The 206,767-nt window shown below is 43.3% G+C and overlaps 4 protein-coding genes, 1 non-coding gene and 1 pseudogene across 10 annotated transcripts; 4 read left to right on the forward strand and 2 right to left on the reverse strand.

The window, feature by feature from the left end:
- The first annotated feature begins 2,405 nt into the window (after nt 1–2,405).
- On the forward strand, nt 2,406–78,629 carry TRPM1 (transient receptor potential cation channel subfamily M member 1). Its single transcript, XM_050796075.1, has 27 exons — nt 2,406–2,486; nt 5,874–5,953; nt 12,677–12,872; nt 14,804–15,017; nt 16,038–16,162; nt 16,986–17,157; nt 19,961–20,135; nt 20,551–20,674; nt 21,714–21,786; nt 22,584–22,684; nt 30,588–30,761; nt 31,662–31,796; nt 33,208–33,258; nt 33,894–34,034; nt 34,891–34,920; nt 38,558–38,850; nt 41,049–41,277; nt 44,159–44,281; nt 44,481–44,612; nt 46,636–46,764; nt 49,371–49,622; nt 51,121–51,313; nt 52,883–52,903; nt 53,654–53,798; nt 55,021–55,223; nt 55,878–56,010; nt 76,490–78,629. Exons 3-27 carry the CDS (start codon nt 12,870–12,872, stop codon nt 77,736–77,738), a joined length of 4,620 nt encoding a protein of 1,539 aa, XP_050652032.1. The 5' UTR covers nt 2,406–2,486; nt 5,874–5,953; nt 12,677–12,869; the 3' UTR covers nt 77,739–78,629.
- An 8,834-nt stretch (nt 78,630–87,463) lies between these two features.
- Nucleotides 87,464–140,705, forward strand: MTMR10 (myotubularin related protein 10). The gene is made up of 16 exons (XM_050800111.1): nt 87,464–87,918; nt 88,523–88,583; nt 102,095–102,231; nt 104,014–104,086; nt 104,573–104,715; nt 111,013–111,103; nt 118,218–118,404; nt 120,220–120,307; nt 120,390–120,478; nt 124,437–124,567; nt 125,697–125,766; nt 127,322–127,392; nt 130,899–131,068; nt 132,058–132,228; nt 136,639–136,821; nt 137,638–140,705. Exons 1-16 carry the CDS (start codon nt 87,859–87,861, stop codon nt 138,238–138,240), a joined length of 2,328 nt encoding a protein of 775 aa, XP_050656068.1. The 5' UTR covers nt 87,464–87,858; the 3' UTR covers nt 138,241–140,705.
- LOC126960189 (U6 spliceosomal RNA) lies at nt 122,957–123,058 on the forward strand. Its single transcript, XR_007727776.1, has one exon. It is a non-coding gene; the product is annotated as a U6 spliceosomal RNA (small nuclear RNA).
- FAN1 (FANCD2 and FANCI associated nuclease 1) lies at nt 135,033–177,236 on the reverse strand. 6 transcript variants are annotated; one of them, XR_007727723.1, is made up of 16 exons: nt 176,479–176,701; nt 174,922–176,307; nt 172,257–172,397; nt 169,695–169,896; nt 166,478–166,711; nt 162,298–162,429; nt 159,960–160,068; nt 158,239–158,358; nt 155,279–155,443; nt 154,640–154,790; nt 151,935–152,038; nt 151,197–151,391; nt 150,440–150,568; nt 142,319–142,493; nt 137,083–137,252; nt 135,033–135,702 (listed from the first exon to the last, which is right to left on the reverse strand). XR_007727723.1 is itself a non-coding variant. In XM_050800106.1 (15 exons), exons 2-14 carry the CDS (start codon nt 176,150–176,152, stop codon nt 142,356–142,358), a joined length of 3,051 nt encoding a protein of 1,016 aa, XP_050656063.1. In that variant the 5' UTR covers nt 176,153–176,307; nt 176,479–176,701; the 3' UTR covers nt 136,611–137,252; nt 142,319–142,355. The 6 variants fall into 6 exon arrangements, 5 of the variants coding, with proteins under 5 accessions (XP_050656063.1, XP_050656064.1, XP_050656065.1 ...); XM_050800106.1 differs by lacking the exon at nt 135,033–135,702 and having other exon boundaries at nt 136,611–137,252; XM_050800107.1 differs by lacking the exons at nt 135,033–135,702; nt 137,083–137,252 and adding an exon at nt 138,069–138,144.
- Nucleotides 177,237–193,535: 16,299 nt separating this feature from the next.
- Nucleotides 193,536–194,701, forward strand: LOC126959268 (uncharacterized; annotated as a pseudogene).
- A 4,610-nt stretch (nt 194,702–199,311) lies between these two features.
- Nucleotides 199,312–206,761, reverse strand: LOC126959269 (golgin subfamily A member 6-like protein 6). The gene is made up of 8 exons (XM_050798173.1): nt 206,586–206,761; nt 204,823–204,951; nt 203,684–203,734; nt 203,502–203,595; nt 203,300–203,406; nt 201,862–201,920; nt 201,391–201,532; nt 199,312–201,063 (listed from the first exon to the last, which is right to left on the reverse strand). The coding sequence occupies exons 1-8, from the start codon at nt 206,667–206,669 to the stop codon at nt 199,312–199,314; spliced, it is 2,418 nt and encodes an 805-aa protein (XP_050654130.1). The 5' UTR covers nt 206,670–206,761.
- Between the last annotated feature and the right edge of the window lie 6 nt (nt 206,762–206,767).

Here is a 206,767-nt window from a genome sequence, read left to right on the forward strand (position 1 = left end):
CTTGGCCATGTTTGTAGCAGATATTTCTTTCTTTAAAAAATAAATAAGTACAGAACTGGCAGAATATTTCCCATTGCCCTTTAGCCTGCTCCTCTTGGACTTTCTTCCCGCAGCCTCCCTGTGGCCCTTCATGGACACGTGGTCCTGGCTACAGATGAAAAATCGCTGGGTCCTCAGCAGGGCAGTCATATTTGATAATGACCAGGATTGCATTTAAATCTAGTACCTCCCAGATACTGTACAGATATGCTCCCAGCTAAGGCTCAAAACCACTCAAAGCCATTTCTGTTTCAGAGATGAGAAAATCACAGCTCAGAGGGGTTGGGGGCATGGTGGCAGTGCCAGCAGTCCGCCTCCAGGACGACCTCCACTGTCCCTTCACTCAGCCAGTGTATGCAGACTTCCCAGCGGGGACGAGCGCTTTTAAAATCTCAGTGGGATTTCTATCTCCAGCGCCAGCGCTCCTATCATCCTCATCCAGCACAGAGGCTTTCAAAATAACCATTTCTGATGGACTGGATTATTTAGCACGAGTGGGCAGTATCTCACCTAATGGGCGTGGGGCGGTTCTGAAGGGTTTGTGAACAAACCACAGGAAGCCTTGCTCTCTCCTTCAATTTCACAAGCACAGGTGGTGGCTCCTGCAGGGTCTCCCCTGCAATGGGGTTATCGTTGCATTGAAACTTGCGTGACCAATCTGTAAGGAGTCAGGGCGGGTTCAGCCGTTTGTTATGACCTTGGCATTGTTCAGCCTCAGAGTGTGGCAGGAGGGGAAGGAGGAAAGTTTGACTGAGGGGCCTCCACCCATTGCCTTTCACCTGCACACTAAGTCTGAGCAGATTTGGGAGACCGGGCTCCTCCCTGGGTTAGCAGTGCCTCTCCTGGGGTAACCTGGCTTACTTCGTGTTTGCCCTGCTGGCAAGTGCAGGCTGCAGGGCTCTGCTGCTGTAGGTGGCATTACCAAGGGCTGAGCAGGTGGCGCTGCTCCACCGGGAGATTGAGTAAACCACTGAGTCATTAGGAGATGTTGAGCTCTCGCCAGGCACTCCTGGAGGCACAGGGGATCCAGCAGAGAACTGAAGGGGGCTGCTGCCTCTGTGGCTTTGGTGCCAGGTTGGGGAGGAGGGGAGAGGGAGAAGGTGGGGGAGAAGGTTTATGGAAAACAGGGCGCAGGGTTTGGGGTAGATGGGAAGTCAGGGAGCCCTGGTGAAGAGGCCACAGTGGAGCAGAGACTGGAACAAAGAGAGGGCTGGATTTGTTCATCTTGCTTCCCAAGAAAGAGGCTGCAGGCAAAGTGGCTCTTACTCCTCTTGTTTCTCCTCATAGGTTCTAGAAGATTTCTGAGGACTCAGCAGTAACTTGCAGGGCTGGACTGAGGCTATTTCCTTGCATCAACTTTTTAAAAACGAATGGTTAATACCTAAGTAAAGCACTTCCACCCTACCCACCCCCCGAGAAAGTACGTTAGTCACATGCTAGCGTTTTTATTAGGAAAAGACGAATTTCCAGTTGAAGCAGAGGGAAGTGAGTGGATTGAGCCTGGCACGGGCCTTGGCGCCAGCTGCACTTGCCCTGGTGCCAGCTGCACTTGCCCTGGTGCCGAGCCACAGCAAGGGCTGGCGCTCGGCACTATGAAAAGCCCTCCTTTTCGGAATCTGGGGACAAATTGCAAGGCCGATGCCCTTCACTGGCATGATAGGGAGGAGACCAGGGGCCCTGCCTTGCCTTGAAGGAGGCATCTAAACACCCCTAGTGATGGAACAGACTTAGCCACAAAAGCAAGTGAGGGGCACGTTGTTGCTCTGTCATCCGCCGGTGGCATTAAGTCCTGTGGGGCAGGCTGCGTTTCCTCCTTTCACGACGAGGGGCCTGAGCCTAAGAGCTCAGAGCCTGGGCTTTAGTTTCTGATTCCCCATGCTGTGCTGGCACAGGTTTCCTGGGCAGCGCCCCAGCACTGGTTTCTTACGCTAGGGCGGTGAGAGGGGCTGCCAGGGAAAGTGTGGGAAAGGACGAGGGGTGGGGCCATGAGAGGGAACAGGGCTGGGGGCGGGGCCTGGAAGGCTGGGCTGCGGGGGCGTGGCCGTGGGAGTGAGCAGGGAGGGAGCGAGGAGCGGGGCCTTGAGAGGGAATAGGGGGCGGGGAGAGGGGCGGGGCAGTGAGAGGGAACAGGGCTGGGGGCGGGCCCTGGAGGGCAGGGCTGAGAGGGCGGGGCCGTGAGAGGGAACAGGGGGCGGAGTGTGGGGCGGGGTCGAGGATGATGGGGGCGGACTTGAGGGCGGGGCCTGGGGGCTAGGGAAGGACTGTGCCAGATCTTGTGTCCAGCCTCTGAAATCTTTCCTCAGTTCTTCCTTGTCTTTCGTGGCCTTGGCGTTTTTGAGGAACGCAGGTGGGTTATTTCATAGGATGGCCCTCAGCTCGGGCTGTCTGATGATCCTTCCCCCAGATCAGGTTCAGATGATGCACTTTGGGCACTTTTGTTCCTCTTGGTAAGTTTTATCCAGAGCCTCAGGATAAATATTTGTTCCATGACAGGCGATGTGCACTTTGTTTTAGGTGGTTCTCCCCAGAATTCTCCACTGTCTAGTTACTAATTTCTCCTTTGTAATTAATAAGTATCCACTGGAGATACTTTGAGATTATGTAGATATGTTGTTACTCTTCAAACTTTTTACCCACTACTTTTAGCATTCATCAAAGATTCTTGATGGTTGCCAAATGGTGATTTTCTGATTCCATCATTCCTTCCACATTTAATAGGGACTTTTCACTGGAAGAAAGAGCTTTCCCCCTCCCCTGTGCGTTTATTTACATATGTATTTATATCAGTGTGGACTCATGGGTCTTTATTTAAGTCTAAAGGTTATAATTCTTCATTGTAGTCGTTTATTTTCATGCTCAAGAAATCCCAGAGAAAGCCACTGGGAGCCCCTTCAAGCAGCTACTGTGTTCTTTTGGCATGTTCCCATGTCTAAAGTAAAGTTTCCCACTTGCTGGTACAGTAAGATGTTCCAGGCTCTTCTTATACTTCCCCGTCCCAGCCCTGGATTCCTTTTAGTGGAGAATGGTATTTAGAAACCAGTATTGGAGCACAGGTGTGCTCATTGCTATTGAGGTGTTATTGTGAAGCCCATTCAGGGAGCCGGGGAATGTATGAGTGTGTAAACACACAGACATGCATGCGTATGTGCATATGTGTGTAGACATATGGCCCCAAGGTCCCTGACTGCTGATATGCATGCTTTGTGTAACCCTGTCCCTTGAGTGTGGGATGGACTGAGTGACTCAATGCTAATGAATGGGCTATGGCAAAAGCCATGGGCTGTCACTTTGGACACCAGGTTATAAAGAGACCCGGCTTCTGTTTTGCACACCCTCTTTCACTTGCGCACTCAGAGGGTGCTCAGCTGCCCCTTCGTGAGCTGCCCTGGAGAGAGTTTCCCCTGGCAAGGAGTTAAGGGAGGCCTGGGGCCAACAACCACATGAGTGTGAGCCTGGAAATGGATCCTACTGGGTTTCATTTCTTCTCTTAAGATCACAGCCCCACCCACAGCTCAGTCAAATCCTTGTGAGAGACCAGAGTCAGAAGCACCCAGCTAAGCCACATTCAAGTCCTGGTCCATAGAAGCTGGGAGATAATACATGTTTGTTGTTCTAAGCCACTAAGATTTGGGGCAATCTGTTTTGTTAATCCATAGTTAATTAATACAATATGTTATATCTACACATATGTGTGTATGCATAGAGAGGGACCACACATACATTTATATCTGTTTTTATACCTGTCTCTATATATTATAAATCATGAGTTCACACTGATAACTTTAATTTTACCTCAGTGCTATAGGGTTCATTGTGATCTTCCCCACTTTCCATATTTGTAACTCCTTTCTCCAGCAGTGAGAAACCCAGCTCTGATCATCTACAATATATTAATTTATTTGTTCAGTCCTAGAGGACACAAAAAACAGCTTCAGAATTGCTATCTTATGTTCCAGAAAAAATAACCTACTCATGGGAGTTCAATCTTTGTTTAGAGTTCTTGTCTTTAGTTGTCATATAGTCCAAATACTGCAACCACTATGTTATGAAAAACAAGGACTTTCCAGCTTCTCTGGGAAGTAAGGCATGAGATGCAAAGGGGAAGACGGTTTCTTTCCAGGCAGCACGTGCTGGGCTTCGCTGTCTTGCACTGGAGAAGTGTGAAACAGAAGGGAAAAATGCAAAACAGAAGGGCAGGGCAAGGCTTCAGAGGTCCCCGCTCTGTGCTTTCTTTCTCCCCTGAGCCCACACTGCCTGCCTCCCTTGCGTTAGCACAAAAGCACCAACATCTGAGGCCAGCGATGTTGTTTTTAAACAGTCATTAAATTATTTACAGAGAAAAGTGTGTTGCTTTTTGAAGGCTTCTGAGGAAGGTTTGAATTATCATCATTTCTATTATTCAAAAAGCCAAGTAACAAGCCGACTTAGATCTCCCCAGAAAGGCTCAGTTTGGGGGTACTTGCAGGCCCTAATCCACACAGGGGCTCTCCTAGAGTAACAAATGGGACATCGGCATGACCCCTCTGCGGAGGGCCTCTGTGACATGCGGTTGTCACTGCAGACCTCTGCAGAGGTGACCTCCCCAGAGACAAGAGACCTCCCAGAGCAGCACTGCTGCCTGGGTAAATGCGGACATCCAGGAGGCCAGCTCCTAGCCTCACCCCACAGATAACTCAGTCCCACCCTGGTCACAGGCACATGGGGCACTCCGCATGGCGGTTGTGGGAAAGTGGCCAAGAACACGAGGTTCAACCAGCCATGGTTTCTCTAAGATCTGCCTCAGGATTGTCACATGCTAAGCACTCCACTTCCCCCTGCCTGCAAGCACCCCACAAGTTCCCAGACACACACACACTACACAGGTCATACATAGTCATGCACATGCCACACTACACAGGTCATAGTCATGCACACAACACACTACAGTGCACACATACCACACACATAACACCACACACACATCACAAACACACACACCACACATGCATGCACACACACCCACTCAGACTCATCACACATACACACATGCATCACGATACACTCTGCACTCATACAACACACATCCATCAGACACATACACAAACATAGCACACACACACACATCATACATTCACAAATAGCACAAATATGCACTGAGCCAGGCCTCATGGAGATCCAGCAAAGGGTGCTGGCTCTCTCCCTGCCTCCCATGAACCCATCCTTGCCCCACAGCCTGCCTGCACCTACCTCCCGCCTGCAGGAACGGCTCTCCCCAGCTCTGTCCGCCAACTGACTCCACAAACCCTGGGAGGCAGACCCAGTGGGGCCCTTCAGATGCAGGCCAGTTCACTTCCCCGTGCCCAGCCTCTGTGTGAGATGTCCCTGGTGACTGAGAACAAGAGGCCATGTGGGATAAAGCCAGCAGGAACTGCTGAGCATCCAGCACCAGCGGGGCCTCCACAGGGGATTTCCCTCCCACCTCCCTCTGCTGCAGGTGGCCTCCCTGAGCTGCACCCCTATCGTGCCATTTCCAGACGGTGAACAACACTTGCACTGCAGTTTTTCTCCTCGGAAATCCCCACAGCTCCCACCACAGAGCCGTGCACAAAAAATATCTTCAATAGGTGGATAGGGATGAATTAAGGTGCAAAATGAGAACCATTAAATACTACTTGCAAGCCATTTCTCTTAAAAGGTACTAGTGCTAAGATCCTTAAAGATTTGCATCCACCATTATTGCAGATGACTATTCAGATGTTGTGGGCAGACATATTGTTTTATAAAAGTATAAGAATGAACTCTGACGATGGCTTGGGAATATATTGGTCTAATATCCACTTCCCTCTCTCTTCCAGGGTCAGAAATCTTGGATAGAGAAAACCTTTTGCAAACGGGAATGTATCCTTGTAATTCCTAGCACAAAAGACCCTAACAGGTAAATTGGAAGCCACGATTAAGACATTATCCAAACCAGTGCTTGTCTACCACTGTTTTCGTGTTTGTAGGAGGCAGAAAGAGGAGTCCAAAGGTGTGGCCAGAATCCATTCCCCATGGGAGTCACTAACTAGGGAGTCACTCGGGCTCCTTGTTACTCCATTAACATGCAAATAGCTTCAGAAAAGAGTTTCCTTCCGCCACTCACCCTAATGCAAAACTCTCATAGCCAAATGGGCCTACATCATTCCTCTTAGTCTCAGCAAGATCAAGGAGTTGAGGGCTTTCAACAGGGTTCCAGGATATTTTCCAGGCCTCTTCAATAGAGTTTCATAATGTATTTAGATAAAAAGAAATTTTCATCACAGGAAAGATCTGAGCGATTGAATGAACTAGCCATAACTTTATTAAAGCATTTGGCTTGTGCACAAAACCCCAAACAATTTTATTCACTGACATGAAAATGCATCTGTTATAAGCTGAACAGAGGCCTTGTAAAGTCATGCAAGCAGAGATTAATTTAGCTAAAATGTCTCATCTCTAAGGGCAAAAGCTGTGAGACTGAGTCTGGGGGAAGAAGAACAATTTATCCATATATTCATCCAATATGAAATGCATGCAGAGAGAATCATGACACAGAAGTACACACTCTTCGAGATCACCTGGTTCAAATTTGTTTCACACAGGCAGTCACAGTCCCTCCACATCCCCAAGCTGCCCCTTGACCCACACCACCCTGCAGATTCTCCTCCCGGTTTAAACCCCAGTGATTGCCCCCCGAGGTAAAAAATGCCATTATGAAACAATGCCAACGGTCACAAAAATCTCCCCTTTGTTGCATCCACATGTCCCTTCTTATTTCAATGGCACATAGGCCATCCCGGGAACTCTCCGTGCCAGCACTGCACTCCTCCATGAAGCCAGATATCCAGGCAATAGAGGGCAAAAGGTGCTTCTGGGCTCATATACAAGCCTTCTTGATGCATTCCATGCAGTCCCCAGCATGGATTTAAAAAAAAAGGATGAAAAAACCAACCATTTAAACCCTTGGAAATGATCCCAAAGACAAACGGCAAGTAAATAAATATCTTTAGAGAAAGCCAGCAAAAATTCAGTAAGAAAGGCTAGAGTCTGTGGGATCTGAACCGAGAGTTTCTTCCCTCCCCCTGCCCAGCTCAGCAAGATGGAGACTCTGCTCCAGACTGCTGCAGCCAAGAACACAGAGCTCCCTCCCCACCAGCTCCCAGTCAGGGGGCTTTCTTCCAGGGAGGAGCAGGATTTCAGCATTTCTCATCCTGTCCCCTCCCACCTGTTGCTGAGGCTGAGTCCTGGATGAATGCAGTTGAGAGACAGAGGCTCCCTTCTTCTACCCGCGCCCCACTCATGTAAGCAGCAACCACAGGAAGTGAGAGTGGCCATACTGGCTTCAGACAAAACATACTTTAAAGCAAGAAAAGGTAACTAGAGATATTGAGGACATTTTATAATGATAAATGGGACAATCCATCAGGAAATTATAACAAATATAAACATATAGGTACCTAAAACAGCACCAAAATGCATCAAGCAAAACTGACATAAAGAAAGGAAGAAGGAGACAATTCAAGATGACAGTTGGAGACTTCAATACCCCACTTTCAATAATGGATAGATCACCTAAACAGAAGACCAACAAGGGAATAGAAAGCTTGAACAACATCATAAACCAATTAGGCTTAACAGATATCTATAGAGCACGCCACCCAATAACAATAGAAAACACATTCTTCTCAAGTGCATAGGGAACATTCTCCAGAATAGACCATGTGTTAGTCCATTAAAAAGCCTCAATATACCTAAAAGGATAAAAATAATACAAAATATGTCCTCCAACCACAATGAAATAAATTTAGAAATAAGAAATCAATAGGAGGAAAAAAATTGGAAACTCATAAATATGTGAAAATTAGCACACTACCAAATCACCACTGGGTTAAAGAAAATGTCAAAAGGTAGATTAGAAAATACTTTTAGATAAATGAAAATGAAGACATAACAAACCAAAACGTGGGAATGCAGGTAAAGTAGTGCGGACAGGGAAATTTATACCTGTAAATACCTATATTAAGAAAGATCTTTAATAAATAACATAACTTTCTACTATAAGACACTGGAAAAAGAAGAATAAACTAAACTTAAAACAAGTAGAGGGAAGGGAATAATGATTAAAGTGGAAATTAATGGAAAAGAGAATAGAAAAGTAGAGCAGTTCAATGAAATTAAAAGCTCTTCTTTAAAAAGCTCAACAAAACTAACGTATCTTTAGCTAGAGTCATAAAAGAAGAGAAAGATAAGACTCAAATGACTAGAATCAGAAATGAAAGAGGGGACATTACCACCAACTTTATAGAAATGAGTATAAAAGAATACTATGACTTACACGCAAACGAATTAGATAACTTAGATGAAATGGGAAAATTCCGAGAAATATACAAACTGCCAAAACTGACTCAAGGAAAAGTGTACAATCTGAACAGAGCTATAAGGAGTAAAGAGATAGGATTAGTAATTTAAAAAACTGCCCAAAGAAAAGCCCAGGCCCACATGGCTTCTTTGGTAAATTCTAAAAAACATTTAAGGAAGAGTTAACACCAGTTCTTCACAAACTCTTCAAGAAAGTAGCGGAGAAGGCAACATTCCCCAACTCATTTAATGAGGCCAGTACTACCCAGAAACCAAACTAGACAAAGACATTACAAGATAGAAAACTATAGATCAATATATCTTATGAATATAGATGCAGAAATTCTGAACAAAATAACTATCAAACCAAATCCAGCAACATATAAAAATAATGATACACCATGACCAAGCAGGATTTATCCCAGGAATGTGAAGTTGGTTTGCATTAGAAAAATAATTAATGTAATATAGCATATCAATATGGTAGAAACAAAAATCACATGATCTTCTCAATAGGCACAGCAAAAGACTTGGATAAAACTCAACACTCTTTATAAAAAATCACTCAGAAAACCAGGAATAGAAGGGAACTTCCTCAACCCGATAAAGAACAGCTATGAAGAATCCACAGTTAACATCAGGCTTAATGGTGAAAGATTGAATGCTTTCCTCCTAAGATTAGGAACAAGGTAAGGATGTCCTCTCTCACTACTTCTATTCAACATTTTAATGGAAGTACAAGCCAAAGCAATTAAGTAAGATAAAGAAAGGAAGAAAAAGTATCGAGATTGGAAAGAGAGAAGTAAAACTCTCTGTTTGCAGATGACATAATCTTACACATAGAAAAATCGTAAGGAATCCACCAAAAAAATATTAGAACTAATAAATGAATTCAGCAAGGTTGTGGCATATAAGATCAATACACAAAAATCAAGTGTATTTCTATACACTTGCAATGAACTATATGGAAATGAAACTGACAACATAATTTATATATAACTGCATCAAAAAGAATAATAGGAGGACTCACATTTTCTGATTTGAAAACTTAGTACAAAGCTACAGTAATAAAAGGACAATAATACTGGCATAGGACAGACAGATAGACAAATGGAACAGAATTGACAGTCCAGAAATAAACCCATACACCTATGGCAAATTGATTTTTGGCAAGGGTGAAAAGTACTTTCAAAGGGGAAATAGTAGTTGTCTCTTCAGCAAATGGTGCTGGAATAACTGGACAGCCACATGCAAAAGAATAGACTTGGACCCTTACCTCATGCTCTCTATAAAAGTTAACTCAAAATGGACCAAACACCTAAATGTCAGAGCTAAAACTATAAAACTCTTAGAAGAAAATGTAAGGGTAAATCATGACCTGGGATTTGGCAAATGATTCTGAGGTATGACACCAAAAACATGGACAACAAAAACAAAAACAAAAAATTGGCTTTACCAAAATTCAACACTTTGTGCTTCAAGGGATGCTATCAAGAAAGTGGAAAGACAACCCACAGAATGGGAGAAAATATTTGCAAATTATGTATCTGATAAGGGACTTGTATCCAGAATACAGAAAGAGATCCTACAATTCAATAATTAAAAAAAGATAAATAACCCAAGTTTTTTAAATGGGCAAAGGAAATGGATAGACATCTCTCCAAAGAAGATATACAAATAGTCAACAAGCACATGAAAAGATACTCGATGTCCTTATTCTTCAGGGAAATGCAAATCAAAACCACGATGATATACTGCTTCACAATCAGTCAGAAGACTAGGATGAAAAGGTAAGAGAGTGTGTGGGAGAGGATATGGAGAAATCAGAACCCTCAGACACTGCTGGTGGAAATGTACAATGATACGGCCACCTTGGAGAATAGTTTGGTGGTTCTTCAGAAGACTAAACATAGAGTAACCATATGACCCAGCAATCCCATTCCTAGTGTATACCCAAGAAAAATGAAAACATTTATCCACTCAAAAACTTGTTAACGTAAATATTCATAGCAGCATTATTCATAACAGCCGAAGAGTGCAAATAGCCCAAATGTCCATTAAATGATAAATAGATGAACAAAATGTTCATCTGTTTATACATGAGAATATTATTCAGCTATAAAAGGGAGTGAAGTACCGACACATGATACAATATGGATGAACCTTGAAAACATGCTAAGAAGCTGGTCTCCAAAGACCACATATTAGAGGACTGCCTTCATATGAAGTGTCTAGAACATGGAAATTCACAGAGATAAAAAGTAGACTTGTGGTTGCTTATGGCTTGGGGAGGGGTGCACAGGTAGATAGATGGTGGTGAGAAGGAAGATAACTTAAAGTATGCCATGCCAAGTTTCTTTTTGAGGTGATGAAAATGTTCGAAAATTAACTGTGATGATGATTACACATATCTGTCAATACTAAAAACCATTTAATCTCTCTCTCTATATATATACACACACATATATATACACACACACACATATATACACACACACACACACACATATATATATATGCTTTTTTTTTTTTTTGAGATGGAGTCTCACTCTGTCACCCAGGCTGGAGTGCAGTGCCACGATCCCAGCTCATTGCAAGCTCCGCCTCCGGGATTCAAACAATTCTTCTGCCTCAGCCTCCCAAGTAGCTGGGATTACAGACGTGCACCACCACACCCAGCTAATTTTTGTGTTTATGGTTGAGACTGGGTTTCACAATGTTGACCAGGCTAGTCTCGAACTCCTCATCTCAAGTGATCCATGTGCCACGGCCTCTGAAAGTATTGGGATTACAGGTGTGAGCCACTACGCCCGTCCTGAATCATATACTTGAAATGTGTTGATTATGGATTATATGAATTATATCTCAGTAAAAGGAAAAAAGAGAAAGAGAAAGAAAAAGAGGGAGGGAGGGAGGGAAGATGTAAGTCCATCAGAAGGAGGGTGGGAGGGAGAGAATGAGGGAAATGGTGAGGGAAAAGAAAAAGGAAAACAAAAAGGAAAGACAAGGCAGGGAGGAAGCCCCAAGGCTGGCCCCATGGGAGCACAGAAGGCCTCCTGGCAAGGGCCCTGCACATGTGTGTTACACACGTGCACACACTCACACATCTAGCCTAGTAAAGATATCCTCTCTAGTCCCCAAGCCGACTCCATTCTCAGTTCTTCCACCCCCAGCTCTCCCACCCCATTTGCTAGGGTGCACGGCTGCCCACGCAGGCTCCTGGTGGGTCCAGGAACAGACCTGTCCTCCATGCCTTTCCTGGATTCCATCTCCCCCAAGACATCACTCCAGGGTACTGCAGTTCTTTCTAATGTTTTCAAGTTTTTGGTGGGTCCAGTCCACTCAAAACAGTGGCAGCCAAAATTGATAGAGTAACAGATGAAATTCTAGGCACACTAGGAAAAGAAGCTGGCACAAAGCCAGGGAACATGTTCAGAGAAGACTAGAAAGCCAGAGTTCAGGGAGGCCGTGAGAGGTTGGCTGGGTTTTGGGAGAGATGCTGTAGAACTAGAAGATCCCTGATGTTGGGGCAGGTTATGGCCCAATGGGCCATCTGTCCAGGGCAGAAAAAGACATATTGGTCACTTTTGAAATAGCCTTTTAGCATTACTTGGGTGGAGAAATGTTTTACTAAGGAACAGAACAATTCAACAATATGGAAAAATTTGGCTGACACCTAAGTAAGTAATTTTAGAACTTTGGGAGGCCAAAGCAGGCGGATTGCTTGAGTTTGAGACCAGCCTGGGCAACATGGCAAAATCTGTCTCTACTAAAAATACAAAAACTAGCTGAGCATGGTGGTGCATGCCTGTGGTCCCAGCTACTTGGGAGGCTGAGGTGAGAGGATCACCTGAGCTTGGGGAGGTCCAGGCTGCAGTGCGCGATGATAGCGCCACTACACTCCAACCTGAACGACAAGAGAAAGAAAAATCTGGAAGGTCAACTCTGTGTTCAGAGGGCATGTCTATACTTTGTCACAGAATGTTCAGTACTTGATGTTTATACTGATGTTATCAAGACATCAAAAAGTTAAAATATTTTCAGAAAGAAAGAGCAGCTATCCAATGTGTCTAAAATCAACTGGCATATAAAGAGATGTGCACTGATTATCTGGAAAAGGCCATCAGATGGGGCATTTCTGTCCCTAATAAAGCTGGCTTACTGAAGTGTTAGTAGGCTCCTGTTTGGGCCCAACTCACCTGTTGAGGTTAATTCATCTTTGCTAATGAAGGGGAAAGGGGGAGATTGTTGTAGAAAGACCCTGCTCTGCCTTTGTTTTCAGGTGTTGCTGTGGCCAGTTCACCAACCAGCATATCCCCCCTCTGCCAAGTGCAACACCCAGCAAAAATGAAGAGGAAAACAAACAGGTGGAGACTCAGCCTGAGAAATGGTCTGTTGCCAAGCACACCCAGAGCTACCCAACAGATTCCTATGGAGTTCTTGAATTCCAGGGTGGCGGATACTCCAATAAAGCCATGGTGAGAAAGGCATTCAGACATGGTGCCACTAGGATCACAGCTTTCATTGGCGGCCAGTCTCCCAGTCCCAAACTGCAGATACCTGGTCTCCTTCATAGCTGTGGCTCAATCTTCCTAGATATTTCGTTGAAAAACCAAGAGATTTATCTGTGCATATGGCTTTTAGCCATGAGGCTTGGAAACTGGACACCATTGTAAAGAACATCTAGTGTCCCGTAAATCCACACCGAACCTCTGAATCCACAAACCAGGCTCTGGCCCAACCCTGCAAACACACTCCATTGCTCCATCTTCAGTAATGAAAGACAAATTCCTTTTTCTAATAACTGTGGACCTGCAGCCCCCTTAGATGTGTTGAGAGTCTTTGGAAATATTTTCCTCTGAGGTCTGTCCACAGCTTCCCTGGGCCTGCACTCAGCTGGCCCGAGAAGGATCAAGGTCCCTCACATTTGCATGTAAACAGGGAGTGCCCTCTGCCCTTCCAGTGAGCCCTGCCAGAGTGGGGGAGGCTTCAGCTCTGTGATCCATTCTAGCTCACTCTGAATTACACTCCTACATGCCCAGTCACAACCTTTTTGCAATTTCATTTTATTTCACTGGCCCAACATCATCGTTAAAATAAAATTTAGTTGCGTTCCAAATGCTGCAATATACAGTCTTCTGAACTGGCTCCCTACATATTAGCCCAGACACAAAGAAGCAGTTCATAGAAGACAAGGCATCTGAGCATTATTAACCTCCTCCTCACTTCGAACAGAAGGTCAGGTTCACATGTGGGCCCATGATCGCCTGTCCCATTTACTCAACAACATCCTCATCCAACTTCTTGGGCCACTGTTCTAGCTAAGCCAGCTTTGGAACCTATTCCTCCAAGGTTAGGATTGCCAGATAAAATACAGGACACCCAGCTATATTTGAATTGCAGACATATCATGGATAAATTTTCAGTACAAGTATGTCCCAAATATTGCATGATTTATTGCATTTAATAAAAATGTTGTACTGAAACATTTTTCATTGTTCCTCTAAAATTCAAATTTAACTGGGTGTCTGAGTCTGTTTGGCTGCTATAACAAATTGCCTTAGGCTGGGTAATTTATAAACAGCAGAAATTTATTGCTCACATTTCTAGAGTCTGGGAGGCCCAAGATCAAGGTGCCAGCAGATTTGGTGTCTGGTGAGGGTCCATCCTCTGCTTCATAGCTGGCACCTTCTTGCTGTGTCCTCACATGGCAGAAGCAGAGAATAAGTTCTCTGAGTCCTCTTTTTTTTTTTTTTTTTGAGATGGAGTTTCAATCTTGTTGCCCAGGCTGGAGTGCAATGTGCAATCTTGGCTCACTGCAACATCTGCCTCCCGGGTTCAAGTGATTCTCCTGCCTCAGCTTCCGAAGTAGCTAGGATTACAGGTGTGCACCACCACACCTGGCTAATTTTGTATTTTTTTAGTAAAGATGGGGTTTCAACATGTTGGTCAGGCTGGTCTTGAACCCCTGACCTCAAGTGATCCACCTGCCTCGGCTTCCCAGAGTGCTGGGATTACAGGCGTGAGCCACCATGCCCGGCCCTGAGTCCTCTTTTATAAGGACACTGGTCCCACTCATGAGGGATCTATGCTCGTGACCTAATCACCTTCTAACATCCCACCTCTTAACACTATTGCATTGGAAATTAGGTTTCCACGTGAATTTTAGGGGAATACAAACATTCAGACCATAGCACCAGGCATCTTTTATTTGCATTTGCTAAACCTGACAATCCTCTCCAAAGTTCCCTTCAGTCACTTGGCCACAGACTCACACAGAGGGCTCCAGGGCCCTGAGGGAGAAACAAGCCAGGCAGTTCTTGCTTGGACAAGAGCAATAGCCTCACTCCCCTTTGACACGAGAAGCAAAACCAAGAACAGAGGCTGAGTGCCACACACTCTTTCACAGTATATCCGTGTATCCTATGACACCAAGCCAGACTCACTACTCCACCTCATGGTGAAAGATTGGCAGTTGGAACTCCCCAAGCTCTTAATATCTGTGCATGGAGGCCTCCAGAACTTTGAGATGCAGCCCAAGCTGAAACAAGTCTTTGGGAAAGGTCTGATCAAGGCTGCCATGACCACCGGGGCCTGGATCTTCACCGGGGGAGTCAGCACAGGTAAGAGCAGGCCCTTTCCCTCCCGATAGTCAATGTACCACCCAGAACTCATTGGGTCCCCAAAGAGCTTCTTAATAACTAAGGACAACAAAACATATTGCATCCTGATCATATTTATGAGAAAAGTGAAGTCTTTATTCCGTAGCTTGTGGTTTTTACTTTGGTATGACTCTTTAAAACAAAAAAATAAAAGCAAGTACAATAATGATTGTCTTTGTTTGTTTGTTTGTTTGTTTTTTTGAGATGGAGTCTCATTCTGTCGCCCAGGCTGGAGTGCAGTGGCCAGATCTCCGCTCACTGCAAGCTCCGCCTCCCGGGTTCGCACAATTCTCCTGCCTCAGCCTCCCGAGCAGCTGGGACTACAGGCACCCACCACCTCGCCCGGCTTATTTTTTTGTATTTTTAGTAGAGACGGGGTTTCACCGTGTTAGCCAGGATGGTCTCGATCTCCTGACCTCGTGATCCGCCCGTCTCGGCCTCCCAAAGTGCTGGGATTACAGGCTTGAGCCACCGCGCCCGGCCTAATAATGATTGTCATAATGGTGAACATCTCTGGGTCACCCATGACATGCAATGTTCCTTGAACTGAGCCCTATACAAGCATCATCTTCATTAGACCTCTTGACAATCCGTTTCCTGTTACAGGAAAGGAAACTGAGGCACCAAGACATTAAGGAATATACCAGGGAGTCTGGCTCTCAATTTTCACGGAAGGGAGCCAAGGAATGCCAAAAAGACTCCGGTTATTTCCAACTTCAGGCCTTAGACATCTGTAAAGGAAATCCCTGCACAGTTGCTTTGGTTTCTGTTTTTGTTTTCCCATTTCTAGAGCTAATGCAAGACTGCTAGTTATCATGAGCTCAGACTTTCAGTGTACTTTGTTTTAATGATAAAGATGAGTGTGTCTCACCCCTGATCTCTAGGGAATGTAGGGACTGAGGGCAAGTGTCCCTAAATTTCATGAATGATAATATGCTGGGAAGCTGAAGAGCCTAAAACATGACTGATGGCTGCTCACAGGTGTCATCAGCCACGTAGGGGATGCCTTGAAAGACCACTCCTCCAAGTCCAGAGGCCGGGTTTGTGCTATAGGAATTGCTCCATGGGGCATCGTGGAGAATAAGGAAGACCTGGTTGGAAAGGATGTAAGTGTTTTCTCTGCGAATGTTGGCAATTGTTTAAAATTAATGATTGATTTTGAGGTAACTATAGATTCAGATGCAGTTGTAAGAATAATAAGAGAGCTCCCTTGCGGCCTTTCCCATTTTTCCAGTGGTAACATCTTGCAAAACCATAATGCAAGATCACAACCCAGACACTGTCATTGATACGGTCAAGGTGCAGAATGTTTCCATCAACACGAGGATCCCTCCTGTTGCCCTTTCATATGTATATACCTCATTTCTTCCTACCCCCACCTCTTCTTTAACCCCTGGAAACCACTAATCTGCCCACCCCCCCACCCCCATTTCAAGAAGGTTCAGTAAATGGGATCATACAGTAATGTAACCTTTGGGGACTGGCTTTTTTTTTTTCACTCCACACAGTTCTCTGAACATGCGTCCAGGTTGCCATATGTATCGGTCTTCATTCCTTTTTGCTGCTGGATGGCATCCCATGGTATGGATGCACCAGTTTCTTTAATCATTTGTCTGTTGAAGAACAGTTTGGCTGTTACAAGTGAAATAGCCATAAACATTTCTGTGCAGGATTTGAGGTTAACATAGGTTTTATTTCTCTATGATAAATGCCAGAAGTGCAATTGCTAGGTTGTCATTATCTAAAACAATTAACTTTCTTTCTATTTTAATGTAACAATTGGCAAAAATAAAACCTTCAACAGGCAGGGTAGAGAGGTAAGAATAGGTTTCAGTGCAGTCACTCCACACATATGTATTGTGCTTGCTTCCCTTGTTTGTCTTAACATCCAAGTCCTGCAGGTCTGATTTGCGCTGTGCCCTTTGTCAGGTAACAAGAGTGTACCAGACCATGTCCAACCCTCTAAGTAAGCTCTCTGTGCTCAACAACTCCCACACCCACTTCATCCTGGCTGACAATGGCACCCTGGGCAAGTATGGCGCCGAGGTGAAGCTGCGAAGGCTGCTGGAAAAACACATCTCCCTGCAGAAGATCAACACAAGTAAGTGCTGGCAAAGGCATGCACTCCTCCTGGGCTGATGCCATCACAGAGGAAACAAGGCTGAGAAGGAGATTGCCCAAGGGGATTAGAAGATTAACCTTGCTTCTTGTTAGGTCAACAGAAAATGACTCACCTAGATGCCTTACCTTAGCCACCTACCAAATCACATACACTGGGCTACGTGGGGATGCTTTGCCCCAGGTTCATGAGTTAGCACAAAACAACCCTCAGTGCTTGCCATGGTGATGGCCTTGCCCACCCTGTTGCCCAGTGGTTCTTGTTCCCTGTAATTAGTTGTTATTTTTTAAATGTTTGAACAGGAAAACAATTTCTCAAAGATTTAGTATGATTCCTTCTATTTGCTGATAAGTATTATGTGATCATTAAATATCTCTGTAACTCTGGGCCTCTCATGTAGACTAAGATGGCTAGGTGGGGACATATCTGGAGAGGGCTGCAGGAGCCGTCTGCTCCTGAAGGGGCATCATCCTTGCTGGTCCTGAGCGGGAGCTGTCACTGTCAGACGAAAGCTGAGGTCGAACTAGAGAGAAAGACACAAACCTCAACCAGATGAAACAATGATAACAACTGGTTAGAATTACAATAACTGGTATAATCTCTTGGAGCATGTTTATACTCCGGCAATTCTTAACGTCAATTGTTAAACGATCTGAAAGAGTAGTTTGTTTTTCCCATTACTGGCAAGATTTTTGTGGGAGACCATCTAGTCCTGGCGAATGGTCATTGGGAAGCATCATGTATGGGACTGTGATACTGCAGAGTGGGTAGAACGGGGATGGCCTACTAGGAAAAGTTGTAGACTTCCAAGAGTCAGATCTTGATGAATACATTGGTTGATGACTAAATTTTTTTTGTTCTCACATCTCTAATTTTTCTGGACTTGTAAGTTTTTACAACACCCCACTTCACTGGCCATGTGACTTGTGGGCTTCCCTTTGTCATCCTTCGCCTAGGGCTCTGAGCAGGGCAGGGACAGCAAAGGGGTGCTCAGTTGTCACTTCCCACAGAGCTTCGAGGACCCCAGCCTAAGCCAAGAAGAACCTGTTCCACTCTGTTGCTCGAAAATAAGGTGATTTGGCCACCATATTCCTAAAGATTGAGAATACTGAGCCTTGCTTGGGTTGGAAATCTCAAAGGCAGAGTCTAGGATATCTTAGTTCATTTTTCCAAATATCTCCTGGTCAGGGCTTGGCACAAAGCAGACCCTCAATGCATGTCTGCTGAAATGAACTTAACCGTAATTACTCTGATGGACACAGCAGAGCCATTCAACATATGTAAGAGTCCCTGACTGTAGAAACGCCTCATGGAAGCAAATTAGAGACTCTGAAATGACTCATTTGAAATTCTCCAATCTTCTCATAACAAATGCTGGCAGATTTTATCTGAAGCCCTTCAGAGCTGAGACCAACGACACTTCCACTTGCCTTTAGTTAATGTTGATCAACTAATTCCCACCACAACTAATGGACAGCTGGTGAAACAGGCTCAGAGTGTGGTCTGTCATGGCTAGTGTGGTGTAAAATTGGGAAGTAGGCAAGTGTGCCTCCACTCCCATTTCCTTCTCATTCCAGAATCCCAGCTTCCTGGAATCTTCCTGCCACCTCCTGCTTCCCAGAGCCATCCCCGCAGACTCTGCCACCAAAAGTTAGTCATTGCCCACTGTGTTCTTGAAGAGTCCTGTTAACTGATAGAGACAGAGGGAGGACTCTGGGAATAGGTCATTAACTGATGGGCTACTAGTGGTCCATGTGGCTGCGTCCAAGATCAGCGCTTTATTCCAGCCACTGAAGATGGAAACGTCAACAAGAACAGTGTACCGCATTTGTATGCTATAACATTTACAAAATTATTTGGCAGCCAAACACACGTACTGATATTTTTACACCTGCAGGAGGTAAAGGAGGCACTGTGATTGTTCACCTTTTACAAATGGCTGTCTAAGGCTCTTGGTGATTTGGTGAGATGTCATAAAGGAGAGGCCAGGAATTGAACTGCAATTTCCCTGGCTGGTCCCCTTTCATCATCTCATTCTTCAGGGACAGCCATCAGGGTAGAAATTTCAGACCATGGGCTAGGACAGCCAGGGAGGTATTTTTCCAGCAAGGAATATCTTCCAATATTTCTCAGTGGTCACCTTGAGGTAGCCCGAACATCGGGTGAGTGGGTTATTCAGGAGTTTAGCCATATGGGAGTCAGAAAGTTTCAGATTTTGAGGTCCTGGTTTTCCCAGTGAGGCCATCATATGTGACAGAATGCAAGAATGAAAATCGGGCTGGGCGCAGTGGCTCACACCTGTAATTCTAGCAATTTGGAAGGCTGAGGCAGGTGGATCACTTGAGCTCAGGTGTTTGAGACCAGCCTGGGCAACATGGTGAGACTTCATCTCTACCAAAAATACAAAAATTAGCCAGGTGTGGTGGCATGTGCCTGTAGTCCCAGCTACTCAGGAGGCTGAGGTGGGAGGATTGACTGAGCTGTGAGAGGTTGAGGCTGCAGAGAGCCATGATCATGCCACTGCACTCCAGCTTGGAGGACAGAGTGAGATTCTGTCTCAAAACAAACAAACAAACAAACAAACAAACAAACAAAAAAACAGAAAAAGAACAAAGAACAAAGAAAAGACAAAGAAAATTGCTGTCATGTCCCTGAGTTCCTTCCAGCCAGATGGAGCACCCCCGAGTCGTAATGTTTTTACTCTTCCCTATACTTCAGGAGTTAAAACGACCGTGCAGACAATGCAGGGCACAGGTGGTACCGGTGAATGTGGTTTGTGTTGCAGGACTGGGGCAGGGCGTGCCCCTTGTGGGCCTCGTGGTGGAGGGGGGCCCTAACGTGGTGTCCATCGTCTTGGAATACCTGCGAGAAGAGCCTCCTGTCCCCGTGGTGATTTGTGATGGCAGCGGACGCGCCTCGGACATCCTGTCCTTTGCGCACAAGTACTGTGAAGAAGGCGGGTAGGATTTCTGACGCGCGAGGAAGGGCGGGTTCGTAACTGCCTCTTTGTTGGGCCAAGGAGCAAATCTAAAGTGATCTGCGTAGACATTCCAAACATGTTTAAATCAGGAAGATTTGCTAGATCTCCTCTCCCATTTCCTGAGGTCAGCATCCAGGGGAACCGTCAGAGGCAGGGTGTTCCTGGTGGAATTCTCTCTCCCTCATTTCCAACTTCATTTTCCCTTAGAAAGTTTGCAACAAAGCTGGAATTTAAGACAAGTGAGAATACGGTGTTTGACGACGGTCACTTTTTGTCTCCTGTGTCAGGATATCCTCCCACAGCAAAGTCTCAAATCAAAGACAGACAGATGTCTGACGCATTCATATAGAGATTTAACTTGCCTTGTTTTGTTCTCTTGCATTTTCTTTGAACAGAATAATAAATGAGTCCCTCAGGGAGCAACTTCTAGTTACCATTCAGAAAACATTTAATTACAATAAGGCACAATCACATCAGCTGTTGGCAATTATAATGGAGTGCATGAAGAAGAAAGAACTCGTAAGTGTCTTGAATTTATTTCCAAACAAGCTCTGTGGAGAGAATTATGTTTCCTTTTCTAATTCTGCCCATGTGTGCATGACAGGCTTGTTCGTATTTTAGTCCGGCCTTTTCCGAGAGACAGTACAAATGCATACCAAATTGGCGGCTGTGTCCACATGACAGAAGCTAAAAAAGCCCATACAGGGGAGGGCCCCTAGTGCTTTCGAACCTTAGCAAGTGGGGCGTGACATCACACAACATCCTTCGAGGCTCATAAGATTACTCAGATTCATAGTCTTGAGGAAAAGGGCCACATACCACCCTGTCAGGCATGTTTGCAAAGTTGTGTTATTTTATTTCCCATTCCTTCCCTCTTCCGTTGCATTTACAAAGAATAGGCCCTCTTGTCGTGCACAGAAGAGGGACTCCAAAATTCTAAGCCACACATTTCCTACAAATATCTCCTGTCTGATTAGTGCATCTCCGATGGCGACTGAGAGTTTGGAGTGCAGCTCCCTCCTCTCGAGGGTGCCAGAACGGATGGGGAAAATAATACAATCAGTATGCAGGCAGGCACCCTAGAGCAATGCTGCAACTTCCGGAAATCAGCTGGGCACGGTGGCTCACACCTGTAATCCCAGCACTTTGGGAGGCTGAGGCAGGCAGATCTCCTGAGGTCAGGAGTTTGAGATCAGCCTGGCCAACATGGCGAAACCCCATCTCTACTAAAAATACCAAGAAAATTAGCCAGGCATGGTGGCGTGCACCTGTAATCCCAGCTACTCAGGAGGCTGAGGTAGGAGAATCGCTTGAACCCGGGAGGTGGAGTTTGCAGTGACCCAAGATTGCGCCATTGCACTCCAGCCTGGGCAACAAGAGCGAAACTCCATCTCAAAAAAAAAAAAAAAAGAAAAGAAATCAACAGCACTTGATTTGGAACTGTTTAGTGTCAGGATCATTTTATTATGCGTCAGTCTCTGTGGTCATTTTGTAACAACACCCCATGTCTCCCTCTTGTTTTCAACTTGGCTTTAACTCGGTCTTTTCACATTTTCAGGTCACTGTGTTCAGAATGGGTTCTGAGGGCCAGCAGGACATCGAGATGGCAATTTTAACTGCCCTGCTGAAAGGTGAGCTCTCGGGAAATGGTGACTCCTGTCCCTTTGATGTTGGCCTGGCTGGCAATCCTTCCCTCCCGGCCTCCCGTGGATTATGTCTGCTGGTGATAGACCCTGAGCCAGCCAGGCTGCTTGAGCGGTCTCAGCGTGAAGCCACGGCAGAATGACGAGGCTGGCTACAGGTTTCTGTGGGGCGGAGGTCTGTGGGTGCTCCTGGACCCATCATGGGCCGAGGTCAGAACCGTTTCTATTTGTAGCTGGTTCACTGAGGGCTTCAGCTCCTAGAGTGTAAACATGAGATGGATTCCTTTGCAATCACTACATTCCACAGTGTTCTGTCCAATTTCCCCGTCTCGGCTCTAATGACAGGCTTCAGGCCGGCTTTCATGGCCGGGGGAGTCTGCTCTGCAATGCACACTTCCTCCCTGCCTCTCGGTTATCCCGGTGCCATGAGGGGGCAGGGAGGACAGAAAGAGAGGAGGGGTCACTGTCAGGCTGGCTGCCTGGCAGTCCCAGGGTTCCAGCCTTCCTGGAGATCATCTCCAGGGGCCCCAAGTCATTAGGTTCCTCTTCTGTCCCTCCCAAGAAGACCATGCACAGCTGGCATGGGAAGAGGCTGCCTCCACCTTCCTCCCGGGAAGCTCTTTCAGCTTGGTGCCTTTGTGGTCTATTCAGGGCGAGAGCAAAGGCAGCAATGCTTAGTTCTAGGCCAGCAGCCCAGGGGAAGCCTGTGCTCACCACCCAGCACCTGCCAAACCCTGGCAGTCAGGTGAGGAGTGAAAAATCATTCCGGTTTTTTGCCTTTCCAGGAACAAATGCATCTGCTCCAGATCAGCTGAGCTTGGCACTGGCTTGGAATCGCGTGGACATAGCACGAAGCCAGATCTTTGTCTTCGGGCCCCACTGGCCGGTGAAACTGTTTTTTTCCATTCATATCATTGATCATGACTTTGTACAAGTGACACATGAGTATGTTTTCCCTTGTGACATGGAACTCAGGAAATGATGTGGGGTTTCTGATGACAGGATATGTAATCTATTAGGATCATTAGAAGATGTTACTGTTTAACTTTAAAGAACCAACAAGAAGTAAGAGCTACTGGCACCAATTCCACATTCAAACCAGTACTCCTGAAGAAATTAATCATCAAATATTTTATTGTTGCTGGTGAAAGTGGGTTTTTACCTTTTTAAAGAAAAAGAAGAAGAAATAAAATAGCTTATTAAAATTAAACGCAATGCTTCCATCCAGGGCAATGATTTTTCAAACTATGTTCCATGAAACCCTGGAGGCCTAGAGAACTCTGTGTGTGTGTGTGTATGTGTGCGTGTGTATAGGGTGTCTGTGTGCATGTGATATGTGGTGTGCCTGTATGTGGTATGATTATGTGTAGGTGAGTAATGTGTGTGGGCATGCGTGGTATAGTGTATATGTGTGCATGTGGGTGTCATTGGGAGGGTATTGTGTGTGTGTGATATGGGATGAGCAGTGTGTGTGAGGTGTTGAGGAGTACTAATGTGTGTGCATGACATAGGGATGAGCATGTGTGTGTGTGTGTGAACACACGTAAGTCTGCATGATAAAGGACTCCAGGCCTACTCCTCCTTCAGTCAAAGCAGCTTCTTTGATCCATTTTATAGGTTAGGAGTCAGGATAAATTTGTGTTTGCAAAAAGGGCTCTGCTGCTTATGAAAGGTAGTAGGAATATCTAGAGGATTTATATTGGTTTTAAAAATCACATTTCTTGGCCAGGCACGGTGGCTCACACCTGTAATTCCAGCACTTTGGGAGGCCAATTCAGGAGGAATGCTCGAGGCCAGGAGTTCAAGTCCAACCTGGTCAACATAGTGAGACCCCATCTCTACAAAAAATAAAAAAAATTAGCCAGGCATGGGAGTGCATGCCTGTACTCCCAGCTACTTTGGAGGCTGAGGCAGGAGGATTGCCTGAGCCTAGGAATTTGAGGTTACAGTGATCTATGACTGCACAACTGCACTGCAGCCTGGGTGAGAGAGTGAGATCCCATCTCTAAAACATAAAAAAGAAAAATGCAAAACCATTTCTCAAAACATCCCTGGCATATTGCTGCGTAAATGCATTTTATTTAACTGCCTCTGTGTTTAGGTCTCCCAAAGCATTTAACTGCCTCTGTGTTTAGGTCTCCCAAAGCATTTAATTGCCTCCCAAAGCATTTAACTGCCTCTGTGTTTAGGTCTCCTGAAAGTTGCCTCCACACATTGCCATAACATGTTTTACCACTCTTTATTGATTGATCACGTGTAGGTGGATCCATCAGTTCTCCACTTGGTAATAGAAGGAAATGGATTGCTCACTCTGCTTCCACTGCCCCTGTTCCTCCTGGATTTGATAGTTGCCTATTTAATTCTATTTTTTTTTTTTGAAATGGAGTCTCACTCTGTCGCCCAGGATGGAGTGCAGTGGTGTGATCTCAGTTCACTACAGCCTCCACATCCTGGGTTCAAGTGATTCTCCTGCCTCAGCCTCCCAAGTATCTGGGACTACAGGCACCCACCATGCCCAGCTAAACCTTTTTGCATTGTTAGTGGAGACAGGGTTTCATCATGTTGGCCAGGCTGGTCTCAAACTCCTGACCTCAAGTGATCCACCCGCCTTGGCCTCCCAAAGTGATTACAGGCGTGAGCCACTGCATCCAGTCCTGTTTAATTCTTAGATTGGTCACCTTTATGATGGTAAAGAGTACGTGGAACCATCTACTTGTTTTGTCCACTTCAGATTCCCATTTTGTTAAATGAGGAAATGCACTGTATACTCCTCCTTCCTCTCTTGACAAGTTCCCATTGCCCAAGCCAGAAACCTATGAATGATTTTGACTTCCAGGCTTGCTTCTCAAATCTAATCTGTCACCTAATCCTGCCATTTAATCTTTTCAGTATTACTTATATATGTTTACTTTTCCCTAGCTCTCCCATTACCATCCTAGTTCAAAGCATCATCATTTCTCACTTCAACGACTTCAACAAGCTTGTAGCTGTTATTTTCTTAACAATTTTATTTTCTTATTAGCCTATTTTCATCTCACAGATGCAGCATGTAAGGATATGAATGAGACTTTTCGAAGTTCTCTTCTGTTCCCTAGATTATCTCTATTTTCTCCCTGGTCAGCTGTTCTTTTTGTTCATTTTGGGTTTTTCTGTTATGCTGTTGATTTTCTCAAATGCTCTAGATCCTTGGCTGTTCATCACACTACAGAACGAGGGATAGAACTGCTTAATTAGTATGGAAACCCATTTTGCCAAGAGGTTTTTCTCCTCCCTGGGAGGACTGCCCAGGAATTCCCTGCTTAGGAAGGAGAGTGTCACCTGAACCTCCCTGCTTTGCTGAGTGCGGACTGGAGGGGCCGATGGGCTCTGGGCCTCCCTGTTCTTTAGCAGACATCCTCCCAGTGTTTCCTAGGAGTGAAGCCCAGGAATGCAGTTGCTTGCTCTGTACCCACCACAGTGGCAGCCTGGAGTCTGGGAGGGGATGAGTGGCCTCCTGCTCTGTAGGCCATCTTCCAGTCACCATGCCTTCTGCCCACCACCTGCCCTCTTCTTTGTATCTTGGAAAATCTGATCTCACCTCAATGGCAACCTCCACATTGCACATTTTGGGCTTTGACTTCCTCTCCATAGTTTTAACTGGTCCTTCAACGCTTCCAGAAATTTGTTAAAAACTTTCTGGCCCACCTCTTCTCCCTGAAATAGATTTTTCTTTTTTATAGTCCTCTGCTGTCATTTAAATAGTTTTTGGGGAGGGAGGGAAGACAGCAAACACGTGCTCAGGCTGCAACCTGGAGCCAAAAGTCCTTCTCTGTCTCCCTACAGTGGGATATAAGGTCTCTGAAGTCTTCTTTTAATAGTTGAAGCACTCAAGAAACTATGTGCCTGTGAATCTATAGTCTATCTAGAATTCTTCATATAGTAGAAAACTTGTGTTGGGAGGACATAAGAATTCCAACACAGTGGCCGGGTGCGGTGGCTCATGCCTGTAATCCCAGCACTTTGGGAGGCCGAGGCCAGCGGATCACGAGGTCAGGAGATCAAGACCATCCTGGCTAACACAGTGAAACCCCATCTCTACTAAAAATACAAAAAATTAGCCAGGCGTGGTGGTGGGCACCTGTAGTCCCAGCTACTTGGGAGGCTGAGGCAGGAGAATGGTGTGAACCTGGGAGGCGGTGCTTGCGGTAAGCTGAGATCCGGCCACTGCACTCCAGCCTGGGGGACAGAGTGAGACTCCATCTCAAATTCCAACACAGTAAATCAATCTTAGGTCTGATTTGCTATATATTACTAGTCAAAATTCTTCTATCTATATTTTCTATTATTGCATGCAAAAAATAAAAGCTGTATGAGAATATAATGGTGGTTATCAGAAGCGAGGATGTGAGTGATTGGGAGATTTTGATTAAAAAGTACAAAGTTTCAGTTAAGAAGAATAAATTCTGGAGACCTATTGTACAACATAGTGCCTAAAATTAATGATAACGTATAGTGCACTTGAAAATTGCTAAAAGAGTAGATTTTAAATGTTCTCATAATAAAAATGATAAGTATGTGAGGTGATGGATATGTTAATTAGCTTGATTTCATCGTTCCACAATGTATACATATATTTACGCATCATGTATACCATAGATACAATTTGTCATTTGTTAATTAAAACAATTAATTAAAATAAAAGCTTTGCAAAAAAAATTTATTCTTAAAACATACTTTTAAACATAACAAAGAGGCCAGGCACAGTGGCTCACTCCAGTAATCCCAGCACTTTGGAAGACTAAGGTGGGTGGATCACCTGAGGTCAGGAGTTCGAGACAAGCCTGGCCAACATGGTGAAACCCTATCTCTACTAAAAATACAAAAAAGGATGTGATGCTGCAGGCTTGTAATCTCAGCTACTCGGGAGGCTGAGGCAGCAGAATTGCTTGAACCTGGGAGCCAGAGGTTGCAGTGAGCTGAGATCGTGCCTCTGCCCTCAGCCTGGGTGACAGAGCAAAACTCCATCTCAAAAAACAAGCAAATAAATAAACAAACAAAAAACATAATGAAGAGAGAGAAAAGGAGAGATGTTTGATACATACAAGGAACAAAAGGCAATTTATTTATTTACATTGAATCATAAAAACTTTGGACTAACAATTTTTGAAGGAAAATCCTTAGCAACATTCATCTCAAGAGCTTTTTTTTCTTGCAAAATTGATACTCTATGCCCATCAAACAATAATTCCCCATCTTGCCCTCCCCTATGGCTACTGGCAGCCACCATTCTACTTTCTGTTGTCATGAATATGACTACTGTCAGTACCTCCTATAAGTGGAATCATATAGTATTTGTCCTTTTGTGACTGGCTCGTTTCACTCAGAACAATGTCTCAAAGTTCATCTGTGTTGTAGCATGTGTCAGAATTTCCCTCCTTTTAAGGCTGAATAATATTCCATTGTATGGATAGACCACATTTTGCTTATCCAAGCATCCATCAGTGGACACTTGGGTTGCTCCCATGTTTTAGAATAATGCTGCTATGTATGTAGGTGTACAAATTCTTCTTCGAGACTTGCTTTCAGTTCTTTTGGGTATATGTCAAGAAGTGAAATCATTGGGTCACCCAGTAATTCTATTTTTAATTTTTTGAGGAATCACCAAACTTCTCCCATAGCAGTTGCACCATTTTACATTTCTACCCACAGTGCACAGGGTTCTGCTTGGTCCACATTTTCACAAACATTTGTCATTTTCTGTTGTCTAGATAATAGCCATCTTGGCTGGGCACGGTGGCTCATACCTGTAATCCCAGCACTTTGGGAGGCCGAGGCAGGTGGATCACCTGAGGTCAGGAGTTGGAGACCAGCCTGGCCAACATGGCGAAACCCCTTCTCTACTAAAAATACAAAAAAAGAAAAATTAGCCGGGAGTGGTGGTGCACACCTGTAGTCCCAGCTACTCAGGAGGCTGAGGCAGGAGAATCACTTGAACCCAGAAGGCAGACGTTGCAGTGAGCCAAGATTGCACCACTTCACTCCAGCCTGGGCAACAAGAGACAGACTCTGTCTCAAAAAAAAAAAAAAAAAAAAAATATAATAGCCATCTTAATGGGTGGGAGGTAGTATCTCAGATGGTTTTGATTTGTATTTCCCTAATGGTTAGTGATATTGGGCACTTTTGTATGTGTTTATTGCCCATTTATGCATCTTCTTTGCAGAAATGTCTATTCAAGTCTCTTGCCTATTTTTGAATCAGGGTGAGTTTTCTTGTGGTTGAATTTTAGGAGTTCTCTATATATTCTGGATATGAACCCCTTATCATATATATGATGTGCAAACATATTCTCCTATTCTGTGGCTGCCTTTCCTCTTTCAATGGTATCTTCTGCTGCATAAAACTTTTAAATTTTCATGAAGTCGATCAGATTTGTTATTAATAATTTTTCCGTTTGTGCCTGTACCTTTGGTGTCATATTCAAGAACTGAATTCCCAAATCCAATATAGTGATACTTTTGCCCTATGTTTACTTCTAAGCATTTTAATTTAATTAATTATTTTTTGAAATTGAGTTTCACTCTTGTCACTCAGGCTGGAGTGCAATGGCACAATCTCACCCACTGCAACCTCTGCCTCCCAGGTTCAAACAATTCTCCTGTCTCAGCCTCCCAAGTAGCTGGAATTACAGGCACCCGCCACCACATCCAGCTAATTGTTGGATTTTTGGTAGACAGGGTTTCGCCATGTTGGCCAGGCTGGTCTCAAATTTCTGGCCTCAGGTGATCTATCCCCCTCAGCCTCCCAAAGCGCTAGAATTACAGACATGAACTACCATGCCCAGCCACATTTTATATTAGTAGTTTTCGATTTTATGTTCAGGTCTTTGATCCATTTTGAGTTAATATTTGTATATGGTGTAAGGTAAGGGTCCAGCTCCAGTCTTTCACATGTGGTTATCCAGTTTTCCCAGCACCATTTGTTGGACGTGGTGTCACTCTGTCACTCAGGGCCATAATGGTTTTATTGGCATGAGGAGTCAGCCCAGACACTTTTTCATCCATATTTGTATGTTGACCAGGAACTATATAAACGCACACCTCCTCCGACATAACCTCTGCCTCAGCCCTACTTAAGGGTTTTAAACAGGAGAGTTACTTGGTTCCATTTTTACATTTAAAGGTCACTGTGGACTTACTGTGAAAAATGCATTGGGTGGGTGCCATGGCAAGTGTGCAGAGTCCTGTTAATAGGCCTTTGAAATAATTCAGGCGAAAGAGGGTGCCTTGGACTAGAGCAGAGGCAGAGAAGAAGGCAAGAATCAGATAGAATTAAGCAAAATTTAGCATTAAACATGGCTGCACACAGGGGTGGATGAATCATTGAGGGCACTGGAGGGACTGAGATGTCACAGTGCTCCCCAGTTGTCTGGTTTGCACAACTGGCACGCTGTGGTGCCATTTCCCTGAGATAAGGGACCCTGGAAGAGGACTGAGTTGTAGGGGAGGTCCTGAGTGTGGTTTGGGACGTAAGGAGTTGGATGTCTTTGAGACATGCAAGCAGGATGCTGAGCAGGCAACAGGAGCTCTGGGGAGAGAGGTGGACCGCAGCCAGAAAGGAGAAGTTGTGTACCAGTCAGTGGTGACTGGTGGTGTGTGCATCAATGAGATCGTCAAGGAAGAGAGCAGAGTGGAAAGTAAGGAGGCTGAGGACAGAGCCCAGAGGAACCTTGACATTTAAAGCTGCACTGAGAAGCAGTGGCCAGACAGAGAAGAGGAAAGCTGGGAGCTTGTGATGCCCAAGAAGCCAAGGGAAGAGACTCTAGGAGGAAGCAGGCAGTGGAGTCAGATGTGCTGAGAATCCAGCATGAAATGCCCATGAGGCAGGTACCAGCACAGTTCTCAGCAACCAAACCCAGAGCCCAGGACAGACAGGGAAGAAGCAGCAGGGTGCGTGCAGGAGAGAGGGGAAGAGAGGAAATGGAGGCTCCTCAGGTAGGCAACCCACCAGGAGCGTTTGGTGGGAGGAGCGGGTAGTTCTGGCAAGAGAGGACGCCAGCTGGAGGGTCCGGTTGTTTAGGTGCTGGCTCTGTGTCTGCACCAGGACACACTCCCACGTTCTCCACCCTACCAGGAGATAAGGTCACGGGGCCAGGCCTACTTCTGCTCTCCCTCCTGTTCTCTGGAGTAGAGCACACACTCCCCTTGATGAATGAGTCTGTCACCACATTGCATGCATTTCAGTGACATGCGGAGAGCTTCTTTACCCACCCATAAGCTCCAGTTTATGTTTATATCCAGGCAGGCATCCTCCGTTCTATCCATTGTCTCATACCCCCTTCACAATCACTTTTTCACATCATTAAATGACTGTAAACACATCTCTTTGGTGCCTTTGAACTCTCAGCACCCTTTCCTTCGTGCAAAAGCACACGTCGATCAAAATGTCAGCCACTTTAAGTATGCAAAGCTGCTGCATCAAGTCAAGTGTGTGTTTGTGCACACGAGTAACAGTGGTTCACTGTATCAGTGCCTTCTTCAGACAGCCAGGCCTGCGATGACAGAGTGTGTAGGTGTGTGGGATGGAGTCCGTGTGCACGTGTACATATGTCTGGGTGTATATGTGCCCTGTGTGGGTGTGTACATGTACATTGTATGCATATGAGCATGTGTGGTGTACATATGAGTATTGTATGCATATGAGCATATGTGTGTATTTGTACACATACAGAGGTGGGAGGGTCAATGAGCTGGTCTGGGGACAAGAGAGAGCCTTAATACCTTTTCCCAACTCTGATTGCTGTGGACTGCAGCCCCTGGGAAGCCTGGCACTCCCGACGGACAGCAAAGCCACAGAGAAGGAGAAGAAGCCAGCCACGGCCACCACCAAGGGAGGAAGAGGAAAAGGGAAAGGCAAGAAGAAAGGGAAAGTGAAAGAGGAAGCGGAGGAAGAAACTGATCCCCGGAAGATAGAGCTGCTGAACTGGGTATGTGGAAGGTCACAGAGATCACGAGCTTGGCCTCACGCTTCCCCAGGGGAAGCGATGGTTCTTGCCCTTGCTTCAGCCCCACCCAAGGCCCTGATCACAGGAGGGATGGGTAAAGGCTTGACTGGGTAGTGTCAGCATTTCAAACTACAACAGCACATTCACTGAGATGATCCTGTCAATTGTCCAAAACACCAAATGTTCCTGCTTTGGGGAGAATGATGCCACCCAGAGAGGGGCCCTGAGTCACCCTGCTCACTAGTGGTTCTCTGCCTGGCAGACATCCCAATGCTTGATGCATGAATATACAGCAAACAAATCAGTTGTCATCAAATAAATGCAATTCATGCAAAAAGCCCTTTTTTGACAGACAGAGCCCATGATTGGGTGTGTGGGGTAACAGCAGTTTGGGTGGGGAGGCTGGAGTCACACATTGCACGGCAGTTCTTTGTCTTGCTGCCACCAGGACACAGGCAAGACAGGGGACCAGACCTCTGTGGTGACGTGTGCCTGCCCTCGTCACAGCCACTCACCCGCACGGCACCCTGGTCATGCTGCCTGCCCACATAGCTCCCCCTGGCAGAACTTCTCAGTTAAGGAAACAAATGGTGGAGACTGGGCAGGCCGATGCCGGGGGGGCTGAGATTTTGAATCCTCTTCAATTTATTTTTAGAAGGAAAAAATAATTTACAAACATGGATGGAACATGTAGAGGCCAAACTGAGAAGAAAGGAGAGGGGAGATGGGGAGTGTTTACCCAAGATAAAGAGCAAAGAATACCATGTTGGAGTGCTCTGGGATCTGGGGTTCGGCATACCCTTTCCTCTGTGTTTCTAGTCGCCCCTCTCCCCAGTGTCTCTGAGAGGCCACTCACGGGCTCCCGGCCCTTGGTCCCTGCAGGTGAATGCTTTGGAGCAAGCAATGCTGGATGCTTTAGTCTTAGATCGTGTAGACTTTGTGAAGCTCCTGATTGAAAACGGAGTGAACATGCAACACTTTCTGACCATTCCGAGGCTGGAGGAGCTGTATAACACAGTGAGTGCTCTAGAAAAAGGGAGGGAAGGAGGAGGCAGTCACCCGAATGTGTTTGTCACTGGTGCATGTTGTACATAAATGTGCTCATCTGACCTCTTTCATCTGGGAGGTCCATATTTAATGTCAGGCGGCTACTTCTCACCTGCTGCTGGCCACAGCCTGTGTTCACATTCTTACCACCTCCTGCCATGCCTCGACAGTCACTCCTTTCTCGGGCAGTATTAACTCTTGTCCCGCATTTGAGGTTGGTGTCCGAGTACTTGTTGCTACAAAGAGGGAATCTAGCTCCCCAAGCCATTAGCAGAGTGAAATGTCACCAAGGGTGTGAAGTCAATTGTTCCTTGGGACCCTCGCATTTGATGAGGTTTTGGGGGCAAAACATAGAGCTAAGTTTCACACCCAGGAGCTCTGCTGGAAGGGTTTGAGTGAAATTCCCTTGGCTTACATTATTACAATATCAGTTTTGAGAATTTATATTTGCTTCCCTATTATAAGATTTTAAGTAGCAGAAATGGTCCTCAGCAGCTGCTTGCTAAACCTTGGCAATTTTCTTTTTTTTTTTTGTTCTGAGACAGGGTCTCTGTTGTTGCCCAGGCTGGGGTGCAGTGACATGATCTCAGCTCACTGCAGCCTCAACCTCCTAGGCTCAAGCCATCCTCCTACCCCAGCCTCCTGAGTATCTGGGACTACAGGTGCACACCACCACACCTAGCTAATTTTTGTAATTTTTGTAGAGATAGGGTTTCAACATGTTGCCCAGGTTGGTCTCGAACTCCTAGCCTCAAGTGATCCACCTCCCTCAGCCTCCCAAAGTGCTGGGATAATAAGTGTGAGCCACTGATCCTGGCCAACTTGGTGAATTATTAACACTATGTTGTGTACCTTAAGATACTCTTTAAAAAAACGCAACAGAAAATATTTCACAACTTTTGAAACGTGTTGGATACTTTTTAACCATGACCAGTTCTGTTTTGTAAAAGAAAAAGGCTGGTGTGGGTTACACTCCAGCTCTCACATTTCATTAATTATATAGAGTAGGGCAGGATTTTACTCGAAGAGTTCAAGAAAAAAAACGTATTTATTTATTTATTTATTCTTAGACGAGGTCTCACTCTATCACCTAGGCTGGAGTATAGTGGTGCAATCTTAGCTCACTGCAACCTCTGCCTCCCGAGTTCAAGTGATCCTCCCACCTCAGCCTCCCTAGTAGCTGGGGTTACAGGCGCCACGCCCAGCTAATTTTTGTATTTTTAGTGGAGATGGGGTTTCACCATGTTGGCCAGGCTAGTCTCAAACTCGTGACCTCAAGTGATCCGCCCGCCTTGGCCTCCCAAAGTGCTGGGACTACAGGCGTGAGCCACTGCACCTGGTCAAGAAAAATATTTCACACACATGAATGCTTCTCTTTCAGAGACTGGGTCCACCAAACACACTTCATCTGCTGGTGAGGGATGTGAAAAAGGTCAGTCTACTGTTTTATAATTCTTACCTATTGGCATCTTTCACAAAAAGATTTCTTAAGAGCAAGTTTTAAATTTTCAAAATGTATTATTATTTCAGGCACAGGAGATATTGAATTCCTTCTTTCATAAAGAGTCTATTTAAAACTAAGAAAGCAAAGGATAATCTTTTTTAAGTTGCACGTTCATCTGAATCCATGGTAGGGACACTCTCAGTGACAGCTGGATTACATACAAGTTGATGCCAGCGCAAGGCCAGGGCAGCCACTGGCTGGGGTGGGGAAGGGGGTGGCCGGCCGCTGACCTGAGCACCACTGACTGTCCATGCAGCCTTTCATTCTGTCCCTCTTTTGAGATCTCTCACCCACTGCCTGTGGTTCTTTCCAGAAGCACCGGCAGGAGGTTCCTCAAGTCATTCTGTGTCCTGTTGATTGCAGCCGCTGTTCTTGGCCCTTTCTGCCACCTTGTTATCAAGGGATAGAGGCTTTCCCCAGTCTGAATAGTATTTAATCCCCCACCCACCTATTACATGAACTCCCAAGTGGGGGCCAGGATGGCCACTTACCCGCGAGACGCGTGATGAAGTCCACACTGAGAACGCATCCTCACAGGGCCTGAAACCAGACTTCTCTTACAGAGCAACCTTCCACCGGATTACCACATCAGCCTCATAGACATCGGGCTCGTGCTGGAGTACCTCATGGGAGGAGCCTACCGCTGCAACTATACCCGGAAAAACTTTCGGACTCTTTACAACAACTTGTTTGGACCAAAAAGGGTAGAACTCAGTGTTTGTGTAGTGTTCTGTGGTTTGTGAGTGCCATGTGATTCCTTGCTTGCTTTTCAGCAACTTGGCCGGTGCAGAGCCAAGCCGTTCGCCCTGTCCCCGGCACAGCGGTCCTGCCTCCTACAGGGCTCTCAGGCCCGAGTCACAGCATTCCCCAGCTGCCCTGAGCATGGGCCGCCCTGCCCACCCAGTGCATCTGCCCTCCTTCTCTGTCCACAGCAGACTTCCTCCTGTCTGCCCGCTCCAGCCTATTCTACCATCCCACCACTGTACCTGCCATAATCTTCCAAAGGAAGGGACATGCCTGCATTCCCTGCTTCAAACCTCCCAGAGCTCCTCACTGCCTGGAGAATTGTAGCCAAACTCATTATCACAGTAGCCAAGGCCCTCTGCCAGCTGGCCCTCACCCACATGGGAGACCATGTACCTGCACCAAAATCCAATCCTGTGATCAAATCAAAGATGTGTGCCTGCCACGTCTTTCCCCGCTATCAGTGCCTTTCCCACCCTTATCAAAAGTTCAACTCAAATGTCCGATCTTTCATGATGCCCTCTCTTCACGCCCCCCTTACAGCCCCACAGCTCTTTGATGTCTGTTAGGGAACTTCTCTGCTTCTACCTGGAATAAGGGCCATGTGTCTGCTGAGCTTTCTTCTCAATTAACTTCTGCTGATAGAAGAGTTTCCATATTAAAGCACTTCTTTTCCTTGGACATTATCATTAATTGTTAATGATACAAAGTGCTTTTTAATCAATTCCTATGTCCACTAGCAACAATACTGCTAATGTACTACTAACATTAGTTATCTGAGTAAATTGACTTTTTTCTTCCTCTTTCACCATGCAGCCTAAAGCTCTTAAACTTCTGGGAATGGAAGTAAGTAGAATTTGTTTTCAAAAGTTTTGTAATATCTTGGTCAAATAGACATAGCCCTTTAAGTTCTGTATTTGCGAATATATGATACTACTCACCAAAATTTACCTAGATGTCTTAGTCAAATTATATAAAAGGACCATATATACATTTTCTTTAATGGGGGTAAAAGCTGCACAATTCATTTCCAGAACTAACAAAACCACAGTTTCAAAAGCAAAGATTAAGCAAACAAACAAACAAAAAAAACTAGAGAATAACACCACGTATATATGTAAAAAACCATAAATAACACCAAAAAGAATTCAATACACTATTTTCAAAGTCCTAAACAAGCAATTAGAGTCATCCAAGAATGCAAATATAATGCAATGCTGGTCTTCAATATATTGCATCATATCGATAAGTCACAGAAGAAAAGTATGACATGACCATTTCTCAGTAGGTGCTGATGAATGTGAAACACATGTAAAACATACTCCTTACTTAGTTAAAAAATATATAGTTTTCTCACAATAGAATGATAAAATGCTTTCTTGGTATGATTAAAATACATGTATATCTTAGAGCAAGGGAAATGTATGATGAGCAGTGCAGCCCTGAAGTCATGTCCATGAAAATCAAGAACAAGACAAGCACGCCCAATATTGTCAGCATCATTATCCCCACTGGTCTCCAAAAGTGTTCTGGAAATTGAACAAGGAAAAATAAATGCTAAAAAAAAAAGAATACCCAAGAAAGGGAGAAATTATTATCAGCAAAAACATTTGGGGGGAGTTAGAAAATCCAGGAAAATCAACTAAAGTTCCCTCACAATAGGACAAAAGTACCAGAAATTACCTTTACTAGCAACCTTAAGAACGATGTCCCAGACCTAAAAATATTTAAATGAATGGAAGAAATGCCATATTGTGGAATATTAGGATTGACTCTTGGAAACATTCTTTTCAAATAAATTTATGAGCTAAATAGCATCCCGATTCTTCATGGATTCAGTGTAGACGGTTTTCATTCTGTGTTGACAGGTAAGACTGAGCTTTAACATGGTGCTCCTGGAAGGGTTATGAGCTTTCTGTGGTCTTCTGTTCTCTCAGACTCTCCATGTCAGGGTTTATTTGTTCCATGAAGGTTTGGTGGACTTACCTGTAAAATTTCCGGGTCCAGTCCTATTTCTTAGAAGTGTGTCTTTCACTACTTCATAATAGCTATTATACATATAAGTGCATTCAGACTTTTTATTTTCTAGAGTCAATTTTGGTCATTTATAGTTTCCTAAAATGATTTATTTCATCTACACTTTCAAGTTCCCTGGAATAAACTTCTACATAGTATTCTAGTTTTTTTCAGTCTCCTCAGTATCTTCAGTTATGTGTCATTTCTTGTGCCAATTTTTTTTTTTTTTTTTTTTTTTGAGTAGGGGGTCTCACTCTGTTACCCAGGCTGGAGTGGAATGGCACAATCTTGGCTCATTAACCTCCCGGGTTCAAGCAACCTTAGCCTCCCGGGTTCAAGCATTTCTCCTGTCTCAGCCTCCCGAGTAGCTGGGACTGCAGGTGCATGCCACCACACCAGGATAATTTTTGTATTTTTAGTAGAGATGGGGCTTCACCATATTGGTCAGGCTGGTCTCAAACTCCTGATCTCAGGTGATCCACCCATCTTGGCCTCCCAAAGTACTGGGATTACAGGCAACAGCCACCCGCCCAGCCTCTTGTGCCATTTTTTAACAAAATTTATATCTCCTCTCTTTTTTTCTTAAGCTTTCTTTGCTACTTATTTTATTGGTATTTTTGCTTTATCAAGCAACTTTCTTTTTCTGTTTCTATTTTATTAATGTCTGCTTTTATTTGTATTCGTTTCTTCCATATACTTCCCCTACTGTTATTGTTTGTTTCTGCTAACTCAGTTTGAAAGGAAAATTCACTCATTTTCCATCTGTATTCCTATAAATGCATTAAAGGTATAAATTGTTCTGAGCATTGTTTCATGATATTCTACAGGTTTGGATAAGCAGAACTTTCATTGTCATTTTTTCTAAGGCATTTATTATTTCCTTTTCAATCCAAGAGTTATTTAGAAGTGTATTTCAAATTTCCCAGATACAGACTTTTATTGTTGTTATACTACTATAATTAATTTCAAATTTTATTCCTTGTATAGAAATTCCCTGTAATTTTTTTTCAAATTCATTGCTAAGTAAGGTGTGTTACTTACTTATTTACTATGATTGTAGTATGTCAATTTCTCCTTATACTCCCAGTTCAGATCCTTTGTTATTTTATTGATTTCTTTCCCTTTTCCTCATTGATTTGTGAGAGGCCTTTGCATTTTAGGAAAATTAATTCTTTGTTTCTCATATTCTCTCTCTGGCAGTTTTTAAAGAGAATTTACGTGCAATTAATATTTTAATAATATTATATGTTATTGAAAGGTAGGCTTAAAAGGACTTCTGTTTTATAACATTTCATTAGTCATTAGTTAATTTCTATTTTATCTTATATATTCTTGAAAATAAATCTATGTTTATCTTAACATTTCCACACTGTTCATTTTTAACCCGTGTAGGCCAACCTTTCCTATATCACGGCGACTGTAGCTTCGCTGGGACAAAATTAGAAAATTAGAATAAAGATATTTAAATTGGAGTCAAGATACTACAGTTTCCATGAAAATGTTATCACAGCTCGTTATGATATTGTAAAAACTGGGTCAGTCGTGACCAAGTTGAGATAGGAATTGGAGAGCCAGGTGGCCCCCATAACCCCCCATGCTCCAGACCACTCCAACTGTGTGGATGTGGCTGAGTTATTCAGACGGAGCCACAACTTCCTAATCTGAGGGAATGGAAGGAATTCACAACCTCTCAGTCCTTGTAAGAATAAAAGAAGATAATTGATGGGAACGCTGTTTGCAAAAGAACAAACATCTGTTTCTGTGATTCCATTGAATACTAAAGTATTAGCCCGGAATAGTCTGAGCCCCACATATTTCATGCCAGTTTTCCCAACCACGATCTGCCTTTCTCATGAATCCTGATCCATTCGCAGAACAGTTATCACAACCCCTTTAGGAAATGGGAAGTGTTGGCCTTCCCTTTTGCACCATAAGGGGAAAAGGACAGTGCTCATTCAAAGTGGAATATTTGCTTTCTTAAAACACTGGAGGGAAACCTAAAACATTTTTTTTCTCTAGCCCCTTTTGCATGTTTCCTATTAATTTCTGGTTCAGCTACGTCTGGCAAACGAGTGTTATTTTTGCTACATTGGAAGACTTCCCTGAGGAAACAAACTGTGGACCTTCCCTCTTCCATGATGTTATTTTTGTTTAGTTTTGGGGGGACGTTGTGCTTGCTTGTTTTAGTTTTGCAGGATCTCCTCAGTTAAAGGCTTCTAAGTAAAACTGCTGACCCAGGGGTGCCAGTAGTATGCCTTCTCAGTTCATTCGGTTTTAGACAGTTTACTTATCATAATAAACTTGTGCATCTTTTCAAAAGAATTCATATGCGGAGTGGAAATGTAAGATGTACTTCAGAAGTCTTTTTATTATTCTGACAGGAAGGTTTCCCTTTCGCCAGGAGTTCTGGAACTCTTTGTTGCATACTTTTCTGGCAAAACCATGAAATCCATGTTTCTCCCCTCAGGATGATGAGCCTCCAGCTAAAGGGAAGAAAAAGAAAAAGAAGAAAAAGGAGGAAGAGATCGACATCGATGTGGATGACCCTGCCGTGAGTCGGTTCCAGTACCCCTTCCACGAGCTGATGGTGTGGGCCGTGCTGATGAAACGCCAGAAAATGGCGGTGTTCCTCTGGCAGCGAGGGGAGGAGAGCATGGCCAAGGCCCTGGTGGCCTGCAAGCTCTACAAAGCCATGGCCCACGAGTCCTCCGAGAGTGATCTGGTGGATGACATCTCCCAGGACTTGGATAACAATTCCAAGTTAGTGTCTAGTGGGGATTTAAAGGCCAGGAGAGACGACCATCCTGAGTACTTGTCTCTGCAGGGAGGGGTGGCCAATGTACTTCTCACTTAAGGACAATGGTGGTTAAAAGTTGTTCACAAATCACTTTGTCATGTCGGCATTTTTCTTTCTGTCTCTCGGAGGTGTTTTTGGACTGCCATTGTTTTCATGTACTGCCTTCTCTTTGCATCAAAATTGAAACACAATTTTCTTCTTTTCCTTGAAACACAATTTTAATGCAAAGATGATGAAATTAATTTCCATAAGGAAACACACACTAACAAGGAATACAACGTTAATGAGCCTGCGCCCTGGACTGTGACCTTCAGAGGTGTTTCTGATTTTCCTCCGTGCTTAGGTGCTTAGGTGGGACAGGATGGCTAGAGGGGGCTGGAGTTGGGCGTGCTTCCCCTGGGTCAGTCAGGCTCTGATCAAACCAGCAGGTGAGGCTCTGGCAAAATCAGTTCTCCTGATGGCAGACGATTAAGAGACTGTTCTGGTAATTTCAAAATGGTTTCTTTTCCCCTGCTGGAAAGAGAAGGGGATTTTTCTCCTATATTCACTGTGAGAACCTGGTTAAGCTCCTGAGATAGAGGTCACAAAAGCATGGGCGTCCCCCGCATGACTGGGTCCCCCTGGAATTTTTTACTCACAGGCTTTCCTCACTGAGCCTCCAGCAATTCCTCAATCACAGTTCACATTTTCCTAACTCTGCACTGGTTCCTGCAGAGGTTTCTACTCCAGTAAGTTGTGGTTTTTGGTATCCGCCTGCCTCTCCAATTTGGGGGACAGCAGTTTGCCCTATGTCCTCCCTTCTCTGGTGGAGCTGAAAAGATTCAATGTTCGGCTTGTTTAGTTTGTTACTTGTTAGGATGGACTGGCGACTTCCAAGTTCCTTCCATGCCACACTGGAAACCAGAGGTCCCAGCACAACTTTACAGGGACCTAAACTTGAGGAGAGCACAGGCAGCGTGGCCAACATCTAACACCTTTGTTTTCTGAAGTTCACCGCTTTTATTTTGGACTCGATGATTTCTAAAATTACTAGCTGATTTCTAAACGTCAGAAATTCAAGACTCCCTAATAATGGGGCCGTGTCCATCTACCCCATGGGTTTTTTGATGCCAACCTTTGCTTCCTAGAGTCCCCACATGGTGACACGTGGTCACTCTGCAGCCTGCAGGAGGGCTGAGAGGTGCTGCTGATAGCATTCCTCTTCAGGGACAGAGGAGGCCATTCTCCCACACGTGATTCTGCCTTCCTTATCCTTCTCGTTACTGAAATAAAATCTTCTATACAACGGAGAAACAAAAGCAGAGGAGGGCGATCACTTCGGGACCGTGTCTTAACCACATTCTGTTATAAAAAATTGAAGGAACTCAGAATGTGTATGGTTATTGCCAAATATTTGAATCTGGGTCATGTGGGGAAGGCAGTAAACTTTATGCTCAAAATTCAGCTTGTGCCACCTTCTCCATGACCCCCAACTTCTAGCACTGCCCCCATCAGTCATTAGGTGCCCTCTGGCCTGGGCCCTATAACAACTATGCCTTATCTCTGTCATAGCACTGAGAATGTTGGCTTCTCTGTAGTCACTGTGATGGTGAAGTGTTACACGTGCAGAGAAAGGCATGCATTTGAAATGTCCAGCTGGTGACAGTCCACAGGTGGGACATGCCAGCACCACCAGCACCCAGATCAACTAAGAACCTAGCTGGCACCCACCAGCCCTCCTGCGACCCCTTCCAGTGTCCACCTCCCCCCAGCTACCACCACCAGCAGCCCCACTACTGGGGCTCCAACTCCACAGGTGCTGCATTTGAAGTCATCTTTGCTGTCTTTTCTGTCTTCCTTCCTGATTTGTGCACAACTTGAGGGAAGGGACTTTGTCTTCTCATCTCCATGTCCCTGGGGCCTGAGGGACAGATGTGGTCTCAACCTACAGCTCCACTTGCAGCAGAAGCAGTCAGCCCCCCTCCTGACTGAGCTCCCAGCCACTGTCCCTGGCCATCCCCCTTTGGGGACACATCCCTGGAGCTTCTTGCTTGCAGAGAACCTCAAAGCCCCTCCAGTGAAGGATTCTGTGTCCCTTGGCTCCGTAAGTCCTTGTGGATATGCCTAAGAAAGAGCTTGCGGCCACTGTGGCTTCACCCTGGTCCCTTCTTTTTTCCCCCAGAGACTTTGGCCAGCTTGCTTTGGAGTTATTAGATCAGTCCTATAAGCACGACGAGCAGATCGCCATGAAACTTCTGACCTACGAGCTGAAAAACTGGAGCAACTCGACCTGCCTCAAACTGGCCGTGGCAGCCAAACACCGGGACTTCATCGCTCACACCTGCAGCCAGATGCTGCTGACCGACATGTGGATGGGAAGGCTGCGGATGCGGAAGAACCCCGGCCTGAAGGTGCGTGCAACGCATTGCGAGGCGGGCCGGGGCGACAGTGACAAGCGACTCTCTGCCAGGCTGAGCTGAGCATTTTCTGTGGCTTATTTCATTTATTCCTTCGAGCAACCCCCTGAGGGAGACGTCATGACAATCATTGTCTTATAGATGAGGAACCTGAAGCTTTAAGATGAAATGACATGCCTGGGATCTTAGCTGGTCAGCACGGGATCAGGACCCACACCCAGGTGGTCTAACTCAGCCCTGCCTGACCAGCCCATCAGGCTGCACAAACCCCCGCCACAGTCAGAGTCTCCTAATGGAGCCCCCCCATAACTCAGCATGCACACGCACCCTGGTTGGGTCATCTACCCACCATTAAAGCAGGGACTGGAACTCTATTTCTAGATTCCCTTATAACTCTGAAATTGTATATTATTTTACTAGCAATGTTTTCATGACATGGGAGAAAATTACGAGAAAATATGAAGCTACGAAAGGGTTTGAAAAAGATATAGTGGGGGAAAAATTATATTGCAATCAAACCCTAGCTCTGGGGTTTGCTGCTGTTAACTGCTAGCTTATCTTGAGAAGAGATTCTAATCTGCAGATAACCTGGCAATCTAATGGCAGTATTATATCTATTTTAGAGATCTCCATGAGGATAAAGAAAAGGCTGTACAAGTTATACTGTGTAGTATGGTTCTGACAAATAGAGGGCACTTTGTTTCTTAGAAATATGACCGTTATGTCTGTCTAATTCTATATCATATGCTAAGCTGATGTTATACGTAACTTAGGATATTAATAAACAGTTTTCAGAATTCCAAGAATAAAGAGCTCTTCAAGGTTTTGAGGAAACTAAGGTGGATCACCTACATGGGGATGAACATCGAATTGGCATCAGACTTTTCATCAATAACACTGAAACCCAGAAGGCAGCAGTGGAGGAAGGCCTCACAGTTCTGAGGGGAAAGCATTTGGAGCCTGGAATGTTTTCTACCCAGGTCAACTATTCAAAAGCATGAGACAAGAACATCGGTTTAAGACAGGCAAAGACTCAAACTATACACCTTCAACCTCCCATTCAGAAGAATTAGTTTAGTAGGTAGTCCAAGCAAAAAAAAAAAGGTAAAAATTACAATGAAAAAACGTGGTGTGGAGTGTAAGAAACAGGCCCCAAGTTTTATAAATTGCCATTCAAAAGCTGTGCAGCCGAGAGAAAGGCGGTCAGATTAAATGAGGCCAAGGAGTTGTGGGATCCAAAAAGGAAGTACTCAAGGAGAATAGAAATAACTCCAATAAATAGACAGAATGACTAAGAAGCCCCCAAGTGTCAGGAATACAGGTTAAGGAAGCAAAACAGTTTATAATACTTAACAAGAAAATAGAAGGCGAATCCATACATTTCAGGAAAAACAATGAAGTGCACACAAAAGTTAAAGTTCAGTTATGATTCAAACTAAAGTTTAAAACGATCTTGAACCATTGGTAGAGTGTGGAAAAGCGCTGTCAAAAAGGGAAGTGCAGCCGGGCGTGGGAGGCCAAGGCAGGAGGATCACTGGAGCCCAGGAGTACAGGGCTAGCCTGGGCAACATAGTGAAACCCCATCTCTATTTAAAAAAAAATTTTTTTAATTAGCCAGGTAGGCCGGTCGTGGTGGCTCACGCATGTAATCCCAGCATTTTCTGAGGCAGAGGTGGGCGGATCACGAGGTCTGGAGATCGAGACCATCCTGGATAACACGGTGAAACCCCATCTCTACTAAAAATACAAAAAATTAGCCAGGTGTGGTGGCAGGTGCCTGTGGTCCCAGCTACTCGAGAGGCTGAGACAGGAGAATGGCGTGAACCCGGGAGGTGGAGCTTGCAGTGAACCGAGATAGTGCCACTACACTCCAGTCTGGGCGACAGAGCGAGACTGTCTCAAAAAATAAAAATAAAAAAATTAGCCAGGTATGGTGGTGCACACTTGTAGTCCCAGCTACTCAGGAGACTGAGATGGGAAAATCACTTGAGCCCAGAAGATCGAGAATGCAGCTAGCCATGATTGTGCCACTGCACTCCAACCCAGGCAACCAAGCAAGACCTTGTCTCTAAATAAATAAATAAATAAATAAATAAATGGAAGCATGTTTTCTGTCTATGAGCCTGGGCATCCGGGCATCCTTTTGTTATGTAGGCTGAGCCTTGCAACTCTTAGTTCACATAATCTCATTTATATCAATGGTAGTTCTATATAAAATACATTTGGCCTACTTCACTAGAGGTATTATATTTTATTTATATTATTATATTTTAATGTAAAGATTTGCCTTCCTTGAAATTTCATGTAAGGACTTTTTTTTTTTTTTTTTTGAGACAGGGTCTTGCTCTGTCACCCAGGCTGGAGTGCAGTGGCACAATCTCAGCTCATTGCAAGTTCCGCCTCCTGGGTTCAAGTGATTCTTGTGCCTCAGCCTCCTAAGTAGCTGGTATTACAGACGTGCACCACCATGCCCAGTTAATTTTTGTATTTTAGTAGAGATGGGGTTTCATCATGTTGGCCAGGCTGGTCTCAAACTCCTGGCCTCATATGAGCCACCAACCTTGGCCTCCCAAAGTACTGGGATTACAGGTGTGAGCCACCATGCTAGTCAGGACTTTTCTTTTTAAAGTTAGGATCACCAATAGTGCTGCTTGCCATTCATTTAAAAAATTTAGTGTATGTTCTTAAATTTTTTTACTGCCTGCAATTCTACCAACGTACTAAGCACATGTCACAGAACATCAGACCAGGGATAAACATCCCAGGGCTCCTAGGTTATTGAACAATGTTGAAGGTCATAATTAAAAAATTTTAACTATGCTGGGAAATTTTTCTAGAATTGCCACAGCTTAAAAAATCGATTTATGTCCCCTAGGTTATCATGGGGATTCTTCTTCCTCCCACCATCTTGTTTTTAGAATTTCGCACATATGATGATTTCTCGTATCAAACATCCAAGGAAAACGAGGATGGCAAAGAAAAAGAAGAGGAGAATACGGTCAGTGACACACTTGACCCTAAGAGTATCAGTGTGATCTCGTTTTAAAAATTGTTGAGATTTCTTGTACTATGGATTGAGAAATCTCACTGGTTAAGAGCATTTTTGGAATTTTTTTTTTAATGGTGCCTGTGTGCTGGAGTGCCTTGCATTTCTCATTTAACCACCTGCCTGTCATGTGCTGTGCTCTGTTTTCCAGGACGCGAATGCAGATACTGGCTCAAGAAAGGGGGACGAGGAGAATGAGCACAAAAAACAGAGAAGTATTCCCATCGGAACAAAGATCTGTGAATTTTATAACGCGCCCATTGTCAAGTTCTGGTTTTACACAGTAAGGCCTTCTTTTAAACATTTGACATTCGGCATGTTTTGAATGCTTTGATATGTTGGAATCAAGAAAAATTTCAAGGGCTTAAAAAAGTATCTAAAAATTCACTGAATTAAAATGAATTATGAAAACAAAACTGGGACTAATTGAGATCTCTGGCTAACATTGGATCTTGATATCCTGTCATATATTGATATATGTGATATATTGATATATGGCCATCCTAGTCCCAAATACACCATCTCATAAGGCAAAACAGTCACATGCTGTTTGCTTACGATGAACTCTTTTGATGCCTTTAGCAATACAAACTTAGGGAACTATAATTTTATTTTTAAATGAACAGAGATGACTAGTGAGTTAAAGAGCAAATTCACAGATTGCATTTTTCATGAAATTGGTGGGGTCATTACAAGGGCATGGCTAAATCCAGATAGTAAACTCTTGGAATAGGGAAACAAATCCAGGCCTCTCGTTCTGAAGTGCTCACCAAATTGACCAGCTTGGCTGGCAAGCCATCCTCCATCCCCCTCTGAGGCCCGGGTCTACACAGCTCCTAGAGTGTGGCTCTCTGCTAACAAGAGGAAGAGAGGAGGCAGGAGGGCAGATCAGAGCGCCTCTGGGGGAAATGGCCGAGCTGCAGGAAGTACCAGCGGGGGTGGCCAGGCATGCTGTGGCTTGTGCAACCATGTCAGTCGGGAGGAAAGAGACTTCTCATGAAACCCCAAGCATCAAGCTCAGCCCATGCCAGGCAGGTCTCGGGGCCGTGGTTGCACTGGTGATGAGGTGGGAACAGGGCATGGGACATGAGCTGGGTCCCTGGCCATGGTCTGGGCGATGAATGAGGGTGGACTGGGGGCAGAGCAAAGCTCCGTGTGGGGGCCCACCTCAAGGGTCAGCTGTGGGCCTGGACACCCAACCTTGTGGCAGCCATGATTGATGATACAGTCGAAGTCACTGCTGCCCATCAATTCTGGTCAGAACCATCTGAGGGCCTGAGGTTCACCCAGCCTACAGGAGAGCCCAGCCATAGAGGCTGCTGCCAGGGATGGGGCCAGGAAGCCATCGAAGCCTCTCAGCCTTGGGCCTCGCCCCAGACCCTCTGGATCGGGTAGAGTCAACACACACTGTACAGCTTCCCAGGGATTAGGTTGCAGCCCAAAGTCTGAGAACCTGGCTCTAATCTTTCTTAGAGGAGTGGATAGTGGATCTGGGGGGGCCTGCCTGTCTCCTGGTAAAATGTATAGGATTGGGAGGTGGGATCTTGGAAAAAAAAAATGCCCAATTACAAATACTCAACTTCTAGCAGCCCTCCCCCAAGCCTTCCAAAGGGGCCTGTGCCGGTGAGGGACCCAGAAGCTGAAGTTTTCTTGGCGTCCTGGTGAACCACCGGGGACAGGTGACCCACTTCAGACGTCCTCCCCCAGCCCCTTAACTCCCCGCTTTTGCCTCACCCACCCCCACCTCCAGCTCTGCCTCTTTCCCTGCCACAGAGATGGAGCCCTGCTGCGGCCACAGCAAATCCTGGACATGCCACCACTAACTGAGGGGACCCTAGGGTCAGCTCGCGTGTCTGGGTGGGCAACTCATCTGCATGTCCTCTCATCTGACTTCCCAGTTGTGGAAAGAATCAGGAAGGAAATTTGTGAGGCAGGGAGGAGTAAGTAACATTTTCCAATTTCCAGGAATGTAGAAGACACTCCAGCAAACTATTAAAAGTTTCCCGTTATCACAATGTTTGCAACTTCATAGTTTCCCCGTGAGGATGACAGCACCAACAAATATGTCTCCATGTAGAAAATGGAAAGTCAGGGCCCATATCATGCTGAAGTATAAAATGCCTCCCATCCTGCTTCCAGGTCTTCTGTCTTCACTGGTGAGGTGCAGGGAACGTTTCCTCTCAATAAGTCAGTCCAGTTGGAAACAAAGATTCTTTTAGATGTGTCAACCTGAAAGAAAATGGGTGTCAAAATTTGATCGCAATGTTATTCCCCCAAACACGGCTAACAGCTTGTCTTTCTTTCAGATATCATACTTGGGCTACCTGCTGCTGTTTAACTATGTCATCCTGGTGCGGATGGATGGCTGGCCCTCCCTCCAGGAATGGATTGTGATCTCCTACATTGTGAGCCTGGCGTTAGAGAAGATACGAGAGGTGGCTACTCCAAAGGCCTGCCCCAGCCCACTAACCCCTGACTGCAAATGCAAATATGGCTCCTTACTGAAAAAACATTTCATGCAAACTATGCATGTTGGGCCAGGCACTGTGGCTCATGCCTGTAATCCCAGCACTTTGGGAGGCCGAGGCAGGTGGATCACTTGAGGTCAGGAATTCTAAACCAGCCTGTCCAACATGGTGAAACACCACCTCCACTAAAAATAAAAAAATTAGCCAGGTGTGGTGATGCACGCCTACAATCCCAGCTACTAGGGAGGCTGAGGTGGGAGGATCACTTGAGATCAGTAATTCAAAACCAGCCTGGCCAACATGGTGAAACCCCAACTCAACTAAAAATACAAAAATTAGCTGGTCGTGTGGCAGGTGGCTGTAATCTTGGCTACTCAGGAGGCTGAGGTGGGAGGATCACTTGAACCCGGGAGGCAGAGGTTGCAATGAGCTGAGATGGCACCACTGCACTCCAGCCTGAGAGACAGAGTGACAGTCCATCTCGAAAACAAAAACAGAAAAACAAATTATACATGCTGTGGGACTTTTTTTGTACTCACAATTCCAAGTTTATTCCATTCATTTATTTAAGATGTATACATCTTGAATGAACTTGAACTTGGAAATTCAAACACGAGGCAAAATAAAGGTATTTAACAATGAAAACAGGTTTGAATGCATAGGAAAGCATCAGCAAATGCTGCTGGCGACTTGAAATAAACCAAATTACCACAACTGGGTACAAATTTTGGCTTAGTTTTTTGGGACCAGAAGCGAGAAAGAGAGATACAAGGGACACTTGCACAGTGTGGTCCAAAGCCCAAAGTTGCAGGAAAAATATCATCTCTTTTATCTCTGGACTCTTGTGTAAGAGATTTATGAAGGGAGGGCTCCCAGTGAGGAGGAAAGGAGCTAAGTGAGGTGTGGCTTCAGGTGGACCCTGTCCTTGGCCTAATCCTGTAGGGGGCTCTGAGTGAACTGGACACTGTGGCGTCTGTCTCACCTTTGGGCCCCACCTCAATTAGTCATTGGTACCCACCAGAGACATGGCTCCAAGTGTCCAAGAGCAAGCCTCCCAGAAGGGTGCAGGCGTGGGCCTAACAGCAGCACCTGCGGCAAGTGGGGTGGACAAGCCCTCCTGGGGAGAAGCTCCAGGGGATATGGGAGGGGCCTAGAGCATTTGCTGCAAACAGAGGGAACAGGATTTTCAACTCAGTGTTGAAAAAGAACAGATACCATCTCACAAACGACTCTTGTCATCCCAGAGGGCTCGAGTGAAAATGTAACTCCCAGTAGGCAATCTCTGCAGACAGCAGAGGAAAGATGGGCCAGGTACTTTCCTTTCCAGTATCATTCAGAAGTTTTAATTCACTAAATTTGCTTATAAAGAGAAAGCATGTACCCAAGCAAAAAAGCACCTTGAACTGAAAAAGCCCACAGCACCATTTCATATCCTTTCTGCAACTGATACACAACCAATACTATTATTTTGCGATAACTGTTGACCCTTTCACTGAACTGAAAAACGTTATTAACCTAGTCCAGGTAGAGGGAATCTGATGGCATCGGACTAGAGCCTGAAAAACCAAAAGAGCACTGAATCCAAAATTACACATGCCACCTTCTACTACTGTTCCTTTTCTAGCGGGGCTTCCTTCAAATTCTGCAGGTGCTGCAACTGGGATTTCCTGAGCAGCCTGCTTTCCCATCACTGTGCTGTCATGACCTTGCTGAGGATCCACCATACACCAAGACACTGTTCTTTATTCCGGGAACCTGCCCCCAGTTATAGGAGAGAGAGGGCGGCCATCAGCTGGTGTGCACGGGTTGTTAAACTAGTGAATCCCTTCTGTGTGGGCTGATAGAAAACCACTGTCCCATCCTGCCCCAACCACCCACAGAGATCCCCAAGACCTCTGCAACTGAAGGGGTACCACCTGGCATGGCAACCCTCCACCCAGTGCGGCACCACAGACAGCTGTGCCATTGGGAAGGCTCTGCATACGCCTGCGCGTGCTGCTTGCTAAATATCTTCCATTTTATTCTGTGGAAGTCTCCCCTTAAGCAGCAGTGATTTTGAAAGGATAATATCTCAAGTAGGGGAAAACCTGGTCTAACTTTCCCCTAATTTCTCATGTCTAAGTTGCAAAGGAATTTTGCCAAATCAAAACATTTCCTAGCCCCGTTCTGCCATCTCCACTGGGTGGACTGCCCCTCTGTGGGGCCACGTGGGGCTCATCTGTGCTCTAGAGTTTTTGTCCTGTGTGACTCTGGAATGTGGAGTAACAGGCACGTGTCCAGATAATTAAAAAAGAAATCAAAATGCAGCTGCTTTAATTACAGCCAGAAGGACATAATTTTGAAGGCATTTCCTGAGTTTGTAAAACCCTGAATCTAAGAATAGGGAGGATCCCATGGAATTTCCCTTTCTAGATATCTCTCTCTCCCTGAGAAGAAGAGTGTTTAGAGGTTTTGAGTAGGAAAGGGGCCAGAACATGCCCTGGAATGTTCCACGAGTCTTATCATTCCAATATTCTAAGACAAGACTTCTAATACGGCATCTCAGTTTATTGTTCTCTGGGGTTTGTTTTCAGATCCTCATGTCAGAACCAGGCAAACTCAGCCAGAAAATCAAAGTTTGGCTTCAGGAGTACTGGAACATCACAGATCTCGTGGCCATTTCCACATTCATGATTGGAGCAATTCTTCGCCTACAGAACCAGCCCTACATGGGCTATGGCCGGGTAATCTACTGTGTGGATATCATCTTCTGGTACATCCGTGTCCTGGACATCTTTGGTGTCAACAAGTATCTGGGGCCATACGTGATGATGATTGGAAAGATGGTTAGTAATGGCATCCTGTGGGTATCCAGAGAGACTTTGGCTGTGGTTAGGGCATAAGAACAGGCCTTGGGCATGGCTTCCTTCAATTTCATTTGGTTTTCCTTTTGCAGTTGGCCTTTTAAAGGAAATATTCTTTGCTTTAAGATACACAGTTCTCCTACGTATTGATAACTTAATAAAATCCGATAGAAAAACATGAGTTGAGGGCCTACTGTGTATATATAAATAACATATATACATATATAGTGTGTATACACACACAATATGCATACATATATCTCTCAATATATATCAGGTACTCAATATATACTGTCTTCCTTCTTCCATACCATATTTCAACTGTAGGATGACTAATTACTTTTGCTTTTTATTCCTTCTGATTTATTATTAATGAGCCTATTTTGACAGCAACATTAAAGAAAATAGCCTCCTTTTTTTATAAGAGCTTAATTCACTTTCCCAGGACATAAGAGAGCATCAATTTTTGATGCAATAGGAATTCAGTAGCAAAATAGATGTCTCAAAATATTTACTTGTTGATGGCTGGAAACATATTTTCAGGGACATGGATTTGATGTTCTATGAGACTACATCCCCTTCAGAATGCACATATGTCCAAAAAAACACACAAAAAACTGCCTGATTTATAACCTCCTAACATATGGCAGAAGCCAGAGACAAAGGGAGCCCAAGGCCAATTCCCAACCTGTACTCCAGATGATCTTCAGCTCATTCACTCTGGCCTGGAGTGAATACAGGAAGTTCATGTGATTAGACCATGATGACTTATACTCCAGAACAGGCCAGAGAATATGAAACTGAAAATGAACCAGCAGGCCATCCTTACATTACCTAAAAGAGCCTCAGTGTTAGGACTGGTGCAAGAAGAAAGCAAGCCTCCTACCTTTAGGAAGGATTCTTTAAAGGCAAGTGGTTTTGAGCTAAGGGATGTATGCTTTAGTAAACTCCAGCAAGGGCCTCCATCTTGAACAAGGGATGTTCAAAATTAGGAATTATACCAGTTTAGTATCCACAGTAACCAGGGCATTGCTCACTGTAACCACTCAGCACTTGTGTAGTGAATGAATAAATGTTGGTCTACACTCTCAATTCATTATTGTTTTATTTCCTTAGGTATTTCCTCCTCTTACTCCTTAGTATCCCTTACAAACTCCCATCTTTTCTCATAATTCTTCCCTTTGTCCATTTGCAGTTTTAGTTACTAAGGTACATGTGTTTATGGGCAATAACAGAGGAGAAGCAAGAAGGATGAAGAGCCGATGAGGCTAGCAATGTTCTAGAAGACATTCTAGGCATAAAGCATTGCACGGAGTAGGAAAAAGCCTTCCCAGGGATGGGAAGGAAGGAAGGGAAAGAGGCTTTCTTCATCCTGATTAAGAATTCGTGAAGTGCTTAATTGGAGAGAGCAATATAATGAGCCAGGGTGAACTTGGCCCATGAGCCAAGACAGTGAGAGACAAATGTTCTCCTTACTCAGATGATCGACATGCTGTACTTTGTGGTCATCATGCTGGTCGTGCTCATGAGTTTTGGAGTAGCCCGTCAAGCCATTCTGCATCCAGAGGAGAAGCCTTCTTGGAAACTGGCCCGAAACATCTTCTACATGCCCTACTGGATGATCTATGGAGAGGTGTTTGCAGACCAGATAGACCGTAAGAGTAGAATTCATAGTAAGATTCTCTTCCCTGCTTCTGAGGCAGATGATCAGTTCCAAATTAATGGAAGAGCATGTATTAATATGGAAATAAAAAATATTTGTCACTCCACCATAGGCATCAAATTATTTTACAAAGAAATAAGAACAAATTATGGAACATGGATTTTCAGACATCAGTCATTTCTTTTATTCTAAAAATAATTCACTAGAATTCCAAAAGAGTCTCACTTCCCTTGAACTGGACCTGATGGACATCCTGTCACATGAATGCAGTTCTAATGCCAATAGCCTAGTTTTTCTTCAACCCAGTATCTCCCCACCCCAGGATAAGGCTGGTAGTGTTTTCCAGTAGAATGAACTAGTGAACAGGGCAGAGTAACTGGTACGTCCCACCATCCTCTTCTTCAAGTCATCAGAGCCCATTTTCCACATAGCTACCCATTTCATCTTCACTACTAGAGTGCTATTTTGTATTATCAAAAATAATCTGGATGTCAGTAGAGGAAATGGGCTATGATCCTGCACAGATTTCTGGGGAATGTAGGCCCAGCTCCTCTGCAGGCTGAGCTGGTGTCTTCTGGATTGAAGGAATGTAAAGCTCAAATGTTCTTGTACCTATTTCACCAGGACAGTTGAATAAATGTTCCACCAGTGAAGGAGGCACTTTTAGCCCCATTTCCATTTCAGGACCAACATTTTCATTTGCATGTTGTAATTTATCATAAAGCATCAGCTATAATAGCATGTTGCTACTTCCAGAGTTCTGCTCTTTGGGAATAGAAAGTTTCTATCATCTTCCTCTCGTATAGAATGTAGGGCTGTCTGTGTATCTACTGTCTCTAGTTTAGACAATAACCAGCTCATGCAGTAGCTTCTAACTTTTATAATGTCATTCTGACCATATCATTATTGCAAGTATTGCAAAGTCAACTATTGAAGTGTGTTAGTAGCTTGGTAAGCCAGAACATAAAAATCTAATTTGGTTTCAAAAGAATATTCGTTTAGGTAGACATACATACATGTTAAAAGTCCCTGGATTCCAGGCATAAACTGTAGTATTTTTATTGTTGGACTTTTTTTTTTTTTCATTAAATTGGGTTATGAGAGAAGATAAACAGGTAAACTTTAGGCTGTGCTATTCTCAGTAACATAATTAAATGTAGGTTTTTGATTCTTGATCTTTTAACTAATAATTTTGTAGTTATTTGTGCTTATGAGGTGTTTGTGTTGGAATATAGGGAATGTGTGATTGGTTAACCTGATCATCTGCCAGTAACATGTCTTTTTCACAGTATTTTTAACTAGTGAGCTTTTGCTTTTGCTTATGACATAAGGTAAAATAAATATCCATGATATATATTTTCTAGAATTATTAATGTATGTAATTCTTCTAAATAGATCACTGTTTCTAAGTGTGAATCAATAATTCCCAAGCTTAAAATATTTGTATTTCTTCACAGCAAAACAATTATGTTGTTAAGTCACTTGTTTTACTTTTCTCTCAACCATCATATTATTTTCTTTCCTCCCCTCCTGTCAAAACAAAACAAAACAAAAATCCTGCTTTCCAATTGTTATGTAGTCTACGCCATGGAAATTAATCGTAAGTTTACATGGAATTGATTATTCTAGTCTATGGAATGTGTTTCTTAATTACCTTTTCCTTAGCTGATTACTAGTAGTCTTAAACTGTTTTCAAATACTTCTCTTGTTTTTTGGTGCTAGTACTTTTTAAATTGCCAGTAAAAAGTAAAGAGAACCATATATTCACTGTTGGGATCACCCTAATTTTTTTAGAGGAGAAATAGACCCCCTGTGATGAAAAGTTGCATTTCAAATGAGCAGAGGGGGAAAAGATTATTTTTCAAACACGGCACCAAAACAGTTGATTAAACAATTTGGGAAGTAGAGGGAATCCCTAACCCATACGACATAACAAAAATATTTTCAAATTTAATGTATCAATGAAACCAAGAAAACAACCAGAAGACAACATACGCTAATGTTAAATAATTAGAAGCCACAATGACTTTCAAATGGATAACAATAAAGGGAAAAAAGATAAAGATACATTTATCTGCTTAAAAATGAAGACTTTTGTATCTGAAAGCCACAATAAAGAAATGGGAAAATGTTTAGAAATATAACAAAGAATGACTATCTCTGAGTGCAGATATGAGTTTCTGACCTTTTTCTTTGTATGAGTTTATTTTTTCCCATGGAAAAATATTGCTTATGAAATAAGAAAAAAATCATATTAAAAAAGAAATAGGTATTGAAAAACATATGTAAGAGATATTTATCCTTTTCATTATATGTAAAAAGCAAGCACAAAACAATTTTTTTCTTTCAGCTCCTTGTGGTGAGAACCTATATGATGAGGAGGGCAAGCGGCTTCCTCCCTGTATCCCCGGTGCCTGGCTCACGCCAGCACTCATGGCATGCTACCTACTGGTCGCCAACATCCTGCTGGTGAACCTGCTGATTGCTGTGTTCAAGTACGTGTCACAGCCGATGAGCACATGCTTATTATTTATTACTCAGAACTCTCCCAAGATACTAATCTCAGAACTCTCCCAAGATACTAATATATTTGCAGATAATTTATTTAGGGTTTTTAAGTAGATCCAATTTTTGCAGTCTCTTTGTTCAAACTTAATCAGTCTTAATGTATTCATAAATCAAGAGTTGACACTTAAATACATTTAAATTTAATCTTGGTTAGTATTTTAACACTTTAGTGTGTATTTTAATCTAATGAAAATATTTTCTTAGATGAAAGTCTCCTGGGGTACAGAAGATTTGATCAAGTCATGCTTTTCATTCATCAGTAGAGGTGCAAAAGGCAATATTAGTTTCATAAGCTGTTACAATTACTGTAATATTAGGTAAAGCATTTTTTTCTGATCATTTATAGAATAGAAGATAAAATGGCCTAAGAAAAAAAAATGGCTTAAAGGATTAAATCAAGTTTCTTATAAAACCTGCCTGTTTGGCATGTTGTGTTGAGTATGTTGACCATGCTCAATAAATATTGAAAAAAATTTTAGCTTCTAAGATGAAAAATATAGAGGGAAAAATCCTTCACAGAAATATGCAATCTTAGAATTGAACAGGGCATTGGAGAAAACCTGGTCCAAACTTCCAGCTTGAGAGATGAGAAAACTAAGGTCAGGGAAGGTAACTGGCTTTCCTAAGGTCCCAGTATTGGTAGAAAATGAAATCATGCACTTACTGCTTCCTGTTGGAAGCTAAAATAAGACAAAGATTGTACCTACCCCACGTCCAAAATAACGAACCTTCAATCAAATAAGTACATTAACTAATTAATTCAGTTGGAAAAAAAAAATAGTAGTCATCTACTTGTTAGACTGAATTGAAAGTTTAAACATGTGAAAACGTTTAGTTAAATGGCTCTTACCTCTACATGTAGGAAATTAAATTTCCTGAGTATACAAGTAGATTGTGGTGTGGTTTTTCAAGAAAGCAGTACATAGCAATTTATTAAACTTAGCTATTTATGAGTACAATGTCCTTAAGCACAGATAATCCACATTGATGGATAAACCAAAAGATTGAATAATCAAGGAATCAGTGCTAAAGAGCACTAAAAGGCCATCTCATTGAGTATTTTCATTTAAATGTGAGTAACTCTGACTGATCTGGGAAATCACTATAAAAAGTAATATAACTAACTGTAAAAATGTCTTCTTTTTAAAGCAATACCTTCTTTGAAGTAAAATCAATATCCAACCAGGTGTGGAAGTTTCAGCGATATCAGCTGATTATGACATTTCATGACAGGCCAGTCCTGCCCCCACCGATGATCATTTTAAGCCACATCTATATCATCATTATGCGTCTCAGCGGCCGCTGCAGGAAAAAGAGAGAAGGGGACCAAGAGGAACGGGATCGTGGATTGAGTATGTGCAGGGTTCTTCATTTCTAAGTTGGGCTGATTTCAAAATAGTGTTCTAATTGGACATCCTCACAGAAATCTCACTCAACTACTTGCTCGTGTGAAAAGCACCACACTCAGTCCAACTGCTGTTCTTTTCAAAAGGCTTCTCATTTTGTATCCATTTTATTCTAGTTTCGTTAATTTGTTAGTAATTGATATTAGGAAAGCCAGCTCATGGAGATTAGAAGTTGAGCTAATTCTCTAAAATAACTCTACTCTATAAATTTCTGTATAAATTGAATGCTCCTTTCAAAACGTCTTAATTTGTTGCATCTAAAGCAAATGAGAAAATAATGCTACACGTTTCACTCTATTCATAAAAATAAGTGCAAAAAGTTTTCCGGGAAATATTACTTGGCTTTACTTTCCCAGTAAATGTAATTTTTTTTTTTTTTTTTTTTTAATGTTTAAAAGCGGGCCGTTTGGCTCCAACTGATACAGGGTTGGGACGTATGACAACTCCTTTTTGGATAAAAACCAATTGGAGTAGAGGCGAACTGCCTTAGAAATGGCAGAGAAGAGAGTTTAATTAAAGTGGGGCTGTGAAATTCACATTGACGCCACGAAACTGATTCTTCTTGTTTTTCACGTGGCCGACACTTCTCCCTTCACACAGAGCTCTTCCTTAGCGACGAGGAGCTGAAGAGACTGCATGAGTTCGAGGAGCAGTGTGTGCAGGAGCACTTCCGGGAGAAGGAGGACGAGCAGCAGTCGTCCAGCGACGAGCGCATCCGGGTCACTTCTGAGAGGTACGTGTGGCGTCCCCACAGCCGGCCCGCGGGCCAAGGGTTTGCAGACTCGGGCGCCCCACTCTATGAGGGATGCCAGAGTTCATTTAAATATGCACTCCGAGTTCTCATGTTTTATTTAAACTTTAAGTTTTAACGGGGTTCCCACGAAATAGTGAGAAAGTTCCTAGGTAATGACTGTGCATTGGATGTAGAAGGGAATGACATTTATTGCAAATATCCCTGGCCAAAAGAAAACCTAACAGTTCTTGACTACCTTCACCCCCTACCCCAAAGTGGGGGGGTTTCCGCAAGGTTAATGGAAGCTACAGAAAGCCATCTTTCTCCCAGCTCTTGCTCCTAACTTCCCTTTGCGAGCGTGGTCCTCCCCAGGGGACTGCCCTCCTCATCCTGCCTAGCTGCTTGCTGCACCTTGGCAACACCTTTCCCAGCCTCACAGGGCAGAGGAAAAGGCTCCCTCCTGGGGCTCCCCTGAGAGTGGGAACTGGGAGGGGTGGGGTGCAGGGTTGGGGGTGAGGTGTCTGGCCCCATGAGGGTGGGAGCCGCCAAACTAGGGCAGGGTCTGTCTTTCAGACACCTTGACATCCTCAGTACCCAGCAAGGTCAGCCTAATCTCCGCGGTAATGCTTAATAAATGCAGAGTGAATGAATGCAGGATGTGTGAATCAATGAATGAGTAAATGAAGTCAGGTCAGGAGGGACAGAAATGGTGACATTTTCCAAACTTGGTAGTATTGCTCTATCCTAAGCTGGGAAAGAGCAACTGGCAAAGGGTAGACAGGAGCAATTGACCTTCACTGTCTGCACTTTTTATCATGTAAGTTTTGAGAGCCTTTATCATGTACTAAAAGCATTTTCAGCTTGCTAAAGATCTTGGTGACTGATAACACACTGTTCGAAAGGGTTTCAATGCCAAGGTGGCCAGAAGGATGAGCTCAGAGGAGCCATGCCTAGCTCTGCTTTCTATCCTTGAGTACACAGAATTAAAGTTTCCTAATAGACACATTGAGAGCCATAAAAACAGGATGGGACTTCAAAAAGATATTGCAGCTGACAGTTCCCAAACAATTACAACAGAATTCATAGATGCACCGTAGGTCTCCCTGGCGCATGTTCAGGCCAGTGAACTCTGCCCCAGCCCACAGGAGGGGAGATGGCAACTGTGGGTCCCTGGCCCTGGTGCCCTCCTAGACCCAGTCACCTTGTGACCCAACCAAATCCAACCAGCTAAACTCTAGGGTTACCTGCACCACCTTTCTTCCTTACCAAGGTAAATTTTTAACAAAACTTTGAAATGTTTCTTTGATATTTTAACAGTAATTGCTAAACTTTCAAGGTATAAAAATTATTTCTTCATGAGAAAGATAAGGCACCCCATGTAGATAGTCAAATTTCCACTTTTTAGTTAGACATTAACTTGAATGTAATTTTAACCAGTCATTTACAGTGGAGATTGTGTTTTGTTTTGCTCTGCCTCCCCCTCTCCCTTCCCCGGCATTCCTTGGATTTTTACCATTCTTGGACCAAAGCGCCAAGAATGTGGTTATCAGGTCACTACCAAATTGCATTTTTCTCTGGGGGCTCTGTGCACACGTAATAGGGATGAAAGTGTGTAGGGCAGAGAAAACATGCTGCTTCCTGTTTCCCTCGGCTGAGATCCCAGGAGTGATGGGAGCACATTCTTGCCCCTCCGTTTCCCTTGGCCTTGTCTAGGCTGACTCACAGGTGAATGCCCAAGACAGAAAGAGGAGGAGGCTTGAGGAGAAGGGAGTTTTCCTTCCCTCTTAGCCAGGCCAGCTGAGAAGCAAGGGATAAGGTGGGAGGATGGAAATAAAAGTAGTTATTTGTACCTAATTTTGGGCACCTGTGACTACTTTAAAAATCAAACTTGAAGTACTCAGGCATTTCCGCTATTTCTTTAATATTCGTTCTATATAAAATTAGTTTTATTTTCTGCATCGCCATTTCCCATTTGATGATTTTCCTGCTCTTCTCTCGGTGGTGTGTTCACCACCACCATTCAGTTTGTAGGGTCTCGTTAGGAGCATGTCAGCCCATGCCTTGTCTCCCTGTTGTCTTGGTAGCTTTCAGAGCTGAGCTACTGATTCTCGTGACTCAATTTTATAAACATGTTCACACTGGATGGGTACCCATTAATCATTCTCCTCCACGCAGGGTGCTTTTAGTGCTTCTTTGCAGAAACTAAATTCAAGGTTCTTTCTTAAAGCTTTGAAATTCACCTATATAATGCTAACAATTTAACCATGTTTTTTTATCATAAAGTTTCAACAGTTTGTAAGATCCAGCATTCAGTCCTGCAATGAGATTTGCAATATGATTCAGCATTGATTGACACAACACTGGGTTGCAGGAGGATATTTAACCCCAAGTCCTACCAAGCATGCCCACTTAGATGTCTTAGGGGCCCTGCTCTCAGGGTTCTCCTCCCAAACTTGGACTCTAGTGTCTGTGAATGGCATCGCCATTAAGCTCAATTAGCAAACTGGCAAATCATTGTGGCACCTCCCTCTTCTTCACTAACAATCATCAAGTTCTGTTTACTTCCCCTCATGAATACATCCTGGTTCACTTATTTTTTCCATCCCTACCCCAACGTACCTAGTACAGGCTTCCATCATTTCCACTTCCATTCCTGTAGCTGCCCCTACCTGAGCTCTCCATATTTATTTCTGCTCTTTCAATCCATGTTACGCTGTCAGCTCTCAAGGGATCCTGTTCCCTCCTGCACTGGCTCTCCTGAAAAGCCCTCTGGGGCCCCCACTGTCCTTAGGCCTGCAAGGCCCTGCCCTCTCTCCAGCTTTGCCCTGGACTATCTTCTCCTTCATGCTCTGTATTCCATTTCTCGGCCTTCTTTCATTTCCTCAAAGCACTGCTTCCTTCCTGCCACAGGGGCTCTGCATGGGCTGTGCCCTCTGTCTGATGCACCTCACCCTCCTTCCCTGCTCCTCTTCCTTGGATCTCTGCCCAAATGCCAGTTCCTTATGGGAGACTTCACCACCTCACACCTTAGACTAGGTCAGGACCCTCGGGCCTTAAGCTGCCTGAAGGCAGGGCCATGTCTAGTTTTTGTCCACCATGACATACCTAGAGCCTGCACATCTCCACATAGTAGGAGCGAGCCTTTTTTTTTTTCTGACAGGGTCTCACTCTGTGCCCAGTGCAGTGGCACAATCAGGTCTCACCACAGCCCCAACCTCCTGGGCTCAAGCGAGCCTTCCATATCAGCCTCCAAAGTAGCTGGGAATACATGTATGCGCCACCACGCCCGGCTAGTTTTTCTTTTTCTTTTTTTTTTTAAATTTTAGTAGAGAGGAAGTCTCACTGTGTTGCCCAGGCTGGTCTCAAACTCCTGGCCTCAGCAATCCTGCCTCAGCCTCGAGATTTTTTTGAATGAATGAATGACTTAAAAGCTTTTCTCCTGATTCGAATATAAATTTCTATCCCATCCTCAATGAGTTCCCTCCTGGAATATCAAAAAGGAAACCAACTATGCTCCCTCCAGGTTCAAGACACTGGTTTTACTACAAGGAAGTAGGAACAGACTCAAGAGCCAAAGGATTGTGCCACAGGAAGGATAACAAGTGTTGGTGTTGGGACCATCTTTTTGCTCAAAGGGATAACATCAAAGAGCCATGAGGGCTGGTGGGATAACAACATTTTATAGACAACTCCTTTTTTATTATTATTTGTAGAGACAGGGTCTCACTATGTTGCCCAGGCTGGTCTCAAACTCCTGGGCTCAAGCTGTCCTCCTGCCTCAGCCTTCCAAAGTGCTGGGATTACGGGCATGGGCCACCATGTCTGGTCAACTTCTGGCAGCATGGCCAAAGTAGACCTCGTCAACCCATGTGTTCTGTCCTCATTGCTCCAGGAGAACATTTGGCAACATAAGTCCTTATCATTGGGCGCTTTGAGGCTATCGGTGTCCTCTGCAGATCCACTATGGAGCACACTGTTCTCTTTGTGGTTCAGCATCCCTTATCACAGGTTCACAGTTTCAAGAGCAATTGGGCTAGAAAGAATCTTTCCTGGCAAAATTTTGTCTGAGACCCAACTTCCTTTCTCAAACAACGAGAATTATGTTATCCAGTGTGTTTTCCTTTTTTCCATGGCTTCAAGGAAGCTTAACGCCAAACTTAATATTAAATTATAAAATATATTACTATAGGATTTTGAAATATGTGGGGTACGTTGCCTCTTCTTTGCTTTTTTTATATTGTCTACATCAATTTACATACATTTTATTAATGTCTGACATTTCACAATATGCAGGATACAACTCATAAATTATACATTTTAAATGTAGTTGGCCTTGTACTTAAGAAGCTATGGGTCTCAGATGAGCTAAACCTATAATAGCATTTTCTGATTACCCCAAAACTTTCTGGGTTAAGTGGTTTCTTGTCAGATTTGAGGATATGGATTAAAGTGTTTTGTCTTTTTTTTTTTTTTTTTTTTTTTTTTTTCCCCAATTCTAGAGACTGGGTACTGCTTTGTTGCCCAGGCTGGAGTACAGTGAGATGATCATAGCTCACTACAGCCTCAAATTCCTGGGCTCAAGTGAGTCTCCTGTCTCAGCCTCCTGAGTGGCTGAGGCTACAGGGGTGCATCACCACACCCAGCTAATTTTTGTATATTTTGTAGACACAGGATCTCACTGTGTTGCCCAGGCTGGTCTGGAACTCCTGGCCTCAAGCAGTCCTCCTGCCTTAGCCTCCCAGAGTGCTGGGATTACAGGCATGAGACATCACGCTCCATCCTGGATTGCCTGTAGGCTTGATGGGAAATCAGCAATTTGTGGCTTTGAAATCTTTTTATTTGGCATCCTTTTCCCATGTGACCAGAAAGAGAAGTGACTGGTAATGGAGACCTACCTAGAAGAAGACAAGATAGTAACTAGAGGAATTGAAAGAGAGATCGGTCTTAGGAAGGAAGTGGAGGATTCCTTGAGTGTAGAGAAGGTTGTAGAATGGCAAATGTACAGTGATGGGGAAGACGTTTGGGGATGATCCTGTCTGAATACCTTAATCTTCTAAATTCATAGGGTTCAAGGTTGCTTGGATAATAGGAAGGGGATGGCATTAAATGTTGGAGTTTTGATGTGCCAGTGGATGACACCCTTGTTCCTGATCTGACTTTGAAAGCCAATTCAGAGACAGATGCAGACTTCAGGGGGATAGAGATAAAAATATCAGTTTTATTAGTAATAAAAGTTGTACTGGAGGGTGTGGCTTCATTCTTGCCTACTAGTCACCCAGAATTAGGGATACCCACTTAGCCACAGGCAGCACCAGCCATCGCAGGCCTCCCTTCCCACAGGCAGAGTTAGCCTGCACGCTAAGCCTACCAGATGACCAAGATAAAGAGATAGACAAGCATGCGGTGTCCTGGTCCCCAATCTCCAACCACATGAGTAGTCCTCCTCCAAAATAAATAAAGGCCTGGAATGAGGTCAGATCATTACTAATGAAAAGTCCACACACATAGAAAGAAAAACTGGGCATGGGTAAAGTGTACCTCCCCAGCAATCAACATCACCGACTTAAAGCCAGTAGGAAGGATTCAAGTCAAGTGAGTTCACTTTTAGGGGAAATATGGCAGGAAGGAGATAACCAGGATTACTTGGCAGGAATAATTAAGATGCAAGTTAAATTAGATAACATGACTTGGTACTGGGCCAGGTCATTGAGGTTCTCATGACCTTCATCGGTGACACCATACAGCTGAAAGGCAAGGATACAGAAAGACAACCGTACATAGGGCATGGATGCTGAAGGAGGCCATGTGCCCAAGAACCAGTCTGTGGAGAGACCTCAAAGATGCCAGTGTTTGCAAATGGCTGCATAAACATACGACATTGCCTCCAGGCACCAAATATCCTTGCTTAGCCCTGGAGTCCTGGTAGCAATAGGTGGGAGATAAGGGATTGGCACTAATGTGTTGCAAGTAAGGGAGAAAGAATGTAGGTTATTAATGAGGGCTTCACTTCATGGCCAACCACAGAATCTGGCCTGAATAGAAAACAGAACATAACCAGAAAAGGCTAATGATTAGATGACCTGAATTCTAGAAACCTAGGAAGTCTGGGGTATTTAAATGAGGCAGCATAGAGCTAGAATCCCAGAAAGCTTAATATTCTTTTAGTAACTATTCGGTATACTGTTTATTAGAAAGAATGAAAAAGCCAGAAGAAAGACATGAGTCTTGGCCGGGTGCGGTGGCTCACGTCTGTAATCCCAGCACTTTGGGAGGCCGAAGAGGGTGGATCACTTGAGTTCAGGAGTTCAAGACCAACCTGGTCAACATGGTGAAACCCCATTTCTACTAAAAATAAAAAAAAATTAGCCAGGCATGGTGGCGCAAGCCTGTAATCCCAGCACTTTGGGAGGCCGAGGTGGGCGGATCACTTGAGGTCAGGAGTTCAAGACCAACCTGACCAACATGGTGAAACCCCATCTCTACTAAAAATACAAAAATTAGCCAGGAGTGGTGATGGGCATCTGTAATCCCAGCCACTTGGGAGGCTGAGGCAGGAGAATCACTTGAACCTGAGAGGTGAAGGTTGCAGTGAGCCAAGATAGCGCCACTGCACTCCAGCCTGGGTGACAGAGTGAGACTCCCTCTCAACAACAACAACAACAACAACAAAAAGACGTGAGTCTTGTTCTTTTATGATTAGTCTTCATTTAGTCTTTCACACATAAAAACTCTGTAAGTAAGCACAACAAGGTTTTATCCCGGTGTTCTTCCTATAACTACTAAATGTAAAAGGCAGCCCTGTATTAAGAAGTGGATGGAAATTAAAATAGCTGGATGTAAAATTTAGAGTGGATAAGACAACTTTATGATCAGTAGTCCTGGAATTAAATTATAGGGTAGGAATAGTTTATAGTTTTAGAACTCAAGTATAGAATACCATGGGATCTTGAAACAGGGGTTTCTTCAAGTATGAACTGGACCCAGCTCCACTAACATCATGTCTTTATGTTAACATTTAACTCTATCATTAAGGAAATGTTCCCATATAATTTGTGAGATTCTTTGCAGGTGAAGGGTGATTGTTTCCCACGAAAAGATAACTGCATATAAAACAAGTTTTAGGCCGGGCACAGTGGCTCACGCCTGTAATCTCAGCACTTTGGGAGGCCGAGGTGGGTTGATTGCTTGGGGCCAGGAGTTCGAGACCAGCTTGGCCAACATGGCAAAACTCCATCTCTACTAAAATTACAAAAATTAGCCGGGTGTAGTGGCACATGACAGTAATCCCAGCTACTGAGGCACGAGAATCACTTGAACCCAGGAGGCGGAGGTTGCAGTGAGCCAAGATTGCACCCCTGCACTCCAGCCTAGGCAACAGAGTGAGACTCTGTCACAAAAATCTAAAAAGGCCAGGTGCAGTGGCTCATCCGTGTAATCCAGCACTTTGGGAGGCTGAGGCAGGTGGATCACCTGAGGTCAGGAGTTAGAGAGCAGCCTGACCAACATGGTGAAACCCTGTCTCTACTAAATACAAAAAATTAGCTGGGCGTGGTGGTGCAGGCCTGTAATCCCAGCTACTAGGGAGGCTGAGGCAGGAGAATTGCTTGAACCCAGGAGGCATAGGTTGCAGTGAGCTGAGATTGCACCATTGCACTCCGGCCTGGGTAACAGAAGTGAAAGTCTGTCTCAAAAATAAAATGAAAAATAAAAGAAATTTAAAATTTAAAAGGCCAAGGGCAGTGACTCACACCTGTAATCCCAGCACTTTGGGAGGCCAAGGTGGGAAGATCACCTGAGGTCAGGAGTTCGAGACCAGCCTGACCAACATGGTGAAACCCCATCTCTACTAAAAATACAAAAATTAGCCGGACGTGGTGGCACATGCCTGTAATCCCAGCTATTTGGGAGGCTGAGGCAGGAGAGTCGCTTGAACTCAGGAGGCAGAGGTTGCAGTGACACGAGATCACGCCACTGCACTCCAGCCTGGGCGATAGAGCGAAACTCCATCTCAAAAATAAAATAAAATAAAAAATAAATAAAATAAAACAGGTTTTAACAACTGTCTTACTACGGAACTCCAAATGTTTCAGTCCTTCCTAGGAAAGACACACAGGGACTCTTACCACAAGGAGATGAGTTTGGACCTTATGTTTAATAGACAAGAGTCTATGCAAAGTCCAGTAAAGTTATGCCATACATAGGTATTCTCTTGGAAGTTAATACAAAAGTTCCACAAATTCATATATTGTCGTGCCTATTATTTGAATGAAACAGAACACATTATGTACAACCCCTTAACAAAAAGTATGTTTTCATTTAACCACCTTCAGGCTTAGTGGCATCATGTTCAAAATCAAATATTCTTAATAATAGATATACCCCGATATAGAGAAGATTTGCAATGATATTCACACAGCCATGTCCTTTGACACTTGTGTAGCATTTACAGTTCACAGAGCACACAGTTCCATTTAATTCATTTAATTTAGTTGCTATCATGCTGCAACTGTTGTTAATGTTTGATAAATCACTCCCCAGGGACAGAAGCACACTAAAGAGGGGCTGGTGGAGTATCTTCATCCCAGATGCAAATGTGGATGGGCACATCTCAGAGGGAATGCTGACACTAGCCACACGTTAATCAGAAACAGCTTTTGTTTTTTCTCAAAACCAAATTAAACAAAAAGAGTCATGATATGTAATGTCATTTGTTAATCTGGTACAATATTTTACTTTATTTTATTTTATTTTATTTGAGACAGAGTCTTGCTCTGTTGCCCAGGCTGGAGTGCAGTGGCATGATCTCGGCTCACTGCAACCTCCGCCTCCCAGGTTCAAGCAATTCTCCTGCCTCAGCCTCCCGAGTAGCTGGGACTACAGGCGCACGCCACCACATCCGGCTAATTTTTGTATTTTTAGTAGAGACGGGGGTTTCACCATGTTGGTCAGGCTGGTCTTGAACTCCTGACCTCAGGTGATCTGCCTGCCTTGGCCTCCCAAAGTGCTAGGATTACAGGTGTGAACCACCGCGACCGGTCGACTTTCTTAATTTAAAAAACAAGGTTGTGTGTGTGTGTGTGTGTGTGTGTGTGTGTGTGTGTGTACACCAGGTTTTGAGACTGATTAGGGCATTCAGGTGTATCCTTTTAACAGAAAAACCTAAATATTTAATCTGTGAGTCAAAAGAGAAATATGGGCGTGGAGGGACACAGCTATTATTAATCAAGACTGATTAAGCACATGCGGTTCTGGGCTCCTCGTGACTTGAGTAGCAGTACACATGATGCAGTTAAGGACAGAGCAAATATTGTAATAAATCAAGTGCAACTTAAATTTCTATTCAAAGTCAGGAGAATGATTAATTGGAGCCCAGACAGATTCTAGATTTCATTTGTTTATAGATTCCTTTGATACAAAAGGATGGAGGGTGGCCCTCAGGAATTGCTCTTAGGCCTGCCAGTTAAGAAATCATGTATTTGGTGGTTAGAAAAATGGCCTCATTAATGCCCTTTTCAAAAGTATTCATAAGTGGAATTTTTTTCTGAAAAGTCAATGCTACCATAATGTGAAAAATAAAAACCTAGTGGATCTACTTAGAGCATCTACAAGTAAATCCAAACCCAGAAATAGTTACAGAAGCCACCAACTTCAATTGGAGGGAAAGGAAGATAATGAGCCTGATCAGAAATCAGGGTCACCGTGTGTAAGAAAGCACACTTTGCACCACACAGTACCACTATTCAAAGAAATCATTTATTAGCGCTGAATACTTGTTATACTAAAAACATAGTTATAAGTTATTTCACTATGTGATTTGAAATATTTGAGAGTATTGGCATATTTTGTAAAGTGAATATTATTTTGAAAAATTTTGCAAATCCTAAAATAAATAACATAGCCATGATAATCTAATGAAATCATGCCTAAAGCCAGGATGATAACATACGTTTACACGCAATGGCTGAGGTCCCTGACATCACCAAGACAGCTTTCATTCATCTAGTCCTTCCACAAACATCAGAGGTTAGCTGAAAGCTCTAGGACAGGTTTTCTAACAGCTGGAGTCATCAAATGCCTTGGCATTTGGGGTTCTCAAATTCTAAGATTATTTTATTTTTAAATTTTGATAATGATGGCATGTTTGCAAAGGGTCCTTGTGGAAATGTGGGGATGAAGAACAAGATGAGACAGGATGGGAAGATGAGGGCAGATTCTCAAGAGCTTTGAATGCATATGAGGAACAGAAATCTCTATAGGATGTTAAGATTAAGGGCTGCCATGGATGGAAGGGAAGAATTAAAGCCACATTTTCATAGCACTTTACATAGTATGAGAAAGTGTCAATGTCCATATCATAGAATAGGGTTGCCAATGGAGACTATAAGGTTTTCCTTTAACACACTCTTTGGTGTGTTCATTGCATTCAACACTGTAATGAAATTGTGTTTTTATCTAAAGTGTGATGGGAAGCTGCTATTATTTTAAAGCAAAGATTGACGTGGTTGTGTTTCTGTGTTATCTTTTTGGATTGGAGTGAGAAGACATTGGAGGCAAAGAGGCTGTTACTGATAACTAACATTTTTTTGCTTTATCAGCTTGGGGTACAAAATGAGGTCATATATCTTTTTTCTTTTTCTTTTTTTTTTCTTTAGACGGAGTCTTGCTCTGTCACCTAGGCTGGAGTGCAATGGCACGATCTCGGCTCACTGCAACCTCCGCCTCCTGGGTTCAAGCAATTCTCCTGCCTCAGCCTCCCAAGTAGCTGGGATTACAGGCGCATGCCACCATGCCCAGCTAATTTTTTATTTTTATTTTTTAGTAGAGATGGTGTTTCGCCATGCTGTTCAGACTGGTCTCGAACTCCTGACCTCAGGTGGTCCATCTGCTTCTGCCTCTCAAAGTGCTGGAATCACAGGCGTGAGCCACGGTGCCCAGCCAAGGTCATATATCTTTTAATATTAAATGAAATTATTCTTTTACTTCATCTCATCTGCTTATAATCTCATCTGTTTATTCCAAGAGTACCTTTTTCCTCTTTCTATTGTCCCATAGCCCCACCCCCACCCCCTGCCTGGAGTCAGGTGCAGGAAATCCAGAAGTCTGGTGAAGTCCCCACCCATTGCATCAAAATTCAAGAGGGTGAAGTCAATCTTTGCTCTTTGCTCTCTGTGTCCTCCTGTCACTTGGCTCTGGCAGTAAGTGCAATCATGGAAGTGCAGGGCACAGAGGATTGATTTGAGCCCCAGCTTTCTGGCTGGAGGATAGCAAATGGGAGCGCTGAGGAACTGGAGATATCAGGGAGACAGTAAGAGAGGGGAACTTGGAAAAGTAATGCCATAAAGTTATGAACTCCAGAGCTCACCTGCAGACTGTGTCTGTCAGGGGTGGGGGAGTCTGCTCCTTATTCACATACCAAAGGTATTGAATGGGGTGACATGAACAAAAGCAGGTAGAGTAAGGAACTCTGGAATTCTGCCCCACCATAAAAGCAACATCAAAGTTGGCAAAAACTGTCAGAGTCTATATTCTGTGGAACTCTGGAAATTAAGCAATGGCTTATTAAGCAACCTAGGGCATTCTTATTTAAACAAAATGGCTGGATTTTGATCAGAAAAGTAAGCTTTGTGACATTTTAACTTAGCCCTGTCCTATCCTCTGCTCTCCAGTTTAGTGGTCGCCTTGAAAACAACAACCTGCATTCCTAGTACCAGCAGGAGCAGAAAGAATCTCATATGCAAAGAATTATAATTACTTGTTTTGAAATTACAGGGCAGCTCCTTGAAAGTCTGGCTGAAAGGTTCGTCTTTATTTCACCTGAGTTGGAACAGGCCCAGTACTAAAGCTTCCAGTTAGAAGGGGTGGAGGAAGGGTTGTCAAAAACATTTATAGGCAAAGGGTTTAGTGCTTGCTCCCTGAGGTGACAGATGACAGCTAGGGCAAACAACAGACTAACCAAAAAACTAGGGAGAAAAACTGATGTCCATAACAGCTTTGAAAAGCTCTGACACATTCCTGGGAATCTAGAAAGCTATGTGCGTGCACAGGGCTGTGTGTATACTCCGCAAAGACCTGAGAAGGCTGTAAGCTCATTTCTGGCTGACCTGACCTTGAGACTCTGTGCAAGCAGGAAGTGAAGGCTAAGGCAAAGATGTAAACTGCCTGAATGTTGAAGATGTGCCTCTATATACACATACTTCTTCTCAGAAAAGACTAGAAGATTTTGTTGTTTTTGTTCCACACATTTAAGGAAATCTCTAAGTATTAACTGACCACTAAGCTAATAAAATACAAACTTTAGTGGCCAAACAACATAAAGAATATAGACTTTACAAAATTATTTCAGAAAAATCACTAAACAAACAACAACTACACTAAGAAGCAATAACAACAAGCCTGAGAGGGGAGAGAATCTGATTTCTAGAATTGCCACATTACAATACTCAACATGTCCACTTTTAAATAAAAATGACAAAACATGCAAAGAAATAAGAAACTATGGTCCACACATAGGAAAAAGGACAATCTTAAAAACCGTCCCTTAGGAATCCTGGATGTTAGACATTTTAACAAAGAGTTTAACTCAACTATTTTAGCTATTTTAAGTAGATTTAAAGACCTAAAGGAAATCATCTCTAAACAAGTAAAGGAAAGTATGAGAAGGATGTTTCACCAAATAAGAGACTATCAATAAAGAGGTAGAAATTATATCAAGTAGTAGATGATGTCTCAAAAAAAAAGAGGTAGAAATTATATATACATATACATATATATATATGTATTTTTTAAATAGGTCAGGCACAGTGACTCATGCTTGTAATCCCAAGGCTTTGGGAGGCCAAGGCAGGAGGATTGCTTGAAGCCAGCAGTTCAAGACCAGCCTTGGCAACATAGCAAGACACCATCTACATAAAATTGTTTTTAAAACTTGACAGGCATGGTGGTGCATATTATGGCAACTGGCCAAGCATGGTGGTGCCAGTAGGTTTAGTTACTTGGGAGGCGGAGGTGGGAGGATTGCTTGAGCCCAGGAATTCAAGGCTGCAGTGAGCTATGATCTTGTCACTGCATTCCAGCCTGGACAATAGAGCCAGACACTGTCAAAAAAAAAAAAAAAAAAAAAAAAGAAAGAAAAAAGAAAGGAAGGAAGGAGGAAGGAAAGGAAATTCTGACATTGTAAAGTACAATAACTGAAATGAAAAGTTCACTCTAGAGGCCCAATAGCACATTTGAGCAGGCAGATTAAAGAATCAGCAAACTGGAAGATAAATCAGTTAAAATTACCCAGTCTAAGGAACAGGGGGAAGAAATGAAAAGAAATTGAACAGTCTCAGAGACCTGTGGAACACCATCCAGCAGAACAACATAGGCATTATGAGAGTTATAGAAGGAGAGAAGCAAAAGTGGCAGAAACAATATTTAAAGAAATAATGACCAACATTTTACAAATTTAATGAAAGACATGAATCTACATATCTAAGAAGCTCAATGAACTCCAAGTAGGATAAATTCAAAGAGATCTATACTAATTAACATTATAGTCAAACTGTTAAAAGCCAAAGGAAAAGAATCTTGAAAGCAGCAAGAGAGAAGCAACTCATCACATGCAAAGGATGCTCAATTCGATAAAAAGGCTGACCTCTCATCATAAGTCAGAAAGACCAGAAGACCTTGGGAAGACATAGTCAATGTGCTGAAAGAAAAACTCTGTCCACTAAAAATTGTATATGCAGCAAAACTACCCTTTAAAAATGAAGGATAGATTAAGATATTCCCAGATAACCAAGAACTGAGAGAATTCATTACTAGCAAACCTACTACAAGGGATACTAAAGATAGTTTTTCAGGCAGAAATGAAGAGACATAAGACAATAACCTAAAATCCACATGAAGAAATAAAGAGGACCAGTAAATGTAACTACATAGGTAAATATAAAAGGCATTATATATTTATTTTTTGTTTGTAACTACTTTTTATTTTCTACATGATTTACAAGACAACCACATAAAGCAGTCATTACATATCTATGTTGATGGGTACACAATGTACAAAGTTGTAATTTGTGATAATAACAGAATAACATGGGGGGAGCATGGAGCTTTATAAGAGTAAAGTTTGTGTATATTATTGAAAGTAATTGGTGTTACACCAGATGCAAGGGCTCACACCTCTAATCCCAGCACTTTGGGAGGCGAAGGCAGGTGGATCGCCTGAGGTCGAGAGTTTGAGACCAGCCTGGCCAACAAGGTGAAACATCAGAAATAATAAATATGTTGATAAACGTAAAGATGAATCTTCTCTTTCTGAGTTCTTTAAAGTATATTTGACAGTCAAAAGCAAAAATTGCCATATTGTCTGATGGCGTTTTCAATATTTGTGGATGCAATGTATGACAACTGCAGCACAAAGGGCTATGGGAAAGGGACCTGTATGGAAGTAATGTTCCTACATTCAAATTGAAGTGGTGAAATACTGATGCTAAGTACACTGTGAAATGTTACTATCTATTTGTAATCCCTAAAACAACCACTGTAAAATCTATAGTAAATGCTCTAGTCACTTCCCATCTCATTTCCTAAGGCCATCATCACCATGATACCAAAACCAGACAAAGACAATTGAAGAAAGAAAACTACAGACCAATATTCCTCTTGAACATAGACACAAAAATTCACAACAAAATACTAGCAAATTGAGTCTAGCCACGATCAGGTAGTTTATCCCAGGAATAAAAGGCTAGGTCAGTATTTGAAAACAATCAGTGTAATCTACCATATTAATGATTTAAAGGAAAAAATCCTATATGTTTCTAGCAATTGGTGCAGAAAAACCATTTGATGAAATTCAACATTCATGATGATAAAAAATACATTTTCTAAAAGCCTCTCAGCAAACTAGGAACAGAAGAGAACCTCCTTAATCTGACAAATGGCATTTACATAAAATCTATAGCTAACATCATGAAAGACAGAATGCTTTCTCCCTAAAACTGGGAACAAGGAAGAACGGCCACTCTCACCACTTCAACAATGTACTGGAAGTCTTAGGCAATGCAATAAGGCAAGGAAAAAAAAGTCTTATATGTCTTGGAGAGAAATAAATAAATACATAAAACCATTCCTATTTATAGATGACATGATTATCTATGTAGAAAATCACATAAAATCTTTAAAAAGCAAAATGAAACAAATGAAAACGTCCCAGAAGTAATATGTGAATTTAACAAGGCTACAGAGTACAAAGTCAACAAACAAAAATTAATCTTATTTCTATATACCATCAGTGTGTAACTGAACATCGGAATTTTTAAAATAATACCATTCTCACAGAGCTCTAACAAAACTGAAATACTTAGGTATAAATCTCGTAAAGTATGTATGGGATCTATATGCAGAAAACTACAAAGTGCTGATGAAAGAAATCAAAGATCACTTAAATAAATGGGAAGATAAACCATATTTGTGTATTGGAAGACTCAATGTGGCACAGATGTCAATTCTCCCCAAATTTATCTATAGATTTAACACAATACCAATCAAAATCCCAGCAGGATATTTTGTAGATATATCAACTGGTTTTGTTGTTGCTGTTGTTGTTGTTGCTGTTGTTATAGATGAGATCTCCCTATGTTTTCTGGGCTGGTCTCAAACTCCTGAGCTCAAGCAATCCTCCTACCTCAGTCTCCTGAAGCACTGGGATTATAGGCATGAGCCACTGTGCCCAGCTATGTCAACTTATTTTGAAAATTAAATGGAAAGGCCAAGGAACTAGACTATGTAAAACAATTTTGAAAAGAAGAATAACATTAGAGGAATCACACTACCCAGTTTTAAGGCTTACTGTGAAGCTATAGTAATGAAGACAGTGTGGTATTGGTGAAGGGTCCAACACATACATAAACGAAACAGAATAAAGAGTCCAGGAGTAGGCCGGGCGTGGTGGCTCAAGCCTGTAATCCCAGCACTTTGGGAGGCCGAGACGGATGGATCACGAGGTCAGGAGATCGAGACCATCCGGGCTAACACGGTGAAACCCCATCTCTACTAAAAAATACAAAAAATTAGCCGGGTGAGGTGGTGGGCACCTGTAGTCCCAGCTACTCGGGAGGCTGAGGCAGGACAATGGCGTAAACCCGGGAGGCGGAGCTTGCAGTGAGCTGAGATCTGGCCACTGCACTCGAGCCTGGGCGACAGAACGAGACTCTGTCTCAAAAAAAAAAAAAAAAAGAGCCCAGGAGTAGATCTACCCAAATAGAGACAATTGATTTCTTTCCTCAAAGGTGCAAAACTAATTCAACGAGGAATGGATCATCTTTTCAACTAATGGTGTAGGACAGTTGGACATTGTTATGCAAAAAATGATATCAACACATATAAAAATCTAAAATGGAGCATAGATCTAAATATAAAACACAAAACTATAAAATGTTTGGAAGAAAACATAAGAGAAAATCTTCACACCTTGGTAATAGACAAAGGATTCTTCAATGCAACACCAAAAGCATAATCATGTTAATCATATATCTGACAACAGACTTTTATACAAAATATCTAAAGAACTCTAAAACCCATAATAACCCATAGTAAGGAAAAAATGGCCCAATAAAAAAATGAGCTAAAGATTAGACTAGACATACCAGAGAGGACATAAGGTTGTTAAATATGTACATACAAAGATGCTCAACATCATTAACTATCAGTGAAATGAAAATTAAAACCAGAATGAGATACAGCTACACACCGAATACAAGAGCTAAAAATAAAAAAAATTAAAAATAACAACAGCCAAGAAGGATGCTGAGCAACTGGAATTTGCATACACTGCTGGTAGGAATAAAAAATGGTACAACCACTGTGAAAAATGGTTGGGCAGTTGCTTATAAAGTTAAACATACATTTACCCTATGAATCAGCAATCCCAGGTATTTAACTCCTAGGTATTTATCCTAGAGAAATGAAAACATGTTCACACAACACCTGTACATGAATGTTTATAACAGCTCTTTTGCCAAATAATGGAAACAACCCAAATGTCCTTCAACAGGTACTGTGGCACATCCCTATTAGATATATATCTTTGCCAGGTATGGTGGCTCATGTCTGTAATCCTAGCACTTTGGGAGGCTGAGGCAGGTGGATCACCTGAGGTCAGGAGTTCAAGGCCAGCCTGGCCAACATGGTGAAACCCCCTCTCTACTAAAAATACAAAAATTATCCAGACATGGTGGTGGGCGCCTGTAGTCTCAGCTACTTGGGAGGCTGAGGCAGGAAAATCGCTTGAACCCAGGAGACAGACGTTGCAGTGAGTGGAAATTGTGCCACTGTACCGTAGTCTGGGCAACAGAGTGAGACTCCATCTCAAAAAAAAAAAAAAAAAGAAAGGAAATAAAGAAATAAATCTTTAAGAAAGCATTAACTTTAATTAAAGGGAAAGCCAAGTGAATTACTTGGATCTGGAATGCTTTATATTCTATGATGTGCTGAAAAATATTTTTTACTCAGTGCTGAAAGGAAAACTGGATTAAGACTCAGAAAGCTACACAAATAACTTCTTTGCTGATTAATCATCTCTCACTATGAGCTCTATCATGAATGATGGATTCTCTTGTGTTTTTCTGCCATTTGATGTGTAAACAGATGTGAGGCTCTTGTCAAACTGATTCCTAGATAGCCATTTCTCTATCTGAAATGGAAACCACTCTTTGTGTGGGTGTCGAGGTTTGTAAAACGTTTTAAATAATTATGGGAAGTTACCAACCATGGTTAACAAAGGAGATAGATCCTCATTTGTCCTTTATGTTAATCATTTCAGATGTAAGTGAACTTAAACTCATTTTTATCTTTCTTCTTTCCTACATACTATAAAACTCAATGCAACTTCCCTTCATTTGGCATAGCTGTTTAAAATTTGCTGTATCCATGTGGTAGCTGTTCACAAGCTCCAAACAAGCAACTGACAATTTCTCTGAACCCAAGGCACATTATTAAGCATTGTTTCTTCCACAGCTTCAACGAAGGGAGCAACAGTAGGGATGGGAGATTTGAAACACCAAAAAAGGAGCTTGGTAACTGATTCAATGCAGAGGGGAGGGGAGAGGAGAGAAGTGAGGGGAGAGAGTTAGTATAAGGGAGATCAAAGAATCCAATGACTTTGAGGTTTCTTTTTCATATATGAGTGGCTGAGAGTGCTGTTATCTGAATTAGGTAATAAAGGGGAAAATAGGCAAAACTATAAAAGATTTGAAAGGAAAAATATTTATCTTCATTTCACCAGTGTATTTATTTAGAAAAGTTTGCACAGCTGCAGTATCTCTTACTGTATGTTTGTAAAGAAACTCAGGTTTGACTGGGGCAATGTGGGTTTTTTGATACAAAAGGAATCATCAGGGTAATAGATCTGAAGGGAGTAGGGAATCTTGATTGATTGATTGATTGATTGATTGAGACGGAGTCTCACTCTGTCATCCAGGCTGGAGTGCAGTGGTGCGATCTTGGCTCACTGCAACCTCTGCTTCCTGGGGGCAAGCAATTCTTGTGCCTCAGCCTCCCAAGTAGCTGGGATTACAGGCACGTGCCACCGCGTCCAGCTAATTTTTGTGTTTTTAGTAGAGACAGGGTTTCACCATATTGGCCAGGCTGGTCTCGAACTCCTGGCCTTAGGTGATCCACCCGCCTCAACCTCCCAAAGTGCTGGGATTACAGGCGTGAGCCACTGCACCTGGCCAGGAGCCATTATTTTTAACGAAGAACACCAAGTCTTACTCAGAAGTAATGGAAAGTTCATAGTGAAAAATTCTTCTGTTGGTCTCTGAAATGCAAGAGGAGAGAGAACCCTTAGAACCTACAGTGCCTGTGATACAGAGGCTTTAAAAAAAGGAAGCCAGGACTTCTCATACATGGTGAATTTGGTCCTCCCTGGTGGCAAACTTCCAGGAAGCCAGACCCTTCCTGCTCAAGTGATGTGGTTTCCTATAGTACATATAAATAGTTCTCACCCCAAGAAAAGAGTTAAGAATAGAAGCCAAGGAACCACACATACAAACACAGACACATCAGAGCACAGCTGTCAATGTGGCCAACAGAAGAGTGGCATTAGCAAAAGAAACTCTGGGAGAAGGTGGGGCAAGGTAGCCACAGAAGCTGCAGGGTGGGGCTGGAGTTCAGGAGATGCAGTCAAGCACGGAGCAGACTTAGCAGTGCAAAGAGCAGCAGGCAATCTGCCCAGAAGACAAAAGAGTGGGGTGGCTGACCAAAATGAAATGGATGGATAAGAGCAGAGCCAGCAGAACGAGTGAGGACATGTATAAGGATGTGCAGAGAAGGCAGTAAAGACCTTCGTAGGTCATACAGATTGCAACACAAGCCAAGTCTCCCTATGTTTTTAAGAAAGCTGGGAGAAAATAAAAGCATAATGGAATCAGACCTAAGTGTTTGCCATCACACAGGGATGAACCAGCCAGAAGAGTAGCCAGGACTCCCAGCTCCATCCTGGGGACAAATTCAACTTTTAGAAAGCAATCCTCAATCCTGGGCATACCTCGCCTCTTAGAGTTAAATTCCTATTGAAATAATTCATACAGTTTGCAGTAAAATATAAAACAAAGTCTGTACCAGTGGATTTTAGGCCAAGCAACATTATGGTTTCATAGGCTGTTGCCTGATCTTCTAAGAATTAAAAAAAAAAAAAACTTAACAGCAGACATTTATAATCTCCCATGCTCTTTTTTGTGTGTAACCTTGTTAAGGAAATACTACTTATTAAATATAAAGAATAATTTAAAGTTACTGGTATTCTTCAGACAATTAAGTCACCTACTGTACTTTAAGCAAACTATCTGATCATCTGAACTTAATTATTAATGGTTTATTTTCTGAATCCCTTGAACCTCAAATAAGGATTTTAATTTTATTTATTTTGTTATAACCATTCACTGCTGACAGCCATAGTCAAAGCTCTAAAAACTAAGCACTAGTACCTTCCGTTATTACTAGAAGCAGCATGATGTACCAGCTAAGAGACAAGGACTGGAGTGAGTGCTGGAGCTAGGCTGCGTGTGCTCAAATTCCTACTCCACTGCTTCCTACCTTTGGGGGAATTACTTATACGCTCCATGACTTAATTTCCTCACCTGTAAAATGGAGATGATAATAAAAGACCTACTTCCAAGGACTGCTCTGAAGATTAAATAAGCCTAGGATTGAACCTTAGTTAGTACTTGTTAGTGAGTACATTATGCTCTTAGAACAATGACTGGTGAGCCATAAGTACTATATGCATTAACTATTATTTCCATTATTTTCTGGTGGCTCCTCATGGTAATTTGAGTAGTCATGTTAGAGGACTGTGAAGCTTGTAAATATGCTCAAACAGTTCCATAATTATTAAAATTCTGAAAAAATCACATAGCAATGACATTATCTTTTGATTTTTTAATATCCACTTAATCTCAGTTTAATAAATCTATCCTTTTATATTCACTAGAGTTGAAAATATGTCAATGAGGTTGGAAGAAATCAATGAAAGAGAAACTTTTATGAAAACTTCCCTGCAGACTGTTGACCTTCGACTTGCTCAGCTAGAAGAATTATCTAACAGAATGGTGAACGCTCTTGAAAATCTTGTGGGAATCGACAGGTCTGACCTGATCCAGGCACGATCGCGAGCTTCTTCTGAATGTGAGGCAACGTATCTTCTCCGGCAAAGCAGCATCAATAGCGCTGATGGCTACAGCTTGTATCGATATCATTTTAATGGAGAAGAGTTATTGTTCGAGGATACATCTCTCTCCATGTCACCAGGGACAGGAGTCAGGAAAAAAACCTGCTCCTTCCGTATAAAGGAAGAGAAGGATGGAAAAATGCATCTAGTCCCAGAATGTCAGAACAGCCTTCACCTTTCACTGGGCACAAGCACATCAGCTACCCCAGATGGCAGTCACCTTGCAGCAGATGACTTAAAGAACGCTGAAGAGTCAAAGTTAGGTCCAGATATTGGGATTTCAAAGGAAGATGATGAAAGACAGACAGACTCTAAAAAAGAAGAAACTATTTCCCCAAGTTTAAGTAAAACAGATGTGATACATGGACAGGACAAATCAGATGTTCAAAACACTCAGCTAACAGTGGAAACGACAAATATAGAAGGCACTATTTCCTATCCCCTGGAAGAAACCAAAATTACACGTTATTACCCCGATGAAACGTTCAATGCTTGTAAAACAATGAAGTCCAGAAGCTTCGTATACTCCCGGGGAAGAAAGCTGGTCAGTGGGGTTAACCAGGATGTAGAGTACAGTTCAATCATGGACCAGCAATGGACGACAGAATGGCAATGCCAAGTTCAAAAGATCACGCGCTCTCATAGCACAGATATTCCTTACATTGTGTCGGAAGCTGCAGTGCAAGCCAAGCATAAAGAGCAGTTTATAGATATGGAAGATGAACACCATGTCGCTGAAGCAATTCCTCGAATCCCTCGCTTATCCCTAACCATTACTGACAGAAATGGGATGGAAAACTTACTGTCTGTGAAACCAGATCAAACTTTGGGATTCCCATCTCTCAGGTCAAAAAGTTTACATGGACATCCTAGGAACGTGAAATCCGTTCAGGGAAAGTTAGACAGATCTGGACATGCCAGTAGTGTAAGCAGCTTAGTAATTGTGTCTGGAATGACAGCAGAAGAAAAAAAGGTTAAGAAAGAGAAAGCTTCTGCAGAAACTGAATGCTAGTCTGTTTTGTTTCTCTGATTTTTTTCAACAGTCAGAGCCACTAATGGGTGTCATCTTGGCCATTTAAACATCATCAATTTCTAAAAACATTTTCCTTAAAAAATTTTGGAAATTCAGACTTGACTTACAATTTAATGCACTAAAAGTAGTATTTTGTTAGCATATGTTAGTAGGCTTAGTTTTTTCAGTTGGAGTAGTATCAAATGAAAGTGACAATACTATAATGAAGATAAACTGGCTAATCCATATACAAGATTATACAATCGCTTTATTACTGAGGACCACCAAATAGCCTAGGAAGTGCCCTTGAGCATTGAAGTCACCGTTAGGTCACTTAAGAAGTAAGCAACTAGCTGGGCACAGTGGCTCATGCCTGTAATCCTAGCACTTTGAGAGGCCAAGGCAGAAAGATTGCTTGAGTCCGGGAGTTTGAGACCAGCCTGGGCAACATAGCAATACCCAATCTCTTAAAAAAAGAAAAAAAGTAAGCAACTATGTAAGAAAGAGAAACTAAAGAGAAAGCAAACATGAAAAAAGGGAGGGGTGGAAAGAAGAAAAATAAAATTATGAGGCACAAGAAGTGGAAAGGAGCCATAAATATGTTTTTATGGGCCGGGCGTGGTGGCTCATGCCTGTAATCCCAGCACTTTGGGAGGCCGAGGCAGGCGGATCACGAGGGCAGGAGATCGAGACCATCCTGGCTAACATGGTGAAACCCGTGCACTCCAGCCTGGGTGACAGAGTGAGACTCCATCTAAAAAAAAAAAAAAAATTGTTTTTATGGGGTCTTTGTTTTCTGTTTTAATGTTTTATTTTAAACTACACAATGGGGAAAAAATGTACACAATTATATCAGACATCATACTGTAATAATTTAGGGTGACCTAGAGTTTTGTTAATGTGTAAAAATAAAATAACCAATATGCATTTTCTTGTTGTCATAGAGTCCCTAATAGCAAATACAAATTAGTTGTACCTGTCTATGCAATGCTTTCTACAAAGCTGTAGCTAAAACCTAAAGGATATATGTTCACAAGCCACAGAGACTGCTCTTAGCTGAGAATACCAGGTGTTGTGTTTTACCTCAAAGTTCAAACAAATACCCACAGGAGTAATAGGACCCCCGTGCGAGGGTTCCAAGAGGGGCCAATGTCTAGGAACCCTGAAAGCCGCCCCACCATCACCACTCTTAACTATACAAAAAGAAGCAGAGGTGGCAGAAAGGGGTCTTCTCTGGCTAGAGCAGAGGCTGGAGTTAGACCGTAGCCCCTCACCATCCCCCAAAAGAACCTCAGGGTACTCAGATCTCAGGAGATCTCTGGTACACAGAGAGAGGACCAGCCTCCTGCCTGGAGTTACTGGCAGCTGATACTTCATGAAGCAAAGTGCCTCATACCCAGAAAGGACCACTGGGCAGAGTAACCAGGAATTGGTGGTGGTAGGGTTGGGAGACCTGTCAGACAGAAATGGGTGATGATCACAAAAAAATGAGACCGCCATCCCCATTCTCATCTGAGGTGTAGACTGTAGCACTGCCAGAAACTGGCAAAAGAGGAGAGAAAGAGACAGAGAGACAGAAACACACAGAGACCCAGAAACAACAGAGGCTCACTGCAGTTATGCCAAAGGTAGTGATCAGAGATGACAATACCAAAATGTGATTTTGCATCTTTTTCCTCAAAATATGACTGAGATTGTAATAGTCAGATTACAACTCTTGAACTGGGCTGAATTTATAAAAAAAAAAAAACAAACTGATATACCATTGCCTGGGTTGTGGGGGAGGGCTTTAATATTTGAAAAGTGACATTTATTTAACATAAACTATTACTTATTTGCATATTGCTACATTTAGACTATTTAATCTATCCTGCCACATGTGTTTATTCAACTCAACGCTTAACCCATTACATTTTATCTCACTCCTAAGTCTTTCCTTTGGGTGTCAAAAAAAACTTTCAGCCTTTTGACATATCCTGGAAAAGAGATTTCTCAGAATAAGCTGGGGAATCTATAACACCTCAGCAGAGCTGGTCTACAGAAGATAAAGCCTATCTTTGGAATTCTCCCCATATCTGTTCATTACACAGTCTCCCTTTACAAAGGTCTGTTCCACCGTGCCTCAGGTGTGGGACTCAAGTCCCATTTCCTTAAGTCTCACTAAGGTCTGTGACTCCTGTCTTATGCCAAGGTGTCAGCTGATGTAGGATTTTCTAAGGATGTTTGTCTTACGGATCCAAATGGATCAATTCTAACGGTGTGATTTCAGAACCTGTGACTGGGCCAACTATTCTTGAGACCTTTCTTGTACACCTTAAATCATACCATATAGTTGATTAGTACTTTACCAACCCAGCACAACTCCAATGTTGACAGTCTTCTATGTAGGGCACTGCGCCAGACCACTTGGTATTACATCATTAATGATTACATTATTATTCTCAATTTCATTACAATTTTGTCTAAATATGGACAACCAAATATTGGGAACTAATATCCAATCTAATCAAATCTAGCAGTATCTAATACATTAAAATAAGAATACTTCCTATGTTCAAATCATTTAATATAGAACTATCTTAGTAAATGAATAAGAATTATATTTCTGTGCTATGTAAAACATAGTAACATAAGAAGGCTTTTATTATTTTATCCCCAAAACTCTGGCACACTCATAAATGAGTTATAATATAGTATTTGGTATAAATTAAGCTTGTTTTGGACTTTGATCAATAGCAATTAAGACTTGAACTATCAAAGGACCTCATGATATGTGGCTCTCTCCTTTAAAGCTGTATGATTGCTTACATTCTGAATACATATATATGCTGCATCATCATGAGGTTCCTATAGTCTTCCATAGTTTAGGTTTTAAAATCTAAAAATCAAACAGTTAATGTTGTCATATAGTTATTCTATACCAAAAATGCATTTTTGCTAAATATATATTAGAAATAAAGTGAAATGAAATCATCTTACTACCTCCTACGCACAAAAAAATACTTTCAAAGAAGGTTTTATCTTAAGATAAAAATGCAGAAAATCACACAAAATAAATAACTGACTTAATTATTGTAAGCTGAATATCCTTGTGTCCACCACTCAGATTAATAGAATTTGCCAGCTGCCCCAAAAGTCTCAGAAGTCCCTATCTCAACCACCTCTGTTCCCTGAAAAGTAACTATATTTTTATAGTAATCCTTTCCTTGCTGTTCCAGTTACTATCGCTGTATTATTAATACAAGTGACTCCAAAACTGGGTGGCTTAGAATACCTATTTGATTATGCTCAGGGATTCAGTGGGTCAGGAATTCAGACAGGGACAGCAGGAATGCCCCTGATTTGACGTGTTTGCCGAGTTCCATATAAGTACTCCTACCACAGCTAACTTCAAGCTATAGCATCACTGAATATGGAAGACATACTAACAACTGGTTCTTGCAAGCCAGTTCAGGCTGGCTATAGCACACTACTGTCTACTCCAAGACATTTGGGGCCTCAGCTGGGAAGACTTACTGTCTAGAGGTAACTCAAGAGGTACCTGGAGGCTGGGATTATCTAGACAGGTCTTTATTCACATGTCTGAAAATGGATAATGGCTCTCAACTGGGATCTCAGTCTCAGTATACAGCACATACGCATGGCCTCTCCAAGCAGCCTGGGCTTCCTCACAGCATGGCAGTCTCACAGAAATTGTATTTCCCACATGATGGTTCAGGGCTCCAAAAGTGAGTGTCTCATTGAGCTAGGAGTAAATATTGCTTTTTATGGCCTATCCTCAGAAGTCTTGCAGCGTCACTAAGGCCAGCTGAGATTCAAGGGTAGGGGTCATATAGAGGGGAGTGTTTAAAAAATTTGCAGATATGTTTTAAAATCATTATACTTGTAGTTCATTATAGTTGTATTGCTTGAATGTTCCTTAGCACTATAGTTTAGCCTTACTCTTTTCTTGTTCATTTGGGGGTATTTTAAATCTCTTTTAATCTGGTATTACCTTTCTCTCTCTCTTCCTTAACAATTTCTTTGTTGAAGAACATGGGCTACTTGTCTTGCAAAGTTTCCCACAGTCTAAACTTTACTTATTGAATATTCATAGGCAGTTTCACATATTCTGCTGTTTCTGCAGATTGGCAGGGGGAGACAGAGGCTTATTCAGGCTTAGGTCTGATCCCACTGGCAAGGCTCCTTAGATGGTGTTGCTTCTTTCACTAGGAGGCACATGTGCCTACTTGTCTCTCTTTTTGTGATGTCAGCAGCTGTTGATACTCAATGCCTAGATCCCTTAATTTATAGAGTGTTGAAAATTGTAATACTCAAATTCTATTATTTATGAAGAGATTATTCTTTTCATCTACTACTTGATTACGCAGTGGCATAGTTCATACTACACAGCAGAAATAATGACTGATTGATTTTTCCCATTTATTTGCCAGTTTTAAAAATAATGAATTGGTTCTCTACCATCCTCCAAAGGATGAAGGTGATCTGCACGCCAGGCAGAGAGCCCTCACCAGAACCCTTACCTTGCTGGTATCTTGGTCTTACACTTCCCAGCCTCTGGAACTGTGAGAAAGAAATTTCTGTTTTTTAAGCCACCAGTCTGTATACTTTGTTATAGCAGCCTGAGGACACTAATACAACTAGACATCTGGAAAATGTCATGACATTTCAGTCAATAACAAATCTGGAAATCAGAGTTTTTCCAGGTGACTGATAGTTTAGTTTATTTAAACACCACTATGACCTCATGGATTTAAATATATGTGATGTATTTTAATCCATTCTAATTTTTTGGTTTTGGAGTTTTTTTTTGTTGTTGTTTTTTTGAGCCAGAGTCTCACTCTGTTGCCCAGGCTGGAGTGCAATGGCACAATCTCAGCTCACTCCAACCGCTGCCTCCCAGATTCAAGTGATTCTCCTGTCTTAGCCTCCCAAGTAGCTGGGATTACAGGCATGTGCCACCATGCCTGGATAATTTTTTGTATTTTTAGTAGAGATGGGGTTTCTCCATGTTGGCCAGGCTGGTCTAAACTCCTGACCTCAGATGATTCACCCACCTCAGCCTCCCAAAGTGCTGGGATTACAGGCTTGAGCCCCCGTGCCCAGCCATAATTATTATTCTCTCACATTTTCCTTCCATGAGTACCTTAAATACGTTACTCCATTTTCTTCTGGCATAAAGCATTGCTGCCAAAACGTCTGGTAATATCTAATTTTCTTTCATCTATAAGTCATTTGCTTTTTTTGTCTAGATATCCAAAGAAATTTTCATTGTTGTTTCTTGAAGGCCCAGTAGGTTTAGAAGAATGTGTCTTAGTGCTGGTAAGCCCAGATCAGTGTTCTCAGGTGCAATGTGTTCTTTCAAGATGTAGTTTCAAATATTTTCTTTTAATTTCAAGTAAGTTTTCTTAAACTACAGTTTGTAGTATTTGTTCTGTTTCCTTGTCTCCTCCCTCTTTTTGTTTCCCCCAGGAACTCCTATTTTCTATTTGTTAGTTTTCCTTTGCCTATTTTCAATATCTAGACTTTCTTCCTAATCCGTGTAACTTCCTTCATTGATTTTTGATTTTTTAGAATTTTTCTCCTTTTCATCTTCTGTTCTCTTAAAGAATAATCAATTGTGTTTATTCATCCCTGGGTTTCTTTTAGTTTATTCTTAATTTCAGATTCTGGTTTCTATTTTGAATTTATTCATTTCATTTTGAATGTTTCTAGTTCTGGTTTATATAGTTCTTTTCATGTTTCATATCATTTTCTTAGTATCTTTTGGCTCATTTTGAAATAGTGGATGTTAGTTTTTATTTGCTTGGTGAGCATCCTTTCTGGTGTGCTTTTATTGTGGGTATCAGTGATATTCTGCTCTTATTCTCTTTCATTACAATAATTTTCCATGTGATTTGACTTCCAGACTTTCATGTGATTGTTTTTATGTGAAATTGGTTTTCTTGATCTTTTTGAAGGAGGTAGTTTTAAGGATGGTTCTTCTTTTGTTTTTCTTTTTTAATTTTTTTGGGAGTCTTGCTTTGTCACCCAGGCTGGAGTGATGATCTCGGCTCACTGTAAGCTCTGCCTCCCGGGTTCACACCATTCTCCTGCCTCAGCCTCCCGAGTAGCTGGGACTACAGGTGCCCGCCACCACGCCCAGCTAATTTTTTCTATTTTTAGTAGAGACGGGGTTTCACCATGTTAGCCAGGATGGTCTGGATCTCCTGACCTCGTGATTCGCCTGCCTTGGCCTCCCAAAGTGCTGGGATTACAGGCATAAGCCACTGCGCCTGGCCCAGTTTTTCTAACTTCAGAGAGCACTTCTGTTTTTACTGCATAGTGTTGTGGGTTTTTTTGTTTTTTGTTTTTTAATTTTAAAACTTGGCTTACATTTGGAGATTTCCTAGTCTTCCATTTTTATCTAGAACTTCTTTTTCCTTTCTCTCTATTGTCTCTATTTTGCTCAATTGTTTCCATGCCCAACAGTTTGCCATCAGTGTAGGTCTCCATCCTGGAAGGAAGTCTAGTAGATTAGTTTCTCCAGCCCCTCCACACTTTACCAGGAGCCTCCTGCATTCTTATGTTTCTAGAGAAGGCAAATACCCTTTCCTGTTTCTGCTGCTGTTCTCAACTTGACTGGCTGGACCTTCCAGGGAATACCTTTCAGCTATTTTGGGGTTCTCCAGATGCTTCATTGATTCTCTATGTTGATACCACATGGGTCTTATTACTTACTATTGCAATATTACTGCTATTGGTTTGTTCCCACGCGTTTATATTTTTGAGATCAAGGGGATACCATTTCATTTGGATTTGTTAAAGATGTTGTCCTTGGGTTTTGGTTTTGCCAGATAGTTGCTTTGTCTGCTTTTATGCAGAGATTCAAAAAGTATGCTGCTGCTGTCATCTTTCCACAATTCTCCCTCAAGAAACAGATCTCTTAAATTACTTAGCAGTCATCTTAAAAGACCATATACTCAAGCAATGGCCTCATTTTGCAGACATTATGTATAACCACTTCTAACCACTTCCACTGCTACCACCATCACCTTCTCTTATCTGGACTGTTATAACAGGCCCCAACTGGTCTTCCAAAGGCCACCATGCTGCACACTACAGCAGTCAAAATGATTATTTTAAAACACAAGTCAGATTACATCACTCTTACCTCAAAACCTTGTAAAATATTCTCAACATTTGGGACCTCTGTGATCTGGCCTGTGTTTCCCTCTGCCCTCCTCCCTGACTACATTAGACTCTTTAGCCACACTGGCCTCAAATACCCCTCGAAGGCGCTCACCTCAAGGCATTTGCACGGCTAATCTTCTCTGTCCAAAATGCTCATCCTCCTCACGTCTACCTGGATTGTTCCCTCACTCCTTTTGTCTCTGCTCAAATGTCCTACAATCAGAAAGTCCTTCCCTGACCATATCCAACTCCCCATTGAAAAATGGAACCACCTTTCTCTCGTTACATTTTATTTTTCTTCACAGCACTCATTACCGCCTAATATGCTATATATTAATTTTTTAACTTTCTACCAAGAATGAAAATGCCATGAAAGTAGAAACTTTGTCTTAGTGTCTGGAATAATGCTTGGCACAATGTTAGTACTCAATACAAATTCACTAGTTCACTGAATGAGTGCTGAATGAATATATAAAGTTCCTAGCACCTGATCGGTATTCAAGAAATGTTAGCTTTATTTTCTCTTGATAGGGAAAAGGAAGTGATCTTGAGAGAATGCTGCCATTCCCAATAATAGAAGATCCAATAATGGAAACAAAGGTGTAGTCAGAAAAATGGGTGATGGGAGGCCGAGTCTAGCAGTTCACCTGAGGTCAGGAGTTTGAGACCAGCCTGGCCAACACGGTGAAACCCCATCTCTACTAAAAAAATGCAAAAATTAGCCAGGTGTGGTGGTGGACACCGGTAATCCCAGCTACTTGGGAGGCTGAGGCAGGAGACTCGCTTGAACCCGGGAGGCGGAGATTGCAGTGAGCCGTGATTGCGCCACTGCATTCCAGTTTGGGTGACATAGCGAGACTCCATCTGTAACAAAACAAAACAAAAAAACAAACAACAAACAAACAAAAACAGAAAAATGGGTGAAGCAGGACAAAATAGTGACATTAGAGCCAAAAGCAGGGGGTAGGCAATAACACCAAACATACAGCGTAGTCAAGGGCATCAGGGTCTGAGAAGAGGTTATAAAACTACTTCTATGGACTGAATTATGTTCTTCCAAAATGCTAACGTTGAAACCCTAACCCCTAGTATGGCTATATTTGGAGATTTTAGTAGGTAATTAAGGCTGAATAAGGTAATAAGAGTGGGGCTCTAATCTGATAGGATTAGCGTCCTTACAAGAAGAGACACCAAGAGATCCCAGAGAGCTTGTTACATACCCTCCGCGCACAGTGTGAGCACACGGTGAGATGGCAGCCATCTGCAAATCCGACAGAGAGCCCTCGCCTGTCTGCCTGCCACAAGTCAGGCAGATCCCTACCTTGCCAACACCTTGATCTTGGACTTCCATACTCCAGAATTGTGAGAAATTAATGTCTGCTCTTTAAGCCATCAACCTGTGGTATTTTGTTACAGCAGCCTGAGCAGACTAATACAACTAGATATCTGGGAAATGTTAAGACAATAATAAATCTGGAAATAGACTTTTTCCACTTTTCTGTTGTATGGTCGCATATTAGAGTTGCAGATCCTAAGAAAACCTGTACAGAAAAACCCAAATCACAGAGTCATTTAAGTGTAAAGAAAAAGCCAATGATTGCTTGAAGAGTATTTGTAGAAAATATCCATTGAATATAGAGGAATAACAGCATATCCATAAAAATTTTTTTAAAAGTGTGCACGACAGTGATTTTAACACTTCGAATCCAATGGAACTAACATTTTAAAATACAGTTATGGCCAGGCACGGTGCCTCATGCCCATAGTCCTAGCTACTTGAGAGGCTGAGGCAGGAGGATCACTTGAGCCCAGGAGGTCAAGGCAGCAGTGAGCCCTGATCATGCCAGTGCACTTCAGCCCAGGCGATGGTGTGAGACCCTGACTCTTTAAAAAATAGTTATGGTTATGGTTCCTGGGCAGAGTGGAATTCAAACATGTTAACCCGAAAGATCAGTAGGGTTCTATATCCAGGATAAATCATTTTCAGAAAAAGAATAACTTTCTGAATCTTTATGTAAATTGTTAAATGTTCCTGTGAGTAACACTCATCAGTATGACTGTGACTGATAGGGCTACATGGGAGCTTCCCTGTGACATGAATCAGAAAGTGCTGGATTGGGGTTTGATTCTTCAAGGTATAAGAAGGACCTAGTCTCAAGTCATAGAATCACCAAAATGTAACACCACTAGCCCCCTCCCACCAAAGTCTGCTCCAGTCTGAATTACGGTAAGAGCTCAGAAGTGACCTGTGCTTGGCGGCACCGGCCCACTTTCCCAGTGCCGGTTCCTCGCATACTGGGCGCAGACGGGGTGACCGCCTAACCCCTGGACCCAAGTCCCCTTCCCCTGCCCTGGGCTCCTCCCTGAGCTCGCCCGGGCCGGAGGGCGAAGTCGGCCCATGTGTAAGTCATGGGAACTGTCCCAGGACTGCAGTACGGCCAGAAGATGCCCCGCGCCGCCGTCCCAGGCCGCCTACCGCTGCCGCCGTGGCCCCCGCAGGCCGCCGTAGGCCCCCACGGGCCGTCTGACCCCTGCGGGCTGCCGTAGGAGCACCCTCCTGAGGCCGCGCTCTCGAGATGGCTGCCGGGCTCCGCTCCCCGCGGCGCCCGGGCTGAGGGCCCGCCAGCGGGCACCCGGCGCCACCCCTGCGTTCCGGCACTAGCACGGGCTACGGCCCGGGAGCGGCGGGCCGCGGCCCTGCGCGCGCCGTCTCTCGGGGCGGGGCACCGGGCCCCTTCCGGGGATGAGCCCCGGCGCCCGCGTCGGTCTGGCTGTGCCCGGCCCCTCCCCGCTCGGGCGGGCGCTGCGCCGTGTCCCCGCCCGTCAGTCAGCCCGGCTCGGCTGGCCGCAGAAGGGGCCTGGGCGGCCGCACTGAGAGCTTTACGCCTGGAGGCGTCGGCGCTGCAGCTGACCCGCGACGGGAACAGAGCGAAGAGGCGGCGGCACCATGTTCTCCCTCAAGCCGCCCAGACCCACCTTCAGGTCCTACCTCCTGCCGCCGCCCCAGGTAAACAACCCCTCCCCGCGAGCGCCTCTCTCCTCGGCGCTTCCGTGGAGCCTCCAGGCCGACCCCCGGGAACTGGAGGACCCCGGGAGGCTGCGCGCGTCTCCCTGCCCTCAGCCGCGCGGCTGCCTGGTTCCCGGCGCCGCGAAATGCGCCTTCTCGGGAGCCCCACTGGCTCGGCGAAAACTTGTAAAACTCTTCTGCAGCCATTCTCTGCCCGAAGTCCGTCCTCCGTAGTTTTACCGAGTGCTGAGACCCAGGGGAGCCTTGGGAGCTGGGGTTTTCTTTAGTTTCCAACCCGTCGACCGTCCCTCCTATGACCGCCAGCGTGATTGCAGCGCTTGGGGTCACTGGTCGAGGTGGTTACCCGTCTGTCATAAATGTGAACACCTGGAAGCGACACTGGCCGTTTAAGTAATTTTTATTATCAGGCTTCCAAGTCGATAATGAGCAGATCTTTAAAAGAGCTCAGTTAATATGTGAAAGAATTTAAATGGGGGCTATGTGTCTTTCGCCTGTGTCATCACTTAGAAAACAACATTTGCTGTAGCGTTTTACGGAGGGTGGGGGTATTGAGATTTTGATTTATTTTGCTCATGTATTTCAGACTGACGATAAGATCAGTTCGGAACCGAAGATTAAAAAACTGGAGCCAGTCCTTTTGCCAGGTAAACGTTAGTTAGAATTTTAGCAGATACTTTAGCAATGTATTTTGGTCTAAGATTGTTCTGCCGACTAGTATCATGTGGTTAACTTCCCTTCTCTCATTAAACTTTCTCCAGTTAAAAATCTAGTGACTGAGAGGAGAAAATGGAACTGTCAAGAATGTCATTACCTCATTTCCTTTTTTGTCTCCTGAATTTCTTTTTGAAAATACGTATATGTTTAATTGCTTGGGTAGTAGAAGTACTCTTTGCTTACGTGTTTGTCTGCCACTTATGGCATTAATGGTTAATAGTCAAATCATTTTAATGCATTTTGATAGTATAAAAAGAGGCCTTTATTATGTTTCTGTCTCTATACAAATAACAGAGCTCGGTGAACTTTGAATTACTTGCTTGGCAGTTGTTTTTTGAAGTTGTCAGCTGTATTTGCAAATTTGCTTGTTTCAGTTTAGAAGTAGGCTTTTCCCAGCAGAGACACTTAATTGACATTTGGGGCCAGATAATTCATAGTTGGAGGGGCAGGCTGCCCTTTGTATAGCAGCAAAGATGGTCTCCACCCACTAGATGCCAGTAGTAGTACCCTTATTCCCCACCACCTAGTTGCGACCTAGTTACCACACCAAAATGCCTCTAGTCATTGCCAATTTTTTTTTTTTTTTTTTGTCCCCGGCCTCTGGGGGACAAAAATCTCACAATAGAGAATCACTGCTGTCGAACAAAATTTACTATGGGTGACCTTAGAGATAGAAGTAGGGATTGGTGGCAGAAAGGAGTCTGTTTTAGAGCATAGAAAATATTGGTATGGCGTTTAGAATTGTATAACAGTTGTATAATAATTAGGAAAAGTCGGTTGTTTAATGCGATTATTAGGGGGAAGTAGCCAGATACTTAGGAAAGCCTGTTTTAGACCTGAAATCAAATACTAGTTTGTGTGGCTACTATGAACATTGTAAAATCTGACTCATTACTTAAAGCCAAATCTAGTAAAATAATTAGAATTTTGTAGGTAAAAATTGAACAAATGTGGAAACTTTAAAATTTTAAATATTGTATAGGGACAAAATATTAAAAACACCAAACTTTGGTTCCATATGATAGATGCTAACTCTTAAAAAGTGTTTCTTAAACTTTACTATGGGAGTCATAAATCTTTTCCCTTGATTTTGTTAGTGCTTTTCACTCCACAGTGTGTGCTAGTTAATCATTTGTACTCTTCCTCAGAGTGAACAGTAGAATTACTAAGTTTTAGTCTTAGTCACTTTGAGCTAGCATTTAAAACGCAGAGATGAAAAACAGTACTCATTTTGAATGAGTGCCTGTGAGCTATTGAACTTTGACTTCCTTTACTCTCAACAGGCCTGATTCTTAGGCTTTGATTCCTCCACTCTGCATACTATGATTTCACACTCAGAAACAACATGGTCTTAACTGTAAATGCCAGTGCTTGTTTTTTACTTTTTAAAAAATTTTTTAATTTTTTTTTTTTTTTTTTTTTGAAGACTGAGTCTCACTCTTACCCAGGCTGGAGTGCAGTGGCGCGATCTCGGCTCACTGCAATCTCTGCCTCCCAGGTTCAAGCAATTCTCCTGCTTCTGCCTCCTAAGTAGCTGGGATTACAGGAACCCACCACCACACCTGGCTAATTTTTTGTATTTTTAGTGGAGATGGGGTTTCTCCATGTTGGCCAGGCTGGTCTTGAACTCCCGCGCTCAGGTGATCCACCCACCTTGGCCTCCCAAAGTGCTGGGATTATAGGCATGAGCCACTGCACCTGGCCAGTTTTTAAAAATTAGTTTTTAAATTTAAGATATATGCTAATAAAAGGTGTTACTAAGTATGCATAAACTTGAAGAACTTTCTCACTGAGGCTTATCAATTTTATAAAATTACTAAAAGTCAGAGTTTTCTGGGGAAATTGTAAACCCAGTTTCTGACTATGCTTTTCTTGTCCCAGAAATGGCAGCTAAATCCGAATTGTTTTTAGAAAAATTCTAAAAGAGGTGTAACACTAAGTCTGAACTTTTTAGTTGCCCATTAAGAAATTCTCTGACTTGTGTTAATTTTTATTGCATTGGCAGCCAAATCATAGCTGAAATCTGTACAAGCATACATGACGGCTCTATCACCCAGCATTCTGTTTGTACCTGATTTATTCTTACCCAACATTTAGCCAGTCCTGAATTAGGATGTCTTTTGCCTCCTTCCTCTCCCCTTCTGTTCTTACCCTCTCATTCTGGCCTTCTTGCACCCATCCTGGCTGTGTTCTGTCTGGCCACCATGTTGTGGTCTCTGTTTCCTGCTTCACCTTGCCTGTCACATCTCTCACTGCCACCATTTGCTCTTTGTTGGCCTGCAGCCTACTGCTCTACCCATGAAATCTGGAAGGCAAGTGGAAAGTAACTGAAGTATTGGTGATCTGAAGACCTAGACTAGGCTAGGGCTTTTACTAAGAGGGAGTGAATAATACAGTTCTTGCCTTTGTTACTATCAGAAATCAGTAGAAAACCTGGCCACATCACCTTTGGCTATATACAGGGACACAGAAGTTATTGTTCAACATGGACACAGGGAGGGGAACATCACACACCGGGGCCTGTCGGGGGTGGGGAGTGGGGGGTGGGAGGTGAGGGGAGGGAAAGCATTAGGACAAATACCTAATGCATGCACGGCTTAAAACCTAGATGACTGGGCTGATAGGTGCAGCAAACCAGCATGGCACGTGTATACCTATGTGACAAACCTGCACATTCTGCACATGTATCCCAGAACTAAAAAAAATTTTTTTTAAATTAAAAAAAGTAATTGTCTAGAGAGATGGTATTGCATGCTTTGCTTTGGCATAATGCCTTGGGTCCAAGGGTATCCTACTTCGGTTGCCCAAAGTTTGAACTTTTAATTCAATAAGCAGATGAAAATTAGAACACAAAATCAGTTGTTTATTTGCGTGCAGTCACCATGTGCACTGTTGGAACTTAAGGCTAAATTCAAAATGATCCTCATCTTTTATTAAGTAAAGAAAACAGAAGAAAATGACTAGTAATTTAATTTAGATTGTGGTTTATGTTAGTAATTTTCAGCTTTCCTGATTCATGAAACTCTTTGAGATGGATATTGTGCCTACTTCAACTTTGTGGCCCTGATGCCTCACAAGGTGCAGAAATGCGATAAACACTGAGATGTTTACTGAGTGACTGAACGAAAGGACCCCTCAGACCACCTGGCTTAAACTGTTACCTTAGCCATGCACACACAGACTGACTTTCAGATTTAAGAGTAAAGGGAAGACTGTGTTATTTTATGCCAGACATTTCAAGAGATTTATGTCTGAGCCTGGAATTGAAATAGAGTACTCTGTTGAAGTAGTAAGCTTTTGTGTAGGCTTTCTCTTTATCTTCCTTTCATTATGTGAATTTCATTCTTTCAGTGATTATATTGTATATGTGTAAAATCACTCCAATACTTGAAAATTGAGTTTGACTTTTAAAGTGTGTGTGTGTGTATATGTTTGTGTTCCAGCATGTATTTGTTAAGAGCATGTAATGCCAGACTGTGCCCTGTTTAGCTGCTGGACTGGTGGATCGGTTCGGTGAGGATGTGAGTATCTCCTGGGTGCCAGATCTGTCCTGGATAGGGAGAGTGCTGGAGGTGTCGTGTGCCTGTATTGCAGAAAGGCCTGGGATGAGCTCTAAGCTGCCTGTTGACAAGGTAGAAGACTGTGACCTGGATCACTGGTTCCCAGATTCCAGCCAGGGCCTGGTATCAGATTTGGATGAAGTTTTTACCAGCCCTTGGTCAAAATGAGAAAATTAAGAAAAGTGCAGCTTTCTTTAATAAAGCTAAATTTATTTTATTTAAAGATTGTCTTTTATTCTGAGATTATGTTCTAACCTACTTGGAATAGATATTTTTTTGTTAAATGTTGGTGATAATAGCTGTAGCTTTAAAAAAGTTTTTAAGTTAACAAAATTAAAAGGTTAAAAACTCTATATTGGTCCTTTAAATTAGTTTTGCACTATACCTGATTTTTGGAATCTAAACTAGAACCTATAAGATAAGATTATTATAATACTATAGATACAGTTTTGTGAGCACTCACACAGAGAACATTAATTATTTTGTCTGCCTGGGAGTACTTCCGCCATTTTTGTGTGTGTGTTTTGAAACGGAGTTTCGCTCTGTCACCCAATTTGGACTTTAGTGGTGTGATCACGGCTTACTGCAGCTTCAACCTCCTGGGCTCAAGTGATCCTCACACCTCAGCCTCCCAAGTAGCTAGGACTACAGACGTGTGCCACCGCACCTGGCTAATTTTTGTATTTTTTGTGGAGATGGGGTCCAACTGTATTGCCCAGGCTGGTCTTGAACTCCTGGGCTCAAGTAGTTGGCTCACCTCGGTCTCCCAAAGTGTTGGGATTACAGCCATGAGCCACCACACCCAGCCGCCTTCCACCATCCTCTGAAAAATGCATCCTCCTCCTTTTGACAAATTATCCTGCCCTAACTAACTACACCCAACCTTGGGTTCCAGTGTGGCCAGCAAGGATAATAACCCACCCTGGACTGCAAGCATGAACAGAGGTCTGCCTCTGGATAGTCAGGTTGGTACTAAGGGAAGAGGTGCTCTTTGGTATTGCTGCAAGTGGCCGCAGTTCCAGAAGAATCTGTTGAAGAGTGAAGAACTCCAAGGGAGTATACTAATGTGTTGAAGTCCCTGGGTTTCATTGTCTTGCAGTCCAGCTGACACAAAAGCCTTGTATTCTTCCTTTTGCTAAGCTGTTACCAGGCATGTTTCTGAACATACTTTGAACTAAGATCCTTAACTAATATAGCTTACAGGTTAATCCTCATAACAGCCTTGTAAGCTAGGATACCAGTTTATCTCCATTTGACAGATGTGAAAACTATAGTTTGCAGAGGTTAAGTAACTTGCCCAGTGTCACACAGCTAGCAAGGCAGAGCCAGAGTTCTGTGTCTGGCTCCCAGACTGTGACACTAACTGCTCAGCAGCACAGCCCGCCTGGCTGCACTGGTGGCACTAGGGTACAGATTTGTGCTTTGGAACTGTTGGGGAGTAGATTGGATGTCAGCCTAGAGGGAGTTCTCTAGTGAGGTGAAAAGAGCCCTGTCCTTGTCTTTGCCCTGTTCACAACGGTGACAGATTTTGACCCAGCGTGAGGAAGAACTTTCAGATAATTTCAGCTGCCAGAAAATGGAATGTCTTGGGGAGGCAGTGGACTTCCTGTTGCTGGCTGTGCCGAAGCAGAGGCTGGTGAAATGCCAGCAGCTTTGTATTGAGGACTTAAGATTTGCAGTGAGTGGGGCTTGATGGCCTTTGCCGTCTTCTCATCCCAGGGCATGCTCTTTTTTAAAGGAGAAGAGTTGAAATGCCAAGACTAACAATAATGAATTTGTTCTGCAGGTATTGAGTGTGTGCTTGATGCAGTTTGGCAGAAGGGTAAAATGCGGAAGAGATGGGATCCTGTTCTTAGACAGTTTCAGTTCACTGGGGAGATGCTTCAGTAGAGGAGAGAAAAGGTAGTGAAAGCTCAGAGGAAAGTCACCTAAGCCAGATTTGGGGTAGGGCAGGGGTGTCAGAAAGATCTCCGGAAACAAATGCTTGTGCTCTAAATCTTGAGTGCCCGTTGAGAAGTCAAGCTGAGCTGAGCGCTGAGGCTGTGCATCGGCTCAGTTCTTTCCCTGTTCCCATCTACGGTGCTCACAGCACTTTCTTTCTTGAGATTATTAGATAGTGAATGCACTGATTGTCAGAGTCCTTTGTAATCAGATCAGAAAAGCATACAACCACGGGTCATCTGGGAAATGAAAACAGCCATTGTTGTATAGATGTCTTGTTTATTTTTTACATGCTCACTGGCCCATACTGTTCTTTTTTCTGCGTCACCATACGTCTTATTTCCTCAGTTGGATTGTGAATTTGTTAAAGGCAAAGACTTTATCTTTTAGGTGTTTTATGTGATTCTTTTTTGTAGGTAGGCTTCATAGATGATTGTAGACTGGTTTTTGTAGTATTTTAATTTATGAATACATTGTTTTTGAAAGACCAAAGGACTTGTAACACACCCTCAGAACAGTGAACAGTGTAACTGTACTATCTTAGCGTTAGCTTTATACCTTACCCATAGAGCCTTAGGAATGTTTGGAGCTGTCCATTCCTTAGGCTTCTGCTGCAGTACCTTAGGCCAGCATTTTGTTACCCCTCCAAACTCCTCACTATCCTTATCAGTACCATTCATGAACCTCCATAAATAAAATCCTACTTAAGCAGGATAAAATCCAAATTCTTTAACCTTGTAATTTGTTAACACTGTACCTCACTGACTTCATTTCTCAACTTCAATCAGGCTGGTTCCCTGGTCACTGCCAGATGCCTTATTCCTTATTTAGGATCTTGTTACTATTTATTATCACACATTCTCTGCTATCTCAATGCTCTTCTTCCTTCAAGATTTCATTCTACAATTTTTCCTGAGATCTGCAGTATACCCTTCCTCCTGCCCCATCCTGAGTGCTACTCACTGGATATGGTACTTGCTTTTTTATATTGTGTGTTAGTACCAGCATTAAAGATTTTGTGTTTATCTTCCACAGTTTCAATTTCCTGTAATAACTTTTGAGCCACTTTAATTCCTGAATTTACCTAAAGCTAGGGTGACCAGCTTGTCCCAGTTTGCTTGAGACTGCCCTGGTTTTAGTGCTAAAAGTACCACATCACAGGGAAACCACTCTGTCCCAGGCAAACTGGGGCAGTCACCCTACTGTGAAAAGCCCAAGTTAAGTTATGCTTTTGGCCTCTGCACATCCCACTGGTTAATTAGCCACATGTGCTGTGAGACTTTGCCTTAAACTGTGTTCCAAGCTAAAATGTATGGGAAACATTATTTCTGTCCATTAAACATGTGCTGAATTTCTAAATATATAAGGTGTTAGGAAAGATAATACAACATGGTTTTGAGGTCCTCAGGGAGTTAAAAACTTTCCTAGCCATATCATTTGGAGGTTTATTAACTGTAATTACATTTGCCTTCTCATTTATATTTACAGATGAAGGGGTCTTGAGAAAATAAACTTGGATTTCTTGATTTCTTCCCAGGTGGTGGTAGAAACCCTTGGCTCATCATCTTCTAATTTAGAAGTTTTTGCTTATCGCACACTGAAGCTAATTTCCTGCTTTTTCTATCTTCTTGAGGCTTCCTTGTGGCATCCTGGGAAGTGCTTGGTGGTATAAATGGTCCCACCATGGTTGATGGCATAGCACAGAGCTGGGAGAGATGAGTCTGGTGGGTTCGCACAATCAGGCCAGCCAGCCGTCTCTGGCACAGCACCGTTTTACTGCATAAAAAGCACAGGCATATAGTCTCCCTGAAAACTTCAGGTCCTCTAGAACTTTGAGGCTTTTATTAAGAGTTTTCTCTTCAAGGTCACTAATTTAACATGTGAACAAGAGCAGTCTCAGCACCTTCTTTTTATGTATCCTGTCTGGGAAGAGGCCACTTTGTGTCTTCTTTTTCTTCCCTGGATATAAGCTAGTTATAAGCTAGTTTTCTGGTCCACAGTGTTTCAGTGCGTGGCAGGAGCTTGTGACAGCTCCTCTTCAGCATTCCTTTTTTTTTTTTTTTTTAATTATGAGCAAATAACATGTGAGCAGACAGCTGTGCTACATGACCCAAATATTTTAAAGACTGGTTCTGCGTGAACAAAATTTAGCATTATCAAATAAAACTCATGTCACTAACTTGACACTTACCGTAATAGGAAGACCCAATTGTAGCATATCCTCAGAAGTGCCCTTCTTTTCTTTCTTCTTCCCCTGTATCCCTCTGTACTTCTGTTCTTTGCTCCTTTCCAAGGACTCATTTCCATTCCATTCTGTAAGAAAAGGCTGTGTGACGCTTAAAAGACCCAAAGACCCTGGCCCAGAGAGTCCTTCTTTCACTTTTTTTTTTTTTGGCTGTTGTTAATGTTGTGTCCCTTGTTTATATTTTTCTTTAGTAGTTTTATTTTGGAATGAATTTGAATTTGTAAGAGTTGTACAAGAGAGCATAGAGTTATTGTGAACTCTTCAGCCAGCTTCCGCTAATGTTAATAGCTTATGTAACTTTGGTCAATTTAGCTCACCTAAGAAGCTAACGATGCTATTAGCTAAATTGCAGGTTTTATTCACATTTGCCTAGTTTTATTCACATTTCCCTAGTTTCACAAATATTCTTTACCTATTTCAGGTTTACATCCAGGATACTACATAGCATTTAGTTGTCGTGTCTCCTTATTCTCAGTGTCTCAGTCTGTGACAGCTTTTTAATCTCGTCTTTCAAGACCTTGACGTGTTTTCTTCTATTGAATTAGACTTTTTTTTTTTTAGATGGAGTCTCGCTCTGTCACCCAGGCTGGAGTGCAGTGGTGTGATCTCCCCTCAGTGCAACTCCAACTCCTGAGTTCGAGCAATTCTCCTGCCTCAGCCTCTTGAGTAGCTGGGATTACAGGTGCGCACCACCAGGCCCAGCTCATTTTTTGTATTTTTAGTAGAGACGGGCTTTCATCATGTTGGCCAGGGTGGTTTCGAACTCCTGACATCAAGTGATCCGCCTGCCTCAGCCTCCCAAAGTGCTAGGATTACAGGCGTGAATGAGATTTTTATTTTGCCTCAAATAATACATATTAAAGCTCTTTAAACATAGAAATATACTAATACAAAAGGAATAATTTTATAATGACTAGATTTCTGTTCTAACAAGTCACCCCCTAGAAACGTCATCAAATTGACTTTTAAAAATGTAGACGTAATTTCAGACTTAGAGAAAAGTTGCAAATAACAGAAGAATCTGTGGATACCCTTTCCTCAGATTCCCCAACAAAACCTTGACACTTTTATTGTTCAGATAGTGTCTTATAGTACGCCTCCTGGTTTGGATTTGTCTGATGTTTTCTTTTGATTAAGCAGAGGTTATGGATTTCGGGAAAGACCCACAGAGGTCTTGTGCCATGTGAGCAGGCACAAGACATCAACATGATTGGTTATTGGTGATGTTAACCTTGATCACTTCAGTTTAAAGTGGTATCTGTCAGGTTTCTCCTCTAGAAAGTGACTTTTTCCTTTTCCATAATGTTTGTTAGAAGCAAATCACTAAGTCCAGCCCACGTTCAGGGGATTGGGAATTAAGCTCCACTTCCTGGAGGGAGGAGAATCACGAATTTGTGGGCATACCTTAAAACTACCACAGTAATTAGTAAATACTTTTGGGAAGATAGCCTTGTGCTTATACAAATAACCTGTTTCTCCTTAAAGTTTGGCTCTCTGAATTTAGCATTCATCAATGCATATTGCACACAGCAGTCATTGAGTCAATCCATGACAGTTTCTTGATCTTTAATGTTCTAATCATGATTTTGTTTCCCTTACTCCTCCTGCATTTAGTAATTGGAATTCTTCTGTAAGGAAGATTTGTCTCTTCTCCCCCATGTATTTATTTATTATTCAGTCATCTGTTTACAACAGTGTGGATTCACAGATACTTTTTAATTTACTTTCTAATCTGGCATTTGTGTTACTTCTTTTGTTGCTCAGATTGTTCCAGCTTTGGCCATTGGAAGTTCTTTCATGTTGGCTCTTGTATCCTTTGGAAATGCTATCCCCATTCGTTTTTTTTCAGCCCCACTTCCTTATTTTCTGGTATCCTGGCATTACTGGAGTCTACAGACTCATCTTCTGTTTCCCCTGCCCCAGCCTTGGAATCAGCCATTTCTCTAAAGAGTCCTAGTTCTTTTTATTGGAAAATAGTATTTTAAAAGCAAGATCTGGGCACTGAGTGTGCATGTTGTTGCTGGAGTGTCACTGCTTGTAGCACTTTCAGAGGGCAGAGCTAGAAAACATACACACATGTACCGACCCAGGTGTACACACGTCTGTTACTGCATCTCTATTTGTATATTTATTAAGGCAAGCCTGAGTTCATTCTGCTGTCTCAGACTCTAGCCCCTCGGAGTTCATTTCCAGATTCTTGCTTTTGCTTTTTGTTGATGGAGTGTGGGCAGTACAGCAGTTAAACCTGGCTTCCATGTTTACTTTCTGCTGAGTGCTGTGGCTCATTGGTGAGAACGTGATCTTTTGACTTGACTTGCATGGACACATTCTAGCAGGAAGGTTGTCTGTCCTCATCCCTCCTGTGAGTGGTCCTCCAGAGCTCTTTGAAATGGCTACAACATTGCACATCAAAAACTTCTGCTTTTCAGGTGCTTCACTTCTCACCTTTCAGATGGGACGTGCCCAGTTGTATCTTCTAAGCCTTGTTTCAGATAATCTTAAGAGTTGTCACTTTAGTAACCATCTCTAACACAGGGATCAGCAAACCTTTTCTTTGAAGTGCAGTAAATGTTCTAGGCTCTGCGGACCATAAGGTATTTGTTTCAAGTACTCAAGTCTTTGTCCTGTGAAAGCAGCTATAGATGGCACATGAACGAATGATTATGGCTATGTCTTACTAAAATTTTATTTACAAAAACAAGGTTTTGTATTTGACCTGTGGGCCATGGTTTACCATCCCTTGGACCCATTAAGTATATTCTCCTCCTTTTCTTTGTCTCATTCTCACTGCATTTGTGGGCTTTGATACGTTAACATTTGTGCATCAGTAGAAGAATCTGACTTCTAGAGAAGAAGGGCTTTCCAAGGGCATTATACTCCTAAATACAGTTTGTTTATGGTACTAGTGTGGCCACAAGGCCCTACCACACAAGCTCTGTGTCTTCCTTCCGGTTATTACTTCTGCTTCCCTTCTCAGGAACCTGAAATCATATGGTAGTTTGTTTGTTTAAGTGAATTTTTTTTTTTTTTTTTTTGAGATGGAGTCTTGCTCTGTTACCCAGTCTGGAGTGCAGTGGCAGGATCTCAGCTCACTGCCACCTCCACCTCCTGGGTTCAAGCAGTTCTCCTGCCTCAGCCTCCCAAGTAGCTGGGACTACAGGCACGCACCACCACGCCTGGCTAAATTTTTTTTGTATTTTTAATAGAGATGGGTATCACCATGTTGGCCTGGCTGGTCTCAAACTCCTGACTTCAGGTGATCCACCCACCTCAGCCAAAGTGCTGGGATTACAGATGTGAGCCACCACGCCCAGCCTTTAAGTGAATTTTTATTTGAGTATAACATGCATAACAAGTTTGTATGGATCATAAGTCTTAGAACTGGATGAATTTTTGTAGCAATGTTTGAAGAGTCTGTTTTTAGATGAGTTTGCTAAGGTGGCACAGTATGTGATGATTCCGTGTAAAGAAGTCAGTGTTACAGGACTGTGTCCTCTGTCTGAACTGGCATGGTTAGTTTAGTTGTTTAAATTGAGGGCCCGCTTATAATTAGTATTTAAGATTTACTAATTTGGAGAGGAGAGAGGGTTGAGTATTCAGTGGCCCAGAATCTGATACGGGATTTGGTAAGGTTTATGTTCAAGGAGCTAGAGAAGATTTAAATTTTATGTATTTGAATTTACTCAATGTGCGTATATATGTATATTATATTTATAAATATAAATATAAATATATTTGGTCATCTTAAATTTTTTTCTCATTAGAATTCAGTTAAAGCCAATATTTGAACTTTAATACAGTTTTGGTACTTGCTATATCTCACTACAGTACATTTAATTGTATGTAATTATAGGGAAAGACTATTGGATTTGAAGTCAGAACACTTGGTTATAAGTGCCAAGTTTACTACTTATTTTTAAGATCTTAGGAAAGTGATTTAACCTCTTTGGGTCCAAATCCTTTATCTGTGAATTAAGGAAACCATCTACCTTCCTTACTTTACAGGTTGTTGAAAGAATCAGACAGGACAGACGTCCTATTTATAGCTCTTTAATGCATATTTAGGCAAGCAGTGGCAGTTCTGTGGCTTTTCTCTTAACTTACATATCAGTTATCCAAACAGCCCTTATCTTCCAGCCAGCTTGGCTGCTTAGCCATATTGAGTCACTACTAGTTTCTCTTCTTATCTAGAACAACTTCTGCCCAACTCATGGTGGACAGAACCATGTGTCATGAAGTGATTTTATTCATTCTTGCATTTAGCACTCTTAACAGGCACCTACCCTGTGCCAGACACTGTTCTAGGCACTAACATTTCAGCAGTGAATAAAATTAGTCCATCTTCTACCCTCATGGAGCATGTAATCCTGAGGGTAATGTAGGCATTAATTAAAAAATAAATAAATATAATTGTAGCTATGATGAGTGCTAGAAATACAATGCTTTGATATGTGAATTTAATTTAGATAGGAAGATTTTTTTTTTTAAAGCCATTCCCCCGTGGTTGGACTAAGGTAGAAGAAAAGAATATTCCATGAAATGGGAAGTAGCATGGTCCCATAAGGGATGAATAGGCCGCCACTGTGGGCAGAGCAGTGAGGGCAAGGAAGACTGGTAGCTGGCTGGGTGTGCAGGGCTCCCAGCCATGTGAGGGAGGCTTGTCTTCACAATGGAAGTTAACTCAAGCTGTTTGCACTGTGAATTTGACATGAGCAGATTTTAAGTAAATGTTAAGGAGCAGTTTCTAAAACTAGCCTTGTACATTTTTAAGAACTTGAATAAAGGTTATTATTGCAACTCAAATTTGTTATAACCTATTTGTTAAAGAGAGGATTGTCATGAGACTATAGTTTCATTCTTCATGAACTGGTAGGAGTTTGGAGTTTGTCAGCAAACATTCTATCAGTGCTAAAAGTTTTTTAATGAAAGAAATAGGCAAAGTAGATCAGTACACTCACTTTTCTACCATTGACCCAGGAGACAGATGGCTTAAAATGTTCTGGGTCTAGTTGACTTTTAGATCTTGAAATTAAAGTTTAATGATGACCAAGCTTTAAATAAATTGTAGAAAAGTATTCTTTCAAAAGCACATTATAACTTTTATATTGGTTTCTTATATTTATTTCTTTTAATCTTTCCTTTTAACTCAGAACTATAAGGTTTTGTTGCCTACTAAGTTATAATCTGAGTGCAGAAGGAAACTTGATTTGGCTTTATGGAATACATTTTACATTCAATGAAACTGAGCTCTGGTTCTCATTCCGTACAAAAGGGATCAAAGACATTGGTTTGAGAGATCAAGTCGTGTGTTAATAAAACACAAATATTCCATCAAGTAATACTCTGAAGGAGCTGGTGTAGTTTATTTCTTCTCCAGAAAGTCTTCCAGCAGATAAATAATGAGAGGTAGTATGGCATAGAAAAAAATACAGTTAGGTCAGCCTTTCTAGTTTAACCAGCTCAGACCCCTGGGCTATTTTTGCCTCAGTTTCTACACCTTGGAGAACAGTGCCTTGTTATTACTGTTCGCTTTATGGGGACGTAAAGTGCATACAGTGCCTGGCACCTGATGGGCAATCGGTGAGTGTTTTTACTGTCTTCATCGCTGTCCTCATGAAACACTCCTTCTAGGTCCCACAAAGACCGTTGGTATTTTATGACAAAGTAGCTTACAAATATTTTTCTTTTTTTAAAGGAGAAATTGTCGTAAATGAAGTCAATTTTGTGAGAAAATGCATTGCAACAGACACAAGCCAGTACGATTTGTGGGGAAAGCTGATATGCAGTAACTTCAAAATTTCCTTTATTACAGATGACCCAATGCCATTACAGGTGTGTTTTATTTGTACACTGTTTCATTGTATCAGGCTTTCAACTCTTAGTGGTACATATTATATAAAACATAGGTATGGAAAAATTATAGTAAAAGTATTAGGTAATACGATGTTTGGGATAAATTATATTAAGATTTAAAATAAAGTTTAAGAAGAATGTTGGAACCTGCTTGAGGAGTATCATTAGTTGGAGGATTGTAAGTCACCTTGCTTTATCCTCTGTGTTCGTTATGTCCTTTTCATTAAGGAAGTTATTCCCTCTCTTGCAGATCTTTTAACCCGCTTATAAAAATGACATAAAGAAAAAGTTATTTGCTAAATGATCTTACAAATGCCACACATTTTACTGATTTCATAGGTTTTTTTGTTGTTGGGTTTTTGATATGTTTGTTTTGAGCCTGGATCTTACTCTGTCTCTCAGTCTGTAGTGCAGTGGCACGATCTTGGATCACTGCAACCTTTGTCTGCTTCCTGGGCTCAAGCTATCCTGCCACCTCAGCCTCCTGAGTAGCTGGGGCTACAGGTGCCTGCCACCACTCCCGACTAACTTGTATTTTTTGTAGAGATGGGGTTTTGTTATGTTGCCCAGAGTGGTCTCGAACTCCTGAGCCCAAGCAATCTGCCTGCCTTTCCCTCCCAAAGTGCTGGAGTACGGGCCACTGCACCCAGCCTACCATTTTTTCTTAAACTTAATTAGAGTTCTTTTCCTAAAAAGTTAAATTCTAGTTTCTCAGAAGAGTGAAGAATATTTATAATTTAAAAATTTTTAATAGCCCTCTTGCTATTTTATGTTCTTACTAGAAAGTAATAGTCCATATAATTTTGGTTTTTAGAAGTTCAAGCATTCATTTGCTTAACTTAAAAACCCTGGACTTTTCTGTCAGCCATTTTCTATTTTGTTTTATAAAGTATTACACACATTTACCCCTAGATCTTTCTTTATAGTAATTGTTCTCTAATGAAATATTGGCATATGAACTGTAAACTTTTAAATTTAAGGATCTAATAATTTAGTGTACGTATATTTCATGTAGTCATTCACTAATTTACCATAATTTATTATACTGTACAAATATTTATTGTACTGTATATTTGTGTGTTCATTACAGTCTTAGGTATATTTAGACTAAATTTAAGGTACTTAAAGATACCCACTGTGTAGAGACAGTAGCTTGTTTGGATGTAGGCTTGGGTGTTTCTCTTTGTTTTTAGCTTCATTCGTTGGCCCCAGACTTCACTGTAAATGAGAAGCAGATACCTGGAACAGCTTAAATCCAGTACCACTGTTAGGAAAAAGTAAACCAATGCCCTACTGACAACAGATTAATAGTGTTAACTATGTCCTTAGTTTGAACATGCAAAACCTTTTTCTAAAGATTTTTATTTCTAGTAGACTTTGTGCTTTAAAAAGATAGTTATTTTCCACTTTAAAATCTCCATTGTAAAAATCAAACATGATTTTACCCATTTAAAATTTGATGACCTAAGAGCCCTTTTTTCTTTAATATGTTGTGGCCAGCTTATCCAGATCTAGACATGCAAATGCTTGCCGGTAAAGTGATTGATGATATTCCATATCTTAGATACTATAATAAGATTGTGTGTACATTTTAGCCTAATTTCTGTCTGTCAACATTGGAATGGCCCTAGCTACCTAGACAAAAGCTTTTTGTGCTTTTCAGAGATAATTGTCACAGTTTATCGTCACAATATAAGGCCTATACTACCATTGTGAGATTATTGGGAAAAGAGTTAATATGAATATAATTTTTTATTTCAGAAATTCCATTACAGAAACCTTCTTCTTGGTGAACACGATGTCCCTTTAACATGTATTGAGCAAATTGTCACAGGTACGTAGTATTCTGTACATACTCTAAAAGTCGATTCTACTCTGGAAGTATTATTTGAAAAGTTACACCTCTCAAAATACTTGGATTGGCATTTTATTTCTGTAAGTTTACTTTTGCCATGTTTTTGAGTCCCAGGAACATAAAGAGGGAGATGTCAATAAATTATTTTAAAAGGAAGATAAGAAATATATAACTTTTCATAGTTTCTAAGTTTTTTGTTCTCTTTTTAATTAAAATTAATCATTAAATGTATCTAAATGGTGGTTTTATGCAAATAATCATTTAAAATATCTTCCAAAGCAAAGTTAAAACCAACCTCCAAGTTCTAGGAATTACAGACAAGTATGAAACATTCTTCTAGACAAGCAGAGCTCAAGTGATGGGTGACCCTCCAATTATTTTCACTAAGAATTTGTACGAAAGGGTTAGTAACAAGAAATAACTGTTATGCATTTTATTTTCTCTATTTTTTTTTTTCTTTTTTAGTAAATGACCACAAGAGGAAGCAGAAAGTCCTAGGCCCCAACCAGAAACTGAAATTTAATCCAACAGAGTTAATTATTTATTGTAAAGATTTCAGAATTGTCAGATTTCGCTTTGATGAATCAGGTCCCGAAAGTGCTAAAAAGGTAATACTGTTAAGTTTTATAAAGTTCTGGGTTCTATACTGTATTTACTGATTTCAATTCTGTATGGCAGTTTTCATTTCTCAATTGCTCAGATGTTTTTTAGGGGAAGTTATCAGACATTTTCTTAAGTAAAGTCAAAGCCAAGTTCATATTAATAGAACTATTTTCCTGGATTGGTTTATGGCTGTTTTAAAGTGTTCTATATAATTTTTTATCAGCTTCTAAAATATTAAAGACTCTTACGTGGAAATTAGCATTTTTTTTTTTTACATAAAGATCCTTGTCAGTTTCTTTCTTGGTTAAAAAGGTTGAAAAGTTGGCAATATACTGTGATTAAGGTTTGGTTAGGCTTTTAATTCAGTACTGCAGAACTTTACCAACAAACTGTAAGCTAGACTTACGTTACATAAGATTTAGGTAAATATATAGTTACCGGAAAGGCCTAGTAATTATTAGTGGTTTAAAGAAATATTATGAATTGAGTGACACTCAACAGGGGCAACTTAAAGTGAGTAACTTTTTAACTGCCTTATTTTTCCCCAGCCTTCCAGATAATGTCTTACTACCCTACTTGTAAAGTAAGAGTCAAGGGCATGTTTTCCATGCTTTGCTTTGCCAGAGGAGTGAAGTTGGTAGACCTAATATGCCCCCCATGTAGTCACATTCCAGTAGGAAGCCTGCGCGCGTGTATGGAAGTAGAGCAACAGTATCTTAGTAGAATAGGAAGTAGCTTTCTCTCAGAATGGAGGCAGCCTTTGCACCACCAAGCAATGAGTGCCTTTGTTTTCCATGGTCAGCCAACTGACTGCAGTAAATTTTCTGTTGATACCAAAATGAGGCTGGCAAAAATATTGTAAGGCAGCTGTCTTCATATACTTTGGTGAAGAGGTGGTAGATTTGTTTTTAGATTGAGAACCAACAGTTTCTTCACGGGAAGGCAAGCAGGAGATGAATATATGAAAATACATCTGAAAATATGTGACTGTCTAGCAGAGTAGAGTGGTTGTAGGCTCCTCTATGGGTAAAAGTTTTCAAATAGTCTGTATAACCATGTCTCAGCATGCTGCGTTTCTGAAAATTCAACTAGATGACTCTTAAAGCCTCTTTGACCTGTTCAATTGTGCTGTTTGTGATTTTGGCATTTTACTAATTTAAAGTGCCTATGCTTATATAGAAGGACTTCAGAATTCATGATGTACATAAAATATTTCAGACAGGTTACTTCCTCAAGCTTATTTATATTTGTAATTTAATTGATCAAAGCATCAAATAACTGCTTATGAAAACCTTAAGATGTGTAGCATCTCAAAATTAGGGACATCACAGGACTTGCTAGATTGAGTTAGGACAGCATATTCCTAAGGAAGAAATTGATGCAATTGATCCGATCTCTTTCGGAAAGTTAAATTCTCCCTCTTTTACTGTATTTTTCAGTTGACACTATTTTAATGAGTGAAAATAATAATTTTTGGCCTAGTTCTTGAACCATCTGTAGTATTTGTTGGTCATTTTTTATGTTGAGGCAGCGTGCTAAATTTTGCAAGTAGAAGGAAGGAGAAGATGCAGTTTCTTGCCCTAGAGGACTTAAATCTAGTGAAAAAGATAAAGCATGAACAAATGAAAAGTAATGGTACAGAGTGGCAGCATAAAAGATGTATCTACACACATAGTTCATTTCCAGATGAACAGAGCATAGTAAGTGATGTGGAAATTCAGAATATCCCCTATGTGTTGTGCTGCTGGTTCATGACGAGGGCCATACTAAACAAACTGCACTAAACAAGCCAGTCCCTCATATGCCCTCTCTTAAGACCAAGTTTCAGACAAAAATCTTTTCCCCAGAATCCTAAAATATAAAAAGCATGTGAGTCTTCGTCTTTTCTATAGCCACGGTGGTTGCAGGTCAGGGGAGGGTGCAGGAAAAAAAAAACAGATGCAATGAGAATATAGAGTTTTTTTCTGATTTACACGTTTCAAACACAGGGTTAAGTTGTATGTGGCTACCAAAGCTTTTGATGGCTTTGCAAGTTAAAAGCAAAAATTATGGCATATTCTTTTATTTCAAGTGAAAGGTTCTTATCTAAAATTCAGTAGTGGTTAGGAAATTATGGCTCATTTTTACCTCCTGGAAGCTTTGAATACTGTTTTCTTTGGAAAATGTTTTGCTGTTTTATCAGTTGTTTTAAAATGACCAAATGCATGTTTGGAGTTCTCTGGTGGGTAAACCACTGATTCATTTTGAAATACCTAAGACATTTATGTTTTTGTTTTGAAAAATGAAATTCGAAAATACTAAATTGGTTCACATTTTGTTACATGCTCTAAACCCTTCTGGTTGTCTTGGTGGTGGTGTTTCAATTGTATTATGACAAAATTAGTTTGCTTTTGGGCACTTGTAATCATTAATATTCATCCTTATTATCCTCTAGCTGTCACAGGAAAATAGTGATATTTGGGAAAGGTCTGTATAAAGAAAGAAGTAATTTGATGATGCAGAATTGGACATCTAACCTCTAACCATCTAGCAACTTAAGAGCCACTATTTTCTTTTGCAGAACCTTTGCTCAAAACTGAAGGGCAAAATAATAAAGATTGTTTTTAATGATTTATCTATATATCTATCTGTGTAGATAAAGATAAATATATAGATACATATGCATGACAAGTGAAATATATGCCTTTTGTTTCCACTTTATTCTCTGATTAGCTGGTTGTGAACCACTTCTTCAGGAATACTTTATAGAGGTGAATTCCATGCATCTGATTAAAGAACAAGTTGGCCTTTTTATGAACTGTCATTTTTGACTTGAATCTGGTACTGTTTTTTGGTGGCTTTCAGGCCACAGAAATAAAGGAAACCACTTGTGTTTGCAAATGAGATAGAACTTAATGAGGTTTGAGTGTTTCCTGGATTTGAGCTTCTTCAGTACTGTACCACAGGTAATCTTAGAAAAGAAACCATCCACTGTGGGTACTTCTGGCTTCTGTCCAGAGAAGCTTATCAGCTTTGGTCCAAAAATTGATTTAAAAGTAGTTTACTTATTTTTCTCCAGTAAAATATTTGCCATAATTTAATGTCTTTAATACCAGCATTTTCTTCATTTCCTGTGGTAGCCACGACAAATGAACTATTTCAGATCTTTCAAAAACTCTTAGGATGGAAGATAGGAATTTGTACTTAGGTTTTTAAAATAGCGTGTATGTAAAAGTGCAAAGAATGGGGCCCTGGCCTGCTTTCTCGTCTTAGAATGTTCCACAGTGACAACGTGAAGACAATCCAGGTACACAAGTTTGTATGTGCCTTAGTCTGTGCGCCCAAAGAGACCCCTTAGGTCGTATGAACATAAGTTACACATTGAAATTAACTACTGAAAAACAGTATATTTATTTCGAGTTCTGCTACCCCCCAAAAAAACCAGTAATTCAACTGACTTTCAGTTTTACAATGTTTTTTATAGACTTCTTTCAATGTAGATGCTTTTGGATATACTCATTGCTTTCCTAACCTAATTTGATATTGTGTTATTTTTAAGGGGCTTTAAAAAAATATACTGTGTTGGGTTTTGCCTTGAAAATAGGCTTTGTTTCTTTTTTGCCTCATGGCCGCAAAAAAACATGTCCATGATCAATGATATGTGAGTTTCTTTTCTGTAAACAGAGCATGTGACTACTTTCTAATTGTTTTGGGAATGTGATAGACATTATGATTATTGGCTTGGAGCATTTTCCTTAATACATTGGTAACTACTTTTGTCAACGAGTATTAGTGTAGCCGCTGTTGGACCCAGAGCACCTTTAGAAAGCTACTGAAGTTATGCTACAAAATGCAAACATCTTCAGATCTTTACTCAAGTCTGCACAGGGAGGTCTTTCTTGGTCTCCTTCTCTACTTTTTAACCTGCCTCCCTCTTCTCACTGTAACAGTTCATATTCACCTTCCCTGCTCTATTATTTATCTCTTTTAGCATTCATAGTTATCTTTCTGTATTTTGTCTCCTTTATCTTGTTTAGTGTCTGTCTTCCCACTAGAATGTAAGCTTCATGAGGACAGGGATTAGTGTCTGTTTCATTCACTGCATCTCCAGGGCTTACAACATTGTAGGTGCTCAGTAAATATTTGTTAAATGAATGTGAAATGTGGCATTTATCTAAGGAATTGACCTTAATGGTAGAAGTTTAACAGAACCACCTTTATCCTACTTCTCATCCACATAACTGTTATGTGAATACCTTGGAAATAAAGCAACATAAGCACAGTTAACTAAAGAGACACTTCATATTGAAACTGTTGTTATGGGTTTCTGGGATTAATACTCTGAAATTGGCTCCCTCTAGGAAGGCTTGTGAAGAGAGTAGTGTTGAACAGACACGATAGTTTCCAAGAAAGCATAGTTGGCTAAGAGGAGTAGGATTTTCCAAGCAAAGAGTGTGACAGAGGAGATGGCTGGGGCTAAGTCAGACAGAATGTGTTCAAACCTGTTTTTCTCTGACCTGAGATTGCTGAGGGAATATCGGGAAGGTACAGTGGTCTGGTGAGGAGAGCCAGTTTTGTGAAGAATCGAGAATGAGGAGGTTTAATTTGTTATGCAGTTGTCTGGGAACCACAGCAGATTATGAAGAGAGCAAAATTGTTAGTCAAAATTACATCATTAGAAGGTAATTCTTAAGTTTTGTAGATTTCTGGAATGTAAGGAAGCTCTCGGAGGTGCCATGAGGTGAGTATGGCCTAAGGATGTGGCTATGGCAGTGTAGCAAAATGGACAACTATGAAAAATGTCTAGAGAAAAGTGCAACAAAGCTTATCAATGGTGCCCAAACAAGTAGGAAGGATGAGAACTTTTTCAAGGTACAGATTTCAGTAGTTTTGCTGCTAGAAATGCTTTAAGGAAAACTGTTGAAAAGATTAAGAATGGGAATATAGATAACCAACTCCTAAATTTTGCAAGTGGGACCATCATAGAAAGCTCTCCTATAGGTATTGAGGAATCAAGATACCATGTAAGTTTTAATAAGCAGGGTTTTTTTTTTTTCTTCTTGACCAAAACTAATGACAAATTATATCCCCTTGTTTGTATATTTTAACTTAGTTAGACAGGGAACATTTATTCTCTAGAAGACTTTTAAAATGTAATTTAAACAAGTTGACACATGCTTACTGGTTAATGAAATGTGCATCACCCCACTCCAAACACCACTAATTTGATATGAACTAACAATTAACTTTTCTTACTCGCTGACTGTCAAAAGTATATCATTCTGGCTTAACACTTTATCTTCTAAATAATATTTAATCTTTTAAAGTGAGTTTTTCTGCTTTGTTCTCCTTGCATATGTCTTAAATTTCTTCTTTCATCTTTGCTCACTGAAGAGCGGTTTTTCCCATGTTCTGGTGACTACCAGGGTTTGTAAGCCTAGAGCACCATCCTTCATTCTGTCTAGCAGCAGTTGAGAATAATAACAGCCATATTTCCATATATGGAGATCCTCCAAAGGCCTAGCCTGCATTATGCTTGTTAATTCTTACCACAGCCTAGGTATTACTTTCGTTTTACAAGTGAGCAAACTGAGGCTAGATGAGAGGAATTGACTTCACACATGTTATGTAGCAAGTACTTGATAGAGCTAGGATTCAGGCCCCCCTGATCTATTTGATTCTAAAGCCCGCACGTTTTCCACCACAGGGCACACAGTCCCAAACCATTTTACTCAAACACAGTTTGTGTGTGTGTGTGTGTGTGTGTGTGTGTGTGTGTGTGTGTGTGTGTGTGTGTGTGGTTTTTTTGATGTACCTCTTTGAGCCACCCATGGGTTTTTGGAATTTCTTGCTAATTTTAATTTTTTGTAATTATGCTTCTCTATTTAGATTTTTAAATCCATGAGGTGTAAACTTTAAAGTTTCATGCCTTTTATTAATTCTTTATAGTCCACCAAAAATGAAACTTTTTTCTTCCTTTATTGGAGTGGACATGTAGTCACTGACTTTTTGGAGAATGCTTCTTTAGTTTCAAGTTTTCTTTATTGGACTAAAATTATTTTCCAATTAAAATTTAACTCAGCAGATACTTACTGAATACTTGCCATGTGCTAACTAAAGATAAACAATGTCTTGAGGGCATGACAGTGAATGAGATACCTGGCCTTAAGGAGCTCTTTTATATTCTAGGTCAACAGAAAAACATGTAAATAGTGTCTATAATCACTGCCCCACAATGATGCTCCCAGTATCCAAGGCCTTATTGTACATTTCATTTAACTAAGTGTGTTAAAATCAAATTCTAAATGTAGAATTTTTCCTAGGTATGCCTTGCAATAGCTCATTATTCCCAGCCAACAGACCTCCAGCTACTCTTTGCATTTGAATATGTTGGGAAAAAATACCACAATTCAGGTAAATATGAAAATATTAAATATTGTAACTAATTTTACGTGTGTAAGTTTTACTCTTATGTTTACCAGAAGCCTCCAAGTACATGAGCTTTAATGATTGTAGAATTACTAGCTTCATACCTTAGAGAAGTAAGCACTACATGCTAAAACAGCCAATAGTTTGTCAGATTATTTCTTGACAAGTTACCAGGAAGAACCTATAATGCTATGAATATGGGCTTATAAGTTATGTTATATATTTAACCTCCAGTCATTGGCTTGTATTTTAGGATGAAGACTATATAACCTACCCTTTTTAATTGATAGCTTGAGTTAAAGTAATCTTATCTTTTAAGAAAACTAAAAGATATATTAAAAGCATAATCTTTTCTGGCAAGGTGTGATTTCATGCAAAAGCTAAAGTGATTAAAAACTTTGTGGACTTCATTAAGATTCTCAAAATACTGAGTTTCTATTTCTGAATAATACTGATGAAAGGAAGATGAGCATTTTTCCGAGGACAGGTATATTCTGGACAGCTTTTGTGAAAGTAAATAGTTTTGTCTATATATCTGACAGTCATGACATGACCAAGGAAGATTCCAGATGATCATGCAATTCCGTACGTTCTATTTCTGTACAAATGTAATTTTAATAAACGGCTTTTAAAAATCTCTTAAAAGGATAGAGAAAAACAAAGAACCATGTCTCCTGTTAGCCCCCTTGTCAGTTAGTGACTGCACGTCAGTTAACTGAGCAAAGCCTGTGTTTTTTTATTTAAGCAAGAAAAATAAGTCAGCTGTGTATTTATAATGAAAAATCCATTCACCCGGCATGGTCTGGGCCATACAAATTATTAATTGTACTGGAAATTTTATATTTTGTTACCATAAAACATATGGTAGTAATTTAAATAAAGAGTATAATAAAAGTATATTCCAGCAACACTATATTGTAAATACATTAAAATGTATCAGTGTATGGTATCTGAAGATACATGCGTATAAGTAAATTTTCCTTAGTTTAAAAGATACCTACCTTTCTGTTAAGCACTGAGAGGACCAAAAAAAAAAAAAAAACTTAATACTATAGAGATAATACATGAAAATAATGCTTTGCAGAACAGCTTTTATCATATAGTATTATATTTATAGAAATTATATAGCAGAAGTATTTGTAACTTAATTTTTCTTATCAAGATGTACATAATTGTAACTTAGGCTTAAGCAATACAGTTATTTTTTGAAGTTTATTAAGATTAAGTAATTTCACTTACTGTCTAAAAATAAAGTATTACAGATCCTGCACTATTAGTCAGGTAAACACTCCTTGGGATCACCATCAAGCTACAGAACAGTGATCAAGGTTATCTTCAATAAGATCCTCACCCAGAGTTGCAAGAGTTGTAGAAGTGAGTCTTTGATTCCTGCTTAACTGTTTATGATACAGACCAGTTCTTCATGCTGCTATTTTTCTGATAGAAATGATTCATTCCAGTTTACAGATCCATAACCTCTACAGTAATGTAGCGACTTGGGCTCAGCAAAGACAGTAAACTTCGTTTTACAGTTGGTAACCTGATGCCTGCTTCAGTTACTTTCCACATTTTTCTTCATTCATACCTTGTGGGCATCTCTGGTTTACAGTACTTTAATTTATCCACCCATAGGTCTTTTACTACTGGAATTTTAAAATTTACATCATTCAGTTCCTCTATTTCTTCTTATATAGCTTATTGATAAAATGTGATGATTAATACTTAAAATATTCAGGGATGCTTTTTTTATATTACATCTTTCAGACTCCTCCTTTGACAAGTACTTCATAAACGTAACACTGGCCATAGTTTTGTTAAGATTCCTCATAGGGTAACATCCTTTAATATCCTTCCATGCTGTTACAGAAGCATAAATACTGCATCTTTAAGATCAAAGGAGCCTGAAATTTCCACACACTGCAGTCAGAATTCATTAATTTGTGAGTGAAAGATGCCCACTCATCCACTCTTGAACTTCTGGATGACACCTTGATTCATTGGCTGGATTAAAGAAGTCCTTTTTGCAGGCAGGTAGGTGACAAAGCTGTTTCCAGAAATGAGATCCAAAGTTGGAGGAGCTCCCCTGCAATTATCTAAGAAAATGATATTTTAGCTGGCCTTAGTCACTCAGGGTTTCATTCATATTCAGCATCACATGAGTAAAAGCCATCTCCGAAAGGTCCTGCAGTCATCCCACCACTTCTGTGAATACCCTGGAGTAAAGTAACATGTGTAGCATGCAGGCTTTGGAACATCACTATGCACAAACACCCCAGGAGACGCTACTAGCACAAACAAGAACAATGATTCTGTTTTTTCTCTTTTTAAAGAAACCGTGAGGACTCTGTTTTCATCAGTCAGATTATTATTGGACAAATAATGTCAAAAAAGTACAGATTCATCTTTCATATTATAGAATTGATAAGATGTCAGATTATGCTTCTGGACCAAAAATATTGAAAGTTTCATGAAGTTTTCTGCAGCCTAGTGTCAGCAGCTCTGCTTCATGACAGCCATCCTGCTTACAGATGCTGTGACGTAATCTGAAGTTGTAATGAAATTTCACATCAGAAATTGTACATTTTCAGTGAACTTTATCCTTTTTATTAACATAGATCTTCGTATTAGGTTTTCCTTAAAATGCTTATTTGAAAAACAAGGTATACAATCCATTTGAAACAGTATAGGAATTTTTAAAGTTTGTCGCTTGTCAGTTCTTATAAGATTCTCAGAATAGGTATAAATGATTGTTGAATATTGGTGGTTCCAGCCAGCTGTATACATCAGGATTGCTGGAGGAACCTTTAGAAATACAGCCATGTCGGCTCCAGCACAGGTCAGAATCTCCCAGTTAAGAACCACTTTGTTGGCCGGGCGCGGTGGCTCAAGCCTGTAATCCTAGCACTTTGGGAGGCCGAGACGGGCGGATCACGAGGTCAGGAGATCGAGACCATCCTGGCTAAAACGGTGAAACCCCGTCTCTACTAAAAAATACAAAAAACTAGCCGGGCGAGGCGGCGGGCGCCTGTAGTCCCAGCTACTCGGGAGGCTGAGGCAGGAGAATGGCCTGAACCTGGGAGGCGGAGCTTGCAGTGAGCTGAGATCCGGCCACTGCACTCCAGCCTGGGCAACAGAGCAAGACTCTGTCTCAAAAAAAAAAAAAAAAAAACCACTTTGTTGACTCATGCTTTTGAACTTATTAATACTCACAATCCTTTTTTTACCTTATTCCCTTGTGACTTCTAATTTCTGCAGTATCATCAGAGTGATAAGCTTTCTTTTCATATATTGATGACTTGTGTTTTCTGTTGCTTGAAGCCATTCTAAATATCAGTTGGCCAATTCAGTGGAAATTCTCTAAAATAACCCCAACAGTATAGGATTAGACTTTTGTGCTGTCACAGAAGATAGCCAAGGTCAGGAGCATGTAATATCTATTTCACTCTTAGTCTGCTGTGGAAGCATGTCGTAAAACCTCGGTCAGGTGGCTGTCAACGGAGCCAGGTCTCCCTGAGATGACCCACCTTTCACTGTATTGGTCCAACTCCTCACAGTGATCCACTCAGAGCAGGCCACTGGTATCCGGTCTTTTGAACTTTGGAAAGCGTTCAGGTTTCTGGGACTATAAAACCAGATTGAATGTACACTACACATTCTGTAGTGAGCTCTAACTGAAGATGATATAGAACATATAAAAAGCCCTAGTCCCAGTTGTTTAGAAAAGTACAGGATTTGAACAAGAGAAATGGATAAAATAACAAACGATAGAGGACCTCACTTTATGCTTCGAAAACATAAATAGATGTTCTCACTTTATGTTTAGAAAAATTTGTGTAAGTTAGATCTTGAAACAAAATTTGGCCAGAGAAACAATCTCATAAACAATAGCACATTCTTAGCCTAGCTTATTAAAGTCTACAGCCCAAAACACTAAAAAGTATTCAGTGCTTCTAGACTCAATCACCAAACTGTTTTACATAACTCTTAAAATTTTGAGTGTGTTTTTTATAATTCTCTTTTGGTGGTGGTGGTTTTATTGTGTGGCTAGGACCGCTGGTTCAGTGTTGAATAGCAGTAGTATTAGCAGGCATCATTTCAGTTCTCGCTTTTAATGAAGATGCTGTTAGCTATGTATTTTTGATAAACACCCTCTATCCAGTTAAGGAAATTCCCTTTTATTCCAAGTTTGCTAATGTTGTTGGTTTTTTTTTTAGTCATAAACAGGTATCTATCATAGGTTTTTCTGCACTTACTAAGCTGGTCATTAATATAGCCTTTTTCATCTTTCATGTAGTCATATGATGAGTTACGTAGATTTTCTGATGTTGAATAGCTGTCTTTGTTTTGGTGCACTGGAACATCGCATAGCTTGGGCTTTGGCCACAAATGCCGTATGCAGGTTTTGTGTTCTGGAGAGACCACAACTCCTAAGTCTTCCTTCTCACAGGCACACTTTTCAGTTGTTGCGTTGCTCCAGAGAAGGCCCTGAGATGGAGTGGGACTCTAGGATATGGGCTTAGAATTAGCATTTTACTGTCTCTCTGTCTATCTATTTATTTATTTATTTTTGAGACAGTCTCACTCTGTCACCTGGGCTGGAGTGCAGTGGTGCGATCTCGGCTCACTGCAAGCTCCGCCTCCCAGGTTCACGCGATTCTCCCTCCTCAGCCTCCCGAGTAGCTAGGACTATAGGTACGTGCCGCCACACCCGACTTATTTTTTTTTAGCATTTTTAATAGAGATGGGGTTTCACCTTGTTAGCCAGGATGGTCTCGATTTCCTGACCTCGTGATCCGCCTCCCTCAGCCTTCCAAAGTGCTGGGATTACAGGCGTGAGCCGCCGCACCCGGCAGCATTCTACTTTTTAACGAGCTTTGTTAAAATCAGAATCACTGGATAATTCTGATACCACTTAGAGGAGTCCCAATTCCTAACATGGTACATAAGCCCCTCCATCATCTGGAACAGCACCATCCAGTGATGGAAGTAGGGCAGCCACTAGCCACATGTGGCTGTTAAGTACTTGCAATGTGGCTAGTGCAACTAATGGACTGAATTTTTTATTTTATTTAATTTTCATTTCAGTTTAAATTTAAATGGGTGTGTGTGGCTAGAAGTTACTTTTTTGGGAAACACAGATCTAGAGTCTAGGCCCTATTTAATTTCCCACCTCTCTTCCACCACCTCTTGAATCCCTATGCTCTAGCTGTGTTTAGTTACTTGATGTTATACAGTTACACCATCTTTTTTAGGTTCTTCTCTGTCTAGCATGCCTACCTCCTTCTCACCAGCTACCTGGCAACTTTTGACTGATTCCTTAGAACTCTCTTTAGATGTGGTCAAGTCATGAAGCTTTTCCTGCCCCAGCCTCTCTCTCCAGTGAGAGTTGGGGGCCTTCTCTTCTGCATCCTCATTGCACTCAGACATCTGGTACTCTGTGATTATCACACTGCTTAATACTTGAAGATAGAGGTAAAATCTTACTCATCTTTTTGCTCTCAGGCATTAGCACATGGGGAGGTCTCAGAAAATACCCGTCTCGTACCAGGAGTTAATGGATAATCAATAGGAATGGGCATGACATCCTCATGGGACATTGGAGGGTGTTGCATGGCTGCAGAGGAGAATGGGAATGAAGGTCAGATGAGTTCTGTGAGGGATCTCTAAGGCCAAGAGAAGCCATTAGATTTGCTTGATTTGTTTGGAAAATGAGCTTATTGAAAGTTTTTAAGGCAAGGGACTAGCATCATGAACATGTCTTTTTAGGGAAGTGTGTCTTGTGGTAAAGCTGCTGGCTAGTTTAAATGCAGCAGAATGTCCCTTTGGGGATGCCAGCTGGGAGACTTGCCACAATTGCAGCCTGCAGCAGGAAGACCCTGGGCCAGAATGGGTTGTGCCATCTGTCACCAGATATTGCCAAGGTAGATCTGGCTGACTGGTGGGACAGCTTGTTTTTCAGTAATCACTTTGCAGGCAGTCTTGAGGCTGTGGGCATGCTCCCAGAAGATAGCATTACTTCTCTCTCAGAGCAGGCTCCTTACTAAGGAAATGCAAGTCTAGGCCTGTCCTGCTGTAATCTTCATGTGGGAACAGCACTCTAGCAAAGCACAAGGAACCTTATGAGCTTTTCAAAGGAAAATCGAGTAGATACAGGAAAACAAGAATTTTCTAATGAGCAGATAGAGCAGGTAGGTGAGAAGTTGGTATTAGAAAAATTAAAGATTTGAAGGGCTTGAGAACAGAGATGATTGTTGGATGTTTCATTTTTCCAGGCAAAATATGTGGAGCAAATAATCAAATGACATGAACTTACCCCACAATTAGGGGCAGGGAGATGAGGAAGGGTTAGGAATAGTTTCTGTTAGAATGGTAGGGATGGAAGACAATTGAAAATTAATGAGAAAATAAATGGAGAGGAAATCTAGGCAATAGTCATTCTTCATTCTTGGGGAAGGTGGTCAGGAAAAAGAAAGAAGAAAAATGTATAGTATAGTAGCTAGAGTGGTCCAGCGTGATCAAAGTCTTTTCAATATCATGTGACTGAAGGCAGAGAAGATAGAGCCAGTAGGAGAGAAAAATCAAAGCTGTTTTAAGGAGTTAGGAAAGAGCTGGATAAGGACAAGACTAAATGAGTTATTTTTAGGCCAACATGGTGGCTCATACCTGTAATCCCAGCACTTTGGGAGGCCAAGGCACGTGGGCCACCTGAGGTCAGGAGTTCAAGACCAGCCTGGCCAACATGGTGAAACCCTGTCTCTATTAAAAATACAAGAATTAGCTGGGCATGGTGGCAGGCTCCTGTAATCCCAGCTACTCAAGAGGCTGAGGTAGGAGAATTGCTTGAACCCTGGAGGCAGAGGTTGTAGTCAGCCGAGATCATGCTGGTGCACTCCAGCCTGGGCGACAGAACGAGACTCCGTCTCAGAAAAAAAAGAGTTATTTTTAAGTGGAAAGGGCAAGACGGTTCTTGGAGAGACTTGGAAGGTGAAGCAGGTTAGAGACAGCACATCAGAGTATGCATGTGACAGGAGGCTCAGAGGAGAGGGAATGCTGGGGAAAATGTGACTGTTAAAATTCATAATGTTGCTTTTTCCTACAGCCCACAAAATTAATGGAATTCCCTCAGGAGATGGAGGAGGAGGAGGAGGTAATGGAGCTGGTGGTGGCAGCAGCCAGAAAACTCCGCTCTTTGAAACTTACTCGGATTGGGACAGAGAAATCAAGAGGACAGGTGCTTCCGGGTGGAGAGTTTGTTCTATTAACGAGGGTTACATGATATCCACTTGGTAAGTACAATTTTAGCAATGTTATATATGGCTGGAAGTCACTTCCCTATGAAGAATAATCAAACTCTGTTGTCATTGATGACTTTCTAGTTGTGGTTAGTGGAATATTTGTTTTTAACAATGTTTTAATGAATATTTTATTTTAAAGATCAGGGTTTCTTAATATAAATTATAGTATCCCTTAAAAGAAGTTGATAGTAATTCCTTACTGTCATCAGTAATCTAGTCAGTGTTTATTGCATTATATCTTGTAACCGATGTTTTACAGTTGGTTTGTTCACATCGATATCTAAAGTCTTCACATTGAATTTGCCTAATAGGTCTCTTAGGCCTTTTAATCTACAACAGTCTCCTCCCACCTCTTTTTTACCTACTATTCATTGACAAACCAGGTCATTTGTTCCCTAGAATTTTCCACATTGTAGATATTGCTGGTTTTATCCCCATGGTGTTCTGTAATGTGTTCCTCTGTCTCTAGGATTTCCTTTAAAATGTTAGCAACAGAGGCTTAATTGGATTCAGGTTCAGTACTTTTGACAAGAATGTTTCATTAGGTGGTGCTGTGTTCTCCTGTGGGGTCACATCCCATCTCAGGCTGGCTGGCTGTGTCTCTCTCATTGTAATCTTGACTGACCAGTGGGCTTAGAGGGTGTCAACCTGATCCAGTAAAAGTTCCCCTTTTATGTCATGGTTTTAGCTCCCAAGAATAGTTTTGCATTGGGAGAGAGAATCATTGCCCAGACCATTATTTCACTAAGGATTGCGATTGTTCACCTTCTAATTCTATCATCTTTCTGCTTTTATCGAACTTTTCTCTCACCAGCTCTTTAGTGCCCCGTAACACAGTTGGTACAAGAAAAGCAATATAAATATCTACATTTTCTCCTTTACTTAACATTTTTCCGAATAGTGCGCTGGTTCCCTAGGGGATCTCCCCAAAAGTGACTAGGAATTTGTTTTTTAAATTTGTTTAATGTCATTTAGTTATATGAATTTTTTGGAATACCTTATTTTAAAAGGTCGTTGAAGTCTTCATTAGTTCACGCACATAAGCAGCTTTTTAGAAAAAAGAAGAAAAGCACTACTGTGTTATTACTGGTTAATCCAGTACCAGGAGCGTCTAGTACAGTTCTAGGCAGGTGCTGTGCAGCATGTAGCTTGTGTCTTCTGCTTCCCCTGGAATTTAAGCTTCATGGCCAGCACACTGTGGTGTGTGTGCTGAGAAACACGTGATGGGCTGCCCAGCCACGCCGGGGAAAGAAGGAAGATGTCTTGAGGTGCAGTGAGCTTGCCCACCAGTAATTATTGTCTCATCAGTGTCCTAGAGTCTGACTATGCCTTTTAGGCATGGGGAAAGGTAGAAGAGGGACTTAAGAAGAGAGCTAAAGCTTCTGGTAGATTTGTGGAGTTTTCTTTTGTTTGTCTGGCGTCCTTAACCTCGTCAGTAACCTCCGTGTCATTAAAGTAGGAGGCCTTTCTCAGTTGTGAAAGGCCTTTGTTCTCCTGTCAAGAGAACAAAGGTTTGGATATATTTTTCAGTGAGCACGTACGTGTTTAATAGTCATTCTGGAAAATATTTCTAATACCTTCTTTGGAATTTTCTCATGCTGTAAATTTAGATTTTTAAGAATTGGTCATATCGCACATATTTTAGACTAAGATTTCTAGGATTGTCGCTGCCCCCCATGTGGCTACTAAGTGGGGTGAACATTAAATGCGGACAACTGTGCTTAATTGTTTATGGGGTCTGCAGGAGCACACTATTCCTGCTTTTAGCACAGGACTCTTACATATAATTTTTTTTTTCCCCTCCAGCCTTCCAGAATACTTTGTAGTGCCAAGTTCTTTAGCAGACCAAGATCTAAAGATCTTTTCCCATTCTTTTGTCGGGAGAAGGATGCCAGTAAGTGATTTCTGTTGGATTTTATGAATGCTGACGTCCATTGTTTCTACACAGTGAAGTAAGGATTCTGCCTCTCCCCTAGCTCTGGTGCTGGAGCCACTCTAATGGCAGTGCTCTTGTGCGAATGGCCCTCATTAAAGACGCGCTGCAGCAGAGGAAGATTGACCAGAGGTAATTGAGAAATGGTCGTCGTCACTTTAGATAGTTTTACTTGTCATGTATAACTACAGTGAGTTCCCTACTAATTGAAAATAGCAAAATGCATAGTCTTACTAATTAGTTAGCACCATGTTTTATGTAAGAATTGCCATTTTGAAAATAATGTGATAATATTAACTGACATTGGGGTTACACTAAATATAATTTAATTATTTGGTTTGTAAGACACTTGTGGATCTTACGTTGCTGACATCTTGCTATAACATTTTCTATAACATACTTTCAAAGTGCAGTGATATCCAATTGAGACACTTCAGGATAAATCAAACTTTTCTTGTAGTTTGATGTGTCTTACTTAGATCTACACATTTGCAATAGCTAGAACAGTGGTTTTAATTAGCCACCACAGACGAGTCTGGCATTATCTGCTGTGGTCATCAGTAACCTCCGTGTTACTAAAGTAGGAGGCCTTTCTCAGTTGTGCTCATAGCAGCGAGCAATACTATTGGTCACTCTCTCCTTAAAGCCGCCTGGGCCCTTGGCCTCTGCTCCTCTGCACTCTCCCAGAGCTCCTCTGCCTCACTGGTACTCCGTGCCTTCTGCAGACCCATCCTCTTCTCTCCATACATTACATAGATGCTAAGGCCTCTTCCTCATGTTCGTATTTTCCTAAAGAAGTTCCCCCAGGAATGTGGCTTTAGTGGCCAACACATTTATAATTCAGACTACCTTGACTTCTATGTGGAGGTCTCAGAGACCCCTTAAACTCATTGTGTCCAAAACCAAACTTAAGGATATGGCCTCCATGCCCTCCGCCAGCCTGCTCTCAGAAACCAGGGGGTCATCCTGGATTCCTACCTCTTTCTTTCCCTTCCCCATCCCCAGTCTCTCCTGAGATTTTCTCACTTCACTTTTCAGACACTTTACAAATCCGTGTGCTTCCACCCCAGCAATACCTCTGCCTGTGTGTTATAAGTGCCGTCATTTCCTCCTTCCATGTCTCCTCTCCCCTGGGCTCCAGCCCCCTGGACTTTGCCTGGTGTTTTCAACCTCCTTACATAGTCCAGCACTCTTCCCTTCTGGACTGCCTTCTTTGCACTCATCTGGGAACACGCTCCATGCTTACCTACTTGGCACTCACTCCTTGTTTCTTTTTTTTTTTTGAGACAGAGTCTCACTCTGTCACCCACGCTGGAGTGCAGTGGTGCGATCTTGGCTCCCAGGTTCAAGTGCTTATCATGCCTCAGCCTCCTGAGTAGCTGGGATTACAGGCACCACCACCGCATCCATCTGATTTTTGTATTTTTAGTAGAGAAAGGGTTTTACCATGTCGGCCAGGTTGGTCTCGACTCCTGACCTCAGGTGATCCACCCGCCTCGGCCTCCCGAAGTGCTGGGATTGCAGGCGTGAGCCTCCACACCCGGCTCACTCATTCTTTATATCTCAGTTCAAACGTAATTTCCTCAAGATAAGCCTTCTCTCACCTCTGAAGTTTGATCAGACCTCAAAAGTCTATGTTCCTGGAGTTCCTGAGTTGTTAACATTTGTTTCAGTTTTTAATAATATATGTGTGTGTCACAGTTTGATCACCGCCTGTCATTTTTACTCCATGAGATGTGAGACTGTGTCTGCTTTGCACACCGTTCTCTATTTAGCACCCAGGAAGCACATATGATATTTATTCAGTACTTGTGGAGTAAATGAGGAGCAGATGAACAGATCTTATAAAACAGGCTGATAGAGCCTCAGAAATTGTGTATTACAGTCCATTATTAGGGTTTTTCCACTGTACTGTGACTGACAGAGCAAATAACTGTCAAGTGACCCTCAAATGACCCTTCAGTTTTCTGGGAAGGAAGGTGACTGTGTCACACAAGTCCGTATTCTCTGTGGGTTTTGATTTACCTGAACTCTGTTTGGAATTAGCTGTCTGCTGTGTCGTACTCCAAGCCTTGTGTTTGTTAACATGCATGCTGATGAAGCGCACTGTTAGGACTTTTGCTGTTCAAGGGACAATCGTAGCATTGTTGGGTGAGAGTTAGTTGTAAAACCTTAGAACCAGTGGCGGTTTCAGTGATGTATTAAGCTGAGAATTACTTTAATGCCTTTTGTGTTTTTAGCTATCCCATTCTTCATCAGTAGAACAGATCCTCTTTGTTGTCCAACCTTGTCTCCTAACCTTTTTCCCTCAGGTGTGTCATCTAGCCCCACTGGCCTTCTTGACGTTTCTCAGCAGTCATGCTTGTTACCTGCCACAGGGCCCTTGTACTAGCTGCCCTCTGCCTAGAACACTTTCACCCCAGGTCTTTGCATTGCTTCTCTATTCATTTAGGTTTCAGCTTCAGTACCATCTTCACAGAGCAGCTGTTTTTGACCATGTGACCTAAAATAGCCTGTAATCCCATGATTACATCATCCATGGCATTCCCCACAGCCCATTTATTTCATCTTATCCTCCACCCCACCCCACCAAGAATGTCAACTCCACACTTGCTTTGGCAACACAAGTAGTAAAATTGTAATGATACAGGGAAGATTAGCGTAGCCCTGCACAAAGATGACATGCAGATACATGAAACATTCCATATTTTAATGAAATGGGAGCATATTCATGTTATTTAATTTTTAAAAATCAGTTTATCAAGCAAATGTACAGTGCCATTTTATTTTGCATGCATACGTTAAATTCCATACACATAAAGGTGCATAGAGGAAACCTAGAAAGATTACGCCAAAATTTTAGAATTCTGAGTGATTTTGTTTTTCTTACCTTTTCTAGGTGTTTTTAAACATTTCACACTAATTTATATTACTTTTTCTATTCAGGAAAAAAAATAGCAGGTTTATTTATTTATTTATTTATTTATTTATTTATTTATTTTAAGTGGTGTGGAAGTTACCCTTTGAACATAGATGGGAATCCCAGTCCTGGCTGTTTCCTTTGAAAACATCTAGAGACTCCATGGCACATATTTGTAGCAGCCCGTTCTCTCCTAAGAATAGAGGAAGAGTGGGAGGAATTTTGGTGAATGTCTCTACTTGCAGTTCATCCTGCAGCAAATCATTAAGACTGTGGGAATAGGTGCTTTGCATTCTCTAGAGCTGGAGAATGTGAGTCTGGTTTGCCATCCTTCTATCTACATCATGTGGAAAGATGTGGGAGTGTAGGGTCTCCTTAATCTAAATGCCATACTGCCCTCCTTGGCAGTGCTTCTGTTTCCTGGGCAAGTTTTCCAGTGAATGCGCTTTATTTTCTCCCATCAAAAATAAGGGAATGAGCCCGGGCGCGGTGGCTCGTGCCTGTAATCCCAGCACTTTGGGAGGCCGAGGGAGAGTGAATCACAAGGTTAGGAGTTCAAGACCAGCCTGGCCAACATGGTAAAACCCCGTCTCCACTAAAAATACAAAACTTAGCCAGGTGTGGTGGTGGGCACCAGTAATCCCAGCTACTCAGGAGGGTGAGGCAGGAGAATCACTTGAACCCAGGAGAGGGAGGTTGCAGCGAGCCGAGATTGCGCCACTGCACTCCAGCCCAGGCGACAGTGCGAGACTTGGTCTCAAAAAAAAAAAAAAGAAAGAAGGAAATGATCTGATTAGTTCTAATGATCTAATTAGCACTGCACGTGGGGGTGGCAGTGAGGTGAATGGCAGCATTCTGCAGTAGTCAAAACCAGATGGGTGTGAGAAGTTGGATGGTAAGAGGGAAACAAAGTTTACTTGTCTTCTTGATTTTGCTCTGTTTTATGAGAATACAGAAAAATCATGCAGAGAAACCTGATGGAATAGTCTCTAAAACTGAAAAATAAGTAATGGTTCTGTCTTAAAAAAAAGAAAAAAAAGAAGTAAACTCCATGAAGACAGAGACCTTAGCTGTCTCATTCCTCTCTCTATCTCCTGGTCTGTAGTAGGTGTTAAATAAATATATGCTGAAGTGAATGAGTAATGACTAAAGGATTTTTGTCTTTATTAGGATTTGTAATGCAATAACTAAAAGTCACCCACAGAGAAGTGATGTTTACAAATCAGATTTGGATAAGACCTTGCCTAATATTCAAGAAGTGCAGGCAGCGTTTGTAAAACTGAAGCAGCTATGTGTTAATGGTAATTTCATTCTTATTTCATGTATATAATGAACACAGGATACAGAGTTGTATGAGATGTCAGGAAAAATGATGTTCCTTAAAAATATAGAAACATATATTTAAGGAGTCTATGGAATTATTTGTACAAATTATATATTGTATGAGAACTTCAGAACCTCCTAAGGAATTAAGTTTAAACTACTTTTTGTTTTAGAGGGGGGAAAATGAGTGTATTAAATTTCCTTCAAATCATGAAAGGTATAGTAGAATACTTTTATAAAAGCATTTGCTGAGTAGAACACTGTATTACCTTACAGACAAACTTATTAAGATTTTAATACATGCAATTATACTTTGAGATAGGTGACTTGACAACAGCTGTGTTGTATCTGTAGCCTTGGAATTCTGATATATCTGTTTGAGCGAATGTATCAGGTGGCTTCGATGTGTCCTGGGGGATGAGTCATGTGAAAGCATCTTTGGTGTAATGTGGGTCCTCCTCGAGAGAGCCTCTAATCACCAGGGAGTCAGCAAAGGCAGCCTTGCAGCAGATCTTGAGCAATGAGTGAGCACTTCCCTGGGGGAGGGCCTTGCAGGGGCGGGGTAAGGGCAAGTTGTTGAAAAAACTAGTATCCTGAATGATTATGTGCACTCTGGGCGGGGCAGTGAGGATGCCTGTCGTCATGCAGTGGCTAGCCCTCAGGCCACATGAGCGGTGCATAGAGGCACCACTGACAGCAGGGGAGGGGCAGGGAAGCAGGAGGGCAAGGCTTGCAGTAAGAAAGCCAAGGGCTAGGGCCTGGGCAGCTGACGTCACAGGTCAGGAGGGCCAGGATCAAGGCATAGGCTGAGCAGGGAAGGCTGGAATTCTTAGCTGTTGGGAGTCAGAGTTGGTTGGACTCCAAGATTTCCCTGAAAGAGCGAGAGAGATGATGATGGAGCCCCAGGGGAATGCTTTGCTTTGCTTTGTTACAGAATTGTAATGTCTTCTTAAATGCTTATTCCATGTTATTAAAGTGAAAATGCATGATATTTACTTAAAGCCAACTTTTAAATATTAGAAACTGATGTATCTCTTAACTCTGATAGGGATCATATAAAATAAACTTTAAAAAAGTAAAAATGTATATGTATATAATTTATTACAGAGCCTTTTGAAGAAACTGAAGAGAAATGGTTATCTTCATTGGAAAATACTCGATGGTTAGAATATGTAAGGTTTGTACCACTTCTTTACTTTCTTTTCCTTTAACTTTTTGAGATAATTACAGACTCACTGGAGGTACAAAAATAGCACAGAGAGCCATGTACTTACTCTTCATCCAACTTCACCCAATGGTAACATCTCGTAACTAGAGTACAGCATCCAAACCAGGAAGCTGACATTGGGACGCTGAATAGATCTTACTCACCAGTTCATACATGCTCTTGTGTGTGTGTGCATGCACTTAACACAGCTGTGCGATTTCATCACATGTGTACGTTCACTTCACCACCACCACCACAGGAAGATACAGACCTGTTCCAGGACAAGGCTTCCCCGTGCTAGCCCTCTTATAGGTGCACCCCCATCTGTGTCTGTTAGCTACCACTAATCTCTTGTCAATCTCTATAGTTTTGTCATAAGTCAACCCCTTCCTTTTTATAAAGGGTTTATGAATTTCCCTGGTATAAAAAGTACAAAATGAGACTTTTTATCTGGTGGCTTATGCCTGTAATCCCAGCACTTTGGGAGGCCGAGGCGGGTGGATCACCTGAGGTCAGGAGTTCGAGATCAGCTTGGCCAACATTGTGAAACCCTGTCTGTACTAAAAATACAAAAATTAGCCAGGCATTGGTGGCGCACACCTGTAGTCCCAGCTCAGGAGGCTGAGGCAGGAGAATCACTTGAACCTGGGAGGCAGAGGTTGCAGTGAGCTGAGATTATGCCACCATACTCCAGCCTGGGCGATAGAGCAAGACTCCATCTCAAAAAAAAACAAAAAAAGTTACAAAGTGGGGCCGGTTGTTGTAGCTCATGCCAGTAATTCCAAAGCTTTGGGGGAGGAGGATCACTTGAGGCCAGTAGTTCACAGCCAGCCTGAGCAACATAGTGAGACCCCATCTCCACACACAAAAAATTGAAAACTAGCCAGGCATGGTGGCATGTGCCTGTTGTCCTAGGGAGCCTGAGGCAGGAGGATCACTTGAGGCCAGGAGTTCACAACCAGCCTGAGGAACATAGTGAGATGCCCATCTTCACAAAAAAATGTGAAAATTAGGCAGGCATGGTGGCTCATGCCTGTGGTCCTAGCTGCTCAGGAGGTGGAGGCAGAAGGATCACTTGAGGCCAGGAGTTCGGGGTTACAATGAGCTATGATGTGCCACTGCACTCTAGTATGGGAGACAAAATGAGACCCTGTCTCTTAGAAAGAAAAACTACAAAATATCCTCCTTTGAGGAATCGTATAAGTACTAAAGAAACTTTTCGGTAATGTGAAAACTATGTGCATTCAGTAGAAAGCAGTCAGTCCTCTCTCGTGATGCTGAGCAGCAGCAGGGAGCCACAGCTGCCAGTCAGCCACGCATTCTCACTTGAGGGTGTTTTCAGCTTACAGTGGGTTTATCAGGGCATAAGTCACCATAAACCCATTGAGTTATCCTGGGTCATGAGTCATGGGGACATCGTGAATCAAAGAGCATCTGTGAAGTGAGAAACTAGATTTGCTTGATTTCAAGTGCTTTATATATTTGTAGTGGAAATTTAACACTATTTTTCCTTTTCTCTCTTCAGGGCATTCCTTAAGCATTCAGCAGAACTTGTATACATGCTAGAAAGCAAACATCTCTCTGTAGTCCTACAAGGTAACTAAAGTAACTCCTGAAAGCACCATGACCGCCATGCCAGCCAACCTTGGTTTACTGCTTATCCCCGTTCAAGTAAATCACATGAGTTTTAGCTATTTCTTATTTACTACAGTACCATCAAAGACATTACAGATTTTGCACATCATTTGAGTAAAACAGTGGCACGGGCTGGGCGCGGTGGCTGAAACCTGTAATCCCAGCACTTTGGGAGGTCGAGGCGGGCGGATCACTTGAGGTCAGAAATTCGAGATCAGCCTGGCCACCATAGTGAAACCTTGTCTCTACTAAAAATACAAAAATTAGCCAGGCTAATGTGGTGGTGGTGCATGCCTGTAGTCTAAGCTATTCGGGAGGCTGAGGCAGGAGTATCACTTGAACCTAGGAGGTGGAGGTTGCAGTGAGCAAAGATCACACCACTGCACTCCAGCCTGGGCAATACAGCAAGACTCTATCTCAAAAAAAACAAAAACAAAAACAGTGGCACAAGGACTGCAAATAGAAGAATAGAAAGGAGTCCAGTTTTTACCCTTGATTAAATTATCCATTAAATTATCCTTCCTATTTTATGGGAAGGGTGGGTCCAATCCCCTAATGGATTAATACTTAGTGTTAATTTTGACAGGGCATTCTCCTGTGATTTTGCTGTCTAATTCATACAAATTTGTTTTAGTTTAAATACCTTCCGGCTCATGCTAGATTGTGACTCTAAGGAAACAGTTTGAGATGAATAAATAGACTGAACTGCTGAATAGCTAGTAATGTAGTATTTGGTAGGAATAAACGATGATGTAAAAATCAGTTAAGCAAAGGATAAGTACATATTAAATAACTTTACAGCTAACAGAATGTCTAAGTTTGCAGATAAAGTTTAATAGACTAAAAACTACCTTCTTATAATACAGTAGGCCCTTTGTACCCATGGGTTCCCCATCTGGTCAACCAAGCCAGAATTGAATATTGGGGGGGAAAAATTTTGGTCATAATGAACATGAACAGACTTTTTTTCCTTGTCATTATTATCTAAACAGTATAGTATTGAACAACTGTTTACATAGCATTTACATTGTATTAGGTGTTATAAGTAATCTAGAGGTGATTTAAAGCATACCGGAGGATGTACATAGGTTATATGCAAATTTTACGTCATTTTCTATCCAGGACTTAAGCATTTGTGGATCTTGGTATCCAAGGGACATCCTGGAATGAGATCCTCATGGATATTGAGGGAAGACTCTATATTCATGTTGCATAGTATATGAGTACAAAATGTTGCTTAAGCTTGCAGAAGCACTTTTTTTTTTTTTTTTTTGGAGACAGAGTTTCACTCCTGCTGCCTAGGCTGGAGTGCAATGGCACGATCTCGACTCACTGCAACCTCCACCTCCTGGGTTCAAGCGAGTCTCCTGCTTTAGCCTCCTGAGTAGCTGGGATTACAAGCATGCACCACCACGCCCGGCTAATTTTTGTATTTTTAGTAGAGATGGGGTTTCACATTGTTGACCAGGCTGGTCTTGAACTCCTGACCTCAGATGGTCCGCCCACCTCAGCCTCCCAAAATGCTGGGATTATAGGTGTGAGCTACCGTGCCCAGCCAAGCTTCCAGAAATACTTTAACAACTGTCAAACTTAATTGACTTTAACAAGGCAACAATCTGTAAGACTCTTAGAAAAAAATAAAATAGTAATGTGTCATATAAAGTAATCCTGAACTGATGCAGTCAGAGTGTGTTTAACTGACAAATGCATGCAGAGCCTAATAATCACAATTTCTCTCATCCAGTGGGTATTCTCATCATATCAGAGAATCCTACTCATCCTCCATTTCTCCATGCATTTGTAATAGAAAAGGCCTCAGAAGTAGCACTGAACCTTCATTTTACTAGCATTTTTATATAAGTTTATTTTTAAACAGTTTAGTTAAAAATTTACATACTATAGAATTCACCCATTTTGAATTTGTAATTCATTAATTTTTAGTAAACATACAGAGTCCAGTTTTGGAAATTTTTCATCACCCCAAAAGTCCCAGCTCCAGGCAGCCACTAATCTTTCTGTCTCTAGATTTTCCTTTTCTGGGCATTTCATGTGAGTGGAATCATACAATATGTGGCCTTTTGCCTCTGGCTTCTTTCATTCAACATACATGTTTTTGAGGTTCATTCATGCAGTGTGTATCAGCAATCTGTTCCTTTTTATTTCTGAATTCTATTCCACTGTTTGCAGATGCATTTTGCTTACCCATTTACCTGTTGATGGACATTTGGGTTGTTTTCACTTTGTGGCTGTTATGAATTATGCTGCTTCATTTATTGAGATCTTTCGTTTTATCAGCAGTGTTTTATTGTGCAGGTTTTTTATTTATTTTGTTAAATCTCAAGTATTTTATTTTTATGTCACTGTGAATATAATTGCTAATTTCATTTTCAGGTTTACTGTGTACTCAGATTGTTGTGTACAGAATTCCTGTGACCTTACTGACCTCATTTATTTGTTCTAGTAGTTATTTTGTGGATTCCATAAGAGATCCTGTATTTTTACATACAGGATCATGTTGTCTTCAAAGACAGTTTTTACCTTTTTCTTTCTGATCTGAATGCCTTTTCTTTTCTTTTTCTTGCCTAATTGCTCTGGCTAGATTCTTCAGTACAATGAGATGGAGAAGTGTAGAGAACAGACATCCTTATCATCTTCCTGATCTTAGGGAGAAAGTATCCATTCTTTCACCAATGAGAATAACATTAATTGTAGGTTTTTGTGGATGTCTCTCATCAGTTTAAATCAGTTCCCTTTTATTCCTAATCAGGAATGAATGTAGAATTGTATCTGATGCTTTTTCTGCATCTAATGAGATGATCGTGTTGGTTTTGTCCTTTATTACTGTGGTATGTTACTACGATTGACAGATGTTAAACCAACTTTGCATTCCTGGATAATTTGGTTTACTCATATTTTTATTGATTTTTACATCTATAATCATAAGGGATATTGGTCAATAGTTTTCTTCTGATTTCCCTGGCTGGCTTTGATAGCATGGTAATTCTGGCCTCATTGGAAAGGACAACAGCTATAAAAGACAGGAGGGAATTGTTTGCCACAGCTTCAGGTGGTAGTGAACAGTGCCACTCTCCTCATTGACTTCTCAGTATTGCCATGTGGAGTGTCAGTAGAAAGATTACCTTATACTTAATACCTTGACAAAAGAGCAGTAGAATGGAGTCCAGATGGATTTTCTACCACGAACCATTCAAATGTAAAAAGTATGAGTGATGAGCTTCTATTATCTGGCAAATATCCATGTATAAAAGACCATCTCCTGTAAATGCTAATTTAGTTTATCTACAAGTTTGTAATATTTTAGAGTTGCTGGAATCCAGTAAAATTTCCTTATACAGATTTGGAAGGCAGCCTAGGTGTGCAGAATACTAAATTATCTAGTTTACCTTTCCTTCCCTTTCTCATCATTTTTCTATGTTGTAATCATTTTCTTTCCATTTTATTGACAGAGGAGGAAGGAAGAGACTTGAGCTGTTGTGTAGCTTCCCTTGTTCAAGTGATGCTGGATCCCTATTTTAGGACAATTATTGGATTTCAGAGTCTGATACAGAAGGAGTGGGTCATGGCAGGATATCAATTTCTAGACAGATGCAACCATCTAAAGAGATCAGAGAAAGAGGTAACAAAATATTGATACCTTTTTATCAGTTTTCAAGGATACACAAAATAAAATATGTGTTATTAAAAGATGAAGGGGCTTTTAAAAAATATTGTATTTAGTACAACTTAGCTTCCTTAGTCCAAAGGTAATTAATGGGTTAGAGTTCAAATTGATGTACTTATTATAAAAATTATCGTAACTATGAAGGTGAAATTTTTAAAAGTTGTCTATTGAATTTGTCTAAGTGGAAAACTACTGAAAAAATTCTGAATAAAATACTGAAAAACAGATACTAACTATTTTGAAAAATCACTTTTGGACTATCATTTTCTTAAAATGGGATACATAGGTTAAGATGGAAAGTTTGAGAGGACCACCTTTGTAATAGCTGTGGAGTTAGTGGCTGCCTTGGATCTGTAGTTAGGCTGTGTAAGGCCTTACAAATATCTTACCCGCCAGGCAGGTCAGATCAGTTTTTAGAAGGTTGTTTCAGAGAGCATATTTGACTTGTGGTGTCTCATAAAAAATAGTGGGCACCTGCTACTGCACTTGGGGAGACACCACGTGACCTAGGCTGATCCCAAAGTGTTTTCTGAAATGTGGGGACGTTTTCTGGATGCTGAGCCTACAGGATCAGCCAAACGTTAGAGAAGCTGGTTGATGGTTTTGTTTTGTTATATAATCTAAAGAATTGTTTCTAGGACATGCTTAAACACATACTTTGCTCTTCCGCCTTCATATAGTGGGCAACCCGCTCAACTCTGTGCTTTGCCATTTCAACTTGTTACACTTACTGGGCAAATAAGGGTTGTGATGTTTATCATGGTTGAACATTACTTCTTGGTTTGATAGATGTGTATAGCTCAGCTTAGGAGCCAAGTGTTTTAGGCTTAGATGTTTTCTTATTCATCTCTTCTTTAACATCAGCAGTACATTTTGAAGTAAACGTGAATGGCTGAAAGGATAACTAACATTAAATGATCCCATTGTCTCTTTGTATTTGCCAGTCTCCTTTATTTTTGCTATTCTTGGACGCCACCTGGCAGCTGTTAGAACAATATCCTGCAGCTTTCGAGTTCTCCGAAACCTACCTGGCCGTGTTGTACGACAGCACCCGGATCTCACTGTTTGGCACCTTCCTGTTCAACTCCCCTCACCAGCGAGTGAAGCAAAGCACGGTAAGCAACCCTGTGGCTGTGGCTACGTTTTTCCTTGTTTTTACAACTTTATCGAGGCATAACTGAAGTATAATTCACTGCCTATTTAAAGTCTATGATTTAAAACTCACTACCATTTTCATCTGAAATTTCTGAATGAATTATTCTGAAGACACAAAAATCTAGGAAATTATTTTTATGAATGAACATTTTTTTACTCTGATGTAAATTTTTTGTAGTAAACCCCTTTAAAGATGTAAATTACTTTAACCACCTTAAATGTCATGCTTTTGTATTTATATTTCACATTTGGGCTATTGGGTAGTAAAAAACAAAAGCTCTGTTATAGGATATTTATTTCCTAGGTCAGTAAGATAAAAATTTGTACAAAACAAGATTATTTTCCTTCAAGAGAATTTTAAGTTTCCAATCACAATTCATTGATGTAGAGGAAGAGTCATTTATGACTAAGCAGGGTCTCAAGCCAAACTTGAAACTAGCTACTACTTGCCACTGGTGGAAACCATTCTGAACCAGAGTGCTGTTTCCCCCACCTTGAACCGGCAATGGAAGCTGACAAATGCCTTGGAGACCGTTGAGAGAAACAGAAAGGGCAGCTCTTGCGGGCCTTCAGGAAGCCTTTCTAGGAAGAGGATTCCCCTCACAGTGAGCTCCGGGGTCTTCAGCCTCAGCCTCAGCCATAAGGCCCTGGCTAGGCACATTGTGACCTGGGGAGCGGGAAACCTGAGTTCTGGCCCTGGTCTGGGAAAAGTGCTAGGCCCATGTTCCACTCAGGCTTCAGCCTGAGAGTCGACGTTCCTAACCTGTAGAATGGATCTGTCAAACTAACACTTATACCTTTAGTCTCGTAAAAGGTGAAAACATTTTGTAAACTGTGAAGCATTATGCAAATTTTCCTAAAGACATATGAATTCTGGATTTGTTGGTGTAAAAGACAAAACACACTGGTCAGTTAGGGAGCTGATTTAGGCTATCGCAGGAGGGAGAACTTAATTTAACGGGCATCCAAAAGAAAAGGACAAGATCCAGGATTTTACAGAGTCAGAAAACGGGAATCAGGAGGAGGCAGTCTCAGTCACAGGAGCCAGTTCTCGGGACACAAGAGGCAGGAGAGATTGTCCGACATTGCCACTTTTGGGGACCCAGGGCTCAAAGAAACAACACCGTCGGCCCATCTCTACAAAAAATACAAAAATCAGCCGGACGTGGTGGTGCACACCTGTGGTCCCAGCTGCTGGAGAGGCTGAGGTGGGAGGATGACTTAAGCCCAGGAGGCAGAGATTGCAGTGAGCTGAGACTGTGCCACTACGCTCCAGCCTGGGTGACAGAGCCAGAATCTGTCCCCTGCCCACCCTACCAGGAAAGTTTGACCTTTCCAGATACTGTGCTGAGGACCAGTGATACAGGCTCAGAGGCTCCTGAGGCATGGAACGCTCATTTGTTTTAAAATACATGTTCTCCCAGTTGCTCGTTTTCATTTGTTGTCACCGTAATCATTCTCGGGCCCCCTCTCTGCCTCCAGCTAGGCTTTCCCTCGGCCGTGTTTGCCTCCTTCAGCTCTTCCCCATTCTCTCCCTTCACTACCCCGTGTACACACAGACAGTGTGAGCCTGCAAAAGGTGCGTGAGGCGAGGACAAAGACTTTGGGGTCTGGGGACTGGGCAGCGCGGGGGTGGGTGTTTGCGTGGAGGACTCCCAGCCCCAGACACCACTGCCTCTGCTGCTCGGCTGATGCCGCGTGTGCCGACAGACTTCTCACCAGAAGGAACATTACTGAATTGTATTGAGGGAGCTGTAAACAATACTTTCTACAAGTATTTCATCTGCTTTCTCTGTTCATGTTCTAGTGCTCTATTTTTTTAATTTGGCTTTTTCAAAAGCTTTTTGTGACAAATACTAACATGAATCCCCCTCTCCCTTCCTCCCTAGCAGGAACTGGTCGTTGTCTAAGGGTCATGATTCTTAACCATTCGCAGCCCCTTCCACACAGGCAGAAGCCCAAAGCATTTCTTTTTTTTTTTTTTTTTTTTTTTCCATTCTGAGGCCACCTTAGGTGCTAGTGGCCAGGTATTGTTTGTAGAAAATCTGATTTCTCTTGGAGATAAATATTTTTAGTTTTCACCTTTTAAAAAGAACATCTTTTTTTTTTTTAAGACAGTCTGGCTCTGTCACCCAGGCTGGAGTGCAGTGGGTACCATCTCAGCTCACTGCAACCTCTGCCTCCTGGGTCCAAGCACTCCTCTCACCTCAGCCACCTGAGTAGCTAGGACTACAGGCGCATGCCACCACGCCTAACTGATTTTTGTATTGTAGAGTCAGGGTTTCACCATGTTGCCCAGTCTGGTCTTGAACTCCTAGACTCAAGCAATCCACCCACCTCAGCCTCCCAAAGTACTGGGATCACAGGCGTGAGCCACCACACTTGGTGAAGAGGACATTTTCTATATACTTATTGAAGGGCCATTAAAACACGTTCAGGTTCATGTTTTACTAGATTTCAGCTTTTAACAGTGTTGAAAGCAAATGGGTGGTTTTTAATCTACGTACATGATGAAATTTCAAGTAACTAAATTTTTTTTTTTTTTTTTTTTTTTTGAGACAGAGTCTTGCATGGAGTCTTGCTCCATCGCCTAGGCTGGAGCACAGTGGTGCGATCTCAGCTCACTGTAACCTCTGCCTTCCAGGTTCAAGCGATTCTCCTGCCTCAGCCTCCCGAGTAGTTGGGACTACAGGCGCCCACCACCACGCCTGGATAATTTTTGTATTATTATTATTTTTTTTTTTTTGAGACGGAGTCTCGCTCTGTCGCCCAGGCTGGAGTGCAGTGGTGCAATCTCTGGTCACTGCAAGCTCCATCAGCTCCCACGTCCACGCCATTCTCCTGCCTCAGCCTCCCGAGAAGCTGGGACTACAGGTGCCCTCCACCACGCCCAGCTAGTTTTTTTGTATTTTTAGTAGAGACGGGGTTTCACCGTGTTTGCCAGGATGGTCTCAATCTCCTGACCTCGTGATCCGCCCGCCTCAGCCTCCCAAAGTGCTGGGATTACAGGCGTGAGCCACCACACCTGGCCAATTTTTGTATTTTTAGTAGAGATGGGGTTTCACCATATTGGCCAGGCTGGTCTTGAACTCCTGACCTCGTGATCTGCCCGCCTCGGCCTCCCAAGGTGCTGGGATTACAGGCATGAGCCACTGTGCCTGGCCAAAAATTTGAAGAGTGTGTGTATTTGGTGCTTAATGAATTTTTACTTATTTGAAGTAGAAAATTTTGTAAAATTTTACAAAATGCCCTGTGCTGTTACATAGCTTACCCATTTCTTGATGATTCAAGCCGCCACTGTAGTAGGGAATGCCACCTGGCTGTGATGTAGTCATGGCCTCCTGACTGTCCTAATAACATTCATTGTTTGCCTTTTTAATAATTTCCAAGTGAATTCTTGGGGTTTTTTTTTTTGGTAGAAAATTTGGAGAGTACTGAAAGGTAAGAACAAAGAATCAGACATCTCCCATCATCCAGTGACTCTGTGTCTGGGGTTATTTCCTCCAGGGAACTGTTGTGTATATGTTGCTGCGGTGGCCTGCTGCCGTCAATCAGCTGAGATGAGAGTCCTTTCTCCTCGTTGCTAAATGTGACTATGCTTCATAGAAATGGTCTGGACTGCCTTCCAGAGGAGCTCCTTGGCTTCCTCACAGTGAGGTGGTTGGCTGTCACCCTGTAGCTTTGTGTTACCTCAGTTTACTGCGGTGGGAAGCCAGATAACCAGGCTGTACCAGCCCAGAGTCCAGGCTAGAGGTGGGCTCCTGTGAAGAGGGGTCTCCTGTGTACATGGTCTCCATGGTTTTAGCCACATGCTAGGACCACAGGGGAGCTGATCCCTTCCTTCCTACTCCGAGTCTGTGGTCTATGATTTGAGCTCAATAAAGTGTCGCTCCCCACTTAGAAAGTAAGTTATAAAACTGGTGGCAGAGATTTCCCTCCAAAAGTTTTGTTAATCCACTTACCAACAGGTAACTACTAAAATGTACTGATGGTGTGCTCATAAAAGTAAAATACTGTAATTATAGAAATAAATTCAACGTGTTTAAGACTTTCTAGTATCATGTTAGTGAAACTTCTCTTAATAACATTCTTATTGCCCAAAGGGCACGGCTTCTTTGGGGTCCTAAGGCAGTGGGCACTTGAATAGCACACTCCTTGTTCAGGGGGACTGGGGGGCTTCTTGGAGCTCAAAAGCCAGGAACCTTTCTTGAAGTGAAAGTGCCGTTCTGGTGGGTTTTGAGGGCTGCAGTACAGAACATTTAACCTATATAATGATGAATGGCTCATCCGAAAAAAGGCATTCATGAGAAAATCTTTAGTTTTGCATATTTTCACAAATGTTCAAATATTTTATTTTATTTTTTTTGCAGGAATTTGCTATAAGCAAAAATATCCAATTGGGTGACGAGAAGGGCTTACAGTTCCCCTCTGTTTGGGACTGGTCTCTCCAATTTACAGCCAAGGACCGCACCCTTTTCCATAACCCCTTCTACATTGGAAAGAGCACGCCTTGTGTACACAATGGCTCCGTGAAGTCTTTTAAACGGACAAAGGTAAATCACAGCTAACAGAACCTGATGTTGGCTCACACGTAGCCAGACACATCTTTTTCAGAACACAGAGCATTAAAAATAAAGGCACTTCCGAGAGTAACACTGCCAATGCAGGTTTCTGAGGGGTCACTCCCTGTTTAACTCAAGTGACTGTATCCCAACTTTCTTCTTGGTGTCTGAGGCCCACAAAGTCTCAGTACCTGAGAGAGGGCAGACTGCGGCTCTGAGCCTGCAAGCCCCATTTACTGAAGCCCCACTTACCATTTCTTGGTGATTCAAGCCGCCACTGTGGCCGGGAATGCCACCTGGCTGTGATGCAGTCATGGCCTCCTGACTGCTGTATTCTTGTCCTAATTACATTCGTTGTTTGTCTTTTTAATAATTTCCAAATAAATTCTTGGGGTTTTTTTTGGTAGAAAATTTGGAGAGTACTGAAAGATACAGAACAAAGAATCAGACGTTTGGCCTCCTGACTGCCTCCATTCAGTTTGCCATTGTTCTTGATACAATCGGCCAGGTCTAGGGTTTTTGTAGCCCTCATCTTAGAACTTATCCTTAAGCAAATTAGTGGATAGGAGGTACTCTCATCCCTACCCCCATTCAGGCTGATGGCAATAGCCTAGGTAGAGTCAACACATAAAGTTTAATTCCAGGGGAGGAGGATTAGAATAAGGACTACAGAGGAAGGGAGGAAAATGTTCCTTGAGGCTGAAATTCCATTAATTTTTCATAGTATTGAGTTACATTTGCCATTGCATCCTTACAATCTTTCTAAAAAGGGAAATCCCGGAACATAATAAAATCTCTTCTGTATAGAAAAACTACAGCTCCACACTAAGAGGAATGCCGTCTGCCTTAAAGAATGGAATCATCAGTGACCAAGAATTACTTCCAAGGAGAAATTCATTGATATTAAAACCAAAGCCAGATCCACCTCAGCAAACCAACAGCCAGAACAGTGATATGGAGCAGTATTTTAGAGAATGGTTTTCCAAACCCGTCAACCTGCACGCTGTTATTCTGCCACGTGTCTCTGGAACACACATAAAACTATGGAAACTGTGCTACTTCCGCTGGGTTCCTGAGGCCCAGATCAGCCTGGGCGGCTCCATCACGGCCTTTCACAAGCTCTCCCTCCTGGCTGATGAAGTGGATGTGCTGAGCAGGATGCTGCGGCAGCAGCGCAGTGGCCCGCTGGAGGCCTGCTACGGGGAGCTGGGCCAGAGCAGGATGTACTTCAGAGCCAGCGGCCCGCACGACACCAACACCTCGGGGACGCCGGAGTTCCTCTCCTCCTCATTTCCATTTTCTCCTGTAGGGAATCTATGCAGACGGAGCATTTTAGGAACACCATTAAGCAAATTTTTAAGTGGGGCCAAAATATGGTTGTCTACTGAGACATTAGCAAATGAAGACTAAAATAGGGTGTTTTCTGAACATTTTGAGGGAAGCTGTCAACTTTTTCCTCTGAATTAAAATTGCTAACCTAGGCGTTTGAAGCTCTAATAACTTTATATGTAAGAATGATAGTTGGAATTTGCACTAATATTTAAAAACATGTTGAATCATGCTTCTTTCACACTTACTTTAAGAGAGATGTAAATTTTGTTCCTGTCCTCTGTCATTACAGGTCTGGCTCTTGTAACTGTGATCAAACTGTTCATGTTCTGTCTGCTACATTTTTTCTCCATCCATTTTTCCTGCTGCCTCCTGAAGGCTATCTGATAGCAACCCCAAGCAGCAGGCAACAGGAAAGTTAAGAAATTTGCGTTTCGTATCATGTTTAGGAACATCTGATAAAACCTCCAGCAGGTTTTAGGAAGTATCCATGTATATTTCTGGTTACTTTGTGTCATCTCTGATTGAACTCACCTGATGAAGGTTCAGTGCTCTGTGGACAGAATTTATTATTTTAGATCACCTTCTTCGGGACCTTCAATCACTGTGTTTTGAAATCATGAGTTTGCTTTTTTAACTTCATAGGGCTAACTTTAAAATGATATGCACTGTTAAAGCATTTGCTGCAGATAATTAAACTTAGAAGTGCCTTTGACATTAAGATACAAATACTACAGAAGAAAATACAATTTCACTTTTTAAAATTGGGGTGTGAAAATCCCATTGCATATTGGAAATAGGCTTTTCATACTAAGCTTCGTAGCCAGGTGTCCCCAGAGTCTTGTTCCTCTGGACGCCGCTGGGGAGCGGCCTGTGCGGTGCTGATTCCTGAGAGGTGCGTGCTGGAGACGGGAAAGTGCCATCTACGCCAAAACCACCCTCACAAACAAGGCTTGCTGGGAGGCGTGCTGGGCTTGGCCGCCAGTATTTGCAGTGTGGTAAACTATTGCTGGCACTTCCCCTTGGAAATAACTAATGAGGTCACAAGTTGGGCACCTGTACAGATGTCCTTCTCTCATAGTTCCTAATGCTTAGGAATAAAGGAGAAATTAAAAAATAGAGTCTCTGAAAACACTGCCATTTGAATAGCGAGAGAAGTGCTCTCCCAAGCCCCAACTTTTGACAGCGAAGTTGAGGAGAATGAGGAGACACAGTTGTTTGCTGGATCTGAAACACTGTTTCCAAACTGTGTGACAAGAGCCTACCCACCACTGTAGAGGTCAAAGCTGAAGCTGCTCCCAGCAGTGAAATGAGGCACCACCTCCCCCACACTCCTCATTCCCTGCTTAAAACATGGATGCTTTCAAATTTGTTTCTTGAACTGCCATCCTAAGATACGGAAAATTTTTATAGTGAAGTGTCTAGTTAGCTTATTTCCTTTTCTAAAACAAGTGTTTTCCAGATAACTCTATTTTACCTATGTACTGAATAGCTGTTTCTATCTGAATTATTTGCCTTTTAAAAATTGATAATATCTCTGGATATAACAGAAGTTCTTATAAAATATCTTAAGAAATTCACTTTATGGGTAAACCCAAGGTTTTTGCCAACTTGCTGCCTAGAAAATAAGGGCTAGTTTCAGTTTATACAAATAGAATTATTAAACATTTTACAGTCCTTGATTGGAAACCAGACCCAATCTCTAACACCACAGCGTATCCTGCCATCGACAGTGTAATCACAATTCTCCCTTTTTCATTTAGCTGCTTTATTATTAATACTAAATGTTGGACTGAGCATTTTTCCCTCTGTAATTTTCTTCCCTCACATTTATTTTAACTCCTGTAGTATTTTATTGTTGTTAATTTACAAGTTTAAAAATATTAGGTACCATTAATAATGGTTAAAAATAGAAAAATGCGTATTTTTGTATAATCAAATGTAGTAAAATAGTTTTATTTTTGCTGGACAGTTGTTATATCATGATTATTGTGCCACATTTTATTGTGCATAATATGAAAAACAACTATGACAGCCTTCAGTCGGGCCAGGGTAAAGCTGCTTACCACCTCCGCCGTCAGAGGGACTCGTGGTGACAGCAGTGGTGTGGCCGCGCACAGCACACTGGAGACAGCGCAGCACCCCCGCTGCCCACCAGCAGAGCCCCTGCTGAGGGAACGCCGCGCAGATGCTGATGTGCTGGGTGAAATTTCTAGTATTGGACATAAAGGTGTACAGTGTCTTGCTGTTATTTTATGATGGAAACCTGATTTTGAAACCAAAAATATCTAACTTTATTTAAGGAAAGGATACTAATTTGTACTAACAGGGTGAAAGCTATTCACATCTGTCAACAAAATCTGCTTGCTGCAGTAGTAACTCAAGTGGTTCAAACTTGACTTCCTGAGAAAACTAAAACCTTTGTGCCTAAAACTGATGACTTGAGTTCAAGTGGGATGAGCAAGAAGATGTGTTATCTTGTTGTTCAACAGTAATGAATGTGAAGGAAATTTTGATGGCTTAATAAAATTTCCACAGCAACTGTTTGTTGTTCTCAGTATGAAATCATCTACAGGAACACAGCGATGGAAGAGGTGAAGGCATTTTCTCCCATCCATACCTCTGTGTCATCCATGGGACATTCTGCTTGCCCTCTAGAGCCAGGTAGTGATCAGTAACTTTTTTAACAGCAGTTCGGAAGTGGCTAAAGTTAAGGGCATGTGGATATTGATGGATCATGCCCTAACTGGTCCTTCCATTCAATAAATATAAAAACTGGGGAGTAATATTCCCCCAAGAAGGCCTTAGAACAAGTTGAGAGACTGGGATCCCATTCCCTGACTCCTGGGCCTGGTACATGCATAAATCACCTTTCTACCACACCCCCTTGGCCAGCCTGAGACCCTCCCACATGGTGATGAGCAGCCCTGATTTGCCTTTACTGTCAACAGAGAAAATACCCCCGATCTAGTTATTAGGGATGGTCCCAGGGAGAAGGACAGTGAAGGACACGCCTCGATAAAGACTTCATTCCTTTCATGATCTGGGCCCAATCAGTAGAACAAGCATTTACATGTTATAAATTAACACAACTTCATGAGAATTTTTTAATTCCTAAAGAAATTGGAATTTAACTTTTCTGCCCTTAGATAATCCTAAAACAAAGTTTAACAGCTAAATGTGTATAGGGCAGTAAAGAAAAACTTAGATAATATTTGAGAATCTTGGCTTCCCATATAATTAATTACTTGAAGGAAACAATGGTTATGCTACTTTTTTAATTTTTTTTTTTTGAGATGGAGTCTTGCTCTGTCACCAGGCTGGAGTGCAGTGGTGTGACCCTGGCTCGCTGCAACCTCTGCCTCCCGAGTTCAAGAGATTCTCCTGCCTCAGCTTCCGGAGTAGCTGGGACTACAGGCACCTGCCACCATGCCCAGCTAATTTTTTGTATTTTTAGTAGAGACGGGTTTCACCATGTTGGCCAGGATGGTCTCAATCTCTCGACCTCATGATGCGCCTGCCTTACTCAGCCTCCCAATGTGCTGGGATTACAGGCATGAGCCACCGCGCCCGGCCGCTAACTTTTTTATAAAAAAACCTAAAGATGAATCATCACTTGTTTTTGGGTTTTCCAGCTTTTTGCATGTCTAATCATACAGATGCATCCAGCTCCAAAAAGGGTCAACAAAGTTTTTCTCTTTTAAAAAAGTTCATTACCGGCTGGGTGCAGTGGCTCATGCCTATAATCCCAGAACTTTGGTAGGCCAAGGCGGGTGGATCAGTTGAGGTCAGAAGTTCCAGACTAACCTGGGCAACATGGTGAAACCCCATCTCTACTAAAAATACAAAAATTAGCTGGGTGTGGTGGCGCACACCTGCAGTCCCAGCTACTGGGGAGCCTGAGGCAGGAGAATCGCTTGAACCTAGCAGGTGGAGGTTGCAGAGAGCCAAGATCACACCACTGCACTCCAGCCTGGGTGACACAGCGAGACTCCCTCTCGAAAAAAAAAAGTTTATTACCCACTGTGTGGAATCAATGAGTGTATTCAAGCAAACTGTTTTGTGATATACAGACACTATACAATGACAAGTCAAACTGTCAGGTTTATAATGGACAATAAAATTAAAACATGATGCTTTATACTCTTGAAAATCTTACATTAATGTATGACCAAATATCCCCAATTCCACAGCTTTTAGCTAAGGCTTTGGCTCTTAGCTCCAACTGCAACCACGTGGCAGACTTCTACTTCAGCCCCCAGCTTCTGCAGTTCCGCCAGCCAGATCATCTGCTTATGTGAAAGACGGTCATTGGGGCCTTTAACTTCCACCAGCTGGAAGGGAAATTTTTAAAAGTTACTAGTGTCTTACTGAATGAAAAGCCATTCAAGTAAGTTGTAGTTGTCAGTGACAACTACTTAAATGGCTCTTCTGCTCTCCCACTGTATTTGTAAGTATAACACAAATATACGGATGGTCGTTCACTTAAAATGGTTCACCTTAGGATTTTTTGACTTTAAAATGGTGCAAAAGTGATACACATTCAATAGAAACCATACTCTGAGTGTTGGTCTTTTCCCAGTATGATACTCCATGCCGGGCAGCAGCAGTGAGCCACAGCTCCCGGTCAGCCACATGATCCTGAGGGTAACCAGTACTCTACGGCGTGCGGTGAGCTAGATGATTCTGCCCGACTGTAGGCTGATGCACGCATTCTGAGCACATTCAAGGTAGGCTAAGCTAAGCTATGAGGTTTGGTGGGATAAATATGTTAAATGCATTTTCAACTTACATTATTTTCAGTTGATGTGTAGGATTTATCAGGGCATAACTCCATCATAAGTTGAGGAGCGTCTGTAGCTAAGAAATTTATTCAGAAATTTTTCTATTCTGTAGAAACTAGACAGTTCTTCACAGAGGATGAGTAAACCGATTCTTAGTATAGCAAATGAAAAATTGTTTTAAAGCATGCACTGGATTTTACTTCCCTGCTTAAAACCCTCCAATTACTGTTATATTTTCAATTAAATCTAACCTTCTTGCCATGACCAGTCTCTTCCCTACCCCAAGGCCATCACTTCCACTTGCTACTTGCTCTTCCCGTGGCCTGGGACATTTCTCCCTGTTCTTGACATGCCTGACTTCTTATCTTTCAATGCTCAGCTTAAACTCATCTGGACAGGTCACAGCTCTGAGTATATCCTCCCTAGCACTTCTTTCATGGCATTCATAAGATAAAAATGTGTACTACATGTCATCTTCAAGAAGGCAGGAATTGTGTGTTTTGTTCACTACACATCACTAGACTTGAAGACAGCAATAAAAACTATTCTAGGTAAAGTATAGAAAAAAATTGTTTAAATATAGCATTCAGCAGCCTAACAGACGTTTAATCAAGAGTCCTCAAAGGAATGAGGAAAAAAAAAATACTTAAAGAAAAAATGGCCAAAAATTTTCCAAATTTGATGAAAACTATAAACCCAAAGATTCAAGAAAATCAGTGAATCCCAGGCACACAAATGTAACAGTTCCCTAGGAAATACCATGACTGTATAATCAGGGGATATAGTCAAAGCAGCCAGAATTTTTAAAGCCAGAGGGGAAAAAAAAAAATTCTTCGATTGGAAACCATGCTAGTTAGAAGACAGTAGACTAATATTTTTAAAGTATTGAAAAATAACGCTCAACGTAGAATTCGTTGCCCAAAGAAAACATCTTTCAAAAACAAAGGTGAAATAAAGGCTAAGACATACAAAACCTAAATACAGTCATCCCTCAGTATCCACGGGGGGCTGGTTCAAGGACCCCATCTGTTACCAAAATCCATGGATGCTCCAGTCCCTGATACAATATGGCATAGCATTTGCATATTCTATGCACATCTTCTCATATACTTTAAATAATCTCTACTTATACCTAATATAATGTAAATGCTATGAAAATAGTTGTTATGCTCTTTTTATTTGTTTATTGTAGTTACTTTTTATTGTTTTTTTTTTCCAAATAGTTTCAGTCCATGGTTTGTTGCATCTACAGAAGCAGAAACCATGGATACAGAGGGCTAACTACTGTAATTCATTACTAGCAGAACTTCCAGACATGGAAATTTTTTTTTTTTTTTTGAGACAAGGGCTCACTCTGTTGCCCAGGCTGGTGTACAGTGGTATGATCTCAGCTCACTGCAGCCTTGACCTCCCAGGCTCAAGCAGTTCTCTCACCTCAGCCTCCCAAGTAGCTGGGACTACAAGTGCATACCACCACACCCAGCTAATTTGTTCACCATTTTGTAGAGATGAGGTCTCACTGTGTTGCCCAAGCTGGTCTCCAACTCCTGAGCCCAAGCAATCCGCCCACCTCAGCCTCCCAAAGTGCTGGGATTACGGGCATGAAAGGAAATTCTTCAAGCAGGAGAATGAGACCACACAGAAATCTGGATCTATACAAAAGAATAACAAGCACTGGAAATGCTATCTACATGAGTAAATACAGACTCTTATTAATCAACTGTAGAAAGCAAAAATAATATAGAACATATAACACATAGAAGTAAAATACATGAAAACACCACAAAGGCTGAGAGGGAAGATATAAATATATATGATTGAAAGGTTCTTTTTACTCTACATTAAAGTGTGTATCACTTGAAGGTGGATAAGTTTAAGATATATAATATACATACTAATGCAACCACTTAAACACAATGAACCGTTTTAAGATATATAATATACATACTAATGCAACCACTTAAACACAATGAACCGTTACAGCTAACAAGCCAACAAAGCTATAAAATGCAATCTTTAAAAATAAGGCAGGGCCAGGCACTGTGGCTCATGCCTGCAATCCCAGCACTTAAGAGACCACGGCAGGTGAACTGCTTGAGCCCAGGGGTTTGAGATCAGCCTGGGCAACATGGTGGAACCCCATCTCTAAAAAATACAAAAACTACAAAAATTAGCCAGGCACGGTGGCGTGCGCCTGTGATCCCAGCTACTCAGGAAAAAGACAAGGAACAAAAGAGTTCTGAGACAAAGAGAAAATAAGTATCAGGATTTAAAGCTAAGGATATCAATAATCAAATGTAAATGTTCCAAACACCCCACTAAAAGACAGAGGTTAAGTTGGATTCAAAAGTAAGACCCAACTATATGATGTCTACAAGAAATCCACATTAAAACTAAGATAAAATAGGTCAAAAGTAAAAGAATGGAAAAATGTATCATGTTAACATTAAACAAAAGAAGGCTGAAATGGCTACATGTTAACAATATCAGACAAAGTTGATTTCAGAGCAAAGATTACCAGGAGTAAAGGGGGGCCACTGCATAATGATGAGGGTAGACTCATGAAGAGGACATGACCCTCCTAAAAGTTTACGCATCTTATAATAGACCTTCAAAATACATGAAGCAAATATTGATAGAAACACAAGAAGAAATACACAAATCGGGCACGGTATACTGGTATACTCTCAGCATTCTGGGAGGCCAACGTGGAGCCCAGGAGTTCTGAGACCAGCCTGGGCAACATGATGGCACCCCATCTCTACAAAAAAAAAAAAAAATAGCTGGGCATGATGGTGGATGCCTATAGTTCCGGCTACTCAAGAGGCTGAGGCAGAAGAACTGCTTGAGCCTGGGAGATCAAGGCTGCAGTGATCCAGGATTGCACTGCTACTAGACTCCCATCTAGGTGACAGTGAGACTCTGTCTCAAAAGAAATACACGAATCCACAATTATAATCAGAGATGTCAATATTCTTCTCTCAATAATTTATAGAACAAGTAAATAAGAAATCAGTAAGGACACAGACAACTTAAACAACACTACCAACCAACTTGACCTAACTGACATTTAAAAATACTGCCCACAACAAATGCTGAACACACATTCTTTTCAAATACAAACAGAATATTCACCAGGGAAAACCATATTCCGGACCATAAAACAAGTCTCAACAAATTTAATGGGATTCAAATCATACAAAATATGTCCTCTGACTACAATGGAGTTAAATTACAAATCAATAGCAGAAAGATACCTGAAAATCTCTCAGGTGTTTGGAAATGTAAATGACTCACTTCTAAATAAGCCAAGGATCAAAAAAGAGTCAAAAGGGAAATCAGAAAGTATTGTGAACTGAATGAAAATGAAAACTACTACTAAATTTGTGAGGTTCAGATAAAGCAGCACTGAGAAGGAAATTGGGAGCACTAGCTAACTCTATTAGAAAAGAAGGTCTCAAAGCAATCACCATAGCTTCCACCTTAAGAAACTAGGAAATAAAAAAAAACAGGAAATCAAAAGCTGATTCTTTGAGAAAATCAGTAAAATTGATAAACCTCCTGCCAGACTCATCTGGGAGAAACGACAGAAATTACCAATATCAGGAATAAGAGCATGACAGAGAGAAAGATTCTACAGATATTAAAATGCAATACACGGCTAGGTGCAGTGGCTCACACCTGTAATCCCCGCACTTTGGAAAGCCAAGGCGGGCAGATCACCTGAAGCCAGGAGTTCAAGACCAGCCTGGCCAACATGGCAAAACCTCATCTCTACTAAAAATCCAAAAATAAAAATTAAAACAATTATCCAGGCATGGTGGTGCACAGCTGTAATCCCAGCTACTAGGGAGGCTGAGGCACGAGAATCACTTGAACCCAGGAGGCGGAAGTTGCAGTGAGCTAACTCGCACTATTGCACTCCAGCCTGGGCGACAGAGAAAGACTCTGTCTCAAAAAAAAAAAAAAAAGAAAAAGAAAAGAAACAAATGTAAACAACTTTAAGACAATACTTAAATGAAATGGACAAATTCCTTGAAAGACACAAACTATCAAAGCGCAATCAAGAAGAAACAGATAATATGAACGGCCTTATGTTGTTTAAAAAGAAATTTAATTTACAGTTTCAAATTTTCCTCCCCCCAAAATCTCCAGACCCATACTGCTTCACTGGGGAATTCTATCAAATGTTTAGGGAATTATACTAATTCTACACCAACTATTCCATCCCATTCTGATGCCGGTATGACTCTGAAACCAAAACCCAATGGAGAGATTATAAGAAAAGAAAATTACAGCTCAATATCCTTCATGAACATATAAGCAAAAATTCTTAATTATTTTGCAAAATCAAAATCAACTCCCAACATTATATAAAAGGGATAATACATCATGACCAAGTGGGGTGTATTGGAGAAATGCAGGGTAGGTTTAAGGTTCAAAAACCAATGTAAATCACATGATTAATAAGCGTACTCAAGAGATAAATATGAGATAATAATGTCAATAGATTTTTTTAAGAAGTATTTGACAGAATCCCATCAATGCCTGATAAAAACTCTCAGAAAACTTGGATGTAAAGTTCCTTAATATAATAAAAGATATCTGCGAAACATCTGCATCTAACATGATACTCAATAATGGAAGACTAAGTACCTTCCCCCAAGATTGGGAACCAGGCACGGACGTCCAGTCTCACCATTTACAGCCTATGCTTTCCTGGAGGTTCTAGCCAGTGCAATTGGGCCAGAAAAAGAAAAGAAAGGAACTAAGACTGGACAGGAAAAAGTAAAAATATCTTTATTAGCAGACAATCTGATTGTCAATGTAGAAAATCCAAGGAAATATACCAAAAAAAGCTCCAAGAACTACTAAGTACGCGTACCAAGTTTGCAGAATATAAGATCAATATACGGAATCAACTGTATTTCTTTTTTTTTTTTTTTTTTTTTTTGAGACGGAGTCTCATGCTGTTGCCCAGGCTGGAGTGCAGTGGCGCGATCTCGGCTCACTGCAAGCTCCGCCTCCCGGGTTCCCGCCATTCTCCTGCCTCAGCCTCCTGAGTAGCTGGGACTACAGGCGCCCACCACCGCGCCCGGCTAATTTTTTGTATTTTTAGTAGAGACGGGGTTTCACTGTGGTCTCGATCTCCTGACCTTGTGATCCGCCCGCCTCGGCCTCCCAAAGTGCTGGGATTACAGGCTTGAGCCACCGCGCCCGGCCGAATCAACTGTATTTCTACACAGAGCAGCAAACAACTGGAAATTGAAACTTTTAAAAACGATACTGTTTAAATAGCATAAAAAATATGAAGTACTTAGGGAACAATCTGACAAAAGATATGCAAGACCTCTACATTGAAAACTAAAAACACTGCAAAAAGAATAAGGAAAATCTAAGTAAATGGCGATATATACCATGTTCACTCATCAAAATAGTACTGTTAAGATACCAATTCTTCTCAGATGGTCTACGGATTCAAAGGAATTCCAATTAAAATCTCAGCTGGCTTTTTTTTTTTTTTTTTTTTTTTGAGATGGAGCCTCGCTCTGTCACCCAGGCTGGAGTGCAGTGGCACAATCTTGGCTCACTGCAACCTCTGCCTCCTGGGTTCAAGCAATTCTCCTTCCTCAGCCTCCCGAGTAGCTGGGACTACAGGCGCCCGCCACCATGCCTGGCTCATTTTTTGTCTTTTTAGTAGAGACGGGGTTTCACCAGGTTAGCCAGGATGGTCTCCATCTCCTGACCTCGTGATCTGCCCACCTCGGCCTCCCAAAGTGCTAGGATGACAGGCGTGAGTCACCGCGCCCGGCTGGCTTTTTTTTTTTTTCCCTTGGAAATTTAAAATTTGATTTTATACTCTTTGGGAGGCCAAGACGGGCGGATCACGAGGTCAGGAGATCGAGACCATCCTGGCTAACACGGTGAAACCCTGTCTCTACTAAAAATACAAAAACTTGCCGGGCGCGTTGGCTCAAGCCTGTAATCCCAGCACTTTGGGAGGCCGAGACGGGCGGATCACGAGGTCAGGAGATCGAGACCATCCTGGCTAACACGGTGAAACCCCGTCTCTACTAAAAAATACAAAAAAACTAGCCGGGCGAGGTGGCGGCGCCTGTAGTCCCAGCTACTCGGGAGGCTGAGGCAGGAGAATGGCGTAAACCCGGGAGGCGGAGCTTGCAGTGAGCCGAGATCGCGCCACTGCACTCCAGCCTGGGTGACAAAGCGAGACTCCCTCTCAAAAAAAAAAAAAAAATTGATTTTATAATTCAAATAAAAATGCAAGAGAGCCAAAACAACTCTGAAAAACAAGTCATTAGAGGACTTAAACTACCTGACTCCGAGATTTATCGAAAGCTACAATAATCAAGAAATACAGACAAACAGATCAGTGGAACTGAAGAGTGTCCAGAAACAGACGCACATATATATGGGTTAGATTTTTGACGATATAGAGGCAATTCAGTGGGAGCAGCATGGTCTTCTCGACACATGGAGCGGGAACAAGTGGACATCCCGCGCCACAAATGAAGCCCAGTCCATGCCCCACACTGTATACAAACGGTGCCTCAAATGATCATAAAACTAAATGTGAAATCTAAAACTATAACGCTTCTGGAAGAAAACAAAGGAGAAACTCTTTGTGACCTCGGATTAGGCAAGTATTTCTGACATCTGACACCAAAAGCATGATCCACTAGAGAACAAATAAGTTGGATTTTGTCAAACTTTAAAATCTCTGCTCTTCAAAAGACACTATTAAGAAAATGAAAAGATAAGCCATAGACTGGGATGAAATATAACTGATAAAGGACTTGTATCCAGAATATGTAATTTTTCCATCTCAAACTCAATAATGAGAAATCACCAGCGATGGGCAGCAGGGCTGGGCTAGTGGACAGTATTCAAGGAAGTGTTCATTCTGAGCTTTTTAAAAAAATGTTTCTGGGTACATAGTAGGGGTATATATTTATGGGGTACAATATTTATGGGGTACATGAGATGTTTTGATACAGGCATGCAATGTGAACTAAGCATGTCAAGGGGAATGGGGTATCCATCCCCTCAAGCATTTATCCTTTGAGTTACAATCAATCCATTATATTCTTTAAGTCATCTTAAAATGCACAATTATCAGTAAGCTTCTCAAATAGCTCCTGGCGTCCACACCCTGTGTGACCCCCTCCCTCTGAGTGTCAGCTGGACTAGAGACTCATTCCTAACCACAGAATACAGCAGGAGTGACGGAACCTCACTTTCACATCAAGTCATAAGAGATGGAGCTCTATCTTGCTCACACCATGGGGCTCCTCTCACCCGCCTGCTCTGATGAAGCCAGTCGCAGGGGAGAGGACAACAGGAACCCAGGCCCTCGGCCCAGAAGTTCTCAAGGAGTTCAGTCTTGCCAACAGCCACTCAAGAAATGCCTATTTGCGGCCTCTGATTCATTTGCGAATAAGGTCACCAACAAGACTTTCCATTCTGGCTCCACTGACCTTAAAGCGATGGCTCTGGGAGTTCCACACCACCAGGTCGGGGAGGCCCCCTCGGCAGTGCCGGAAGTCAGCAGCCAGGCGCCTGCACACACCACTGAGCACAGGGCCCCCCAGGCAGGAGACAAGATCCTGAACACAAAACAGGGACAGTTAGCCACTTCCCTCGTGACAGAGAATGGAAATAGGCTACAGGGATCACGAGACGGAGAAAAGCTCAGTGTGTATGTAATTCAGTGCACATGGATCCCAGGCCCACCAAGCACTGTTCTGCTGCTTGTACTGGAGCCGCAGAGCCATGGCTGGAATCCCACTGGCAAGTGGTGGGTGACTGGTCCTCCTGTGGTCAGTTTCCAGGCTTCTGCCAGTGTGGCCATGCTGGGGAGCGCTGAGGAAAAGGGATGTGGAGGATGCACTCAAGAACATGACGGCACGGCCTCACAGAGCGCAGCAGTTGAAGGAACACGGGAGGTAGCCTCCCTGCCTCAGCCACAGGGCAGGCCAAAGAAAGCTGTCAACTCAGGGGTGGCAAAGGCATAGCTGGGGCTTTTCTAACACCCTCGTATGTTTCCATCACTAACAGTGGCATCGGGGCCGGGGAGATAGGGTATTCTCATATATATATATATATGTATATATGCACACACATGCACATATTTACATATACACACGTGTGTGTGTTTTGATAAAGTTGCTGAAAAGACAGCACTGGGGCGGCGTTACTTTCTGAGCAAATCCTGCCATGCAGGTGAACCATTACCTGAGCTTGCTGAAGAGACGTGAAGCGATCCCAGCTGACAAGGGAAGCCACTCTGCCCTCCTGCTCCTGCCACGTGGCTGCCACCCAGGCCCGCAGGCTCTCCGCGGGGGCATCATGAATCAGCTGCAGCCTGGCCTCGAGGGCCAGGCGTCTGCTTGCGAAGAAGCTGTCTGTGCACAAGTCCAAGGGGAACGCCTGTGTCACAGGGAAAGCAAGCTGTCACACTGTGCCTGCAGACAGCTGTGTTCACCAGAGGACTAGTCAGTGCCTACGAAACTTGGAAACCGGCCAACCAACTGATACATTCTCTCTCTCAAAAGACAAGTCAAAGTTAATTGATATAAAACAATTTACTAAACTTGTTTTTTAGAGTAATAATCTGCAAAAACAGCTTTTCGCTGAGCTGGGTGGACCTCTGAGCAGGCAGATGTGCCCATGTCTGTGAGATCCTTGCAACAGTGCCTGCGACACGGCAGGTGCTTGGGAGGGCTGACGCTGACGCTACTTTATACCAAAGGTCTAAATGTAAGGTGGAAGCTAAAGTTTAAAACTTCATATACGTACATCTTAAATTCTATTAATCAGATTTTAAAAATAAGTTATCACCTTGACCTGTGGATGGCCCAAAGGACCGTAACAGAGATGGTTTCTGCTGGCTGTGGACACACGGTGCCCAGGTGGGCGTGAGCCACGGATGTGTGCGGAAGGACCTCCTCGTGGGGCAGGGGCACTGAGTACCTGACAGGCGTTTCTGAAGACATCCGGAATCCCATCCATGAAGATGATGTCCCACAGGAGGAGGCCACACAGAGTGCTGAAGGTGGACCCTTCGCCATGAATCCCTAAGGTCACACACACGAAAAAAAAAATGTTTTATCTGTCTCTTCCAAACCACCACCATAACCTACTGCACACTCCATTTCAAGAAAATAATAGAAATATTTCAGATTCAGAAGCAAATCCTGTTTTTATGCCATTCCCAGCTCATTTTATACAGTATATATACAGAGCCTTAAAGGCAAAAATCTTAATAATCATAGAGAAATTCAAATGAACATTTCAAAGTCACAAAGCAGTGGTTCTCAAACTTTAGTGAATCATCTAAGAAACATGTTTAAAAGAAAAATAAGCAGATACCCTCCTCAGGCTCCGAAGGCTGGGACTTAGCAGGGCTGGGCTGACACTGAATCCCCATGCAGGCCCTGGCGCAGGAGGTCCCTGGCCACCCCTGAAGAAATGCTTCCCTGAGGGGACCTCCCAGGAGGCCGGCAGCAGCCACCTCCATTCTTGGCCTCAGCAGGTGCTGCTCTGATGCACCTCGTCCCCCGGGCACTACACTGCCCTAGCCCAGTGCTTCCAATAGTCAAGGCTTTTATAGAGACCTCTGGCCTTAAAGACCACCCACTTCAGTCCCCCTCATCGTGTCACACAAATGTTTTACTGACTGGGAGATGACTTGAGAGACAGAAGTCAGGTGCTGAGGGCACAGAGTCAGAGACAAGATCTGGTGTGGGATGAAGGGCTCAGCCTTGGCACAGCACACGGACCCGTGTCCCTGAGCAAGCCCCAGCTCATCCAGCTGCCCTCCAAGCCCATGCTTCTCTGCACATCAGCACACCCGACAAGGGAGGAGGCCGCATGGATGCCTCTCCCCACAGGACCACTGGCCAGAGGAGGTGCTGACCACCAGAGCCCCATCCTGACATGCCAGTACTGGCAGCGAAGCTCCTGTGGCTGGTCCCACCTTGACATGTACAGGCCCCAGCCCATCTGCACCAGACCACAGTGAGCGGGGTCGGGGCGCCGTGAGAGCAGAGAGCAGGCAGCCACAGCCTGTCATGCCTGCCGGGGTCACCTCTGTCCTGCACTTCTGAGGCTGTGCTGCTCTGTCCTGGCTTCCTCAGTTCTAGCTCCTAATCCCTGCAGCCCGTCTCGGGGATTCAAAAGGACAGTGGTTCACTCAGGGCTCCTGGCTGTTGCCAAGTCTCCCAGGAGGACTTTTCTTCCTAGAACACTTCATGTGCTCTTTCCCAGCCAGGAGTGGAGCTGGGACCTGATTTCCAGTCAGCCTTCCGTCCTGCTGAATACACTGATGATCAGGCAGGAATAGAGAGGCTAGATCATTTCTGACCTCCTTTTTGTTTGTTTTGTTTTGAGACAGGGTCCCACTCTGTCACCCAGGCTGGAGTGGAGTGGCAGTCTGGGCTCACCGCAGCCTTGACCTCCAGAGGTCAAGAGATCCTCCCACCTCCATCTTCAGAGTTCAAGTGATCCTCCTGCCTCAGCCTCTCAAAGTGCTGGGATTACAAGTGTAAGCTACCATGCCTGGTTCGTTCCTTAACTCCTAAGAGGTCCCTGCTGTGCGTTTGTGTTATAAGTGAAATCATTTTTGATGCAGTCCTTCTGAGTAATTCAGAAATCACCTCCCGGAAGAGGCTGAGATCGCTCTGACACAAAATTCCCTGTGGCATAAAGCCTGGCAGCCAGAGTTCAGCTCAGTTTCACTGCATTGATTTTAATCAGGGAAAAATAGTTTCTACTCTGGGAAAGGAATCGTGTGTTTTTCAGGCTCATGGCTCAACTGCAAGCATTTCAGCGCTCCCACGTCCCAGCCTGCTTCCTCCTCCAGCAAGTGTCCAGTTTCCACGTCTCTTGGGGCCTTGAACGGGCAATCTCTTCTTCTATTTCTAACCGTTTCAGGCCTACTGTATCTCTCTGTCTTCACTGGCATTTGCAAGTCTTCCCCAATAGCATCACCCTTCCCTGTAAGTAATAAAGATATTATGTAGATAAATCTCAACACTCATCAGAAAGAACCCGGGCTTTGTAAACTCCTATCTTGTAGTTGTCTTTCTATAGTACTTGTTAATCTTCTGAACACTCAGGGAATACTGAAATCATGTCCTGATTTTCACACATTTGAAAATACCAGTGTTTTTAACACTGGTAACCCTACAGCCCGGGCACAGGGAGAGTCCTGCCAGACGCAAAGGGCGGAAGGCTCAGTGGCTGTTCCCAAAAGCTACTAGCATGGGCCGCAGGGCCCCTGAGACGGTATCTGGGGCCAGCTTCTAAAATCCCAGGGGAAGGGGCAGGAGACAACAGAAGGAAGACTGAATGGAACTGGGTGGGCCATGGGGTTGAGCACACTGCCCGCCCCCCCGGCCCCGACTTCTGTACAAAAGCTTGTGCAGTATCTTCCATAACAAGAAGTTTTTATAAAAGAAAAAAAGATCAGAGCCAGGCCCTGTGGGACAACTACCCCGACCTACTCCCTATCATTGATAAGGGGAAGAATGGGAAGAAGACATCCCCAGCCCACAGCATCTTCCACTGTGAACAGAGGACGGAGAGAGGACCGCAGCCCACCGCTGACAGCCCATCCAGTGCTGCTGCTCATCCACCCAGGGCCGGATGCCACGAGAGGAAGCCTGCTCAGGTACCCTGGTCAAAGCCGCTGCGTCTGTAATGAGCCAGTGCCAGTTCCTCCACGGAGCACAGGACCGTGGTGGGGTCAGCGGCCTCCCCGGCCTCCATCACAAACACAGACTTGCCCATTCCACGCTGCGGGCACAGCCTGCCTGTGATGGTCACCTGAAACAGCAGCAGAAGAACATCTGTTAGCCTCAGGTCAGCAAAAGTCCCTGAAAACCTGCCTCTAGCATCCCAAGGACTGACCTCCCTAACCACAAAGCCAGTCACTAGCAGAGCACACAGCGTGGGGCTCACACACGCACACCTGCGGGGATGTGAGAGCTCGCTGGCCGGCCCTGGGAGAGCCTCAACCACCAGAACTGCTCTACAGGCCCCCAACGAGTAAATGAAACTAGCAGATGCTGAGAGGCCCCATTCAGGAGATCTGTCACTCAACCCAGGGTGTGACACCCAGCAGCCAAGTCTCCTCAGGGAGGAGGGCGACGGGGAGACTGGGAGCAATGGCCACACAGCCGTCTGGAACAAGTTTTAGATGATTCCGAGTCTAACAGAAAACACACACTCAAAACAACTCTTAGGTTGCTTCTGCTCCAGAAAAACCAGGCACACACGCCCAAGTCCAAAGCACCCAAAGGCTCTTTCCTCACGTGTTTCACATCTTGCACAGCCATTTCTGGGAGCTGCTGGAAGAGGCGCCTGAACTTTTTACAGCTCGGAGACTCCCGCAGGCGCACGGCTCGCTGATAGAGTGAAAGGCGGTGTCCCGTTCTGACTTCCGGATCCGCCAGCCCCTCTGCGATGCACTTGATAGTCTGGCAGAGAGCATGGCCACACATCAGGCTCCTAGAAAACCCCACGGCAGCTTCCATGCATTTAGTTTGACAGAAAAGCCCACTGTTTATTATTGAATTTTGCTGATTAGCAAATAAGCAAACAGCACCTCTAGAGATTTAGGCTGTTTCCTTAGATCTTATTTTGATGCTTTCAATGCATCCGGCAACCAGAGCCTTCGCAGTCAACGTGCTGGAGCGTGACTGGGCTGTAATCCAGGTGGACTGCGGATCCCAGCAGCCGCCCCTCACAAAGGGTGTGAACTTCAGGGATGCCTGACTTTACAGGAAAACTTGGCTCAGTGGTTCTCAGGACATCACCTAGGCAGCTTTGCAGGAAAACATGTGTCCCACCCCGGATCCACACAATGAGAACCTCCAGAGCAGGAGCCCAGCCGTGGGGGGGGGGGGGGGGGGGGGGGGCACATCAAAGCTCCAGGTGAATCTCATATGCAGTCAGGCACCATGGAGCTGCTTCAGATTCCTTATTTACAGGGACAGGAGCCAAAGGTCTGGAGGAGTTACAAGTATTTCCCAAGGCGATTCAGAGTTGGACAAATCAACAAACAAATACAGAAAGCCACAAGGAGATACCACTTCACACTTACTAGGATGGCTATCATCAGAAACATGGAAAGTAAGTGCTGGCAAAGAGGTAGAGAAACCGGAACCCTCACACATTGCTGGTGGGAATGTGAAACTGGTGTAAACACTGTGAAAAACAGTTCCGTCACTCCTCAAAAAACTCAACACAGAATCACCACAGGACCCAGCAATTCCACGCTCAGGTATTCCCAAAGGAACTGAAAGCAGGGTCTGAAAGAGGTTCATGCAGCACTCTTAAAAATGGCTGAAAAGGTGGAAGGAACCCAGCGTCCATCGACCGATGAGTGGCTCGGAAAATGTGGTATCAGATGCTACAGTGGAAGTGTGTTCGGCCTGGAAAAGGAACGGAGGCCTGACACGTGCCACGATGCGGGTGAAGCTCAGAAACATGATGCTGAGCAAAATACCCCAGATGCAAAACCACAAATATCGTAGGATTCCACTTCAATGAAATGAATGAAATGAACGGCACAGTCACAGACACAAAAAGTAGATGAGAGGTCACCAGGGCTGGGGGAAGGGAAAGCGGGGCGTAGTTGCCTAATGGCTGCCGTGTATCTGTTTGGAGTGATCAGTGGAGAGGCAGTGGTCACACGTTTTGAGTACCATGAATGCCACTGAACTGTACACCTAAAAATGGCTAAAATTTGCCAAATTTTAGGGATGTTAAATTTATTTTACCACGATAGAAACATAAAAAGTGAAAGAAAAAATAAAATCCAAGAAATTGAAAATCAGTGAAGGCTCAAGCCATCCGGAGTTGGGTGGCTGAAAGGAATGAAGATGGGAGAATGAGGCTCTGAAGGGCACCCTGTTCGCTGGCAGAAGACGGTGCCGGGCAGCAGCAGCCTGGCCTCGGAAAGGGAGGGCCCAGCTGGCTCCACCTCTGCCCTGGCCAGGCCTGGGCTGGCTGCAGGGCACTTTGCAGGAACAAGCACTCAGCGAGGAGATCAACTTCCTTGGAGACTGAGGTAAAGATGAAAGAACACTAATGAAATAATAAGAGCTGTGAGTGTGACCAGTAAGACCTCTGGGAACAGGTTAGGAGGAACTAGGCTTAGCTCAAATCTCAAAAATAAGCTCAGTGGCTTGTCTACCCCCTAGCAGAACTGTGAACGGAGGGGAAATCTGTACTCTCTTGAACTTTTATTTCATTGAAAGGTGACAAACACAAGCTTTCTCCTTCTGTATTTGGTTCTGGGCTACCAGATGCTTTCTCTCGCTATTTCAGCCTCAGTAAACACCGAGTGGTAAGGAAGCCCCACGCCCTCCTCCATGAGAGGAAATAGCTTTACTGGCTCTTTCCCTGATACTTTAGGTAACAAGGCACTTTTTCAGTTTACGGCAATAAAAACAAGATGTCATATTTCCTATCCCGTGGTCATTTTTTTCCACCCCTACATCACCCCGATTCACTTAATGGGCCACTGAAAAAATCAAAAGCTCCCAGAGGCACAGTCCCCTCCATTCAACTCAAATGCAAGGCTGGAAGAGAGACAGGGTGGGGCCTGCTGGCGGCCACACAAAGAACCACTGTTGCTGCCTAGCCCAGAGGCACAGGCTCTGCGGCGTCACCCTGCCTGCCTGCAGTGGCCACAGAATCCCTGCGCTTCCAAGTGCCCCCAAGGTCGCCACCACAGGGAGCACTGGTGCCTGCTCAAGGTCAAACAGCGCTTCCCAATGGCAGAGCCAAACACCTCACAGAAGCACAGAGTCACGAATAAAGGACCTGCAGTAAGACAAGGAAAGGAACGATTTCTCGCCAATCTTTCTACCTGGAGACCTGGAGACCCTGTGCCACAAATGAACAAAGTCACCATTTCCAAAACAAACGCCTTCCTTGAAGGCACTTGCTGACGGCTGAGTCGTCGGACTCTCCGTCTCCCTTAATTCCTAGATCCTGACTCCTAAATCCCAGCACAGAGTCCACAGCCGGCCCATCTCGCCAATCAGCGGAGAGAAGACAAAAGCTTCCGTCGCCCAGGCTGAAGCCTCTGTGCTCAGGCTGCGCTGGCATCCCTGGCATTTTGGGGTTGGGAGAACACAGACAAAAGAAGAATGTTAACAAACGAAATACATGTTGTAAGATTTTAAGGCATTTAAGTTTGCCATATTTTAAAAGCTGATTCCAAAATGAAAAGGCATTTCAGGTGTGTTTCATTACTGAGTACCGGTTCCAGGCGCTTCAAGTGCTGGTGTAAGTTCAGGGCCAGTCGATCCCACCATCGGCCTCTGCTGTCAGGACAGTAAATTCTCTGAGACAAAAGGCTTTCAAGTTCTCTGACGGCTTCCTATTGCAACAATAACAAAGAAAGCTCGTTAGATTCACAAAAAATCCAGCTGTAATGACATTTACAAGCCCATAGGATTGGTAAAGCCTATTTATAATGCGTATCTTTCCGTTCTACAATGAGGCCAAGGACCCGGAACTGACAGGACAGGGACTTTGAGGTGCCTTCTGGAGTGGGTGTGAGTTCCCTGAGGCATCCTTACTTTTCACCGGGTCCCTGCCGGCTGGCACTGGGGTACAGACATCTGTGAGTGCTGCAGAATGTTCTCTGCAAACCAGTCAACCAGTGCAGAGTCACACAGAGTCAAGCTCCAGGCAGCTGAGCACTGGTCACAGCTGGCAAACCCACATACTTCTGGGAACACAGTAGGTCACAGGACCAACTGCAAGAGGGATTTGGGGTAGGCAGGAAAGGAATTAGGGGTGTCCTCATACAAACACTTCAACTCAACAGGGAGACTCTCTGGTCTTAGATTATGTACAGACTGTTCGGTCATTCTGTTTGTTCATCCTCTGTGGCTCATGGACGTCTTTGCAATATGGAATGATTTACCCCAAAAAAATGCGTAAACCCCCATACACATGCAAGTTTGAGATTCACAGATTTCCCCAAAGCCCACCCATCGATCCCCCGGGATGCACAGACCACACGCCAAGAACCCAGCTTCGCACATCCTCTTTGTAAGATCCCATTTTCTTTTCTTCTTGTTTTTCATACGTATATTTTTGACCATGCCTGGTCTGGAGATAACATTTTCAATATAGAAATATCAAACACAACATAAGTGAAATCTAGCAATTTCACAAAGTTTAGTATAAGGATATGACAGATTTCTGATTTGTGATTATAAATTATCTCCAGACAATCCATGAGAGCTGACAGGGAAGAGTAAGGAAACGGGAGATTTCTCCCTCAGGGATTTCTGGGACCTCCCAAGTCTCACACGGAGTTCTGAAAAAGACTCAGGCTCAGGCTGCAGACCTGTGGGGCACCCTCCAGGATGCTGGCCGCCACCCCCAGGCTGTCCTGGGACACAGATTCATCAACACACAGGCAAACAGAACAGCTGTCCGTCTTCACCTTCTTCTCTATACTAATCCAAGAGACAGCGGGCTGCCTACATTAAATATGCCCTCGTTGGCCAGGCACAGTGGCTCACACCTGTAATCTCAACACTTCAGGCCCCCCACTTCAAAGCATCAGAGGTCAAGGTGGGCAAATCACTTGAGCCCAGGAGTTGGAGATCAGCCTGAGCAACATGGTGAAACCTCACCTCTACTAAAAATACAAAAATAAGGCAGGCATGGTGGTGCATGCCTGTAGTCCCAGCTGCTCAGGAGGCTGAGGCAGGAGGATGACTTGAGCCGGGGAGGTAGAGGCTGCAGTAAGCTGAACCATGCCACTGCACCCCAGCCTAGGTGAAGAGTGAGACCCTGTCTCAAAAAGACAAAACAAAACAAATATGCCTCCCTTATATTACTGTGTGCTAACCAAATAAGTAGAAAACGCTGATCCCGACAGCTGTCCCTTATGTGCTTAATGCCGTCAAATCAGTAATGGGGCACGGGGGAGGGGAGGGGGACAGGGACCTGTGCTCTAACCTCATACATGTGAAGTCTCTGCAGTATTTCCACAAACAGAGACAAAATCCTTGTATAAATCCACCCAACAGTAAAACACCGCAGAAAGAGTGGCAAATCTTCGTGGCATCTAAAATGAAGACATATACCAGGAGTTTAATAATTTGGTTAATTTGTTATAAGACAATAATAAGAAGTGACAAAGACTGAATTCCTATCTTTTAAAAAGATACATTCTAAATAACTTTCAGTTGTGTACAATTTTCTACACCACACACCTACATTCTCACAGCCAGCTGCCACGTCCTAGGTCACTCAGACAGTGGAGGAAGATGAGAACTAGTCATTCTAAACCAGGGTCAGCGAACTCCGGCCCACAGCCAAACCCAGGGCCTGCCACCTGATTTTCTACGTCCTGCAAACTAAGAATGATTTTTACGTTTTTAAATTGTTAAAATAAATCCAAGAGAATAATACACTTTGGTAGACGAAAATTATATGGAAACCCAAATCCGATGTCCACAAATGAAGTTAACTGGAACACAGCCAGGCTCATTCATTTGCATACATACTTCTTGTGGCTGCTTTTGCGCTACAACAGCAGAGTAAATTTGGTGCCACAGAGACCATACGGCCTGCAAAGCCTAAAATATTCACTATGTGACCTTTTACAGAAGTTTATCAACCTCTGTTTATAGTAATCTAACTTCCTGTGATTTTTAAGTCAGTATTATTTCTTTATAAATATACAGTTGACCCCTGGACAACATGGGTTTAAACTGCATGGCTCCACTTACATGCAGATTTTCTTCTGCCTCTGCCACCCTGAGGCAGCAAGACCAACCCCTCCTCTTCCTCCTCCTCTGCAGCCTGCTCAATGTGAAGACAACAAGGATAAAGGCCTTCATGATGATCCACTTCCACTTAATGAACAGTGAATATGTTTTCTCTTCCTTATGATTTTTTTTTTTTTTGAGATGGAGTCTCACTCTGTCACCCAGGCTGAAGTGCGGTGGCGCGATCTCGGCTCACTGCAACCTCTGTCTCCCAAGTTCATGTGATTCTCCTGCCTGAGCCTCCTGAGTAGCTGGGATTACAGGCACCTGCCACAACACCCAGCTAATTTTTGTATTTTTAGTAGAGACGAGGTTTCACCATGTTGGCCAGGCTAGTCTCGAACTCCTGACCCACCTCGGCCTCCCAAAGTGCTGGGATTACAGGCATGAGCCACCACGCCCAGCCCCTTATTTTTTATTTATTTTATTTATTTATTTATTTTTTTGAGACAGAGTTTTGCTCGTTGCCCAGACTGGAGTGCAAGGGCGTGATCTCACCACAACCTCTACCTCCTGGGTTCAAGCGATTCTCCAGCCTCAGCCTCCTGAGTAGCTGGGATTACAGGCAGGTGCCACCGGGCCCGGCTAATTTTGTATTTTTAGTAGAGACGAAGTTTCTCTATGTTGGTCAGGCTGATCTCGAACTCCTGACCTCAGGTGATCCACCTGCCTCAGTCTCCCAGAGTGCTGGGATTATAGGTGTGAGCCACCGTGCCAGCCCCCTTATGACTTTTTTAATAACACATTCTTTTCCCTAGCTTACTTCATTATAAGAATACAGCATATAATACGTGTAACATATCCAATGTGTGTTAATTGACTATGTAATCGGTAGGGCTTCCAGTCAACAGTAAGCTATTAATTAAGTAGTGCGAAAGTCAAATGTTACATACAGATTCTTGACTGTCTGAGGGGTACCCCAACCCCTGCGTTATTCAAGGATCAACTGTATATCCTAAATGATTTTTTGAAAGTGGCATCTGAAAATACTAATTTTTCTCATCACTATGTAACAACAAAGGAAAAAATGTCTTAAATATTGAAGATGTTTACCATTTTCAAACAAGATAAAAGATCATGTGCTGTGTGCCTGGAACTCTGAAGTTCGCTTGAGCTGTCTTTTGCAGAGTTTGTAACACCTACTTGAATGTCCTTCAGAAGAACACACCTACCATGCTTCCCACATTCGTCCTGCTACTGGCTTCCCTCACGTTTCAGTTCAGCTCACCAGTACTCAGGGAGGCCAACACCCCTACAGATGGCATGCGACAAACCAAGTATGGGGTTGGCATGTGTGCTGCCCAGGGATCTGAGTTATATCAAATTCACTTTAAACCTTCAGACATTTCCTTCTATGGCACACAGCACTTTCACTCTAGGCAAAGCGGGTACAAAATTCAATTCCACAGCTGGTTTAACCACAGAGCAAAAGGAGTACATTCTTCATGAAGAAAGCTACTGTAAGTGTTTGGAACAACCTGGTCAATGTATAAATTTTGGCAGGCACCTAGAAAAACTCTCACCTCAGAGAAGGGTGGTTTTTCAGTCTGTTCCAATCCCTTTTTGCACACTGAGCGAGCTCCTTAGCTTCTTCCCAGTTCCCATTGGCCATTGCGGAAGAAATGTCACTCAGCATGTGCGTGGCTGCTGCATATCTGGAGGAAAATGCCATCCAAGTTCCAAATAAGAATAAGCATTCCCATAGAATGACCACATCCTAGCCACTAGATCTCACTCTGAAAGGCAGAAGTGTGTTTTTTAAAATATGAGGGCCACTTAAATTTTATTCTAGTAATAATTTCTCTTAACTACATCACTGGAGTGGCCCAGAACGGATACAGAAAGCCCAAGTGGAAAGATAAAAACATTTGTGCTGTATCATTACATAACATGTTCCATTCTATCAATGTGATATGGATCAGCTCATCCTTCCTGATTCTGGCACTCATCCATTCACTCATTCAACAATGTGACAGCAAACATGTAAGCGACGTCTGAATTACAGTCAGATGTAGATCTGATGATTTAATCATTTACAATCAGAGCCAGCCAGAGGGGATGCTGCCCAAGCTAAAAGGATTACCTGGAATATTTCAAAATAACTAAGGGATGCTCTTTGGGAGATGGCAATGCTGAAATGTTACAACTTAGCTTAAGAAATACAATTTTTCATCGCTCCTTTAGCTACCAAAACAAAGACATTTGACCAGCAAATTCTGTTAACAGTTTGAGTACATGTTCATTGTATTTTGGTCTCATATCTAAAAGAAAAGCCTAAAGCACATAATATCAGTATGTACAAACACTGTAAAGTAAGAGTAAAGAAACTGCCTCCAAATGTCAAATTTTGCTCACAAATTCTTAGATCTAATTCTTTTATAATACGCTGCTCATTCAGTTCCATGGCTTCAAACACTGTCCATATCCCAATGACTCTCAAAATGTTGACTTTTTCCAGGCCGGACCCATTCCCTGAGCTCCTGACGGCAAGTCCAATGCCACACACGACAGCTTCAACCAAACAGCTGAAGAGCACCCCACACACTGACGCCTCCAGCACCAATCCCCCTCAGTGGATGGCGCTCCACCCAAGGCAAACACCAGAGCCATCCTTGATCCACTCCTCTCCTTCTCGCCCACATCAGAATCAAGTCTTGTCTTTTCTGCTTCCAAACCGCCTCACACACATTCACTTCTCTCCACTGCCGCTGCCACCAACCCCGTCCTGGCCACCCCCCAATCTTAGCCAGGGGTCTCCTGAGTTCCTCCAACTCAGCAAGCTCTCTCCTGCCTCAGGGCCTGTGCACATGCTATCTCGTGGCCGGGACACAGGCGCCCAGACCCTGACACGGCTACCTCATTCTCATCCTCAAGTCCCACTTCAAATGTCACCTCTCCAGGGCCACTCTGTCGATAAAGAACTTCTCCAGCCTGCCTCTCAATTATCACAGCACTTCTCACACACTTGAAATATTGTTTATTTTCTATCTCCCCAGGGAAACATAGCCCCATGACGGCAGGCTCTCTCTTGTGCACTGCTACAACCCCTAACCAAGTCACATAATAGGTACTCAACACTCATTTGTACTGAATGAACGAGAAAAATTTTAAAAGGATAAATTATCTCAAGTACAGAGGTAGACAACAAGGGTTTCCTGGCCAGGTATCACATTACCAGATATTGTATACTATTACCTTTCCAGAAGTCAATTAAATCCAGGTTCATTTACATGTTAAGGCCCTCTGCTTAACCAAAGGAGTTTTCATTATTTTTATTATTTACAGCACACTTACTTTCTAGAAAGAATGAGATGCCTTTTAAACTTGTCAACCGTGGTTTTGTCATAGAACTTGGGTATAACATTAATAATGACAATTAAAATAATAATGAACACGTAGTAGGCATTCCTCAAGGCCAGGCTCTAAGCACTTCCCATTCACCCCACCCATGTCTATAAAAATATACTATTATTCTCCCCATTTGACAGATGAGGAAACTGAGGCACGGGGTGGGTTCACAGTTCATTGGTATAGAAACTGGAACTTGGCTTCAGAGTATACATTCTCACAAGCCAGAAAAACATAAAGCCAATAAAAACAAAAAAGGTAAAGAAGATATGAGACAACTGAAAACAGGGTAAGAAGAAATAGTCTTATTAGAGATTTTAACTAAAAAAGTTATTCCAATTGAACACAAATAAGATACTGAGCTTCCTGACAGCTAAGGTAAAATGGGCAAAATCAGATTATACTGACGCTGCTGTGATCCAAAAATTTCAGTAACTTACTTCTTAAAGCACATGGCTTTCCTAGAAACACTTCAAGGACTTTCCTAAAAGCAAATATCAGAATCAATTTTGGTTAAATTTGAGTCAGAAATCCAAATCAAGAATCAAAAGTGACATTTTGGGAAATCCAAATTAATTGTTTTTATCAAAGGTTTTTTTTTTTTTAAGGAAATTCACATTTTTTTTCTATAAGACCTACACTATTTTTTCTTTTCAAAACCTGCTTTTTAATACTGTAATCCCATTATTTGTCTGGCATCTATTATTATTCTTAATTAACATAAAATTGCACATATTTATGTGGCACAGTATGATGATACTTCAATGCATATATGCAATGTATAATGATCTAATTAGGGTAATTAGCATATCCAGCACCTCAAACTTTTCAAAAAATGTTTTAGAGATGGGGTCTCATTATATTGCCTGGGCTAGTCCTGAATTTCTGGACTCAAGTGACCCTCCTGCCCCAGCCTCCCGAGTGGCTAGAAATATAGGCATGTGTTGCCATACCAGGCATTGCCTCAAACATTTATCATTTCTTTGTGTTGGGAATATTCTAAATCCATTCTTCTATTTAAAAATATATAATAAACTGTTGTTATAGTCATCCTACACTGCTACAGAACAAAAGAACTTATTCCTTCTATCTAGCTGCACTTTTGTGTCTGTTAAGCAACCTTTCCCTGTCCCCCTCCCCTCTATCCTTCCCAGCCTCTGGGAACCACTATTCTACTCTCTACTTCTGTGAGATCCACTTTTTTACCTCTCACATATGAGTGAGAACATGCAGTATTTGTCTTTCTGTGCCTGGCTTATTTCACATAACATACTGTCCTCTGAGCTCATCCATGTTGCCACCATGAGAGAATTTCATTCTTTTTTATGGCTCAATAGTACTCCATTGTGTATATATACCACATTGTTTTAATCCATTCATCCACTGATGGACACTTAGGTTGATTCCACATCTTGGCTATTGTGAATAGACTGCAATAAACATAGGAGTACAGATATTTCTTCAATATACCAATTTCTTTTCCTTTGGGTATATACCCAGTAGTGGGATTAGTGGATCACATGGTAGTTCTTTTAGTTCAGAAACCACTTTTATTGGACAAACCAAATTTTCACTAAATCCATGTGCCAATATAAATTAGTGAAAATTTCTAATATCATCTGTGTATCTAATTATCATATGTATGATATACAAGTCATTAATAGCTTTACCTAAAGTGTTATTAATAAGAAAACATTCATCTTCAGTCTTGTTCATACCAACAACATATTCATAAGCCAAGTCTGTTAAAACGTCTGTGTCAAAAAATACAGGCCGAGGGCGGTGGCTCATGTCTATAATCCCAGCACTTTGGGAGGCCAAGGTGGGCTGACTGCTTGAGTCCAGGAATTTGAGACCAGCCTGGGCAACATGGTGAAACTCCATCTCTACCAAAAAAAATACAAAAACTAGCTGAGTGTGCTGGCATGTGCCTGTGGTCCCAGCTACTTGGGAGGCTGAGGTAGGAGGATCACTTGGGCCCAGGAGGTCGAGGCTACAGTGAGCCATGATCATGCCACCGCACTCCAGCCTGGGCAAAATCCTGTCTTAAATCAAAACAAACAAACAAACAAAAAATACTCCCTTCCAAAGGTACTTGGAAACATAAACCAGAGAAAGTTTTTGTAGTTCTAATTCAAAATTCCTTGGGTTTTGGCAACCATAATCTCAGCACACTTCTACATTTTCCCTATAGTCATAGAAATGTATATAAGTGGGGCAAAAAGTGATTAAAAACTGTTTTGGCTGTGGACTTATGTCCAAATATTTCTATTTTGGCTGGAAAAAAATAATAAAACCTTTTACTATATTGTGAAATACACATATAGATATTATAGTGAGCTAACATCATCTTACCTGATAAGATCATCTCTGTCTTGGAAGATTTGGGTTTTCCGATTGATGGTGTAAGTAGGAAACTCCATTCGGCCAAGGTTGACCAACAGGACCGTTGAAAGCTGTCCCTGACCTCCACAAGCGGCGTCTTCATCCTCCATGGAGTCGGTCAACGAAAACAACAGCAAGATCCGGGAAAACACAGCCCTGGGGCCTTTACAGATTCGTATTGACTGTCCAGCCAAGGCTTTGGCTCTGAAAAATGTACAATGTAGAAACAACTTTTAGCTCTTTAAGCATTTGGATGTCAGATTTTACAAATTATTTTCATCTAAAATAAAGAGAAATGACATTCACTATTTTAAACACTGGAGCATTACTTAACTGCTCTGGGACTGAGAGCTCACCCAGGGATACACAGGAGTAAATGAATGTACATCTCCAAATGGTTCCACTCATGGTTTGGCTCCATACAAGTGCTTCCTTCCTCAGCCACACAGTAGGATGGGGTTTACCCTGGTCATGAGTGCTTCACATACCAGGAAATCTTTCAGAAAAGTATCACCTAGTCAACATGAAGCAATTCTCAATTTTTTACTCGTGATGATTTAGATTAAATAATGGTATTTCTTTAAAATGTCATTATCAAAGGCTTTGGGTAAAACATCGGATTTTGTGTACCAAGATGTGGTGCAAATGTATACACCACAGTTTGGTGCTGTTCTCTAATGCAGCAGTCAGCAATGCTTTTGGCACCAAGGAGTGGTTTCATGGAAGAGAATTTTTCCATGGACTGGGGTTGGGGGAGGTATTTTGGGATGAAACTGTTCCACTTCAGATCATCAGGCAATAGATTCTCATAAGGAATGCGCAGCCTAGATCCCTCACATGCACAGTTTACAATCGGGTTCGCATTCCTGACAGGAGGTAAAGCTCAGGAGGTCATGCTGTCTGGCACACTGCTCACCTTCTGCTGGGTGGCCCAGTTCCTAACAGGCAATGGATAATTATCTGTCCCTGGCCTGGGGCTGCAGACCCCTGCTCTAGTGTACAGAATGGTCCAGCAGCATCTCTATTCTAGGATAACACTGAAGTGAATTCAGTTCCATTCTGGATGTCTGCAAGGTGGGCTTGGAGGTCTAAATTAAACCCAGGACCATGTGGGCCCTCTGACTCTAGCAGCTTAGACACCATCAATAGCAGGGTTTTTCAGCGTCAGCACTATTGACATTTAGGCTAGATAATTCTTTGTTGTCAGGGGCTGTCCTGTAAATTATAGGATGCTCTGCAGTGTCCTGTCCTTGGCCTCTATTCACTAGATGCCATTAGCTTCATCACCTCCAGTACTGACAACCAAAAATGTCCCCAGCTGATGCCAGATGCCCCCAGTTGAGAACCACTGGCCTAATGAAAGATGTCACACCCTCCTGGTGCAGAAGCTACTAAATCAAAAGCAGCACTGCATCCCTGAGGATGTGGGAGAGATGAGTGCCACCATCACGGAGTTCAAGGGGAAGAGGTGGGATTCCTATTACACCACCACTGAACTGAGAGCCACTCATCTACAGACTGCCCCAAAGTACCCATTTCATCCACCTCCATGCAGAGTCCCAGGGACGCCCCCAGTGGACACAGCCTCCAGCCTGGAAAAGGAAGCATTAAATGCAGAAAACTAAGCAATGACTCCTGCAAGGATTAAAAAAGCATAAATAATGTGCCTTTTCCTGTCTTCATTATAACAGCAGAGTAAGAGCACCAGGCAACTGCCCTGAAATTCCACTGCTGGGCTTTACATCAGAATGAAAAAATAAAGGACAACCTTAAAGGACAGTGGTTTTTACTAGAACTAAAACAGCCTTGAGGATTCTATTTTCCTACAAGTCCAAAGTCAGTGATAAAATACATTCATCTTATTTATTTTAGCTGTTCTATGTTAAGTGTATATACCAAGAAACGGTTGCTAGTTTTTTGTTTTTTTTTTAAGATGGAGTCTCGCTCTGTCACCCAGGCTGGAGTGCAGTGGCGCGATCTCAGCTCACTGCAACCTCTACCTCCCAGGTCAGGCAAGTCTCCTGCCTCAGCCCCGCAGGTAGCTGGGATTACAGCCACGTGCCACCATGCCAGGCTAATTTTTGTATTTTTAATAGAGACAGGGTTTCACCATATTGGCCAGGCTGGTCTTGAACTCCTGATCTTGTGATTCACCTGCCTCGGCCTCCCAAAGTGCTGGGATTACAGGTGTGAGCCACTGTGCCCAGCCAGAGAGCTGCTAATTTTGATGTTTACTTGCCTATAAAATGTTACATATAAGGTTAACATCAAATACTTAAGAAATACAATTAGATAAAGAAAGGACTTAGAAGACATTTAACATACCACACAGATGAGGATTCTATACTTCTCAAGTCAATTAACTACAAATATGTGATTTATTAAAGTACTTTTTAAAAATCTGTAATACAAGCTTTTTTGAAGTGTTGTATTGACGTTTTTCTTAATAATGTCTGCCTTATTATACCTATGTTTCATTAAAGATTAGTATTTATAGCACCTCCCCAACAAGGATGGGCTCATAACAACTGAAATATACCAAATAAACATAGAAAATAAATAACAACATCATTTTAAAGTGTTTTTCAAAAGCATCCTCTCATTTCATCCTCAGTGACTCCAGAGTAGTGAATTCCCAGACTAAAGTTGATATAGTTTGATTATATAAATAACATAGGCAAAAGAAATCAATTCTAAAAGTTTTTATAATTTTCAAATGAAACAGGTCAAGGGCTTCTCAAGGACAAAAGAAGCCACTCACAGTGTTTGGTAAACTGTTATGTTTACACTCATGAAAACTTGCACATTAAGACTCCCTGATTATACTTTGTTTAGTAAACAAAAACTTTACTAAAATAAAAATTTGACTTAATAGTTTAGCCTAAAATCCTGTAAGAATCACTTAAAACTGTATTTTTCTCAGAAAATAAAATAATAGAATTTACCAAAGGCCCCACTGCCTTCTGATTTTTCTTGGTCATGGAAATTAACACAGTGTTATGACAAAAATTTTGAATAATAACCCAAGAAAGAATCCAGGCTATTGCAATTAAGACTTTTCCGGCCTTCTCAATCTAATTGCAACTGAAATATACAATTACAGTTAAACCAAGTATACAATCTACTGTAAGTTAATATGTGCTATCAACATTTTAAACGTTTTTACTGTAACGATAGCCAACAAAACCTTTTTAAAATCACTGCACCAATTCCAGGCTTATTCTTGCCCCAAGTGCAGACTGAACGCTGTTTGGCCAATTTGAGAAAGGCGTCCACCAGCTGCTGTTTCTGTCCATTGGGATTCACCAAATGGAAGGTCTTGGCCAGGGATTTTAGTTCAGGAGCAGAAAGGAGTTCAAGCACTTCAGAGAGTTCTTGCAACTCAGATTCTGAAATGGTTAAAAAAAAAAAAACAATTTTTTTAAATTTTACTATTTTCTAGCTTAATTTCCCTTAGTTAGATGAAAATAAAATGAAATTCTACTAAGAAAATTTTAATTAGTTGCCCAAAACAATCATTAAATGTGGAATTATTAACATATTAATAATGCTATCATATCTCTTAAAAAGGGTTATCGAATAATAGAATTTCTCACTAAAATCTAAAGGAAAATGTGACTAAAATAAAGGCACACATGGATAGCCATTATGGTTTGGGCATCTCAACACTTGCTTGGAATATATACTCCCTGCCTTTCTCTTCACGAAACCCCTACAAAATGGGACCTCTCAAACCAGGTCAGAGAAACTGAGCATCAGCCCTCTTCTTCCCACAAGAGCCTCTCTTGCCCACTCGGCATTCGTGAGCCTGTTTGGCTACTGTGGGCCCCGACACCAACCTTGGCCTAGGAATTTGGCTCAGTCAGACTTCACTGGTCTTTGCCTTCAAGGCTTCACAGTTTAGGGCAGTGCTTTCTTCCCCCATTCAGCAAATATTTATTGGGAGTACATTGTCTGCCTGGTAATGTTCTAAGGTCCCGGGCATGCTACAGTGAAAGAAATCCCATCCACAGGAGCTAGCTTCCCAGCATAATAATTAAATGAATAGGCATATTTATCAGGTGGTAATAACCGCTCTGAAGAAAAACACAACTTGGGGAGGCAAACCGAAGCTGGCAGGAGGCTGGCTGTATTTCACATTGTACAGTCAGGCAAACCTCTGACGAGGCGACACCACGCAGAGGTGAAGGAAAGGAGGACTCTGCCACGTGGCCACATGGTAGAAACTGACCTGGGTGGAGGGGAAAGTGCAAGGCTCTGACACAGGAATGCGCTCATGCTGGTGAAGAACACTGAGGGCTGGGTGGCCGTGGCAGAGAGCGAGAGGGACAGCCAGAGCCAGGCCCCACAGGGCTGGAGCATGGGTGGGACTTGCACTTGACTGAGTGCCACAGTGAGCCACCAGAATCCTGGTTTTGTTGCTCATTTGAAGGTAAGTCAAGGCTCACCCACAGCAGTCACTTGGCATGCCTGTCAGACATATGAATTTATGGAATCTGCACACTTTCCAAGTTGGGTGGGGACTGAGTATCAAGTCCCCAGGTGACCCTGCTGGCACTGATGTGTGGGAAGCGCTGCTCTGCAGAGGGTCCTGTGTCCCACCACTAACCGTTCACATCCAAGCTCCTTCACTGAGCTTTTATGCCTCTCCCGCAACTTTCCCCATCCCACCCCATCCGGCCCCACCCTAACAATCACCCTAACACACTTCCTGCTCACTTCGCTTCATCCCACTTACTGCTCCCCACAACAAACTCTGCCCCAAAGAAACCATCTGGCTGATTTGCTTATTTTGGTCTAAAAAGTCAGCAACTTGAACCGAAGGCTCACATTTCCCTTTCCTAATACAGTACAATTTTGTACCCAGTACATGGGTAGGTACTTAATGAATGCTACTGACAAGACAACGAAAGGTATCACTGCAGAAGACAGACTCTCCTTAGTGTTCACATAGGCTTAAAGCAATTCGACAATGCTTCAGGCAATCAGCATAATCGAAGAGCTGTATGTGTGTGAACGGGGTGGGGGGCAGATGAAGTACTCTGAGGCAATACTGGTTTCAAACAACCAGCTTTATTCTATCATAAAGATGAGGACTCTGACTAAGATGAGTCAAGTTCTTGCTGGAAGGAGAGTGCCAAGAAGGGATGTATTTTTTCTTTTTTTTTTTTGAGACGGAGTTTCACTCTGGTTGCCCGAGTTGTAGTGCAATGGTGCAATCTCGGCTCACCACAACTTGAACTCGCCTCCTGGGTTCAAGTGATTCTCCTGCCACAGCCTCCCAAGCAGCTGGGATTACAGGCCTGCGCCACCACACCTGGCTAATTTTGTATTTTTAGTAGAGACGGAGTTTCTCCATGTTGGTCAGACTGGTCTCGAACTCCCAACCTCACGTGATCCACCTGCCTTGGCCTCCCAAAGTGCTGGGATTACAGGCATGAGCCACTGTGCCTGGCCGGGATGTATTTCTTCTGTGGCACACACCCATGTCTATCTCTAGGTGATTTTCGTTCTAAACCTGCCACAGTCCAGAAAACATCAGCAGACCACCTTTCATTATTCTAGTATTCTTAACTCAGGCTAAGAATGGCTTTAGCATTATATGAATAATTAGATTAAAAATTCAATTAAAAAATAGTAAGTTACCAGGCACCACCCAGGGGAGGGCACCATAATACTGCCACCATTCTGCAGAAGCTCAGTTCTTCAGATCATATTTTCATTTCACATTTCCTTCTACTAGTCATACCTGTCTGTAGAAACCCTGCATTCTTCAATTCTTCAATCACAGGTGTTAAGTCTGAGGCAATCTCTTCATATTCTAATTTAGTCATCTTAATCCAGCTTAATTTACGTTGAAAGAGCCTTACATATAACTTCTGACCAGTAACTGCAATAAAGTTAAGAAAAACGTTGAAAATCACTACATTTACCTTTTAAACCTAAGGTGAGTAAATGTACTATTTAGAAATACACATACGCTTACCACATGTATAAGGCCATCATTTTATGGTACAAACCATTTTGAAAGTACATTTAAAAATTTGGTAACAATTATTGGCCATTTTCTTTTTTTTTTTAATTTTTTTTTTTTTGAGACAGAGTCTTGCTCTGTCACCCAGGCTGGGGTGCAGTGGCCGGATCTCAGCTCACTGCAAGCTCCGCCTCCCGGGTTTAGACCATTCTCCTGCCTCAGCCTCCCGAGTAGCTGGGACTACAGGCGCCCGCCACCTCACCCGGCTAGTTTTTTGTATTTTTTAGTAGAGACGGGGTTTCACCGTGTTAGCCAGGATGGTCTCGATCTCCTGACCTCGTGATCCGCCCGTCTCGGCCTCCCAAAGTGCTGGGATTACAGGCTTGAGCCACCGCGCCCGGCCTATTGGCCATTTTAAAACTTCTAAAATCAAGTTCCCCCTTTTCTAGCCATCAACATTTCTACTCCCTCAGAAAAGCCCTAACCAGAATTATTTTGTTCTCCACTCTTAGCTTAATATGCATTATTCTGATTTAATTGAAAATAATCTGAAATAATTTTCCAAAAAAAAAATGTCTAGCTTCAGTAGGGCAGTCATCTCTAACCCAGCAATCTTGACCAAGCTTCCTAATTAACCTGTTTGGTTTCAATCTCTCTATTACCCAGATTATCTTTAAATTTCGGCCAACTCTAAAATGGTTTAATTGTATTTTGAAAATTTCCAACATTTATTTTCCTTTCTTCTTTAAAAAGGCAAAATTGACCTGTCATGATGGCTCATGCTGGTGGGTTTTTTGTTTGTTTGTTTGTTTCTTTGTTTTTGAGATGGAGTTTTGCTCTTGTTGCCCAGGCTGGAGTGCAATGGTGCAGTCTCAGCTCACTGCAACTTCTGCCTCCCAGGTTCAAGCAATTCTCCTGTATCAACTTCCCAAATAGCTGGGATTACAGGTGCCCGCTACCATGCCCGGCTAATTTTTGTATTTTTAGTAGAGACAGGGTTTCACCATGTTGGTCAGGCTAGTCTCGAACTCCTGACCTCTGGCCATCTACCCACCTCGGCCTCCCAAAGTGCTGGGATTACAGGAGCGAGCCACCACACCCAGCCTATGGCTCATGCTTGTAATCCCAGTGCTTTGGGAGGCTGAGGCAGGAGGTTCGCTTAGGACCAAGAGTTCAAGGTCACAGTGAGCTATGATTACACCACTGCACTCCAGCCTGGGTGACAGACAGAAACCCTGTCTCTAAAAGAACTTAAAAATAAAAAAATAAAAAGGCAAAAACAATTAGCAGTAATTATTTCTACACACCAACAGATTGTACATGATTCTCCATTGAGTGCAAGACACATGCATATGCAGGACTTGCACTAGGAAAACTGTTCCTATTTCTCAATTACATGGAAGCACAGAACCACCAATCACTGAAATACTCACAGGAATGCAATCAGCACCCAACCAAAGATCTGTGACTAGTTTGGATAGAAAAGCCGATGTGCTATTATGTCCATCTTCTGGTGAGAACAGCAGAAGTAGAGATGCAAGTGGATACTATACATAGCTGTGCCCAGAGAATTATTGTTAAAAAGTAACACAAGGAATACCATAATTCCACTGTGCGAATTTAAAACAAAAATCCTTCTCTTAAACATTAATAGTAATGTTTAGGATTCTTCTCTTTTTTTATCTACTGAGGAGTCACACATGGCTGCATTTTACTAAAGGACAGTGAGACCACCACGTAAGTTTTTTCCTGCCCTCAGGGACATGGTTCCACAGAGCCATCATGGCCCTCTGAATAACACTGTAAGGACACAAGGGTGGCTTTTACTACAAACCTGCACTACTGGCTTGGAGCCACCCCTGGCTGCCAAGGACTTGAGGCATGGACTAATATTTGTAATGTACCAATTTCAGCTTGAAAGTTTCCATTTCCTCCACACCCTGTCTTTAAAAGGCACAGTCCATGAATCTAAAATGTTGTTGGGAGAAAGAAAACATGCCTCAGGTTAGTTTGTTTTTTCCTGTATTGTATTTTATTCTACTTTCATCTTTGAGGACAACAAAACAACCTAATGGGAAGCCTGATTACACGCTCAAAATGCAAACTCTGCTTTTCTCAGTCACATTGTATTGTTTTTTTAAGCTGGAAAAGGTGGTTTTATAACTAACAAATGTACCTATAAACGAAAAACAGCTGCTTCCAATGTAACCAAAGTTCAGCAGGAGTAAACATCACCTGGGACAAAATCCTGTCTCTTTTCCATGCATCCCTCTCAATAAAACCTTCGAGTATGCTCCGACTGCCATCAACACTCCCACAGGGTACTCACAACACCACAGTGACTCCTTGCGGTCACTAGATTACTGCCCATCACACCATGCCCCAATCAGAGCAGCAAAAGTGGAATGAACACTTGAAAACAAACACGTGCGGAAGATACCTGATAACTGATAAAATTGAGTTACGATTCCCTTCTCCTGCTCATCAAAGAGCATCATATCATCTTCATTCTCAAGTACGGTTTTCAGCACCACAAGGAAACTCCGAAGGTAGTAAGGATGACCAGTTGTTTGACCGGGACCATTGCAGCTTGACCCCTGCTCCAAAGGAATGCTGCAAGGGATATCACTGTTTAAGCAACTGTTATCCTGCAAAGGAGGTTCTTGGATGTTACTCCATGCAGAAGCATCATCTGCAGAACTATGAGATTTTGCCTCTGAATCTGACAGCTGCATTTTAGCTTCTGAAGCAACAGTCATTTTTACTTCTTCACGACATGCCTCACGTTTTTCAACCACTCCTTGGATACACTCTTGCTTTACAAGACTGTCTTCTGAAGTAGACTTTAATGTATTCCCAAGAGTGAAATCTGGTGAAAATAACATGATTGCATTATCTGAGAAGCCAGGGCTGAGGGCTGATTTCTCACATTCCTGGGTAGCCTTTTGGTTTTTGGCTTCCATTATTTTACTTCCCCTTATCATATGTTCGGGAATACACTCTTCCTTCAGAGAATCACATACAAACACGTTTTCTTTTTGAGAACTGTTCTCCAAAATTTGATCCTCGTCCTCAATTTCTGAAGAGTTATCAACCAGGCTCTTATCAACTGTGGATCTGGAACTCTGTGGACTAGAACCGGCAAATTCTTCATCCTTATCTATTGATTTTTTAGCCTTTACGTATTTTCTGGACAATTTAGATGCTAGGCTTCCCAAACAAATGACTTTCACACTACGATTTCTCAGCGTATCTTGATGTTTGCACACCACACCATCCTTACTTTTAAAGTAGGGACTGGTCTTCTGCTTTACGTCCATTTTTGCTGAATCGCTTTGGCCAGGGGTTAAATTTCTCTTTGGTGGTGGTGACTTCTTTGGTGTTACATCTTCTAAGGTAACACTGGTTAAATCTACTGTAGACACATTTGAATTTATTAAGCCCACCTGCCCTGGATCCACTTGAACGAAGTCACTGTTAGCACACATTTCATCAAGGTGCCGGTTTAAGTCATATCTAGGCACCATTTTACTGCAAACGGGGCAGGCAAGTTTAGCAGGTGGTACATTGTTAAAACACGAAATAATAGAATTAGATGCTTTTTTCTTATTCTTGCTGATTGATAAGCTTCTACGAGGCCTTTTTTTGTCAGGAGGTTTCCCTTCTGACATCACGAGTATTAGAAAAACTGGATGTTCTGAGCAATAAAACACAGGATATTTACGGTGAAAGATAGCAATGGTTTACTTTTACTTTCTTGACTTGCAATCACCAAAAGTGGGATTCTATGTGACCTCATGTTATTCGTCTAGACAATTTCTTCTTCCTACAAGAAGAAACATATGAATTAAAACACTTCTATGAATTCAACAAGGGGAAAAATGAACTCTGAAACGTGGAAGAGCAAGGTCTCCTGGAATGAAGAGACAACCCTGAGCGTGAGACAGAAGCCCAAACCCCTCCGACAAGCTCTGTACGCGATCTTAGGGTCCCTTACCATAAAATGACATAGCCGGGCTTGTAAGGCTAATTTCTAGGACATCTTTAAGACCTAAAACTATCCGTTTCTAAAAAGGGACAATTTGACCACTTCAGACCCTTTATAAGACCACCGTATGAGTAACTTTTTCTGAGTATGATGGAGAATATCAGCGCGTGGCCCAGGGTGATGCCCGCCCCACAGGCCGGCGCAGATGAAACGCCCCAGCCCCGGGCAGCTGCGCCCGCGCCGCCTGCCACCACCGCCGGCCTCTGCTGCGGAGCCGAGGCCCCGGCCAGCACGGCGGGCGCTGCAGGGCCAAGGCCGCGCACCTGGGGCCACGCGACTGAGCCCGAGCCACCCTCCCTGCTCCCTCGGGCCCGGCTGCCCTCGCGTCCTCCTTCCCTCGGTGCCCTGTCGCCCAAGATCCCCGCGCGGCCACCGCGCACCTCCCACCTGGCTCCGCGCGCCGGCGCTTCCAGACATTCCCAGCCGATCCCCGCGTCTCGCTTCCACAGGCTTGGCAAGTGGAGGCTCGAGTGATCGATCTCCTTTCCTTTCCACGTTTAAAGGCTCCCATACCTTAGGTGGCGGAGGCGGGCTGAGCCTTGGAGCGGAAACCCAGCTGCCTCCTTCCTTTCCCGCCCGCAGAGGCAGGCGCCTGTGCGTCCCCGCACGCCTTCTGTGCTGCTGTGCTCTCTGAGACTTCTCTCCCCAGTCGGTGGGAAGGGCGAGCAGGCTAAACTTGTTTGTTGCGGGAGCAGTCAGTGTCAAAGCGAGCAAACAGCCCCCTGCGAGAAGGCGGGCGACTTCTGCAACCAACACGTGGAACTCTACTTAGGCTGACTCCTGCCAATCAGAGAGAGGGAGTTTCAGCTGGAAAACCACTGAGCTGGGTTTTCCAAAAGATAGTACTAATCACCGGTTATCTGATTCCCTTGAAATAATCAAGAACCAAGAAATAAAAGGTAGCGATTAGGAAGTGATGCGTCTTGAGTATTTATAACTTCTCTTTTTAATGTAATTTATTTGTAAGGTTATATAATTTATTTAACTTTTAATAATGGCTGTGTTTAACAGCTGAAATTATTATTTTTTTTTTTTTTAGACGGAGTCTCGTTCTGTCTCTGTCGCCCAGGCTGGAGTGCAGTGGCGCGATCTCAGCTCACTGCAAGCTCCACCGCCCGGGTTCACGTCATTTTCCTGCCTCAGCCTCCCGAGTAGCTGGGAGCACAGGCGCCCACCACCACGTCCGGCTAATTTTTTGTATTTTTAGTAGAGACAGGGTTTCGCTGTGTTAGCCAGGATGGTCTCGATCTTTTGACCTCGTGATCCGCCCGCCTCAGCCTCCCAAAGTGCTGGGATTATAGGCGTGAGCCACCCTGCCCGGCCTAACAGCTGAAAATTTAACAATCAGCCCTGAAGCACTGACACCAGCGTGTTCCAGCCCACCGTGAATGACCTAGAATGCAAGCTTCTTGAGATCAGGCGGTTGTGTTTGTTGCCTTTGGTTGTGTTTGTTGCCTTTACTATAACATCGCTGCTGCCTGCAGCAGTGGCTAGCGTTGTGTAATTATTCATAAATATACATTGAATGAGTGCATAAATGAGCAAACTGAAGAGAATAAGGACATAAATAGGGAGTTCATTAACAAGAATGTATTGATTGCCTACCTCATTCCAGGTAACATTTTAGATGCTGAAAATGTGTGGCAGTGAACGATGAGGAATGGGAGGAAATTCTTCCTTGGAGGGAGGGGAAGTCGTCATGAAGGATACATTCTGGTGGAAGAAGATAGAGAAATTTAAAAAGTGAACTGTGTGGTGAAATCGAAGACGAGTAAAGCCAGAAACATCTCAGGGGTGAGAGGGTTACAAATTGAAAGAGTGGTAAGGAAAGGCCTCACTGACAAGATGACATTTGAAGATTGACATTGGCCTGAAGGAGGTAATGGTGTGGACCAAGAGAAGGCCATGGTAGTCCAGGAAACAGCAACAGCACATGTAAAAGCCCTGAGGCAGAAGATTGTCTAGCGGACTCTAAGAACACCAAGGAGGCAGAAGAAAGCAAAGCCAGGGAGGCAGCAGAGAGCCAGACCATGGAGGGCAAGTGTTAGCCAATTTGTTCTGTAAAGGGCCAAGTAATAAATGTTTGAGGCTTTTGGGACCATGTGGCCTCCATCATAACTAGGCAACACAACTATTGTAGTGTGAAAGCATCTATAGACAATATGTAACATATGAGTGTGGTTTTGTTCCAATAAATTTTATTTACAAAAACAGCTGGCTAACTTGCCATCCAGCTACTTACTGTGTGTCAGCACCTGATGTATGACCCTGCAGGTCATTGTATGGATTTGAGCATTGACTCTGAGTGAGATGGGAGGAAGGGAGACAAAGATTTTGAGCATAAGCTCTAAAAGGACCCCTTTCCCTGTTGCAGTAAGAATAGAGCTTGAGGCCAGGTGCGGTGGCTCATGCCTGTAATCCCAGCACTGCGGGAGGCCGACGGATCACCTGAGGTCAGGAGTTTGAGACCAGCCTGGCCAACATGGCAAAATCCCATCTCTACTAAAAATACAAAATAAATAAATTTGCCTGGCATGGTGGCACACACCTGTAATCCTAGCTACTCGGGAGGCTGAGGCAGGAGAATCGCTTGAACCCAGGAGGTGGAGGTTACTGTGAGCCGAGATTGCACTATTGCACTCTAGCCTGGGCAACAAGAGAAAAACTCCACCTAAAAAAAAAAAAAAAAGAATAGAGCTAGAGCTTGGGGCACACAAGGAGGAAAGCAAGAGAGGAAGCGAGGAAAACAGAAGACTGATGCAGTAATCCAAGGAGAGATGATGGTGGCATGGGTCAGTGTGTTAGCATTGCAATTGATAAGAAATCGTCATATTCTGAATATATTTAGAAGGCTGAGCCAGCAGGATCTGCTCATGGTAAAGATGGTAAGGTACAAGAGAGGAAGAGTCAAGGGAAACTCTGAGGGCTTTGGCCTAGCAACTGGCAAGATGGAGGGGAAAGAGTAAGAGTTCAGTTTCAGACGTGTAAGTTTGAGATAATATTTAGATATTCTTGTAGACGAAAATCCTTGAATTGATTAATCAAGTCAGGTCAGGATGGAAATTAAATTTGGGAGTTGTTGGGGTTTAAATGGTATTAATATATGGGACCAAGGATTGACTGTAAATAGAGAACTAAATGGTGAGAAGACTGAGCATTCCATAACAAAAGGCAGGGCATTGAGGAGGAGCCTGCAAAGGAGACTGAGCTGGTGCAGTAGGAGGAAGAGAGAGTTGGCAGCCGGAAAACCAAGTGACTGAGGTATGACAAGGACTGAGGGGCATCAGATGCAGGCAGAGAACTGTCACGAGGTGGGGACACAGCAGAGAATGCCTTCACAGGCAATGCCCAGAGAGTCATTGGAGCAGGGCCACCCCTGAGACCCTGGACCTCTAGAGCCACCGGTGTGCAATGCCAGCCTGGGAAACCTACAGGCACAAGACCAACCAGTGAGAGCCAGGGCACAGGCTGCACCCAATAAAGCTATGGGGTTGGGGCCACCTGGACCCCTGGGGAACCAACCCTCACCCCATTGTGATTGGAAGGTGAGACATAAAGTCAAAGATTATCCTCAAGCCTCGAGATTTAATGTTGCTTGCCCTGTTGGGTTTTGGACTTACTTGGGACTAAGCTATTCCTTTCTTCTTTCCTATTTCTCCCTTTTAGAATGGGAATATCTACCATATGCCCATTCCACGATTGTATTTTGGAAGCACATAACTTGTTTGATTTCACAGCTGGAGGGAAATTAGGCTCAGGATGAATCATACTTTGTCAGTCTTACCCATATGTTTACGTGAGACTTTGGACTTAGAATTTAAAGTTGATGCTGGAACAAGATAAGATTTTGGTGGCTAGTGGGATGGAACGAATGTATTCATTTAAGAACATGAATTTGAGAAGCCAGGGACAGAACGCTATGGTCTGAATGTGTTCTTTAAAATTCATGTGTTGAAACTTAATGGACAGTGAGATATTAAGAGGTAGGACCTTTAGAGGATTAAGTCTTGAAGGCAAAGCCCTCATGGATGGGATTGGCATCCTTATGAAAGGCTTGACAGAGTGAGTTTGGTGGTTTTTGCCCTTCCACCTTCTACCAAGTGAGGACATGACAAGCAACCATCTCAAAGCAGAGAGAGCAGCTCTCACCAGACACTGAATTTCCCAGCACATTCATCTTAGACCTTCCAGCCTCCGGAACCATAAGAAATGTTTCTGTTGTTTATAAATGACCCAGTCGCAGGTATTTTGTTATAGCAGCACAAATGGACAAAAACCAGTGCTTAATTTAGCCCCGTACAGCCTACCTCTACCCTGCTGCAGCCAGCTTCTGCAGTAACAGGAATGCAGAATGCAAACTTCCACAGGCTCTCCTTGACTACTGTGACTGATCCCTTGTGGATTAAAAACCAGAAGGACTTTACCTATTACTTTGGTGGAATCTTAGTCCACATTGTCTACCCATCTGGACTAAGGCTTACCACATTTCCATCAAATCAATATGAGAGCCTATCAGGCAAAAGGCAATTTTCCCTGGATGGGGAGGTTGAAACAATGAGCACTTGGTGGTCACAGAACACTCTGCAGACTGCAGTCTACATCCCTGGATGTATTGAGCTTCTATTGCTTCTAGATTCACTTCATCATAGCTGTCCTCTGCATCTGGTTGTGGATAGTGCTTTATAGCCTACACTAAGCCTGTGTTCAGGTGACATGAGATCATTTCCCAAAGGGGAAAGAAGTAAGGCACAGGCATAAAAATGCTATTGTTTTGTGAAATGATAGGGCAGTGGGAGAAGGAAATCAAGACCCCAGAGAGTGGGGCCTCTGCTGTTGTGAGGGGGTTGGCTAGCTCTGTCCTCTTCCCAGCCTGCAAGCCAGTGCTTGCTCACCATCCCACATGGGCAAGCTGGCCTGGCTTTCACACCGGCCCGGGCCATGGCAAGAGCACAGCAGGATCAGCTCAGGCAGCGCCTGAACAGGAAGGGCCTGGGGAGCCAGGTCCTGCTTCACACCCGGTGAAAACCAGCCGGGCTCTGTAAAGAGTTTGGAGTTTGTCTTTTCACACCATGGAATTCTCAAATATCGGCCACTGATGCAAAGAATGGTTCTCAATCATTTTATTATAAAACAGAATGATGATAAAATATAAGCTTACACATTAATATTTACATTATGTTCAAAATATATTACAGCTTTAATTTATGAACGGAAATATCCTGTCTTTTCTTCTTTGTCTTTTCTGTTTTCTTTCCATCACTGATTTGCGTTTTTACTTGATCTTGTAATTTAGAAAAGAATGCTTGACAAGACTTTAAGGCCTTGTCTGTACCTTCATCCTGCAATTAAAAATAACACATGCTTATGCTGTAAAATGTACTGTTAAGTGATAAAAAGCCAAAAATGTATTAGTACGTCATTATTATTACAACAATGTACACAACTATAAGTATGAAAAAAGACTAGAATTACAGAAAACTAAATCAGTCAGCATAGAGGCATTCTATACATTTTATACTGCTACAGTGTTTCTATAATTTAAGCGAAAAGGGAGTGGAAGAAAAGCTGCTGCCAGGACCCAGGTGATTGGGAGGACCCTACCTGAAAAACTCCAGAACGTTTAAGGCTGTGGTTCCCGCCAGTCAGCAGCATGCGTCTCCATCCTGCAAGTGGGCTGGTGTCTGGCTCAGACATTCCAGTCACCCAGTACTGTCCCCTCAAAGGTCCCCTTGAGCAGTTTTCTTTCCCTTGTCCTCACCTGTCTGAAGGAAGCTTTGCCAGTTTTGGTCAGCTGTTTAACGTTTCCAAAGCTAGTGCTTTGTGTATTTCCCTGCTTGATCTGGACTGCTCTTTTCAAGCAGTTTTCTCTGCTTCTCCTTCTCTTTTATTTTCATATGCTTTTAGTATTTATTTTTCCTCTGCTCTCGTTTTTTGTCTGTAGCTGTTTTTTCAGGAGCTGTTTTTATATTTCCAGCTTTATTTTTCTCCTATTAAAAAATAACCACCAACATATTTGACTTTTTTTTTTTCTTTTTTTTTAAAACAGAGTCTCGCTTGGTCGCCCAGGCTGGAGTGCAGTGGCGCGATCTCAGCTCACTGCAAGCTCCGCCTCCTGGGTTCACGCCATTCTCCTGCCTCAGCCTCCCGAGTAGCTGGGACTACAGGCGCCCGCCACTATGCCGGGGTAATTTTTTGTATTTTTTAGTAGAGACGGGGTTTCGCCCTGTTAGCCAGGATGGTCTCGATCTCCTGAACTCATGATCCGCCCGCCTCGGCCTCTCAAAGTGCTGGGATTACAGGTGTGAGCCACTGCACCTGGCCGATATTCCACTTTTTCAACAACGTCGCGGAACTGGAACGGAAGAAACTGCACAGTAGCTAGTGAGTGGGCTGCTATGTCTATGGCCAAATGCATGAAGACACAGAGCAAACCCCACCTGCATTCCAGTGAGCTTTGGTAACACAGCACTTCACAACCTGGAATGCATTCTTTGACAGCACAGACTCTTAAAGTGACGGTTTAGTTCCCAAACTAATTCGCAAAGGTAACACGGAGAGCTGGGTTCTCAAGCTAACAGCTCAAGATTAGATTCTAATAGGCTTCCGGGACATGCCAGAGGCCGCCTCAGCTCTGAGCTGCTAATGACAGCAACCCTGCCTTGGAATTTACAGGAAACTACTGCAGGTTTGTATCCTGAAACAAAGTAAAGAGCTATCCGAAAGGCTCAAAGCTATTAAGGTCACCCTGCTCTAGCTACACAATGAACTGTTAACACACATACTGGTTTAGGGATAAAGTGGCAGTTTGAGAGGGCATCCAATTTTAAAAAGAGGGAATCCATCATCTGAATTTCTGTGTATTCTGAATTTTCTTCTTCCGCTGTTTTTTGCTTAGGAAATAAGTTCAACAACATCAAACTATGAAGCTTTATATACATCACAGGACAAAACACTAAAGGCAAATCAGGGTATTCCCAGTTTCTCATCACCAAAGCTTCAGCTATAAAGAAACATTCCACAAGGAAAATTAAAAGTAGCAGCACCAGATGGTTCCAGCGCCTACCAGAGGAAGAATGTGATGTGCATTTTAGGAGCTACAGTAACCATTACCTATAACATGCAAAATTTAAAATTTAATTCCCTTGGTATTTACTTCTGTAGCGAACTAAGCTATTCCCCCCTAGGGTGGCTACAATTTTTATTAAAAGAAAACAGCAAGTGATAACAAGTGCTGGCAAGGATGGAGAAACTGGAACACCTGTGCATTGTTGATGGGGCTGTAAAATGATGTAGCCACAATGGCAACAAGCTTGGCAGGCAGTTCCTCAAAAAGCTAAACAGAGAAGGCTGGGTGCGGTGGCTCATGCCTGTAATCCCAGTACTTTGGGAGGCCGAGGCAGGCGGATCATGAGGTCAGGAGATCGAGACCATCCTGGCTAACACGGTGAAACCCCGTCTCTACTAAAAATACAAAAAATTAGCCAGGCATGCTGGTGGGCGCCTGTAGTCCCAGCTACTCGGGAAGCTGATGCAGGAGAATGGCGTAAACCTGGGAGGAGGAGCTTACAGTGAGCTGAGATGGCACCACTGCACTCCAGCCTGGGGGATAGAGCGAGACTCCGTCTCAAAAAAAAAAAAAAAAAAAGAAAAGAAAAAGAAAAAAAAGCTACACAGAGAATTACCATCCTACCCAGCAAGCACTCCTGGGTGTAAAACCAAGAGAATTAAAATCAAGTACTCAAACAGATACATGTGCACAGCACAATTAGCAGTCAAAAGGTGGAAACAGCCTGAATGCCCATCAACGGATGAACAGATAAACTGGAGTACATACACACAATGGAAAACCATACAACCGTAAGAAAGAAATGAAGCACTAACAAATGCCACAGTCTTGAAAACATGATGCTAAATGAAAGAAGTCAGAAATGAAAGGCTGCATGTTGTAAGGCTCCATTTATATCAAATATCCAAAATAGGCAAATCCACAAAGATAGGATGCAGACTGGGGATTGCTGGGGCTGGGGCTAGTGAGGAAAGGGCAGCAACTGCTTCATGGATATGGGACTTTACTGTGGGCTGATAAAAAAGAACTAAAGTGTTAATATAGACTTCATAAAATTATCCAAATATCCATTTGGATTGTAGGGACTTTTTTTTCTTTTATTTACATATAATATGTTAAAGGTTTATTCTGACAAATCACATTGAAAAAATTGACAGCAATTTTAACTCTACTGAAGAGAAAAAGTAAATTTCATACTTCTCTCTCTGCTCCCCTAGGACCCAAATGCTTATTCTAAATGGCTAAGAGGCCTTTTTGTTTGTTTGTTTATTAAGACATGGAAAAAAACAAAACACACACAAAAAAACCCAGAACTGGGAAGCAACAGGCTAGCTGCTTCCTGACCCTCATGCCAGAGATGCATCCAGGTCTGTTCCAATGTCCATCGTCAGCACTCACCTTCCAGGCATGGCCAGGAATTACGCTACTACTGCTTCTTACTATTTTAACTTACACCACACTGAAAAAAAATCCTAACCGTGTCCTTTCACCTCATTCTAGGTAATAATATCTGTAAAATCAAATATTTGCTTGGCAGCATTTTTCTGAGCCACATTACATACACAAGTGTGAGTAAAGGCTCCTACATGTACTGTTTACCATCATTTCACATCTAGAATTAGCCCAGTTCATTAATACAGTAGAACTCCAAGTCCATCCTCAAAAACTTCCAAACTGGCTATTGACTTCTGCGAGAGAAATGAAACTGACGTCTAGAGCAGGCACAAGCTGTTGCATTACGTATTTAATTTTCAACTCTCGTGGTCACCAAATGCTTCCCGCATCTACTGGATCTACTCAAAGATTCAAATGAAACTGTATGCATTCTCCTTCAGCTATTATCTTGGATTGCCAAGGCAGCCAGGAAGAATTTAAATTCGAATCTTTTCAGTTTTTCAGCTTCACGGTGGCATCAGGGCAATTTGCTGTTGCTACCTGACTGGCATTCATTAAGAAAATCTGGTAGGAATCATAAATGGTTTTTGAAGAATAAAAATGCCATCTGATCTCCAAGCACATATTAACCACATTCCCAATAAATCAAATGTGAAGGAATAATTCAATTATTATATCAGAATATAATATTCCTGGAAATATGACCTTGCTCTGCTATTTAACCAGAGATTTCTTTAAGTGAAAGAAAAAACAGACCTAAAATGATAATGAATTCATAATCATGTAAAACATACCAGTAACTTCAAAATATCAATGAGAAACAGCTTTAAACTTGCAGCACCACCATAATAATTGCTATAAAGTTAATAATTAGTTGTAAAAGTGTCAGGTGACCACAGGCTAATTGCAAAGCAAACTCCCCCAACCCCTCACATTCAGTGGGACCATTATAACCCTTCTATTCCTACCATGTTCGGTTTTATACTTAAACGAGGTAATTGAAGAACTCAAGATTCCTGTTTCATGATTTCAACAGTCACAAAAAGCCTAGTTCTCTACTTCTACTTCTTTAATAATAATCGTTTTGCCTTACAGGCTTTCTCACCTGGTTGAGTTTGGTGTCCTCCTGTTCATAAATTTCAGCAATGCTCAATTTACTCTTCTCATGGACTAATGTTAAATGCTTTTTATACTAATATGCATCCTCTTTAGGTTTTTCTTTACGAACTACATCATCCCAAGCCTGAAACATAAAGGGCAGGTAGAACATGAGTTAACAAAACCTATAATTTCTTTCTAGGTTCACTTAAGAATATTCCTCTGGAATATTTACTGTTATTATTATTATTAAGGAATATTTATTATTACAACAAATATCAATATATTAATAAACTATCATCAATATATTATGAGTAAATTATTATAACTATATCAGAATTAATATTTGTTATAATAAATAATAAATATTTATTATCATTATTTATTATTCCAGAGTAAGCAAACTGTAGCAAAAAGAAAATTTTCAACTTCTGAAATAACTATTCAAGTCACCAAGAATAAGCATTAGGAAAGCAAAGAATGCATTACTCAAATATCCTTTTCTGTTTTTGTTTTAAACGAGTACTCCTCCTGGTTACCAACTTTAATTCTTCATTTCCCCATCACAGTTTGTTTAAAAGTCAAGCCTTGAGTTAGTTTATCATGTTTCATTTCAAATTTTAAGATATTCTGCACATGATACTCATCTTTCAACCCCTTTCTATTTTAGACCCAGAAGTGTAGGCAAACATTACATACACGTTATAAAGCCATCTAGTAAGGTACATGCCATATATCTGAGTTTTATTCTAAGTTTACAAAATCAGATCAATTCTTCAGCAAAAACCACTAGGTTTTTAACATTTGAAAAAAATACACCATTGAGAAATGATTTGAAAATCATAGCACTGGCCGGGCGCAGTGACTCATGTCTATTCGTAATCCCAGCACTTTGGGAGGCCAAGGAGGGTGGATCACGAGGTCAGGAGATTGAGACCATCCTGGCTAACACGGTGAAACCCCGTCTCTACTAAAAATACAAAAAAAATTAGCCAGGCAAGGTGGCAGGCGCCTGTAGTCCCAGCTACTCGGGAGACTGAGGCAGAAGAATGGCATGAACCCAGGAGGAGGAGCTTGCAGTGAGCCGAGATTGCGCCACTGCACTCCAGCCTGGGCGACAGAGCAAGACTCCATCTCAAAAAAAAAAAAAAGAAAAAAAAAGAAAAAAAGAAAATTGTAGCACTATCACAATGCTATGGTCCGAATATCCCCTCCAAAACTCATGTTGAAACTTAATTCCTGATGCGGCAATACTGAGATGTGACTGGATCACCAGGGCTCTGCCCTCTTGAATGGCAGTCCCATTTATGGATTAATGGGTTATCGTGGGAGGGGGAAATGGTGGCTTTTAAGAAGAGGAAGAGAGACCTGCATGTTAGCATGCACAGCCCTGTCACCATGTGATGCCCTGTACTGCCTCAGGATTCTGCAGAATCTCCACTAATAAGCAGGCCCTTTGACCCTGGACTTCTCAGCCTCCATAACTGTATTCCTTTTCTTTATAAGTTACTCAGTTTCAGATCTTCTGTTATAAGCAAGAGAAAAAAGACTAAGACATATACTGAGTGATTTGCCACACCAGATACTGAGCCTAAGCCAAGGGTCCTGGGTGTGACCACCACAGGTCAGACACCAGCTTCATCGGATACCACCCAAAAGGTGAGCAAGACTCATGAAAAAAGATCGTGGTTTCTGGCTCCTTGAGGCACAGTTCTCATCTTTCCTGGGTACTAGAGAAGAGCAGCCCCCACACAACAAAAGTTGACTGGGCAGCCTTCACTTAAGGCTTGTGAACATTAAGTGAAAATAAAAAGCAGTAGTCTACTCTCAAAATACTTTTTTTTTTTTTTTTTTTGAGACGGAGTCTTGCTCTGTCACCCAGACTCGAGTGCATCCCTGTATATTCTTCTGGATTTTTCTGTATAGACAATCATACGGTCTGCATATACAGGTAGTTATTTTCTTTCCAATTAAAAAATTTTATGTCCTTCGTTTCTTTTTTTTTTTTTTTTGAGACAGAGTCTCGCTCTGTCACCAGGTTGAAATGAAGTGCAGTGCAGTGGCATCATCTCGGCTCACTGCAGCCTCCACCTCACAGGTTCAAGAGATTCTCCTGCCTCAGCCTCCTGAGTAACCCACCACGCACAGCTAATTTGTGTGTGTGTGTGTGTGTGTTCTTTTTTTTGCTTTGTTTTATTTTGTTTTTAGTAGAGATGGGGTTTCACCATTTTGACCAGGCTGGTCTCTAACTCCTAACCTCAGATGATCTGCCTGCCTCAGCCTCCCAAAGTGCTGGGAGTACAAGCGTGAGCCACAGAGCCTGGCTGATTTCTTTTCTTTTCCTTTTTTTTTTTTTTTTTTTTTTTTTTTTTTTTTGAGGTGGAGTCTCGCTCTGTCTCCCAGGCTGGAGTGCAGTGGCACAATCTCTGCTCACTGCAACCTCCACCTCCCAGGTTCAAGCAATTCTCCTGCCTCAGCCTCCCAAGTAGCTGGGATTACAGGTGTGTGTAACCACACCCAGCTAATTTTTGTATTTTTAGTGGAGACGGGGTTTTGCCATGTTGGCCAGACTGGTCTCGAACTCCTAACCTCACGTGATCCACCCGCCTTGGCCTCCCAAAGTGCTGGGATTAGAGGCGTGAGCCACAGCGCCCGGCATCTCATAACCTTAAAAAAAATGGCAATTTCATATGTATTAGCCTAACACATTGCCTAGGACCTCCAGTGCCATGTTCAATAAAGACAATGATAGAAGGTACCCTTGTCTACGTGCTAACTTTGATGAAAATTGCTTCTAAAAATTTACCAGTAAATATGATAGTTGCTATACACTCAGGGAGATAGGGCCAGTGTGGTCATGCACTCCTGTAATTCCAGCACTTTGGAAGGCTTGGGGGGAGGATTGCTTGAGCCAGGGAGGTGGAGGTTGCAGTGAGCCAAGATCTTAACACTGCACTCCAGCCTGGGTGGCAGTGAGACCTTGTCTAAAAAAAAAAAAAAAAAAAAAAAATATGCTAGCATGCTAATAGTGCATTATCTGATGTTGACTCTGCCCTTGCATTATTGTAATAAAACCTAATTCACGATGATGCATTATTTGTGTGTGTGTGTACATTGCTGTATTTGACTTGGTATTATTTTATTTAAAATTTTGGAATTCATGTTCATAAAAGTCAATAATAGCTAACATCTTTTTTCTATGTTCTGAGTATTGTTAAGTCAGTTTCCTCGAGTTATTTCATTTCATCCTAGAAGGCTTATTGTAAAGGTTATTTCCTGCTTTATCTACGAGGGAGTTAAGGCACAGTGAAGGCAAGTCATTTTCCCTAAGGTCACAGGGGAGATAAGCAGTGGCAGCAGGAGTACAAATCCGGATTGCCTGGCTCCAGAGGCCGAGCGCTAAGCACTGCCCTGTGCCCTCTCCCTGTGACAAAGACTCGTCATTCAGACTGTTCTACCGTGAACTGTTCTTGTACATCCTTGTTCCGGTTTCATACCAAGATTATATTATTCTCGATAGATAATTAGATCGCTCTTCTTTTACTTTTATTTTTAAAAAAGTCAAATTTTTATAAAAACCTATTTCATCCTATCCCCTTTGCTAGACTGACTTTAACAGTTTTGCAGTGGCCTCCAGGATGTACAACATTTGCAAGCTCCTGTCCTGGGGACATTGGGGAGGTATACATCCCATAAAGCCGGGGATACAGACCACGGATCAGCAGCAGACTCCCCCACCCTCCAGCATCCTTTCTTTTTTTTTGAAATGGAGTCTCATTCTTGTTGCCAAGGCTGGAGTGCAGTGGCATGATCTCAGCTCACTGCAACCTCCGCCTCCCGGGTTCAAGCGATTCTCCTGCCTCAGCCTCCCGAGTAGCTGGGTTTACAGGCACCTGCCACCACACCTGGCTAACTTTTTTGTGTTTTTTAGTAGAGACGGGGTTTCACCCTGTTGGGTAGGCCAGGAGTTGGCCAGGCTGGTCTCCAACTCCTGAGTTCAGGTGATCCACCCACCTCAGCCTCCCAAAGTGCTGGGATTATAGGCATGAGCCACCACTCCTGGCCAACATCCTTTCAGTTGCTGGGGTACACCCAAGTTCCCAGCTTCCAGCTAGGAGTCATTTGGTCCCTTTATCCCAAAAGACCTGGCATTGTCTTTGGTTTCCAAAGCCCAGCAGGGTCCAGGCTCTTCAGCCTACAACTACTTTGCATTCCTTTTCTGCCTTTCATTCATGGAGATTATTAACTTATTTTCCAGCCTGGGCTTGTCTTTTTAATTTTTAATTTTAATTTTTATTTTTTGAGATAGAGTCTCACTCTGTCGCCCAGGCTGGAATGCAGTGGCAGGATCTCGGTTCACTGCCAGCTCTGCCTCCTGGGTTCAAGTGATTCTCCTGCCTCAGCCTCCTGAGTAGCTGGGACTACAGGTGTGCACCACCACGCCAGGCTAATTTTTATATTTTTAGTTGAGATAGGGTTTCACTATGTTGGCCAGGCTGGTCTCCAACTCCTGACCTCAGGTGATCCGCCTACCTTGGCCTCCCAAACTGTTGGGATTATAGGCGTGAGCCACCGCACATGGCCTTTATTTACTTTATATATCTCATCTATTACTGCTGCAGTTTGCAGAGGAGAGGATGCCCTCAACCCTAACTTCTCCAAACCATCCCAAAGGGGACGTCTGCTCCATGTCAACAGCGTTGTTTCTTTTAAAGACCATCTGTCTGTCTACAAGCCAGATTATAGCAAAAGGATGTCAAGGGAGCAATATGAAAACAAGCCTGAGAGTCCTGGAGAGAAGGTGGCCGAGCGGCCCTTTGAAGGTGGTCACTCCCTCAGACCCTGCCCTTCCTGCCTTATTCCTCCAGTTGTTAGATTTGCTGTTGGGGCCCTCACGGGGGCAGCAGGGGGCTGGCCTTCGAGGGAGATGGAGAAGCTACTAGAGGTTCTTTTGGATCCAGAATGGAGGCAGCAGTTCCAGCCAGGTCTGGAGGTGGGGGCTGTCCCCCAGCCCCCAAGGGAACGGTACTGATTCCAAAACGTGGTGAGAACTCCCTGGCTGGGAAAAGGAGGTGCTTGCTCCCTTGAATCATCTGAGCCCAGGCTGGAAGGCCCAAGGAGGACGATGAGGCCAGATCACTCCAGCTCTATCTCCTCCCCTTAACCCTGAGCTACTCACCCTCTCAGATTGCAGTCCCTTTTCCTAAGTGCCCTCCCTGCAAAGTCTGCACCGAGCAGCCCTCCCTCGCGCCAGCTCACCCCACGCTGTCTTTTCTTTCAGCAACCCCATGGGTATGAAATTGAGATGATTCATTTCCCTAAAAGCCTCTTTGGGCTGAGGGAAGGTGTGGGTGGCTCTGTGAGGTTTGGAGTGAGGGCCGCCTCTTCTCAGAGCCACTGAGATGGCCAGGGCCAACGTCCCTGGTGGGTGTCTGTGTCCTGGGCAGTGGCACTGGATGGCACCGGCTTTTCAGGCAACCCAGGTCATCCCCAGTGGTCTGGGAGGCTGGGGGTGCACTGGCTCCTGTTCCCAATAGGGCTGAGGCTCCTTCCTCACCTAATAGGTGACTGTCTTGAAAAGTGGGCACAGAGGAACCAGCAACCTGGGCGGTGTGGGCACCCGGGAGAACATCTGCAGCTCAGTCTCAGAGAGAAGTCTCCTCCAACACAGCTATTGTAGAGATGGGGAAACGAGGCTGAGAAGGAAGGGGGCGTGCCCAAATCACCAGCCCTGGAATGTTTTGGACTTTGTGGGTGGATCTCCCAGGAAACGTGTTTTATGGCACCACCGCCTCTGGTCACCCACCCCGAGGTGTGGCGGGCCTGGACAGCCAGATTAACTGAGGGCCAGGCTGGTGAAGCCAAACCTACCACTCAGGAAGGGGACCCAGCCCTTCTCCAGACAGAGTTCAAATCTGAAGACTCCCTTCTTTGGGCCTCAGTTTCCCCACCTGAATTCCAAGGACCCTTCTAGCTCCTACACTCTGTGCCAAGCTTTTCCTCTGAGCCCCAGTCAGCCTAGAGGACCAGTGCTACATCTTCCTTGGACAGAGACCCACCATAGGGGCAGCAGGAGGTAGGGGTGGGGGTGGGCAAGGCTCCTGAAGGGAGGGGGAGCTGTCATCAGAGATGGTGTCCGCAGGCAGTGGGTGTGTCGTGGCTCTGCTACTACTTGCTGGGTGACCCTGTGCCATTTCTTTCCCCACTCTGGACCTCAGTTTCCCTATCTGTTCTATGAGATGAGAGGCCTGCCTACATATTTGGGGACTTGGATGTGTGTGTGGGGCAGTTGCAGTGTTTCTTAGGTGTGGTCCTGGGGCAGCCTGCACCACCCCATAGAGATTTCCGGGCCCCACCCTAGGCTCACAGGACCAGAGTCTCTGGCAATGAAGCCTGGGAATTTGCATTTACCCAGGCATCTGGGTGATTCTGACATGATTGAAAAAGCACTAGTAGTATATGGCAAGCTTTTTATAAAAGGTAAATTCATAGCTGCCTTTCACTAAACTCATCTTTCCTTCCGCAGTAAAGGACACACACCCCAGTTGAAAGTCACTGTGCCTTTCCAGATGTAGAATGTGACATTTCCAACAAGATTCTGTGAACTGTTGCTTTCTGTAGTTTGTATTCCAAAACAAGGGGAATAGCTTTCCATTTTTTCAATATAAATGTTGAAGTCGGATATGCTTTTTCAAACTAGACACACACTCACACAGTTTAGAATTTCAGCTACAGCTTCCTCTCAAATTAATCAGCCCATTTCTGCCAGGGAGCAGTTTTTCCAGACAAGACCCTGGACAGAGGCTGGTGGGGCCCCCCCTCATCAGAATCACTAGATCATGACTGACCCCTAGAGGCGGCTTCTCTGCTTAACTGTCAGCCTGTGGGCTGGGATGTGACCCCCAAAGCTGCAGCAGAAGTTTCCGCCCATCCTGGGCCCCCCTGTCATCTGTGGGGAAAGGCCTCTTCCCTGTCTTCTGAGCCCATCCAGCCTCAGAGTCATTCAGCAGATTGGAAAGTGGAAGCACGTGCTGTGCTTGGCTGGGCTCTCCTGCGCCCCTTTTTGGGGTGAGGCGGAGTGCATTCCAGCCGCAGCATCCCTGCCGTTTATTCCCACCCCTCATCCCCACCCCCAAACCCACTCACAAATAGAAACACAGGCACAGTCACGGGCACACACCGCCCTGGACAGCACCATTTCCAGCCTCGGCGGGGCAGTCTCCTTACAGGGAAGTTCATGAGGCACTGAAAAAGGCTCAGGGGACAGGGAGAATCTCTGTTGAGAAGAGGTTCCTAGATCCGGTTCTGCCTCTGACTTGCTGGGGGTCCTTGAGAAATTTGCTTCCCCTCTTTGATCTCAGTTTCCTCAGCTGAGAAATGGGGGAGGGGGCCAAATGGTCTAAGGTTCTGTGAACCTCTAAGTCAGAGCCTGTAGCTGGTGGTCAAGATGAGGGAGGGGCCCGCGGGGTCAACTGAATGCTTGAGAGGCAGGACAGGCCCAAAGGTGAGCAACCTGAGCACATCAGGTGGGCTCAGAGCTGGTGCATGAGCCCCACAGCCTGCAGAGCAGGCCTGGACTTGGGAACCCACTCACACCAGCCCGGTGGGACTTCAGAGATGTGGGTCCAGCCTCTCCTACTATTGCAGGGCTGGGGGCTGGGAGCTGCAGATTCTGACTCCACAGCTGCTTTAGACATGCCAGATGAGCTGGGGCAAGACATACCCCTCTCTATGAAATGACCAGTCAGTCCAAATAGATGCACTAAAGAAGGGCTGTGGGATGGACCCAGCTGTAGCCTGGGGCTACAGACTGGCTTCCAGGGTACTTAAGCAGCTGGCCTCTGGGGTAGCAGCCCCGGGTGTGAGAGGCAGGACTCAGAATCTAGGCCAAGCGTCCACAGCAATCCCCTCTGGAGAGCCCGGGCACTCTGCAGGAGGGGCAGCAGGCAGCAGGTGCACCAGGAGCACGTTTCACAAGGTGCCCAATATTGCATCTCCTCAGATGGGCAGCGAGTTGGAAAGTGGACACAGTAGGCAGGGTGGTGGCTGCTCCCCACGGCCAGGAGTCCAGCCCAGCACCCACCTGAGTCCACCTCTGTCCTGATCAGTTGGGTCATCCGTGCTCTGGGCCCTCTAGTCTCACCTCAAAGAGGGAGGTCTTTGGGGCGACCAGGTGAGCTGGCCCTTGTGGGAGGATGTAACCGACTCCTGAGCCTGGCAAGCCAGGAAGCCCCTCGCCAGCATCCCTACCCCCACCTCTCCAGCCCCCTCATTCCCTGATCCTTCCATCCGCTCCCCGCCCCAGCAGTTTCCTCTGCTCACGCTCATCTCTTTTCCTGCTCCCAGGCTCGCCTGGTCAGTGTCCTTCACTCTCCTCTTAGTCTCCCTCTTTCCAAGCCACGTCCACTCTACTTGACACATTCTCCATTAAGACACCAGAGTACACAAGCTCAAGTCCCTGCACCTCACCTTTACTCCCGGACATGGGAGGGAGATGACATGAAGAACCAAACGCCACTTGGCAAGGGCTCTGGGGTATGCAGAGGGGCAGATCTGAGGCTGTGGAAGCTCCAGGAGCTCCCTGCAGGAGGCTGCATTTCAGCTGGCTATTAAATGTGGCTCTGAGCTGACACCTCTCCTTGAAGCTCCAGACCAGGAGCCAGCTGCCAGCTGGACCCTCCATTTGGTGCCTCAGAGAAACCTTGCACTCTGTGGGTCTAACTCTGAACCCAGAAAAGCTCCGCATCTCAGCCCTGTCTCTTCATAGGGAAAGCACCACCTCAGACCCAGTTCAGCACCAAACCCACATTTGAGTCAGGGGCTCCTGCCCCGCACTGTGAGCGCTCTGGATAAGCCAGTGCTGAGGGGGAAAGAGCTCTGAATGCCAAACCGTGAGTTTCAACTCCACCTCCAGCTCTGAGAGCTGTGGGCAGGGAAGGGCCCTAGTCCAGTGTGCTGTAGAAAGACCAGTCTGCCACTATATGGCACATGGATGGCGGGGACAGAGTGCGGGTGGAGAGAACAGAAGGTGGACAGGGCGGGGGAGGCAGGGACATGGCTGTAGCCGTGGAGATGGGAGGACAGACAGGACTTGGTGGCCACTTGGATGAACTGAGGGAGGAGTCTGGAAGAGACACCCAGTTTTGTATCAGATGTGTGGAGCGTGGGATGCTGTTCATTGATCGAGGGAGGAGGAAGAGGAAGAGGTGAGGCATGGGAGGAGGTAACTGAGCTCTGTCATGAATGTCATTTGAAGTTCCCAGGGAGGGCCAGACCCCCCAGCACCTTCACTGCTTCAGCCGGCCCCTGGGGTACCTGTGCTCCCTGGCCCTCTCGGCTCCCGCTTCATAGCTGTCAGCTGCAGTGGGGGACAGTTGCACAAGGGCCCAGCATGTCTGTGTTCTTAGCCAGGGGACTGCTGCATGGTCCATGCCGAGCAGAAGCTGATGGATGACCCTCTGAACAAAACACATTACAACAACCTGATCCGCCCAGCCACCAGCTCCTCACAGCTCATCTCCATCGATACGGAGCTCTCCCTGGCCCAGTGCATCAGTTGGTAGGTGCAGAGGACACGTGTGGCTCAGGCTCAGGTGAAGAGGCAGCTCATGCCCAAGCCCCAGGCAATCAGTGTCCAGAGGAATGAAATGACTAGAGTTGACTCAGATTCACCAATGCATGGCGGGGAGGCTGGAGGAGGGTCCATGAGGTTTGTAGGTGTCTAATATTTAATGAGTCCACGGTTTTGTTAACAAAAAAGAAGTGAGGGTGGGAGCGGGATCACCACTGGCTAGGCAGCCAATGGGCCTGCATAGACTCTGCTCCACTGAGTCTCCAGCACGACCATAAGCTTCTCCTCCTCATCCTCCCAGCCCGGCCCTACTCTCTCCCCCAGCTTGCTCAGCAGGTGACCTTACAGGCTCCCTACTTGTTGGGGGAAATAAGAACCAGACTGGGGGAACTGATGGGTACAGAGGCCCAGGTATAGGGGCAGGACCCCAGGCAGTGCAGCCCCTACTGAGCCAGGTGGGTGAGGGTCTGGAGAGTGGGCGTGGTTGCTGCAGGCATGGAAAGGAGGCGCAGATGGCGGCACTCCCAGGGACCACCGTCAGGGTCTCCGTATGTGGATGTGTGCAGAGGTGGGTGCTTAGGAAGGAGGATATGCAGGGAATTTCTCATCTTCTCTCCACTGCCTCGGAGTTGGAGATGTCAGAGGGAGCCATGGCCCACTGTAAACTAACACAGTGTCCCCACCCACAGGGTTAGAACCCCTCCCCTGGAAGCGGCTCTGAGGGGAGCAGTCACATGTGGAGAGTGCAGGGCGCTGTCTCCAGCCAGGGGAAGGAGGTCACCAAGGGGGTTGACCCTCCTCTGGCCAGGTGGCTGCCTTCTGACACACCAGCCTCTCTCTCTAGCACGGTGGCCCCCACACACCCAGCCTGTCAAACCTACAGCCCTCAAGAAGGCTTTGGCCAAATGAATGAACAGCTCCGTCTCCCAGGAGGAAGCACAGCTGAAGGATGCGGAGGGCAGTAGAGTTGTGGATGCTCCGCCCCCTCTCCCCACAGTCAGACCAGAAAGAAGGGGGCTTTCAGCCAGGCTCACCCAGGCTGGGGTCTGAGTGTCACTGTCCAGCTATTGGCTTCTTGCTTAATGGGTCAGCCCAGCTGCTCCTGTACAGCTGCCACCCTAGTGAGGGTGAACCAGCCGGCGAGTGACATGTCTGATAGTTTGGGATACAGGAAAGATTAGGCTGTGGGCTGCTGGGCCACGAAGGGTTTTTTTTTTTCAGGGTTTGTTTATCTATTGACTTAAAGAGGGAGGGTTATAGGTACAACCAGTTTAAAGATGGAAATCTTGAGAGAGCAGGCAGGGACTTAGTGCTGGGTAAGGCAAGCAGGCTTGTCAAAGCAGCTCTTTTGGGGAGGCCAGAATCCTGTACCAATGTCGTCAGCACGTTCATCAGCTGCTGGGGGAGTGCCGGACAGGGTTAAAGCACAGGAGAACTTTCTGGATGATAGGAATGTTCTATATCTTCAAAGGAGGTGGGATACATGGGTAATGCATTTATTAAAATTGATGAAAATATATACCAGATCTGTGCATTTCACTGAATATAAATTATACTTCAAATTTAAAACATTTTTTAAAAGACAGATGGGCCAGACACAGTGGCTCACGCCTGTAATCCCAGCACTTTGGGAGACTGAGGCGGGTAGATCACCTGAGTCAGGAGCTCGAGACCAGCCTGGAAAACATGGTGAAATCCTGTCTTTATTAAAAATATAAAAATTAGCCAGGCATGGTGGCACATGCCTGTAATCCCAGCTACTCGGGAGGCTGAGGCAGGAGAATTGCTTGAACCCAGTAGGCGGAGGTTACAGTGAGCAGAGATCACGCCACTGCACTAGAGCCTGGGCAACAGAGCGAGACTCCATCTCAAAAGAAAAAAAAAGACAGATGACGGTTTTCAACTTTCACTAAAGGCAGAGTAGCTTGTTATAGATTAGCCTCCCCACAAAAGCAGTTAAGAGAAACTGGACAAAAATGTGCCCCCACCACCAAAAACAACTGTTTGAAGGTAATTGGAGACCTCAGTCAGGACTTGAGTGACCAGGCCTAGGAGGTGACCCCGACAGTCTGTAGTACTTTTCCCACATTGGAGATTGGTGAACAGTAGAGGGCTAAGAGGTTAAGAAACTGAGTCTGAAGTGGTGGTTAAGAGGCTGGAGAGCCTGGCTGAATGTGTGGCACTCACAGGGCTGAAATGACCTCATGAGAATTTGGGTCCCAGTAAGGAGATGGGACCTTGGTGGGGACCCTGGAAGGGCCACCCCTAGGAGTCCAAATGAATAAAAAATAGACCAGCCGTCACAAAAACTAAGGCCTGCTTTGAACTAGCTTAGTCCCAAACTAGATGAAGGTGATCTGCGCTTACTCCAATTGTGTGCCATAAATTCAAAGTCAATACTCTCTGGAGGCAGATAAAAGTTTACTAGGAACACCATAAGACAAGACAAGACTAAATGAGAAAGAACAAGAAAAAAAAAATAGAAATATACAAGAAAAAAACCAATAGAAACATACATGTAAGGAAGATAAGGAAGAAACTTTTTTTTGTTTTTTTTTTTTTGGTTTTTTTTTTGGAGAAGGAGTCTCGCTCTGTCACCCAGGCTTGAGTGCAGTGGCACGATCTCAGCTCACTGCAACCTCTGCCTCCCAGGTTCGAGCGATTCTCCTGCCTCAGCCTCCCAAGTAGCTGGGATTACAGGCATGTGCCACCATGCCCGGCTAATTTTTGTATTGTCCAGGCTGGTCTGGAACTCTTGACCTCAGGTGGTCCATTCACCTCAGTCTCCCAAATTGCTGGGATTACAGGCATGAGCCACCGTGCCCGGCTAATTTTTGTATTGGCCAGGCTGGTCTGGAACTCCTGACCTCAGGTGGTCCATTCACCTCAGTTTCCCAGATTGCTGGGATTACAGGCATGAGCCACCGTGCCTGACCAGTATTTTGCCTCAATTTAAAATAAATAAATTTTTGTTTTTTTTTCAGGTTTGGGCTCAGACTATATTCTAAACAGTCACATGGCGGCTGACTCTTCTCCAGGCCTTCTGCCGGCTTTTACATGTTTATTGTTTTTGCCTTCTTGTCATGTGCTCGGTAGATGGCAGCTTCTAGGTGCTCCTAAGGGGCCAGAAAAGAGAGTGAGAAGGCACGGAGGCTGCCAGGTCATCCCCCTCGGGGTCCCACCCTCATCAGCTCCTTCAACTGGGTCTCCTGCAACTATTGGGGGGCCACCTCGGCCACCGCTTTGCCCTGAGCTTCCTGCTGCTGCAGCTGGGCAGAGCCTCCTTCTCAGAGGCCAGCTGCTGATAGGCGGCCACGTACTGCTGCAGGGGACCCAGGGAATGGTCTCGCTGCTGCTGCAGACTCTGAGGCTATTGGCTCTTCAGCTAAACTTGCAGGATGGGCGTCAGGATAGGTAGTGGCTGGCTTCCAGATTCTGGGCCCATAAACAGGGTGGCGAGGGCACTGTGGGGTTCTGTCATCTGCCCAGGACCCTGGCCCCTGGCCCCTTCTTCCAGGTCTCTAAGTGACTGCCTCCCTTGCCTAGAGGCCCATGCCTCCCTCTGCAGCCTCAAATGTCACACCCTTCTTCCTGCCATTTAAACTGTAGGCCACAGACTGGTGGAAAAGCAGAGGGAGCCAACCACCATCTGCTAAGTTGTGGTGAGTTCGCTCTGTATGATCTCCAGGGTTTGCACCCACCTCCGCCTGCTCCCCCAAAGCTCAGCCTTCTGCCCCAGCTCCCCCAGCCTCTCCTCCAGCTCCTGCAGCCTCACCTCCTGCTCCTGCATCTTCTTCTCCTGCTGCCACAGCCTCGACTCCTGCTCCCGCATCTTCTCCTCCTGCCTCCGCATCTTCTCCTCCTTCTCCCACATCTTCTCCTCCTGCCTCCGCATCTTCTCCTCCTGCCTCCACATCTTCTCTTCCTGTTCCTGCATCATCTTCTCCTGCTCCCACATCTTCTCTTCCTGCTCCCGTAGCTTCACCTCCTGCCTCCACATCTTCTCCTCCTGGTCCTGCAGCTTCTCCTCCTGCCTGCACATCTTCTCCTCCTGCTCCCACATCTTCTTCTCCTGCTCCCACAGCTTTTCTTCCTGCTCCTGCATCTTCTCCTCCTGCCTCCATATCTTCTCCTCTTGCCTCCATATCTTCTCCTTCTGCTCCTGCGTCTTCTCCTCCTGCTCCCGGAGCTTCTCTTCCTGCTCACACATCTTCTCCTCCTGCTCCTGCATCATCTCTTCCTGCTCCTGCATTATCTCCTTCTGCTCCCGCAGCTTCTCCTCCTGCCTCCACATCTTCTCCTCCTGCTCACGTATCTTCTCCTCCTGCTCGTGCATCTTCTCCTCCTGCCTCCACATCTTCTCCTCCTGCTCCCGTATCTTCTCCTCCTGCCTCCACATCTTCTCCTCCTGCTCCTGCCTCTTCTTCTCCTGCTCCCGTATCTTCTCCTCCTGCTCGTGTATCTTCTCCTGCCTGCACATCTTCTCCTCCTGCTCACATATCTCCTCCTGCCTCCACATCTTCTCCTGCTCCCGTATCTTCTCCTCCTGCTCGTGCATCTTCTCCTCCTGCTCCTGTATCTTCTTCTCCTGCTCCTGCCTCTTCTTATCCTGCTCCCATATCTTCTCCTCCTGTTCCTGTATCTTCTCTTCCTGCTCCCGCATCTTCCCCTCCTGCCTCCACATCTTCTCCTTCTGCTCCTGTATCTTCTTCTCCTGCTCCCGTATCTTCTCCTCCTGCCTCCACATCTTCTCCTCCTGCTCCCATATCTTCTCCCCCTGCTCGTACATCTTCTCCTGCCTCCACATCTTCTCCTCCTGCTCCCGTATCATCTCCTCCTGCTCCCGTATCTTCTCCTCCTGCTCCCGTATCTTCTCCTCCTGCCTCCACATCTTCTCCTGCTCCCGTATCTTCTCCTCCTGCCTCCACATATTCTTCTCCTGCTCCTGCCTCCTCTTCTCCTGCTCCTGTATCTTCTCTTCCTGCTTATGCATCTTCTTCTCCTGCTCCTGTATCTTCTCCTCCTGCTTCCACATCTCCTCCTGCTCCCATATCTTCTCCTCCTGCCTCCACATCTTCTCCTCCTGTTCCTGCCTCTTCTCCTCCTGCACATGCATCTTCTCCTCCTGCTCCCACATCTTCTCTTCCTGCTCCTGCCTCCTCTTCTCCTGCTCCCGTATCTTCTCCTCCTGCGTGTGCATCTTCTCCTCCTGCTCCCTTATCTTCTCCTCCTGATCATGCATCTTCTTCTCCTGCTCCCGTATCTTCTCCTCCTGCCTCCACATCTTCTCCTCCTGTTGCTGGTACAGGCGGTTCCACAACTCGTTCTCTTCCACCTGGGCTTGGAGCTTCGCGGACACACTCTGCAGCTCCTTACCCAGGTGGTCAGCCTCCTCCTGCAGCTGCTGCTGGAACAGTGAAAGTGTTGGTTTGAACCTCAGAAGGAAACAGACTCATGGGATAGTCATATAAATGTAATCTATCAAACAATGGTTTTCACCCATGATCCTTTAAAATATGTATTTTTAAGCCCTAACTCTGAGATTCTGATTCCCAGGCAGGGCCCCACTTTGTAGATTTTTAGCACACTCTAGAGGATTCTATGGCAGGACCAGAACAAGGACCCCAATTTTCTAGCTCTTGGCTGGAACCTCCCCATACCCTGCATGATCCCTAGACCATGGTCCCAGCCGGACGGGGATCCCACAACCCCCGGGGCTGTAGCTGCTTGCCTGTGGCAGCAGGAGCTTGGCCCTCTCCAGCTTCCTTTCTAGCTCCTTTACGTTGAGCTGGATCTCAGACTTTTCAGATTTTACAAGTCGAAGTTTTTCTTGTAGTTCGGCATTTTTCTCCTTCAGCTCATCATCAGTTATGCTATGGCCAGAGGCAGTAGATAAAGCAATGAACGAAGAACAGAAAGGACCGCTTTGGTGATCAACCCTCTACTTTCACCCCACAACCACAGAACCATGGCATTTGAAGGGACCCCAGGAATTAAAAATCACAGGTGGCAGGCCAGAGAGAAGACATGAGTTGCCTGAGGCTACCCCCTGAGTCAGTGGCACAGCCGGCACTAGAGCTTCCCTGTGCACCCATGAAAACCTGTATGAGCCTCTCACCATACTCACCTGTACCCCCACCTCCCAGCACACCCCCCACGCTAAGAGCCCCCAGACTTCCCATCCCACCATCCCCCATCCTACGTGTTCCTGTACAGTTCCAGACTCAGGGCGTCCCTCTCCTTTGTTAACTCCTCGATGTACTGCAAATAGAGAAAGGTGAAGTCAGGATAGAGCAGGCAGAGGAGCGGCTGGCCGACCAGGAACAACAGCCACCGTGACCACTCCACACACCACTCCCCACTCCCAGTCACACCTGACATGCTCTCAAGGCACTTCCAAGCCCAGGGTCTCCTTTGGTTTTCTTTTTTTGTTTTGTGTCTTTCTTACTTTTTTTTGTTTGTTTGTTTTCAGGCAGATTTTCAGTCTTGTTGCCCTGGCTGGAGTGCAATGGTGCAATCTCAGCTCATCACAACCTCCGCCTCCCGAGTTCAAGCGATTCTCCTGCCTCAGCCTCCCAATTAGCTGGGATTACAGGCATGTGCCACCACACCCGGCTAACTTTGTATTTTTAGTAGAGATGGGGTTTCTCCATGTCCGTCAGTCTAGTCTTAAACTCCTGACCTCATATGATCCACCCGCCTTGGCCTCCCAAAGTGCTGGCATTACAGGCATGAGCCAGAGCACCTGGCCCTCATTTGTTTTTCAAAGAACTCAGTAAAGGTGGAAGAGACAGGGAAAGAGACTGAATTCACAGCTGGCTAGCAGGGGCCCAGAGACATCAGATGGTATTGCTATTGTTCTTACTGTTATTACTACCACTGTTGGAACCTTTACTGAGTGCTTCACCAGGCACTGCGCTAACAGTCCCATTTAATCCTCACAACCTCCATAGGAGACGGTTACCATTATTACCTCTATTGTGTAGATGAAAAACATGGGGTATTAAGGGTTAAGTGCTTGCCTAAGATCACTTACAGCTGGTACTTCAACACCCAGGTATATCTGATTCTCTAAGCCCATTCTTTTGCTGGGGTAGGGACACAGATAAGAAGGAGGAAATTAATCATTTGTTGACTTTTTGAAAGGATGATACGTTTGAATAGTCCAAAACTCGGAAAGTACGGAAGGGAAATATTTCCCCCCACATTCTTCCTCTCTCCTGATATTTTTATGATCCTTACAAACATGTTTTTTGTATATTACCATAATACACACACACACACGTTCTCCTTCTCTCAACACAGATAACAACGTACTCAACATACTCTTCTGTACCTTTATGGTACCAGTATCCTAACCGCCACTTGGGACTTGGCCAAGGCCACAGCCAAGTATGGGCAGGGCGGGCACTTGGCCTGCGAGCTCTATGTCCAGTGCTCACTCCCCACGGCGCCCCCCAACTCACCCACAGCAGCCGACTCAGCCCCAGGCTGCCTCTAACCACCACACACAAAAGCAGCAAGAAATGGCCATGCTGTCTTCTGGGCAGGACACTCCATCCTGCAGAAGGAACTTTTAGGCTCACTCCTCCATCTGTGAATCTGGGCTCCCAGGGGACGGGGCAGGGGGTTGGACTCACCCTGTCAGCCTTCTTCTTCTGTGTAGCGACAGCAGAGAGAGCCCGCTCTAACTCTCCGGCAAACTTCCATGAATCATGCAGGCGGCCGACCAGATGCCTGGACTCTCCTGGAATGAGAGACATTCAGATGCGGCCCAAAGGACTCCCCCTAAAGGCTTGTCAAAGTGCCAAGTTGAAGGATGACCGGGTGCCAGATTCCCACCTTCCAACTGCTGGACAGCACGCTGGCTGTAATAGAGTGCCGTCTGAAGCTCAGTTTTCTCACATGTAAGGATTCGTATGGTATGAACCTGGGCCTTTGGGAGAAAAGACAAGCAAGTGCTGAAAGAGAAGCAAAGAAACCTTCTCCAGAGGACAGGAGGGAACTTCACACCGTCCACTCACCTCTAGCTCCCTCCTTAGGGCTTCCTGATGTTGGTGGCTTGCCTTCTTTTCCTATAGAAAGAGGAAGACAGAGCTCTTACTAGGGGGAGGCAGAGATGGCACAGCAAGAGACATGCCCCCAGAAGGGCACCACTGCCCCAGGACAGGCCCACCCATGGGACCAGGTTATCAGGGACCCTGTGTGGATGGGGTGGGATCCGGGGGGTGAGCCTTCTTCCCCAGGCTGGGAGTGGGTGAGACGAGACTGGGGCCTCTACGGCTGAGTGTCCTCCAAACCCAGCAGTCATGTGAGCAAACAAAGAAATCACGTTACTTCTTCCAGCTGAGCTCGGTTCTGTTGTTTCTGTGGGGAGAGTCAAAGGAAGGTGACTGAGGGTGGCCCCTTCGACTCTATTCCCCAGGTCAGGAAGTGGTAGGCAGGGGCCAGGGATGGATTTTAAAGGCAAAGTTCTCAGACTCAATGGGAACACGAGCTGATAAACTCTCCTCAACTCCCAAAGATAAAGGATTTTGGTCTTTGTTGGTTTTTGCCCACAGTCACAGAACTGAAAGTCTGAAACTAGATTCTCTCAAAAAGACAGTCACAGAAACCTTCAGAGATGGAGTGTGAGAAGAGGCCACCCTTCTGCCAGCCTGTGATTTAGAAAGGTGCATTCATTCAACAAACACTGACTGAGCACATACGGGCCAGGGACGGTTCTTGACAGTGGGAGTATAGGACGGAAAAGGCAGACAGGAGTCCTCAGTCCCAAGGTTTCCATTCTAGTGGGCCTTTAATTCTCAGACTCTCAGAGCTAACAGACACCTCTGATACTCTCTAACTCTGCCTCAGGAAATGCAAGCCCGAGAAGGAGAGTTTACAGCAGGCCGTGGACTAGGGATTAACATAAAAACTGCAATGACGAATCTCATTTAAACTTCACAAATTAAGTAAAACCACACCACTCCTATTTTACAGATGTGAAAAATGAAGCCCAAAGAGCTTAAGCAATTTGTCCTAAATCATATCCCCAGCAGATGGAGAGGATTCAAACCCAGAATTCTTAAGCAGTGCCTGGGAGTTCTTCCACAATCTTAACAATTACCCTCCACCACCCCTTGGGCCCTCTGTCCCCAGGAGCCTCCCAGCCAAGACTCACATCCTCAGGTGAGTGGCAACCATCAGAAGTGGTTGTCTCAGGGTTAGCACCATTATTTATGTTCTTCGTTTTGGTGTCGCTTGCTCCTGTACCAACACTAGGGTTGGCCTGGGGATGGTAGTCTCTCAACTGTGGAAAGGAAGAGCAGTGATACTCATGAGAACTACAAGCTCCTACAGTCACATCCCGCATTACAGTTTATACAAAATACTCTTATGCACCATCTGATTTAATGCCACCAACAACTGTAGGAAGTGTTGTCACAATCACTTAGTGACTGAGAGGGATTGATACCATGGCTGAACAAAAGGCAATAATGGAACTTAAACTCAGTCTTCTGGCTCTGAGCTCTGTGATTTTGCCACAACTCAGCAGCTGCCAGGGATGAAAACCAGAGGCAGAGGTAAAAAAGCAAATATTAAGTAGGCAGGAATGGTTTAGAGTCATACACCCTCACACGTCTGTTAGTGTGAAGAAGGGCACCAGTACCTCTCAAACTTTATATTAATGTATGCTCATGACAGAAGGCAGCCTTTCAGTGAAATCTGGGAATTTAACAGAAAGAGGACAACCCAACCCTCCTCTCAGACAGAAGTCTTGTATACTTTTATAAATCTATGTGACTGTCATCCCTAAGTACATTAATGTTTTGTCTCTCAATAGAATCGAGGGAAACTGATGCTTCAGAAAGATGCCCCATATTTATCCTGTGGCACTCAGAGTACCCCAGGTGGAGCTGAGATGAGGAAGAGTGAAGCTGTCAAGTTCAGTTTCCCAAGATCTGTTCCACAGAAGATAGGCAGATCTCACTCTAGAAACCACTGACTGAGGGGCACTCTGGTCCCAGAACAATGGAGAATTCAAGTCTGAGGTGGAGAACTCAGAAACAATGTTAAAGTCTCTCTGGAGAGTAGAAGCCTGGGAGAAAACCAAACCAAACCCGTTCTCCCATTGACACTGTCAATGTGTTGAACTGATGGGGGAGGTGTAGCCTTTTCACACTGTGAATGTCTGTGTTAAGGAAGTAACGCAGCCTGAAACCTCTCTCCCCTAGGTCCCATGGTCCCCATTCCCCATCCAGCTGGAAACCTGTGCTACAACAAGAGGAATCAGAAATGGGCAAAAATACTTAGGGGACCAGGTCCTAAGACCAAAGGCAGGTCTCGTGGCCATAATGATAGTTCCTAGGGGGACTGTGAAATCACTACATTCCACTCCTCGGTGGAGTGGCAGGGGGGACACATGAGAGCAATGCCCAAGTTGTCGCTTTGAGATTGGGGAGGGGGTCGCTGGATTGGGACCCAGGTACTTGGAGACAGGAGCCCAAAGAGCCCAGGGAGGTCAGGCTTGAGGCGGTGGGAAGTGAGGGCCGAATGTGGAGCAGGGAGCCCAAGGAGTCACATGCCCAAAGTCACCCTGGGGCAACTGATGAGGGCAGGTTCTGGGGCACCCAGGTCCTTGGAGACATGAGCCCAAAGAGCCCATGGAGGTTGGGTTTGGGATAGCAGAAGGTAAGGGCAGAGTGTGGAGAGGGAAGCCCCAGGAGTCACCAGCTCAAAGTCGCCCTGGGGTGACTGGCGAGGGCAGGGGAAGGACTCACGAGGGGGTTGGGCTGGCTCACAAGATTTTGGTGTGGGGAACCCAGAGGCACTTGGGAGCACCCAGCCCAGTGTGCCTCAGGAGTGACACAGACTCTGGCAGCAGTTCAACTGTCAGAGGGCACCTGGGGCTGGGTTGGGGTGCTGCAACCTGGCGCGTTTTACCTTTTGCTTGGCCTTGGCCAATTTGTTCTGTCGGGTTTCTTTGGACATCATGGGATGGGTAGGGAGGTGGGGTTGGGGCCACATCAGCACGATCTAGGCAAGGACAACTATACACCTCCAGTCACCTACCAGGTAGCTGTGTGACTGAGCCAGAGGAGGCGTAACCAGGGCCACACTAGAAT

The sequence above is a fragment of the Macaca thibetana genome, chromosome 7 (genome assembly GCF_024542745.1).
Source record: "Macaca thibetana thibetana isolate TM-01 chromosome 7, ASM2454274v1, whole genome shotgun sequence".
Taxonomy (NCBI): domain Eukaryota; kingdom Metazoa; phylum Chordata; class Mammalia; order Primates; family Cercopithecidae; genus Macaca; species Macaca thibetana.

Excerpts from the sequence above, each read along its gene's own strand:
- TRPM1 (XM_050796075.1), top strand. Across the intron at positions 44,282-44,480 it reads AAAAAGAAGAGGAGAATACG|GACGCGAATGCAGATACTGG; the intron begins GTCAGTGACACA and ends TCTGTTTTCCAG. Across the intron at positions 53,799-55,020 it reads CTGCTGATTGCTGTGTTCAA|CAATACCTTCTTTGAAGTAA; the intron begins GTACGTGTCACA and ends TTCTTTTTAAAG.
- MTMR10 (XM_050800111.1), top strand. The coding sequence starts at position 87,859 with ATGTTCTCCCTCAAGCCGCCCAGACCCACCTTCAGGTCCTACCTCCTG. Across the intron at positions 102,232-104,013 it reads ATGACCCAATGCCATTACAG|AAATTCCATTACAGAAACCT; the intron begins GTGTGTTTTATT and ends TTTTTATTTCAG. Across the intron at positions 111,104-118,217 it reads GAAAAAATACCACAATTCAG|CCCACAAAATTAATGGAATT; the intron begins GTAAATATGAAA and ends TTTTTCCTACAG.
- FAN1 (XM_050800106.1), bottom strand. The coding sequence starts at position 176,152 with ATGTCAGAAGGGAAACCTCCTGACAAAAAAAGGCCTCGTAGAAGCTTA. Across the intron at positions 160,069-162,297 it reads AAAAACCACCCTTCTCTGAG|ATGCCACGAAGATTTGCCAC; the intron begins GTGAGAGTTTTT and ends TCTTCATTTTAG. Across the intron at positions 155,444-158,238 it reads ACTTGAAGCGCCTGGAACCG|ACTATCAAGTGCATCGCAGA; the intron begins GTACTCAGTAAT and ends GCTCTCTGCCAG.
- LOC126959269 (XM_050798173.1), bottom strand. The coding sequence starts at position 206,669 with ATGTGGCCCCAACCCCACCTCCCTACCCATCCCATGATGTCCAAAGAA. Across the intron at positions 203,596-203,683 it reads CCCTAAGGAGGGAGCTAGAG|GCCCAGGTTCATACCATACG; the intron begins GTGAGTGGACGG and ends TTTCTCCCAAAG. Across the intron at positions 203,407-203,501 it reads TGCTGTCCAGCAGTTGGAAG|GAGAGTCCAGGCATCTGGTC; the intron begins GTGGGAATCTGG and ends CTCTCATTCCAG.